Source organism: Oryctolagus cuniculus, chromosome 6 (genome assembly GCF_051225735.1).
Source record: "Oryctolagus cuniculus isolate XC-2025 breed Fujian yellow rabbit chromosome 6, ASM5122573v1, whole genome shotgun sequence".
In the NCBI taxonomy this organism is placed as follows: Eukaryota; Metazoa; Chordata; class Mammalia; order Lagomorpha; family Leporidae; genus Oryctolagus; species Oryctolagus cuniculus.
In genome coordinates this window covers 3,921,969-4,206,398 of record NC_142872.1, presented here as the reverse complement: position 1 = coordinate 4,206,398, position 284,430 = coordinate 3,921,969, and the positions used below count along the sequence as shown (strand labels likewise).

General features: G+C 56.2%; 2 protein-coding genes and 2 long non-coding RNA genes across 17 annotated transcripts; 2 read left to right on the top strand and 2 right to left on the bottom strand.

The window, feature by feature from the left end:
* The first annotated feature begins 13,261 nt into the window (after positions 1 to 13,261).
* Positions 13,262 to 30,466, top strand: LOC149125984 (uncharacterized). 2 transcript variants are annotated; one of them, XR_016235024.1, is made up of 3 exons: positions 13,262 to 14,360; positions 14,695 to 21,524; positions 26,740 to 30,466. It is a non-coding gene; the product is annotated as an uncharacterized LOC149125984 (long non-coding RNA). The 2 variants fall into 2 exon arrangements; XR_016235025.1 differs by having other exon boundaries at positions 13,356 to 14,360; positions 21,313 to 21,524.
* A 33,483-nt stretch (positions 30,467 to 63,949) lies between these two features.
* STARD4 (StAR related lipid transfer domain containing 4) lies at positions 63,950 to 83,615 on the top strand. Of its 10 annotated transcripts, none has more exons than XM_089334768.1 (8): positions 64,042 to 64,152; positions 71,737 to 71,927; positions 72,033 to 72,136; positions 72,242 to 72,355; positions 73,342 to 73,391; positions 75,731 to 75,857; positions 79,307 to 79,421; positions 80,182 to 83,615. In XM_089334768.1, the coding sequence occupies exons 4-8, from the start codon at positions 72,251 to 72,253 to the stop codon at positions 80,409 to 80,411; spliced, it is 627 nt and encodes a 208-aa protein (XP_089190894.1). In that variant the 5' UTR covers positions 64,042 to 64,152; positions 71,737 to 71,927; positions 72,033 to 72,136; positions 72,242 to 72,250; the 3' UTR covers positions 80,412 to 83,615. The 10 variants fall into 10 exon arrangements, with proteins under 10 accessions (XP_002721621.4, XP_051690506.3, XP_008246629.3 ...); XM_089334770.1 differs by having other exon boundaries at positions 64,062 to 64,152; positions 71,571 to 71,927; positions 72,033 to 72,126; XM_051834546.3 differs by lacking the exon at positions 71,737 to 71,927 and having other exon boundaries at positions 64,013 to 64,152; positions 72,033 to 72,126.
* On the bottom strand, positions 76,922 to 79,300 carry LOC149125983 (uncharacterized). The gene is made up of 2 exons (XR_016235023.1): positions 77,992 to 79,300; positions 76,922 to 77,167 (listed from the first exon to the last, which is right to left on the bottom strand). It is a non-coding gene; the product is annotated as an uncharacterized LOC149125983 (long non-coding RNA).
* A 2,127-nt stretch (positions 83,616 to 85,742) lies between the features above and the next one.
* CAMK4 (calcium/calmodulin dependent protein kinase IV) lies at positions 85,743 to 264,900 on the bottom strand. Of its 4 annotated transcripts, XM_051834544.3 has the most exons (12): positions 264,686 to 264,888; positions 264,157 to 264,430; positions 179,186 to 179,264; positions 161,376 to 161,438; positions 158,724 to 158,806; positions 146,748 to 146,820; positions 117,928 to 118,018; positions 115,779 to 115,853; positions 99,720 to 99,795; positions 94,519 to 94,645; positions 92,025 to 92,177; positions 85,743 to 90,012 (listed from the first exon to the last, which is right to left on the bottom strand). In XM_051834544.3, exons 2-12 carry the CDS (start codon positions 264,318 to 264,320, stop codon positions 89,608 to 89,610), a joined length of 1,389 nt encoding a protein of 462 aa, XP_051690504.3. In that variant the 5' UTR covers positions 264,321 to 264,430; positions 264,686 to 264,888; the 3' UTR covers positions 85,743 to 89,607. The 4 variants fall into 4 exon arrangements, 3 of the variants coding, with proteins under 3 accessions (XP_051690504.3, XP_069932070.2, XP_051690505.3); XM_070075969.2 differs by lacking the exon at positions 179,186 to 179,264 and having other exon boundaries at positions 264,686 to 264,889; XM_051834545.3 differs by lacking the exons at positions 264,157 to 264,430; positions 264,686 to 264,888 and adding an exon at positions 263,579 to 263,949.
* Between the last annotated feature and the right edge of the window lie 19,530 nt (positions 264,901 to 284,430).

Genomic DNA, 284,430 nt, shown 5'->3' with positions numbered 1-284,430 from the left:
ATGCAAGGTGGAGAGACTGGGAGACAGGGGAAAACTGACCCAGTGCTGCCATGCGTCCCTGTGGCTTTCGTGGCCCTTATTCCAAAGTGGGAGCCAAATTTGAGGGTCCTTGCCACTGGGACGATGGCTGTGCTCCGAGGGAGGCCGGCGGGGAGCTGCAGCCAGCCGCTTCTTCATGCAGCCAAGCCACGCAAGCCATCCCAGCCCTACGGTGGTGGCGCGCCCGCCCCTAGGGCCACTCCTCCTTCCCTCCTGCTGCGCATCCCTGCTACTTCCCACTCACTTTCCCGCTCTCGAACGTGACCAAGTGATGACACAAGATTTGGAGGCTGCACTCTGCCCTGAGAGGATCCAACAGCTCACTCGGCTGTGCTGTTCTCTCTGTGGGGCCGCAGAAGTGTGGATCTTGCCCACAGTCAGGCCACCTGCAGCGTCTGGGAGTAAGACCCACGTTATGCGGTCACCACCCAGGGTTCCAGGGGAATAAACAGGCCACAGTGAGAGGCACTGCGAGACCCGACCGCCCCACGTGATGGCCTTGCTGCTCCTGGGGCACTCACAGTATGCATGCTGTTAATGTAGGTCTGCTTTGAGCAGCGCGCTGCCCCCGAATGGAACCCTACAGAGATGCTGCACAAAGTATAGCACCGGGAAAACAAAAGAGGCCACAGGTGTGCCATAAACCAGGGCGGCTGCCGGGCGGCTGAAGTCACAGGTGCACCGTGTGTTGTGGCCACACTGCGTCCATTGTGTCATTTCAGAGTCACTGCGCTTACTTCTGTCAAGAGGAGAAGGCTGGAGGCCAGGCCCAGAAAAGGCCGCCATCACTCCTACTCCTGTTTAGACACTAGGAGGGCAGCTGTGTTCCCTAGAAGAGGAGGCGCTGGATCCGGGGACCAGCTAGAGTCTGCGACAGGAGGCCAAGGGCCCTGTGCGCTCGCGATCCAGACAGATGGGCGGCGGAGAGAGCGGAACAAGCTCCTGAGGATCCAGAAGCGAGGTTTTCAGGAGCAGGAGATTCGGGGACTTCTAAGACCCCGCGGGTGGGGTCTCTCGTTCCTCTCACTCACGCACGTGGCTCTGCGTCCCCACATTTTCTCTTACCACAGTAAAGGCATCAAGTCCAACTTCGCAGCAAAAGCAGCCACTTCACGTTGCCATCACAGGGCTCCTGTTTGATCAATCGGCTTCCCCAGTCCAGAGGAATCTGTTTCGGTTTCCGGCTGAGAGTGGCAGGTGTGTTCTGCGGAGGACGCCGTGCACGGGTGTGCATCGGGAGGCTCAAGTGTTTACACACATGCACGGGGGTTTGGGAGTCAACGCGCCCAAGTGCCAGGGCCAGGCCTGCTGAATCTCCCACGAGCTCCATCAGATGAAGCATCAATGCGGTTTTATGTTTCTGAGAACTTTCTTCATGTTCGTCTCACATAAGAATTTAGTTTCCCACAAAGCTTAAAGGTTTGTTTGATTTTTCTTAATTTGCCCTAAATGTTAAAGTCCATTGGAGCTAGCCACGTCAAAGAAGCTGGGGGAAATGGAGAGGACTTTTGGTGACCTGCTTTTCCATCTAGAAGCTTCGCCTGGTGTGTGGGAACCTCACGCGGGCCTGCAGGCCTCCCCTCCGGTGGGGCTGTGCTCACGTGTGACACGGGCACGGCTCTCCTCCTCATCCTCCTCCCTGGGCCTCACCACTGCGTTCCCTCTGCCAGGCAGCACCGTCGCTCGTCAGCTCCTGCTCACCCTTCAGATGCCAATCGAAGCCTCATTCCACAGCCTTGGGGAAGCACCCGGAACCACATGCCGAGCGGGTGCTGGGACATCCTGGGGGAGCCCAGGACTCCCTGCACCTTGGGACAACCTGGGGGATCCCAGGACTCCCTGTACCTTGGGACAACCTGGGGGATCCCAGGACTCCCTGTACCTTGGGACAACCTGGGGGAGCCCAGGACTCCCTGCACCTTGGGACATCCTGGGGGAGTCCAGGGACTTCCTGTGGAGTTCAGCATCCCTGCGCCACCTACAGATGTCTCTCCACTTACAATGGCGTTACAGCCCATGAACTCATTTTAACTCGAGAGCATCGGAGTCAGAATGCATTTCCTACAGCTGCTGCGGTGTCAGGGCCTCCTCACCAGCCGTGGCTCGCTGCCCCTGCCGGCATCGCTAGGCCAGGAAGAGCTCAAAACCCCACCCTTGGAGAGCTGAAAACTTGCCTGGAAGTTGAGGGTCCTCTGTAATTACAAACGTGGCCGCTCAGCTGGGAACATGAGCGCCGTGCGTGCCACGTTCCCCAGGGTGTCCCCAGTTCCCATGTCGCGCCGGATTCAGATGGGCGTCCATGGTTGCTGCCTTGGGCGTGAACACGGAGCTTCTCCGTGGACAGTGGGCAGGGCCTTGCCGGGCCCCTCCGTGGACTTTGGTGGCTTCTTCCTGAACGGAAGCTGGAAGGGTGCTCCTTCGCAGACCACCACAGCGCAGACACCGGTTCCCTCCCCTCTCTCTGCTGGGGCTTCCTGGCGGGCCACCTGCCTGTCCGCGGTGCTGCGGGATCTTTCCAGGGATGCGAGGCGGTGTGGAGTGGCTATCGCTGGCCAGTCCCAGGAAGAGGCTGGCAAGTGGGGTTCATGAAGCCTCTTCGCCGTGCCCAGACTTGGCACTGGAGCAGCACCAAATGCAGCACGTCAGAAGTGTGTGGAAGAACGTCAGAAGTGTGTGGAAGAGGGCCTTTTCCGTGTCTGTCCTCGCCAGAGGGCGGGTGTGCTGAGGTCGTCTCGAGGCCACAGCTGCAAGGAGCTGTCTTGGGTCAGTCAGCAAGACAGCCCCATCCCTCGGAGTCAGACTAAATAAAACCGTAAAGTCAACAGGGTTGCATTTCTCTCAAGGGTCCCTGGGCAGACGCGGGTCACCCCAGGCCGCTGGAGCCCAGTCAGCTGCACGTGGTGTGGACTGGGCCAGGATTCTCCGACAGCTGGAGCAGAGAAGGAGAGACCCCGAGAGAGCTGTCCTCGCTGCTGTCTGCAAGTGAGCGAGCCTTTGGATTCCACCTAAAACCACGTGCACTGGCTCCTAGGGAAAGGCAGATGCACCCGGTCCTGGGCCTAGTGGTTCCCGGAGCAACAGTGCAGAAGTCACACCCCTGCCTGCGGCGCCCTCAGTGGGGCCAGTGTGGACGGAGTGAGGAGCCAGAACAGCCGCCCCAGCCCCGGCCGTGCTCCTGACACTCCGTTCTGGGTCTGCACTCGCTCTCCCGCTGCACGGGCCCGCCTCCTGGGCCCTGCCTCGGCCACGCTCGCCCCGGGCCTGGGAAGCCCTCACCCGCTCTCTTTCTCCTGGGAGCCTGCTACAGACGGCTCCGTCTAAGCAGGGTGTACATGTCGGAAACCTGAAATGCTCTAAAAACTGCCCTGGGCTCCAGTGTCGTAAGTGTGTCATCCACAACATTGCTCACAATATTGTGTATTCTGGCCAGATCCAGCAAATCCATGGAGAAGGCAGCGGCGGCTGCGTGGTGAGAGTGGGCTCTCCTGCTGGGACGATGTCTTTGGAAGTGGACAGTGGTGGTGGGCGTGGCCTTGTGAACCTGCTCACCACGTGGATGGGATGTTTTAAAGCAGCTGATTTTATCATACAATTTTCACCTCGATTTTAAAAAAAAGTACATCCTAACAACCTAATCGCTTTTTAAAATAACGATGATACACGTAAATTAAAACATATGGAAATAGTGTGTATTACCTTCAGGGGCCAGCGCTGGGGCTCAGTGAGCCAGGCTGCTGCCTGTGACACCAGCTTCCCACATGAGCACAGGCTGGAGTCCCGGCTGCTCCGCTTCTGAGCCAGCTCCCTGCTAATGAGCCTGGGAAAGCAGAGGAAGATGGGTGACCGAAGTGGAGTTCCTGGCTCCTGGCTTTGGCCTGGCCCAGCTCTAGTATTGAGGCCATTTGGAGAGTGACCCAGTGGATGGGGAACCTCTGACCACCCTCTTACTCACATTCCGTGTCTGTAACTCTGCCTTGTAAATAAATAAATAAATATTTTTTAAAAAAGCTAAAAAGAAAAAGAAGATTACCTTCGGGCTGTGTGTTTAAGGTGTATATGAAACATAAGTGAATTTTATATGTAGACTCAGGTCCCATTCCCAAGACATCTCATTGTGTGTGTGTGTGTGTGTGTGTGTAAATATTCCCAAATTAAAAAAAAAAATCTGAAATCAGAGCTCTCCAGCAGCAGGCATTTCAGACAAGGCTCACCCAGCCCACTCAGCGCTCTCTTCAGTGAACTGGGCCTGAGCAGCGGTTTTAGAGTTGTCAGTTTGGTTGTGGTGGGGGCCGGGCCTCCCCAGCGCTAGAGCTGCCTTCTCCCTGCCCGTGTGTCGTCTGCAGGTGACACCGTGACATCGTGGCGTGCACTTCCGAGTGCCCGAGGATACCAGGTCTGCGAGCGCAGGAGGGTCAGCCCCCAGCTTGGTGCTGTCACGTCTGGCCGTGGCAGTGATCAGTTTTCACGAGTCCTGCACCACTGATGTGTGAATTTGTTACCATAACCTGCTAACCCACGTATGCAGACACAGACCGCATGCATCACTCGCAGGAATGATAAACCTGGAGAACTCAAATGCAGGTTCCACGTCACCGAGGCCTGTGGCCCCCCGGAGTCCATGGCACCATGCTGCACAGGGCCTGCTGGCTGACGTCCATCAGCTGTGCTTTGCTTCTTGGCCACAAGGCACCAAACCTCTAGCTGGGTGCGTCACTACCCAGCCAAGGGCACCTTTCTCCCTGTCCCTGTAGCCGGCATCGGCTACATGGCTGACTGGCGTCCCATGAGACGTAAGTCACAGCTGAGTGGGGTTCTGAGGGAGAAGCCCTTACAGGAGAGACTCCTGCACCTGCTGCCTGCACCTCAAATACAACTAGGAGGCTTCTCGGGGCTTTTCAGGCCGAGCGCCACAGCCAGTGACGATGACACACAGGCGGGGAGGGATCCTGGCCTCCTTACAACTCTGCGGAACCACCTTATCAGCTCTGGACAGCCTACCTGTCTACACCTTTTGTGGGAGAAAGAAACAGGAGACTACCTTGTGTAAGCTGCAGTCATTTGAGGCTTTCTGTTACATTCTGCTGATCCGAATCCTAATTTATGCAACCACCTGTCGCCCAGAGAATACCACTGGTCTGGAGTCCATGGTGGGGGTGAATACTTCCAACCGTTGCTTTAAGGGTAAAGTGAGAACGTGACTGAGAGCGGAAGTGGTGGTCACAGCCATGACAGCAGAGCGCGGAGCCACCAGCCTCGCTGTCCTCCTCGCCCGTGCTGTCAGCAGGGGACTGTGGAGGCAGTGCCCTGGAGAGACCTGCCCTGGTGCTGGGGCTGGGACTCTGTCCCCTCCTTCCCAAGTCTGCTTCCTCCTGCTCTCCTCTGAGGCCCCCAAGTGCAACTCCTCGCAAGCTGTGTTCGGTCGAGAGTAGAATACTTCTGCCAACGAAGTTTGCTTCCCCGGCTTGAAACACAGGGATGAATCACGGGCTGTGCGCACAATCACCGGGGTCCAGACAGGATGTTAGTTCAAATAAGGAATTAGTTCTGGAAGCAAAGTGCCCAAAGTGGTGTTTATTATAATCATGTCGTCAGATCGCTTCATTGTTTTCCCAGTTGGACACAAAGAGTCTTAAACTTGGTTCCCAGCCATGGCTGCTGAGCCACCAGAGGTGAGGGAGGAAGAGGCAGAGCAGACAGGATGACTCGCCTCTCCAGAAAGCAACAGGTAAAGAAACACCTTGCTCTGCAACTATGTCCTGCCCTGAACATGCCAAACCCACTCCTCCTCCTCTGTTTCTGTGGAGTGGACTTAGAAACGTTCCACAGATCCACAGATCCACTTAGCTAAAAAGTACAGAGAGAAGACTCTGCGTAGGGAACGTTTGACTCCCTTTAGGTAACAGCGACCGGCGTAGAAACAGGTTCATCCTCTTGAGTTCAGGTGTCCCAGCGATGTTTCTCTCTCTTCAAAGCGTGTGGTTGGCAAGAACCAGGCAAGCAAGGGAGGAGCTTGGAATCGCGGGTAGCGCAGGGGAGTGGCAGCTGTGCCCACGGCACCGCTGCTCTTAGCTCATCTGTGCCTGACCCTGTCCCCAGCACCCCGGGGAGAACCCTCAGATCCACTCACCCCTGCGCCCTCGGCTGCGCCTTGCTCCAGTCGTTTTCCAGTTGCACTCATTCACCGCTTCTGTCGCACTGAAGAGAAAAAGAGGACGAAGATACTGACCGATTCGACGGAAAGCCGAGGTCCAGCCGACTCCGCTCTGACAGAGGACTCGGCCGAGCTTCAGGAGTGCCGGGACCTGGCTGCCCAAGTTCTGCTCTTCTCAGCGCAGCCAAAATCAGGGGTTCTCAGTGCCTGGCCAGTGCCCAGTCACGCTGCTGGCCCAACACCTGCTCGGCATCTCAGCCTGTGCATGGGCTCACTCCACACCCACATGAAACACTGGGCCTGTGGCACGCGTGCCCTTCCTGGATCTCAGTGGGCAACAACCCCCTGGGCTCAACTATAATCCTTCCATAGAGAGGCAAAGTGAGGCGGGTCACCCAGCTCCTAGCCAGCGCCGCACGGATGGTCTGTCCTCGGCCCAGGGTCCTCAGCCTGTCGGATAAGGTAAATACAAAGGGGAACAATCAACTGAAACCCAGCCCCACTTACCCCTTCAGCCCGCAGAGGTGTTCGAATCTGATGGCCAGCTGCTCCCAGGCGATGGCCCCAGAGGAATGTTAACAACGTCCACAGCTACACATTACGCTCAGAAACGGTGCTAGTGACACACGTGCGAGTCGCCTTGGTGTAGCATCTCCCGCCCCCGCCCTCCACGGTCAGACGTGGAAGGACCACTGTGCTGGTCTCTGGCAGCCCTCTCTGCAGGCACCACTGTGCACAGCCACGGGACCCGCTGCTCCTCGCCCGCTGCTCCCCACGCCGCGTGCTCATCACTCGCAGCACAGCCTGCTCTCCTTCTCAAGCAAAAGCAAAACCGAAATGTTGCCTCTGGTGTTTTCAATTCCCTGCTTTTTCTTATTTTTATAAATTACTAAAATTTGACTTCTTTCCTAGGTAGCAGACATAAAGTTGATTTGTTTCCATGTGGGCCTAGTAAGCAGGTAAGCCTTACAACCCAGGGTTTAGGTGAAGCAGCTGGACTCGGGGTCAGGCATTCGGGGTGGTGTCGGAGGAGGTCCTGTCCTCCAGATGTGGCATTTCGCTTGCATTGGCTCCTCTTGGATCCCTCAGAGCCTCCTTCCGACCTCAGGCAAGGCTGTCACTGGGAAGTATGGCCGTGGGCTTGGCACCTTGACCCCCACCCCAAATCAGCCAATGGGGGAGGAAGGCATTCCAGCCCCTCACTGTCCAGCGCCTGTCCAGCATCACTTGCCATGCACCGGTCTAGCACCTGGCCTCTCCAGACATCTCATCTGTGTTTCCTCACTGCCTGCAAATTCACCATCCAGCACACACTGTCTCTCAAAGAGCGTTTCCAAAACGTAGCACAATAGGTGGCTACTGACTTTCCTGAGCCTGCATACAGTGGTCTGCCCCATGCCAACCTTGACGACTTTGAGAACCGTCTTTTGTGGAACTGGCTCTGTGTGAGGGCAGAAAAGTTTGATTGGCTGCCGAACCCCCACTCACTCTCCCAGCTTCTTCTGGTGCTGGGATGACCCAAGATAACTTCTTTGAGTCTAGCTGATTTTGAAGAGGAGGTATCAGTGCATTTCAGGCTTTACCGTGAGAGAATCCATTTCGTCACTTTTCATAAATGGACAAAATACCTAATCATCTGAGGTCATTCTTGGAACCTGTGCTGGGAGTGTTGACGACCGCAGATGAAAGGAAGTTTTAAGACACATGTGGGCCGGCGCCGCGGCTCACTAGGCTAATTCTCCGCCTTGCGGCGCCGGCACACCGGGTTCTAGTCCCGGTCGGGGTGCCGGATTCTGTCCCGGTTGCCCCTCTTCCAGGCCAGCTCTCTGCTGTGGCCAGGGAGTGCAGTGGAGGATGGCCCAAGTGCTTGGGCCCTGCACCCCATGGGAGACCAGGAGAAGCACCTGGCTCCTGCCATCGGATCAGGGCGGTGCGCTGGCCGCAGCGCGCCAACCGCGGCAGCCATTGGAGGGTGAACCAATGGCAAAGGAAGACCTTTCTCTCTGACTCTCTCTCTCACTGTCCACTCTGCCTGTCAAAAATAAATAAATAAAATTAAAAAAAAAAGACACATGTGAAAAGGAGACAGCTGTCAAAAGCATCTTCATGTCACAGATGGGTGGTGAGGAATCTGGGGCCACAAAAGCTCCACACACAGAGGCACATCCTGCCTCTCTCCCCCAAAAGCCAGGACCTCTGTGAATCTTAAAGAAGCCAGGCCTGTCGTTGCTGTCCCAGGCAATGGCCTCCCTTTGCACGCTGCGCTGAGCACCTGAGCCGTAGGCTACTGACAAGTTGTCAGGAAAGCTGAGGACGCGTGTTTGGGGACCACCGGGCATGGCAGAGACCCAGAGATGAAATCTGCAGTACTCTTTCCAAAATGCACTGGCCTTTAGCCACCATATCTCAAGTTCTAAGCCTTGGAACAAATAAGCATAACACATTCAAACAACAGAGCCATGCGAGGTGTCCTTCCCTCTTGGGACCCCTCAGGGGTCTTGTCACTCAGTGGCAATGTCACACAGATGGGCCACAGTGGCTCCGTCCATGCTCCCATGTGTGTTTTTGCAGCAAGAAAGTTTATCCAAATTCCTCCTATTCAGAGTTAGATACTTTGCAGAGCAGCAATGAACTTGTGCATTGTTTGTTGACCTTACTTAGCATTTCGTACCCGCGCCGCTGGCAGCTTTGCGAGCTGTTGTGTAAGGAGAGGACCTAGAAGTGACTGCCAACATTCTGAGAATATTTCGTGATCAGGGATTTGGCAAATTCACTGTGAATGCACTGTGCCCAATCCATTCTTTTTTATAAGCCAGATCTCAGGTCTGAAACAGACCTTGCATAATTATTTCTTCTGAAAACGTATCCCCACGTGGCAACTCGGCAGTGCACATCCATCTGAGGACCCATTTCCAGCCCTCCAAGTGGCTCCCCCATCCCCACAAAGGCTGTCTCTTGCTGGCACCCCGAGAAGGGCAGATCTGAGCTGTGCAGGAAAAACCTTGCACACAAAGGGAAAAACTGTACCGTCACCTGACGGTGTGGGCTCAGGAAGGCAACACAGGTTGAACACTAGGCTGAAGAAAGTGTCAAGTATCAACCCCTTTGGGAGGATCCCAGACCTGGCCAACAGCTCTTGGCCAGAGAACACAGCCGGGAACCTAGGACTTGGCTGCCTGAGCGTCTGACTGATACTTGATTCTTTAAAGAGACAAAGAATTAGAATTCAGTCGGCAGAGCTGTCTCCAAGCAGACACAGAAGGGTGGGATGGTCCAGGACGTTTTGTTTATCCAAACAGCCAGGCCAAGGTCTGGCCCTCACAATGGGAGACGAGGTTTCAGAGCAGGCACGGGAGGACAGCAATGGACTATCTTTTCTCTACAGAGCCGGGTGACCTGTCAGCTTGGTCAGGTTGCTTAACCTCTGAGCCACCTGTGAGATGGGGCCGGCAATGGGGACATACACATGGGGTATTGTGAGGACGCAATGAAGAGTGTCGGTCAACACAGGGTGACCTGACAGAACACAGCTCAGGAGAAAGGGGCTAAAGCAGACGGAGGCTTAAATGAGCCCTCACAGTGACCCTCTGATTCAGGATAACAAACTCCAGGCCTAGATATAGATCTGTAGCCAATTGGAGGCCTGATTTAGCAGGCAGCGGGATGAGCCTCAGAAGGAGTTCTCGGCCGGCGCCGCGGCTCACTAGGCTAATCCTCCGCCTTGCGGCGCCGGCACACCGGGTTCTAGTCCCGGTCGGGGCGCCGGATTCTGTCCCGGTTGCCCCTCTTCCAGGCCAGCTCTCTGCTGTGGCCAGGGAGTGCAGTGGAGGATGGCCCAAGTGCTTGGGCCCTGCACCCCATGGGAGACCAGGAGAAGCACCTGGCTCCTGCCTTCGGATCAGCGCGGTGCGCCAGCCGCATCGCGCCAGCCATGGCGGCCATTGGAGGGTGAACCAACAGCAAAGGAAGACCTTTCTCTCTGTCTCTCTCTCTCACTGTCCACTCTGCCTGTCAAAAAATTAAAAAAAAAAAAGAAGGAGTTCTCAGACTTCTTCACCCAACGTAGTCACAGTGGTATTTCCCTGGAGCGTCTATACATCCTTCCAAGATTTTTACCAGGTGTGTAGTATTCCACAGTTCAGGAAACACTGACATTTATTGAGAGACATTGGCTGCTTGTGTGACTTTGAGGGTAGAAAACAAGAGGTAGAATGCTGGATGACCAGCTCGTCGCCAGTGAAGTTGGTTATCTTTCAAACTTTATTCATCACTTCTGTGTTTTTTTGTTCTGTGAATTGCTTGCTGGTAAGTGTGGCTCACTTGGGAGGGGGCCAAGTCCTTGCCATTTTCTTCTGTTTGTAAATACTTTCTTTGTGTCACAGATGTTATTCTCTACTATATAGGCTCCAAAATATATTCTCTCATGCTGTCTCCCATTAACATTACTTACGATATCCTTGTTGACATGAATTTAATTTGTATTCATAAGTTTGTAATGAGTTAAATTTGAATGAGTTTAGATTTGTACATGTTTAAGTTTTTCAATTTTTTTTTCATATAGCATCTGGGTTTTGTGTCTTGCTTAGAAAAGAAATTTCCTCCTTTCATTAAAAATGTTTAGAAATTATTTATTTAGCTGAGAGAGAGAGAGAGAGAGAGAGAGAAACAGACCCAGCTCCCGTCTACTGGTTCACTCTCCAAATCCCTGCAACAGCCAGGGCTGAGCCAGCCCAGGGCAAGAGCAGGAGCCAGCAACTTAGTCCAGGTCTCCACATCAGTAGCAGTGACCTAACTACTGGAGCCATCACAGCTTCCTCCCATGGTCTGCATGGACAGGAAACGAGTCAGGTTTCAGGTTTCAGAGTCAGAGCCAGGACTCAGATCCAGACACTGCCACGTGGGGTGGGCACCTGAACCGATGTCTTAACCTTAGGCCAAATGCTGGCCCCTCTCTGGTGATTTGAAGTTCAATCTATAACGGTAGTTACGTCTTGTGAAGTCATCTCTGCTTTATTATTCCCTGGGACACAGCCAGCCAGCACAGCCTCGGTGCCAGGTAACTCCGGCTCCACCCTTGAGTGATGTCACCATTCTTCCTGTGAGCGTCGGGATTTTCTTGTTGCTGTGTTAGGTTCTGCTGAAGGGATGCCTGCCCCAGGCCATCTAACCAGAAGGTTCCGCTGCCTTCGGCGGCCCCTGGCGCCTACCGGCTCCATCCTTCACGTTCTCTTTCAGGACAGCTGCGGGAACAAATAATCCGCACCTCACACCATGGAGCTTTTCCCTCGCGGGTTTCAGATCGTCACCTTTGAAGGCGTCTCCTGGGAGAATTCCTTTCCTGCCTAAAATTCTCTACTGTCGAGATAAACACATCCGGCGCTGTTCCTCAGGATCCCACTTCTCCAGCCTGGCAAACGCTTCGTTAGCAGGTTCTTTTTGTTTCGGGGTGCAGTGCCCTCACGGGGCCACCGTTAGTGCACCCGCGCTCAGGCAGGACACAGGCTCGCTCCTCTGTGTCCTTTCTCGTCTGACTCTGCGGCTGTTAGTGGCACTCGTCTTCGCAGCTTCACGAGCGCACCATGCCGGTGCCTGAGGCAACTGAGGTGACAGAGGTGACGAGGTGACTGCCGGAGGTGCCGGAGGTGACAGAGGTGACTGAGGTGACTGAGGTGACTGCCGGAGGTGCCGGAGGTGACAGAGGTGACTGATGGAGGTGACTGAGGTGATGGAGGTGACTGACGGAGGTGATGGAGGTGACAGAGGTGACTGATGGAGGTGACTGAGGCAACGGAGGTGACTGATGGAGGTGCCTGAGGTGACGGAGGTGACTGATGGAGGTGACTGACAGAAGTGACGGAGGTGACTGACAGAGGTGACTGAGGTGACAGAGGTGATTGATGGAGGTGCCTGAGGTGATGGAGGTGACTGACAGAGGTGCCGGAGGTGCCTGAGGTGACAGAGGTGACAGAGGTGACTGAGATGACAGAGGTGACTGACGGAGGTGATGGAGGTGACAGAGGTGACTGACGGAGGTGACTGATGGAGGTGCCTGAGGTGACTGAGGTGACTGACGGAGGTGCCGGAGGTGACTGATGGAGGTGACTGACAGAAGTGACAGAGGTGACTGACAGAGGTGATGGAGGTGACAGTGACTGATGGAGGTGCCTGAGGTGACAGAGGTGACTGACAGAAGTGATGGAGGTGACTGATAGAGGTGACTTAGGTGACTGAGGTGACTGACGGAGGTGCCAGAGGTGACTGATGGAGGTACCTGAGGTGACGGAGGTGACTGACAGAAGTGACGGAGGTGACTGACAGAGGTGACAGAGGTGACTGATAGAGGTGCCTGACAGAGGTGACTGCCGGAGGTGCCAGAGGTGACAGAGGTGACAGAGGTGACTGAAGTGACTGACGGAGGTGATGGAGGTGACAGAGGTGACTGATGGAGGTGACAGAGGTGACTGATGGAGGTGCCTGAGGTGAAGGAGGTGATGGAGGTGACTGACAGAGGTAACAGAGGTGACAGAGGTGACTGACAGAGGTGACTGAGGTGACTGACGGAGGTGACTGAGGTGACAGAGGTGACAGAGGTGACGGAGGTGACTGACGGAGGTGATGGAGGTGACAGAGGTGACAGAGGTGATTGATGGAGGTGCCTGAGGTGACGGAGGTGACTGACAGAGGTGACTGACTGAGGTGACGCAGGTGACTGAGGTGACTGACGGAGGTGCCTGAGGTGACAGAGGTGACTGACAGAAGTGATGGAGGTGACTGACGGAGGTGACTGAGGTGACGGAGGTGACTGACAGTGGTGCTGGAGGTGACTGATGGAGGTGACGGAGGTGACGCAGGTGACGGAGGTGGCTGACAGAAGTGATGGAGGTGACTGACGGAGGTGACTGACGGAGGTGATGGAGGTGCTGGAGGTGACTGATAGAGGTGCCTGAGGTGACTGAGGTGACTGACAGAGGTGACGGAGGTGACTGAGGTGACGGAGGTGACTGACGGAGGTGATGGAGGTGAGAGGTGACTGATGGAGGTGACGGAGGTGACTGAGGTGACTGACAGAGGTGACGGAGGTGATGCAGGTGACTGACGGAGGTGATGGAGGTGCCTGAGGTGACTGACGGAGGTGCCTGAGGTGACGGAGGTGACTGATGGAGGTGATGGAGGTGACTGACGGAGGTGCCTGAGGTGACGGAGGTGATGGAGGTGACGCAGGTGACGGAGGTGACTGACGGAGGTGATGGAGGTGCCGGAGGTGACTGAGGAGTGCCGGCGGACCGGAGGGCCTTGGCTGCAGTCCGGGGTCCCCTCTCCTCCTCAGGCGCGGGTGAGGGGTCGCAGGCTTCTCTGTGCGCGGGGTCTCCCGCATCCCGCTCGGGCGGCCTGTAGGCGGCGCCTGCCGACCCCAGTGTCGACCCTTAGGGACCTGCGAGGCCCCGAGCACGCGGCGGGGAATTCTCGCGAGAGAAGCGTGCTGGGGGCGGGGCGTCGCTGTGGGGGGCTGTGCGGCTGCGCAGTGCGGCCAGTCCTCCCCAGCCTGGCAGGTGGTGAACCAGCTCTCCTCTCCGGAGGCCGTGCGGGGGCGGCCCGGTCCGGCCCTGTTCCGAGACGGCCTGCAGCTGGTTCGGTCTCCACGCTGCGTCGGCCTCGCCGGCCCGCGCTCCGCTAGCCCGTGCACGGTCAGCTTGGGACGGCGTTTGGACGGCGCGTGACGTGTCCGTCATTCACTCACGTCCGCACTGCGCGTGTACGGCCTGTATAGCGTGGGCGTGCGTGCCCCCTCCTCCAGGAAGCCACCTCCGGCTTCCCCAGGCTGTGCTGATTCGTCTGAGCGCTGAACTCGCCGCCCGGTTCCTGTCGCGTGTATCGCGTGGGTCCGGTTGGCCCAGTTGTTCCAGGTGGGCGCTGTGCTCACAGCAGCCAGCGTTCATAGAGCCTTTGCCGTGCTGGTGCATGGCGCCCCAGAATTCCGTGGGACAGACTTCCCTCTCCACGTGAGCTTGCTGGTGCGGTGGCTGAGGCAGAGCCCGGGTGAGGAATCGGCAGTGAGATCCGCATCTTGAGTCTGGCCTGGAGCCTCGGGCCTGCCCGCTGCCCCGCACTGCCTGCCGCGCCGGAGTCCCGCTTTCCTCGTCAGTTTCTAAGTGTCTTCTCTCAGAACCTGGTAAGCGTGCTGGGTCACAATGAGTGGGCTCTGGCTTCGTGGGTGGGTCATGTCCCCTTGATGTGGCTGCTTATCGCTGCACCAGGTGGACAGTCACACGGCCCACGTGGGCCCTCCGGGGAAGTCCCCGAGACACCCACTGGCTTCTCCTTGTTCGTGGCTGCACCTGCTGGGAAGCCATCTGTGTTGGGTCTGCAGGCGTCCAGCATGGTCAGAGGTGCCCTTGGCTCCCCTTTGAGAGCTCCATGTGCCACCCAGTCGGTGGTCTTGGCGGAGGCCGTGACGAGGAGGTCCTAGCGGTCACCAGGTGTCCCCATTTCTGCCCATTTGCAAGCGGTGGAGAACGTGACTGACGTGGTGCCAGAAAACACCGCACTCACCGTGCAGCGCACAGACAGCAGCACACAGTGGGCCTTCAATAAATCCTCGTCCTGGCGAAGCTGGGAACAAGCCCACTTCACTCCAGCACCTTGGAAGATGGCTGGCTGAGCGCAGCGTGTGGCAGGAGGCCGCTGGAGCGAGGGCTGGGATCCCGCAGCTGACTGCGGAACGAGCGTCAGGCGCGCGCAGAGGGATTTCTCCGACACCTTGTGCGTCACCGACTCCCGAGACAAAGCACCCGAGTCTCCCTGCACCTCACCTGGGAGATGATAAGCCGTTTGCTGCCGTGTATTGCCAGGCCACATCTGTCGGCAAGTCGAGGAGCATGCTTGCACATGTATGTGCACACGTGTACATGTGTGTGCATATGCACATGCATGCATATGTGTGTGCGTGCAAGTGTGTCTTTATGTGTTGGGAGATGGCTGATGGAGGAAGGCAGTGTTCTAGTATAAATTGCATAAAGAGTACATAATATTTCTTTTTTTAAAAAAATTATTTATTTATTTGAAAAGGCAAGTTACGGAGAGCCAGAGGCAGAGGCAGAGATAGAGAGAAAGCGAGGTCTTCCACCCACTGGTTCACTCCCCACGTGGCTGCAACGACTGGCACTGCGCTGGTTCAAACCAGGAGCCAGGAGCTTCTTCCAGGTCTGCTGCACAGGTGCAGGGGCCCAAGGACATGGGGCCATCTTCTGCTTTCCCAGGCCACAGCTGAGAGCGGGATCAGAAGTGGAGCAGCTGGGACTCAAACCGGCGCCCAGATTGGATGCCGGAACAGCAGGCAGCAGCTGTCCCCGGTACACCACAGTGCCAGCCCCAATGTTTCTTGAGAGAGAGAGAGAGAGAGAGAGAGAGAGAGAGAGAGAGAGAGAGAGAGAGGGAAATCTCCCATCGTCTGGTTCACTCCCCAGACTCCCTCAGCAGCTGGGGGTGTGCCATGCTGAAGTGGGAGCTGGGAACGCAACCCACGTGTCCCGCGTAGGTGGCAGGAATGCAGCTGCTGGGCCAGTTGTCCACTGCCTCCACGCTGCGCGTTAACAGGAGCTGGAGTCAGGAGCCACAGCCAGAACTTCGACCCAGGCACTTGGTGTGGGATGGGGCGCCCCGAGCACCGTCTTAACCGCTAGGCCAAATGATTGCTCTAAACTTTTCTCTAAGTCTCCACATTTGCTTCTAACTTGTAAATACTTTACTGTTAAGCCACATGAATGCTTCCCCTTTAATTTTGGTCTCTCTTGGAGGATAAACCTTGCATTTCCTTGACACAAGTCAGCTCTCTGTGATCTTCCTGTCTCTGTCGGTTCCTCGCGGCCTCCCTTGCTGTTTGGAGGGCAGAGGCCGAGGGCCAGCATGCAGAGCTGCTGCCTGGGGAAGGAAGAACGCTCTGCGCGGAGATGTCCCAGGAAGGGCTCCTCCCGGCGGCAAGACGAGGGCTCCGAGGGGCCTCTGAGCAGAAGCTCCTTGTAGACTCGACTTTGGAATTACCTCCCGCACCTGCACAAACCCTGCCCCTGCAGGAAGCCCGAGAAGAAACCTATGGCCTCGCAAAGACCCTGCCTGCCCGTAACCCCGGAGGGCGAGGCGTTCACACGGCTTCCACGCTGGAAAACTATTGCTGCTCTTGAGCTCTGAGAGACAGGAGAAAAGGAAGCTGATGGGAACAGAAAATGACACCCTGCACTTTGAATTAATCAGGAAAGCTCCAGCCTGCCTTGCCTGTGAGAGCAGCTTCCTCTGAAGGAAACAAAGGAGATCCGTTTATTCAGGCGCCGCAAAGTCACATACGTGTGCTCACAGCTGGCCGCACTTTGAAAGTCTGGCTTCGCAGCTCGGCCGAGCAGGATGATCCACCTTAACAGAAGTTTCGAATACCACTTCTTGCTCTTCCGTGGCTTCCTCCACATTCCTCAGGTTCTTTCACGGTGAGATCTACAGCAGCGCCTACTAACATCTCATCAGTATCCCCCTAAGGAAGAGGTGCCACATGCAGTGTATTGTCCGTCAGGTCCATGGCCTTCTCCACCCTTTCCCATTACACAGCCTAACACCCAGCATGGGAGGGTCAGGGTCACGCCCCCTGACTGATCATCAGCAACCAAGTCACCCCTCTGTTCTGGAGTCGAATGCACTAGAAAATACAGTCTCCTTCAGATGAGCTGGTCCCAGAGCTCCAGCTGGTTTATGCCTGAGTTCGTGACCTTTCCTGTCCATACCGTGAGGGAGGGTGTGACTGTGCTGTCTGCAGCTATGTCCTCAGATCCCGGAGTGGTGCCTTGCCCACGACAACTGTGTGTTGAGCAAGGAATTGATGAGCAAACTGAGAGAAAGCTCTGCTTCCTGAGAGCTGAGATCCAAACAGGACATTCACGTTGAGCCTGCTCGCCTTCCAGCTTCTCTCAGGCCAAGGGGAAGAGGCCGGTGGGAGCTGGGAACTGGAGACAAGGTTCGGGACAGAGGAGCGGGCCCACTCTCAGCCTGGGAGACTGAGCTGGCCCTGGAGCCAGGATGAGATGGGAGACAGTCTCACCTGCAGGTGCAGGTGGGAGAGAGAGCCAGATGTGCAGCGGACCCAAGCGCTGGTTTGTGGTGTGGTCCCTGTACATGTGGAAGCTGAGGAGGAAGATTAACTGGCACGTGTGGGTGGGAACAGGCGACTCCCCGGGTCACCAGGAAGGCCCATGTCATCACTGGGAAGAAGTCCTTGCTCACTGCGGGCAGTGGTCACATTTGTAGGGAGCTGGGTCCTATTTGTTTCTGTGTTTTAAGTGAAGGGGCCTATAAAAGAAAGCGAAACAAATGGAAGGAAAGAGAGGACACTAAACACTTGCTGTTGCTTTCTTTGGAGGTAACTGAGAAAAATATTTTGAGCATTACTTTCAAATCTAGGAAATAATTTATTTTTTCTGAAGAACTCCTGGTCAAGAATTAGCTAGCTGGGAGGCAGCCAGGGTGGAGCCTCACGCGGGGCTGAGCACTCTCACAAGGGGACGGTCACCTGCAAAGCACCTGACAGCTCTCCCAGCCATCACACAGGAAGTTACCCTTGGATCTGCACCTTCCACCCCTAGGCACGCGCCCAAGAGCAGCAAGACCATATGTCCACACAGCATGGCCTGACTCGTACTAGCCAAAAGGTAGCCAAGGCCCAGTGAAGAGAAAAACGAAAGCAGCAGTGCTGTGGGACAGAAAGTGGTTCACCGATCGGAAGTTCAGTCTTGATAGATGATGGATCGGCCTGGAAAGCTCGTGAAGTGAACGACTCCAGGCACACTGCATTACGATTCTGTTACAGAACACACAGAACAGCCAAGTTGACAGAAACAGAAGTTGGATTGTCTGGGGCAAGAGGACTGGAGAGGCCCTGCCAATGCGATGAGGGTCCCCTGGGGGTGATGCGTATGTCTGGAATCTGTCGCGGGAGCCATCGCTGCGGTCGCGTTGGTCTGTCTCTGGTTTCCCCGGGTGCCTCTGCTTTGCCTGTCCCCTCTGCTGGGGACACTCTTCCTCCTGCTCTGTGTTGCTCGCTGCTTCCGCTCTCATCCAAGCCTCTCCTCATTAGAAGGTCAACCCATAGCACATCCTGCTATTATCCATTCATACAACAGACAGCGGGATTTGTGGAAAGGATGAATAACGGAATCACCAATTTCCCACTCTTTTTGAAGCACTAAGATATTTAACCCCCAAAACAGCCCTACAGGATGCCCTGGCGGGGAAGTATGAGGCTGTGTGTCTTCACTCTGGGGAGGATGATGGATGACGCCCGGCCCGGGGACAGTCGCCGAGCGATGCCTGTGTTTCCTGTCCCCTGCCGAGCGAGCTGTCAGGCGCTGAGTTCCCTGTTGCTGCTGCGTGGTTGGAGGGCAGTGGCTCTTCCTGTGTTTGTCTTTCCTTCCTGTATTTCTTCCAGCTGAAGGGTTTGGGCTGCTGTGCTGCAGGGGCAGGGGAGGCGGGAATGCCTTTGAGAGGAAAATTCCAGCAGAGCCTGAGGACCGGAGCGGTGGGGTAGGGGTCAGTTCCTTGCCATGGCCCAGTAGAGAGCCGGCTCCCAGGGGCCGTGTCCTGGGGGACAGGGGCACCCTGCGGGGAGTCAGAGCCAGGGCCCGTGCAGGGGGCCCTGGGGAGGACACTGGCAGCTCCCGCTGTGTTCTTCAGCCCTGGGGCTTGACAGCCATGGCTTTCCTCGTCTGCCTGGCCCTGATCAATTGCAGTGGCCATGGGAGTGCTACAGTCTCACTGCCAGGTCTGGGTCTGGTGCCTGTCCCTGCAGCCCAGGAGCAGGGTCCGCATTCGCCCTAGGGCTGTTCCCAAAGGAAGAGGTCTCCTCCCTTGCCAGGTACTGAGGTGACACCCCCGCGGGAGGGATGGCTGTGGAGGGATCCACACTCGGGACCTGCACAGCTTCAGGCTGATGGTGACAGGGGCTGCTGTTCCCCAGAAGATGGGTTTTTGGGGATCCCTGGCTGCTTTTTCCTCCCGAGGCAGCAGGGGGCTCACCAGGTCCTACTGTACAGGCATCGTCACAGGCAGCAATGGCGGCGACAGCAGCCTGACCCTCTGAACCAAACCAGTGCAGCGCATGCAGTGGCGCTGCAGTCCCACGAGGAAGGGAGTGGGATGTGGGTGGGCCTGGCTGGGGTGGAGGGAGGGTCCCAGCCTCACCTCCTGCTCCGAGCCTGGGAAGGTTTGCTGGCAGCTGCCGGCCTCCTGAGCTGGGCCCCCCACCCGCTGGGTGCCCCTTTCCTCGGTGCAGCCCCCTCTGCTGATGGCGCTGCTCCTCTGTGGCCTGGCGTCCTCCCCCTTGTGGGGGGGTGTCCCCTGGGTGGGTGGGGCCTTTTCTCTGCACCTGCAGCTTCAGAGGCCATCCACGTGCTCCGACACGTCTCGCCAGTCCCTTCTGCACCTGCCACGAGGGCGCTGGCTCCCGAGGGCACACCCTGTTTCAGTGGGCCTGTTCTGGTTCCATTTCCCTCAGGGTGGAGCCCAGATCCTCCGCATGGCCAGGGGCACCGCATGGTTTTCCAATAACAAGGACCAATCTGCACTGCCAACTTTACCTGGTAACTGGGATGGTTGTGTGTTGGTAACTAGCATGGTGTGTGTGTAACTAGGGTCATTACACCCCAGTCCCACCCCACTGTTTGCTCTCCGAGCCAGGGCTGCAAGGACCGCGCCCAGGAAGTGTCCCTAACACCTCTTGAGGCTGCGGCGTGGGAGGGCCCGGAATCAGCGTGCCTCGGGTGCCTAGCGGGCACTGCCTCACCTACTAGCAAAAGCAGCGATTCCCCCAATGTGTCTCCCCCGTGAGAACTCGAGCTAGCAACTGTGCCTCTGTGCACGCCAAGCCCGGAGCCGTGTTCCTGCGTGCTGTCTCCCTTTCTCCGCCACAGCCCCCGAGAGAGGAGGGGCTCGGTGTGTGGTCACCACACGCCCGCAGGGTCTCCATCCTCAAAGCAGAAAATGGTTACTAAAGCCGAAGTATTCATTGCAGACACGACGTGCGCTCCAGGCACAAGTGGACGCCCGCCTCCTCCCCAGGCGCCGGTGTTGTCAGTCCGTGCCTCAGGATTTCTCCCCTGAGGGTGTCCCTGCGCGTGCAGGTCCACTTGGTCGACTGGAAACAGCTTGGCCCTTGGCGGCCACTTTGTGAAAGTCTGACTTGAAGGCACAGGTGCTGCTCCGCAAGCCGGGCCCGGCCATGCCTTTATCCCCTCTGCCATGCCAAATGCTGAGCGATGAGCAAGACCCCGCCTCTCCGTTCTTCCTTGGTGGGCTGGGACTTCGCCTGAGACAGCTGTGCCCGTCTGGGGACTCCGGGAGGCGTGAGTGACGTGCACGGGGCAGCCGCCACCACTGGCCGCTTGCAGCTCAAGCCGTCTCTGCACGGGGATTGATCACCCACAGCGCCCGTTCCCCACCTTTCTTTAGAAAGTGCAGTCCCTCAGGTGTTGGCTGGGCCGCAGCTGCATGGACAGTGTCCAGCCCCCGCTGTTGTGTGACGAGAGGCTGCCACCCCAGACGCCTGCTGGTGAGGGTGGCCCTGGCTGGCGTCTGGGGTCTTGAGCTTCAGGAGGGCTCTCGCCAGGCTCCCGTGACAGTGGCTCCCAAGTGCCCAAACTGCACAGAAATGTAGCTTGTGCTAAGGGTGCCTCTTCCTGCTGGGAACCCAGGAGTCGGGGATGTGCTCAGGCGGAGGGGCCTGCATGACCAGCCCCGGTTAAAACCCTGGCTGGGGCAGGTGTTTGGTGCAACAGTAAAGACACTGCTCACGATGCCTGGGCTTGACTCCTGGCTCCACTCCTGATTCCAGCTTCTTGCTCACATGTGCCCTGCGGAGCACCAGGTGGGGACTGCAGTAGGTGGGTCTCTCTGGACCCCGACTGAGCTCCTGGCTCCTGGTGATGAGGGATAAATAGCAGGAAGGCTGATAAAGTTTAGGGGAACTTGCCCTTGCGAAATGGTACTGTCTCTTTAACTGTGGATTGGAGCCGCCCACCTTCCCAGGATGCACCTGTCGCACCTGGGGCCAGGGCACATGCTCAGTCACCAGCATGTCGTTCCTTCGACAGAGAGGTGCGCATGCTCAGACCCCGGTGCCCGGCCTTCGACAGAGAGGTGCGCATGCTCAGACCCCGGTGCCCGGCCTTCGACAGAGAGGTGCGCATGCTCAGACCCCAGTGCCTATCCGACGAGAGATGGCGGCGGCTGGAACGTTCCCAGCTCAGAGGCACCGCTCCGCTCTCTTCCCGCCCGGAGCCGGGACGGACCTTCGGGATGACAGGTGCGATTTCGGCCTTCGCTGCCCTCGCGGTTGCGTGCTGGGTGTTTCTGGGTGCGGGGCGGCCCGGCCCGCGGGAATGGAGGCTAACCCCCCCGTGGGTGTAGGGCACATATCGACCCAGGATGGAGAGTGGACATGCTCCCCCGGGCTCCTGGTGCCGGCCACTGGGGCTCTGGGGACTAAGCCAGTGGCTGGAAGATCTCTGTCTCTCTGAGTGGAAGCCTGGCTGTGGAACGCAGCGGCGCCCTGGGGCCTGCAGCTGTTTCCCCTGGGCTTGGCCCCCGGTGCCCCGGCGGTGTGGTTGCTCTGGGCCCTTCGCTGCAGTCGGGCCTGGCCATGAGCGTGGCTGCACGCCAGGTCCTGTGAGCAGGAGTCAGTAACATGGAAGATGAAACCGGGGCGAGTCTGGGTCTCCTGACAACCAGGACTGGGTTCCTGCCCGATCGTCTGCTGGTCCACTTCACATCCTGGAGGCAGAACTGCTGGGCCATCGCCCCACCCTGCACACTGGGACGTGGTGTGCACTCCCTGCCTGCCTCAGCCCCACCCACCCTGCACACTGGGACATGGTGTGCACTCCCTGCCTGCCTCAGCCCCGCCCACCCTGCACACTGGGAGGTAGTGTGGACTCCCTGCCTGCCTCAGCCCCGCCCACCCTGCACACTGGGACGTGGTGTGCACTCCCTGCCTGCCTCAGCCCCGCCCACCCTGCACACTGGTACGTGGTGTGCACTCCCTGCCTGCCTCAGCCCCGCCCACCCTGCACACTGGGACGTGGTGTGGACTCCCTGCCTGCCTCAGCCCCGCCCCCACCCTGCACACTGGGACATGGGGTGGACTCCCCTGCCTGCCTCAGCCCCGCCCACCCTGCACACTGGGACGTGGTGTGGACTCCCTGCCTGCCTCAGCCCCGCCCACCCTGCACACTGGGAAGGACATGGTGTGCACTCCCTGTCTTCCTCAGCCCCGCCCCCACCCTGCACACTGGGACGTGGTGTGCACTCCCTGCCTGCCTCAGCCCCGCCCACCCTGCACACTGGGACGTGGTGTGCACACCCTGCACACTGGGACGTGGTGTGCACACCCTGCACACTGGGACGTGGTGTGCACACCCTGCACACTGGGACGTGGTGTGGACTCCCTGCCTGCCTCAGTCCCACCCACCCTGCACACTGGGAGGTAGTGTGGACTCCCTGCCTGCCTCAGCCCTGCCCCCACCCTGCACACTGGGACGTGGTGTGCACTCCCGGCCTGCTTCAGCCCCACCCACCCTGCACACTGGGACATGGTGTGGACTCCCTGCCTGCCTCAGCCCCGCCCACCCTGCACACTGGGACGTGGTGTGCACTCCCGGCCCGCTTCAGCCCCACCCACCCTGCACACTGGGACATGGTGTGGACTCCCTGCCTGCCTCACCCCGCCCCCACCCTGCACACTGGGAAGGACATGGTGTGCACTCCCTGTCTTCCTCAGCCCCGCCCCCACCCTGCACACTGGAACATGGTGTACACTCCCTGCCTGCCTCAGCCCCGCCCACCCTGCACACTGGAACATGGTGTACACTCCCTGCCTGCCTCAGCCCCGCCCACCCTGCACACTGGGACGTGGTGTGCACTCCCTGCCTGCCTCAGCCCGCCCCCACCCTGCACACTGGGACGGACATGGTGTGCACTCCCTGCCTGCCTCAGCCCTGCCCCCCCCCCGCTTTGCTGGGTTGGAGAGGGGCAGAACTCTGGGCTGTTTGCTGTAGAGGCCGCGTGGGCACTCTGTCCCAGTAGGGCAGCTGGGGGAACGGGCAGGTGAGCAGCACTTCCCCGCAGGAGCAGGAAGCAGGTGGAAGGAGCCGAGAGCTCTCCAGGGTGCTCCCCCGCCCCGATCAGGGCCCTGGCGGCCTGGGGCTAGGGAGTTCTGGGTGGTGGGCAGCTGGCGTCCCCCCCTAAATGTGTGAGTCCTCAGGGTGACAGACCTGCCCCCTCTGGCAGAAGCCTGAGACGAGACTCCACGCCCGTGTTTAGGCTTCCTCCCAGTGTCCCCCTGCTGCTGTGCCCGGGGGGGGGGGGGGACTTGGGGCTCAGGTAACTGAGCGGCTGCTGCCGTGGCCATGGCCGGTGCCGTCCTCGACTCTGCCCGTGAGGCGCTGGCGTGCAGAACTGTGAGCTCACAGGGGACACCGACCCTCAGCTCTTCACAAGGGAACAAGGCTCCCCCAGTGACCCAGTGGGGTAGAGCCCCTGCCTCCCCATGCTCCTCTCCCGTGTGGAATTTTACACACCCTGGGAAGAAATGCCATCGCCTGTCCCTGACTGCTCCTTGGCTCATTCCTCACCACCCTTCAGTTCCCGAGAGAGGGGAGGGTCTGTAGGAGGTCTCCCATGAGGCAGTGTGACCACCCCCCTCCTGCAGTCCACACGGGACGCTCCCACGGCTCTGCGTGTCCACAGCACCAGTGCTCTCTGCAGGCTCAGCCCCGGCTCTCCACGTCCTGTCGTGGCGCCCCGCAGTGGCAGGGCCCAGGACGGCCTCTGTCCTCACGCGCCTTCCTGTCCTTCCAGGGGGTTCTGGCCGTCAGGTGAGTGAAGGCAGCAGCGCTCTTTCTGTCGGAGGCTGTGACGTTCCCCAAAGCCGTCCAAGCTCTGGGCTGTGTCTGAAGTGGAGGCTCGCACTGGGGTGCACTGTCCCAGGCCTCCCGAACAGGACACGTGGCGAGGGGAGGTTGCACCTCGTCTTAGGAAGGGACCTCGCAAGCTCTGTGTTCACTGTCACAGGACAGCATTTCCGCCTCTGTGAAAATAAGCATCCCAGGGCGTCCCAGTAGTTCAGGTGTGGTCATTTCCAGTGGCACCCGGTGGGCTGGCCCACGGCAGATGCTGTCTTTCGGCTGGAATCCCTGGCCAGTGCCGCTGCACACTGCAGCGCTCTCCTTACAAATGTCCATCCCGGGGCAGCTGCCCTCGGTGCTGGCCTGAGAGCTTCCTGTGCTTCTGAGCCCCTTGCCTGTCCCCGCAGCTATGCCTGGTGTCAGTTCTCTCGTGGCCTCTCCCCAGGTTATACCTCCTGGGCTGTCAATTACTGCCTGCTTATTGGCCGTGAGTTTGAAATTGGACAAGGCCGAAAACCTTCATTCCCCATCCTCTGCTCTGATTCTGTGCAAACCCCCAAAGCCACCGTAGCCGTCTTTCCAGGTCCCGGGTCACAGACCACATCGGCCACGCACAGTTCAGGCCTGCGTGGCTTGTATCACTCTTGGTTCTTTGGTGAAGTGTTTTTATCCTCAGCTCGGGGAAGGGGGTCTTGAGACCAGGGCCTGCCTGGGCCTTTGCTGAAGCTAGATCGGCACAGCAGAAGTGCAGGCGCTGACTGATGGAGTTTCCAGGCTTTCAAACGTAAAGAAACACAAAACCATGAGTGCCGTGACGCGAGGGCACAGCTGCTGAGTGTGGGGGCAGTGGCCCCTGAGGGACCAGGACCCGAGCTCAGCGTGTGTGCTGCTGCAGAGGTCACCTTGGAGGGTGGCCCCGGGCTTCAGCAGGTGACTGGCCGTGGCCCAGGCACAGCCAGGACATTCCTCAGGAGTTGTGCGTGCCTGCCAGCTCAAGGCCCCAGGCTGAGTCACACGGCCTGAGCAAAGCCAGATGCTTGGGAACGAAGGGACGAGAGACGCTGGGACGCTGCCTGGTCTAGACTGAATGCTTCACTGGTCCCAAGATAAACAGAGCAGGCCAAGGGTGAAATGTGTGAGTGCAGTCGGCTTTCCCCCGGGAGAGTTCCAGCTCCTATCTTTAGGAAACAGCTGAGGCGCTTCGGTGCTACCCCAGGCCAGCTTGGCAAGCACCAGCCTGGTTTCCTTGCTCCCCAGGCTGCGTGCTTGACTTTGCAGGGCTGCAGGCGCATGGCGTTTCCCCCACCAGTGGGCTGGCTTGGGACCTGTGGGGCTGATGGAGGTGCCCCGCGCCGCTGGGCCCGTGTCTTTGTGCTCTGTCCTGGCTGTCTGCTCTCCAGGGAGTTACTGGGAGGATCAGTGTTGATGTTCACTGGTTACCAGGGAGAGATTTGCAGAGATTGGGGCTGGGGCTGGGAGAGGCCTGAGCTCAGAGCTCAGGTGCTGCACGCAGATGGTGTCGGAGCACCTCATCAGTCACACCCAGGTCAGCAGTCGGCACTGCCCGTCTGTCGCTTGCAGACCAAGGAAACAGGGCTCTGAGGCTGGTGCATGCATAGTTGTCTCCCAGTACTGTCTCTTCTACAGGTGACCTGGGCCATCTAGCGAGGTCCTGTCTGGCTGAGTCCTGTGCGGGAGGCGATGCCAGGGCATTGTCTCCAACTTCCTAGGGAAACCGTAGCTCAGCTGTGTTTCTAGGCGTCTGTTCCAGACCTCACTCTGAAGCTTTGGCTCCTGTCCCGTCCACTGCTCCAGCCCGGTCAGCTTCTTGATTTATCACCCTTGGGAGCCTACTTGAACTGGATTTTTCATTAACATTCTTCCCCGCGATTGTCCTCTGCTCCTGTTGGCAGCTTCCCAGGGCCCTGCCCTGCACCTGCAGGCTCTTTTCCAGGGCAGCCAAGGTTGGAGATGAATGCACCCCACAGCCCCACCCTCATCTGATTTGCCCAGGGTGCTGCCGTCAGCAGCTCTTGGGCAGCAGTTGTGTAACCATGTCAGAAAGGCAGCGTGAACCCCTGAGAGCCAAGCTCTCCATCGGTGGTTAGCTGGCTGGCGTGCTCACTGTGATGACTGGTCAGGTGGAGGCTGAAGCCACCACACTCTTGAGGGCCGGAGGTGACAAGTGTCAGCAAAGGCACCTGCAGCCGAGTCCCACGGGCAAAGACACTTTTCAGTCCTTGCGAGGTGGGTGTGTGTTGGGGGGGGCAGGAATCATGCTTGATTCCGGAGCTCACAAATGCAATGTGACGTTAAGCTTGTGACCTGTGATCACGGTGATGGCGTACAGAAGTAATTAAATGAATGAGGGGACGTAAGGAGGCTTGTGTGCACAGAACCTGTGGCGGAAACTCGGGAGCACGTGCATTCACAGGAAGTGATGTAGCAAACGCGGGGACACCGCCAGCCCCCCAGGCTGCCAGTGCCGAGCCTGCATTCCCCAGATAAATGCAGTCCCTCATGCCGCAGCCCCACCACGGGAAGCGAAGGGCTGCAGCCAGCGGCGGGTCTTTGTCTGCTTCCTGTTACTATTTGTCTGTTTCGTTGCCCCAGCAGGGCCGCGAGGTTTCCGTCTGCTCACTGGAGGAGAAAGCATCGCAGCATTTCCTGCCTCTGAGCTGCGGCCTGTGCTCTCCTCTCATCTGCGGCTGTGCAGAGCCAGCGGCCCCTGATGGACAGATCAAGTCCTCCCTTTTTCTGAAGCCCACGCCATTCGCTGTCTTTGCTTTCCCCTCCGAGTGTGCGTCGTCCTCACTCTGCTGCGCTGCTTGGCTGTAGGGAGCAGTGTTCTTGGGAGGCTCGCAAAGAAAGGCTGACCAGGGGCTACAGGCCGCAGGCAGCCTCCTCAGTGCTGCTGTCTGTCCTCTCCGTAGCGGTTTAGGTTTAATATTTATCAACATTGTACTTCTAGGATTAAAAATGATTTCTTTTTAAGAGGATTCTGGGAAGACGGTAGTATTGGAAAGTGCCGGGAGCTTGGCTTGTGGTGTTGGGAGAATCTTTGTGGAGTAGCCTTTTGGAGCTCAGGAGTCCGCTGCAGGCCTGGACCTTCAGGGGACGGCCTACCTGGTCAGCTCAGCTGCTTTTGCTGGATGTTGGCCCTTAGCATAGCAGCACTTGCTGTCTCCCATTCTTCAGCCACACGGCAAGCAGCTGTTCAAGTGCCTTGGAGTTCTAATCCAGACTTCTGTGTCTGAGCAAGCATGCCGACACAGAGGTGGGCAGCCATTGTTGTTGGGCTGCCTCTATCGCTACAAGCCCCTCCTCCTTTGGTCAAAGGGATTCCCAGGAGATTAACGGACTGGTGTCTTCCCCTGCTTCATGTCCCTTTGAAACCGAATACTTAAAAATAGCACATTCAAAAACCACTGCACACATAGGAAAAACTAGAGGGTAATTGCACATGCACAGGGAAAGTCTCAGAAGAAAAATCTGAGAAGACCTTAAGCTTACACCTCGGGCTGCTCTTCAGCACAGAGACTGTCTAGACCAAGGAAAAGCAAGATGGACAGCAAATCCCAGCAAACCCCGGGAAACGGAGAAGTTCTTGTTTTCAGAGTTACCACAATATTAGAATGAAGTACCCAGATTTCAGCAACAAAAATCACAGGGTAACAAAGAAACAGAAAAGTGAGAAGAAAATTGTCCTCGATAAAAGATCTGCTGGGGAAAGATATACAAACAACTGGCTGCAAAATTCTCAAAGGATTAAAGGAAGAAGTGGAAGAAACCAAAAGAAGGATGAACCAGATGGGAATGTTGAACAGGCACAAAGCCTTGCCAGAAACCACAGTGAGATTGTGCAGCTGCACCGTGCAGTAACAGAAACAAACCTGTACTAGAGGGATTCCCCAGCAGATTTGAACAGGCTAAAGAAAGAATCAGTGAACTTGAAAATAGGTCAGTGGAAATGATAGTCTGAGGAACACAAAGATAGTGGGAAGAGAGAGTGAGCAGAGCCTCCGGAATACCATCCGATGAACCAACATGTGCATTGTAGAGTTCAAGAAGGAGAGAGAGAGAGAATATCTGAAGAAATAGCGGCTTGATGAAAGACACACAAACAAACATCCCAGGAAGTTCAGTGAACTCCAAGTAAGGTGAACTCCAAGTGACTCATGCCAAGATAGAGTGTAATGAAATTCATGAATGAGAAAACCAGATTTTTGAAAGCAGCAGAGAGAAATCGCTCACTACACAAAAGGGATTCTGAATAAGATTATCAGCAAATTTCTCAGCACAAGTTTTAGAGACCAGAAACCACTTTATCAGTACACTCCAGGTCTCTCTCTCTCTCTCCCTCTCTCTCACACACACACACACACCTCTCTCTCTCATACACACACACACACACACACACACACACACAATGTCAGTCCAGAAACTTGTATCCGGCAAGAGGAAAGAGAAATGAAGACATTCCCAGGTAAACTGAAGCGCCAGAGCTGCCTGTGAGCAGTGATCACAGGGGTCCTGCAGGGTGAATTGAAACTGCTGGTTTGCAGTGAGATGGGAAGTGTCAGTGCCGGACACTGAATTACGGGTACCACAGCAGACAGGGGAACTGACAGCACGACGAACCGGCTGCATCTAACGGACACGGACCGAACACTGCCCTGCAACAGCAGCAGACACATGCTCCTCCAGCACACCTGGGGCACTTTCCAAGACAGACACGCTGTGCCACAGGTTAAGTCTCAGTAAGCTAAAGAGGCGGAGAGCGTGAGACAGATGACACGCCGTGCCACAGGTTAAGTCTCGGTAAGCTAAAGAGGCGGAGAGCGTGAGACAGATGACACGCCGTGCCACAGGTTAAGTCTCAGTAAGCTAAAGAGGCGGAGAGCGTGAGACAGATGACACGCCGTGCCACAGGTTAAGTCTCAGTAAGCTAAAGAGGTGGAGAGTGTGAGACAGATGACACGCTGTGCCACAGGTTAAGTCTCAGTAAGCTAAAGAGGCGGAGAGCGTGAGACAGATGACACGCTGTGCCACAGGTTAAGTCTCAGTAAGCTAAAGAGGTGGAGAGTGTGAGACAGATGACACGCCATGCCACAGGTTAAGTCTCAGTAAGCTAAAGAGGTGGAGAGTGTGAGATGACACGCCGTGCCACAGGTTAAGTCTCAGTAAGCTAAAGAGGCGGAGAGCGTGAGACAGATGACACGCCGTGCCACAGGTTAAGTCTCAGTAAGCTAAAGAGGTGGAGAGTGTGAGACAGATGACACGCCGTGCCACAGGTTAAGTCTCAGTAAGCTAAAGAGGCGGAGAGCGTGAGACAGATGACACGCCGTGCCACAGGTTAAGTCTCAGTAAGCTAAAGAGGCGGAGAGCGTGAGACAGATGACACGCTGTGCCACAGGTTAAGTCTCAGTAAGCTAAAGAGGTGGAGAGTGTGAGACAGATGACACGCCATGCCACAGGTTAAGTCTCAGTAAGCTAAAGAGGTGGAGAGTGTGAGATGACACGCCGTGCCACAGGTTAAGTCTCAGTAAGCTAAAGAGGCGGAGAGCGTGAGACAGATGACACGCCGTGCCACAGGTTAAGTCTCAGTAAGCTAAAGAGGTGGAGAGTGTGAGACAGATGACACGCCGTGCCACAGGTTAAGTCTCAGTAAGCTAAAGAGGCGGAGAGCATGCAAAGTACCTCCTCCAGCTACAGCAGGATGAAGTGGGACAATCACTGTCAGCAACAAACTGGGAGGTTCACAAATGTGTGAGAATTAAATGGCCACCATGGATCAAAGAAGAAAAGGAAATCAGAAAACATTTAGAGATAAAGAAAAAATGAAAATATGAGGGGCCAGTGCTGTGGTGCAGTAGGTTAATCTTCCTTCTGCAGCACTGGCATCCTATATGGGCATCGGTTCTAGTGTCAGCAGCTCCTCTTTTGACCCAGCTCTGCTGTGGCCTGGGAAAGCAGTAGAAGATGGCCTAAGTCTTTGGGCCCCTGCAAGAGACCTGGAAGAAGCTCCAGGCTCCTGGCTTTGGCTCGGCTCAGCTCTGGCCATTGCAGCCATTTAGGGAGTGAACCAGTGGATGAAAACCTTTCTCTCCCTCTTACTGTCAGTAACTCTACCTCTGAAATAAATAAATAATAAGATATTTTTTAAAAAAATGAAAACTCGAGATACTAGACTGACAGGATACAATGAAAATTGTGTTAATTTGGAAATTTACAGCTATAAATGCTTGCAGTAAGAAACCAAAAAAAGTCAAATTACTACATGAATATTTCAACTACATAACACACTAAAAAAGTGCAAGCTAAATTCAAAACTAGCAGAAAGGACGAAATGAAAAATATTAGAGATAAATAAAATAGATAATAGAAAAACAATAGAAAATATCTACAAAACCAAATGTTGATTCTTTGAGAATATCAACAGAAGTTACAAACCTTTAGCTAGATGGAGTCAGAAAAGAGATGGCTCAATTTACTAAATTTCATTTCAGAAATGAACAGAGACATTACTGTTGTTTAAAGTGGAATAAAAATGATTAAAGGAGAGTACTATGAACAATTTTATACAAAATGGATAACCTACATGAAATGAACTGAATTCTAGTTCAACAATATCTACCAAGACTAAATTGTAAGGATCTGAATGCAATTATTGCTAGTAAGGAGACTGAATCACTATCAGAACTCTCCAAGAAAAGCCCTAGACCTGATGGCTTCCTGGGTAAATTCTACTAACCACTTAGAAAAGAACTCATGCCCATTTTCTCAAACTTTTCAAAAGATAATTAAGAAGAGGGGTCCAGCGCTGTGGCTCAATAGGCTGATCCTCTGCCTGCAGCACCGGCACACCGGCTTCTAGTCCCGGTCGGGGCATTGGATTCTGTCCCAGTTGCCCCTCTTCCAGGCCAGCTCTCTGCTGTGGCCAGGGAGTTCAGTGGAGGATGGCCCAAGTGCTTGGGCCCTGCATCCCATGGGAGACCAGGAGAAGCACCTGGCTCCTGCCTTCGGATCAGCGTGGTGCGCCAGCCACAGCGCACCTGCCGCAGTGGCCATTGGAGGGTGAACCAATGGCAAAGGAAGACCTTTCTCTCTGTCTCTCTCTCTCACTGTCCACTCTGCCTGTCCAAAAAAAAAAAAAAAAAATGAAGAAGAAGAAGAGGGAATACTTCCTACCTTGTTCTTGGAAGCCAGTATTTCTCTCATGCCAAAGCCAGACAAAACTGCAGACCAGTATCCTTTATTTTTAAAAAAGGGATAAAATCTTTTAATGCAAAAGTCCTTAGCATATTACTACAGAAACCAAATTTACCAGTGTATTTAAAGTATTGTACATAATGACCAAGTGGAATTTTTCCTGGATGGCAAGGATGGTTCAACATATGAAAATCAGTCAATGGAATGTACCATATTGACATAATGAAGGAAAGAAAACCACATGATCATCTCGTTTGATGTTGAAGAAAACACTCAACAAGCCAGGAAACTATCTCCATGAAATAATAAGATCCTTATATGAAAAGCCCTCAGCAATATCATGCTCAGTGGTGACAAAGTTTTTATTTATGATCAGGAACAAGGTATGGATGAAGAGCAGGCCCAGCATTGTCCTGAAGCCCTTTCACTGTTTCTATTTGGGATGATCCATGCAAAGCATTTATACGAGAAAAAAATGAAAGGCATTCAAATAGCAAAGAAGTAAAATTATTTTATGTCATAGCTGATATCATCATTCAGAAGATCCTAAAGATTCATGTACCAAAAAAACCTATTAGAGCTAATAAGTGAATTAAGTACAATAGTAACATACAAAGTCAACAAATGAGCTGTGTTTCAATATCTTTTTTTTTTTTTTTTTGACAGGCAGAGTGGACAGTGAGAGAGACAGAGAGAAAGGTCTTCCTTTGCCGTTGGTTCACCCTCCAATGGCCGCCGCGGCCGGCATGCTGTGGCCGGCGCACCGCACTGATCCAAAGCCAGGAGCCAGGTGCTCCTCCTGGTCTCCCGTGGGGTGCAGGGCCCAAGCACTTGGGCCATCCTCCACTGCACTCCTGGGCCACAGCAGAGAGCTGGCCTGGAAGAGGGGCAACCGGGACAGCATCCAGCACCCCGACTGGGACTAGAACCCGGTGTGCTGGCGCGGCAAGGTGGAGGATTAGCCTAGTGAGCTGCGGTGCCGGCCTTCAATATCTTAACAATGAGGAATCTGAAAAAAAATTATGAAAATAATCCCATTTATACAAATGTCAAGAAGAAGGAACAACTTAGAAATTAATCAAGGAACTGAAAGGTTGAAACAATGGAAACTACAAAATGAAAGAACACATAAATTACTGGAAACACATACATGTTCATGGATTAAATGAGTTAATTTTGGTTAAGACGTCAGTACTACCCAAAGTAGTCTACAGATTCAATTTGATTCATATCCAAATCCTCATGATATTTTTTGCATAACTTAAAAAAAAAACCCTTCCTAAATGTGTGTGGAATCTCAAGGGACCCCAAATAACCACAGCAATCTCAAAAGTGAAAAACAGAACTAGAAAGCCTACACCTGCTGGTTTTAAAAACTGCTCCAAAGGTGCAGTAAGCAAACCCGCGTGGTGCTGGCGTGCAGACAGACGTGCGGAGCAGTCACGTGGAAGAGGAAGCTCAGACGTCAACCCCGCGTACGAGGTCATGAGTTGGAGAAGGCCGCCAAGACGGCTCGGAGGGAAAGGACAGGCTTTGCAAGCAGCGTCACTCGCATGCTGAGGAAAGTTGGGTCTTTACCTAATGAAATATAAAAATTAACTCCAAGTAGAAAGGCTGTCACCAGAGGCTAGGGGAGGGCTGGGGAAGGGGAAACAATTTCAGCTAGGCTGGAGGAGTCGGTTTCAGGAATCTGTTGCACTGCATGGTGACCACAATTAATAGTAATGCGTTATCCATTTCAAAATTGCCAGAGCAGTAGATTTTATCTCCCTTACCACGCACAAAAGTGTGGTGGGTTGATGAGGTGATAGATATGCTACTTAGCTTGGAGAACACTCAGGTGCTGTTAGGAAATGTGCACGGCGCTTGGGATGTGGAGCAGGACCCCAGGATTTGGGGTTGGCATGGCAACTGCCGCCAGCGAGTTCAGGCATAGCCGGAAGGAGGGCAGGAACTGGAATGAGCCGCCTAACTGCCAGCGTTAATGAAAAACACGGAGCACGGCTGAGGATCAGAGTGAACGCTTGGCGCCCTCAGCGACAGAAACGTAAAAACACGTGAGCCTGAAAGTGAAGCAAATGCCTTCCACTCTGCTGTGGTAACCGAAGGAGAACCAGCTGGGGGCGGGATTTAGTCCATGGTCTGATGGCTGTGCAGGGGGGACCTGTGACACTCGAAATCTGTGTTTGCTAGGTAGTTGACAGAAGTGTCGCCCGGACGTGAGCCTCCTCGCCAAGGCTGACGAGTCTGACGGTGAGCAGCTTTTAGCAGTCAGAGGCCGCACAGATGGCCGCTGCTGCTGTGAGCGTGAATGTCAAAGGGGAAAATGGGCATGTAGAGTGAGACAGGCACTGGGGCTGGGGGAGCAGCGGGCAGAGCCGCGGTGCCTCCGACACCCTCTCAGCTGAAGCCCAAGGCCAGCCTCTGCCACCAGGGCCTGGGACCGCGGAGAACCAGAGTTGTTCTGTTTTCCCACTGCAGAGCCCAGCACAGGGCGTGGCAGGACAGAATCGCACGCCTTGGTTCACTGCTGGCTGGTGTGGCCGCTGGCTGTGGCATGGAGTAGCATGATGCCATGGGAGCTGGTGGGGGGGGAGCGGCAGTGACCCATGGACAGCCAGCACAGGGGCTGCCACATGCCAGAGAGGGAAGCAAAGCCACGAGACAGAAAGTGGGCACACACACCTCTAAGGCCTCAGAGACAGGCACAGAGAGGCAGACGGAGCTGGGCGAGGGAGCCAGGGGTGGCAGAGGGGCCAACGCTCAGTGCAGTCTGCAGAAGGGAGGGCCAGGCCCCAGAGGAGTCCCCTCCCCTCCCCCCAGATTTCTGTTTCCCTACACTGCCCTTTCCCCCGCCTGAATCCCTGGCCTTGGGAGAGTTTTGTCCTCTGGAAAACACACCTTTGAAATGACTTTGGCATAACTTCCTTTTTGTAGTCACTTCCTTCCTCCTCTTTAATACAATGGTCCCTTGAGAAGAGCCAGGGGGAGACACGGGCACAGCACAGCACACAGGGACCTGGAATGGTTGCTGTTGTCCCGGTTCTGCAGGACGGACAGGTGTTCTGCTGAGAGCCTGGGTCTGGACAGGGCTCCCTCCAAGGGAAACCTGGGGAACCATCATTTAGGGAGGACAACCTGGAGCTTGTCTAAGTGGAAGGGGCTGTAAGAAACATAAAACCAAGATACAGCATAAAAAGCTGAGGCCTCGTGGGGCTGTGGGGAGGGCTGGGCAGTGGGGCACCATCTACCAGGTGTCACCATGTGCACCCCTGGGGATCCGAGCATCTTTGTTACAAGGGGCCTTGGGCAGGATTGGGGTCCGCTGGTTCTTTGTGTTTAAACAATCACCCAAGACGCAGCCTGGGCTTCAGGCCCTGCATTGTTGCCTGCTCCTTAGACTGAATTCTGCGTCCTGTTCCGCTAATAGCACTTCCCGAGGAAATGGCCTGAAATTCCAAGATAGTCCCCTAACAAACCGAGGGCCATACGGTGCGGGAACACCCAGAGAACAGCAAGATTTCACTCAGAACGACACAGTCTCTCAGCGTCTGTGGTGGGTCTGCTGTGCGGGGCACGGAAGAGAGAGGCCCAAAGGTTCACCTTCAGTATCCCAGGACTGGAGAAAGCTCACCGCTTACGTGGCCAGCACAGGCTAGGGCTGCAGCGGCTGGAGTCTCCCCAGAAGAAAACAGATCATGAGGTCTGAGAGGAGCCCAGGAGCGCAGGGGGCTCCACCAGCAGCTGCCTTCCTGCCCTGGTTTGCTCCGGGCGGGCCGGGGAGTCTGAGCCAGATGTTTGTCCTGCTTGAGCGCCCTCTTGTGGGAGCCTGCTGGGGAAGGGGGCCGCATTCCCAGCTGCCTTCCAAGGCACCCTGATGGAGATTCAGGTCTCCTCCAAGGCCTCTGTCGTCCAGAACCAGTCTCTCCTTGCTCCCTGTGGTAGAACTGGTGTACTCCATCCTGCCGGGCGCTTCTGTACCTGTTTTGTAGGCATGGGAAGCCAAGTCCAGAGCCCAGCCCACCTGCACTGTCCTGGACACCCCCAAGTCCTCCCTCCCTCATCCTGTGCCATTGTCTGTGCTCCCCCCACGTCTGCTGATTCCTTGAGCACCCTGCTCAGTTCCCTCCAGGCCCCTTGCAGGTTCTTCCCCTCACCTGCATTGTGCTTCCTCTTGATCTCCAAATCCTGACCCTGGTTCAGGTCTCAGACCACAGGACGGGGGAGGGCTGCTCTCTGAGCACCTCTCACTGGTGCTCAGGCCCTGCATGTCACCCTTGCACTTCCCAAGGACAGAAATCCCGTCCATTGCCGTCTGCAGTGTTCCTGGTTGTCTGCCAGTATGAGCTGCTAAACAGGTACTGGCTGACAGCCAGACAGGGTCCCTCACCTGTCACGGCTCCTCCACGCCAGGTGGCCAGGGACTCCCAGCCTACACACAGAGCAGTGGATCACCCACCCTCATGTGTCAGCACAAAAAGAATTGACACAGAAGTGAAGAGGAGCAGGCTGACCTGAAGGGGAGAGCACCCCCAGCCCCGGGTTAGAAGAGGAGAGGAGAGAGCGGTCAAAGCCACACCTGCTGGGTGGGCACAGCTCTCAACCTACCTGCTACTTAGGGCTGTTGCTGGAGATGTCACCTGGGGCAGTTTCTGGGAGGGGTGGAGCTGTCTGCTCTGGCATCAGAGCGCGGGCAGTGCTGCTTGTCATCACGTCGCAAGGTTGCTATGGACAGTGAGAAGGCAGCGGGCACTTCCTTGTCCATTGCAGTGAAGGTTCCTGGCAGGTGTTGCTGTTTAATGTCTCAGCCTTCCTGTGATCCCAGCAGAAGCTTCTGACCTGGCCGGGCTTCCAGCCACACCCTCCCCCGAGTCACCCGGCCTCCCTTGAACACACCTTCGGCTTCTCGTGAGCAGAAGAAGCCATCCAAGACCATGGGGGTGGCTCTTGCAAAGGGCAGTTGCTGAACCCAAAGACCTCCAGCCCTGAGGTATGGCTGGGAGCTCTAAAGCCTGCAACTCCCATGATAGTCCCTCCTGAGCTCCCGTGGCAGCCCTTAAGTGTGATTACCGACCATACAGTGTGCAAGGCACAGATGTTTTCCAAACCAGCACAGACAGAGCCAGCGAGCCCCGCCCTTGGCAGCATAGCCTCGCGCCCAGGTCAGAGGCAGCCAATGTGGAGGCAGTGAGGCTGCGTCCAGGGAGCCTCGCCAGCGTGCTGGGACCACCTATTGGCCCTGCAGGTGACTGAGTGTCCGGTGGTCTCCCCTCAGGCACTGCTAGTGGATTCCGTGTTCCATATGAATATGCGCAGTGCACCTCAGAAATCTAGATTGACTCAGCACATTAACCTGGCCAGCCTTGGTGGGTGGGCAGCGTTTCTGAGGGTCAGGTTGCCATGCAGAAAAGGAATCTGGATAAATGGACCTGGCTGTTCCCTGGAGGACCTGGGGCTTCCCGAGTGCCCCCGGAGCCAGCAGTACTCTGAAGTGGAATGCAGCAGTGATGCAGAGGGGGAAAGCACAGCGCGATTTTGCCACCTTGGGGAGGGGACCGAGAAAGGGGAAGCATGGGGTGAAGTGGGGAGAAGTTGAGGGAGGTGTCCTCTGACTCGGCCAGCCCCAGCAGCAGCTGCCAGGAGCTGTGAGCTACTGGCTCATGGGACACTGGAGTGTGATGGAAAGGGTAGCCCGGGGTCCCTGGGTGTCAGAGGACACAGGGCCTCACTCGGGGCCTCACAATGCATGGATGAAGGCCGCCTTTCTCTATAAAAATGCAGAACACCAGGCACAAACTAGCTATACAGGAAAGAAAGGATCAGCATCTGTGAGTGTGCAGGAAACAGTGCTGTGGTCTCAGGTGAGTGTGCAGGAGACGGTGCTGTGTTGTCAGGTGTGAGTGTGCACGGGACAGTGCTGTGGTCTCAGGTGTGAGTGTGCAGGGGACAGTGCTCTCAGGTGTGAGTGTGCAGGGGACAGTGCTGTGTTGTCAGGTGTGAGTGTGCAGGAGACGGTGCTGTGGTCTCAGGTGTGAGTGTGCAGGGGACAGTGCTGTGGTGTCAGGTGTGAGTGTGCAGGAGACAGTGCTCTCAGGTGTGAGTGTGCAGGGGACAGTGCTGTGTTGTCAGGTGTGAGTGTGCAGGGGACAGTGCTGTGGTCTCAGGTGTGAGTGTGCAGGGGACAGTGCTGTGGTCTCAGGTGAGTGTGCAGGGGACAGTGCTGTGTTGTCAGGTGAGAGTGTGCAGGGGACAGTGCTGTGTTGTCAAGTGTGAGTGTACAGGGGACAGTGCTGTGTTGTCAGGTGTGAGTGTGTAGGAGACAGTGCTGTGGTCTCAGGTGTGAGTGTGCAGGAGACAGTGCTGTGTTGTCAGGTGTGAGTGTACAGGAGACAGTGCTGTGGTCTCAGGTGTGAGTGTGCAGGGGACAGTGCTGTGTTGTCAGGTGTGAGTGTGCAGGGGACAGTGCTGTGTTGTCAGGTGTGAGTGTACAGGGGACAGTGCTGTGTTTTCAGGTGTGAGTGTGCAGGAGACAGTGCCATGTTGTCAGGTGTGAGTGTGCAGGGGACAGTGCTGTGTTGTCAGGTGTGAGTGTACAGGAGACAGTGCTGTGGTCTCAGGTGTGAGTGTGCAGGGGACAGTGCTGTGTTGTCAGGTGTGAGTGTGCAGGGGACAGTGCTGTGTTGTCAGGTGTGAGTGTGCAGGGGACGGTGCTGTGTAGTCAGGTGTGAGTGTGTAGGAGACAGTGCTGTGGTCTCAGGTGTGAGTATGCGGGAGACAGTGCTGTGGTGTCAGGTGTGAGTGTGCAGGCGACAGTGCTGTGTTGTCAGGTGTGAGTGTGTAGGAGACAGTGCTGTGGTCTCAGGTGTGAGTGTGTGTGTTTATATCCTGTCTGTGCATTCTCAGAGTCAGGCTTGCCAACCCTTGACCCTGCTCTCTGAGTTCTGGAATGTGTATGCTGCAGGCTCATGTGTTCTCCCCTACTGCGGCCACTCTCCCCACAGTGTAGGAAGCCCTTCTTGTCCTCATTCTCATGTTCCTCTGTCCCTGGGGCCAGCTTGCCAGGGTGCAGCAGGAATCCCGGAGAAGCCAGTACTCAGTGTTTCCCTCGAGACGTGACATCAAGAGTGGAGTGGATTTTTTTCTAGATAAAATGTGGGTGTGGGTTGTGCCAGCAGTTGAGAGGCCCGCATCCTGTATTTGAGAGCACGGGCTCACATCCTGGCTCTGCACCAGCTTCCTGCGAGTGCACGTTCTGGGAGGCAGTGGTGATGGCTTGAGGTCTTGCTCGTGTGCCTGCCACCCCTGTACAAGACCTGGACTGACTTCAGTCTCCTGTCCTTAACCCGCCCCCTTGCCGTCATTGCTGGCATTTAGGGGCAGAGACCTCAGGTGGAAGATCTCTGTGTCGGCCTCTCAGGTAAATAAATATGTAACTTTAAATAAACAAGTTAAATTGTTGTTTATGTCAAAGATCTATTTGAAGACAAGGCAATACAAGACAGAGGCAGCGTTGAAATGTCTCCTGAATCGCTGTGGTATTCCTTAGTCAACACAGGTATTGATCTTTGTCTCTTCTCTTTCCTAAACAGAGTTGGTTTGTGTTCCCTGTAACTGTGGGCATATATAAAGCTCATATAATTGTGTCTGACTGCTACTCATGCCATAATAATTTCTCTGTAATATTATTATAGACTCCTGGTAACATTTTAATTGACAGAGGAAAATAGGGCAATCATTTATGGGGACATTGCTCTGGGGTGGCAACTGGAGGTTGTTCCTGATTTTCACCATCTACCAGTAGTGCCACTAGGGTGCCCTTATGGAAGCAACATTTTATTCCTTTGAGACTATTTCTTAGAGAAAATGTTATGGCCTAGGTTTGGGTGAAGGGTTCTTAGGAATGACACCAAACAGGATCTGGGAAGGAAAGTAATGAACAAATTGACAGCTTCGATCTGCCTGAAACCCTGCCAAGAGAATGCAGAGTAGGTATGATCATGGAGAAAACGCTTCCAAGTTGCTGATCTAAGTGTATGTGTCCAAATAAAGAACGGTTGAGGGGTCAGAGTAGTGGTGCAGCAGGTTAAGCCTCTGCCCATGATGCTGGCATCCCACATAGACACTGGTTGGCGTCTCAGTTGCTCCACTTCTGATCCGGCTCCCTGTTGATACACCTGGAAAGAAGCAGAAGATGGCCCAAGTGCTTGGGCATCTGCCACCCATGAGGGAGACTGGGATGAAACTCCGGGCTCCTGGCTACAGCCTGGCCCAGCCCTGGTTGTTGTGGCCATTTGGGGAATGAACAGTGGATAGATTTCTCTCTCTCTTTCACTCTGCCTTTCAAATAAATAAATCTTTAAAAAAAAAAGATAAATAACAATTGAAACTCAGTAGTAAGAAAACAATCCAGTTTTAAAAGTGGGCAAAGGACTTGAATGGACACTTTACCAAAGAGAATGTAATGTAAGGATGGCAAATAAACACATGGAAAGACATTCAAGGGGCTGGCACTGTGGCTTGGTGGGTAAAGCCACCACCTGTAGCACCAGCTTCCATGTGGGTGCTGGTTCGAGTTCTAGCTGCTCTACTTCCAATCCAGCTCCCTGCTAACACAAATGAGACAGCGGTAGAAGATGGCCTGAATCCTTGGGCCCCTGAACCCACATGGGGGACCCAGAAGAAGCTCCTGGTTCCTGGCTTCAGATCAGCTCAGCTCTGGCCATTGTGGCCATTTGTGGGGGTTGGGGGGTGGGGTGGGGTTGGGGGGTGAACCAGCAGATGGAAGCTCTCTCTTTCTCTGTCTGTCTCTCTGTCTCTCTCTCTCTGTAACTCTGCCATTCAAATAAATAAATCTTTAAAAAAATAAAAGACATTCAACATCATTAGCCACTAGATAAAATAAAACCACAATAAGCTATCCCACACCTATGAGTATGGCTAAAATAAGCAAATGCTAACGATGCCAAATGCTAATAAGGTATTAAAAGTCCCATGCATTGCTAGTATAGCCATCCTGGAGATAGCTCTTAGAGTTTTAAAATTGTTTTATGTATTTGAAGGGCAGAGAGACAAAGATATTTGATCTGCTGGTTCATTCTCCAAATACCCACAACAGCTAAGGCTGGGCCAGGCCAAAGCCAGGAGCCCTGAACTCAATCCAGTCCTCCTCGGTGGGTGGCAGGGATCCAAGCCTGAGTGGTTGCCTGCTCCCTGCCCAAGTGTGCGTTATCCGGAAGCTGGGATCAGGAGTGGAGCTGGACTCAAGCCCAGGCCCTCTGACCTGGGGTGTAGCCATCACAAGTGCATCTCAGTGCTGCACCGAGCACCTGTCCGTACTCTGACGCAACGTGAAGTACACCCCCTGCTGACCCAGCGACCCCCCTGCTGCATCCTCAGCTTGGAATGATGAACGCGTATTCACACAGAAGCCTGGGCCTGTGCTCAGGGTGGCTGCATCTGTAGTAGCCACGAACTGGGGATTTGCAGGGGCCTCTGCTGGGCAAGTGGGAAAGCAAAGCGTAGTGCGCACGTCTAACGGGCACCACTGACCGCAGAAGGAGCAAGCCAGCGGTGGGCTGGACAGTGGATGCCTGTGAAAGCCGCTCTCAAAGCGCTGTGTGATATGGTTCCGTTTGCTTGATCTTCTTGAAAAGACAGAACTACGTGGTAGAGACCAGGGCAGTGCTGCAGGGCTACAGCTAGGGAGTGTGACTGAGGGGGCCCTGGGGAAGCTCTGTGTGCCATGGCCGTGGTGGCTACAAGAATCTCCACGTGTGTTGAATCTCATGGAGTTCTACTTCAAAAGGAAAAAGTCAATTTGATTGCAGGCCCATTTTTGAAAATTAAGTTTTTAAAAATGGTTTCAAAAATGTCCATTTTTAACTGACACATGGAAATTGTGCATGTGTGCGAGCTACCATGTGAGTCTCAAGGCGTGGACACACACACACGTGGGTGTTGAAATCAGGGCCCCGCGTCTGCCTGGTCCGCGAGCACTACCATCTCCTTAGGGCAGCGACACTGAGAACTCTCCCTTCCGGCTTCCCACTGTGCAGCGCGGCACTGTCCAGGGTTCTGTTGCACAGTAGGGAGCTAAAGCAGAGGTTTTTAAGGGGGAAACAACACCACGGCTGAATAAGGAGGCAAGCAGGGCCATGGCAGGAAAGCTCCGTGGAGCCTCGTTTGCTGTCTGCTCAAGCTAGGTAGAAACCAGGGTGAAATGGGGCTCGTCCCAGGTGCCCACGAGCCTGGGGCAGAGGAGAAGGAAGAGCCGCATGCCCGGCCTCACTGCCCTCCCCGGGAGACCAGGTCCCCTCGGGCAGAGGTGTGCTCCTGTGCAGAGACCGCTGTGTGCAGAGAGACCGCTGTGTGCAGAGACCGCTGTGTGCAGAGAGACCGCTGTGTGCAGAGAGACCGCTGTGTGCAGAGACCGCTGTGTGCAGAGAGACCGCTGTGGGGAACCCACCTCCTCAGCACTGTGGAATCAGCCTCACTGCAGACATATCCTGTGAGTCGGCCTCTGGCCACGTCCTGTCCGGCCCAGTGAGCCAACAGGACGGCCCTGCAGGGCGTCTGATCCCAGCGCTGTTGGAAGTCACTGCTCCTTGGCTGTTGGCTGGGCAGCACAGCGCGAGCTCCAGGAGCCTCCTGGGAGCGGCAGCCACACCCAAAGTGAGGACCAAGGCAGGGAGCCCAGCTTTGCTTCGTGCACAGACTGAACTCTTAGGAGAAGAGGAGCTTCTCCCTGGAGATCTCGTCCTCCTCCTGCCCCCTGATGTGCTGCTTCATGGTTGTTAAAGATGGGGGAGAAGTGTCTCATGTATTTCCTGTCTGTGTAGGATGATAAGCAATCATAAAAGATGACAGTTTTGATTCAGCTGTCATGTGTGTTCACAAGTATTTGTTTCATTTTCCCATTCTTTTCTCAACTTTTCTTATCCACTCAGTTCTTAAAAACCTCAGGGTGACAAAGAACTAGAGACGTGTTAATAAGTAAGACAGCTGCAATTCTACATAAATAACCCAAGAAATAAATATATTACCAATGCTTTGTAAGTTGCAATAATGGATCATATGTACTACAAACACTGAATCTTCATGAGAAAAAGTACATATCCAGTGTGACTTTGTGTCAGGAAGTCAGTGCTAAGACAGTACCAGAATTCCTTGATGAGCTTTGTCATACCTTTGGAGTGCACTGCATTTTCTCCAGGTTGGGTTGATCTGGTTCAGATGCGAGGATTACAGTGACAGATGGTTAAGGCTCTGCCGGTGGATGCTCCTCCCCTCAGGGCCCGGAAAAGCGTCCAATTGTTCACGACTGGTGGTGGAGCAGCTCCTTGGTCAGATGGCCCTCTGGTGTCCTTGCCTAAAGACAAATGGAACTTTGCCCCCCAAAGTTTCTGGACGCCATGGTTTGGGCTCCAGAGAAAGGGTACCAGGTTTCAGAGACAGCTCGGAGGGGTGCAGCTGTGTAAACACTGGTGTCGTCACACACACGCCAGGTGTGCTGTCGCCCAGCTGCATGAATGACACTCTAGACCTGGAAAAATGTTGCCTGTGTCTACATTTAACTGTTAAGTTTATATTTCGGCCCAATGAGAAGAGTGATCACAAATTAATTTGTTCAAAAACGGAAGAGAAAAAATATCGTTTGAACAATGGGTGGGTTATCTTGTCGAGTACTTACTCTCTAGGTCTGTGGGCAGCAGAGGCAGGACTACTGCTAAGGGGCCCAGTACAGGACATGCGTCCACGCCTTCTGAGGTCACTGACCACACTAAGCCTCAGCGAGTCCTGGCAGATGTGTTGCCGATACTAAAGATTGTTCAAGGCATTAATCTCCTATTTACACCTTCTTTCTCTCTTTAATTAAAAGCAGTGGTAAAAATTTTGTAGAAAATCCATGTAATTATGCTATATGAATACATGCCCTATACTTTGAAGCTAGGATGTATATTTGTTTATGCAACACGAACATCAATATACTCACCTATAGGTAACTGTTACAGTGATTCCCAGACCTTAGTTATAAAAATCGCTCTATTTGGATGTCACTTAATTTATTTTGTCTGTCATGCAGCAGTGACATCTGGTCATTTAGGTCAACAAAATGCCCTGATTGACCTTCTCTGTTCCACCGAGTGCTGAAAGGGACTGGCCGTCTGGTGAGGCTGTCTGCAGCCGGGGAAGGCGCTCAGTCCCTGAGGCCGATGGGGACAGAGAGCCAGGTTCTAAGTGTCTTCACACTAAGCTTTCCCTCAGTGAACCCACAATAATACCGTGACTGGTCTCCACAGGAGCTGACAGTGTGAAGAGCAACCCTATGGGCTGATGGAGTGCTTTTCTCATACTCCTGCTGGGAGCCCCATTGTACAGCAAGAACACGCAGGCTCGGGGCAGCTGAAGGACTCCCCCAGCACCCAGACAGCAAGTGACTGGGAACGGAGACCCAGCCTCCTGACTGCTGAGCGCACACTCCGGCCCCACCTCGTTAGCAGCCATCCGTGTCCTCAGCAATGTCTTTTTTTTACAGGCAGAGTAGACAGTGAGAGAGAGAGAGACAGAGAGAAAGGTCTTCCTTTGCCATTGGTTCACCCTCCAATGGCCGCCGCGGTGCTTCTCCTGGTCTCCCGTGAGGTGCAGGGCCCAAGCACTTGGGCCATCCTCCACTGCACTCCGGGGCCATAGCAGAGAGCTGGCCTGGAAGAGTGGCAACCGGGACAGAATCCGGCACCCCGACCGGGACTAGAACCCGGGGTGCCAGCGCCACTAGGTGGAGGATTAGCCTAGTGAGCCGCAGCACCGGCCGTTCTCAGCAATGTCTTTAACCAGGGGATTCGGCCGGTAGTGGAAGCTTCCGTCACTGTTGCATGCCCTTCGTGGTGCAGTAGGAGAATGTGCTGGAGTAGAAACAGGCCCTGTGGAAACACTGCCTGCTTTGAAGAGGTTCCAGAAGTGCCTTTAGCAATTATGACAATGATGGGTAAATTTTTGATCAACACAATTAGGAGCATTGAGATGCTTACAAGATGTGCTGCCCTACAAGGGAAGTGCAGGTCATGCTCCGGGGGACCCAGGAGGGACCTGCCACCCTCTGCCAGCCAGCTGCCTTCCTCCAGGACGCCCTGGGGGAGGCTCAGGAGGGACCCGCCATGACCTCCGCCAACCAGGTGCTTTCCTCCAGGTGATGTTGCTAATCACTTCCTTAACCTGTACGCTCTTGGGCCTTGTTTTCAACATAGCAAAAGGAAGGGTTCCAGCTAAAGAAACATATGCCAATGACAGTCGAAAAATGCGGTGCCACACATCTGGTGTTTCTCACCTAGGATCTTCTGCTATTCATTTTTAAATGACCCACTCCGTGGTCTGCTCTTAGATTTTCAGCTTCTCAAGCCATAGCACTGTCTCTAGATGCTGTGTTATCCAACCCACTGCAAGAGGCAGAGGAGTGGTCCCACGAAAGCCTGCTCCGTCCCAGCTGGAGGGTCCCGACAGAATGGGAGCCCCAGTTTGAACAAGCGCGGTGTCCCCTCCCTGCCAGAGCCCTTGTCACTGGGTGGGCCTGGCCGCTGCCTCCCTCCCTCCATGGGTACATCCCGGGAGCTGCCTCCACACCTCTCTGCTGCCTGCCCGCCATGCCCCTCCCCTGCGCATCTTCCTGGCTGGGGACCCCCACACCCGAGTTTGCAGGACTGAGCCAGCCACAGCTCCCTGTGGACATTGCCCACACAGCTCACAGGGAACTCGGTCTCTGTCTCCAGGCCTCGTGTGTGCGTCTGTCACCTAAGACTTCCCCTGTCCCTCACAGCTCAGCTTTGTGTCCTGGGGGCTTCCTCCCACCCCTCCCCTCCCTGTGGTCCCTGTCCCCATCTGCATGTTCACACCTTGTAAGGAAGCTCTTGACCCCTCTCAGAAATGGCCAGGCCACAGCCTGAGTCCTCACCAGAAAGTACAAACACCAGCAAGTCCCTCCTCGGCTCACCCTGCCCTCAGGGGAGAAGCTGCAGTGCCTGCTGGTCTCCCCTCTTGTCCAGCTTCTCCCCTCTCCCCGATTCCCCAGAATATTCGTGGACTCTCGCTTCCCCCTACGTGCTGTCTGCCTTTACAGAGCGTCTCAGGATCGCTGTGTGCCATGCTTTCAGGCCAGAAAGGAGGGCAGCAGGTGGGGAGGCCACACTGCACCCTAGCAGATTGGGGTGCAACCTGGTGTTGGCTGTTCCCAAGGGGGAGGGAGGGTAGCTGCATCCTGGAGACCTGTGGTTAGTATGAAAATTGGCAAGGAGTTTGGAGTTTGGAACACCCTACTGGTGTTCATGAAGAAGCGGAAAGGCAAGGTCTCCATCTAGAGAGGAAGTGAAGGAAGTGCCCTCACCCACGGGCAGCTCCAGTCTCCAGGCAGCCAGCACTCTCCTGGTCTCAGTCCCACAGCTCTGCCCGAGGGGACAGCGCGCCTCCTGACCCTCCCCCCAGGTGACAGCAATATTCCTAATGGCTGCTGCAGAATCAGCTGCCTTTCTGAGTGTCTGGATCCTCCTGAGAGGCAGGTGGAGGCGGGCCTGTGTTCTGGCTCCCCAAGGGCGCTGAGACACGGAGGTGAGAGCGCCTGCAGAGGGAGCACGTGCTCGGGCGTCGTCTAGAGTCGGACTGGGAGGAAGTGACATTTACTGGGCAGCGCACACCTCTGATCAGAGCGAGAGCTGTGTTTTCATGGAAGGTTTTTATGTGACCATGCTTCTTTCATGGCTGATGCTAAGTGAATTGATGTCTCCTTTATTTAATGACATCCACAGGCTCGCCGTGGACTTCCTCCTTGAGGAAAATGGGAGCGTTTTGTCAGGCCAGGCCTGTGTGTTTGCTGCAGATACACGGATGGAGAAATGGCCTAACGCGGTCGTCTGAGCTGGCTGTACGAAATCGAGTTTATCCAGAGCTAATTCAGCCGGCTGGCTCAGTGGCCTTGTAGAGACATGACCTTTTTTGTGAGGGAATTAGAGATACAACTTATTAACGAGATCATATATGTACTTCTGAACTTGAAGCACATAATGTGCGTGTGTGTGTGTGTATACATATATATATATAAAATCCTTAACTTGAAGCACATTATGTGCGTGTGTGTGTATATATATATATATAAAAATCCTTAACTTGAAGCACATTATTGCGTGAGTGTGTGCGTGTGTGTGTGTATATATATATATATAAAATCCTTAACTTGAAGCACATTATGTGCATGTGTGTGTGTGTGTGTGTGTGTGTATATATATATATATATATATATAAAATCCTTAACTTGAAGCACACCCAATGATCCAATGCACCACAAACCAGACCCAGTGGAGTGAACTTGGCACTGCTTGCCTGGCAGCAGAGCCACTGTCACACCAGATTAATTCACTGCTCAAGGACAGATGAGTTTTAGCATCTACAGGCTCACTCGCCTTCCCTTTCACTATGTCCAGTCAGGGGACATTCTGGGGGAAAGGCTGATTGACGGGTACTTGGTTATGGTTATTACAGGAATTCCGAGGCGGTTCTTTGTCTCAAGGGAATGAATGGGCGAGCAAAGCAAATGAAAGTAGATTTCACTGAGAAACAGAGAGGAGTCCCCAGGTCTGGCACTGGGGGCTCACGGAGACTCCTGCTGCCGGGAGGGTCCCCAGGTCTGGCACTGGGGGCTCACAGAGACTCCTGCTGCATGGAGGGGTCACCAGGTCTGGCACTGGGGGCTCACCGAGACTCCTGCTGCATGGAGGGAGAGGTCCCCAGGTCTGGCATTGGGGGCTCATGAAGACTCCTGCTGCCAGGAGGGTCCCCAGGTCTGGCACTGGGAGCTTACACAGGGAGTTGGATCAGTTGAGCAGTCCTTCTACACAGTTTCTGTACATCAGGTTGGCTTTGTTTCTGTGTCTCTCGCATACTGATCATGATTCCTGATCAGTTAACAGACATTACCTTGCCGACCACTAGGGAGATATGACAGTTGGTGACATGCTGCTTTCTGGGGTACGCTGGTCTGGTGCTGGAGCCTGGTTTCTTACAGTAGCCTATGGGTGTGGGGCCCAGTGTATATGCTAGCTATTAATCTTCTCGTGTTCCTGGGGCAGTGTCTCTGATCAGCAGATGGCAGGTTTCACACAAACGCCTGCTTCCTGATTCCTACAGGGGCTTTTCCTGTCTGCCTGTTCACCCTGCTCACCCCCATATAGCCAGATAGCAGCAGGAAATTCTGGGGTTCCATTGCATAGTAGAGTGATGACAGATAATGCTGATGTACTGTATATCTCGTATACCACTAGAAGATAGGATTTTGAACATTTTTCACTGTACAGAAATGTTAAATGTTGGGAGAGATTTACCCTCACTGGACATTATACAGTGTATACACACACAGAAACATCTCACGGTGCTCTCCCCCAAATAAATAGAATTTACATGTTTGTTAAAATTTAGGAAAAAATACAAATGATAAGGCTCTCAGGAACAAGATTCCAGATCCCTCCTCTGTCCCCGTGGTCCTGCTGCTGCCCATGCTCTGACACACTGGTGCTGTGCACTGGGCTCCCCCAGAGACCGCGGGCCACAGTGGGTGGTGTCGGAGGGCCCCCTCTTGTCTGGCGGCACTGGGGAGGAAGGATGAGACTCCTGGGTCCAGAGTGCGCAGTAGGTGGCAGCCTCTGCCTCTGGGTGTGCCCTCAGGCCAGGAGTCCCTGGAGAGCCCCCTCCCCAGATATGTGCCCTGGGGCGCAGGACCCAAGCCCATTCCCTTTCCCTCCCGCACCCCTATTTGATCAGCAGCAGCAGCAGCAGCAGCAGCAGCAGTGACCCAAGTGAAGGTGAGAGGCTGAATGTCTGACAATCATCTTCCTTGTAGCTGCGTTTTAAAACCCGCAGCTGGTGTTTTATAGCCATCTAGTGGGCACAGCTGGACCCTGCAGTAGGCAGTCCAGTCTGCAATCCCAGCCTTGTGTGCTGCACACTGCTTAGAGGTGTGAGACTTCCTAGGCTCTGAGGAAGCCAGACAGAGGAGCCGCTTCAGAGTGCTTCCTGAAGTCAGAGCCTCCGCTTCCCCGCTGGACGCGGTGTGATGACGACACCGCGGCCCTGTAACGGCACAGCTGACCTGTACGGAGGGCTCACCACGGTTCACACGGTACTCCCAGTGCTTCCTGGTACATATGTGTAATCCCTACACCTCTGTGAGCTACGTTCAAGACCACACCCAGCCTGGTTGGCGCCCGCGTCTCAGAGAAAGCAGCTGGCAGGCCAGGCAGCACCGCGCCAGCAGCTCGAGGCCTTCCTCCAAGTCCCGCTGTGCTGGGGGACTTACTGGGGTCAGAAACCGGGTGCTTGTCACTGCTTCTTCACCTCCTGAAATGATCCTGTTGGTCTTCCCTCTTAACCTGGTAGCATGGTCAGTTTCATTGACTGGTTTTCAAATGTTAAACTAACTTTGCATTCCTGAGATGTATTGTCTTTTTAATGTATTAAAATTTGATTTTGAATATTAAAAAGTGAATATGACATTGATTCGTTAAAATTGGTCACAATCATGTTCACGAGAGAGATGTTTCTATTATTTTCTTGTGTCTTTATATTCCTATGCTTTATTTAAATTTACAAATTTGTCATAAGTATATTTATTTATATTCATAGTTATGTTTTTGGTTTCATTATCACCGGAATGCTGACCTCAAAGAATGAGGAAGTGTGGGAAGAGTTCTGTTTTTTGAAAGATTTGTGTTGAAATTAACTTATTTATTCCACATATATTTAGTAGAATTCATTAGTGAAGGCATCTGAAAATGGAATTTTTTGTGGGAAGATTTAAAACTCCAAATCCAGTCTATTGATTCAATGTACTACTCTTCAGGTTATCAGTTTCTTCTTGGAAAAGGTCGGTAGTTTGTGTCTTTTAAACAACGTGAAGTTTGTCCTTGTTTCCTAAAGGAGAAGCTGGAGCTTTCGCTCGAGATCTTTCTGCTTTTTTACTGCAGGTGTGTAGAGCAAAGCAGTCCCCTCTGAGGACCGCGTCAGCCTGGCCCCGTGCATCTCACTGACTGTTTTCATTGTCATTGTTAAACAACATTCCTCGTTTCCTCTTTGGCTTCTTTTCTGACCCAAGTGTGTAACTTAATTTCCACATATGTAGAGTTCTCCAGAAAACGAGTCTGTTTTCCGATTTCTGCCTTAATTCCCGTGCCCACTTTGCATGTCTTTGTCCCGCTGTCTTGACTGGGGACAGGAAATCACTCTCGTATTTTTGGACGTGCCGGTTGTTTCTCATTTATGTGCTACTAAAAAACAATCCGTGGGTGAAGACGAACTTGAAGTCTTTGCACCCATTCTCAATTGTGTGCCCAGAAACAAGTTTGGAGGCAATGCATTGACTTCTTTTTATGGTATTTGTGTGCACTGTTCTGTGTTGGTTTCAGGTTTGCATTTTCTTCAGCTCACAACTCTTTCCTACAGTGCGTTCTTAGGGCCTGTGCGGCATTTCGTGTTACTGATTCGCCACATTAGCCTCAGCAGTCCCTTGGGTTGAGCATCTTGTCTTTTTCTAACTTGGGGCACATTTCCATAATGCCTTAATCAGCGTGTTGGTTATGAGTTCCTGGAGGAGGACTGGCCTCCTGAAGACAGCAGTTTGGGAAAGTTAATCAGGAGCAGTGTGGAGCAGGACTGGGAGCGGGGACATCTGAGCTGCATGCTTCCAGGGGCTTGTGGGGGAGCCGTCGGAGTGGAGCTGTGAGGAAGCCATGCCACCAGCAGCTGACTCTGTGGGAACGAACGCCGGCTCTGCCTTCATGTAGTAGCTTTCTCGGGTAAGACTGTGTCTTCACATTTATCTGTAAATACCCATTTTCTCAGCACCAGGCAGTGATGTTGTCTCATTACTCAATAAGAGCTTCTTCCTCCGCCATGGAGGGAAATGTTTCCTAAAGCAATTATGTGAGAGGAAGAACAAGATAATATGATCTGCATCACTCTGAAAGGAAGTCTTTCTCAAATGTCTTGCCCTTTTGAATTCTGCGCTCAGGGCACATCTGAGGACCCTCTTACTACACTGTGTTGTTTGATCACCACGTCTTCCCCTCCAGAGGCCCCTGAGAGGACACAGCCCCCGTGTCTGCAGGGCCGGGCAGGTGCAGGGGCAGAGCTGTCCCTGTGATAACGAGGGCGCCCACACCCCACGCTTCTCGTCATGCTTCGTCTTTCTCAGGCTCGCATCCTACCATTGCCACAGCTCAGAACTAGGAGCCGTTCGTGATTCTGTGCCCTGACATAAGCTGTCTCTTCCTTTTGTGACTCACTTTGCTCTTTGTTCAGAATTCTGAAGTAAAACCTGACATCTCATGAGCACTTGGGGAGTCCCACCCCAGAGACTCAGTACCAGCTTCCCTCACAGTGCCCAGGAAAAGGGGCGGCGCCTGTCAGTTTCTGTCTTGCCCCCTTGGAGTCAGAAGCAGCCTCCAGATGGAGCTAATCCTGGTAGAAAGCCAGCCCCTGTTCTGCACTACAGCTGCATCTCGGCCTCTTGCAGCCCTGGGCTGGGAGGTCTCGGATCAAAGCTCTGGCAGGTTCAGTGCCCACTGTGTCCAAGGCAGTGAGTGCTGGGTCCAAGGGCTGTGACCCAGTGGTGGCTGGGTTCCCCCAGGGTGGGAGGCACAGAGGAGTGAGGAAGACAAGGGCCCTCCTTGGACCCCCTATTATATGAGAGAGACCCTCATGCCCTAATTACCTCTTGAAGACCCCTTTCCGACTGTCCCATTGGGAACACCTGGATTTTGGAGGGGACTCGTGCAGACCAGAGCTACATCAGGAAGCGCTGGTTCTACGTTTGTTGTTTTCTCACTCCCTAAGTCTCCCTGGCAGTGTTCAGGGTCTTTAGCAGGTCCTGTTGTGTCATGTGCATATAACAAGGACTGCCCATCCCCAGCCCACCCCCAGCCCAGAGGCCTCCATGCTGCCTCTGCCCAGCTCTCAGCAGATGCTAACTCAACCAGAGCCAGGGCTGCCTGGGAGGCCTGGGAACACCGCGGTTGCTCAGGGTGTCTGTGTCCAGAGACACGGGATCGGAAGATGGCAGAGATGAGAAGGACAAGGGCGCCAAAGCAGGGCGTCAGGTCTCTGGATGGCCATCCCTGTCCCTGGGACCCAGGAGGGCCTTTACCAGAGAACAAGGTCCATACCCTGGCCAAGAGACCTGGCCTGCAGGTCCTGTGCAGAGACTGGATCCAGGATCTCAGGGTGACACAGGTCCTCACTCTCAAGTCCATGGACAGGCCAGCTAGCAGACAGGTAAGTTATCGTTCCAGGCCCAACCCTCACGTGAGCACTATTTAATGACAGAGTGACAACAGCTAGGATCAGACGTTCCTGTGGACAGACGCTGTTCTGGGCGGGAAGGGGAGGGCCTTGCCCTGACAGCAGATGCTGTGTGTTCCCGGGGTCAGCTCATCTGACTGCCTCCGGCTCCTCCCCCAGCTCCAGGCCCACTGACCTGGACGTCCTTCCTTGTCCATTAGCTTGCGTGGCCACATCTGAGTTGGACCTCGGAGAATCTGTCCTACTTGGGACTGCAAAATGTTCTCCAACCGTGTTTTGCTGGGAGGGGCAGGGGCGGGCCAGGGGGATGTTTTCCTTGGTAAAACATGAATTTCCTTGGTAAAGCGTGAACATTCCTCATGAATGCAACAGGCGTCGGTGGGAATTATACCCAAACGACTCAGATAGAAATCTTGTCTGCATTTACGCCTGAGGGTTAGGTCTCCGTTACCAGCCTCCAGCTCTGCAGGGCCGCTGCTCAACTTGATGGTGGCATGATGGGTTGAATTATGTTTCCTGGAAAAGATGCATTCGAGTCCTACCTCCCTGGGCCTCAGAATGTGACCTGATTGAGAGAGAGGATCTTTACATAGGTCATCAAGTTTAAATGAGGTCATTGGGCCCCGCGCTGTGGCATAGTGGGTAAAGCTGCCACCTGCAGCACCAGCATCCCATATAGGTGCTGGTTCGAGTCCCAGCTGCCCCACTTCCAATCCAGTGCTCTGCTATGGCCTGGGAAAGCAGTGGAAGATGGCCAAGTGCTTAGGCCCCTGCACCTGCGTGGGAGACCCAGAAGAAGCTCCTGGCTTTGGAGGTGCTCAGCTCTCGCCATTGCAGATAGAAGACGTGTCACGTGTGATAATATTGGCAATGACTCTCTGACTCTCTCTCTCTGCCTCTCCTCTCTATCTAACTGTGCCTTTCAAATAAATAAATAAATCTTTAAAAAAAATTGAGGGTATTAAGGTGAGCCCTGATCCAAGATGACTGAGGTCCTCATAAAAAAGGCAAATTGGAGCCAATACCTGGCACACAGGGAGGAGGCCACAAGCCGAGGAGTGGCGCTGGTGGTCAGCAAACTCCAGGGACTTGGGGCAGCTTCAGAAGGAAGCAGGCCTGCAGGCAGACACCTTGAACTTAACTGAGAGACAATGCCTTTCTGTTGTGTAAGCCACCTGGTCTGTGGGATTTTGCCACAGCAGCCAAGCAAGCCAATCCAGGTTTGTGTCCAGGACACCTTCGGGCAGGGACTCGAGTGGGAGGGCAACACCTTGGGCCGAAGCCAGCTGCTGGCCTGACTCTCACCGGCTCAGCACGTTTTGCAGAGGAGCTTGTAAACAGCTGGGGTCATTGCTTCTCTGGGGAGGACCCTTGCACACGAGAGTCACCAGATGGCTAAACCCACCAAGGTTCTGACTTCTCTCGCAGCTGAGTGTCTCCGCCCTTCCTTCGTAGCGGTGTGTTCCTCCCACTGCCCTCACAGCACCTACATCTGGATATATTTCACTTCTGCAAAACATGACCGAAAGTCTACGGAAGTAACACACGCACCTGCGTCGTTGAAGTTCCGTGGTCCAGCGCACAGCTCCCGCCCTGGCCAGCCTGTAATCTCCCTCCCACGGTAATTCAGCAACCATCTTTCAGATTCGTGGTCCTGAGTAATCCGAGAGTCCAGTGATCCACGCTGCTATCCCGCCCTCACCGTCGGGGCTGGACCCCTACCCCATGCTGCCGTCAAACTGCATGGTCCTGAAGCCATCTCGACTGGCGGCTGGCAGAGGAGCTGCGGTTCCGAACGCCGCAGTAGCAGTGCAGATGCAGACCGCCGCCTTGTGACGCTCTTGGGGAGGCCTCTGATGCGCAGAGTCCACGGCAGCCCAGCTCTGCAGCTCAGCAGGGCCTGGGGAATGTCTGTCGTTCTGGACTAGGACGGGCCAGGCTAGGACCTGCAAGAGGAAAGGAGAAGGGAGCTGTCGAAGAACAGGTAGACTATGAATGTAAGATGCAGATTCCTGCCGCTTCACACGGGCCCCTGATAACTGAGGGACGTGTGGAATCTACGCAGAGGTACTTCAGAAACTCAGGACAATTGGTAGTGTTTCCCTGGTGCCAAAATCTTTGAAACCTATGCATAACTTTTTTTGTACTGTGCATGTTCCACGAAATTTCTGAAGCTCTTTTGTACATGTGCCCTCTTGGAAAGGAGAGAAATCCAAATCAGAAACGTGAGATCTGGGGTGGGAAAGGAAAACCACGCCAGGATCGCCTGGCGCCTTTTGTGTCCGGCTGCAGCACAGGGGCCCTGAGCTGTGTGCAGAATTCAGCCTCACTGACCCTGCGGCTGGAGACCTGGCCCAGTGGGACCACCCACGCCTGCTCTTGCTCAAGTGGCCTCGCCTCCCGTTTCCTCAGACCTGTGCTCCCAGGAGATAAGCCTGGTCTCACCTCTTTGACATTGTAAGTCCTAAGTCTAGATTGGTGAATATGTTTTTGAGCAGACGTCAGCAAGTTTAAGGGCCAGGCAGCAGTGTGCTCCGTCTGGCGAGCCGCACAACCCTGCCGTGGTGCGGTGACAGCTGCCGTGGACGGCACGTCAATGAGTAGGGTGCCTGTGCCTGTGCGCCAACAGAACTGCGCCGAGAGCAAAGGCAGGGTGCTTAGGTGGGCACGTGGAATGTAGCTTCCCGGCCCCTGTTTTAGAATTCACAGCAAGCAAGCTGCCACACGGTCCCTGCTGATCTCTCCACACATGGGCTCCCGTGGGCACGCTCTGTCCCCCTTGCCTCTCTCCCACACCACTCTCTGGCTAACTTGCCCTGTCTGAAACCACACCTCCCTCTCTTGGTTCCACTGTGAGGTCGTGTATCAGTGTTCTGACAGCTCATGAATCTAAATACAACACAAAATTTCTGTAAGGCCAACAAGCATTTTCTTTCTTTCTTTCTTTCTTTCTTTCTTTCTTTCTTTCTTTCTTTCTTTCTTTCTTTCTTTCTTTCTTTCTTTCTTTTTTTGACAGGCAGAGTTAGACAGAGAGAGAGAGAGAGAGAGAAAGGTCTTCCTTTTCCATTGGTTCACCCACCGAGTGGCCGCCACAGCTGGTGTGCTGCACCGATCTGAAGCCAGGAGCCAGGTGCCTCCTCCTGGTCTCCCATGCGGGTGCAGGGACCAAGCACTTGGGCCATCCTCCACTGCACTCCCGGGCCACAGCAGAGAGCTGGACTGGAAGAGGAGCAACCGGGACAGAACTGGCACCCCAACTGGGACTAGAACCTGGGGTACTGGCACCACAGGCGGAGGATTAGCCAAGTGAGCCGTGGTGCCAGCCCTAACAAGCATTTTCATAATGCAGACAGCAAGGAGCTACCGACTTGCTCAGCTGCTCCCGAAGCAGTGGCTGCTGGGCGTGGATTCCCTGGCAGGCTTCTGGTGCAGACCGGAGGACGGTGAGCCAGGACACAGGGACCCCGCTGGCCTCTGCTGTTGCTGGCTGGGCATCCTTGGGATGTGCGCACTGGATCTCCTGTGCTGCAGAGGCTCAGGTGGAACTGGCTGCACCCACAGAGCTGACTCTGCTGGAGACTTTGGCGCCAGCCAGTTACATCACTGTGGTTATAATACTGTGAACTGGCCTCACTTTCACTGGAATATTCTGATATATGAACAAGAAGGTTTTGAGTTTTTTATTTGCTGGTTTGTTTTTATTTGTTTTAATTATGGACTCCTAACATGAATATTTCTTCTACATCAGTAGTTGACCTAAATTTTCTCAAAAGTTTACTTACTTAAAAAATAGCCAACTGAGCATTAAACAGCATCATTAAGATAAGCATTAAACAATAGAGCAGACAGCACAAGAGAAAATCCCCGAGCAGCGTCGGTGATGGGAGTTAATGCCATGGGCGGTCTCGCATTTGACCTCTGGGGAGCTGGCTGTCCACGCGCCTCACCTGGCCTCCGCCGCTGGTTCTCCATCGCTGCCCAGACTGGCCCAAGGCTGGCTCTGGGGCTTCCCCCCAGGGATGCCTTAGAAGACCCTCAGCACTACAGAGCCGGAACCAGTGGTCTTAGAGGGCCTTGAAATCTGCATCACAGTGCCTTGCAGGGGCAGCAGCACTGGGGACTTGGAGGTCTCTGCCCCAGACCCTCACGTTTTCATCCAGGGGTTCCTCCCCCAGAGCCGCTCTCATTTTCTTTGTGCTCACCCAGGGCCTTCCCTGTGGGTCTGCCTGGAACATTCGTGACTGAGGCGGGGTAACTGGGCAGCTACCTGCAAAATGAGGCTGTCTCTTTAACTTCCTACTTGATGTGGGCACCTAGTAAGACCCCCTTTACATATCCAAATGGGGTACCACCCCCTGCCTTGTAAAGCAAGATGGAGGGAGCCGTCTTGTCTCCGTGGACCCTGTGCAGAAGAACTGCTTCCATGTTCTCTGTTCCCACCGTGGGCCCTGCTTGCAGCCCTGCTCCCGTTTTCACTGTTTCCAGCGTGGAACGCACGTGGACACAGCACTCCCATGGGCGCCCTTCTGCCACGGAGCTCGGAGGGGCCTTCCTAATCACAGGCACTGTTTTCAGTGGACTCTTCTCTCTCGTTTAGGGGCAGTTCTGGGCTACTGACACTGGGTGTTGCTCAATGTGAGGCCGCTCACGTTTGCCATGAATGTACGTTTGTTCCCCGCTGTTTCCTGTCTGCACAGCACACCAGTCTCTGCTTAGTGTTTCTACTTCTGTGGAGGCGAGAACTGGATCAAAAACCAGTATGTTCATTGCCGTATCATAACTTCTGCAAAGCAGGCATACTCACCTGTTCCAGGAGAGGACACTGAGGTCAGCCGTGCTAAGGCCAAAGTCTGCAGCTGTGAGGAGTTAGTGCTGGCACAGCAGGGGTCTCCACAACGTTCCTGGGAAGTGTGTATCATGGACAGTGCTGTGTGAGGATTTCAGCTTTTTTGTACCAAAGTAAACTTATGTGAACACCATTTTCCCTGAATGTTTTGAAGCACTCTTATGGTGTGGCAGGGACTCCAGGGATATTGTGGATTCGAGGTTTCTGGGGCCTTGTTCTGCTACGTGCACCTCTGCCATTTTCACTTACAAGAGTGTGGGATTAATAGCAAGGCTGACCTTTGTTCATTTGTATATGTGTGTACAAAGCACTTTGAGGGTGGGGCCATGTGGTGGAATGAGAAGGTGAGAAGGTTATGCCAAGGTGGCCACTGACAACAGGAACTGCCTCACAACAGGCTGTGATTGGATGGCTTCAAAAACCACCTGGCAACAGAGCCTGACTGGCAACAGGTTGTGATTGGATGGCTTTGGAAACTGCCTGGTAACAGGCTGTGATTGGTTAGGGCATAGGGCCTTGACTGGACTGGCTGGTCTTGGCTATATAAGCTGCTGCACCAACTGAAATAAACGAGTCTGCAGGCTGCTCGCCTCTGGCCTGCTTTCACCCGACTCCCAGGGTCTGTGTGGTGACTCCGCGCCTCTTGCCCCCACCACGCTCCTCCTCTCAGAATGAATCCACCTCAACAGGGCCAGGCCTTGGACTTCTGGGAAAGTCAAGGATTACAAGGAGCAGAAACCAGACACTCATTCCATGGGTATGCAAAAGGCTTATTAAAAAGATCTAGGAGAATGTCATGGAAACTGGATGTAGAAAACACAGCTTTGCCTTATGGAAACTGAATTCATCACAGCCCTGGGAATGTGAGACACCTGAAACAACCCGAGGCAACCGGTGGTTCTCATCTTGTGTCCTGACGGACAGGCAGATAGGTGGCTGTGCCCGTGCAGTGGCTCTAGGCTGCACGGGAGCTGCCTGGGACCTCAGGAACCCGCTTGCCTGCTCTTTCCCGTAGATGAACACCCCAGGCCCCCCTGCGGTGCTGGCTGCTGTGAGGATGTGTACTCCCTGCAGCCCTGCATGGAGGTGGGCCCAGGCACTGTGGGAAAAGGCAAAGGAAGAAAATGAGTGGGGAGAGGACCCTGGATTTACTGAAAACTGCTTCATCCCAAGTGGGAGAGTCAGCTGAGACAGAGCTGTGAGCGAGTGGAGGAATGGTTGGGCCCATGAATTAAAGATTTGGGACTAAACGTGGCTGTGGTGCTGGCTGGACACACGGCTGCTGGGGCAGCACGCCGTTTCCATCTCATTCTCTTCCTGCCTTCCCTGTGTCAGGCTTCACTCTCCCGAGTCAGGCTCCCACGAGCTTCAGGGCACTTCACACTGTGGGTTAGCAATCCCATCAAAAGACAGCTTCACTTGGCAGACCTCTCCCAGAAACAGCCAGGGAGAGAAACTCATTGCACTGGGCTGGCTTGTGCGGCTCAGTGGGGCTGCTCTTGCCAGGCACTTGATCGCAGACCCTCGTGCTGGGCCCAGCCCTGGAGCTGGGTGAGCACTTGGCCACCCAACTGCTGGAAACTGTAGGTGGAAAAGGAGTAGCTCCCAAAGGCAAATTGGAACACAATCCGCTGAATAAAGGAATAAAAAACCCAGTAATCCTCTGGAGAGCCTGGCCCCCGGCTATGTAAGGAAGCAGAGAAGAACTGGGTGTGGATCGAGGAGGAGCAAGCCCGGCCCTGCAGAAGGCCCAGTGGCGATGGGTGCGTTCACTCTGCCTCCCCAGGTCCTGGGGTGTCTTTGGAACAGTGTCTAAGGTCCAACTGTGTGAGCACGTGAGCGAGCGAGCGAATGAACCTAGGACTCAAAGCTGGCCTCAGGCCTTCCACCGATTTCGCTATTAACTGTGTCACAGCAGAGCCAGAAGCCGGACTCAGACATTTAGCAGCTCACGTGACCTTGCACTTCCTGCAGGACTCGGGGCGAAGATACGGAGTCTCTGACTTCAAGGCGCGTACAAACCTCGTAAATCCAATCGGGAACTTGGACAGGAGCTGACCACACTCCTCTCAGCCCGTTTCAGTCTGTAAGAACCTTCACCCCGCACTCCTTGGGGAGTCTGTGTGAGCAGCCCAGCTCTGCACTCTGCGCTCTGAAGTGCACACCTCCCTTCTTCCACCCATGTCGGTGACTGGCATCGGCCAGTTGTCAGGCCTGGAGGTTCTGGAGGAACACCCCCAACTAGTTTCTCTGTTCAACACTAGGTTCCTTCCACCTTTGGAAGACTCCAGGATTGGTGTCTTCACACAAATGGCAAAGCAAGAAAGCTAGCTGTGTCACCATCCATCTCATCCTCATCCTCGCAGGTTCTAGAGTGACTTCTGAGGAGCGGATGGACTCCGGGTGTGCTGACAGAGAAAGCCTCTCATGGCCAGGACTGAAGTTTCATAGCAGAGATCCCATTTCTGAGTCTCAGCCTCACAAACTTGCTTGTTGCCAATAAAGCCGAACCTGTCCGATTAGGTCTCCCAACAGCCAGAAGAAACACCAGGTGGACCCACACACTTCTGTGAGACCCCAGGTAGGGAGAGGGTCCCAGAGGGTGAGAGAAATCGGGGAAGACATGTGTTGGCCCTCTTTAGGTGGATTAGGAGAGCAAGGTAGTTTGGTAGAGTTGTATTTTTCCACTGGGACAAGAAATTAATTTGAAAGGGTTCTGGGGTTCTGGGGGGTTGTTATATTAAATTGCATGGGTGATAGCAAATTTGATTAACTTAATTCATTAAATAGTTATCATATGGTTCACGTTAGAAGCTAGGCTTATATATTATTGTGTGGTGCACATATCAGAAGCCTTTTTAGTGAGTCTGGTTAGATGATAGGAGTATAATTTGGGATGCAAATTCCACCAGGAGTGACTTTGCCTTGCGTGCAATGTGGCCTTGGGAAAAGCTAATTGAAATAATACCCAGATCCACTTTTAAATAAAAGCAATTTAAATAAAATAAAAAAACCCTCAGTAATCTACTTTTCTTTAAGCAAGTACCAGATTGCCTCATGACTGCCATGGTCTTCGGAGGACAATCAAGCTGACCTTGTCACCCAGACCTGACCTGGCTTCCCTCCTTCGTTTCTCTTCTCGCGATACCAGGGGAACCCTGGACACTCCCTCAGGTTAGCAGTGACCTAATGTGGCTCGTTGTCCCACTCCCAGGTAGAACCATGACCAAGCCTCTTGGAAATCGTCCTCCTTGCTGCCTAACCCAGTGCTTCCCACAAATGTGCCCTGTGGCTTGGACTTGCTGTGTGTTGACTCAATCCTGGTCAAAAATAAATAAATAAATAAATAAATAAATAAATAAATAAATAAATCTGAGGTCTAAAACTGGCGGTAAGAACATTAGAATGACCAGTTTCTTTAGGAATTGAACAATTAGGCTGTGAAATGCTCTTGTCCTGTGCTGAGTGGTAGTGTTTTCCTAATAGTCTCAAAGTTTTTATTTGTACAAATTGATTAGACTCCTAACTCAAATTCCTTTTCTGGTCAAATTTGGTGATTTACATTTTATTGGGGTTGTATTCATTTTACCAAGATTTAAATTTTGAATTAATGAAGGCTCACCATTTTGACTTAATTTTCAATGGAAGTTCCTTCCATTTATTCATACTCATTTAACTCTTCTCTTGTTTTTTCCTTCTTTATTGGACATACTGTTGAAATTCTACTGTGTTCAAATTCACTCCCACCCCACCAAAACCCAGGTCATGTATTTTTTTGCTTTCCAATTTTTCCCAGTATTTTTGTTTCTATATTGTTAATTCTGCCTTCTGAATTTTTCCCGAACTTGCTTGTTGATCGACTCTGCTCATTAATTGAAATGTAACTTTGCACAGTGAAGGGCGTGTAAGTACGCAGCTTCTGACGTGGCACTCGTTCTTGGTGACCTTTAGGTTGCGGTGTCCCCCTGGCTTGAGGTTCAGCGTAAGTCAAGCTCCTGTGTTCTATAATGGCGCTTCTCTAGACTCAGTGCGCCTGCAGATGACCCAGTTGTTAATGCTGATTCAGCAGGTCAGGGACTAGGACTCCTGTCTATAGCAAACTCCCACAGGATACGGGAGCTGCTGGTCTGTGGCTCATACTTCTGAGTTGCAAATTTCTGTAAGATAAAATTTGTAAGTCAGCTTCCTATTCCTTTTAAATGATTGTTTCAATTTATTCCTATATGTTTTAAATGATTGTTTCTGATGGAACAAGGACTTAAGCCTCAGCCATTTTAGGTTTCTTGTTATTCCTGCCTTTTTCAAGAGATTGTTTTGTCCCCATCCCGCCCCCTGCATTCTTCAGTGGGTTTGGAAGCCAGAGGGCCAACGGGAAGAACCAGTATGGAGAAGATCATCACTGCCTATTGCCTCCCCACCCTCCCCACCCCTCCCCTTAGGCCACCTAAGGTATTAACCCAGCCCCTGACCTCTAGGCTTCTGCCATGTGTTTGCTCTGTGAGCATGATGGTAGTTGGTCAACCTCTGCAGATTTATTTTCTCTGAATAAATTCGGTCTGCCTGTGAGTTCATATTCTGTCTCCTCTCTGCCTCTTTTCCTAACATTTTGGTGCCCTGTGTGAGGAAGCACCAATGTGCACTCTTTTCCTAACAGTTTTAACTTCATTTGAGTGACAGAGTAGAGACAGACGGATGTAATCTCCCATTGGCTGGTTCATATCCAAATGTGCTGGTGCCCACAGCCAGGAGCTGAGAACTCAACACTGATCTCCATGTGGGTGGCAGGAGCATCCCAGCTGCCTCCTAGGGCACTTGAAGCAGAGAGCTGGATTCAGGAGGCGGAGCCAGGCTTGACCCAAACACATTAATACGGAATGTGGGTGTCTTTGCGGGTGACTTAACCAGTGGGCCAAATGCCAGTCTCTTCGTATCTTTCTATAAGATATTCCTGTATCTAGTTTTTTTATTGGCTTAGCTGTCATTTGTAAATACAAGATTCTCAGGTAAGACGAAATATATCCTTAGTACATGGTATACATAGCAGACATTTAATAAATATTTGTTGCATTGGATCAGGCCATGAGTTTTCCTGAGTTCAAGTTTTCTAAATTTAGGATTTGTCATATTCCCTAGCTTTGATATACAGTATTTATTAATAATTTGAAATATTATTAATATTTTTCAGTATGCAGTGTTTAATTTTCTCTGTGACTTAAGAGTCTGGAGGACAGACTTTTAAAAAAATTTCAAGTCATTGGGGATATTTGCACATGTCTGTTTTTATTTTGTTTATTTCTAGGTTTATTATTCCTGGGCAGGAAATGGTAAATTTATTATTTCTGTGGTTTAGAATTTTTTAGGGATCTTAATTAAAATTCTGTCTCTCACTGTGGGTGGAAAGCCTACTTCCCCATTTGCAGACTATCTGGAGGGGAGAGCTCTGTTGCCCGCCAATGCTGCAGCTCCCTGTTCGTGCACGCCTGCTTTTCGCCACGTCTGGGTTACTGGCGACCCAGTGTTAGCTTCAGATGACGTGTCCTGTCTGTCCTGGAGCTGCAGTTTTGCACTAGTGACATTCTACTTTGAAAGTGGCAGGGTTGTTTTCAGCCGCCCCACGTTCATTCTGACCAGGAAATTCAGGGCAACAGTGGAGGAACAAAGGAGAAGCAACGGAAATCTCCCAGAAATCAGACAAGAACTCCCAGGAGCTAAGTGCAGTGCCTCCGTCCCCAACGCCAGACAAAGCCACAGTGACCGTGTCCGCGCACAGGCGGGGCGTCCGAGTGACCTGGCAGAGCTGGGTCCCCACAGCGGGGTGCTCCGCTGAGGACTTGCTCCCCAATGCAAGCAAACTGCATAAGCCTCGAAGGGTGGGGGCGGGGGTAGGCCTTTCATTTCCGGTCCCCACTGTGCACAGTTCTGAGGAGGAACTGCGAGGCACAGCATGAGTTTTGTGGACATTGTGAGCCCCCTGAATCCCACTGTGGCACACTGGGCCGAGCTGACCTTGGGACACTCAACCCCATGTGGGAGTGCTGTTTCCAGTCCTGGCTCTGCCACTTTGGCTTCTGATCCAGCTCCCTGCTAAGGTGCCCGGGAGGCAGCCGTCACTGCTAAAGTGCCTGGGCCCCTGCCACCCTTGGGAGACCCAGATGGAGATGGAGTTCTGGGCTCCTGGCTCTGGCCTGGCCCAGTCCAGGTGTGGGCATTTGGGGCGTGAATTCATGGATGGAAAAATCTGTGTCTTCCCTTTGCCTTTCAAGTACACGGGAATCAATAAGCGCTGAAAAAGTCATTTCTCACGAGTAAGAATCTGGTGGACTTTGGCCAGATTCTAGTCCAGTCATTCAGCAATTAACCTGCCTGGAGACTGCAAGGGCAACACGTGTGTCAACACCCCTACCTTAGCGCCACGGGATCAGAGACAAAGTGGGCAAAGTTTAGTGAGGCCGGCCAGCGGGGCCGGGGTCTGCGGGCCCTCAGACCCAGGTGGAATGTCCTTCACAGGCAGGCTGCCAGCCGTGGCTGGAAATCCCGTCTCCAGACCCACTGGCGTCTCCCCCGCTGATAGCTTCCTGTGCTGCCTGTGGGACCTTGCAGACTGAAATCACACCCAGGGGGTGCACCCTCACCCAGAGCGGGCAGGGGAAGGGGCTGGCCCCTGGGGAGAGCTGCACCGGCTCCCGGAGACCCTGGCTGTCTTGTGGGACCTTGTGGCTTTAAATCACACCTCCAGGTGGGTGCACCCTCACCCAGAGCGGGCAGCCGATAGGGCTGAGCCTGTAAGGGGGGACCCCCACCCCCACCCCCAGGAGCCCCAGGCCACTCAACATACCCAACTGAAACCCCTGTCCAGTGGCACCCCCACAGGACGAGCCGGGGAACAGACAGTAACTAATGCCTTAAAGCCCCGGGGACGCTTCCGGAAGCCAGGGTCTGGGCTCCCTTTGCGGCCAATGCAGTACTTCGCGGAGTGTCATTTCGTCCTGTGGCAAATCTCTCCAAACCCACGAATGGCGCGGCCGCGCAGGGCTCCCCACCCTCCGTGGGTTCTCAAGCCGCGCGTTTGCTTGAGTTCCCGGGAAACGGAAAGAGCAGGTCGGGTTCGAAGCCCCGCTCGCCGGGTCTCCAGACGGCCACGCCCGCACGCGGCCACCTCCCCGCCCGGCGCCCCGCGCGCCCCGCGCGAGCCGGCTCCGGAGGAGAACTACGGCCTGCGGGCAAAGGTCAGGCCACGCCCAGCCCCGGAGGGAGCACGCGCCGGCCGCCCCGCCCACAGCGACTTGGCCCGGCCTGCCGGCCCACACGCACGCCGGATCGGTCCATTTCCCGACGGCCAATCAGCGCGCCGCACGCTGCCCGGCCAGCCAATCCCAGCAGATACACGTTGCTCCGCCAACATCGCCCCGGGTCCTCCCGCGCGCCCGCCGGCGGGGCGGGGCTGGCGCGTCGCCCGCCCTGCCTCGTGGCCCTCGCTGCTCTCCCATTGGATGCGTCCGGCCGGGACTCGGCGCCTATTGGCTGCTGCCTGGCGCGCCCCGGCGGGCGGGGAAGCTGAGCCGGCGGCCTCCGGCTGCGGCTCTCGGCGGTTGGGTGTTCCCGCGGTCGCCGGCGTTGCCTCCGCTCCTGCCGCTCGTCAGGTGAGCGGCGGCGGGACCCCGACGAGGGGGCGCAGTGCCGGGTGCTGGGTGGAGAGAAGGGAAGGAAGCCGAGGCGGGCGGGCGGGAGCAGCCCGGAGCCGCGCGTGTCCGGTCGCCGCCGTGGCTGGGCTGCGGTGCGGCCCTCGGCCCCGCGATGCCGGCGACCCGCGCGGGCTGTGGCGGGGTCGGCCAGAGGACGCCCTCGCCGGCCGGGGGGACCCTGCCTCCTGCGAGAATCGGTGGAGAGCGGGCAGGGGCCCGCCGCGCCCCCGGGGCTCCCCGTTAGCGACGGTGCGGGACTCCGTGCGGGTCTCCCGCACCCGGGCTCGCCCGCGCGAGGGTCCCTGAAGGCCCCGCAGGTGGGAGCCTGCAGGTGGAGCTGGGCGGTGGGCGGGCCCGAGAGGGGTCTCTCAGGTGCATGGAAAATGCGGGTTGTGGGGAGACTGCGTGGGCTTCCGAGTTCTGTTTGTGTTTGGTCAGCAGAATAAAGACATCTCTCTTAATTCCCCTTTCCCACACGCCTTTTGGAGTGACCTCGTAAGCCGTGGGGATTGCGTGTGTAATTCTCGCGGGGCCTGGTGCCGCACCTGGGTGGCCCCTGCGGCGCCCTGGCTCCCAGCGGCCCGTGAGGTGAGGGGCGTCGTGGACGCGGGTGGGCCGGGGGCTGCGGGCTGCTCGCCCTGCTCAGGTGCGCGCGCTGCCGGGAGGGGTTGGGGAGGGGTGCGACGTTCCCTGTGTGGGGCAGAGCCCGCGGCCGTCTCGCCGTGGCGTGTGCGTGAGAGCCGGGCGTGCTGTCCGTGCACCTGTCGGTGCTTTCATTTAGCGTTTAGTAGTGGGCTGCGGCTGCCCCTGGCGGTGGTGGGGGAGGGGCGCTGAGGGTCCGGCGTTCCTCGCCTGCAGGGGATGAATTTAGGAGAGGACCGAGGCCAGGGGGGCGAGCACCGCCGGGGTGCCCCGCACAGCCTCGGGCCGAGCCCCAGCAGCGTCCAGGGCCTGAGGGCCGGTCGGGAGGGTCGCTGTGGGCGCGGGCGCAGGTGGGCTCACTTGCTCGCGGTACCCCTGTGCTTCCTTTGCGGCCAGGCTCCACGGGGTGTGTGTGCACTGCGGTGATGAAGCCAAGGCCGACGAGCTGTCTGGGGGCTGCTGGAGCCCCTCGGCGGGGTTCGTGCTGACCGCCCGGCGTCGGGGGTCCTTGGCTTTGGCTGCTTGTTGGAGAAAGCTGTGCGCCGGTTCGTGTGTGAGCCACCTGCGGAGGGCCGTTGTTTACATATCCTGTCTCTTGGGCACTGCCAGTGGTCACTTCACAGATAAGGACTTAGGAAACAGTTACGGAAAAAAATAGAGCTGCCGCCATTGCTCACTGCTTGGCCACAGGGCCACCGCCGTCTTGCTTAGAGTCTGATAAGGGTGCTGGCTGCCCTGACAGTGCAGTGAAGTGTGAAGTTAGAGGCAGGGCGTTCCCGTGGCACAGCAGGGGAGGCGGCCCTCGGAGACCTGACCTGTACTGAGGGCCGGGGTTTACCTGTCTGCTTCCTGGCTCCCACCCATGCTCCCCCTGAGAGCCAGCAGGCTCCGGTACCTGGGCAGTGGCATCCTTGGGAACTTGTCACGTTTCGTTTTGGGAACAGCACTTTCAGGTGTTCCGAAGCTGGAGGAGGTCGGTATCAATTGCCACACCTTCTCAGTCCTGGATTGTCTGCCTGTGGTGGTCACTAGATGCAGGAGTATAACATGGATTGGGCCACTTGTCCTGCCCCAAAGGAGTTCATAGTTGGGTGGAGAGGGTAACACGTAAATAGACGTGCTGTGAGAGACCTGGGTGGGAGCTGCCCGGGTCTGCAGGGGAGTCCAGGGCAGGAAGCAGACAGGGAGCTCAGCCAGGCCAGCAGAGGCCCGGGGAGCGCGGAGCTGACTGGGTGCTGGGGGCACTGGTGGGCTGTCGCTGGCGCCAACGCTGAAGTGCCGGAGCCTCTTCCTTCTCACAGCTGTTAGAGCTTGCTTCTCTGTACTGGGTCTGCACACTCCTGTTTGCTTAGGATGATAGTTGCTTTCCATCTCCTGTGATTTCTGTTGCAAAAATGCTCTTATCTGCCAGCTTCCGGCACCTGTAGGCAACCTCTGGGTTTCAAGAACATTGCTACTCAGAGATGCCAGTGGTAGCTGTGCGTGTCAGGGGCCTTCTCGGGAGCCGCTTGTTCACCCTTGGACGAGGTCAGTGTTCTCGCCGTCAGGCTGTCAGCCTCTTGAGTGGAAACGGACTTTTCCTGACTGGCAGACTTTCTGAATGCGCTCATCCACCTTCCGCTCTTGGGGAGGAGGTCTACTTAATGCACATTTTGTGTCACGTAAATAAATCTACATTCCATATTACTGAGTTTTCTATATGTACTTTCCTGTGTTTCTGTATAATTTCAGTATTTATCAGTTTTGATGGTGTATGTGCTCCATGTTATGCTGTTTATTTAAATACTGGCTACAGTCTTGATTTATTGTCACCTCTCGTTGTGATATTGGCGGTTCCCCACCCTGGCTGGACAAGAGTGACCAGTGTGACATTATTAAATGACCGAAATTACTGTGGCTCGCTCTGGAACAGAATGAATCGAGTTGTTTGGCAGCAGGCCCTGTAACTTGTTTATAGATAAAACCAGCAGAACTCGCAACAGATGTTTGAGGTGATTCTGGTATGTGTGTCTTTAGTTGACAGTTAGCAGCTTTATTTCGATAAAGATGTGAGACCTGAGATGTCATTTGAGTCTTTTTTCGATCTTTAAAAATTTTGTATTAATATAAAGACAGATTTCATATAGTTTGTAGATAATTCTAAGAATATAATGATACTTCCCTCTGCCTTTCTTTTTTGATTTTTATAACTTCTTTTAAATTTACTTTATAGGCAAAGACTTTATGCTCCACTAATAAAAGTTCAAGTAAAAAATAGAAACACCACTGTTCAGTAGGAATGAACAATGATCAAATTCCAAGATGTGAATTTCATTCATGTACATTAAAATTTTTATACTCTATATTAGCTACCACAAATAAGAGAAAATCTGATGCTTTTTCTTTTTGGGTCTGGCTTCTTTCACTAAGCATAATGAACTCCAGTTATATCCAGTTTGTTGCAACAGTCAAGATTTCATACTTTTTTTGTGGCCAGATGTTTTTCTGTTTGTGTGTATCTGTGTGTCTGTGTACCCATCCACATATCTTTATCCAGTCATCAGTTGACAGGCATCTGGGTTGATTGCATATCTTAGCTATTGTGAATTTAACTGCTATAAACTTAGGAGTACAAGTAACTTTCATATGTTGATTTCATTTCCTTTGGGTAAATTCCCAGTAGTGGGATAGCTGGGTCATATGGAAGATCTATTTTCAGATTTCTTAGGAATCTGCCATACTGTCTTTCATAATGGTTGTATCAGCTTGTATTTCCACCAATAGTGTATTAGGGTGCCTTTTTCTCCATTTTCTCACCAGCATTTGATGCTTTTTGAGTTTTGGATGATAGCACTCTGACTGGGGTGAGGTGATATCTCATTGTGGTTTTGATTTGCATTTCCCTAATGGCCAGTGATCCTGAGCGTATTTTTTCATGTGTCTCTTGCTCATTTGTGTTTCATCCTTTGTTCATGTCCTTTATCCGTTTAACTGGATTGAGTTTCCTGAGTTCCTTATATATTCCGTATATTAGTCCTTTATTAGCTCCATGGTTTGCAGGTATTTTCTCACATCCTGTTGGTTGCCTCTTCACTTTGTAGTGTCTCCTTTGCTGTGCAAAAGCTTCTTAGCTTGATGTAAGCACCATTGTCTATTTTTGCTTTGATTGCCTGTGCTTCTGGGATCTTACCCAAGAAGTCTTTGCCTGTGACAATGTCTTGCTGTTGTTCCCCCTCTGTTTTTTTCTAGTAATCTGATGGTTTCAGGTCTTAGGTTTAGATCCTTGATCCATGGTGAGTTGATCTTTATATAGGGTGTAAGGTAGGGATCTTGTTTCATACCTGTGTGTGTGGAGATTTTCCCAACACCATTTGTTGAGACTGAGCTTTCTTCAGGGAATGATTTTTGCTTATTTGTCAAAGATTTATTCATTTATTTGAAAGTCTAGGTTACACAGAGATAGGAGAGGTGCAGAGAGAGAGGTCTTCCATCCGCTGGTTCACTCCCCAGTTGGTTGCAACGGCCGGAGCTATGCTGATCTGGAGCCAGGAGCTTCTTGCAGGGGCCCAAGCATTGGGCCATCTTATATGCTTTCCCAGGCCATAGCAGAGAGCTGGATCAGAAGTGGAGCAGCTGGGACTCAAACTGGTGCCCATGTGGGATGCTGGCACTGTAGGTGGCGGCTTTACCCACTATGCCACAGCACCAGTCTGGGTGATATTCTAATCCATGAACATGACAGAGTTTTCTATTTTTTGTTTTATATTTTAATTCCATAATACTTTGTAATTTTCATCGTAGAGATCTTTCACATCCTTGGTTAAATTTATCCCAAGGCATTTAAATTTTTCTGTTGCTATGTTGAATGGGACTTATGTAACAAATTCTTTCTCAGCTAGAGCATTGTTAGTGTATGTACTGTTGTTAAGTGATGCTATTGATTTTTGTGTGTTGATTTTCTATCTTGCAACTTTGCTGAATTCTGCTATGAATTCCAGTAGTTTCTTAGTGGACTTTTCCAGTTTACCTATATAAAGGACCATGTCATCTGCAAACAGGGATAATTTTACTTCCCTCTCTTTAATTTGTATCCTGTTGATTTCTTCTTCTTGCCTAATGGCACTGGCTAATACTTTCAGAACTACATTGACTAGTAATGGTGAAAGTGCGCATCCTTGTGTTGTTCTGAATCTTAGTGTAAATGCTTCTGACTTTTGCCCATTCAGTGTGGTGCTGGCTCTGGGTTGGTCATACATTCCTTGACTATGTTGAGGTATATTCCTTCTATATCCAAGATTTTAAGGTTTTTATCATTAAAGGATGTTGTATTTTATCAATATCAAATGCTTCCTCTGCGACTGTTGAAATAACCATATGGTTTTTGTTCTTCATCTTGTTGGTGTCATGTATCGCATTTGCTGTTTTGCATTTGTGGAGCCATCCATCCTTGCATCCCTGGGATAAATCTCAGATCATCCAGATGGATGATCCTTTCGATTTTAGATTTAATTGGCTGGTATTTTATTGAAGATTTTTACATGCATGTTCATCGGGGATACTGTTCTATAGTATCTTTTTTCTGGTTATGAAATTAAGGTAATGCTGGCCTTGAAGAGAGTTTGGAAGGATTCCTTCCCTTTCAGTTATTTTGAATAGCTTGAGAGTTATTGGGATTAGTTAGTTATTTTTTAGAAGTTTGATAGAATTCAGCAGCAAAGCCGTCCACTCCTGGCTTTTCTTTGCTGAGATGCTCCTTATTACTGATTCAGTCTCGGCCTTGGTTATTAGTCTGTTCAGATTTTATGTCTTTGTGCAATTTTGGTGAATCGTATGTTTCCAGAAATCTGCCCATTTTTTCTAGATTTTCCAATTTGTTGGCCTATAGCTGTCTGTAATAATTCCTGATTTTTTAAATATCTGTGGTATCAGTTGTAATGTCTCCTTTTTATATCTGATTTTATTAATTTGCATCTTCTCCCTTTTTGTGGTTAGTTGGATCAGTGATTGTATCAATTTTGCTTATTTCTTTTTCTTTTTATTTGACAGACAATAAGAGAGACAGAGAGAAAGGTCTTCCTTCCGTTGGTTCACTCCCCAAATGGCCGCTACTGCTGGCGCTGCACCGATCCGAAACCAGGAGCTTACTCCTGGTTTCCCTCGCAGGTTCAGGGGCCCAAGCACTTGGGCCATCCTCCACTGCCCTCCCAGGCCACAGCAGAGAGCTGGACTGGAAGAGGAGCAACTGGGATTAGAACCTGGTGCCCATATGGGATGCCGGCAGCGCAGATGGAGGATTAGCCAAGTGAGCCCCAGCCCCGGCCCCTGGTTTGATTTTTCTTTAGTATTTCTATCTGCTGAATTTCTCCATCTGTGGCATGTATGGATTTTATTTCATGCAACTGCTTGTGTTTCTGAGTGAGGTTACAGCCATTCTTTTGAATCCCTTCTCAGGCATTTCATCAGTCTCCCTGTCTTTGCAGTCCAATACTGCTGTATTACTGTGTTCTCTTGGAGAGTCCTGTTTATGTGTCTTGGATGTCTTTGTTGACTTTGTATCTGTTGTTTCCTGAAGGCTCTCTTCTTGGAAAGTGCCTCTGGCTTGGGGAATGCCTGTAGCTTATGTCAGGGATCCGGAGTTGTGTGCTGGGTGAGGGCCAGGGCGCTCTGGCCACTGTGGGTGACTCAGAGTCCAGAGTGGCACCCAAGTTGAGTGTAGTGGAGCTCCTCTGACTGTGATCAGTGAGTGTGAGGGGTGTTGACGCGGCTGGCGTGGTCACAATCTCTGGCCGTGGTGAACCAGGTGACTCACTGCCTAGAGTCCACGCACTCCATCCACTCAGACATGATCCACAGAGCACCCGTGTGCTCTGTAGTATGACTTCTGGAATTGGAATCCAGCCACACTTTATACCGTCTTCCGTTGTGTGGCCTGGGCAGACCTCTCACAGGCAGCGGAGGGTCTGCTCTCCCCGCCGTGAGCCTCCCTGTCCCTGGAGTGAGCAACCTCCCACTCAGAGTCAGGACAGAGGTCAGCTGCAGCTCTGCCTCAGCACACTGAGCCTGGCGCTTTGTGAGGGGAGGGGAGGAGGCAACGTGGCCTCCCTTCAGTGGGCTACGTGGACACCTTGTCCCGCCAGCTCCCCGGGGTGGACGTAGTCAGTGAGGACTGGAGCTCTCCCTCAGTTAGACCCCCCAGTGGTGTGGGCCACAGTTGCCTCCTCTTGCCCTGGGAAGATTGTGCCGTGGGAATTGCTGGTGGGTTGCTGCCATCTTCTGGCGTGTCCCCCCTCCTCCCCCCCCGGCTGCTCCCTGGAGTCTGTGTTCTGTCCATTCTCCTCTGCAAACCTCTCTCCAGCTGTCCCTTAGAACTTGGTCCTTTGTTTTCCTGGAATCTTCTCATGGCTAAAATCAGTGTGCCTTTTCACCATAATAACTGTGATGGGAATTTTTTCCCCAAAATTTCTTTTAGTCTTTTAATGAATGGTAGAATAGAGAGAGTATTGGGAAAAGCAGGAATTATGCTAAGAAAGTGGTACCCTAGTGCCAAGAGAATACAAAGTGATACCACAATCATGTCTGTTTTGAAGCAAGACACTCAACCACATTATTCAGGGCCTGCTGTGCGCCAGGCTAAGCACCTAATGGTGAAAAAGTGGACAGGGACCTGTGCTCTGTTAGTTGCGATAAAGTGGTCAAAGGGAAGAGTACACCAGCAAAGAAATTACTTAATTTAACTTTTTATTTATTTGAGATAGAGATCTTCCGTCTGCTGGTTCACTTCCCAGATGCAGTAACCAGAGCTGGGCAGGCTGGGCCAGGCTGCATCCAGGAGTCAGGAACCATCTGGATCTCCCGCACGTGTGGCAGGAAGCCAGGGAGGCTTTAACTGAAATTGACGTTACAGATTATTGGTTGTGGTAGGATTTGTGATCAGCAGTCCAGAGAAGCAGCTGATGCAGAGACCCAGAGTCAGCAGCAAGACTGGCCATTGTGACCCCTGAAGAACCCAGTGGATCAGAACACTGGAGGTGTTGGGGTTTGCTGGTGTGAGTAGGGATCTCTTTACTACTGGAACTGGGACTGTGGACCTCACTGGGGAGACAGAGTGGGCAGTAAGTATTTGAGAATTAGCCCCCCATGTGTAAGAAATCCAGCCTCCTGTGTCCTCCCATCCATTTATTGACTGTTAATATTTATGTAATGTATGTATTTATGAGTCCTTTTAGTAGCTGTCAGAGTGTGTGGTTCTCGTCCCTGGCTATGGTTCCCACCTGGAAGCCACTGGGAAAGTTCTGCTAGGTCTGTGCTCCGGTAGGTTGAGGTGAGGACCCCCCCCCCCAGGTGATTCCTTTGTGCAGAGATGGGGGACCTTGGTCTGCTGCCTCTTAACTGCTGTGTTGCTGATGCTGATCTTGGTCTCTAACAGAGAGAGCAAATGGAAAGCCTGCCTGATGCTGCCACCTTTTCGACTAAACTTAAAAACACGCTCATCCAGTACCACAGCATTGACAGCGATCAGTGGCGTGTTGTGAAGAAAACGGTAAGAATGAATCCCATTACTCACTACATATGTGTGGGATGCATGTGTCTTCTGTCTAGTGAATTGTTCAAAATGATATGGGAAAATGTGGAGACGAGACCACACTTTTTTTTTTTAAAGATTGATTGATTGAAAGTTAGATCTTCCATCTGGTGGTTCACTCCCCAAATTGGCACAAGTCAGGAGCTTCATCTGGGAAGAGAGCACACTTTGGATGGCTGTAGAAGATAGACAGCTGTCAGATGGGTGGGTTATCTAACATCCCACAAGCAAGAAAAGATATCCGTGGGAATTCTGCACTGCTGTCATTAGCTCTGAAGGTAGGAGATAGGAGAATGGACTCATGGAAGCCAGAGTCAAACAGCTTCTTAGTAAATGAGGTGTGTCGTTGCTAGTTTAGGGAAGTGTAGTCCTTGATGGTTTGGAAGTTTCCGATGTCAAGGCTGGGTGGTGGTAGGATTGCTCTACCAGTCTGACACCTGATCGCCACACTGAGCACTGATGGAGACAGCGTGGGCGCCTACGACTTCTCTGCTCTACCTCTCCTGGGTATTCTGTGCTCAAGCCATTGATTATCAAAATTAACTGGGAGATGGTTGGTGGAAAAAATGAAGAGCTAACTCTAGGTGTCAAGGTTATAATGTGAATTGTTAATTTTTTTGAAGCATAAACAATTTCAGAGTGAAATGTTTAGTGTTTCTAGTATTGTAGTCTGAGTGTCTCAGCGATACATGGATAAGACTGGACTGAGGCGGGTCTCGGTGGCCACTGAGATTCTGCCATTACTGAGTCATCTTTGAGTCCAAATGTGAAGAACTTTAAATTAGAGAGAACTCACATGTGGGTCACTTCATAGATGGCTTTTATGTATCTTTTAGAATTTTACGTTTAATTGAAAGACAAGCTCTAGACTCATGAACTTGTCAGTTTTGTATCTATGGTTCCATCTATGTAATTATCACCGTATAATGCTTTCATTTTTCTAGAAAGATGTAACAGTTTGGAGAAAGCCCTCAGAAGAATTTAATGGATATCTGTAAGTAAATTCCTACAGTTTTGTGTAACTCAAGACACTGCTAAACATCAATAGAAGTACACATAATACAAAATCACTAAATACCATTGCTGGTAAATTTTGCCTTTAAAATTTTAAGGATTTTGAAAAGCAAATTGGCATTATGACTTAAAAGCCTTAAGAGTATCCATGTCTTTTATGGCCTGAGTTGGTGTGAGGTGATCACAGTAACACTGGATGTCTGATGTAATCTTGGTCTCTTAGCATAGTGTGCATGGCCCTCCTGGTACTCTGTAGGAATTTATCTTGAAGAAATCATCAGAAAGTTCCTAGTGACTTAAGTACTTGCAGTTTTATCACAGCATTATTTAAAATATTAAAATTATATATAGCTTGACTCAATTGAATGATTGAATTATGAAACAGGCTAAATAGGTAGCACAGTTGTGGATCCATTTTAAGTGCGGCAGTGGTGGTAGAGATGGGTGCTTATGGTGGTGGTTGTTCTCGGCGCTTTAGACCATCCTGATAAACCATGGTGACTAGTTAGCTACCGTGGAGGGAAAGGGGTTAAGAGAAAACCAGAACCACAGTGTGTATCTGTTTGCAGTTGCCTATTGATGGACTCGGGCTGTCAATTCTTGTCTCTTGAGTACAGTGTTAAAGCAGACCTCTTGGTACTGCCTCCTGTTGCATCTGTGGGATTTTCTTTGGGTTTTCAGGTTGTCCAACATCCAACTTTACTAGACTTTGCCAAGTTCTCTAAAGCAGCAGTTTAAGAATTCTTGTCCCCTTTCAATTAATATTTGTTACTACGTTTTTAATATCTGCCAATCTGCAGAGTCTTAGTGAATGGCATCTTGTACTTACTTGATTATGAGTGAAGAGAGCATCTTGTGTATATTTACTGACATCTCTGGTTATTATGTCCTTCCCTAGTGGTTCTTTGCACTGTCTTTTTCTCATTGGTTTATAGGAATTGTTCCTGTGTCCTCCATGAACAATTCTGTGTGTTCCATATATCTTCCAACAGTCTGTGGCTAGTTTAAAAAATTACTTGTTTTTGTGTATGGTATGTACATCTTTAATCTTAACCAGTATTCTGTATTTGTGGTTTTATGTTTTAAAAAAATTTGAGAGGTAGAATTACCAACAGAGGGAGAGACAGAAAGGTCTGCCATCCGCTGGTTCACTCCCCAAATGGCTACAGTGGCTGGAACTGGGCTGATCTGAACCAAGGAGCCAGGATTTTCCTCTGAGTCTCCCATGTGGTTCAGGGGACCAAGCATGGGGCTATCTTCTACTTTCCCAGGCCATAGCAGAGAGCTGGATAGAAGAGGAGCAAGTGAGACATGAACTGATGCCCATATGGGATACTGGTGCTATAGGCAGAGACTTAGCCTACTAAGCCACAGTGCCGCCCGGTTTGTGCTTTTACAGATTCAAGAAATCCTCCTAGAGTCTGTGATCATAGAAGTCTCACATTCTTCTTAGTTTTAATGTTTCACATTTTATACAGAGCTGTTGAATCTCTTTGGATTTAATTGTTTTGAATGGTATAGAAGAGGGGTCCAGGTTTTATTTTCTTTGTAAGTATAACTACCCAACTTAGCACCATTTATGGAAGAGTACCTTCTTCCCCAGTGATGTATAATGTGCCTTGAAAATGAGTTGGGTTCTGAAAGATTCATGAATCGATTTTTCCCTTCTTAATAGGAGGGTTTTGTTGTTGTTGTTGTTTGTTTAATTAAATGTCAGGGTAAGGGGGCGGCGCTGTGGCATAGGAGGTTAAGCCTCTGCCAGCATCCCATATGGGTACTGGTTTGAGTCCTGCCTTCCCCATTTGTGATCCAGATCCCTGCTAATGAACCTGAGAAAGCAGTGGAGGATGGCCCAAGTGCTTAGACACTTGCACTCACGTGGGAGATCAAGATGAAGCTCCTGGCTTTGGCCTGGCCCACCCCTGGCTGTTGTGGCCATTTGGGGAGTGAACCATCTGGTGGAAAACCTCTCTCTCGCTATCTCTCCCCCTCTGCCTTTCAAATAAAATCCTAAAAAAAAAAAAAGGTAAAAAATACACATATACTAATATAGTGAGGTTTCTGAAGAAATAATAATATACAGGTGGAGCATTGCATGTTCTGTGGACTTTGTGGCTACTCTGCCATGAAGACTTTCAGTTTTATTACTAGCTTTTCGGATGAAGCGTTATTTTAACTAAATAATTGGGAAAACTTAGGGAGTTGTTGGAATTCAGTCCCTTTTAATTTTTACTCTTGATTTGAAAGTTAGCTCTGAACTAAGAGCATGCTGAAGTTTTTATTCTACTGACATCTGACTTCATTTTTTTCCTTCTCTAGCTACAAAGCCCAAGGTGTTATAGATGACGTTGTCAATACCGTAGTCGACCATATCCGTCCAGGGCCCTGTCGCTTGAATTGGGATAGTTTAATGACTTCACTGGATATTTTGAAGCACTTTGAAGAGGTAACTATTGGGAAACTTTTTTTTTTTAAAGATTTTATTTATTTGAGAGGTAGAGTTACAGAGGGAGAGACAGAGAGAAAGGTCTTCCATCCACTGATTCACTCTCCAGATGGCTGTTACCGCCGAAGCTGAGCCAATCAGAAGCCAGGAGACTCCTTTGGGTCTCTCATGTGGGTACAGGGATCCAAGCACTTGGGCCTTCTTCCACTGCTTTCCCAGGCCGTGAGCAGAGAGCTGGTTAGGAAGAGGAACAGCTGGGACACAAACCCCAGCTCCTATATGGGATGCCAGTGCTGTAAGTGGAGGCTTAGTCAACTATGCCACAGCACTGGCCCAAGAAACATTGCTTCTGCTGTGGGAACGAGAGTGTGTGGGTGTGAGCATTTTTTTTTTTCTGAAACAGCTTTTTATTAAGTATCAAGGCATAATTGCACCATAATTTAAATATTTGTCAATTAGGTCATAAAAAGGATCCAAAATGCTTGCGGTACAACTATTAAATATTCATACAGCTAATGTCAATCATCAGATCTTACATTAATACATAAGATTATTCCATGATTAAAGGATATAATAATAAACTCTATTATTTGATCTCTTTTCCTAAAACATTTTAATATTACTTCTGATGTTGATTATTCCCTTACCAAATAATCTGCAAACTAAATTTTTAAAAAATTGTGTAAGGATGATGAAAACTCTGTAAACAAAGTTGATTTACAGAAAATTCTGGGAGAACAAGCAAGATAAAATACTGAGCAAGATCATCAATTAGTACACTTGTGAAATTCTCCCAATTTATTCATGATTCTGATACTAAAATGCTCAAGGAATTTTGTAGTTGATCTGCTGGGCACCGCAGATAACCTTGAGACCAAACTCTCTGTAACTGTTTTCTTCCAGTGGTGGCTATGTAAGGTTTTAAACAATCCATTTTCATATATATTCCCCAAAATGTCTACTCTGTACTAGAGATAACACAAATCTGGAGTGAAAACATTTGGAACTGCTTCACTATTTTGTTTACCAAGTACTTTTACAACCTAGTTTATTTTTCCTGAAGATTTTTCTGGGTTTTTTTTTTTTTTTTTTTTTTTTTTTTTTTTTTTTTTTTAGATTTATTTTACTTATTTGAAAAAGAGAAGTATAGACACAAAGGTCTTCCATCCTCTGGTGCACTCCCCAGATGGCCACAACGGCTGGAACTGCACTGATCCAAAGCCAGGAGCTTCTTCCGGGTCTCCCACGTGGGTGCAGGAGCCCAAGGACTTGGGCCATCTTCCACTGCTTTCCCAGGCCACAGCAGAGAACTGGATCGGAGGAGGAACAACTGGGGTTAGAACCAGCATCCATATGGGATGTAGGCACTTTGGGCCAGGGCTTTAACTTGCTGTGCTACAGTGCTGGCCCCAAATTTTCTGTTTTTAAATACACACGACTAGAACTCCTGTCTTTACAGATACCAAGTGGATTATCTTGTACAAAAGGAAGTTTTTTAACAATTCTGACAATTCACTTTCTAGGAAAATAATTTTTTTAGTCTCCATCTGTTTTCAGTTGATAAAAGAGAAACCAGCAATCCTCTCTTATTACTAAATATCACAAATGACAAACCCTAGCTGAGAAAGTATCTTATTTTGGTTAAGTGGTGAGTAACTATTAAAATTACATTCAGATGTCAAGCTGTTTTCTTGGGGGGAAGGGAGGGAATGGAAGAGGCACAGCATGGTGGACAGGTACATAGAGCTGTGCACTCAGGACATGATTCTGGTCACTTTTCCACAACATGGTGGGCTTTTCTTACATATCTTACTAAGCCTATAATGAGACAGTACTAAGCCCATAAATCAAAGTAAATTTGATAAAACATTTTATCTTCAAGTGCTGTAAATCTATGCAATTCTAATTATGTCTGCATTTGCATGGTTTGATAGATTAGCATAATACGCAAACTTGTGGAAATCTCTAGTTAAATAGTTAATTTTGCCTACATCTGATATGATCTTCAGAAATATTGTGAAGCCACAAATAAAGGTACTGCAACTTTGGGCATCTTCAGAAGTTTTAAGGGAAAGAAGGGGTTTTGGTCTCCTCCTCTTTCGCTTGTGTCCGTTTGAAACCACTGGAAGCTGACCTGAGGCTTTCTGTGTGTTGTCCAGGAGATGGCTTCTGATGTAAGCTTCAGATCTTCTTCCTTAACTGCACCCACTGCAGAGAGCGCTCCAGGTGTGTGTGCCGGAGTGCCGACACTCGATCAGCAAACCGCGGTGTCTCCTCCAGTGGCGCCTCAGTTTCAGCACCAGGGGCAGCCATGTCAGCAGTCATCATCTTGGATGACACACTTTTAGGCCTTGGATGCCAACCCTTGATGAAGGTTGTCCAAGTCTTGTAGCATCTTCCCACTTAAAGCTGTTCTCTGCTGTCAGAGTCTCTTTCACATGGTTTTAATTCTCAGGTTCTCGCTCTCTCACTTCCGTTTGAGGCTCTGGGGAAGGTCAGATGCTGGAGGCCAGGAGACTTGGGCCAGCTGACAGCAGTAGCTCCCGGTGTGAGCATGGGCTCGCAGGTGCAGAGGTGCCCTGGGGAGGCCTGTTGTGTCGTGCAGCAAGTGTGCGCGCCCGCTGTTACTTAATGAGTCTGAGAGCAGAGCTTGTTTTCCACAGCAGCTCTGCCTTTGTGGCTTAAGAGAATCTCCAGCACTAAGATTTCTACATTCTGTGTGTAGGGTTTCCATCCTTACTAAGCGACAAAGGCCACAGGTGATGACAGCAAGCATTAAAGAATGAGGTGGGTAGCAGGGCAGCGCGTGAAGCTGCCTCCTCTGGTGCTGGTTTGTCCTGGCTGCTCTACTTCTGCTCCAGCTCCATGCTGATGGCCTGGGAAAAACAGCAGAAGATGGTCTAAATTCGTGGGTCCTTGCTGCTCACGTGGGAGGCCTGGATGAAGTGACTGGCTTCCGCTGGGCCTAGCTGTCTGGGGAGTGAATCCGCAGATGGAAGGTCGATCTCTCCCTCCTCTCTGTCGCTCTTTCAAATAAAGAAATACTTCAAAAAGGTAACAAAAATGGCTTGTTCTTTTTGTTTTTATTCATTTTTGCCATGTTCGGTTTTTTAATTAAAACACTTGATGTGTGGTCAACGTATTCGGATTTTTAAATGTTCTGGAAGAATCTCGGCCTCCTGAGACGCTGTGGGTATTCTGTAGACCGAGCAGTTGACGGCATTAGATGTGGACACTGGGGGCCTTGGGCTTTGGGCATTGATTACTTACTCTGCTCATAGGCACATAACAGCAGTGAGATTCAGAATAGGGCTGTGGGCCTGTCAGTCTCTGAACTGCAAGCACTCTTAAGTTCGAAGCATTTTAACTGGCGTTAGTTTGTTACCAGAGATTGCTATGGTGTGTGAATCTGTTCCCACGGTGGAACCCCCGTCTCCTCTCTCTTTCAGAACTGCTGTGTGATGCGTTACACGACTGCTGGCCAGCTTTGGAACATCATTTCTCCTAGAGAGTTTGTGGATTTCTCCTACACTGTGGGCTATAAAGAAGGACTTTTATCTTGTGGTAATAATCTCGAGACCTGTTATATAAATACCCAAGATTTCTAGTCTGCCTGTTTCCTTACATATGAGATGTATTTTCAGGCCCCACGGTGACTCTGTAGTCACAAAGGTTATTGTTGAAGCTGCTAGGTTGTAAAATAATGTCAGGAGGGGTTTTGAAATCTCTAGCTTTTGTTCCCAATTAAATAGCATTCCCGAGTCACAGATGGCAAAAGTGGATCACATGACTACCTCTGAGAAAGGGCTCCAGTGCTCAGAGAAGAGCGTCTTGGTCCTAGATCTGGAGGGTGTAGGCCCGGTGTGTGTGACAGCATGCCTCCTGCTTGGAGCTGTGTGTGCTGTTAGAGATGAAAAATGCCATCAGAAGGCTGCTGGTTTCTAAGCAGTCATAGGTCAGTGTCCCTAACCAGCGAGTCCAACATCAGGTATGGTTGTGCCTGGGGGAATCGTGGTTCCATAGATTTCCTAACTGGCACTGAGTTGAGGCTGGGCTGCCGTAGTGAAGATCTGTGGTTTCCAAGGAGGTACCAGGGGACAGGAAGTCATTTATTCTGATGAAGTTGGAGCTTTCCCCTTCTCCCATGTACCAGCCCCCTGCCAGAATCGTCCTAGGTAGTTAATATTTTTCACTGTCATGGTCACTCTTGGGCGTAATTTTCATCTATGAATAATAAAAGATTAGATAATTTGGTAATATGTTTTGATGAGAGTTTCAGACCAGTGTCAATCATTACTCATGTTATTTTAAAATTGCCTTGTAGGGATAAGTCTTGACTGGAGTGAAAAGAGACCAGAATTTGTTCGTGGATATAACCATCCTTGTGGCTGGTTTTGTGTTCCACTTAAGGAGAGTCCACACCAGAGCCTGCTGACAGGCTACATTCAGACAGACCTGCGTGGGATGGTTCCGCAGTCTGCGGTGGACACGGCCATGGCAAGCACGCTTACCAACTTCTACGGAGACTTGCGGAAAGCCTTGCGGAACCCATAGCAGGTTCACGTGTGTACTGCCATGATCCACCCCCCCCCCCACCCCGTGTTGCTCTTTGTCTCAGCTGCAGGGCCTGTAAAAATCTGTATGGCCTGTAGACACATTTGAGATGTTTTCGGTAGTGAAGACTTTATTCCTAAAGTAAACAGCCATCTAGGAGAGGGCACTGTGACTTCCTCAGCTAATTGTGTATTGATTGGCTTGCAGTGTGTCTAGGGATGGAGAGTGACAGGAGTACACACGCTGGAGATGTGGGTCTGTGACCACTTTTAAGGGACTGACATTAGAGACAGCACAAGCTTCATCGTGTTAGCTGAAAGTCATCTGTGTTAGAGGCTTATGAACATTTCGCAAACTTTTGTTTTTAAGTTAAATATCAGGGTTTTACTCTTGGTAGCGCCAAGTCTGCCCGTATCTTGGATAAAAGAAAAAGGCACTTCTCTGTATTTTATAAAGGTTATCTTGGTGATTGACTTGCACTACTGTGGATGGACTTTTACTGCTTTGTTTTGAAAAGACCAAAAATGAGAAAGATACCAAATGAGAAGGTATCAGATAACTGCAGGTACAATTAAATGCAATTTAGTTTTGATAACTGTATAGCAACTTTTAAGGATATATTTTAAAATTTTTTTTTTAATATGCTTCTGTCTTAAACCATTTATGCATCAATACTATAATCCAAAAAGCTGTCGGGTGTGCCCTGGAGACAGCACATTGGCTGCTGGGCTCTGAGGCGGCCGCAGGTACCAACAGTCATCCCTAGAAAGTCTGGGTCAGCAGAGGCTGCGTGCGTGCTCTTGTCTGATGTCACTCCTCTCAGATGGCATCGTGAGTAGTCCCAGTTGTCATGGCACTCCAGTCTGGAACTGTACCAAGTGCGTTCTTAGATGGGTCCGAGTGCCTAGTGGCCTTTTATAATTATGGCTTGAAGGGGCTGTAAGGGGTTTCTTGGTTCCCTGGCTTCCTTAAATGAACATTCCAGGTGATTCCTTGGCTTTTGAACTGCTGCCCACCTTGTAGTTTATTTCTAAAATGAGAAACTCAGTGCATGTTAAGAATGTCAGCATTCAGTGTCACTGCTTCCACTGCCTCATTGGTTTTTGGAGGCTAACAGGAGATAAAGTGAGCTTGGACAAGTTCCTGGCAAACTCACATTCTCCTTGTACCGATGTGCTGGACTGGCCCCAGTGCATGATGGTCTGGGGTGTGTTCTGCTCTATTCTGTTCTTCTGGTGAAAATGAGAATCTTTAGACCCATTTTGACAAAGTGAAACTTTTTTTGACTACTGAATATGCTGGTGTTCTAACGATCGTCTTAAGGACTATTCTGGTTTTCGGCTTGAAAAATAATGTGTCGTAACATCTGACAGAAGCAATGCAGAAAGGAATCTGTATTTGTAGGTTCATTGATCACCAGTATCCCTTTCTAAATTGAGTAACTTCTTTTCTTCTGCACTGGGGAAAAAGTTTATCAGTGTACTTTTCAGTTTCCTTTGGAAATTGCTCAACGTAAGCTTTGGCTGTTTTCCTGCCTGCGTACAGGAGGTCTCTTAGGGTTGTCTGTCTAGGAGGAGGAGGCACGGGCGGGGCTGCCGAGAAACTCCACAGCTAATCTGGGGTCTGTTGTCCTTCTCTCCCACGCCAGTGAGTGTTAGTGCCACAATGAAAATTCACCACAGCTTAATATCAAGTCAGGAGTGTATTTCAGTCACCTAACATATCTAGCTTCCAGGTGGCACTTTAGATTTACTGGGCTGTAGCTCTACTCTTCTCAAAAATAGCTTTGAGATATAATTTACAAATATTCAGTTTACCCCTTGGAAGTCTGTAATTAGTGACTTTTTTTCTTTTTAGAATCTTTCTATCACCCAGAAATCCTCTTTGCCTGCTACAGACTAAGGGGTGCCAGGGCAGATGGGAACATGGCTGCGTTAGGGTTTGGTTTTAAGCTCAGGTGCTGTGTGAAAATGCACTGAATGCTAATCTCATATACCATAATGATAAATTCACCCATGTGGGTTGGGATTGATATTAACATAATCGAGTCTGCTATGTAGGCATGGTGATGAGACAGATGTATAATTTTATATTTTCTACAGCTATGCAGAGAATAGCAAAAATTTTAATTAACTCAATATATCCAAAATAGTTATCATTTCAGCATATAGTCAGTGTACCAAACTGTTCAGATGCTCCTAGTCTTCCGTTTCACTGACAGGGATTCGCCCCACTGTGCGTGCCAGTGGTACTTGCCCGAAAAGCAGTTCCAAAGTACAAGACTCTTGACTTGTCCTGCTTTGAGAAGAAGCAGACAATTTCATGGAGTTACTTTCTCAAGGAGAGAGCCTTCAGTGCTTGCTAAGAGATCAATTAGTATTTACCAGAAGAAAATTTTCCTTTGAAGATAATTTTTGATAGGGTGGTGTTGGCCTGGTGGTGAGGTGGTTGGTTATTTTCCAGAGCTTATGGCTTAGGCTGCATCAGAAATGTGTTGGAAATATTTGCCCTAGTGCTATGTTTAGTACATAGTACCTACTTTAACATACAAGAAAAAGACTTGTGACTCTTGAATAAAATGTGTTGATAACTCATTAACCCTTGAAGCTTAAAATAGCAAAAATGAGAACTGAACATTCTACAGTTATAAAATGCTAGAGATCATAAATGTTAGACATCTCTTCAGTGCTCTTGAAGTTCTGTGTGGCGTCACGTGATGTCCCACTTACTAGAACTGTGTCCTTCCCGTGTCTTTTTCTAATGGGAGGACATTTTACCGCCTCAGGCTGCAAACTCTAACTACATACTTTATGCCCAACCCCCCCCCCCCCCCCGAATGCACATGGGAGCTGTGGCTGCTCCTAGATCACTGTGATGTATTGGATTCCGTAGGTGCCTCCAAACCTCTGTGTTCAGTGTGTCTCTTGTTTAGCTTGGGAGAGACACTGGGAGGGTGGCCTGAGCATAGAAGGACATTATAATTTCGTTATTACTATGTTGCCTCTAAGACTTTATCTTTATAGTTAAGTGTGAAAATCATCTCTGGCAATTCAATGAAAGCTGTATAATACATAGATTTTATTTTTAAGAAGTTTATCATTCTTTTATGATCTAGTAAATTATATTAGGGCATGAATTAGTATGAAAATGTTTTTAAATGGCCATGAAATGTATCTGAATAAAAATTTCTAGACACTTTTATAATTGATTGTTGATGGTGGATGAGTTGTGTTCTCCTGGTGTGCTGCCCAGGTGCCTGCTGCAACAGCTAGGGTTGGGTTGCGCAAAGCCAGGGACTCGTTCCAGGTCTGCATGTGGGTGTCAGAGATCCAGCCACTTGCGCCATCACCAGGGTGAGCCTCCCAGGGTATGCATTAGCAAGAAGCTGGGACTGGCGTGGGGCCAGGCATCACAACATGGATACCAGCATCTTTAAATAGTAAAGTCTTATAAACCTGGAAACCCGAGTTACCACAGGCCAGCGTCTCACCCTCTAGCAGCTCCGGAGGCGAGTCTTCTGTCGTCACAGGTGTATCCTGCTTAGCCAGTGCACAGGGCTCGTATCCCAGAATAAGAGTGCAGTGAGGAGGCCAGATTCCACTCTGACTCAGCCTTTGCCCACGATGTGGCCCCTGACGCCTGCACGGAGCCCGCATCTTCCACTGCCATGCACTCCCCTGCAGCTGCCTGGGCCTAGCACCAACCACAGGTGAAGCTATGCCGGGAAAAGGGTTCCTGGCGTAGGTTACGTCCAAGTCAGCAGATCACTTCCTTGATGCGTGCTTTGTGAAGCCCATCCTCTGGGGTCTTCGTTTCTAAGGTAAGAATACAACCACTGCTTTCCAGCTGAGCCTCACCTCCCACACCTGTGAAGGCTGGCCAAGAACTCAGGCCTTCATTCCCGAGTCCTGGGCTACTCTGCAGTGGCTCTGTCGCTACTGATGACTGCAAGTTTAAGGTATGTTGTTCAGAGTCATGACATAACTTTAGATACTCCTATCAGAAAGCTGGCAACAGGTTTTATTCTGGCTCCAGATACTCAAAGTCAAGACTGAAGCACAAAGGCTATGAATAGCTGTTTCAGTAGCAGAGTCGGCCATTTCCCTCAAGGCAGAGATTTTGGGACGAATAATTTGTGACAGAAGTAGGCTGACAGAACAGCCCTTCTTGGATGTCTAAACAGGAAAGGAAAATGCTCACAGCAGGGGACTGGAAGGAAGAACTGCCGTCCTCTTGTTCCTGAGTAAGGGTGCCACATCACTTCCAGTCCTGGGGAATACTGTGAAGTCAGGAACAAAGGGCGCTGGTCTCAGGGAGACATAGGACCAGGGGAATCAGAGCCAGTGCAGCCCTCAAGCCACCCACCAGTGAGTACGGTGAGCGCGGCCGTGACCAGGGCCCTTGCTCCGTGACCCAGGTTGTGTGACCCTCAGAACTGTTCTTTGGGGATTGATTTGGAGAACTCGGGCCCATTTTCTATGCACAATTCCACGGTCAGAGATAAAAAGACTGGAAATCAGACCATTAAGTGCAGAACAGCCCCAGGTTGCTGATTGACAACTGTGCACCCTTTGGTCCTTGGGCATAAAGAATCACTTAGCCTCTGGTTCAGGCGTCCCACTCCCTGACCTCACAGGACACTACAGCACAACAGGTGCAGGACACAGGACAGTTAAGTGTTGTGTGGCATGTGGAACTATTTACTTCAGCACACACCCCTGTTAGAGTACCACCCAAATACTACAGGTGAGGGGTGCCCCGCCCAGACAACCCGCCAAGCCATGGGTGTGCCATCTGTCCTCAGCCGCCCAATGCGAGGTGCACTGCAGGCATGAAAGACTGGATGATGTGGACTACAGACTAGATCTGTATCCTCGGGGATGCCCTGACGACAACTCACGGGAACAGTGATGCTGCAGTCAGCATTCCTATGTGGACTTCGAGATTTAAATCCGGGCCGACAGACACCCGCCCTCTCCCCACTCGCTAGACTGGGAAGTTTCTGGCAGGGTTTGGGAGGAACTCACAGTCTTAGAAGGTGAGCCCGATGGCCACAGGACAGAACAAACTCCGATCCAGGGCGAGCGGCTACAGACCAAGACTGGGAAAGTGCAGACGATCCGGGGCTTCTCGTCTTTCAGCCACCCAAGGCAGTCTCCAAAAGCAGGCAGCACGGGGCCCCTGGTGCTCAGCTGCAGGTGGTCGGGTCCATGCCTGCAGAGAGTCGTGCGGTCCACACCCTCAAGGCTTCTGCTGTGCCCTTGGTGGGCCTCTGGCCTGGACAGTTGACTTGAGTGTTGAGGGAAATGAAAATCATGCAGTCAACACGTCTTGAATACATCACAGAGCATTTATGAAAACTGGCTTTTCAAACAATCACAGTAGTCATTATTGCTGTCCGAGAGAATTACAGAAATGGTTGGGCTTTATAAGCTGGGCTTGCATTATCTCAGGTAGTAGCCACAGGAAGTAATAATGACAGAAACTTGCCCTGACTGGGTCAAAATACAGGAGGAAAGGCTAAACTCAGTTACCCTGTGGGTAGCACAGCTCCCCAGTGCGTTCTCGCTCTGTCCATGAACTACAAACTCACCCTGAGTGTCCGGGGAACAGAAGAATTTGAGAAAGAAGTTGTAGAAAATTAGTGGGTACATTTCTGCTTACCACGTGGTTATAATACCAGTGTCGGAATTACATGTACATAATCATTTTAAAACATGCACTCACACGAACAGTCTGACCATAAGCAGCATTCAACCAGTGAATTCCCAGGTGTTAGCACCAGCCCTGATTAGGAAGACGTCGATGGTGAACGGCAAGGAAACGCGTGGGACCTGCCCGCGGTATTTACAAGGATGTTCTAAATGCTAGGGAACTGCACACCTGGAGCCGGCCCAGAGCAGCGCCCCGCAGGCTGTGCCCTGTGCAGTCAGCTGGGTTACGAGGCCCGAGAGCTCCTTCCACCTTCATCCTGTGGGCAACACACCGCCAGTGCCTGAGGCGACAGGAGGTGAGCAACACAGGCTTAAAATACGGGTCAGGTGCCAGTCTGACTACGGAGCCTCGAGGATTACTGTAAACTCAGCACGTAAGGAAATTCCAGTGAGCCCATGTGTAACGGCAGTGTTGGTCACACCCTCCTAGGGAAGCATCCAACAGGCCAGCGGGGGCCATGTCCCTGTTTAGGGGTCACGGGCATGATGGCACCGTTGTCCTGCAGCTTTGTCTTGTGCCTGTGGTGTTACCTCAGATTCTGAGGACTTAGTGCTGGCCACACGGCGACAGCCAGCTGAGCTGGGCCTGTGAGAGCACACACAGGGCTGGCCCTGGGTGGTTTGGTAGACAGCACCACCTGGCTGTGTCAGGGCTCAGGTGCTCCAGGCTGGCCGAGGGCCTGTGGCCAGTAGACAGTTTATCGAGGCCCGGCACGGTGCCATCCTGTCGGGAAGCCCTTTTCTGTGGTACGTCTGAGGCAGGAGTGGCCAATGGCTTTTGACTAATTTTTGGACCATTTTCTCCTCCTACCAACTCGTCAGCGTAAAAAAAGTGCAGGCAGCTCAGATCTAAGCACAGAAATGCAAGCGTCATTTGGCTTCAAGTGAGAGTGCTCCAGTCTGCGTGCAGCTGGCCCAGCTAGAGGCTGACGCACTTGATGCACTGAAGATCTCACGTGCACTCTTGATTTGGAGAACTTGGTATAAAAATAAAGAATTCAAAATATTTAACATTTGACTATAAATTCATGTAATTTGGGTATACTTGATTAAAACGTAACTTTAAAAATGAAGCTAATAGGAAATTTAAAGTACACACGTGGCTTGTGTTCTGAGAAACAGCACCTGTTGCAGACCATGCCGTCCACGGCCACGTTGTTCTGACTGCAATCTGTGTGTCCCTCAGACACTTGGGAAAGGCCAGTTCTGGTCAGACGCTTCAGTGGGGGAGACTCCAGGATTCTGCACTGTGGAAGTGACGCCGATGCTCTGTATCCGAGCTCATCTCAAAATAAAATCCAGCAGTGCCGGCCTCGACAGCTCTGGTGTGCAAACCTGAAACCTAGTTCTGCCCTGCGACTCGCCCGTCACTCAGGAGGGACGCTGTGGAGTGTTTTCTCCACGTTCTGCACGCTCCCACTGTTCAGCTCATCTTGGAGATACATTTTCTAGCAGTAGGTCAGCCTTTGTGTAAAAAACACTGTGACATCATTAACCCAACCTGGGCTTTCTAGGAACTGACGTAATCAATGTTTGGTTCCCACCGAGGTGACTGAATTAGGTACTCTCAGAGCCGAGTTTTTCGAACCTCCGTGGGTTTTCAGGAGGCCGTTTACAGACCTCACACTGATACTCACCAAGGAGCGGCCGTATGCTCCCACCCCAGGCGAGTCTGCCGCACCCTGGCCTGCGTTTGCAGTGCCGTCCTAGAGCCCACAGAGCTGGCCACTGCGGCCCCCCTCCCAGGGCTGCAGAGGTCACAGCTGCCGGCCAGCACTGGGGAGGCCTGGGGGTGCGGGTCCCGGCGCCCCTAACGGCCACTTCCTCACCGGGCCCTGCCCCTTTCCTCATTGCTCCCTGAGATGGAACACTTACCGCAGGTAGCAGTTACGTACACCAGGAGGCAGACTTCCTAAATGGGAATCAAGAAGGGAGTCTGAAAGGTTAAGCACAGGGTATGCTAACGCCGAGGAGGGAGGCCAGGACACACAGGGAAGAGGAAGGGCACCCTCTGCTGGACGGTGCGAGCACAGAAGAACAGACACCCTGGGGCCTCCCGCCAGGACGGCCAGCCGCCTCAGGAGCCAGAGCTGTAGCTCCATTTTCCTACTGGAAGTGTTGAGGAAGAGCCAAAAAAATTTAAGACCTTATTTGATGGGGATTTTATCATGATAGCTGCTTTTATTATCTTCATTTTGGTCTTTGAAAATAATTTTTTTTCAAATTAAGGATACTCATCAAAAAAGTACCCTATAATGACTCTGATAAGATGTGCATGCATTTCAACAAACTAAGAAAATTTTGAGATTAGCTTATAAATTTGAGTTATTTAGATTAATTATGGTTTCTATAAGGAAAAAGTTTATATGAAAGAGAAAAATCATATTCTGGGAAAAAAACCCCACAATATTAGGTCTAAATGTTCTAACTCCAAGAATCTTATTTGAAATCAGTGAGATTTTAAAGCATTTTGGTTCTTGTTTTTTAAAGTAAATTTAAAAACTGCAGTGTTGCGAGTTTCTTGATGTGGCAATTTTCAGAGCTGCACTGTAAAATGCGGGCATGTCCATCCCGAGTGTGAGGAGATGCACTGCTCCTCGTAGCATCGCCAGCGTCGAAGCAGTGTCACCGTCCACTGTGCAGGACACGGGCTTGTGAACAGTTCCTTCCTTTGATCAAGTCAGTACTGATCTTGGAGCGGACTCTTCTCCCACTGTATTCGGAGGTTTTGGCAACGATCCGTGGGAGAGACGTTTCTAAACACCTGACCTGGGATGTGGCGATTCTAGGCTCTCTGTAAACTCTCCGGTCAGGCTGCACTCAGGCACGGACACCTGCGGCCTGGGACATGAAGGGCAGCGCTCCCTGGAGAGGCTAAGCCCAGCCTCACTCCGCTTCCTTCCCCTCGGGCCTCGCCCAGCAGAAACGCTGGACGCTGGACGCACGTGAGGCTTGGTGTGCGTCTGACACCTGGTCCAGGACTGAGAAGCGGCGGCTCTGGGACTACCAACGGCGTCTGCAGAGAAGACTGAAGGCGGCCTCCCCACACGCGCCTCGGGCTGCTTGGTTTCGTGCCCGTGAAAGTGTGCTGCATCCTCACCCCTGGACATGGAGTTTGCTTTTCTGACCTGTGTAGCCCTGCCTCCTGCCACCGTCTCCTTGGGAACAGTCTGCACATGCTAGCGATGGGAAGGAAAGTGAAAGTCACGGGGGCGGAGTCCAGGCCAAGCCCTGCCCCTACCCAGACGCGTGCCACGCGTCACTCATCGGTCCTGGGGGTCCCGTCCATGCCTCAGAAGACACTGTCACTGTCAGAAAGCAGTCATGCATGACGTTAGGATGATCAACTGGTATACATGTATTTGCACCTCAGAAACAATCACTACAGTGCGTAGCATGCGTCCACACCTGCCTTGCTGGAGGACAAAGTGCGTCCAAGGCCGGGGAGGGGCGGGCGGTGGCTTCCCGGAGGCAGGAGCCACCTAGAACTCTGGCAGCGCCACCCCCTGCTGCGGGGCTCCCAGTCCCGCCACGGGGCTCTCCGGCTCGTCCTTGGGGGCCGCGGGCTCGTCCACAGCCTTCAGCTTCTCCCCAGGAGCCTGCTCCGTCGCGGGGGCGGCCGCCTGCGTGCCCTGCTCCAGGGCCGCCTCAGCGTCTCCTGCCTCCTCGGGGGCCTGCACCTTCATCTGCTCCGCCTGGGCTCCCTCCGCCGCCAGCTGGGCCTCGGCTCCCTGGGTTTCCTCGACGTCTGCAGGGGCGGCGACGGCCTCACTGCCTTCCTGGGCAGGTGGGGGCTCCTGGCCGGCCTTGTGGCTCTCCTGGCTGCTGGCATGGCTGCCGCTGGCACTGCCCAGCCGGGACGAGGCCACGACGGCCTTCACTGCCGCCTGGCGGAGGGAGAAGTGTGCAGTGTTAGCTGGGTCAGGGCCGCACCCGGCCCTGCTTCGGGGAGGGGAGCGCGTTCCCAGGGCAGGCTGGAGAGGGACGAGGAAAACCTCTCCGCTGGGCAGCTGGAGCCCGGGTCGGTGGGCGTCCCCACGGAAGATCAGACCGATGTCAGCCTGTTTCCCAAAGTGTCTGTCTCACGGAACCCCAGTTACACTGGTGTCAGTGGGAACTCTGGTGATGAAACAGGTGCATGGCCGAATGAACTTGAGACACCCCGGGTTAAGTGACTGTCACTTCAAGCAGTGTGGCAGCGGCTGAGCAGGATGCGGTCTCCGAGCCCGTGCTTAGGGGGCTGGCTCGGCACCACTGGGACAGCAGAGCACCAGTCTCCATCCCGTGTTCCGTAAGACCGATGTATTCTGTGATTATGTCACCAAAGCCGCTCAAGTTTGGCCAAGTAGTTACCTACTCGTTACTAAGCAGAGCTTCAAGATTTACTCCCATATTCAGAAGGAAACAACTTTCTAACAAAGGCCAGTGTCATGAACAACACGCCACTCTGCCCGTTCAGTCACCCTTAGATGAGAGGCAGCATCCCAGTCTGCGAGCAAACCCAGACCCAGGGCGCACGGCCCCTGTCGGGAGCCCTCCCCCTGCAGGGGGTGACAGCTGCCCGCATCTGTGTGACCCCCCCGCCTATGTCGGGAACCCTCCCCCTGTAGTGACAGCCCCTGGTGCCTGTGAACCCAGGCGCACAGCCCGCATCGGGAGCCCTCCCCTGCAGTGACAGCCCCCTGCAGCTGGGAACCCAGGGCACACGGCCCCTGTCGGGAACCCTCCCCCTGCAGTGACAGCCCCCGGTGCCTGTGAACCCAGGCGCACAGCCTGCATCGGGAGCCCTCCCCCCTGCAGGGGGTGACAGCTGCCTGCAACTGTGTGACCCCCCCGCCTATGTCAGGAACCCTCCCCCTGCAGTGACAGCCCCCTGTGCCTGTGAACCCAGGGCACACAGCCTGCATCGGGAACCTTCCCCCTGCAGGGGGTGACAGCTGCCCGCAACTGTGTGACCCTCCCCCCCGCCTAAGTCGGGAGCCCTCCCCCTGCAGTGACAGCCCCCTGTGCCTGTGAACCCAGGCGCACAGCCTGCATCGAGAGCCCTCCCCCCTGCAGGGGGTGACAGCTGCCTGCAAATGTGTGACCCCCCCCCCGCCTATGTCAGGAACCCTCCCCCTGCAGTGACAGCCCCCTGTGCCTGTGAACCCAGGCGCACAGCCCGCATCGAGAGCCCTCCCCCCTGCAGGGGGTGACAGCTGCCTGCAAATGTGTGACCCCCCCCCGCCTATGTCAGGAACCCTCCCCCTGCAGTGACAGCCCCCTGTGCCTGTGAACCCAGGCGCACAGCCCGCATCGAGAGCCCTCCCCCCTGCAGGGGGTGACAGCTGCCTGCAACTGTGTGACCCCCCTGCCTATGTCAGGAACCCTCCCCCTGCAGTGACAGCCCCCTGTGCCTGTGAACCCAGGGCACACAGCCTGCATCGGGAACCTTCCCCCTGCAGGGGGTGACAGCTGCCCGCAACTGTGTGACCCCCCCCCCCCCGCCTAAGTCGGGAGCCCTCCCCCTGCAGTGACAGCCCCCTGTGCCTGTGAACCCAGGCACACAGCCCGCATCGGGAGCCCTCCCCCTGCAGGGGGTGACAGCCACCTGTGACTGTGAACCCAGGGCACACGGCCCGCATCGGGATCCCTCCCCCTGCATCAGGCAGTGGTCACCAGCGACTTTAGGGCGCAGTGTGGGGAGGTCCCAGCAGGGTGTCCCTGGAGTGAACAGCAGCTGGAGGGCACTTCCGGAAGTTCACAGGAAAGTGGGACCAATAGGCTGTGCCTGTTCCACAGGCTTTGAGAGGTGCCCACGTAGCAAAGACGGTAGAACCGTGAGGCACGCGTCAAGAGAAAGCTCTCGCTCTCGCTCGTCTTTGTTTTTTTAAAGCAGAACCAGCCCCGGCCATCCTACCTTCAGCTTGCGCCGGGCATTGAACTCTTGGAGCTTCTTCTGCGCAGTGTCCATGTGCACGAAGTTGGCCGCCTTCCCTGTGACCCACGGGTGCTGCAGAGCCTGGAAGGTGGTCAGCCGCTTCTTCGGGTCCAAGACAATCAGCTTCCTGACCTTAAAGGACAGACAACCACTCACTCGGAGCGCCGCCCGCGCTGCACAGGGCTCCAGGGGCAGGTGTTGCGGGGCAGAGGGTTCAGCTGCCACCGGCCACTCTGGACCCCATATGGGTGTCGGTTGGAGTCCCAGCCTCTGCTCCAGATCCAGCTCCCTGCTAATGGCCTGGGAGAGCAGTGGTGGCCTAAGTCCGTGGGCCCTTGCACCTATGTCGAGGGCCTGGAAGAAGCTCCGGGCTCCTGGGTTTCACTTGGCACAGCCCTGGCTGTTACAGCCATCTGGGGAGTGAATCAGTGGATGGAGGATGGATATCTCTTGCCCCACCCCCACAACTCAGACTTTCAAATAATAAAAAATTAATCAATCTTTAAAGACAAAAGGGCTTAAGCTCCCAGGGGTTCCCGTGGGCAGGGCCAGCTTCAGGGCGAGTGCTGGGCCACCTGAGACTCGGAGTGGCAGCTGCTCTCCCGCGGAGCTGCAGGACACAGGTGCAGGCTGCCCGGGGGCTGTGCGCTCTCTGAAGGCAGAAGCAGGCCTGAGCCCACCTCACAATCTCCCGGAACTCGGAACTCAGGGGACAGCTTTGTGCTGACGGAATCTCCCTGCCTCACCGCTCTCTGAGGGCAGAGAGGGCCCAGCCCGCCTGGCGGACCCACCCCTCCCCCTGGCTTGCGCTTCCAGCTCCTGCGAACCCCTTGGGGGTACCTGAGCAGTGGGCCCCAAGCTGCGGCAGGAGCCCTTTGAGAGCCAGAGTGAAGGAGCCAGGGCCTCGCTGGGCCGGCCTGCGCCCAGGCCCGGAGGGTGCTCCTGTGTGTGAGATGAGCGGATAGTAAACTGCTAGAAACACAAAGACCATGCTGGCCTGGCGCAGAGGGGGGTGAGCCCGCTTCCGCCTCCACCTGTGGCCCCACACACCTCTGCAGGAGCCAGGGCCCCTCCCGGGATGCTCTCGTGACACGCCAGTGAGGCCCCCGAAGCCTGCGGGGACCCTCCTGACAGCCTGGGCGTCAGGGGCTGCCGGGGTGGGTGAGGATCAGACCCGCTCCCTGCCATCCTGCGTGAGGCAGCCAGACATCCCGCGTCAGCCGAGCCACTCTGGTGGCTTCAGGTCTGGGGCCCGCCCCCTCCGTAGCTGGAGGTGGAGCCAGTGCGGCAACACTGGTCCGGGAGCAGCGGGTTGTGCGTGTGCCTTTCACTGGCTCCTGCGAGGTTCCCAGCGCCCGTGGGTCTGGGAGGACGCACCGGGTTTGCACAGGGCACAGACCTGAGGCTGCCCGGCCTTCAACCCCACGAGGCAGCAGCAGGCCGCACAGGTTAAGAGGGGCGCATGGCAGGGAACCAAAACCTGACCGTGTGTGCCAGCATCATGCACACCAGACCGAACCCTCACCACAGCCTCACAGCCAGTACGCCCCTCCCCCACTTCCTGCTCCTCCTCCTCATGACCATCATGAAAACAAAGGGGTTACTGCAGGTCAGCACATTCGAAGACTCGGTTGCACTTGAACTGATTGGCAGCTCGCGGAAGGCCTCGCTGCGGCCCCCTGGCCCCCCGCACCCCGACCCCCCCGCGCCAGCACTGCAGCCTCTGCCCCTCCGCCAGTGACAGCCGCGTGGTCCTGCTAGTAACACGCGTGTGGGGCTCGTGTTCCCTCCGCTCCAGAGTTCAGTACAGCGAGAGGCCAACCTGGCTGGGAACGGAGGAAGGCCACCGCTCATCCTGTCCCCGTTGTCTGCCATGGACGGAAACGAGGGGACCGGGGGGAACATGGGGGGTCTTGCCAGGGTGGCTGGTGGGCGCCCTCACCAGCGCTGTGGCCCCAACCCTCCCAGCCACCTGCACACAGGCACCCACTCGGGTGTCAGCCCTGCTGATCTCCAGGTGGTCCCCGCACAGCACGGGCGACAGAGGAGCACTTTCCCTAGTGGGCGTTGGCTCGGGAGAGGCGCCAGCACTCAGCGATGGGCACAGCGCGCCTCTGGCCCGGTGGACCCACGAGGCAGACACCTGGGGCACGGTCCCGACGTGGTAACATTTGGATGGGATCTGGGGAAGCGATTTTATTTTAGGTGAAGTCCACCAGCCGTTAGACCGCTGCCAACCACGTTAAAACAGGATCCTTCTGTGTTTGGTTTCACCCGCACAGCTTCCTCCACAAGCAGGACTCCAGGCCGACCACGCGGCAAAAACCCACGGATTGCAGTGCCGTAACGTGAGGGGTCAGGCCACGGCGAACCGTCACGGCCGGTACGGAAGGTGCATCCACACACCCTGTGCACCCGCAGTGAGAGGGAAGCCGGCGTTCGCGGGAACTGGTCCAGTTCCGGCCACACTCACCAGGTCCTTGGCGTTCAGGGAGACCTCGTCCCACCACGGGGAGATGAAGTAGTACTCGCAGTTCAGCACCCTCCTGAACATGAACTGGTCGCCTCTTTCGTCATAGAACGGTTCAAACCCACAAAGCCTAGAGAGACAAAGCGTGGGCAACATGACGTCACGAACAGCCTAGCTGCATCTCCTCAGGTTTCTGCAGGAATCCCGGGTCTACACGGGCCCTGTGGGGGCTCCCTGCTGCACTCCCACAGCAGGTAGTGTAGCAAGTGAGAGGGTACGACACGGCTCAGCACTCCCCAGCAACTAGGGAGTACCAGGAGTGGCGGCACCGGGTTGGCAGTGCCAGGGACCACGACACGGGGGGGGGTTGTGGTGCCAGGAATGACAATACAGGGACCGCAGCAGGGACCAGCGTCACCAGGGCACCAGGAACTAAGAAGACAGGGACGGCTTAGAGCCCCAGTGAGCATCAGATGCAGGAGTTAGGGTTCTGGGGCGCGGGGAGGGGGTTCTCTGCAATGCCTGACGCACCGTTTGGCTTCCGTCCACTGCAGCGTGAAGTCCGCGTAAGCAGCCAGGACTAGAACCACCGCCGGGGCTCCTGCTGTGCAGCCCCTTGTAGGCGGGGCCCCGCCCCGGTCACCTTCCCTTCCCGAGACAGAGGAACCGGGGGAAGCAGGAGCGCAGCACCTCGGGCCCGAGAGGCGTCGCCGGCTGCGTGGGGACTCCACGCCTGCACCGTGTGCGCGTGGGTGGAGGTTCTGGACTCACAGGGAACCACCGGCACTGTGGGCAAGGCCAAGCCAGGACATGTGCTGCACGTGCTGCAGGAGGCATTGGGTGTGCGCGTGCATGCATGTGCACATGTGTGCATATGTGTGTGTGCATGAATAAGCTAAGAGACATCACACCAGGGTGTGTGCTGCAGCAGGAGGCATTGGGTGTGTGCGTGTGTGTGTGCATGTGTGTGTGTGAATAAGCTAAAAGACCATCACGCCAAGGTGTGTGCTGCACGTGCTGCAGCAGAAGGCATGGGGTGGGGGTGAACAAGCTAAATGACATCTTCCCCTGATGGCGAGAGGGACTCCAACGGAACTTCCCACTGGGCCAGTCTCTGTCTCAGCAGAATATTCTGGGGCACCCCGGAAATGGCAAGGCCTGGCAGTGCAGAGACTGAGCCAAGCCACCCACCCTCCGTGCCCCTGAGCCCCTGCAGGCCCAGGCGGGAAGCAGGCGCCTGTGGCCGCCCCAGCCCCTGCAGCGCCAGAGAAGGGCAGCCTGCAGCTGGCTCCTCCCACACAAGTCTGCCAGCGTCCCAGGTCAGGGGGCCCTGCGCTCCCCCTGCTGAAAACCCAGAGACACAATGACGGCTCAGAAGCTGCCGTGCACAAACGCCTTTTCCGTCATCTCCATCAGCCCGTGACTTTGTGCTCTGATAATGATAGGACGTTCATGGTGCATCAGCCTGAAACACCCAACAGAGAAGAAATGCGACACCAAGCAGCACACACACATACACACACACACACACACACAATCTACATGCACATGTAAACACAGAGATAGGCAAGAACACACATGCACAACACATGCACATACACACACACTCAGGCGTACAAGCCTTCCAGGCGGTGACACTGAAATCCCAGCCATGGCAGCCGAGGGGGATGCTGGGCTGTTCAGGCCTGTGGCTCGGGTGTTTCACCCAGCAGAGCTCCAGGCCCGTTTGCAGAAAACAATGCTGGAAGCTGCGGACTGAGCTGGAAGCGGTGGTGCCCCTGCTCCTGGTCTGGTCACTGCGGTAGGCAGAGGCCCGGCCTGCACCCGCAGAGTTCACGTGCACACACACAGGGGCCGCGAAACAGGCGGGTGGGGGAGAGGGAGGACAGACTGGGGTCGAGGTGCCATCAGCCTTCCCAGGAGCCATCGGCTGCGGCTCTGCAGTGCGTCGCTGCTGTGCCCTGCTCTGGCTCCGAGCCAGGTGCCTGGAGGTTCAGGTTAAGGAAGAAGTCCCCAGGAACTCGTCCTGAACCAGGGCAGGTGCGTGCGACGCTCCCTGGACACCTCGTTGATGACCTTAGTGTATGAAGAGGAGTAAGTGCAAGACACGGTTCGTGTGGTTCAGAAACAGACCAGAGGAATCGAGCCCAGATCGCCAGGCTGGACCAGAGGAACAGAGTCCAGATCGCCAGGCTGGACTGGAGGAACGGAGCCCAGATCACCAGGCTGGACTGTAGGACTGAGCCCAGATCGCCAGGCCAGACCAGAGGAACGGAGCCCAGATCACCAGGCTGGACAGGAGGAACAGAGCCCAGATCGCCAGGCTGGACTGTAGGACTGAGCCCAGATCGCCAGGCTGGACAGGAGGAACGGGGCCCAGGTTGCCAGGCTGGACTGGAGGAACGGAGTCCACATCACCAGGCTGGACTGGAGGAACAGAGCCCAGATCACCAGGCTGGAGCGGAGACCAGATCGCCAGGCTGGACCAGAGGAACGGGGCCCAGATTGCCAGGCTGGACCGGAGGAATGGGGTCCAGATCACCAGGCTGGACGGGAGGAACGGAGCGCAGATTGCCAGGCTGGACTGTAAGATTGAGCCCAGATCGCCAGGCTGGACCGGAGGAGCGGAGCCCAGGTCACCAGGCTGGACCGGAGGAATCGAGCCCAGATCGCCAGGCTGGACTGGAGGAACGGAGACCAGATCGCCAGGCTGGACTGGAGGAACGGAGACCAGATCGCCAGGCTGGACCGGAGGAACGAGCCCAGATCACCAGGCTGGACCGGAGGAGCGGAGCCCAGATCGCCAGGCTGGACTGGAGGAACGAACCCAGACCACCAGGCTGGCCTTCAGGGTCGGGAAAGCACTTCACAGCGATCACACGGTTCCCCTGCGGTGTCCACGCCACACTCCAGTGTGCATGTGACATAGTTCTCCTCTCCTGTCTCTCCAAGTTCTTTATGTTTTCATGCCACAGACTCCTCCCCCCAGGACATTCCAACAGGAAACTGTCACGTTTTAGGGCCAACCCAAATCCCTGCTTGTGCCACTCAGTTTTTCACAGATTGTCCCTAAGTGTGTCGTCACCTGCTGTCCCTGGCGTGAACCCCACCTCAGACACAAGCAGAAGGGATGCTGGGAATGGCCCACAATTCATTTCACTGCACGAAGCACCTAGTGTGGCCAACAAAGTTACCTACTAGTGCTCTCCCATATGCAAAAAGCACGGTTCTCGGCCTCTCCTAATTCTCCAAGCTTTAGAGCATTCTACAGTCACAGGCAATTGAGCACTGAGAATAGCCCGACATCTAACCACGCACGGGCTAGTCTGCGGATTGCTGACTAACCTTCTGTCTCGGGTATCACTGACAGATACATGCCACACGCTGCCTGGCTTGTCTGGGGCCTACCCTGGTCACCTGCCCCACACCAGCCCACACCACTGGACACTGCACCTGCCAAGAGCAAAAACCCAAAATGACCCTGAAATAGATTGGGGCCTCCTGTTACAGTGTGTCGTATGTCGGAGCCCCCCCCTGAACCGCGTCTCCTGTGTCAGCATGTGTTGTATGTTGGGGTCCTCCCTGAACTGCATCCCCTGTGTCAGTGTGTGTCGTATGTTGGAGCCCATGCTGAACCACTGTGTCCCTGTGTCAGCGTGTGTCACGTCGCGGCCCTCCCTGAACCGCGTCCCCTGTGTCAGCGTGTGTCGTATGTTGGAGCCCCCCCGAACCGCGTCTCCTGTGTCAGCATGTGTTGGATGCCAAAACCCCAAGTGAATCTTGACCCCTCCCTGTTAGAGCACATGTGTCAAGCCCTCACGTGTTACAGCAGACCCTCACATGTTACAGTATGTCATCAGACCTTCACGTGTTACAGCGTGTCGTAAGTCAGACCCTCACGTGTTACAGTGTGTCGTAAGTCAGACCCTCACGTGTTACAGCATGTCCTAAGTCAGACCCTCACGTGTTACAGCGTGTCCTAAGTCAGACCCTCACGTGTTACAGCGTGTCCTAAGTCAGACCCTCACGTGTTACAGCATGTCATCAGACCCTCACGTGTTACAGCGTGTCCTAAGTCAGACCCTCACTGAACCACGAGCCTTTCCATGCTGAAGTGTGTCTGATGTCAAAAGCCTAGCCGAGCTGTGTCCCCGTGCGAGTGTCTTATGTCAGAGCCCTCGCTGAACCACGTCCCTCCCATGTTGGAGCGTGCTCTGTGAAGCCCCAATCCCTGTGAGTGTGTGCTGGCGGGCCTTTGGGAGGGACAGGTTTAGATGAGGCCGGGGGCAGGGCCCTCCTCCTGGGATCAGCAACCTCTATCAAGGGACCCCAGGGCTCTCCCTGTCTCTCTCTGCCATGTGGGGACATCGTCCGAAGGCAGTGCAGGCCAGAAAGAGGCCCTTGCAAGAACCTAGCCACGCCAGCACCCTGGTGTGGGACGTGCGGCCTCCAGAGCCGGGAGGAGGCCGGCGTCCGGGGCGTGAGCTGCCAGCCCACGTGTGTTGTGACAGCAGCCTGGGCAGGTTCAGCCCCTGTGGAACCCTCCAGGCTCTCAGCACGTCCCGAGTGCAGGTTCCACTGGCAGCCAAGCCTGCTTCTCCGGAGTAAACGCGGCTCGCCTGCTTTGTGGTCATCCCACAACCACCGGGCTCCCTTCTCCGCGGTGGGCGGACCCCTCGGCAGCACCTGCCTGTCCAGCCTCTCTCGGGCAAACTTCTGGAAACTCCTGGTTATCAGACCCCAGCTCAGAAGCGAAGCTGGGAATACCAGAGTGAGATGTGAAACCCACTTCCCTCGCCCAGGTGAACTCACACAGGGCAGTACCCCCAGCTACCTCGTGGAGAGAGGAAACACAATCACAGATGAAAATGCATTTAAACTCGCCCTGATCTAAGAAGCAGGACTGATTCGGGACTGCTTCAGACATCAGAGAGCTGTCTGTTTCATTACTTTAGATGAGAAGCAAATAGGCCAAGAGGGGGACTTGGGGTTCACACGCATTGCCCTGGCCAAATGGCAGAGGGTTCCCCACATCCACCACACACTGCACAGTGGACGCAGACGTGGGAAGGCCTGGACAGAAGGCCCCCCCGAAAACGCTGGATCAAAAGCAATGCTTGTTCTCAGCAAATTCTAGCACCGACTGCGTGCAGCACGAAACAGATCACCAAGCACCTACAGCAGCCCTGGCGCCCCCCACTCACAGGATGTAGGTGATGATGCCCACCGACCACATGTCCACCTCGGGTCCATAGGCGCAGCCGCGGAGGATTTCGGGAGCTGCAGGAAAAGCAGACGTCGTGTGAAATCGAGCTGGGCTTCGGTATTTGGCAGAGGCAGCGAGTTCCCCGACCCGGCCGCAGGACAGCTGTGCAGCCAGCCCTTCCCTCCCAGACCACCGGGGGGGGGGGGCCGGGGGGGTCAGGTTCCTGACGTGGCTGCTCTGCTCTGGCGCACCAGGCCCTGCCACGCCAGCCAGCAAGGGCTGCCTCCCCACCGCGGGCTCTGACCCGGAAAGGGAGAGGGGGACACGGAGGCCAGCAGGGACGCAGGAGCAGAGGCGGCTGCGGGAGACGCAGTCTGCAGGGAGCGGGGGCGTCTGGCAGGGCGTGAGCCTGGTCCCTAGGGCGGGGACCGGGGACCCGGCAGCGGAGGTCCCTGGGGGGCAGCGGTCCCCACTCACTCGGGCCACAGACTGAGACAGGAGACTTGGGTGGGCACAGGGAGGCTGCCCTGGTCAGCCCCGCCCACCCCCAAGCCAGGCAGGGCCCCATCAGCCGTGGCCCTGGGCTGTCTTGCCTGCATCACTCCAGCACCAGGGAAACGGGTGGCGCTGGGTGTGGGACAGGAAGGGTGGGAGGGGTGGGAGGAGCGGGAGTCCCAGGGCCCAGGGGGGAGCAGGGAGGCCCCCAGCCCAGCGATGCCTCCTTCCGTCTTGAGCAAAGCTGCCGAGGGTAGGCTGGGGTCTCTGAGGAAGGGGCTGCTCGCTGAAGGCCCGGGGCTTCCTGAGGGGGTCTTGGGGACAAGGAGACGGCACTCCCCTCCAGGCTGTCTCCAGGCTGTCCGCGTGAGCAGGTGACATGGGGGAGGGGCGCTGTGGCTCCTCCTACCAGCCTCCACACACACAGACACACACAGACACCCTCTTCCAGTCGGCATCTCCTCTTCCCCACTGGGCACAGCAGGGGAAGGCCCGTGGGCAGAGGCCCTGAGTTCTGCCAGGACGCCCCTGCCACATGGAGCCCTGCCACTGCATGGAGCCCTGCCACCACCGCACGGAGCCCTGCCACCGCATGGAACCGTGCCACCACACGGAGCCCTGCCACCACCGCACGGAGCCCTGCCACCGCATGGAACCGTGCCACCACACGGAGCCCTGCCACCACCGCACGGAGCCCTGCCACCACCGCACGGAGCCCTGCCACCGCATGGAACCCTGCCACCACACGGAGCCCTGCCACCACCGCACGGAGCCCTGCCACCGCCGCACGGAGCCCTGCCACCGCCGCACGGAGCCCTGCCACCACACGGAACCGTGCCTGCAGCCAAAGAGTCTTATCTACAAGTGCATTACTCCCGGAAACCTTCCCTCTAAGATTCAATTAACAAAATTGAGAAAAAGGCACACCCATGCCAGCATCGTCCCTCTGTGAGTCGGCTTGCATCTCCCAGGGCCACCTGCACCTCACGGACGGGTGCCTGGGGCCCCACGGCAGATGGTACAGGGCACTTGAGTTAGGCTGCCACCGTGTGTGTGTGTGTGTGTGTAAGAGAGAGAGAGAGAGAGACAGACAGACAGACAGACACGGGGTGGGGTGCCGGTCTCCCGGTCTCTGGGAGTGCATGGACGTGTGAATGTCTAGCACGCGTACACAGGGTGTGCTCGTGCTTAGTGGACGTGTGTGTTGGGCATGCGTACTTAGCAGGTGTCAGCCCCCACACAGATCTTTGCCATCAGTGACTGCCATCAGCCCTGTGCTGCTATCCAACCACAAAAATACGCCAGGCAGCATCAGGACATCCTCTGGTACCTAGGTGGGCTGCACTGGCCATTTCCAAGGTCATTCTGTGTTCTAAGCTGCTGCCCACTCTGGTGCTAGCACGGGATTGGTTGCTGAGGTTCAAGCGAGCCAGGGTGGGGGTAGGGGTGGGGGGACAGGCCTGAGCGTTCCTGCAGCGGAACCTGCTGCACGCTGTGTCCCCAGCGGACTCATCCCGTTGCCCCGTTCTGTGCAGCCAGAGACACAGCCCAGCATGGCTGGGCGGGTTCCCTGGTCGTCTCCCCAGGCTCTCAGCCCAAGAGCTCCAGGTACTGGAGAGCACCGTGCCGATGGCCCCACCGGCCTGAGCAGGTGGCTCCCCCACAGCCACACCTGAGGCGACTGCTGTCCTGGAAGGCTCAGGGCTGAAGCCGCAGCCGTGTCCACAGCCGCAGGTGGTGTGAAAGCCACCCACGGTGGGCGACCTGGCACAGGAGCAACAGGGAGCCTTCTTTTCCCCTTGTATCGTGGTTCTTAAAACAAAAATTTTTTAAAAAAAGGAACTTTTAATATTTAAAAATTGTTATATAAAACTGGGTGAAGCAAAGTTTGAATACTTAAGACACAACTAGGTACCATTCTCGGGAACCTTTGATGACCGTGAACCACCGGGTGACGGAGCCCTGCTCTGTGCAGGTCCCTGGAGCTGGCCCAGGAGTTCCCTGCACCTTCCCGAGAGCCCCGAGCTCCTCGGGGGCGGCTCAGGCTGGGCACGCCAGCGCTTCTAGTCTGAGGCTCTGCTGGGCTGCCTACTTGCACTGTCCAGAACAGACATGGCCCAGTCCACGTTCCAGCGCTGTACACACGCGGCCGCCCTGACAGCTCTCACCGCCTCACCACACACAGCACGCGGGCAGGAGGTCCTTCCCCAGCAGCAAGCGGCTCTAACAACGCGTTCTGAACAGCTCAGGATCGTCCCGTGAGTGTCAATAGCTACTTGCTGGTTTGCCTGCCTTCAAGCTGTCTGCCGAGACCATCTTATCCCTCACACGGCTGCACGCCAACAGCAAACACTACAGAGCTCGCAGACAACGCCACGCTCGTCTCCCACACAGCCATCTTGGTAGCCGGTCTCAGAATCCCCAGGAAGCCACTCTCCAGCAACTGCTTTCAGCGAACAGGAAAATCACACACACACACACACACACACACACACACACACACACACACATCAAACCGCAGCTGCTCCGAACTCATCAACACACCACCCATGTCACAGTGCTTCTTCAAAACCCGAGACACAGAAACCCACTTGTTCACTCCCCTAATGTTGTCAACAGTCAGGGCTGGGCTGAGCCCAAACCAGGAGCCAGGAAGGCCCCCGGGGCCCCCGAGTGACGGCCGGAACCAGATGCCATCGTCGGCAGGGTTCCCAGGAGCTGGAGGCAGGAGGCAGGAGGCAGGAGGTGGGGTGGAGATGCCGCGTGGGATGTGGGTATCTTAACCGCTGGGTTAAACCTGGCCCCACAGCAGCCCCGGAGACTCACGGGGTCATCCCTGGAGTGGACCCCAGCAAGAGCACCAGGCAGGGCCCAGGCCGCACTCCTGGGCCTACTCGGGCCAGCTCCGCCCTCCTTTCCAGAGGCTCTAGCAGGAAAGCAAAGGGACGGAGGTGGCCACTGCGGACGCCCTCGCCGGGCCCCACAGCCGTGCTGCTCCCGGGGTGAGCCACGTGCCCTGCACCCTTCTGAGGACAAACTCAAAGGCCTACAGAGACCGAAACCAACAGAGTCATTCATTCCCACACGAAGTCGATCACCAACCACGTACCGAGCACCTGCTGTATGGCTCAGTGCTGGGGCGCCCAGGGGGCAGAGGGCAGCTGAAGGGGACAAGTCCCCAGCACCCCAGAGCTTACGGTTTGTGGGGGAGGTCAGTGCTTACCAACCCCCCCCCGCCGGGAAGATGCACAAAGCAGGGGCTGGGGTGCTCCGGGGTGGTGTCTCAAACAGGTGACCGGCCTGCTCAGGGCAGTCTTGGAAATGCAAGCAGAGGCATGACAGGCTGGGCCATGCGAGAGTGGCTGAGCAAGGCTGCAAAGGTCCTGGGACAGAAGGGAGGAGCAGGGGGCACGTGAGGCCCAGGTACCACAGCCAGGCCCAGGTACCACAGCCAGGCCCAGGTGCACACAGCCAGGCCCAGGTACACACACAGCCAGGCCCCGGGTGCATACAGCCAGGCCCAGGTACACACATCCAGGCCCTGGGTGCACACAGCCAGGCCCAGGTACACACACAGCCAGGCCCAGGTGCACATGGCCAAGCCCAGGTGCACACAGCCAGGCCCAGGTGCACACATCCAGGCCCTGGGTGCACACAGCCAGACCCTGGGTACCCACAGCAAGGCCCCAGGTGCACACAGCCAGGCCCAGGTACACACAGCCAGGCCCAGGTGCACACAGCCAGGCCTTGGGTACCCACAGCAAGGCCCCAGGTGCACATAGCCAGGCCCAGGTACACACAGCCAGGCCCTGGGTACCCACAGCAAGGCCCCAGGTGTATACAGCCAGGTCCAAGAAACACCCAGCAAGGCCCCGGGTGCACACGGCAAGGCCCTGGGTACACACAGCCAGGCCCAGGTGCATATGGTCTGGCTCTGGGTACACATGGCAAGGCCCAAGTACACAGAGCCAGGCCCTGGGTGCACACAGCTAGGCCCTGGATACACATGGTGAGGCCTAGGTACATACACCCAAGCCCAGCTACACAAAGCCAGGCCCGGGTGCATATGGCATGGCCCTGGATACACACAGCCAAGCCCAGCTACACACAGCACCCAGGCCGCGTCCACGGCACACTCCGCTGTTCGTCAGGATGCTGCTTCTACCCTGAGCCAGGAATCCGTGCAGCGACCTCCACTCACAATTCCCGGCCCTGCCCTCGGCGCTCACTGTGCCGTCTGAACTTCGTGTATGACCACCGTGGGCCTCCTCCTCGTGGCGGCATTCTCATGGTGGCGGTCCCCGGGGACGCCTGGGAGTCTCACGACCTTCCCACCCCTGCGCAGGAATTCCACGCTGAAAGCAACAGCCACCCCTGCCCCCGAACTTCACGCGTGCAGACCCTGCCGCCCATGCCCCGTTTCCACTCTGGTCTCTAACAGGCATCTCAGAATCAGCCAGCCCCACACCTGCTGCTCCAAGCTCTCCCGGCTCAGCCGGCGTCCACTCAAGTCTCCCTGATGGCGCTGTCTCCTCCTGTACCTGCCCCAGTGCTCCAACCAACTCACCTCCTCACTGGACTGCGGTGCCCAGGCACGGCCCTGCCTCTGTGGCACCGTGCACCTCTCTCACCGGGGACGCCACTGCCTGCACACCGTTCTCTCCCCGTCCAAACATCTGCCCACATACTGCGCCATCAGGCTGAAGTCGCAGCCCTGGCTCCTTCCCCAACTTTAAGTCTGTCCAGACAGGACTGCCTGTCTCTGTGGGTACAGCATGCTTACCGCGCTGCCTGTCCTGTCCCAGTAAAACGCACCAACCTTGAGCTGCTGTTTGTCTCGGTTTCCTGCATGGATCCTGGCACCTGCAACACAGCCTGGCGCACAGCTCAGGAACCGCTCACTAAGCGAGGAAGGGCCGAGCGCCTACTGCATGCACCTTGCTTAGGGCAGTTCCGGACCCATACAAAGGCCCCAAGAGACTCACTGGAATCCGATTTCAACTCTCTGGGAGGGCTTAAGGTCAGCCGGACTCCAACCTGCAGAGTCCCCGGCTACTCCCCACCAGACAAGAACAAGATGAGCCGCTGGTGGCCGATGCTCACCACCTTGTCCCCAGCCCCACTTCTGTCCCGAGCACCGCCCACCAGGCCCGGGTGCCGTGAGACACCTGTCACAGCGAGGTGGCAGCCTGGGGCACATCTTTGGGACTGCACCTTCCCTACTTGCTCCTCCCCACTGTCCACAGGCAGCACGGGGACCCGGGGCCCACCTGCACCAGGCACGTGGGGACAGGCAGTCCCTCGGCCTCCAACCATGAGTTTGATTCAACTCGCTCTTAACAAGCTCACTGCAGGGAGGCGGCCGCCACCGTGGGTCAGGATGGACTGAGATCAGCCCTCGCGGGTCAGCGGGCAGGGTGAGCCACACCTGCATTATTTCACACTCTTCTAGACATGGACAGACACCACGTCCATTGAAGCAAGGGAAAGCCTCTCCGTTAATTACTCTTCAGGGTCTGTGTGTTCACTCGCGGAACGCCCGTCTCCTCAGCTGTGCCAAACCAGCGGGTGACGTCGGGAGGTGAGGAGGCAGCGGTCTGACGGAGCCCCGGGAGTGACCGCGGCCCGGCACCGCTCGTGGCCTGGACGAGTGTTCCGTCGGCGGCACTCAGAAGCGACTCACACGGTGACACTCCCAGGGCGCGCGCGCGGCAGGCCCACCGACACGCTCCAGCGAGCTCTCCCAGAGTTCCTCTCTGCAGCTTTTTGCTTCCGGATCCTTGGAGATGGTCCTGTGATGGGCGTGTGCGTGTGTGTGAGTGTGTGCATCTGTGTGCATGGAGGAGTGTGCCTTTGTGCGTGTGAGTGCACATTCCTGGGTGTGTCTGTGCGTGTATGAGTGTGTACGTCTGTACGTGCATGAGTGGGAATGTGTGAGTTGTGTGCGTCTATGAGTATTTGTGTGGGTGAGTGTATGTCTCTGTGAGTCCACTTGTGACTGTGTGAGTGGATGTGTATACACATGTGGCTATGTTTATCTGTGTCTGAGTATTTGTGTGGGTGAGTGTATGTCTCTGTGTGAGTCCACTTGTGACTGTGTGAGTGGATGTGTATACACATGTGGCTATGTTTATGTGTGTCTGAGTATTTGTGTGGGTGAGTGTATGTCTCTGTGTGAGTCCACTTGTGACTGTGTGAGTGGATGTGTATACACATGTGGCTATGTTTATGTGTGTCTGAGTATTTGTGTGGGTGAGTGTATGTCTCTGTGTGAGTCCACTTGTGACTGTGTGAGTGGATGTGTATACACATGTGGCTATGTTTATGTGTGTCTGAGTATTTGTGTGGGTGAGTGTATGTCTCTGTGTGAGTCCACTTGTGACTGTGTGAGTGGATGTGTATACACATGTGGCTATGTTTATGTGTATCTATGAGTATTTGTGTGGGTGAGTGTATGTCTCTGTGTGAGTCCACTTGTGACTGTGTGAGTGGATGTGTATACACATGTGGCTATGTTTATGTGTGTCTATGAGTATTTGTGTGGGTGAGTGTATGTCTCTGTGAGTCCACTTGTGACTGTGTGAGTGGATGTGTATACACATGTGGCTATGTTTATGTGTGTCTATGAGTAGTTGTGTGGGTGAGTGTATGTCTCTGTGTGAGTCTACTTGTGACTGTGTGAGTGGATGTGTATACACATGTGGCTATGTTTATGTGTGTCTACGAGTAGTTGTGTGGGTGAGTATATGTCTCTGTGTGAGTCCACTTGTGACTGTGTGAGTGGATGTGTATATATATGTGGCTATGGTTATGTGTGTATGCACGTGTGAGTATATCTGTGTACATGTGAGTGTGCGGTGTGAATGTGTGAGTTTATGTGTGTATGTTATGAGTATGTGTGAGTACATCTGTGTGTGTGTGCCTGTGTCTGTGTGGGTGTATGTGTGTGTGTTTGTGAGAGTCTGTGTGTGTATATGGGTACACGTGTGAGTGTGTGTCCCTGTGTGTATGCGTCTGGGTATATGTGTGTGTCTGTGTCTGTGTGAGTATATCTGTGTCCCTGTGTGTATGCGTCTGGGTATATGTGTGTGTCTATGTCTCTGTGGAGTATATCTGTGTCCCTGTGTGTGTGTGTGTGTGTGTGTGTATGCGTCTGTGTGGGTATATGTGTGTGTCTGTGTCTCTGTGTGTGTGAGTCTATGTGTGTGTGTGAGTACATCTGTGTCTCTGTGCCTGTGTATCTGTGTGTGTGAGTACATCTGTGTCTCTGTGCCTGTGTGTCTCTCTGTATATCTGTGTGTGTGTGTGTGAGTACATCTGTGTCTCTGTGCCTGTGTGTCTGTATATCTGTGTGTGTGTGTGAGTACATCTGTGTGTCTGTGCCTGTGTGTGTCTGTATATCTGTGTGTGTGTGTGAGTACATCTGTGTGTCTGTGCCTGTGTGTCTGTGTCTGTATATCTGTGTGTGTGTGTGTACACCTGTGTGCCTCTGTGCATGCTGTGTGCAGGAGTGTGCTGTATGGTCTGCCTGTGATGGGGAGAGAATGCATTATTCCGCCCAACTTTAACCAGTACTGTTCATTTATCCTCCTTCACCTGTTAAAATAGTCAACAGTTTTCAACATTTTCGTCACTGACTACAGGAATACTGGAAACTCAGTTCCACAGCCATGCAGACGACGCGCGGGTGCTGGGCAGAGGCAGCCAGCAGCGTCCCGTGAGCTCCGTGTCCCCCATCACCAAGCACGGTTGAAGGCACCCACGGGCACTCACGCCACCGGAGGACCAGAGTGAAGCCAACTCGGCAAACCCAGGCGCTTTGCTGGATCCCTCAGACCAGCTCACGGCCACTGACACACCCTGCCTTCTGGCCGTCCTTTCCAATTCTGGAGGGAGTTTTTCTGGGTAACTTCACGTTTACTTAGAGAAACTGCTCACAAAAGTATCATCTGAAAAGCCAACAGTCATAAAATGATTGCATCTCCTCTAACTCTTTACGCTTCACCGTTTGCAAGCCCAGGAACGACCACTCCTTGAGTCTAGGGCTGGGCATTTACCTGGTGGCCGAGCCGGCGAGGCTGTGAGGTCCCACATCAGGCTGCGGGGTTAGAGCCCTGCTCTGCTCCTACTCCAGCTCCTGCTAGTGCCCCTGGGGGGCAGCAGTGAGGGCTCACGTGTGGGCCCCTGGCGCACACGTGGAGGCTGTGACGGAGTCTCCAGACCTCTGCTCAGCCCGGCCTTGTCACAGCCTTTTGTGGGCATTTGGGGGCGTGAACCAGCAGAGAGGAGTGGGCGTGTGCACGTGATTAAAAAAAGACCAACAATCTAGGAAACTGCCACAAAAGCCATAGTGTTCAGAAACCACCCATGTGGGTGAAATCTTAGAACAAAAAATAGTTGATTTCAAAGCAAAATAATTGTGGCAGAGATGATGCAATTTCAAACATCGTAAACCCAGCTCCCCAGATATCAGGACACACCACACGAGAACGGGGGCTATGGACCTTGACTGAGGCACGGGCACATTTTTAGCAGTAGTAATAAGAGGCCGCCAACACTCATTACTGTCATTGTTTTCCTAATGCCTGGGACCTGTGGCACGGTCTAGGTGCCAGGTACTACGCCGTGAGTCTCACGTGCCCCTCTAGCCTCAGCACGGGGTGATGTCAGGGTAGGTCCTACTGTGCAGTGGGGGCACGAGGGCTGAGTTGTGGTCCTTGACGTTCACCAGGACCTGAAGCAGGACCCACGGGGCTCGACACATCAACAGCACAACCCCCAGCATGAGCGTGAGCGACGGGCAAGCAGGGCTGGGCCAGACGCTGGGTGCCCTGGTGCAGATGGGCAGTCCGCAAGTGCTTTCCTCGCTGCACGTCAGGGGAGCAGCCACCCTCCTGAGAGGCCACGGCTGTTTGCCTTCTGGGGCCTCTCTCACATGTGCACGTGCCAGTGGTGAGCACCCCAGGGTGAGCACTGGCCCACACCCAGCGCTATTCCACTACCTGTAACACGGCAGAAGCCATCGGCTCCTGAGAGCTGTCAGTTTTTGAGGCCAAGTGTGTACATACAGAAAACAAGGGTCCTTCAAAAGTTCGAGGAGACCGTACTAAAATATCACTTTATCTTGGTGCAGAACATTGAATCCATCGTTCTGCAATCCGCATTTTCCAGGAGTTCCCTGAGACTCCCTATCTGCACAGTCCTCTCCGATGGGAACCCAGGGAGCACCTGCAACTCTACGCAAAGACCTCCGCGTTCTGACAGCTCACTCCCCAGCTGCTAAGAGTCACTCCTCACTTCGTCTTGAAACTGAAACACGATGTTTCCTTGCCATTACGACAGCCTGCACAGAGGAATAGGACGCTTCTAGGCACGCATATTCCATCTGAGCTGTGTCAAGGACTGCCTGCGAAAAACAACAAGAATGTGGCAAAAGTCAAAAGAAGATAAATTCTGGGCCGGCGCCGTGGCACAGGTTAGTCCTCGGCCTGCAGTGTGGCATCCCATATGGGTTCCGGTCCAGTCCTGGCTGCTCCTCTTCTGATCCAGCTCTCTGCTGTGGCCTGGGAAAGCAGTGGAAGACGGCCCAAGTGCTTAGGCCCCTGAACCCATGTGGGAGACCCGGAGGAGGCTCCTGGCTTCAGGTTGGTGCAGCTCCGGCTGTTGTGGCCATCTGGAGAGTGAACCAGCAGATGGAAGACCTTTCTGTCTCTCCCTTTCACTGTCTGTAACTCTACCTCTCAAATAAGTAAATAAAATCTTAGGAAAAAAAGAAGATGAATTCTCGGGCTGGCGTTGTGGCGCAGCCAGTTCGGACAAGGCCTGTGACTGCAGCAGCCCCCACCGGAGGACCCATTTGCGGCCCAGGTACCCTAGTCCCACCCACAGGGAATGCTGATGCACCTGGGAAAGCTGCGGATGACAGCCCAGGTACGCGGGCCCCTGCCATCACACGGGAGCCCTGGGTGGAGTTCCTGGCCCCTGGCTCTGGCCTCGCCCAGCCCCAGCTGTTGCTAACATTCAGAGAACAAATCAGCAGATGGCAAATCTTTCAAATAATTTTTTAAAAGAAGTTCTTCACAATTATTAAGCTCTTAAATAGAATGATAAAAAACAAAAATGTGAACCATCCATGTAGATGGCTAATTCAGCTCAGTTTATGTACAGATAACCAACTTTCGACAGGACCACTCTCTCCACATTGGTTATTTTCCACTCAGATAACCTGCATAAGGGGTCCTCAAAAAGTTCATGGGGTGTGTATGATGAAAAAGCAGCACCTGGATTTCAAAGTTCTCCTGACCAAAGGAAATGTCTTTGGACTCCTTTCCCCGTGGGCTGTGCAAGTGCCCTGGTGCCGTCGCCGCAGGACGGGCACGGCAGCTCCTGCTCCGCAGGCCAGGGCCAGGCAGGCACCTCTGTCTGTCCCTGCCCTCTCTTTTCCCCTCCTCCCCTCCCTCTGGGGTCCCTTTCCTTTCCCAGCAGGATGCCGAGCGCCCACTCAGTGTCTGTGGACCACTTAGAACCCGGGGCACTGAGCCCCTACCTGGGCCCCGGCTTTTCTTTCTGCAGCCTGCAGCTTTAGATTGGGCACACCATTTAACAATTTTCAGTCTATTATGATGTTTTTGACATCTTAAAAAAAAAAAACCCCTTCTGGGTGCGAAGACTAGGGCTGGATAATGGTTAAGGATACAGAGGGCCCCGCCTAGGGCCCACCTTTGACCCGCACACTCAGCCAGAGCCAGGCTCCTCCACGGGGTCCCTTACACCCGGGAGGCAACTGCTGTCCGGCAGTCACACAGGGGCACCCAGGAACCACCCCACCAAAGTGACGGCCCTGGCTGACCCCAGCCTGCTCACCTGCCCCGCCAGGGCCCCGCCCCAGCTCCAGTCTTCCTCTTCCTGACCAGCTGTGGCCCTGTGTGCTGAGCCCCGCCCCTGCCCGTAGCACCCGTGGGTGTCATGGGTGACTGTTTCTGCGGTCCCCCTCGTGCCCACCTGACTCACCACCCAGCAAAGGAACACCTGCACGCCGCGCTCTCGCCAGCTTTGGACGTGGGCCCCACTGTCGGCCCTTCCTGTACTGGGCGGTTTCCTCTCCACCTGCTGATCCTCGGCACCCACAGGCATGGGGCAGAGAGGGCTGGAACGCAGGGCCACGCTCCGGGGGGACGCTGGCCTTCCACGCGAGCACCCGATTTCCCACAAGGCTGACGAACACAACTCTTTGCTATGCTGCCAACTGTTAAATCCAGAGCCCTGGTGTGGCTCCTGGAGGCGGCATCTGTTTTCCCGGGCCCAGGTCTCGCCCGGTTCCGGAGTCACCATGCACACACGCACCCTCCCACGCCGCCCTCTGCCTGCTCACGCAGAGGCCATGTTCCTGGTGCATCTCGTGGTCAGACGCGTGTTTGCACACAGCCTGGACCTTGCTGCCGTAGCTGAGTGCACTCAGCCTGCTTCCGACTTTGAAGCCTGCCCCAGCTTAGGTAACCACACGGGCACACAGCCCCTGGCCTGCCCCAGCTTAGGTAACCACATGAGCACACAGCCCCTGGCCTGCCCCAGCTTAGGTAACCACACGGGCACACAGCACCTGTCCTGCCCCTGCCTTCTGTGCCGTGACCACCCACCTCCCATACCTCCCATACCTCCTGCCGAGCTAGGTGACCCTGGAGTGCAGAGGTCACTGCCACCACGTTCAGCCACCAGCTCCCTCCTTCCCCGCCACAAAGGGAGACAAACAGAAGCCTCCTGTTAGGGCCTGACGCTGAATCCTAGTACAGCTTTTATAAACGACTGGCTTTAAGGGTAGGTCGTGTAGAGCATCGGCCGGGAAGCTGTGTGTAGACCGCGGACATCAGAGCGGGGAGCGAGCACTCACGATCGCACTCCAACTCGGCTGCCTTCCCTTCCCCTCAAAGCCACGTGCTACGAGGTGTCGCGATCTCATCACAGTGCTTACCAGACTCAGATGATCCTGAAACACGGCCTGACTGAAGAGCTTGCCTACAAAGCCCAGTCCGACTCCTGCAACCCGATGTAGATGCACACCCCGCCTTTCTAGCCTCATCTGTAACGTGTTCCAGCCGTGCCAGGTGACACAGTGACCGACGGCCGCAACCTGCCAGTCCTCCGTGGCCTGGCTCTCCCCGTGTCCCGGCCTCCTCTTCACTGGCCGAGCTCCTCCTCGTCCTGCCGTGGCCACGCAGATGCCTGGCTCCAGCGGAGCTGCCAGCTTGCCCCCGCTCCAGATGCCCGGGCTCAGAGGAACAGAGAACTCACTGCACCAAACCTGGTGCTCTCGAGTGCAGGCCGCCCTTCCTCCCCGGAGGGCAAGGCCATGGGTGCTGCCAGACAGAACTGCTTCCGCCACGGGCGGCATGACCGTGCCAGGGTGCTGCTGTCTCTCAGCCAGAGGTCCCCAGCGGCTCGTCCTGACCCAGCCATCGGGGAGCTGTCCGAGCCAGCACACTCCTGGGAGTTCCCAGTGTCTGTGTTAGACAAGAGGACCGAGCCACAGCTTTGCCTTGTGGGCAACCTGTGACTTGTTTCAAATCCTGTCCTCAATTCTCCTCCACTCCTGTCAACTGCTCAGTGATCAGTGATGAGCACTGCCCGCCCTGCTGGGCACGCGGTACTGAATCCAGGGCTCCCTCCGCCCCACCCCATCGTCTGGGAGACCTGGAAGCAGAGAGGGCATGGGGAGGAGCAGCAGCAGTCAGGACACGTGCACTGAAGGGGAGACACACGTGGCACGCGTGGCGCTGTCAGGTGGGAAAGCCGTGGACAGGCTGTCGGCAAAAGCTCCAAGAAAACTCAACAACGCAACACAGGCGGGCGCCTGCAGCAAGCCTGGAACTCTGCAACGTTTCCACATGTTCACTGTCCACGCGTGGGTCTTTCTGTGTCTGGTATAGGTCTGAGCTTTCCTACCCACACCCAACTCTGAGTGCCTGTGGCCCCCCAACGCCCCCACCCCGGTTCATGGTTTGAAACTCCCAGTGCCCAGAGGATGGTGGCAGGAGGCCCAGGGGCCCTCTCACTCCACCCAGTGAGGACATGGCCATGAGCTGCCGCCTGCACGCCTGGAGGCGTCCTCGCCACACACGCTGGCGCCTTCCTCTGGACGCCCTAAGCTTCAGAGCTGGAAGCGACGCAGCTCTGCTGTTTCTACGCTGTCTTGTTACAGCAGCCAGGCTGGATGAGGCCAGCTGGGGACAGAGCCCTCGCGTGCTCCTGCCTGGCCGTGACCACAGGCAGACAAAACCACGTGAGTATGAGCAACACGTGGCTGCCGCCAGTCCAGTCCGTGCAGCTGCGGGCGGGCAGCCCTCTCTTTCCAGGCTCCTTCCTGCGTGTAGACTGCAGAGGGAGGACGGTTTCACGCAGCCCGCAGAGCCTGGGTCCCCCATCCTGGGGGCTGCGGAGCCCACAGAGCCACCCCAGGGAGAGACACGAACGCCCATCTCCTGGAGCCACAGCTCTCCCGGGTTCCCCCAAGCCGACTTTCATCTGACCTTGACCCCCAGGAGCCGAAGGCAAGGCTTCACCTGAGAGCCAGGGATGCCGCCCCTGTGTGGGCAGCGGCTTTCTGGAAAAGCGAGTGCGTGGAGACGACCTGTGACGTTCCCCAGGGAAACGAGCTCGCGGGAGGAAAGGGCGACGTGCGTGGAGCAAACGGGAGACGCACGGGGGAGACGGGGGCTCACGGCCGCAGGGGCACAGGCCACAGGCGTTTCGTTTCTAATTCTTCAGGGACCGAGGACTGCCCCGAGGTTTAACAAAGAAGAGGGGACACCTGGAAAAGCCAGCGTGCTCGGTGATCACTGGCCTGGTCTGCACGGGGTTTAAGGAGGAAACTGCATCTGACAGACCCTGCACACCGGGCACTGCTCCCTCCACGCTGGCGGTCACAGCGGCGTCCCGGGGAGTGGCGGAACCCTCCGGTTCCGTGCAGCCAGGGTGAGCGGCCATGACACCTGGGGTCACGTCAGGGCGTTCATGGCACCTGCCTTCAGGGAAGCTGTTACCGCTCTTCTCACCTCTGACCTCTGCGGACACCCCGTGAGCTACCTGTGCGGTTAATCGGGGCTGACGCCAAGGCACACGTGACGGTCATGTAGGACGAGTGTCTCCCGCAATGCGCTTCCTTGCAAACCTCACACTTTTCCACACGCTGTGGCCACCTCCGGGTTGCCAGGTGCAACTGTTTCTGTTAGGTGTGTCCACACCCTCCCAGACTGCAGGCCCTGGAGCAGGGCTATGGCAGCACAGGTGCCTCCCAGGTGCCCAGGCCTGACCTGACCACACAGCAGGGCTGAGGGGAAGAGTGACAGCCCGGCCTCTCCAGACCACACAGCAGGGCTGAGGGGATGAGAGACAGCCTGGCCTCTCCTCACCACACAGCAGGGCTGAGGGGATGAGTGACAGCCCGGCCTCTCCTACCACACAGCAGGGCTGAGGGGATGAGTGACAGCCCGGCCTCTCCTACCACACAGCAGGGCTGAGGGGATGAGAGACAGCCCGGCCTCTCCTACCACACAGCAGGGCTGAGGGGATGAGAGACAGCCCAGCCTCTCCTACCACACAGCAGGGCTGAGGGGAAGAGTGACAGCCCGGCCTCTCCTCACCACACAGCAGGGCTGAGGGGATGAGAGACAGCCCGGCCTCTCCTCACCACACAGCAGGGCTGAGGGGATGAGAGACAGCCCGGCCTCTCCTCACCACACAGCAGGGCTGAGGGGATGAGTGGCAGCCCGGCCTCTGCTCACCACACAGCAGGGCTGAGGGGATGAGTGGCAGCCCGGCCTCTCCTCACCACACAGCAGGGCTGAGGGGATGAGTGGCAGCCCGGCCTCTGCTCACCACACAGGGCTGGTGTGAGAAGCTGAGTGGGGATGACGACGTGAGGGAAGATCCTTTGCTCGGAGAGTGACTCCAGTCCTGTGAGTGCTAACTTGTCCTTTCTTTTCCTCACAACCAGATCACAGTTTGCATGATCCGCGCCACATGCATTAATGAGCACCTGTTCCTGACTCTGGTGTGTCTGTGACGTCATGGACCGCAGCCTGTGTGGATTCACCCAGCCACCAAGGAAAGAGCTAAGAGGCAGGGGTGCATCCCACCCAGCAGAATGCTGCGTGCAGTCCATCCACGGGGATGGGGCCCTGGTGAGGAGAGCCCGCGACGGCCTGCCCTAGCGTGCGAGGCCAGCGCCCTGAGAGCCGGGGCCACCCACCCTCACTGCCGGCCTCGTGTCCTGCCCGCCATGCCCTCAGCAACGCCCACCTCCCGTGCCCTGCCAGGGAAACCTCGGCAGGACCGTGACAACCTGCTGGCCGCTGGGACAGCTCCGCAGGCCCCTGCCCACCTCCGGGTCGGGGTCCTCCCTTCCTGCCTGTGCCCAGAGCAGCCACAACTACACCCCTCACAGCCCAGCCCTGGCCCCTGCCCCACCGCCCCAGAGCCCTTGTGGGGGGAGGGCCCAGGGTTTGCAGGAGATGGCAGAGGGTCCCCCAAAGCAGCCCCCACGTCCCAGCTGGGGTAGGGCGCCTACCGCAGTACCCAGGGGTGCCGCACACGGTCTTCATGAGCACCTGGTGGTCCACGATTTTGGAGAGTCCGAAATCAGCTGACAACACAAGAGAGAAATGCGGTGATGGGAGTGTCTTCTCGGCTCGCACCACGTGACAGAGCAGAAATGCAGCCAGCGCGTGTGCGTGCCTGCCCGCCGGTGTGAGGCCGTGAGGGTGGGCGGGTCACCTGGAAGGAGCCTGGAGACGGCTCCAAAACACTGCGCTAACCTCCACCCCTCCCCCGCCGCCGGCTCTCAGGCCTCAGGTTCCTCCAAGGCTCCCTGGGCTGAATGGCCGAGCTGTCACAACGTTACCTCGAGAATGCAGACTGTGGAGAGAAGGCCTGGAATGGCCAGCAGTTCAAGGCCCCGCACGCACTGGATACAGTCGGCTAAGGAGAGTCTACCTCAGGAATGGCCGGCAGTCAAGGCCCCACACGCACTGGATACAGTCGGCTAAGGAGAGTCTACCTCAGGAATGGCCGGCAGTGCAAGGCCCCGCACGCATGGATACAGTCGGCTAAGGAGAGTCTACCTCAGGAATGGCCGGCAGTCAAGGCCCCGCACGCACTGGATACAGTCGGCTAAGGAGAGTCTACCTCAGGAATGGCCGGCAGTGCAAGGCCCCGCACGCATGGATACAGTCGGCTAAGGAGAGTCTACCCCAGGAATGGCCGGCAGTCAAGGCCCCGCACGCATGGATACAGTCGGCTAAGGAGAGTCTACCCCAGGAATGGCCGGCAGTGCAAGGCCCCGCACGCAGTGGATACAGTCGGCTAAGGAGAGTCTACCCCAGGAATGGCCGGCAGTGCAAGGCCCCGCACGCATGGATACAGTCGGCTAAGGAGAGTCTACCTCAGGAATGGCCGGCAGTGCAAGGCCCCGCACGCACTGGTTACAGTTGGCTAAGGAGAGTCTACCTCAGGAATGGCCGGCAGTGCAAGGCCCCGCACGCACTGGATACAGTCGGCTAAGGAGAGTCTACCTCAGGAATGGCCGGCAGTGCGAGGCCCCGCACGCACTGGATACAGTCGGCTAAGGAGAGTCTACCTCAGGAATGGCCGGCAGTGCGAGGCCCCGCACACATGGATACAGTCGGCTAAGGAGAGTCTACCTCAGGAATGGCCAGCAGTGCAAGGCCCCGCACGCATGGATACAGTCGGCTAAGGAGAGTCTACCTCAGGAATGGCCGGCAGTGCAAGGCCCCGCACGCATGGATACAGTCGGCTAAGGAGAGTCTACCTCAGGAATGGCCGGCAGTGCAAGGCCCGGCACGCACTGGATACAGTCGGCTAAGGAGAGTCTACCTCAGGAATGGCCGGCAGTGCAAGGCCCCGCACGCATGGATACAGTCGGCTAAGGAGAGTCTACCTCAGGAATGGCCGGCAGTGCAAGGCCCGGCACGCACTGGTTACAGTCGGCTAAGGAGAGTCTACCTCAGGAATGGCCGGCAGTCAAGGCCCCACACGCACTGGTTACAGTCGGCTAAGGAGAGTCTACCCCAGGAATGGCCGGCAGTGCAAGGCCCCGCACGCACTGGATACAGTCGGCTAAGGAGAGTCTACCCCAGGAATGGCCGGCAGTCAAGGCCCCGCACGCATGGATACAGTCGGCTAAGGAGAGTCTACCTCAGGAATGGCCGGCAGTGCAAGGCCCCGCACGCATGGATACAGTCGGCTAAGGAGAGTCTACCCCAGGAATGGCCGGCAGTCAAGGCCCGCACACACTGGTTACAGTCGGCTAAGGAGAGTCTACCCCGGGGGTGCATCACACGTCTGCTTTGGAGAGCTACACTCAGGACTCTTGTGTTGAAGCTCTTGGGCATTTAAAACTGCGCTTCAAACAATGTGAGAACAGAAGTTGACAACCAAAAAAGAAAAAAATAAGCCAGGGATTGTCTGTCTACCCCACTGAGCTGGGCACCCCGCCCCCATATGTGGCAGCTGACCACCAGCTTCCCCACACCGACTTCCCGTGAGACCAGCGGGAATCAGCACCCCTCCACCCCCCAAAACAAGGCCTCGTTCTTTCCAGCTTGCGAGGCAAGTGAAGGCAGGCGACGCTGGACGTCCCGTGGAACCCGTGTCTCTGCTCGGGGGGAAGGGGTCCCGGGGCCCGGGCATGCTCTCACCAATTTTGAGCGGTGCGTCTGGGGCTGGCGTGGCGTAGAGCAGGTTCTCTGGTTTGAGGTCGCGATGGACAATCCCATTTTCATGCAGATACTACATGGGGAAAACAACACAGGACATCTGTGCAGTGCTGGCTATGGCTCCAACGTGTACGTTCCACCTCTTAAGAACTACAGTCATCTTAACGTAGGCCAGTCAACAACACGCACGCATTGCACTTGAAAACAGATGCCACCGCGGACAAAGCTCCCAGCCACACACACGCACGGATCACCTGCAGTTCGCTGCATGTGAGATGCAATGTACACTGCACGAAACAGTTCCTCCTTGGAGTGTTAGCTACAGTTCAATTCATCCACGGTAAGTGCGGCTGGAATCACGGAATAAAAACGCCGTGTGCCGGCATTCGTCTGGTCCGCTGTCTGAAAAGCCTAACTGCAGGCTCGAGCTTGGAAACTCAGAGCTGCAGCAAATGCTCGGCGATCCCTGCTGAGTGCAGTCAGAGGGAGGAGGCTCCAGGGTCCCTTCCGTCAGTAAATGTGGCGTGGAGATGGTGCTGGTGATGGAGATGGTGATGGAGATGGTGATGGAGGTGATGGCGGTGGTGGTAATGGAGGTGGTAATGGAGGTGATGGCGGTGGTGGTAATGGAGGTGGTGATGGAGGTGATGGCGGTGGTACTGGTGATGGAGGTGGTGGTGATGGTGATGACAGCGGAGCTGGTGCTGGTGACGGAGGTGGTGATGGCAGTGAAGACAGTGGTGGTGGAGGTGGTAATGGAGGTGGTGACGATGGTGATGACAGTGGTGGTGGAGGTGGTAACAGAGGTGGTGATGACAGTGGTGGTGGAGGTGGCAGTGATGGAGGTGGTGACAGTGGTGATGGTGATGACGGTGGTGCTGGTGATGGAGGTGGTAATGGAGGTGGTGACGGAGGTGGTGGTGATGGTGATGAAGGTGGTGATGACAGTGGTGACGGAGGTGGTGGTGGTGGTGCTGGTGATGGAGGTGGTGGTGATGGTGATGACAGTGGTGGTGGAGGTGGTAACGGAGGTGGTGATGGCAGTGGTGGTGGAGGTGGCAGTGATGGAGGTGGTGACAGTGGTGATGGTGATGACGGTGGTGGTGGAGGTGGTAACGGAGGTGGTGATGGCAGTGGTGGTGACAGTGGTGATGGTGACAGAGGTGGTGACGGTGATGACAGTGGTGGTGGAGGTGGTAACGGAGGTGGTGATGGCAGTGGTGATGGTGGTGGTGGTGATGGAGGTGGTGACAGTGGTGATGGTGACGGAGGCGGTGGTGATGGTGATGACAGTGGTGATGGTAATGGTGGTGGTGGTGTTGGTGGTGATGCTGGTGGAGGTGCTGAGTGCCCTGGTGAGGCTCCAGGAAGGTGACCACCACGGCCAACTGTTGACCCCAACACTGCAAGTTACACTTGGGATGAATGCTAAGACCCCCTCTGGCCACTCTACTCGTTTCCTCTGTTGTAGGTCATTTGTTGAGCTGAGCAAAACCACACCATAACAGTCACACCTCCACTGCAACAGTCCCTCCTAAACTCTAACAGTCCCTCCTACACTGCAACAGTCCCTCCTACACCCTAACAGACCTCCTACACCCTGACAGACCCTCCTACACTCTAACAGTCCCACTTAAACTCTAACAGTTCCACCTATACTATAACAGTCCCTCCTACACTCTAACAGTCCCTCCTGGCCTCTCTGCCCACTTCCAGTCCCCCCCCTCAAAAGCCATCATTTATCAGTTTGAAATTTTTTTTTTACTTTTAATTTTAAACTTTTTCTATGCATTTACAAACACCTAAATATGTATGTAAGGAGCAGTCCTGATTTTCCATTTTCTTGCTTCAAAGCAGGCTTCACATGACTTTTGTACCTTTTGCACTTGCTAGCATGTCTGAAGCACTTCCGACCAACACTGCTGCTTATCCTATCTCATTCGTGCACTGCGTTACCACACTTCGTTTTGTTTCTCTCTGATGGACACTCAACTCTGTGTTTAAAACAGTGAAAGCAGCGCAGTAACTCACATTCCAGCACTTGTGTGACTGTCCCTCAGTGCCGTGGGGAATGGGCTCCAGGAGTCCCAAGGATTCCCTGGCCCACAGTGACCTATCACACCCACCACCGCAAAAGTGCCATGTAAACACGTGTTCTACCGCACTGCTTAGAGACCAACGCTCCATCGGGAGCCCATGCATGCAGGGCACTCTTGATCTCGCTGGCGTTTCTCTGGGACACCTGGTGCAGGTGGGGTGCTGTTCCAAGGCACACAGCGACTTTGTTTTTAGATTTTATTTATTTGAGAGGTAGAGAAAGTTACACAGAGAGAAGAGAGGCAGAGAGGCAGAGAGAGAGAGAGAGGTCTTCCATCCGCTGGTTCACTCCCCTGACAGCTGCAATGGCCAGAGCTGTGTCCATCGGAAGCCAGGAGCTTCTTCCGGGTCTCCCACGCAGGTGCAGGGGCCCAAGCATTTGGGCTATCCTTCACTGCCCCCCTCCCTGCACCCCCAGGCCACAGCAAAGAGCTGGATTGGAAGTGGAGCAGCCAGGAATCCACCCAGCACCCATATGGGATGCTGGCACCGCAGGCAGCGGCTTTACCGGCTATGCCACAGCGCCGGCCCTGGCACACAATGTTTATTTATTTATTTAATTGACAGGCAGAGTGGACAGTGAGAGAGAGACAGACAGACAGACAGGGAAAAAGGTCTTCCTTTTGCCGTTAGTTCACCCTCCAATGGCCGCCGTGGCCAGTACACTGCAGCTGGCGCATCGCGCTGATCCGAAGCCAGGAGCCAGGTGGTTTTCCTGGTTTCCCATGTGGGTGCAGGGCCCAAGAACTTGGGCCATCCTCCACCGGGACAGAATCCGGCGCCCCAACCAGGACTAGAACCCGGTGTGCCGGCACTGCAGGTGGTGGATTAGCCCACTGAGCTGCAGCGCCTGCCTGGCACACAGCGTTTTTAAGACATACTGCATGTTGTTGTTGTTGTTGCTTGGTTTGCTCTACACAAGACCACTGGTTGAACTCTGCAATCAATGCACAACCATTCTTAAGTGTTTAGAAATTAACAGAAAATTGATCTCTGTAAAACATAGGAGTGGGAATAAGAGAGGGAGGAGATATATAGGACGGCACATACTCACTCAGACCTACCTCCAATAGTGGAACTAGAAATGTGCCAGGGGATTTCAACTCAACCTTACCAAGGAGGCAGGTACCAATGCCAGTGCACTTGGTAAAGTGATAAGTATAAATACACAACCGATCAAAAAGATAGGGTAAGTGTCGAAGAGATTACACAAATAAGACCAGTGTAAGCAAATAATGAAAGATAGAATCAAAAGGGAGAGAATGATCCTGCGGGGGAAGCAGGACACACAGCAGACTCATAGAATGGCAAACACCCAAAACAGCACTCCTGCCTCAGAATCAACCCTTGGGACATTCAGATCTGACTAAAAGGTCCATGAGAGTCTCGCAGGCATGGAAAGCCATGACACGGTGGCAAAAAACAATCTAAATGAAGGATCCTGGTGAACAACACCCCAGCAGAAGGAACAGGCCATCAAGGAGAGAGGCGCCTTTCTCTGAAGGGAGGAAGGAACCTCCACTGTGATATGGCCTTGACTAAACAAATTCAGAGTCGGTGAACTCAAGGGGCTTCCACAGCCTAGACAGCTCATAGCAAGAGTCTCGGGTGATTGCTGACATCATAAATAAGAGTGCCAATTGTTAAATCAACAACGGGAGTCACTGGGTTCATGCTCCCCACGCAGGATCTCTGTCCTTAATGTGTTTTACTATGAAACTTAAAAACAACACTACTAGTCGAACAATACCCTATATCTTGTGCGGTTGTGTGAGTGCAGCCTGTTGAAATCCCTGCTTAGGATATACTAAGTTGATCTTCAGTATATGAAGGTAATTGAAAATGAAACGTGATGAAGGGCGGGATGGGAGAGGGAGTGGGTGAGGGGAGGGTGACGGGAGGGAGGGAGGTTGGGGGGGGGAAGCCACAACAATACACAAGTTGCATTTTATATTCTACTTAAAACTATTGGTTGAACTCTGTAATTAATACACAATTACTCTTAGGTGTTTAATTAATGCTATAACTAGTACTCAAATAGTATTTTACACTTTGTGTTTCTGTGTGGGAGCAAAATGTGGAAATCTTTACTTAATATACGCTAAATTGATCTTATGTATATAAAGATACTTGAAAATTAATCTTGATGTGAAGGGAAGGGGAGAGGAAGTGGGAGAGGGGAGCGTTGTGGGTGGGAGGGAAGTTATGGGGGGGGGAGGAAGCTATTGTAACCTATAAGCTGTACTTTGGAAATTTATGCTCATTAAATAAAAATAAATAAATAAATAAATAAAGACATACTGCAAACCACTCTCCCACCAGGGCCATCACCTCTCTCTCACACAGATCACGTGCCACGTACGATAGGGATTTTGCTCAAGGCGTGTTTTTAACCTTCTCTGAGCTGGAATATAGAGACTGTGTCCTAAGTTTGCTTTGTCTGTCTCGGTTTACCAGTGCATCTAGAAGCTTCTCTCGGTTTCCTAGTGCACCTACTGGTGCAGTGGGCTTCCCTCTGGGCTTGTGGGTCTTCGGTCTCCCTGCCCAACCTGCTTCTCTCATCCTCTGTCCAGTGTTCTGCCTGCTTCAGAGAGGCAGTCATGCTGTGTGACCTCCTGGGCAGGGCAGGAAGGGTCCCGCTCTGCAGCCAGGGGAGGGGACCTGGGGAACAGGGACAGGGGACGAGAGGGTGGAGGGGCAGCTGGGCCACACTGAGGTCCAGCCACCTCCAAACAACGGCTGGACGGACTCCGTGAAGTGGTCCTTCGGGGAGTGTCTCCAGCTGGTAATGCCACCTTCCTGTCATGGGGGGCAGAGTCTGAGGCGATGACACAGACAGCTGAGCAGGCACAGACCCCTCAGGGTCACTGGCAGGAGGGGCCTGCCCATGACCTCCCACAGCCCTGTGCAGCCTGCCAAGCCCAGAGACTCGTGGCCAGACCCCAACCCAGCATTGCTGAGAGCTGGCCTCACCTTCCACGGCCTGTTCCACCAAGCTCACAGCCTGACCTCGCAGGACCCCACCTGTCCTCACCTCTGCCCCTCCCCTCCCGGGACCACGCCTGCCAGCCCCGCAGGACCACAAGCAAGGGCAGTGGCTGGGAAGAGCAAACAGCGGCAGTGACAGAAGCAACAAGACGACTTGTCCCGGCCAGACCTGTGCGGTGCAGGTCAGGAGGGCAGAAGCTGCAAGCTGGATTTGAGTCTAGAATTCTGGACTGTTCCCTACCCAGGAGTGACCGGGAAAGCTAGGGGACGGCCCGGAGGTTCAGCCACAGAGGGGAGGGAGGGAAGGGTGGGCATATGGGGTGCATGTGTCCAAACAGCACTGGGAAACACCAAGGGTCACACGGGGTCCCTGGGCCATCACCACAGGGAGGCGCCATCTCACGCCTGCCAAGCACGCCCTCAGCACCTCCTGTCACTGACTCCTCTGCTTGTTCTGCACAAAGAGGCTGGGAGGTTTGGGCCAAGTCACAGGCAGGCTGGATTCACACCCAGGGCTGGACGCAAGGCCTTGCCTTGCCTGTGACTCCCACTGGACGTGCCGAGGGGAGGGACGAGAACACACAGGGGAGGAGAGAGGAACGCTGCAGGGAGGGGACAGGAGAGGACACAGAGGCTGGCACCGCCGTGGACCAGAGGGCAGCAGGGAGGCAAGAACGCAGTCTGGGCCCGTGGGAGACACCGAGCTCTCCCGGAGCACTGGACACTCCAGTGCCTCGGGAAGACCCGGCAGCCACACTGGCCACAGGGTAACAGCCACACGACACATAGAACCGCCTGGGAATTCTGGTGCGGCCAGGCACGGGGGCGGGGAGATCCTCCTAAAACACCACGCCTCTTTCTTGAGTGGAAACGGTGCTGCATTCTCAGCACAAATTGAACAAAACCAGTGATGGCAGCGGAAGAGGAACAGCCCTGGCCCTCCAGGAAGGCGGCGAGGCAGAGAACGTACTGGAATCGGAGCTGTGTAAGACACGCAGAGTGATACCCTGCGGGGCACAATCCTGGCTTCTGCAGAGGCATGCAGGGCCATCTGCGCAGGGCACCTGGCGTGGAAAGATCAGAAGTCACAATGCGAGAAGGATCCCGGCCGTGTGCAGCAAAGGGATTCACACACAGGTGGGGGGCAGGGCACTGGCTCACATCTGCTCAAATCTACCAGTCGCCTTCCACCCACGCGATTCCCAAACGTGACATTTCTTCTTTAAGACTTTTTTATTTGAAAGGCAGAATGACAGAGAAAGAGGGATAAACAAGAGAGAGAGAGAGAGAGAGAGAGAGAGAGAGATATCCTTCATCCAGGGGTCACTCCCCAAATGGCCACAATAGCCGGGGTTGAGCTAGGCCAGAGCCAGGGCCAGGAATTCCACCCAGGTCTCCCACAAGGGTGCAGGGGTCCAAGCACCTGGGCCATCACCTGCTGCCTTCCTGGGCCATGAGCAGGGAGCTGGGTGGGAACAGGAGCAGCCGAACTCAAACTCGCACTCAGATACAGGGTGCTGGTGTTGCAGGGGGTGGGTTCCCCTGCTGGGTCACAATGCTCGCCCCAAACTTGACATTTCCTCTTACCAGGAAGCCAGGGAGAGAGCGGGAGCAGGGGACACAGGCGTTAGGAACAACACTTGGAGAGCGTGGGTCCCAGATGTGTCTGCCTCAGAAACCCTTTTGGACCCCAAAAAGCTTTTGAGTCATGTGAGCTATATTTTGGCATTATTTACTTAGTTAAAACTAAGAAATTTTTAAAATATGTATTAATTTTAAAAACAGTAAACTCATGGCATTTTAACACATACTTTTTAAGTGAAACCAGGTATTTTCTGAAACAAAAACATTAGCGAGCAGACCCGAGCCTTTTATAGTTTGACTACTTCACTGATTTCTGGCTTATCGGAAGCCAGTGAGGTCCTTCCTGCTACTTCTGCAATCAGCCACTGGGGGACCCCACGCAGCAGCCTCCGGAACGGCCCCCAACTCTCCCGAGCTGGAAGTGCTGCCCCCTGGGAGAAAGTGGCCTCCATCTCACAGGCCGCAGCCAGGCCCCTCGGCTGCCCGCTCAAGGCCTCACTCAGAGCTGTTGAGGGGCTGAGCCCCGGACACTTCCCTTCATGTCCAGACCAGCTCAACGGCAACGTGCACCTGTGCCCCCAGCGCCCGGGGGGCACTGCACAGGGAGGAGAAACGGCAGGGACCGTGCCTCAAGTCCTCCTGGTAGGGGGGCACACAGAGTCCCTTTATCACATCGTGTTAACGATGGAGTGGAACCAACAAAGAATGCCCAACTGCGGAGAGCCATGCCCTTCTGCGGTTGCTGGTTTTTAGCCACAGATCACTCACATCGTGGGGATTCAACACGACCAGGCGAGACCTCCAGAAACATTAAACATGATCAAAGGACATTCTGGAATAAACCAAGTATCCAAAGTAAGCATAATTCAACAGAGCAAACAGCTTGACGGAGGTTTAGTCAAGCTTCTCTACGAGTCTAACCGTGCAACGGAGACGGGTAAATCCACAAGTGCACACCTAGCCACCAAAGGCAGGCCTGACACAGTGAGCGCTAACAGAGAACCTGGAGGAGCCGACAGCAGGTGTGCACAGATCAGTCAGAAGCACAGGACTGACGGGCAGGACGGAGGGGCGGGGCAGGGCAGCACAGGCCATTCACTGATGCCGCATTGTTAGAGTGCAGGCTTTAAAAGTGTAGATAAACACCATGCCATCTGAAGAACAGCTGGCACGGTTGATGTAAGGAACAAGCACAGTTATTACAGATCAGCTTCCTGAGAGGTGCACACTGCACACCAGCGATGTGCCTCAACCCCTCGTCTGCCTCCTCGTTCCCAGCTCGCAGGTCTGTGATGGCGCACGGTGAGTGGTGAGTGCTAGGGCAGGGGCGGGTGAGGGCACACGGGGAGTGCTGGGGCAGGGGCAGGTGATGCCATGCAGTGAGCGCTGGGACACGGGGCAGGTGAGGGCACATGGTGAGCGCTGGGGTGTGGGCCAGGTGAGGGCACACAGTGAGTGCTGGGACACGGAGCAGGTGATGGCATGTGGTGAGCGCTGGGACACGGGGCAGGTGTAGTGAGTGCTGGGACACGGGCAGGTGTGGTGAGTGCTGGGACACGGGCAGGTGTAGTGAGCACTGGGACACGGGGCAGGTGTGGTGAGCGCTGGGACACGGGCAGGTGTAGTGAGTGCTGGGACACGGGGCAGGTGCAGTGAGTGCTGGGACACGGGGCAGGTGTAGTGAGCGCTGGGACACGGGCAGGTGTGGTGAGTGCTGGGACACGGGCAGGTGCAGTGAGTGCTGGGACACGGGGCAGGTGTAGTGAGTGCTGGGACACGGGGCAGGTGTGGTGAGTGCTGGGACACGGGGCAGGTGTAGTGAGTGCTGGGACACGGGGCAGGTGTGGTGAGTGCTGGGACACGGGGCAGGTGTAGTGAGTGCTGGGACACGGGGCAGGTGTGGTGAGTGCTGGGACACGGGGCAGGTGTGGTGAGTGCTGGGACACGGGGCAGGTGTGGTGAGTGCTGGGACACGGGGCAGGTGTGGTGAGTGCTGGGACACGGGGCAGGTGTAGTGAGTGCTGGGACACGGGGCAGGTGCGGTGAGTGCTGGGACACGGGGCAGGTGTGGTGAGTGCTGGGACACGGGGCAGGTGTAGTGAGCGCTGGGACACGGGGCAGGTGTAGTGTGCACTGGGACACGGGGCAGGTGAGGGCACACAGTGAGTGCTGGGACACAGGGCAGGTGTGGTGAGCACTGGGACACGGGGCAGGTGAGGGCACGCAGCGACTGCTAGGGCACGGGGCAGGTGCCGGGAGCACAGCACGAGCAGGTCCGGGGGCTCTGCGAGGCCTCTGCCACTGACTTTTCGGGTCTTTGTGAAACGCATTTGGAAATCGTTTGGGTTGTGGGAAGCGGGCTGTTTGCTCAGGTATCAAAGGCGCCTTTGATCAGAAAATACTTCTTTCCAGTTCACCCACTTTCCAGCCCCGCGTCGCTGCCTCCCAGCTCAGCGGGAGGCTGCAGGTTTCTGGCCTAGTTTGGGGGCGGTGAGCTCTCCCCTCCTCTGCCTGTGTTTCAGCTCCCTGTTGCACTTTATGGCGATGTGCACGTGCATTGTTTTCCGTCTAATTTGCTGCGAGTCCTCTACCCAAGGGGCACAGGATGACCTACACAGAGCGCATCAGGCACACATCTGCTTCACCCTGCAGACGGTCTCAGGGAGAGAACGCACAGGTGCACGGATGTGCTGTGCCCGTGGCTACCGTCTGCGGCAGCGACACGCAGACATCTGAACGGCGCTCCGTGGTGGACCTGAGTGTTTTCACCGTAGTCCAGGTCGAGCACACGGAACAGCTAAGTCGCTCGTCCCTGCCATCGATCCCCCACCTTCTGCTCCTCACCGGCCCACTTCTGCCGACACAGCCACCCTGGCCCCTCTGCCCTCTGTTCCACCCCACGCACCTGCCCCTCAGCTACCCGGGCACCTGGCCCGGCCACCAGCGTCCCAGCTCCTCACTGCCACCCTGGCCCTCTCTGCCCTCTGTTCCACCCCACGCACCTGCCCCTCAGCTACCCGGACACCTGGCCCGGCCACCAGCGTCCCAGCTCCTCACAGCCACCCTGGCCCTCTCTGCCCTCTGTTCCACCCCACACACCTGCCCCTCAGCTACCCGGGCACCTGGCCCGGCCACCAGCGTCCCAGCTCCTCACTGCCACCCTGGCCCTCTCTGCCCTCTGTTCCACCCCACGCACCTGCCCCTCAGCTACCCGGGCACCTGGCCCGGCCACCAGCGTCCCAGCTCCTCACTGCCACCGTGGCCCCTGCAGCGGTCCACTGCGAGACGAGGTTTTCTCTCCCAGTACACCGTGGCTCTGTCCTGGTTACGACTTCTCTACCACGATTTATACACATTTACAGGGCACAGTGTGACCCTGTCTGCACGCATATACACCAAGTGTTATCATGGCAGGGTGACCAGGTTTCCCTCTCCTCAAACGTGTCTCTCGCATTTATTTTTAGGGTACAGAGCCCGGTAGAGCAGCCCCTGCCAGGACTGGCACCTGCCCAGACTCAGCTGGGAGGCAGCCACGCCAGGTTTGACTGCCTCTTGAGCAGGACAGGAAGAAATTCTCCAAGGACACAGAGGGTTGGTGGGAGCGAAGTAAGAGTGATGGGGGAGGGGGTGCTCACTCCTTGAGAAAAGCCAAAGCCCAGCGTGAGCCGTGGGGTCAGCAGGCAGAGTGTCACCTGCCGAGCGGCACACCTGCTTCTGTTCCGCAGGCGCATCAGGCTGGTGGTTGGGGTGGGTCCGTTTCTCTGCACCCGAGATCTGAGCACCCAAGGCGGCTAAAAAGTCACCTCCCGTTCCCTCTCCAGGCCCTTCATGGGGGAAACACAGCCCACGCCTGCCAGCATCAGAGGGCAGTGAGGGCACAGGCGAGGTCAAGCGGCTCAAGTGGCCCCTCCATCAGCGCCACAGTACGACGGAGCCGGGAGGCCTCGGCGCGGCAGGGAGGGCACCGTGGGACCCTGGTCCTGAGGATGACGGCCCGAGCCTGCGGCTGACCCCACGGCACAGGATCCGGCCCTCAAAACCGAAAACCATCACCTGGCTAAGATTTCCATGAGACACTCGTCAGTGCTTTCCACACAGCCATGATTAAGTGAACGGCGATGATTTTACATCGGGCACCAGGCAAAGAAGTAACGGGGGCAAAGTTCGTTCTCAGATTCTAACAGACACATCTCGGTGCGGGAACATGAAGGAAGCCGGGTGCCACTCACGCCCTCAGCACTTGCAGGAGAACACGCAGGGCACCGCATGTCGGACCAGAAAGGAAGCCGAAACGTGGCTCACGCCCTCAGCACATGCATGGGAACATGCAGGGCACCGCGTGTCAGAGCAGCGCCAGGGCGCGTGGGGTGGGGCAGCGCCCCTCGGGGAGGGAGCCGAGACGTTTCAGGACAGAACGTGCTGGGGTTGCTCTCCTTCCTGCCCTAGCCAGGCTGCAGGAGATGGGAACGGGAGTGACGAGGCCTCTGGAAAACGCACACTTGGGGACGGTCTGCTGTCACAGAGGCACGGCAGCAGGTGCCCGGACAGGAGCAGCTCAGCCTGGCCTGGGACAGCCCTGACCACGCCCAGCACCAGCCTTGCTCACACACACACCAGGAGCAGCTCAGCCTGGCCTGGGACAGCCCTGACCACGCCCAGCACCAGCCTTGCTCACACACGCACCAGGAGCAGCTCAGCCTGGCCTGGGACAGCCCTGACCACGCCCAGCACCAGCCTTGCTCACCACATGCACCAGGAGCAGCTCAGCCTGGCCTGGGACAGCCCTGACCACGCCCAGCACCAGCCTTGCTCACACACGCACCAGGAGCAGCTCAGCCTGGCCTGGGACAGCCCTGACCACGCCCAGCACCAGCCTTGCTCACACACGCACCAGGAGCAGCTCAGCCTGGCCTGGGACAGCCCTGACCACGCCCAGCACCAGCCTTGCTCACACACGCACCAGGAGCAGCTCAGCCTGGCCTGGGACAACGCTGACCACGCCCAGCACCAGCCTTGCTCACACACGCACTCAGCTCCCCAGAGCAGGGAGCTCCTGGAGACTCCCGCCACACTGACTCCTCTCCCGCACCCTCCTGCACCCTCGCCACGCTTCCACGGAGGTGGTCTCCGTCCCTCCTTCCCCAGCAGAGGGCAGGGTGGGAACAGCCACAGCAGCGGAATCAGGAAGTGCCGGTGTCACTCCCGTGGCTACAGCAGCCACGTGCTCGCCGCACCACCTCTGCTGCTGCACCGGAGCCGCCCTGCACAGAAAGCAATCTGCTTAGAGAACGGATGTGAGACATTGTGATGGAGGTAACTAGTACTCGGGTAACAGCAGCAACACTGATAGTTCATTTACTCATGAAAATACTTTAGGTAGATGCTTCAGAAAATCATACAATCAACTCTGCCTGTGTAGTTTGGTAGACTGTTCTCTGAATTCCCAGAACTAAGAAACCATCGTGTTCTGTGACATTTCAGTTAAATCAGACACAATGTTGCGACTCTGAAGACGTCCTGAATGGGCAGTGACTGTCTAGTGACAGACGTCCCGGCCACACGCATACATACTCTGGAAGCCACCCTGAGTCTACACATCCATGAAGCAAAGTTCCAGATGGCACTAAGTCTAAGTAGGCAAAGTGCTTCAAGGCAGGGGCCTTGAGGGCCTTGAGGGAGAGTCTAAGGATCCTAAAACCAGTCCAGACCTTCAGAGCCACTCAGAGTTGGAATTCCAAACTCAGCAAGTAGGCAGGCAGCATAACAGCGACGCAAGCGAAACTACTCAACGCTTCTATGTCATAACTCTTGTGTGGTTGTACTATGGCAGAGAAAACTGTTCTGGGTGATTTATGAAATACACCAATCCTCCAAACAGCTGTAGTATCTCTGCTTCACACACACAGAAAGCAAAGTCAACCACTGTGCTCCGGCTCCCAGGGTTGCGAGCAGAGCTGGGTCTGAAGCCCCAGTTTGTCCCAGAGTCCCTGGCCTCACCTGCTACACCAGAGAAGAGTGGAGAGGTTGTTGGGGAATGGACAGATCGTGTCTTACCCTCAACGCTTTTCACAGCATTGGAGCAAACCCCACAGTTCTCATTTGCTTTCAGAAGTTTCAGCTTAGGAATTGGGGCTGGTGCTGTGGCACCGTGGGTTAATGCCCTGGCCTGAAGCGCTGGCATCCCATATGGGCACCAGTTCCAGTCCCGGTTGCTCCTCTTCCGGTCCGGCTCTCTGCTGTGGCCTGTGATAGCAGTGGAAGATGGCCCAAGTCCTTGGGCCCCTGCATCTGCGTGGGAAACCCGGAAGAGGCTCCTGGCTCCTGATCGGCCCAGCTCCGGCGATTGTGGCCATGTGGGGAGGGAACCAGCAGATGAAAGACCTCTCTCTCTCTTTCTCTCTCTCTCTCTGATTCTGCCTCTCTGTAACTCTGCCTTTCAAACAAGTAAATCTTTAAGAAAAAAAAAAAGAGTGAAAAAATCCTTGAAAAAGGCCCAAGTCTGGGCAGGAAGCCCAGGCACCGGGATTCTTCCACAGGGAGTGGTGGAGCCCAGAGCCGCTCCTTTTGAGAAAAAGCAGCAGCATGTCAGAGAAGGTTCTGGAGCGAGCACTCGGCAGTCACCACCAACTCTGCCTTCCCTACTGCGTGAGCGGCACTCTTGGCCCAGTCCGGCCCGGTCCTCCGGTTCTGGGTGCCTGGCTTCACTCCTCCTCTCAGAACGGCGGCTCCTGTGACCTCATCCCCACAATCCTGCGCTCGCCTCCACACCGTGCTGCCAGTGTGTTCACAACGCGCCGTCAGGGAGTAACCGTGACTGGCCTGCTTGTTGTCAGTCAGAAACCAGGACTCTGCAGCCCACAGGGTCCGTCTCTGCTACAGCAGAGAGAAGTCACGACGCCAAGGCACAGCAGGACGGCAGGGACGGCAGCCCCAGTGACGAACGCAAGCCAAACCAAACAGGGCTAGGACTTTCGTCGACTGATACATCTTCCGAGGCACATAGGTGATTTCCACTAAGAGCAGTGAGAGACACCGAAAAACGTGCCATAGCCCCTTCCTGTCTCTGGGCTGCAGCGTCTCCGCCTGGGAGCTGGCACACGGCAGGACAGACCCCCCGGCTATCAGAGATGCTGGGCTCAGTATCCCAGGGCGGGCGAAGGAATTAAAATCACTTTCACGCTAAAATTTCTGGTTCCTGCACAGAGGAAGGATCGCGGCATCCTCCCTGCACTTCTGTGCCGTCCGCTTCCTCCACATGGGGAATGTGAAAGCTGACGTTAACACGGCATCGGGTCCTGTGAACATCTACCCAACACATCGCAGAACTGTTTAACACTGTGAGACCTCCAAGCCAGTCCTCCTGCACTGTCCGGAAGGAGGCGTGATCCACACCACCAAACCCGCTGTGCTCTTAAAATATAATCTGCCATGGGTTTGGTCGAGTACTCCACACATGAATGCAAAATGTTTTTTTAATTGATTTGACAGGTAGAATTATAGGCAGTAAGAGAGAGAGACAAAGAGAAAGGTCTTCCTTCTGATGGTTCACTCCCCAAATGGCTGCTATGGCTGGCGCACCTCGCCGATCCAAAGCCAGAGCCAGGTGCTTCTCCTGGTCTCCCATGAGGGTGCAGGGCCCAAGCACTTGGGCCATCCTCCACTGCCCTCCCGGGCCACAGCAGAGAGCTGGACTGGAAGAGGGGCAACCAGGACTAGAACCCGGTGCCCATATGGGATGCCCGCGCCACAGGCGGAGGATTAGCCAAGTGAGCCACGGTGCCAGCCCTGAATGCAAAATGTTTTAATGACTTCAGGAGGTTGAGAGTCAAAAAATAGAGTTGTATCATCCCATTATCCACACTACACCATCCTTTAAATGTCCTGGCATTTTCAGTTCAGGTCAAATGCCATTGTGAAAATAGTCTATTGCTGGCCGGCGCCGTGGCTAAATAGGCTAATCCTCCGCCTTGCGGCACCGGCACACCGGGTTCTAGTCCCGGTCGGGGCGCCGGATTCTGTCCCGGTTGCCCCTCTTCCAGGCCAGCTCTCTGCTGTGGCCCGGGAGTGCAGTGGAGGATGGCCCAAGTGCTTGGGCCCTGCACCCCATGGGAGACCAGGAGAAGCACCTGGCTCCTGCCTTCAGCGCCGGCCGCAGCGCGCCAGCCGCAGTGGCCATTGGAGGGTGAACCAATGGCAAAAGGAAGACCTTTCTCTTTCTCTCTCACTATCCACTCTGCCTGTCACACACACACACACAAAATAGTCTATTGCTACAGAACTCAGATGATGAGGCTCCGAGTCATTATTCCTGAGATGGTGCTAAGGTAGAATTCTATATTGAAGCCAAACTCCATACATCTCAATTTCATGTTCATTTCACAGAAATATAATACAGAAATACAGATAGAGAAGTGGTTTGTGGTTCTTACAGAAACAGGATTTTAAGTCCGTAGGAAGCTAATCAGTTGTTTCACAGGCTGCCCAGTGCCAAAATGGTTATTCTTATCCTGGGTTGGTTCTATCTGTCGCACCCACGCAAATCTGCTTCAACCTGTCTTCCTCAGCTTTCTTGGTACTCACACAGTTGGGTGAATGAACAAATCCCCAGTTCTGCCAAGCCAATTCTGTTCTTAGCTAGCCTCGACTTGAGGACAAAAGGATCTATGCTACACAGTGTGAGGGCAGCCGGGAGTCACCTGGTCACCAGCAGGAAGCGGAGCCACTGTGACCGACAGCTTCCCGGGGGCTGCGCTGGATTTTACGACCCCAAACTTGGTGCAGGTCAGCCAGTCCCTGGGAGGAAGCACAGGAGCTGAAGCCGCATTCGGAGACCAGGAAATGAACCAAACTTCCTCCCAGTCTCTTCCTGCTGACTCAGAGCAGGGCCGTTCAGCCTCTGACCACTCCATCACTGCAGATGCTGACCGAGCCACAGCCACACCTGCACAGGGATCACCAGTGCCAGCTCCTCCTGTCCTCCAAAGAATGGAGGTGCATCTGTACAGGTCCTTAGTGCATTTGAGAAACACGTAATTTTTATATTACTGCACACAAAGGGACTCTGGTTAGGTCACATACACAGTTTTCCGGCACTGAATCCAAAAGGAAAGTGTGAATAGGCACACCTGCTGCAAATCACCCCCCTCTCTTAAACACGGCCTTCTCCCTCTGCTATGCGGCGTCTTCAGCGGGTTTCTCTCTCTTGCCTTGTTTCAATCTCATCCCTCAAGTTCTGCCATGCTAAGGCCTCAGCCTCTGTTTCCATGGCCTGGGCCCAACAGCAATGATGGCAGGATTTAGCAGTGAGAGGCAGGCAGCAGGGGGATTAGCAATAGAAACCACAAAGTCAGCTTTTATTCTGGGTCTAATCCTGGCACTGCTAGGAGCCAGCTGTGTGGTCTCGGGAAAGTTACTAAAGTTCTCCGAAGCTTAATCTCCTCATCTGTGCGTGGAATCTGCAGAACGAGAGTCAGATCCTTGCAGCTGGCAGGAGTACGTGCTAGGAGGCAGAGAGCTGGAAGTGAAAGCCCGCGCCCCCGCGGGGTCCAGGAACTCATGAGGGAAGGCTGAGAGCAGTTACTACCGAGGTCCTTACGGCGAGGTCTCAGCCACATGTGTCTCGGTGACATATTCCTCCCCAGATTCTAGCTTCCTTCAAGGCTTAGGAAAATACAGCATAGTAGCCCCTGTACTCGACGGCCCACGACATGGGCAAACAGAAGCTGTCAACCCGCCAGTGACAGCAGCTGACAACAAGGCAGCGTTTAGAATTCTGCAGGAGCCGGAGCCATGCTGTCTTGGGCGTGGCAGTTTCCACAGGCACCAGTTAGGAAGATGATGGATGTGGTTCTGCATCAGTGCCACGCTCAAGGAACCGGTTCAAAAGGTGAATCACACGGACGTCAGAACCTACAGCATGTCCATCAGACGAGGGCACTTGAAAAAGTTCACGGAACTGCAAGATGACGTTTGAGAGCGAAAACTTTTGAAATCCACGCATGCCATGGGGGACCTTCTGGATGTCGGCAGAAAATGCTCGGTGTGAACAAGCTACACGGATTTCAGCTGTTCGAGTCCCAGCTCTGGCTCCTGACTCCAGCTTCCTGCCAGTGCAGGCCTCGGGAGGGCGTGGCGATGCCCGAGTGACTGGGTTCCTGCCACTCGGGTGGGAGATCTGCATGGGCTCCACCTCTGCCCCGGCCCAGCCCAGCGGGAAGTCAGTCAGCAGATGAGAGCTCCATCTCTCTTTGCCTCTCAAATAAAATGCTAACAACGTATTTCAACACTGAATTCAAGAAGTAGAACCCAGGACTGGAAAGCACGGTGTTTGTGCAAAGCCACGTTCTTCAGCGTGGGCCTCCCCGGAGTCCACCACGTGGTCTCATAATCAGGCACACCTGCTCCAACTCGCAGTGGAACGCGCCACGGCTCTGCGATCCACGAGATGCTCTCCCACAGAGCTGGACCGTAGCTATCATTGTTGAAAGCGTGTGATTTAACACTTTCTTGAATTCTTCAACATATCTGGAGTCCTAGTGTGTCTTAGAAAACATGGACATCCAATCAGTTCAGAAAAATTTCCAGACTCGATATGCTGGGATCCTAAATTAAATGTCTATGCTCAGATTTCAGTCGGTGCCTCTGCACTGGTCTGCCCTGTTGGGGATACAGAGGGGCCTGGGGGTGGAGGGCAGGGGACACGATGACAGACACAGGGGAGGAAGCCACAGCTGCTGGCCCGGTGGGAATCACAGGAACAGGCCCGTGAGTGACTCAGCCCGAGATGGGTGGTTCAGGGGAGAAAGTGAACGGCCCAAACTCTCAACTCCTATCGCTCAGGAAGAAAACAGGAACTGATACATCCATTTAGCTTCAGGACTTGTCACAGCGAGGGAGCGGGCACCGCAGACCAGGGGAAGCGCCTTCCAGAACTTCTCTGAGAAATGGGACAGGAAGTCACTCAATCATCTCCAACTCCTCACTGCACAATTTTCAATTCCAATTTTAATTTTTTTGCAATATTTTGCTACTATATTACGCATCTTATCATTTATGTCAATACTTATGAAGAGCTGTATTTTTATTTCATATTTGTTTTTACTTTAGAAGAACTATTGAAGAGGGAGATGGGGGGTGGGAGAAGGAGGGAGAGCCACTGATCCCTCCCACTGGTTCACTTCCCAGATGACTGATTAGCTGGGGCTGGGGCCAATCCAGGAGGCAGGAACTGAGCCCAGGTCTCCCACGGGGAGCAAGGACCCCAACTACTTGGGTCATCACTGCCGCCTCTCAGGGTCTGCACTGGCAGGAAGCTGGAGTCAGGAGTCAGAGCCGGGAACTGGACCCGGCACTGTGATAAGGGACATGGATGTCTTACGCTAGGCCACAGGCCTGCCCCTGACTATTTTTTAATAATTTGTCCAACACTGAGCTTGTTTCAATGCCAAAACACATGATCTTATGAAGAAAGCAGATGACTTTAAACGATTCCTTCCATGCCCCTACACTGTATCCTGAAGATGTTTCTCTCTGCTTTTGTACTTCCGAGTACTTTAATGGGACTGCTATCTTTGCTCTCCTTTATACAAAGTTAATTAAAGCCGAGTGAAGCCAGTGTTTGCCGAGAGCCCGGACAGCGGCTTCCTCTGGACTGTCACTGCCGCCTGCCTCTGCTGCTCAGGCCGACGGCCCCGGGAAGCACTGGGGCCTCGTCTCCGCCGCCACGGGTTCCCACGGTGGTCTAGCTGCTCCTCCGCATGGCAATGAGGAATTTATGCCCCAAGACTGTGAAGCCGTCTGTTGTCTTCTGGTACCTGCCACATTCCATGCGCTGCAAGAGCCCTGAGAGCGGGCGTGTCCGCACACCCTGCTGCCTGCAGCCTCGCCTACATCTGCCGGCTCCTTCTAGGATCTTTTGTGGACTCTTTTGCCTTTCTGAGGCTTGGAGTCCAAGCTCAGACACAGTGGAGAGGAAGGAATGAAACAGCTGTGACTCTGAGAGACGCAGCGAGACGGTGAGGCCCCTGTGCCCCTCTGGCGTCCTCGGCCAGCACGCGCGGCAGGCCCAGGCGAGGCGCTCTCGGCCCCCGGCCGACTCCTGTCTTCCCTCCAGCCGACGTTTTATCCGTTGGGAGGCTTCTTGACGAGCATGCCCTGGACCCAGAGGTGCTGACACTTTGAAACTTTTGTTACTGTTATCTCTGAACATTTAATAAAACATGAGGGGCCGGCGTTGTGGCGTAGCAGGTCAAGCCACCACCTGCAATGCGGGGATCCCTAATGCACACTGGTCTGTGTCCCAGTTGTTCCGCTTCCCACCCAGCTCCCTGCGAATGCTGGCCCAGCCCTGGCTGTTATGGCCATCTGGGGAGAGGACCGGCAGATGAAACATCTGTCTCTCTCACCTGAGAAGAGAAGATGAAATACTACCGCACAGGCAGCTTCTTCCGTCACCGGCAAACACCCACCTCTCGGCCTGCAGGCAGTCATCGTACCCAGCAGGTGTGACGCTGTTCCTAACCAACCGCAATGAATCAGAGCTCCACGGCCAAGGCGGGAAGCTAACAGACGGTCACTGCGATGTCCCTTCCGACCCAGAAGTAACTACAGTTTGCATTATTGCAGAGGTCTCCTCGTTCTTTCAGCACCTCCCTGAATCAGTCATTCCCAAAGAATCCAGTTTTTATGGGCTCAAGATCTAAGTAGGGGGTTCACATCACTCCACGTAACACAGAACAGACTTCACTTCCTCCACGTCGGGTTCTCCTCCCTCAGCCTCCAGGCCAACAGCTGTCACCAGAGAGCAAGGAGACACACTCACGGCATCGGCCTCAGCCCGCAGCCAGCACTCAGCGCAGGAACAACACAGAAATACTGAGGTCGGACCTGCGCCACACCCAGCCACGCCTGCAGAGAAACAGGGGCAAAGGAAAGCATGGCTGCTCGCCTTCGGCCGCAGCACCCTGGCGTCTCCCGCTCCGTCCTTTCTCACAGGGCGGTCACTGTCACAGGCTCTGTCCAGGGAGGCTCCTCCTTGTGGCCGCAGCAGGCGGCTGCCCTGTGGGGAAGGCAGTGGCAGGACTCGGGCTGGGATTCAGGGCTTCAGAGCACGTAGGGTCGGAGGAGCAGAGCCCATGCAGCGGCGGGGCGCAGCGCGAAGGACTCGGAACCAGGACAGACGGTCAGGGTGGGGTGCCAGGACCCGCCTCTCGCAACCCCTGCAAATCGGCTTGCAATGAGATTTCAACGATGTGTGACCCAAAATCTTGTTCTGGAACTTGGTTCGCACGGATCTTTGCGACAGACACGGAAATGCCTCTCCTGACCCCAGCAGGACACCAAGAGGACTTCCCAGCACACTCAGGTTCCGCGTTCATCCACTGCTGTTCACCACACAACGCCTTGCACCCCACGTGATGCTACCCAGTGCTGCGCTGCAGTTGACGATTCTGAGACTCTCACTCCATAAGCAACCAACAGCCCAGGCAGCTGTGGCTGCACTGCCGCAGCCCACAATCCACGCCCACGCGACACTCACTCACATTGTGCGCATCGGCAACCTCATGCTGACACAGCTTTAACGGGCTCATGGCCAAAGTGAAGACACTCATCTCGGTCCAGGGCTTTTCCTCCCAACAATGGACGATGAGATGCCGTTATTATTCTGCTCTTCTTGCTGAGACCCTGCTGCAGGGGAGCCCGCCTCCTGTCACTCTCAGCAGCTGTCCTGAGGACCGACAACACATGTTGCGTGCACCATGGACAGGCTAATGATGTGTGTAATGTGCACTGAGGACAGGCTAGCAACACGTGTCTTGTGCATGGTGGACAGTTAGCACAGAATAGGGGCTTTGCTTGGTCGTTAAAAATGTCTATTGTTTTGCTACCAAAGTTTTACCTATTTCTGGTTCTCAGCTCAAGTAGAAGAAAAAGAGCTTAAGAAGAAAAAAGCAGCAGACGGCAATGGAGGAGAAAGGTCACTGAGAACCGTGCACCCATAGCACCTCAGAGAGGAGGTGGGCGGAGCTGAGAACCACCGCTGCAGCAGGTGTCAATCAATGGCATCTCACGAGTGCTCCAGAACCCGCCAGTCCTGCTCCAGGCCACTTCACCCCCACGTTCTCACACGAGGTGTACCCTTGGACACTGACGATGACAGCAGGGGAGCCCTGGACTGCCGCCACCTTCTCAGACTCACAGGGCCAGGTTCTGGTTTGGGGGTGGGGTGGGGTGGGGGTGCTTTCTCTCTCCCGACTCAGCATTTACAACCTCAACAGCCCTCACTGCTGCTGGACTTCATGGCACATCAGGGCCGTGGTTTTGCAGCCAAGGACACTGGGGGTCCCTCGGAGGCCACGCACCCCAGGGCAGGCACTGCCTCTCTCAAGCCAGCTCTCTGTGCACCTGGCATCCCAGTGAGCACCGAGGGCAGCAGCTCGGGCCACGCCCCTTTGCTCCAGTGTGTGGGAGAGGGGAGGACTCCTGGAATTCCTTCTCATTCATGCAAAGAAATCAGGATTTAACAAAAACGTTAAACAGCCCACAACTCTTCAAACAAACAATAAACTTCCTGTTAAACCTTAATTAAGACTATCTCTGGCAAGAGTTCCCTGACTCAGTTTCCCTCTAGATTTTGAACAGCTTTCTCTCTGATGCCTTTGGGTCACTCGGATACACTTAGGTGGGAGTCTCCAAAAAATTCATGGAGAAGGAATCTCATAAAAATCTATGCATGGATTCTAAAATAGAATTTTTAAAATTAATTTACTTACGGCCGGCGCCGCGGCTCACTAGGCTAATCCTCTGCCTAGCGCCGCCGGCACACCGGGTTCTAGTCCCGGTCGGGGCGCCGGATTCTGTCCCGGTTGCCCCTCTTCCAGGCCAGCTCTCTGCTGTGGCCCGGGAGTGCAGTGGAGGATGGCCCAAGTGCTTGGGCCCTGCACCCCATGGGAGACCAGGAGAAGCACCTGGCTCCTGCCATCGGATCAGCGCGGTGCGCCGGCCGCAGCGGCCATTGGGGGGTGAACCAACGGCAAAGGAAGACCTTTCTCTCTGTCTCTCTCTCTCACTGTCCACTCTGCCTGTCAAAAAAAAAAAAAAATTAATTTACTTACTTACTTGAGAGAGGGGGAGGGAAGAATTTCAGGGGTGAGGAGAGGACACCAAATGCCCCAAATGCAGGCTGGGCCTGGCCCAGTTCAAGGCTGGGAGCCATCACCTGCTACCTCCCAGGGTCTACACTCGCAGGAGGCTGGGTCAGGGGTTGGAACCTGGTGCCCTGACGTGGACACAGGCATCCTAACTGGTGTCCTCACTCCTGGGCCAGATGCCAGCCCTGAGCTTTTGTTTGTCATCCCATTTTTTCACAAACTCTTTGAAGTCCTCATGACGTATCACAGCACCAGGTTTCTCACCTGTCTTTGCAGCTCTCCAGACTGGACTTCATGCCACATCAGGGCTGCGGTTTTACAGCCAAAGACCCTGGGGCCTCAACTGTGCGACCAGGAGGGCCTCTCAAAAGCCATGCACCCCGGGACAGGCAGGGGGAGACGTCTGAATTGGAACCTAGAACACATTCTGGCTCAAGGCACGCAGAGAGGAATGTCCGACCTGAGTTGCTGACATCACCCAACATCTACGAAACCTGCAGCAGCAGAGGCTCCTTCCTTCATTCAGAATGGAAGCAACGATGTTCTGTGTGTGGCAGCTAGAGAGTCCTGGCCGTGTGCTCCAGGATCCCCTGTGGCCCTGGCCATGCAGGCAGAAGCTGGCGCACATGTGATCACTGCTCTCACTGCTGCTGTTTGTTGAGAGACCAAGCAGGAACTAGGTTTGGACCTCCATTTCCCCAACAATTAGCTGTAACTTCAAAAGACAGAGTATTTTTTTCAAATGTCTACGCGCTGCTATAGCCGCTGGCCTACACTGGTCCATGTGTCTACATAGAACAGGCACACTAACTGTGGTCTCTCCATCTTCACAGGAATACTTATGTGTTCACATTTTATGTGCAAAGTTCATGCTAAGAAGTCACAGTGCTATGATCCCCATGTTAATCCAAATCCATCTCCCATGTCATGAGAGGGCCAATCAGCCACGCACAGAAAGACCCATTTCCCGTGTTCTCTCCCACATGCGGAAGCTAAAAATAAAAATAAAAAGAAAAAGTTGATCCTAACAGAGACTGCTGGAAGTTAGGAAGAGTGCACACCGGGCGCCAAAGCATCAACAGAAGCAACAGGCTCCGGAGCCCAAGGCACGGCGGGGCGGACGGCGGCTCACCATCACCCCCGGCTCAGGACCCACCGCTGCTCAAGTCACCTCCGTCTGTGACCCACGGCTCCAGGCCATTTATGGCTCACATCACCTAGAGCCCAGCCATCGATTTTATGTTCGGAGGGCTTCTCGGGGCCACCGGCAGGGGAGCATCCCAGAGGTGGTTTCTCTGCCTCCCTCAACCCCAGTCGTGTCTCTCTCTGGTTAGGAGACAGCCAGAGGGCTCCCAGCACCGCGCAGAGCCCGTTACAGCCCTGACGCAGACGAGCCTTTGCTGCCCCAGCCTCGTAGGAGGCGGCTCTCCCAGGATGACCGGTGCCCGGGGTCCGCTGGGCAGGACCAGGTCAGAGGAGGCCTGCAAAGCAAGTTCTGGCATCCTCCATGCTTCAGGCGGGGAGACTGGCCCATCAAGACGAGGAGGGGGTGCAGTGGCAGGACCCCCGCGAGGCTCTGCTCGGCGTCCGGCCTCGGTCCCGACAGACCTGACTGCTGTTACCCTAAGGGCTGGGCTTCGGGGCGCTCCGGAAATGCGGGTGACGGAGAAGCCACGCGTGGATCCCGATGCTGCTGGCGCCCAGAACGTTCTAATTCCGCCTGTCTGTGAGCACTCCCCAGGGCCCTGGCAGAGATCTGGAAGTGGCACTGCCCGGAGCGCCATCTGCCTCGCCTTCCCCTGAGCCCTCGGCACCTGGGTCTCGTTCTCCTCACGCCGCCCAGCGGGTCGGACGCTTCCGGCGCAGCTCTTCCCCCCTTTGCCACTGTCCGGCATCTGGACCCGACAGCCATGTGTGCTGGGACGGCAGGTGGACGTGTCAGGTCAGGTCCACACTGCACAGGCCCAACTCGCTCCAGGCCACCAGGCCGTGGCCTTGGAACTCCCTCCTGAGAGAGCCGGGCTGGATGAGGGACACGAAGCAGTAGGGGCCGACGACTGTTTCCAAGCGGAGGAGTGGCCGGGTGTCGGCCGTGACCAAGGACGGGCGCAGCGAGAGCTGTCGGAGCAGACGGCTGGCCCTGGCCGTCTCCACAAGTACGGGGGAGCAGACCCCTCCAGAGGGTCCACACGGACCTGGGCCATCTCACCAGGAAGCAGCGGGACTCACTTCAAGGAGAGAGAACATTCAAGAAGGCTTAGGGAGCTGCCGTCAAAGGCGAACTACAGGAACTGCAATGCAAAGGGGAAACAGCTTTCACGTTCCCATCCGCAGCTTTCACAAATGCTATTTAAAGCCCAAAAAGCAGAAGGAGCAGGCTCCACTCAGAGACGTACCACCAAATACGTGAAGTCCAGGGGCAAGAAGTGGGGTGGGCGGGGGGTGGCAAGCCGTGCTGTGTGAGGGACATGAGACACCTGCGATGTGTTTCCCGGAGCTTTTCCATCTTGCAGCCCTCTGCTTCTGCGAGGAGCCGCACAGCATCCCGGCCGCGGGCCAGAGCAGCCGTGAGCGGCACTCTGACGCTCGGAGCTCCTGACTGCCCACTGCAAAGCCGTCTTTGGCAAGGTGGTGGGTGATGAATTACTGCACAAACGCCAGCCACTGCTCAGTGTTCCCAGCTGCCTTGCTGGCTACCTGCGAAACATCAAGGAGGAGGTTTTTTCTTCAAGCTAACCTTTACTTGGAGAAATCAGAGAAAATCCGCCGGTTTCTAAAGCTTCTTTCAAAGAGTGTTTGAATTCATGCATAAGCCTAGTTCCCAAACTGCAGCTTTGGGAGTAGGAAAAAATAACTTTAAAAAATGTAGGCTTAGCAGCTGAACCATTATTTCTGCACATCTGGAACAGTCCTAGGAACTCTGGCCCCTGTTCTGGGGGGTACCCCTGGCTGGAGCACCCCTACTGGGGCCACTTGAGTCTCAATTGGTGCAATTCTAAGAGGGGGACGTTCTGATGTTGAGAAGCCCACCTCTCGCACAGAGGAACGCACGCTTCCCAGACGGCTTCCCGTGCATCACACAATGGAAGCGTGGCCGCCGTGTGAACGGATGGAGACACCAGCGATGACTTGCTGAGACACTGAGTTTTAATGACAGGAAAAGAATGCAATGATGGGAAGAATTCCATGCACCGAAGCCTTGCTCCATATAAAACAGATGGAGAAAGAGAGGAGACGTTTAGAACAGGCACCACCCTGTAGAAAGCACAGTGCTGAATGGTGGCTGTGTCATAGCGCGCTGATCCTCAAACACGTGATCAACAAGCACCCGCTGGGCACAAGCCTCCAGGAGGAGAAATAGCAAGGGCCCCCCCCGTCAGGGAACTGAGCAGGCCCTTCTGGGCGTCAGAAGCACAGCCAGTGTGGCCCACGCACAACGCGGGAGAGGAGAGGTTTACACAGCAAGGCCAGGGTGTGGGAAGGGGCCGTGGTCGCAGAACTCCAAGGACTGGTTAAGGAATTTTGATTGTATCCTACGTCCAATGGGGTGCCACCGGTGGGGTGACACAAACACCACGACACAGTTATGACAGCGAGAGGGACTTCGGACAGTGGACGTGGGCTGGAGGCTACAAGCTTTCTCAGTGAGTGGGAGACAGGAGTGGCAGCTTGGGGAAGGGATGGAAAATGGTCAAACTCAGGTCCTGACTGGGAGGTAGACTGACAGGATGTACTGATGGGATTTGGGGGATGTGAGGTCAGCAAACACAGGGTGAGCTCTAGGATTTCAGCAAACGATGGTTGACTGACATGGCCATTCAGATGGACACGTGGTGGGGAGCAGGTGCTGTCGGAATCCCACGCTGGCATCATCAGGGAACAAGAGAATCTTGGCCTTATTACTGCAGGACATGCACGTGAGCCACAGAGGCGGGATGCGAGGGCGAGCGAGAGGGTCTCTGAAGTCAGCTCCCATGGGAGGCGCGCTGGGGCTTCTACGCAATGAAACCACGTTCCCAGTGAAGTCAGGCCTGTGTGGCCAGCAGACCACCGTGAAGAACAGATCCAGGATCCAGCCGTGAAGAACAGATCCAGGATCCAGCCGTGAAGAACAGATCCAGGATCCAGCGGAAATCCAGAGAGGACGAATGTGAGAACACAGAAGCACCGTAACGGGTGCCAACAGACGGAAGTGGAAGGTGCGCCTTCCGGTGCGAGCCCCTCCCCCGTGGACAGCCCCACTCGGGCAGGGCACTGCTCTCCCTCAGCTTCAGCAAATGGGACCAGGGAGTCGTGCTAAGCCGCACACAGCCTCTGCCCGAGTTTGGGATCAAGGTCGAGTGATCTTTGTATCCGTTTTAGTCAGAGCTAAGTTCCTGGTTATCGCTGACAAGGGGTGGACACGCGTCGCTCTGGGAGGCTGAGTGGCAGCAGCCCAGGAGGAGGGGAGCTGGCTGTGCAGCCGGGCAGCCTTCCTGGGGGTTCCGCCTGCCACCCACGCCGCATGTAGGCTCGAAGCTCTCAGGTCAGTTCTCCCTGAGGAGTCCCCGCACTGCAGTGACATCGCAGCCCCCAGACCCCGGAACACACGACCCGACTGCTTTGCACCTCAGTTCTTAGCTGGGAGTCGGGTTCTCTGTAGGGCGTTCACATCCATGTGAACGTGATGCTCCCAGGTCTGACGCAGCCCACCCTTGTCACTCCCCTCCTGACCACAACCGTGGCTTCCACATGGAATCCCATCTGCTGTCTCCTCACCCTCACAGCTGACCGCCCCCACCACGTTACACAAGGAATCGATGATCGAAGGTGCTCAGGACGTGCCCACGTCCTTATACGCAGAACCCCAAGCTGCTGCTGGAGGCCGGTGGTACTCAAGCCTGCCACGCCCACTGCCCGCCTGACCTGGGAAAGGCACAGCGGGTCCTGGCCAGCAAGTTTATTTGAATGAAGAATTGAAGTTCTGGGGCCAGCTTTGTGGCATAGTAGGTAAAGCTGCCACCTACAACACCGGCATCCCATATGGGTGTGAGCTGCTCCACTTCTAATCCAGTTCCCTGCTAATGGCTTGAGAAAAGCAGTGGAAGATGGCCGAAGTGCTTGGATCTCTGCTGCCCATGGGAGACCTAGAATAAGTGCCTGACACAGCCTTGACTCTTGTGACCATCTGGGGAGTGAACCAGCAGATGGAAGACCTGTCTCTCCTTCTAACTCTTTCAAATAAATAAATCTTTACAAAAAAAAAAAAAAACACATTCCTTAAAAAAAACAGAAATGACATTTTATAGTGCCTTTATTTTAGGATCTGTTAATTTGAGAGAGAGAATCTTCCTCTCTCTGGTTCACTTCCCAGATGGTCACAAGGGTCAAGGCTAGATTAGGGCGAATCCAGGAGCCAGAAACTCCACCCAGGAATCCCTCCTGGGTGGCAGGGGCCTAAGTACCTGGGACGTCTGCTGCCTCTCAGGCACAGAAGCAGGATGCTGGGTTGAAAACAGAGCAGCTGGGACCTGGGCCGGCACTCTGAGACTGGATGTGGGTGTCCCCAGCAGCAGCCTAACCTACTGTGCCATGACAATCCCCTCCCTGAAAATGGGGTTTAAGGCCTGAAACTGCCATTACTGAACTTACAAATGAAAAAACAAAAATCATGAGAGACAATTCTAGACTTACATGTTTACAAATAAGAATTGGAAGCAACTAGAATTATTTTGTAAAGAAAGAGAAAGTCACGGAATGGTGGGGAATGGGATTAGGTTCAGCACGTGCAGGAGGCTCGACTGAGGTTGGAAAGAGGCTGTTAGGACAGAGAGAGAGGGGATCTAAGGGTGGACAAGCACCCGCGACCATCAGGATGGCGAAAACTCCAGAGCGGCGGCTACCCGGGGTCCAGTGAGGGGAGGAACTTAATGTCCAGGGTCCACACCCTCAGCAGCTGTGCTGTGCACTGGGTACAACGTGACGGCTTGCGCTCCTGCTGCGACTCACTCCCGTCCAAACTCCCACCCTAACCCACCCCACAGCAAAGACCAAAGCCCCTCACAGGAAGGGATCCTCCAGGAGGTCCGAGCTGTAGATACCGGCACTTGGTGCTAACCAACCAATGAGGGCTTTGGTTAAACCAATCACAGGAGCCCTCTGCAAAGCCTGGCCGGGGGTGTGTGCCCCTTCTCATCACTGGTCTTCAAGCAGCGCGAGCTCCCTCCCCCAGCTCTGCTCTGCTAAGCCCCCAGAAGAGTGCTTGTGCCACTGTGGCTGACTGACAGAATGTGTCTTCCGAGCATATTTTACAGATTCGCCTCTAACGCGCCCTGGGAACAGCCCCCTTGGGCTCTGCCCTGGTTGTTCAGAGAGTAATTTTTTTCTGGTTCTACATTCAGTAAACAAATCAGCAATGATCCCCAGAAGGTGCTGGGCACCACTAAGTATACGAGAAGGTTCTAACCAGTGTAGATGCTCAATGTAGGCAAATTTCTCCTGAAATCCACACAGACAGAGTGTGTCCATGTGGACATGTGTGTGCATTTACAAAAATCTGTGTTCCTGTTTGAAAAATTTCTTCCTTAAAAACAATAAATTACCCAAGTTTTCCTTCTAATTCATTCATTTCATGAAATTTACCTGGAGTGTCTTGAAAGAAAAATCAAATACCCATGTCCAAGGTCTATATTTATCACATTCAAACTCCCTCCACTTCCCCCTGAACTAGAAAACACAAACACAATAAGGACACCGATTTGAGGCACAGGAACAGAGCAGGAGCAGCCAGGGCCCTGACGTCTGACGTGACATCGGGACGCAGCACAGGAAGTTTTAACCAGCTCCTGCGTGCTAGGAGGGCTGCGCCGCCAGGGGCTCCGCTCTGTGCCGCACCTGCTGCTGCTCTGCGCCCCTCTGCTGAGACAGACCGGCTCGCGCCGGCACGCACTCCCTGGGCGGCGATTCCGCGGAGCCAGGGTGCCCAGGCCACCCCTTCGTACTCACAGCCACGGCCTCCAGGATCTGCTTCACGGCGTCGGCGGCGTCGCGCTCGCTGTAGTACCCCTTCTCCACGATCCTACAACACGAAAAGCCTCTCAGTCACGTGCATTTAGCAGGAGGAGGCTAGCAGGCGCCTGCACGGTAAAGATGGCACAGCCAAACCAGGCGGCGGGCCTGCGAGCCAGCGCCCCAAGACCTGCTCACTCAGCAGAGGGGAGGCATTTACCGGGCCTGGGCTTGAATGCCCGTACGCATGGAGGAAAAACCATTCTTTCTCTTTCAAACTCTGAACATTGAATCCCATAAACACTCGCCACGTGGCTGGTACAACCGCCAGGAGGCGGGGCAATCCTCCGCATCTTTTCACTTTGGGGTGCTCATTGCGCACCAGGGTCAAAATAAAATGAACAGACTACAACATTACAGGCTAATTAGTAATTATTACTCTTGAAAGTCATCTTCATATATTTTCTTAGACAACTCAAATGTTTTTGAAATCAGCAACTGGGTTAGGTAGCTCACATAGGAAAAGTCAACTGGAATCATCTGTGGGCCAACACTTCCTGTTTTAAAGTCAAGGACAGGGGAGGGGAGACAGGAGGTGCTGTGACAGGACAACGCCCTGGCGTCCATCCCGTCATTCTCTCATTTGCTGTCACTGTGGGTCTCTGGTCCACCCACTGACCTACCCAACACCACCAGTGTCTCCCCCATGTTTGCACCTGCTTCCTCCAGTCTTGAAGGAGAGAAGTTGTTAAAAAGATGGAAAAGAGGGCCGGCGCCGTGGCTCAATAGGCTAATCCTCCACCTTGCGGCGCCGGCACACCGGGTTCTAGTCCCGGTTGGGGCGCCGGATTCTGTCCCGGTCGCCCCTCTTCCAGGCCAGCTCTCTGCTATGGCCAGGGAGTGCAGTGGAGGATGGCCCAGGTGCTTGGGCCCTGCACCCCATGGGAGACCAGGAAAAGCACCTGGCTCCTGGCTCCTGCCACTGGATCAGCGCGGTGCGCCGGCTGCAGCGGCGGCCATTGGAGGGTGAACCAACGGCAAAAGGAAGACCTTTCTCTCTGTCTCTCTCTCTCACTGTCCACTCTGCCTGTCAAAAAAAAAAAAAAAAAAAAAAAAAAAGATGGAAAAGAGTTGCATAGAGGGGTTGGCACTGTGGCATACTGGATAGAGCCGCAGCCTATATTGCCCGCATCCCATATGAGCGCTAGTTCAAGACCCGGCTGCTCCTCGTCCAATCCAGCTCTCTGCTCTGGGAAAGCAGCGGAAGATGGCCCAAGTCCTCGGGCCCCTGCACCCATGTGGGAGACCTGGGAGAAGCTCCTGGCTCCAGTCTGGCCCAGCGTCAGCCGTTGCAGTGACTTGGAGAGTGAACAGGCAGAGAGGATCTCTGTCTCTCCTTCTCTCTAGCTCTGTAACTGCCTTTTCAAATAAATAAGTAAATCTTCTTTTATTAAAAAAAAAAAGAATGCTTGCTGGAAATTTCACCGATTTCCCCCAATAAATGTTAATCAATAACAGGATTTCATTAGCAGAAGGGACGCATTTCAGCAGATGTAGGCACGCATGTGTGTATGCAGCAGTGTGGAGGGACTATCCCCGGCAGGGCACTCCGTCGGGAGCAGGACGCGGCCACTGCGTTCCTGGGTTTCTCCCGCTTTCCTGAGTCCAACACAGCTAGATGCTATGACGGCGGCACAGAGGACGGCCTGAGCTCCCCACAAGGCACAGAATCCCACCCTGGAGCCCAGGGACGGGGTGAGGGGCGGATTGTGGAGACAGCCGCGTCCCAGCTCGGATCTGAAAGGTGCATGTGCCTTTTGCAAATGCCAGGGCTGGCCGTGAGGAACCCTGATGGGCAGAACACGAGGTGGGCAGCGATAGCCATTGGAGTGCCTACTGTGAACCAGCGCCTGCCGGACAGACGGGGAGACCACAGAGAGCTTACGCACAGAAACACGACCGCAGTGGAATGCCTGTCGCGGGAGGTGTGCACCACGCGGTGCACGGAGGCTGCGGTGACAGGCGGCTCCTCCAGGCCCATGTGGGGCGCCCATCCCACCTCGACTGAACCCTGGGTGTCCTGTCACAGCCCCGTCACCCTCAGCCTCTTCTCTTCCGGGGCTTCTGTGAAAGGACTGCTGTTTCAGGAGACTGGTCGACCAGCTGGTCGCAGGTTAGGTTTCAAGTTAAGTGCTTTGAAAGCCGAGTCGCCACCCTGGCCACCCTGGCCACCCGTGGCTGGGCAGGAAGGGCAAGGTCTCCGGTGGCAGACGCAGGTTTGTAACTGAGCAAGAGGACTGTCCGAAGACGTCGGAGACCAAGCAGAGCAAATCGATGTCTCCGGATCTCAGCTCTGACGGCAGGGGAGGCGCTTGGCCGACGGCCCCTGCGGGTGCTGAGGCAGAACGCCATCTCCTCCCAGAGCTGCGCACGGGCTCTCCCTGCAGGCTGCACTAGAGCAGGAAACGTCTGTGGCCTCGGAGCCCAGCCAAGTGACTGGGCAGGGGAAGCTCAGGCCGCGGGCCTGGGACGGCGCCTTCCCGGAGCTCTTCCTCATGGAGAACGGGCGTGGGGGGCGCAGGGGAAGCTGCACCCCACAGCATGCCCTGCAGAGGGAGGCGGGCCCGCCAGTGCTCGCCGGAGACCACCGCCGCCTTCAGAGGCAGCTCACGGCCGCGGTCTGAGATTCACCTGCCATGACAGGGATCTCTTCAGAAACCCAACCTGAACGAAGCCACAGCGATTCGCACGCAACACAGCGTGTGTTTCAGGCAGTGACCTGCAACAGCTCCTGCACAGAACGGAGCTGGCGTTTAAACAGCTGCCAGTGAAACTGCACATGGCAGCGGCTTCCCTGACAGAAGCAGCGAAGCTTTCGATCACCGTAGGAGTTTTAAAGCTATAAAAAGAAGGGGATAATTTCGGTTGGCATTTTTTTTATATTTAAACACAGCTATTGCTGTATTTCTCTTCACATCTGCCAAACTAATTTTGTTCTCATGTGCTGTGAGATAGGAAAGCTGCTCCCAGCATCACAAAATCATTGCCAAGGGCACAGGGGCCTGAGGGTGGCCCCAGAATGCCACTGCAGGCTGGGCTAGGAGGTTCAGTGTTGAAACCAGAGTCCCAGGGCGGGCGCTGTGGCGCAGTGGGTGCCGGTTCTAGTCCCAGCTGCTCCTCTTCTGATCCAGCTCTCTGCTATGGCCTGGGAAAGGAGTAGAAGATGGCTCAAGTCCTTGGTCCCCTGCACCCACGTGGGAGACCTGGAAGAAGCTCCTGGCTTTGGATTGGAGCAGCTCCAGCCACTGCAGCCATCTGGGGAGTGAACCAGCAGATGGAAGACCTCTCTCTCTGTCTCTACCTCTCTCTATAACTCTGTCTTTCAAACAAATAAAATCAATCTTAAAAAAAAAAAAAAGAAATCAGAGTCCCCTCGGATTTTTATCACAACACAGACTCAAAGGCTGTCCAGGACCCAGCTCCTGCGGGCCTGGCAGGCACCTGCGGGTGGGAGGGGGCGGCGCCGTGTCCGGGCTCTGGGCTGCTGCCCCCAGCCTCCCAGCTCCGCGACGGCTCCACTTCCACTGCTACTGCGTTTGCCCAGGTACTCGTTCTGCTTTCCTTCCCATCATTTTAAAATTGTAGGACAAGGAATACGGGCGACGCTTTTCTCTCTCTCCAAGCATCGACGCAGGCATGCTGCCTCTGTCAGGCTAACCGCGGCCAACCGAACCCGACGCCTCCCCCTGCAGGCAGTGAGCGCAGCGAGGCCGCCTGTGGGCTCTGATCTGATCGCACCCTAAGGCCTCAGACACCGTGGCTGGTGGCCCGGAAGCCCCGTGGCTCTGCCCACAGCTGCGGGTTCCGTGAGAAAGATGCTGCTCTGAGGAGAGTGTGTCCTGTAGCAGCAGACGGTGGTGACAGATCCCAAACCACAGGCGCTCCAAGGACCAGGTCTTCAGGGCTGCAAGTGCCCGAGATGCCGTCACCGACAACGACCCCGATGTGTACCTGCCACCTGCCATGTGGCGCAAACCCCCGGCCACCCCATGGGCTCCAGCCGCTGACTCCTCCCGGACGGTGCATCTGTGCGCACAGCGGTCACTGATCAACTCCCATGGTGCCATGAGCGCCTGTGCTGTTCGGTGTCAGTGATGGAGAGAGCGAGGGGACCAGGGCGCCACAGGGACCGATGGAGCTGGCGTCCCCAGAGAGGCAGACTTGAGAGAGGGCTGAGGGACACCCAGCTCTCCCATGCCGTCACTGAGGACTGGCGCAGGACATCACGCAGCTTGCCGGCACACTGGTTACACACCCATCGAGCTGATACCTGCTTACTCACCCAGCAGGGCCTGCGCCCTCTCAGTCTGGCCCAGCATCTAAAATGCAGACAACGAAGCCCCTGGTGCCCACGGCGTGCAGGGCTGTGGATCTCCCCCGGCCCTGGAAGACCCTTCCCCTGCCCCACCTCTCGACCTCCTGTTTCTCACACAAGACTCAAAACGCCCCCTCCCCCCTCAGGCCACATCCGACTGAGAAATCCCCTCCCAGCACTTACCATCCCCACCCTCACACGTGGGGCCCAGTGGGGCCGCCTCTGGCACCCGCGAGGCAGCTCACGATGGGGTCCTCGTGTCGTCCTGAGCCTCCAGCCCTGGTTTCTCCCGTGGTGCTGTGGAAGGCGAGGCTAACAGTGGCATTCAAACACCCTGGGCTCCACGCGCATTGTACCTTTCACCTTCTACACTAGGTGCAGATCGACCGGTGGTAAGAGACCCTCAGGATTGGTGAAGCCAGAATGGAGGGGCCAGGTCACGAGAGGTTTTGTTCGTCATGTTTAAGGCCCTGACCTGGGCCAGTGTTGCACGGTGGGTGACAGCTGCCACCTCCAACAGCCGCACTCCATGACCGCCAGCCCCAGCCGTCCCCTTTCAGCAGAGCTCCCCGCTAATGCACCTGCGAAAGCAGCTGAGAACGGATCTTTCTCTGTCTCTCCCTCTAGCTCTGCCTTTCAGATAAATGAATAAATCTTAGGAAAAAAAAAACAAGAAAGCATTGATCTGAACCACAAGCTGTGAGTGGTGTTCTGGGCGTTCCACCCAAGGATGGCAGGGAGGGGTGTGTGTGTGGCTGGGACGCATGTGGCAGGGTGGGACAGGTGTGGCAGGGTGGGACAGGTGTGGCAGGGTGGGGCACGCGTGTGGCAGGGTGGGGCACGGGTGGTAGGGTGGGACAGGTGTGGCAGGGTGGGGCACGAGTGTGGCAGGGTGGGGCATGTGTGGCAGGGTGGGGCGTGTGTGGCAGGTTGGGGTGTGTGTGGCAGGTTGGGGCACGTGTGGCAGGGTGGGGCACGTGTGGCAGGGTGGGGCACGTGTGGCAGGGTGGGCGCGTGTGGCAGGGAGGGGCGCACGTGTGGCAGGGAGGGGCGCACGTGTGGCAGGGTGGGGCACGTGTGGCAGGGTGGGGCGCATGTGGCAGGGATGGACACATGTGGCAGGGAGGGGAACGAGGGCTCAGGGCACAGCAGTGGCAAAGCGGATGGGGAGCTGTGGAAGAAGAGGGAGGCACCAGCGCTCACGAGCTCAGTGGGGGAGTCGTTCCCAGGGCATGCGTGTGGCAGGGTGGGACGCGTGTGGCAGGGTGGGATGCGTGTGAGCATGGAGAAGACGACTCACCGGCCCAGGGGTGCCATGGGGATGCGCTGGGGAGACGCCCGCCAGGCGAGAGGGCGGTGCCAGCATGGCCCCTGCCACAGCTCAGCGTCAAACCCACACCTGGAGAGCACGGGAGGAGTTCCGGGAAATGTGCCCATAGAGACGGAGCAGGAGAGACGAACTCGGGGAAGAGAGCCAGGAGGAGAAAGTTGACAACCAGACAGACGTCGTGGAGGGCAGACTCGAGTCTCTAACACGCAGACTGCGTCAGCAGAGCCCTAGAGCTGCAGCCGGACCCTGGCCGCCTTCGCACCCCTCCCAGCAAGTGTCCGGACTGGCTCACCTTCAGCAACACCGACCCCGCCACGTGGGAGCTGCCCACGGCCCCATCCCCAGTCCCAGACTGGCACGGCTCTGACGTCAAAGATTTGCCCCGTCCTGAAGTTCCACGAGAGACAAGTCTGCCTCTCTCCCCTAAGCGGAGCGCCGGGGCCCACAGTGCCGTGCGCTGAGGGAGCACCCCTCTTCCCCCGAACGGCCCCACTGTGCCTCGCGCTTGCACGCCAGGGACTTTCTCTCCTGTGACACACTCACTCTGTGTCCAGGACCCCCCCTCCCAGGCCTGCTGGACGTCCCCCTGACCTCGCAGGGCCAGGAGAGCCGACACAGGTGCGCCCACCATGCCCCTGGCACAAAGCCACTGGTCTCTGACCCGAGCCGCGTGTCTCACCAGCAACCACAGAGGAGGAAGGGCTCCGTCTCAGCTGCCAGGCGGCAGACTCAGACCCGTCCCCACAGCCCGCCCTCGGAGCCGCTTTCCTCCAGAACCGTCCGGCCTGTTGGGTTCTCTGATGCGTCTGTCTCCTCTCTTTCTGCTTTTGAAAAAACAAACAGCTTCGACCTAAACACACCCCTTCCTCTGTCTCTACAGCTCACCCCCTCCAAGCCTGCTCCGGGATGGTGTTGCAGAGACAGGGGCCTCCACACAGATCTCGGCTGCTTGCACCCACGTGCTCCGGGGGCACCCTGGAAATGACCACCAGGCCCCCACTCTCCCGAGTCCCCTTCTGCCACCTCACCTCTACAGCCAAGCAGCTAGGAAAAGCAGACTCACCCTAGACACATCCAGGAACGCTGTCTTCATCTGTAGCCACATAAAGAGACGCATTTAGCATACTCACGGCTGAAGAAACAACCAGACGTATTCAAGCTCAAGTTGGGCCAACACTCAAGGAAGAACAAGTGTGAGGCTACTCACAGAATCTGACTTTTAGATGTTAGAGCACAAGCCACAGGCCCTGGGGGGCGACACACCCAAGTCCGCCCTGCGTCCCTACGGCCCCCAAAGGTCCTAGCTGGGCTGAGACGTAACAGGAGCTGTCTGTGAGACGCGTACATCGGGCCTGCCTCGTACAGGAGCTGCTGTGAGCATTGAACGAGATCATTTTAGTAATATCTGCACGCTGCCCAGACCCTGACAGGAGCTGGACAGCGACCCTCAGCTGAGCGACTAATCGCTCTCCGGACACGGAGACCTTACAGAACGGCCCATCAGACTGCGTCACATGACTCCTCCTGACCTGCACACACAAGGACCCTTCTGAGTCTGGGCACCCAGCTCCAGCCGCCCTGGGGAGACATGCGAGAGCGGCCTCAGCTCCACTTCTGGAAGTTTTTCCCAAAAACAGTGCTCGGAGGATTCAGCTCCTTTTCTCCAAGAGTCGGCGGCCCAGGGAGGCTGAGGTGGCGGTTACCACCAGGGCTGGGCAGGCGGCTAGGAGCTACGCGCCACCAGGGCTGGGCAGGCGGCTAGGAGCTACGCGCCTCCAGGGCTGGGCAGGCGGCTAGGAGCTATGCGCCACCAGGGCTGGGCAGGCGGCTAGGAGCTATGCGCCACCAGGGCTGGGCAGGCGGCTAGGAGCTACGCACCTCCAGAGCTGGGCAGGCGGCTAGGAGCTATGCGCCACCAGGGCTGGGCAGGCGGCTAGGAGCTATGCGCAGGGCCCACACCCGTCACTGCTGCCGTGCATGGAGTTCCCATGGTAGTTTCAGTTTTGGAAAATGCAGAGAATATGCGGCCGGTGCTGAGGCGTAGAAGGTCACGCCTCCACCTGCAGCGCCGTATCCCATATTCAGGGCGCCCGTTTGTGTCTCAACTGCTCCACTGCTGATCCAGCTCCATGCTAATGGCCTGGGAAAGCAGTGCAGGATGGCTCAAGTCCTTGGGCCCCTGCACCCATGTGACAGACCTGGAAGATGCTCCTGGCTTCAGATCGGCCCAGCTCTGGCCGCTGTGGCCATCTGGGGAGTGAACCAGCAGATGGAAAACATCTCTCTTTGTCTCTGTGTCTGTTTATCTGTCTGTCTGTCTGTCTCCACCCTCCATTCTCTGCCTTTCAAATAAATAAATCTTTTAAAAAATAAAAAAAAAAGCATGGTCTGGCAGATCAGAATTTTAATCTGAATTTATCCCCTGCCCTTGGGAAAACACGGAAGCCAACACCTCACCAAAGGGCACGGAAGGGATTCTGAGTGACCTAACCCCACAAATAGCTCAGCTCAGGATCTCTCCATGAGCGAAAGGGATGTGGACGGACTCCCCTGGAAATGAGAGACTGAGGATCCAGCACTTAACAGAGGAAGCCAATCAAGGTCACGGCCTCGGCTAATCCCCGCCCACACCCATGCAAGGGGTGCTTCTCCCGTACTCTAGCTCACGGGGTGGGCTTTTCAAGAGAACGCAGCCGTGTCTGTGAGAGCGTGTTAGCGCTGCCCGAGTTTCTGCTCTCAGTGCGGGGCCAGGCGGGCCTCACGGCAGCGGTGGAAGCAGGCCAGAGGCGGTACTTCTGAAAAATCTATTTGGAGACATCAGAGAGCTACCGAGGAGGCGAAGGCATCAGGAGCCCCGATCCTGGAGAGCACAAAAAGCCACCAAAGCACAGCTGCTCCCAGGGCTGGCCCTGGCCACAGGCGTGGGCTGAGCGAGACTGGCCCTGCCAGGGCCCAGCGCCCAGACCTGCCCAGGAGCCCCGGCAAACCCCAGGCTTAGAGTGGGGCCCTTCACGGCACAGCCCCGGGAGCGAGAACGCACGGCAGCTGGTCCTCCCTGGGAGGGCAGTGCGGCTCCGTGACGGCCGCCCCGCAGACCCTGCAGTGCCAGCCCTCCACGCCTCAAAGACTAAACCTTCACAGCAACGCGGGAACGGCAGCCTGCAGACCCAGGCTGGCGGATCAGAGAGCGAGAAAGGCCGAGACCCGAACCTCACTGCGTGTGCACACGCCCTGGGCAACAGACAGAACCAGAGGGGAGAACTTCTGCCTGAATCAGAGGCGGGGGTGCTGCTGAACCAGTCCCTTTAAAACAGGCCCTGTGTGGGGCAGGGAGAAGTGAGCGCTGCACAGACCCCTCACACCTGGCCCACTTGGGGTGTCTGCCAAAGTGACACTCCACAGCGGGGAAGGATGGGAGAGCAAGTTCTGGAATGTTCTTCCCGTGATGTCGGACGTGTGGGGCTTCACTTTGTTGTTTTTGTTTTCTTGGACGTGCACATCATCATGGATTTCATCCCCAGATTTCTAATCACCTGCCCTACATATTAATACTTAAATTCTACAGGAAACAGTCGATTCCACTTGGATTTTGACTATTTAATTTTGGTAAGCACCCTGCATCCTTACTAATAAAAATACACCATTCTGACTGCTATGACCTAACATGGTTATCTCTCCATCAGTTCCTCCATTAGCTCATTTGTTAGGCGCAATTAGAGGCATCATTAGCCAGGGAGTGAATTCTTATCGTCACAGTTACAGACGTCTGGTCTTGGCTTGAGTGCAGCAAAGAGACCACACTAGCTCTCAAGAAGGAAAACAACTCCAACAGCGGATGATAATGCAGGATGCACTGCCAGCCTGCGGAATTAAGTTATTAACGGAAAGGCCAAGCTCATCTCGGCTCATCGACGACGCAGCCAGCCACATCCAGGAAGAGGTCGTCCCCTGAGCCACGAGGAGGGGCCGGCGGCCCGTGCTCCCTGGCTGTCGTCCTTCAGAGGCCATGGTGAGGTCACTGCTCCACCCACCTGTCTCTGCCCCGGAAACTCACGCTAGCTCTTAGCTCTCCACTTTTTATCCAGAACTGAATGAACTTCCACCCCAGATTCTTTCACGGAAGAAAGCCCAGGGTGGAGGGAGGGAGAAAGCCTCTATTCCAAATTAATCCAAGCAGGAGAAGGTAGGGAAACTGTACCCGGCCTGAGGGTGACAGCTTGGGCACACACTCCTGCCCTGAACAATTCACAACCAGGGACCCCAGTCTCTCTCAGGCCCACACTCCACAGGGACACATGGGGAGGCCTGGGGGCTCCACCCAGCAGGATCCGGCTGTGAGGCGCCCTGCGGGGAGCCGGAGGAGGACACCCACAGGGGTCAGCGCAGAGGCCGACAGGGAGGACAGGGGCTGAGAAGTCAGGCGACCCCTGAACGAGTGGGTGCAGGGGCCTCGTCTAAGCTCAGAACGAGAGCGAGGCCGGCACGGCAGATCCAGGCCCAGTGAGCTTTCCCAGCACCAAAGCACAGCTTCCCAAACAGCCCGAGACCCAGTAAGTTCAGGCAGTCATCACAGCTGAGTTCCTGAGGCCAGCGTTCAGAACAGTGAGCCTGGCTGCCGGATGGGCGGGCGGGCGGACAGATGACACCCGCCCAGAACCACGCCGGCGTCTGCTCAGGCTGCTGCTGCTCACTGCCTCCAGGTGACTCGCTGCTCTTAAAACATGAGAATCAGAAAAGAGCACAGTATTTCCAAATCAGCTCCTCGGGAGATGTGTGTGTGTGTGTGTGTGTGTGTGTGTGTGAGAGAGACAGAGAGAGAGAGAGAGAGAGAGAGAGAGAGAGAGACACCCCCACGTGCTCACCGAGTGCCCCCGGACGCCCAGAGCGGCCAGGCCTGAGCCGAGAGCCAGGGATGCAGTGCAGAACCGCACACGGGCTGTCGGGTCCCAGCTACCGGAGCACCACTGCCGCCTGCCAGGCTCCGTCTTAGCAAGAAGCTGGAGTCGGCGCTGAACCCTCCTGGGGCGGGACACAGGCACCTTAGCCAGCATCTTGATGACGAGGCCAAACAACCACTCCCAGAGGGCACCGGTTTTAAATCCTGACAGCTCACTGTGTTCCAGGAGTGCCCACGTGGCTCCCGTCAAGCTGAGCCGTCTTCTCCCACCCACCTGAGGACCCAGACCCTCCGGGCAGTGCTACACAGCCACAGCCTCTGAGAGCGGCTCGCAGCCTGCAGCAAGCTCTCGAAGGGGTGGGCGGGGAGGGGCGGGGAGCAGGGCGCCCACCCGGTAAGCACCAACTCCCTGCAGGCGGCAGCAGCACCCGTGGCCTCACAGGCACACGGCATCTCTCGGGCCTTTTGTCGGAGCACTACGCCCGCTTGTGAGGGCTCCAACATGTGGCCTCATCCCCTCCCCAAGGCCCAGCCCTGGAGCCTCACCCCGGGGTCGGGTGCGAACGTGTGAGTCTGGGGGAGACACTCAGACCACGGCAGAAGGGAGTGGTGCCCCCCTTGCCGCACATCCCACGCCCATCTCCTGCAGGTACCTTCCCCCCACAGGGGCTCCTCCATCCATTCAGCAAATACCCGGGCTGTGTCGGGGCTCCCCCCATGTCTCTCCTACCCTACACCCACCCTGCACAGCTGGCCGTGCCCAGCGTGCACCCGCCAGGCCTCTTTGTCATCTTCCACTTCCACCCTTTCTAGCTGACTTGATGGACCCAGCAAAGGGCTCCCATGAGTCTGTGGGATTCTGAGCAGGTCGGGGAGGCAACAGACCACAGAGACATCCGTTTGGCGTGCCCTGTCCCCACCGCCTGCCTGCGCCTCGCTCTGGGGCAGAGTCCCGGGCACCTCCACCCCTCACACCTCTGCTCTGCACGGTGGGTGAAGGCGTGACAACTGGGCTGTATGGGAACCCAGAAGGCTGAGGGAAGCGGCTGTGACGCCATCCTCGGAGGTCCCGAGTCTCCTGAGCGTGAGGACGCCACACGGACCACCAGGACAGCACACACTCACCCGGCCACGGTTCCCACCAAACGCGGCCTCCAAAGTCCCCCTTTGGAGGACTGGAAATTGTGGCCGCCGTGGGGAAGGTGAGCAGGTGTCCCAGGGCCCTCCCCACCCCCCACTCAGCGGCAGCCTCCGGCGCCCAAGGAAGCACCCCCGCCCCCTCCCTGCCGCTCAGCGCGGCCGCGCCAGGACCTGTGGGTGTCAGCAGGCGCAGCCTCCCGGGAAGACGGGGCTGCACGCTGGGCCACTGACCTGTCAAACAGCTCCCCTCCCGTGACGAGCTCCAGGACCAGGCTGATCTCCGTCGGGGTTTCAAATATCTCCTTGAGTTTTATCTGGGGAGAGAAGAAAGGCCACGTACTCCTTATCTTCTCGGTTCTTGGAGACCGGGGAGACCGCGGCTGAGACAGCAGTCTGCCGCGGTGCCACACCAGCTCGTGGCGGACGAAGGCCCTTGCTCTGCACCTGCCGCTCCCATCAGCCACCTCACACTGCCAAGATGCCACAGGGTTCTGACACCGTGCCTTTTAACAGCCGAAAAGCAGCTGCCTTTGGAACATTCGCTACATTCCGCCAACACACCCCGACTTCCAAATTGCTGCAGAATCTGGACAAAACCAACTAAGAAGCCGAAGACACTTGAAGGCATCGTGGTTGCCAGGGATGAAAATGCCTGCTTCATGGCCGGCGCCGCGGCTCACTAGGCTAATCCTCCGCCTTGCGGCGCTGGCACACCGGGTTCTAGTCCCGGTCAGGGCGCCGGATTCTGTCCCGGTTGCACCTCTTCCAGGCCAGCCCTCTGCTGTGGCCAGGGAGTGCAGTGGAGGATGGCCCAGGTGCTTGGGCCCTGCACCCCATGGGAGACCAGGAAAAGCACCTGGCTCCTGGCTCCTGCCATCGGATCAGCGCGGTGCGCCGGCCGCAGCGCGCCGGCCGCGGCAGCCATTGGAGGGTGAACCAACGGCAAAAGGAAGACCTTTCTCTCTGTCTCTCTCTCTCACTGTCCACTCTGCCTGTCAAAAAAAAAAAAAAAAAAAAGAAAAAAAAAAAAAGAAAATGCCTGCTTCTGCTGGAGGCCAGGTGTGAGGGGCAGGGGGGAGGTGGGGCGGGGCAGGGGGGAGGTGAGGGGAAGGGTGGGAGGTGGGGCAGGGGCAGGGGGGAGGTGGGGCGGGGGGAGGTGAGGGGCAGGGTGGGAGGTGGGGCGGGATGGGGGGAGGTGGGGCGGGGCAGGTGGGAGGTGAGGGGCAGGGTGGGAGGTGGGGCGGGGTGGGAGGTGGGGCAGGGGCAGGGTGGGAGGTGAGGGGCAGGGGGGGAGGTGAGGGGCAGGGTGCGAGGTGGGGCGGGATGGGGGGAGATGGGGTGGGGCAGGTGGGAGGTGAGGGGCAGGGTGTGAGGTGGGAGGTGGGGTAGAGACAGGGGTCAGAGGTGGGGCAGGGGCAGGGTGGGAGGTGAGGGGCAGGGTGGGAGGTGGGACAGGGCAGGTGGGAGGTGAGGAGCAGGGGCAGGGTTGGAGGTGGGGCAGGGGGGGAAGTGAGGGGCGGGGAAGGTGAGGGGCGGGGTCAGAGGTGGGGCAGGGGCAGGGTTGGAGGTGAGGGGTAGGGTGGGAGGTGAGGGGCAGGGTGGGAGTGGGGCAGGGGCAGGGGGGAGGTGAGGGGCGGGGGGGAGGGGCAGGGTGGGAGGTGAGGGGCGGGGCAGGTGGGAGGTGAGGCGGGGGCAGGGCTGAGGCTCTCTGGACTCAGTGTACTGCGCAGTGGACCCGCTGCTGCAGGTGAGGCGTCCCCGGAAAAGCGGGAGCAGCGGTGATGTGACTCGGGTAACCCAGCCGATCTCGGATGCTCCCTCTGCACATCTGAGAAGCCAGGGGCCAGGACGGCTCTGCGGTGGTGCGAAGCCCGCTCTGACTCCTCTCTGGAACCCAGGAGACCTGTACGAGTGGTGGCCAAGCCGCATTCTGCCCAGCACTTTGGGCAAACAGGACCCTGAGTTTGTTCAGGGAAGCAGCTGTGGATCAGGACAGGTCTGAGGCAGAGGGTGGCCCTGGGCCTGGTTTGCTGGCCTCCGGGCAGTGGACAGTGGGCAGGGGCAGCTCTGGTCAGTGACGCCCATGGTGGAGCAGCCCTGTGCAGCTGGGTGCCTGACAGCCTGGTGGCCTCCTCTGGGGCCCTGCCCACCCCCTCCATCCTTTTCCTGTGTCCAAGGCAGAACTGTGCTGAGACCCCCGCAGGACCAAGGGGCACAAGCATAGGGGAAGGCAGAGCCGAGGGCAGTGCCCGGGCGCTGGGTGGCGCCCCTGAGAGCCGAGCCCATGGACAGGAACACCTGCCCCTGCCCTGCCGGCCCGGTGCGTCCCTCAGCTTGGCCCTCAGCACTGTCGTCTCCCTGTGACACCACGGGCTTCTGTGACATCTTCTTCAAGGGGACGCCTCGCTTCTTAACGACCAGCAACAGCCCCGGAGATGCCTGTGCCCTTCTCCCTGGCTCACGAGGGCTCCTCCCGGGCCCTTCCCTTGGGGGTGGGGTCCACACCTGCCCCAAGCAGAGCCTTGCCACCCCTCAGCAAGCGTCTCAGGGTGCTCCTGCACCCAAGAACCTCACAGGAGACCCCAGAGCCAGAAAGTCACGTGGTCTCTTCACGGCTGCCCCAGCACCCGGGTGTCCCTAAGACCGGTGCAGGGAGGAGGCAGGCCAGGTCGCCAGGTCTCATCCTCTTACGCACGCCTGTGCATTTGTGAGCTTTCTGGGAGCAGATTCATTCAGCCCGAGAACTGAGATGGATGAGGACAGACACGAGGTGGCCACCAGAGGCAGAGGAAATCCCTTCTGGTCATCTGCAGGGACAGGGAGGGACCAAGGCCCGGCTCTGCAGTCCAGGACACTAATGGGAAGAGGTCAAAAGCCACTTACGATGTTGGGGTGGGAGAGGCGCAGAAGGACTCCTATCTCAGTCCGCACGATCTTCTTGTCCACCTGCAAGGCAAGGTCAGAGAGAAGCTGAGGCAGACTGGCCTGGGGTCCGCGCGGCAGCAGCAGCCCAGTCCCGGGCCCCAGACTCCACCTCTGTCTGTCTGTCTCTCTCTCTGTGGCAGGAAACAAAGCCGCAGGAGCTCCGTGCTCCGTCTCCACCCGCAAGCTCCCTCTGCCTCTGACCTCAGGGACCGCTCTCGTAGGTTGGTCTCGGCCTCCTCTGGTACACATGTATGAGACGAGTGACTGACGGGCCAAGCGGGGGTCAGGCCCCTCCACTGACCACGGCTGGCAGACACTAAGAACGCCTTCGCTGACGTTTTCTTGTTGTTGGTTGTTTGTTTGAAGGAAATCAGGAGCCAACAGACAACTTGGGAGAGAGAGCTTTCATCCACTGGTTCACTCCCCAGACACAACGGCTGGGGCTGGGGCTGGGGCTGGCCAGGCTGAAGCCAGGAGCCCAGAGCTCCTTGGGGTCCCCCACATGGATGACGAGGACCCAAGTACTCTGGGCCATCACCTGCTGCCTCCCAGGGTGCACGAGCAGGGAGGGGGATGATGGTGGAGGCAGGACTCAACCGCAGGCACTCTGACAGGGGACGCAGTGTCCCAAGCAGCGGCCTGGCTCCTGTGTCCCAGGGCCGCCCTTGCTGACCACCTGAAGTGATGTTCCCTCCGTCTCCCACGGGCACTAGGCCCCGGGGAACTACTTCCTGATTCTTTCAGATCCTGGACTGGCCAATAAATGATTAATAGTTAATTATCAGTAACTCCTGCCATCAGATTTAACACAGAGAACAGTGAGTGTTTACTGGTAACCCAAATGCACCCTTTTGCTAGGAATTCTCTTAGATCCACACGGGAAACTGAGGGAGGCAGTGGCCCGGCTGGTGGGTGAGCCACAGCCCGCCCAGCCCGCCGTGACCCCTGCTCCCGGGCAGGGGCCGTGCCCACTGTTGATGCTCCTAGTGACAAACGCCGAGGAAGCAAACAGCGGCCCCGTCCGGGAGGGAAGGTTGGCATGGACGTCTGGATAAAGCCGCTTCTGAGATCTCCGTGCCCTGCAGGGCAGGAGACAGCCCCTGGCTTTCCTCACATTCTCAACACTTCCGAGGCAAGAAAGTATGCATTTAAGAAAAGCTGGACCGTTTAAAAACAAGAGAATGTGTCTCAGGGAGCTGCAGGTTCAAGGGCGCCCGTGTACTCCCTGATTGTGGGACGAGTGCTCAGGAGTGAGATCTACCGAGGGTCCTCGTGCTCAGCCCCACAGGGACAACGGGGGACAACGGGGGGCAACGGGGGACGCGCGACACCAAGCAAAATGGGCCTTCCTGCAGCGAGATCACAGTGCAGCTGTGGGGTGGGGTGCTCGGCCCCACACCCCTGTACCGACACAGGGAATACCTGCCATCATTTTACACGCGGTGAAACACTGCAAACATTCAAATGGGGCCTCACTCTAAAAGACTCTGCTGTTACTAGCAATTAAAGAATCACATGACTGTTCATCCCGGACATGGAATGCTCTGCTCGATTGTGCGAGGGCACAGGAGGCTGTGAGCGTGCCGGCCGCTGTGGCTGGTGGGGACGCAGCATGGCCCAGGGCGGGGAGGGGCTCTTTTGCTGTTGAACTGGACACAAGTAGGGGGTATCTGAACAGAGAGGCACCTGCTGGACACTGAGCAGACCCCACAGGCTCTCCAGAGCTCTGCCTGGCCTTGTACAAGATTGGTAGAAGCCCCTGAGGTCTCCAGACTGGCCCACCCCACACATCTCTGCCTCCCTCCTCAGGTCCCCGAGGAGTCGGCACAAACAAGCACACTTGTCGCTAGTGCAGGAAGGGCACAGGTGTCCCTGCACTGAAAGTCCTGGTATTGAACTTTACTTTTCTCATGACAGCTTTGCGGTGTGTGTGACACAGGATCCCCTTCCTGTTTTCTTATATTTCTGATTAATGTAAAATTATGATACTAGGGCGTCTTATTTTTATATGATGTACCTGTGTTAAACAAAGGATATTCTGACACAAACGGACACTCTGCTGTGCTCCACGGCGTGCGCTCACACGGCACGCTGGGGCGTCAGTTCTCTGGGAGGTAAAACATGAACTCTGAGAGGCTCCGGTAGGTCCGAATGCCCAACGTCTGCAGCAGCAACCCCCCACTGTGTCAGTCACCGCGTCTGGAATTCAATTTCCTTCAGAACAATCTGAAGAGGACACTTTTCCCGGCACTCACTGCACCAGTCTCAACTGACAGCATGGCCGCTGAGTACCCCGGGCTCCTGAGACCTCCTGGGACTCCGTCAGCGCACCCGCGAGGTCCTCCCTCCCCTGGGCTCCTGAGACCTCCTGGGACCCCGTCAGCACACCCGCGAGGTCCTCCCCCTCCCACTCAAGTATCGCAGTGAGGCCAGATGTTTTCCATGTACTTTAAACAACACAAATTGGGTGCTGGAGCGGGTGAGAGCCAAGTCATCTTCTAAGACGTGAGAGTAAGAGCCGCGCACGATGGTGCCACTCTCCTCACTGAATGCTTTCTCTTTTGCAAAGCAGAGAGGTTTTTTCTTTTCTTTTTTTTACAGGCAGAGTGGACAGTGAGAGAGACAGAGAGAAAGGTCTTCCTTTGCCATTGGTTCACCCTCCAATGGCCGCGCAGCCAGTGCACTGCGGCCGGTGCACCGCGCTGATCCAATGGCAGGAGCCAGGTACTTATCCTGGTCTCCCATGGGGTACAGGGCCCAAGGACTTGGGCCATCCTCCACTGCCCTCCCTGGCCACAGCAGAGAGCTGGCCTGGAAGAGGGGCAACCGGGACAGAATCTGGCGCCCCGTCCGGGACTAGAACCTGGTGTGCCGGCGCCGCAAGGTGGAGGATTAGCCCATTGAGCCTCGGCGCCGGCCCTAGCAGAGAGGTTTTCATTAACACATCACCTCCAAATGTAACGGGTTTATCACTGTCATTTAAAAATCAAGATTTAAAAACTTTCAATGTCTTAAACATGGACAGTACATGCGTGTCATCACTGGGGTCCTCAACAATGTCCCAGGCATGCAGGGCTCCCAAGGCCACAGCATTGGAGAACCACTACTTCCGAGAACTTCACATTACCAACCGAGAACAGAATGCGGAGGAGGAAGTAAAAGAAATGCGCGCAGGCGGCCACCTCAGTGGAAGAACAAGGAGCCTGGCCACAGGCTGAGAAGCAGCTCGGGGGACGCGGGGAGCAAACACCACGACCCGGGAGACACAGTGAGTGACGAAGCCTGGACCCAAGTCTCAGCCCTGGAACCCGGGCCCAGCAGAGGGGAGAGGGGACATGGAGAGAAGAGAACCTGACAGGGCCGTGGCTGGGACACCAAGCACCGGTGCCCACGGTGTCACAGCTCGGAGGTCACACAGGGTCCTGACGGCTGGTTCATCTCTGCCGGCCTGAGATGCCTCTGGTTCCAGAAGTGAGTGCTATCCCCCACTCCTGCACTCCCTCCCAAACCACCAGGAGCTGCATGGACAGGCTCCGCCCTCCCGTGCCGCCCACTCAGCGAGGCTCCGCCCTCCCGTGCCGCCCACTCAGCGAGCTCTCCTCTCCTAGAAAACCCCACCACGCAAGCCACAGGGGTCACTGGGTGGCGGAATGACCGCCATCATCACCACGTCTCACTGGCCCCAACGACCTTGGAAGCCTGGCCCACACCTGGGCCCACAGAGTACCCTGAAGGGTGGCATCATTGCGACCCTAATGGTGGCTTTTGCCACAGCAACGTTCCACACTGGTGCTTGTCTGGAAGGTGCGAGTGAGGGAAAGCGGCACACAGGAAGGTGGGAGACGCAGAGCAGCCAGGTCGGCTCCTGCACTGTGAGGTGGAGACAGCAGACCGGCCGTCCTGTCTGCCTTGCTCAAGGCACTGCACAGGGCGTGCCAGGTTTGAGGCGGCCCCCGGGGGAGGATGGAGGAGGACAGAGGGGATTCACCTGCCCAGAAGCCTCCTCCTCCTGCTGGGCCTTCCCTAGCTGTGGGGAGGCACCTGTGATGCACACTGTCTCTGGGCAGCCCAGACCCCATCCAAACCCAAAGTGGCTGGAAGTGCAAGGATGTCAGGTGCTGCTGGCTGGCTCCCTGCGAGACACGGCCCAGGGCAGCGTGGCCACTCCTGGCTTGGGCGCAGGTGGGCAGAGGGACCCTGGGGAGGCCCCCCGGTGTCTAGCCCAGCCCAGGGCACTTGAGACCACAGGGTTCACAGGCGCTGTCCCACAGCACAGCTGGGAGCACCCTGCCTCCCCTGCACTCTGTGGCCCTGGTGCTGGCCGCCAGCAGGGAATGGGAAATCGGCAAACAGCTCAGCTCCTGGCCGCTCTTCACAGCCTCGCTGCAGCTCCTCTCCCACCACCCCAAGGACCCCATGGCTTCTGACATACTTATTTTTAAATTATTTATTTATTTTAAAAGTTAAAGAGTTAAAGAGAGAGAGAGAGAGAATATCTTCTTTAGGCTGGTTCACTCCCCAGATGGCTACAACATCCAGCACTGAGCCAGGCCAGAGCCAGGAGCTTCATCCAAATCTCCTACGTGGGTGCAGGGGCCCAAGCACTTGGGCCATGCTCTTCTGCCTTCTTAGGACACAGCAAGGAGCTGGATCAGAACTAGAGCATCCAAGACTTGAACCAGTGTGCATATGGGATGCCAGCATCACAGGTAGCAGTTTTACCCACTATGCCACAATGCCAGCCCCCAATACACTTTCTGCTTTTTTTTTTTTTTTTTGGACAGGCAGAGTTAGACAGTGAAAGAGAGAGACAGAGAGAAAGGTCTTCCTTCCATTGGTCCACCCCCCAAATGGCCACCACGGCTGGCGCTGCGCCAATCCGAAGCCAGGAACCAGGTGCTTCTTCCTGGTCTCCCATGTGGGTGCAGGACCCAAGCACTTGGGCCATCCTCCACTGCTTTCGCAGGCCACAGCAGAGAGCTGGACTGGAAGAGGAGCAACCGGGACAGAATCTGGCGCCCCAACTGGGACTAGAACCCGAACTGCCAGCGCTGCAGACAGAGGATTAGCCTAGTGTGCCATGGCGTCGGCCCCAATACACTTTCAATATAAAACAGACTTAAACATTTTCACACAGGAAAAATTAATAAAACATAACAAAAGCCAGCCTGGTTTCAGAACTCCACAGAGCTCCGGATTCCTCCCTGTAGAGAGAAAGCCCAGTTTTGCTGTCTGCACTGAAGTGGGTGGAAAAAAAGCGGTGGACAGGAGCTCTGATTCAAGTCACCCCAGGACAGACTCCCGTCTGGCACCGGGTGGGCTGAACACAGGCCCCTGTGCACACACACAGCCAGTACGCCCTGTGTCAGGCCTGGGGTGATCCATAAGGACAAGGAGGGAGGAAGGACCGGGAAACACGTGGGGATGAAAGCGCAGGAAGTGGAGAAGAGAACAGCGGCTCCTGCTCAGTGGGCATGATGGGCGGCTGCAGGAAGATGCCGTGCATGGCCTGGGGGAGGTGAGGGAGAGGCTGGGCTCCAGTCCCCCAGCCACAGCCCTGAGGGGAATACATGAACTTCAACTCTTGAGAGGCCTGGGTGACCCCTGCCTCCAGGGGTGCGGCCCTCCTGGCTCCCTCTCAGTGGGCACCGCAGTCTTCCACCCAGTGTGAGGCCTCACATCACTGTCCACGCGGGGGCCGGGACCCTGAACCCTGTGTTTCTCTACTCTTTTCCCAGCCTCTTTGGCTTGCACGGCCTCTGGAGACCACGACATGGAGCACAGCTTCCGGACTCCCCAGTGCTCCATGGAAGCAGGCGGGATATAAACTGACCACAGGTAAAAGACGGAACGGCGTCCAGCTCCACAATGGCTGCCATGTGTGCGGCGTCCGCTTTCCAACACACGAGTCCACGCCAGCACTCACGCCGGTGGAAAGGCCTGGCCCCTGGGGTTCTGTTACATGCAGCGATGGCCGTTTTAGTCCACCGGTATCTGAAGCTGGGAGCAGCTTCTGTCCACACCAAGCTCCACCCTAGGATACACACAAATGCTGCGGTTTTCCTACCGGGGGCTGTGACCTCCCCAGACTGCAGCATTTCCCCCAGCTCTGATCACTGCCTAACAGAGTCTGGACACGTCATGGCCATCTCTCACACGACCTGTTCCTGCTCCAGGAGGAGCCACACCACAGAGGCTGATGCAAGAGAGAGGGCTTCCTGCTCCCTGTTGTTGCGTCTATGCTCTCTCCTCTCTTCTCCCTGCAAAACCCTGGCTTCTCCTGCACCCCCCTCCTGGGAGCAGCCGTCCCCTTGTCTCCACACTGTAGACCTGTGCATTTATGTCCATCTCAGCCATGACTGCCGTCACCTTTCTCAGCGACTCCATCTTCAGGACGCGGTTTGCTCGATATCCTGGCCTCAGCTTGGAAACCCACAGCCTCACAGCAGTCACTCGAAACCACCTCGGTGTACTCCTCATGTCAACACTCACTGCATGTGCAGATTCCGCCGCCTGTCTGTCCAGCTCCTACTCTGCTGAGGTCCAAGGTCCACAGGAACACCCACCCCTCTGCCGTCCTCACAGCCAAAGCCCTCCCTTTGGTGAAACTCCACTCCTCTCTGCGCCTGAACGGAGCAAATGCAGAGCTACGTGCGTTGGCCCTGCTTTCACATGCACTCCAAACGCCACAGGGCCCTCCGAGCGCTGCCTGTCGTCCACCAGTCCACCCAGCCTGAGGCATCTCATTCAGTCAGCTTTATCCACCTATTCCCCAGGCGTTTTTGACCGCCCACTCTGTACTGATGCTATTCTGGGCGTAAGGATCTAGTGGTGAAAAGCGGATTTCCTGGCCTAAGAAGAGGAATAAGTAAGTAGGCAAAGGTCCCGAGGTGCTAAGTTCAGTATGGAAGGAAGGAAAGAAAAAGATCAAAGCTGAGCTGAGGGGAGGGTAAGAGAGGGCACCAGATGGAGAAACACACATGCAAAGGGCCTGCAGCCACTCAGCTGGGGCAGGGAGCCAGGGCAGCCAGAGCCAAGGGCAGAGGACGACAGAGTGGATGACAGGAGCAGATGCTGACCACAAGGGGTCAGCCACCACGGGACGAAGGACATGACCCCAGCCGAGCTCCTAAAGGAAACAATGGCTCTGGCAGGGTGAGGCTGATGAGAAACAGGGACCACACCGAGGCCCTGCAGTAGTCCAGGTGAGGGGGAGCTGGGCCCAGGCAGCAGTGAGGGAGCAGGCGAAAGGGCATGGGTGCCTTCAGGCAGGGACCGTCTGTCAGTGTCTGAAGGGGGGCTGGATGTGGGATGTGCATGGGAAAGTGTGAAGGATGAGACACAGAAAGGCTCCAATGGCTGCTTCCAGACAGGGAAGCCACAGAGGAGCAGCTTCAGAGAGGCCTGTCCCTGTCCACGGTGCTGAACCCATCACTAGCTGCCACTCCCAGAGATGATCAGCCCTGTCCGTGGTGCTGAACACACCACCCACCCACTCCCAGAGGCGACCAGCCCTGTCCGTGGTGCTGAACACACCACCCACTCCCAGAGGCGACCAGCCCTGTCCGTGGTACTGAACACACCACTCACCTGCTCCCTGCTTTCTCCACCCTTTCTCCACCACACCCTGAGCACCTGGAAGAAGCCAAAATGGGACCCTCCCTGGGCCTCCCAGCCTTGCCTTTCACAGCTCTTGGTCCACAATGCTCTGGGTTGCAGTGTGGGTGTGAGCTGAGTACAGAGGATGAAGGTCAGCTGCACAGAGGTGATGGCCTAGAAGTGGGGCAGTGGCGTGCTCTGGACACAGTGAGGTGGTGGAGGAGGGGGAATGAGTCCCTTGTTTTACATTTGACTCGGACCAGCATGAGGCCAGTACAGGAAAGCAGTATTAATAAAGCATTCCAATCAGATGAGGATGGCTTTGAAATGGTGAGCCTCAAGTTCTGTTTGAAAGTTTGACAGTTACTGCTCCCCATAAACGCTGGGAGAACCAGAGGAGAGAGGCACCATCTCCCCAGAGAGCAGCAAGCCAGTGGCTACCATAGAGTTAGAACAGAGCACCAGCATCTCCCAGAGGCGTGACCAGCAAGACAGACACCCACACGCAGATCAGGACCCTGAGCCCTGTGAGTGAGGGGCCCTCAGGGCAGGCAGCACCTCTGAGGAATGACCCTGCTCCTTCCTTCAAGACAGACCCCCGCAGGTCAGGACCCTGAGCCCTGTGAGTGAGGGGCCCTCAGGGCAGGCAGCACCTCCGAGGAGTGACCCTGCTCCTTCCTTCTCAGACAGACACCCGCAGGTCAGGACCCTGAGCCCTGTGAGTGAGGGGCCCTCAGGGCAGGCAGCACCTCCGAGGAGTGACCCTGATCCTTCCTTCTCAGACAGGCACCCGCAGGTCAGGACCCTGAGCCCTGTGAGTGAGGGGCCCTCAGGGCAGGCAGCACCTCCGAGGAGTGACCCTGCTCCTTCCTTCAAGACAGACACCTGCAGGTCAGGACCCTGAGCCCTGTGGGTGAGGGGCCCTCAGGGCAGGCAGCACCTCCGAGGAGTGACCCTGCTCTTTCCTTCTCAGACAGACACCTGCAGGTCAGGACCCTGAGCCCTGTGAGTGAGGGACCCTCAGGGCAGGCAGCACCTCCGAGGAGTGACCCTGCTCTTTCCTTCTCAGACAGACACCTGCAGGTCAGGACCCTGAGCCCTGTGAGTGAGGGACCCTCAGGGCAGGCAGCACCTCCGAGGAGTGACCCTGCTCCTTCCTTCAAGACAGACACCCGCAGGTCAGGACCGTGAGCCCTGTGAGTGAGGGGCCCTCAGGGCAGGCAGCATCTCCGAGCAGTGACCCTGCTCCTTCCTTCAAGACAGACACCCGCAGGTCAGGACCCTGAGCCCTGTGAGTGAGGGGCCCTCAGGGCAGGCAGCATCTCCGAGCAGTGACCCTGCTCCTTCCTTCTCAGACACTGAACACAAACCTTGCTGCCCACAGGCACCAGCCACTCTTCTCACTGGGCACAGTTACTTAGGCAATTGACTGAAATGGGAGCTGAAGGGAGTTTGTACACAGCATGTGGCTGGTGCCAGACTCACTGGGGGCAGGTGTGACTCAGCAGTGGGAGGGAGAAGGGGAGGGGCCTGGTGTCCAGGGTGGAAAGCCCTCCTTGGCTGCAGCAGCTCCTGCCCTCTCTGGTTTGCTGTCGTGGGGAGAGGGGTAGTGACTTAACACTCCCAGCCCCAGAGGATGTCCTCGCCAGCCCTGCCCACCATGTCCTCACCAGCCCTGCCCACCATCTGCTCCCTGTCACCGGGCCCTCTCCACTTGCTCACGCATGAGGGAAGAGTCAAAACCAATCAAGCACTGCCTGCCAGGGTTCCGTTTCTCAGGCTGTGAGGCCACGGCACTTCCTAGCTCAGCTCCCCTTAGATTGCTGCCTTTGTCACTACATCTGCACACACCAGCCAGGCAACGTCTTCACATCAGATCCTGTACTCCCCAGCTCAGAGGCCGTGGCTGTTGTCCCCCTGTGCTTTGCAGAACCCTTACTCCCCAGGTTCTCCAGGAAGGCACCAACACGGCTCAGATAACCTTCCAAGAAAGAAACCAATATTCTATAATAAAGAGTGAAGTAATGTGAAGCCTCATGTCATCAGAAATGAAAGAAAATAACAGATAACACACATTTTATTAAAATATAGCCAAAAAATTTAAAATGAGAGATAAAAACTAAGAATGAGAATACATCTGGGCTGGCGCCATGGCTCACTTGGTTAATCCCCCGCCTGCCGTACCATATGGGTGCCAGGTTCTAGTCCCTGTTGCTCCTCTTGCAGTCCAGCTCTCTGCTGTGGCCTGGGAGGGCAGTGGAGGATGGCCCAAATGCTTGTGCCCTGCACCTGCATGGGAGACCAAGAGGAAGCACCTGGCTCCTGGCTTCGGATCGGCGCAGCTCTGGCTGTGGCGGCCATTTGGGGGGTGAACAACGGAAGGAAGACCTTTCTCTAACTCTGTCAAATTAAAAAAAAGAGAGAGAATACATCCTCCATGGTAGCCCAGCTAAGATCTCATTCCCTTTCAGCTTTTAAACTATGTGTCTCTCTTCTATAAATATTTATTTCAAAAGTAGTTGAGAGAGGGAGATGCGCGTGCGCACACACACACACACACACACAGAGAGAGAGAGAGAGAGAATTTTTCATCTGCTGGTTCACTCCCCAAATAGCCACAATGGCCAATGCTGGGACAGGCTGAAGCCAGGAGCTCCATCTGGGTCTCACAGTGAGTGGCAGGGGCCAAGGACTTGGGCCATCTGCTGCTGCTTTCCCAGGCCATTATCAGGAGGAAGCTGGATTGGAAGTGGAACTTGTGCCCATATGGGATGATGGCCACATATGGCACGTGGCAGATTAACCCTCTGTACAATGCCAGCCCCAAACTATGTATATTTGTTTCCATATTTTCAAACATGAAAATATAATTACATTTTCACTGATAATATGCAGTTTTATGGACGCCTAATGCACTCAGGCTGCTCCTCAAGTCCACTGCCAATGCAGGCTCTCCACCCAGCGCCAGACCCCTGGGGCCTTCCACACCGTAACTGGAAGAAAACACTGCAGCTGTCCATGTGAACCTGGCTCGGCTTTTAGCGGACTCTTTAATCTGGACGAGGAAGCTTGGATTTCTCCATGAGCTACTGCAGTGTTAGTGCTTGAAGAATTAAAGGAAGCTCTGAGACTTCTGGTCCCACAGCAGAAGCCGGGTAGATGCCAGTGCCTGTTCTAGGATGACTTTTAAAACCAAGGGAAGCATTTCCAATGTTCCATTCCAAACTAATTCTTGCCAGAGAAGGCACTGTAACGGAAGCACACTAAATGCAGAAATTTAACAACACTGGTGTTTATGAGCACGGGGAACAGTATCCACTCAACAGCAATCATCATCTTAGCTCCACTGGTTTTCATTTGCCGTGGAGGGCAGCATCCGACTCCTGGACTATGGCTCAGGACAACCTTCCTGCCTGATGGTATCCAGGGAGACGGATGGATGTCAATTCTCATCTAAACAAGCGCCCGCCCTCCCATTCTCTGCAGACCGGGTCTGAACTGCCCTGCTCTGCGTACACCTCGGGCAGGCCCAAGCCCACTCTTCATCTCCTAAGGAACGCTGTCCACCAGGTCACCCTGACTTGATTACAGAGGGTGAGCGGGTCACATCCTGCCCATACGTGGCTCTAACTGAAATGCGGCACACTCCGGCTTCTAAGCGGCTTTTGCCAATTTAGATGGGTCAAGACCATGATTTTCAGAATGCTTTTAAAGGTATAAGAAGCCATGGAAACAGCACGCTTCAGTTTTCACTTGTCTTTCAGCCAATAATGACTTGATTGTACCTGCACACAGACTGGTGTGCAGGTAGACAGGGTGCACTCTCAGGGCTGGACCCTGGACATGGGGTGGACGCTGTGACGGGGGGTGGATGCTAGGGTGGGGGGCAGACCCTGGCACGGGGGCAGATGCTGTGACAGGGGGGCGGACGCTGGGATGGGGGCAGACGCTGTGCACTCCCAGGGCCTGGACCCTGGGATGTGGGGCGTACGCTGTGATGGGGGCAGACACTGTGATGGGGGGCAGACACTGTGACGGTGGGGGGCGGACGCTGTGCACCCTTGGACCTAGACCCTGTGATGTGGGGAAGACGCCTCAGGACCTGAGGTTTCCCTTACAATTCAGTTATAAACTGCTGGCTGAAAACTAGTGGGTTACGTTCAAAAAGCAGCCTGGCAGTGGGCTCTTCGCAGGCCTGGAGCTCTGGCCTGACCCCTCTGGGGAGGCGGCATCCAGGGGGCAGGGGGCCCCAAGCTCCGCTTTTCATAAAGAGCCCCTCCCAGGAACCTGAGACCAGAGTCCCGGCCTGGTGGTTCTCTGCTCCTTTTCCTCAGGGTTCCCACCAGCATGCCCTGAAGCCCCTCTGGGGACAGGGTCACACTCCAGGCCTGTCAGGTGGGAGCAGCATGCTGGACCCCTTCGAGGGGCTGTGACGCACACCCCGGCTGGGTTCTGACTTGGTGCTGGGGGGCTCCTTTGTACCCTCAGTGTCTGTCCTGTCCCTATGGGTCTGCCCCACACAGGTGAACCCCAGGATCTGCCCCCAGCCCCCAGCAGCTGCAGGTGCCTCCCTGGCTGGACCTCTGGCGCACAGTGTCTGGCCGTAGTCTTGCTGTGCCCAGCTCACCCTCACAGCCAAGCTCCCACAGGTCTCCTGAGCCATTCCTGTCTTGAGAGCCAATGGCACGGTCAGAGTGAGGGACGGGCTCCAATATGTGGCCACGCTTAGATTGATACCCTCCCCACACAGAGAAGTGCTTCGCAAGCTAAGGAAGCCCTAAAGCCGGGAGAAACCGTACTGGCAAAGTTCAGGGCGTTTCTCCTGGGGGCACTCAGTGGCGCCAGCCTCGGGAGGACTTCTTGCCGTAGACAGCAGAAGATCCTTGCATGTTTTTCTCCTGCAGACGCAAGTGTGGAAGGTAACTCTGGCTCGACACTCTCCCGCACTTCCTTCCACAAAAACATGTCACATGTAACACGCGGGGGTGCTGCTTCTGGACCTAGAAGCCACTCCCCAGCTGTCCTGGAGGCAGGACGGGCACAGTCGCAGACCAGCCCCACCCCCACAGCTCAGAGACCCCGTGGTGACAGCACGGAGGCTGGGGGGTGGGGGGGGGGAGAGAAGCAGGCAGTGACATCACTGGCTGCTGGCATCTTCTCCATGCGGCCACAGGTAGCTGTCAGACTGTCCTGGGGCAGCCCTCGTGGCCGAGCGAGCACGGGGACCCACACTGGCCCACTGAGACGGCGGAGAGAGGCTCGCACCCCGCCAGCAGTGGGCGGCCAGGTCTCACCCCCCCCCCCCCCCCCCGCACACTGAGTGTCACTCAGCCAGGACCTGAGCGTTGTGGAGACCTGTGCTGCCGGCACTGCCTGCACAGGGAAGTCCCTTGTGCGGCTTCACACGGGACACGGCCGTCCCAGGTCCGGCTCACCTGTGAGGCCGTCTCTCCCGAGCGTTCTGCCCTCAGCGCCCGTCTCCCCCGTGCTCTGTCTCGGTAACGGCTTTCCAAGGATCAACATCTGGTTTCAGCCCCGAATCTGGGCCAAGGTCACCCCTGACGTCTTTTCTGCCTCTGTCCCTACCACGGCTCCGATGACATCAAGGGCGAAGGCCCAGCTCCGGGGTGCGAGGGCGCAGGCGGCTGCTCGGGGCGGGCCCCCGCTCCGTGCCGCTCCCTCGGGGAGCAATGGGCACACAAAGCCAGGGGCTCCTGCACAGCTGGAGAGCAGAGCAGGGCAGCACTCCTGCGGCTCCTCTGCTGCGGAACCCACGAAGGGACGTGTGGCAGCTGGCGAGGGCCTGGCTTTAGCAGAGCTGAAAACTGCCCGGGTCCCCTGCAAAGCGCACCCCCTGCACCCCGTCACTCATCCCCCCATCCCGCAAATGACTGCCAGGAGCTGCACACCCCCTTCTCTCCTCTCTCACGTCACCTAGACGGACGCCACCTTAACCACCATTCAGCTTTGTGCCGTAACGGAAGTCCTCACCTAGTAGGCCACGGCCGCCCCCACCGAGGGCCCGGCTTTCCGCCCTGAAGACGCTGAGTGACCGAGTGAGCGCCAAGTGCCACTGGTGCTCCTTCCACCCTCCCAGCCCTGCTCCTGCTCTGTCCACGCCTCCCCCGCCCCACCTCCTGACTGGGTGCTCCCAGGAGCTCCCTGTGGCTCGGCCCTGGCTGGTTCCCAGGCCCCAGCGTGAACCAGGGTAAGGCGCTAACTCCCAGCCTCTGGCTGCCGAGACCCCAGCCCCAGCCAGGGTCCTGCTTGACTCCACCTGCCGGCGGAGCATTGCTGTACATCCTGTGGGAGAACTCGGGCTCCAGGGTGATCACCTGGGGGTGGGCAGCAGCACCCAGCCCCTCAGTGCTCACTCTCATCCGTCCTCCCTCCCTCCCCCACGCAGCAGCTCAGCTCTGAACTGGGGGGTCTGTGACAGCAAGGCAGAAAAACACCTATGAGAGCCGTGGAAGGCAGGGACGGGTGAGCAGGCCAGCCCTGACAAACTCGAGGTTTCTGTCACAGCAGAAGGGCCCAGCCCTACAGCGAGCTCTACGACGTGCAGGCCCCAGCACACCCTGCATGGGGAGGTGTAGCGTGAGGCCGAGGCACTCACCCCCACCTGCCCCGTTTCTCCCGTGGGTGGGCACCTGCAACAAACTCAACAGAAACGCCCGTGCCCTTTGTCCAGCTGGCTGGGCTCAGTGGTCTCCACGACAACCACGAGGCTCCAGCAGACGGAGCTAAGTCACTGACCCTGGACACGGCTTGTTCCGGGCCAAGCCATTCCCTTCATGCTCTCATGGAACTCAGCCAGGTCCGGCGTCCACCTGATCGGTGACCGGTCACCCGTCTCCAGCATGACCAAGGCGACCTCACCCACACATCCACAGCACACAGATGAGCACCTCCAAGGGGCTGACGGCCGAGGTCACCAGAAGCCAACCCTGAAGCCGGGGGAGCTGCCCGTCTCGCTCACCCAGGTCACAGGACCTGGACACTGCATGGATTGCAGCCGGTTTTCCCAAAGGCTGGAGGAAGACGGGGTGCTGGAGGCACAGTGACAGCACGCGGGTCTCCCCAGACAGGCCGGGGGTCCCCTCATCAGGACAGAGGCCTTCAACCAACTTCCCCCCCACCTTCCCCGACCCTGCTGACGTCTTCCTGTGAAACAGTGGCCAGAAAGGGGCTCAGTCTGGACTTGAATTAGGTACCCCCGAAACCCGCAGACGGACAGCCAGCTCAGGAAACGCGCTAGGGCTTCACGGCTGCTCCGGCGGACCCTGCAGCTCCCTCTCACTGAGCCGGGGCTTCCGGGGCTTCCGGGGCTTCACAGCTGCTCCGGCAGAACCTGCAGCTCCCTCTCACTGAGCCGGGGCTTCCGGGGCTTGCACGGCTGCGTGGCACCTACCGCGGGCCACACGGTGGGCTGACCTGAGATTTCCGCCATCATGCTGCGATGGAATTCTCCCGCCAGTGCCCCTACAGGTGCAAACAGCCCCTCCGAGGCCCAGGAGCTCAGCGAGGGAGCTCCCGCAGCTCCTGCAAAGACTGGGAGGTCTGCGGCGCAGGCACGCGGGCGAGACGCCAGCTGGTTCAGAGAAGCACTTGTCCAGGGCGGACTTCCTGACCGTCCCGGCCCAACCGACACTGCCTTAGGTTCCCTCCTGTGCTCTGGGCGAGGAGGACGGCAGCAGTGGCTGCGCCTGGTCAACAGCTCACACCAACACCGCCCAGAGCACACCCAGCCGAACGGCGGGCCAGGAGCTCATGGGGAAGACGCCGCTCGACCCCCAGACGGGCTTGGGAAGCTGGGCTGACGCCCTTCTTCCACCTACAGGGTCACCATGGGAGACGGCGCCCACAGCACGCTCCACTGGTGCTCGCTACATTTCAGCCTGGCGTTTCCAAAACCCACTTTGAGCACTTTGACCCGTCCCCGTGGTCAGTGCCCATGTGGTCTGTGCTGTAGGTTCCCATCCCCGTGGTCAGTGCCCGTGTGGTCTGTGCTGTAGGTACCCGTCCCCGTGGTCAGTACCCGTGTGGTCTGTGCTGTAAGTTCCCATCCCCGTGGTCAGTGCCCATGTGGTCTGTGCTGTAGGCACCCGTCCCCGTGGTCAGTGCTTGTGTGTGCCTACAGCACAGACCACATGAGTACTGACCACAGTGACAGGAGCCTACAGCACAGACCACATGAGTACTGACCACGGGGACAGGAGCCTACAGCACAGAGCACACAGGCACTGACCATGGGGACGGCAGCCTACAGCATCGGCTGTGAGCCATGAGCTCACGGGGCAATAAGCAAGTCACGATGTGTGGTCTACAGCTGGCTGAGACGAGGCCCGAAGGCCACAGCTACACAGAAACTTGTGTGCAACCAGGGGCCTCTACCGACGTCGCAGAGACGTCTGTGAGCTTTCCCCTTGAATTCATGCTAAAAGACAGCAGCAAATGAGGACGTGGGGAAGGGGAGCTCCTGTGCACTGCTGGCAGGAATGCAAGTGACAGCAGCCACTGTGGGAAAGAGTGTGAAGCTCGCATGGCAGGGGCCGGCGTTGTAGCGTAGCAGGTAAGGCCCTGCCTACAACATGGCATCCCAGGTGCCAACAGTTCATGTCCTAATGTCCAGGCTGCTTTATTTCTGATCTAGGCTCCCTGCCAATGGCCTGGGAAAGGCAGCAGAAGACGGCCCAAGTGTCTGGGCCCCTGCACCCATATGGGAGACCTGGATGAAGCTCCTGGCTCAGCCTGGTCATTATGGCCATCTGGGGAGTGAACCAGTGGATGGAAGATTCTGTCTCTCCCTATGACTTTCAAATAAGTAAATCAGTGTGTAAATTAAGAAAAAAACTAGAAATGGAGCTGCCATTTGATCCAGCAACCCTGCTACTGGGCATGCATCCTGTTTATTTCTCGGAATTTTATGTAACTTTTTACTTTTAAAATATTCTCAATTGTGCTCACAATTTTTTTTTCACCAACGAGAACACAGAACCAAGTCTAAAATGCCTCACACGTGGCAGCTGCTATAAAGTGTGCTGTTTTCATAAAAAGTAGATGTTTAGTATGAAATTGCTATTCCATAAAATTTTTCATAAGCTCTAGTTCAGATAAATTTTAAGACCAGAAGAAATTTGACTGAAGGGAGAATCCCAAACAGTATTCACCACAGGATTCCTGCACATCCTGCAGCAGGAGCCACCGCCTCCACCAGACGGGAAATTCAGGCTACGGAGCTTAGCAGCAGCCGGCGCCCCGAGATGCTCCCGGCTTCCGGGACGCTCCTGTTACTTCGCGATGGTTTCACGCTCCAGCAGATGGTCTCCAGACGACGCTCTGTTTCCACGCAACTGAAGGCCTGCCGCTCTGCGCTCTTCCTCAGCACACAGGGCTCCGCCAGACAGTGCAGCAGTGGCCGCTGCCTTGAGGGAAACCCCTCGGCCCGGACAGGGCCTCCCTCGACTTCGGAACGTGCGCCACGTCACAGCGGGTTCTCAGACACCCGTGCAGTTCACACACAATTTGACAAAGGCACAGTGTGCTGTCAGTGTCTTCTCTTTGGCTTTTGGAGTGGAAACCCCCAGAGAACGCCAAGTGCAAGCAGGGGGTCAGGTGTCGGGATGCTCACTCCTCAGAGACCAGCCCAGCCACCTGCGTCTGCCCCACCCGCCCCTCGGCAGAGGCGGCAGAAGGGACTCCTTGTCCCCACACAGGCAGCCCCGCCCCTCGCACGCGGCTGGGGCGACCTGGCATCTGGAAGCCTCGGCCGTGTGGCAGCACCGGACTCCTTTCCCAACCACAGACATCAGACTCTGAACAGCAGAACGTAACACACGGGCAGCAACGTCAGAGTTCACGCGAAGTTCGCGGGGGTGCAAAGCTCTCGAAATTCATGCAGAGCTTTTTCATGATTTGCCTTTCCCTGGACTGTGCATGCGTGTGCGCGTGCGTGTGTGCACACAGCAAGATTCCCCCGCCAGCTCTAACACGTTTACCCCCAGCCGAGCCGAGATCCAGCTGCTGCCAGAGTCACGCAGTGCCCGGCAGACAGCGCCCGTGGGGGCTGCGCTTTCGCGACCGCCAGCCGTGCGAGGCGCCTCTCCGGCCCCTGCCTGTCCAGGCCACAGGTCCCCTAGAGACGCCACGATATAAGGAAATTGACTTACTGTTTTCTTTAACACTTTGAGAGCATAAGGCTTCTGGGTCCCCTTCTGTTTGCATCTGTACACAATGGAGGTAGCACCCCTTGAGGGGGAAAAAGACAAAAAGAGAAGGTTATGCTTTGGACACGAATTCAAGGGGAAAGCTCGCAGACGTCTCTGTTATCTCCTAACTGATGCTGTCTCGGCTACGAGACAGGCCCCACTGTCAAGGGTGCTGCTTCCCCACAGCCCCAGGCAGCCGGCTCAGAAAGTCCCTGGACTGCCCACTACCCCCCTCCTGCCCCACCCCAGCGAGGCGACAGCTGCACTCAGAGTCCCACACACCTGCTGCATTCCCAGGGCTGGGGGGGGGGGGTGAAGCCTGCTTCTCCGGGGAACACAGACTCGGGGGACACGCCCCTCCAGGAAGCCCCAGCAGAGGTGCAGCCGGGTGCCCTGGCAGCTCAGGACCGCCCACACCTCTGCTTCACGGCACGGGAAGGGGAACCCCGTGTTCTCCTGGGGGAGAGCAGTAGCTGCCTCCACATCCCGGCAGGGCGACCAAGACGACAGCACGGAGAAGCGGACGGCACGGCCCAGAGGGACACGGACCCAGCGAGTGGGGGAGGACAGAGACAGAGCCCGAAAGGCAGTGTCGGCCTGCCCGACGCCTAGGGCGAGGCCGAGGGACCCTGGTGACAGACGCAGGTGCGCAGCCCTGGACTCCAGGTGGGCACCCAGGACTGCAGGCACGGAACGCACTCCCGGTGACGCAGGCACAGCACAGGGTGCTGCTTGTTGGGGAAAACTGTATTCAGCTCGTGAAAGCTTTGGTGAGCTGTGACGCTCCCATCAACGAAAGGATCCGAAGATGGAACACACGAGGCAACACAGCGCTCAGGGTCCCTCAGTAGTGCGCTGTGGAGAGGAAAGTACACGACACCAACCCCGACGGCCGGGAGACAACACGGTCATCCCACCTCCCACACGACAGTGCCCAGGCCTCAGGACCATCCCCCACCCACACGACAGTGCCCAGGCCACAGGACCATCCCACCTCCCACACGACAGTGCCCAGGCCTCAGGACCATCCCCCACCCACACGACAGTGCCCAGGCCTCGGGACCATCCCCCACCCACACCACAGTGCCCAGGCCTCAGGACCATCCCCCACCCACAGACAGTGCCCAGGCCTCAGGACCACCCCCCACCCACACGACAATGCCCAGGCCTCAGGACCATCCCCCACCCACACGACAGTGCCCAGGCCTCAGGACCATCCCCCACCCACACGACAGCGCCCAGGCCTCGGGACCATCCCACCTCCCACACGACAGCGCCCAGGCCTCAGGACCATGCCCCACCCACACGACAGTGCCCAGGCCTCAGGACCATCCCCCACCCACACGACAGTGCCCAGGCCTCAGGACCATCCCCCACCCACACGACAGTGCCCAGGCCTCAGGACCATCCCACCTCCCACACGACAGTGCCCAGGCCACAGGACCATCCCACCTCCCACACGACAGTGCCCAGGCCTCAGGACCATGCCCCTCCCACACGACAGTGCCCAGGTCTCAGGGCCACCCACCTCCCACACGACAGTGCCCAGGCCTCGGGACCATCCCACCTCCCACACGACAGTGCCCAGGCCTTGGGACCATCCCCCACCCACACGACAGCGCCCAGGCCTCGGGACCATCCCCCACCCACACGACAGCGCCCAGGTCTCGGGACCATCCCACCTCCCACACAACAGCGCCCAGGCCACAGGACCATCCCACCTCCCACACGACAGTGCCCAGGCCTCAGGACCATGCCCCTCCCACACGACAGTGCCCAGGTCTCAGGGCCACCCACCTCCCACACGACAGTGCCCAGGCCTCGGGACCATGCCCCTCCCACACGAAAGCGCCCAGGCCTCGGGACCATCCCCCACCCACACGACAGCGCCCAGGTCTCGGGACCATCCCCCACCCACACGACAGCGCCCAGGCCTCGGGACCATCCCCCACCCACACGACAGCGCCCAGGCCTCGGGACCATCCCCCACCCACACGACAGCGCCCAGGTCTCGGGACCATCCCACCTCCCACACGACAGCGCCCAGGCCTCGGGACCATCCCACCTCCCACACGACAGCGCCCAGGCCTCGGGACCATCCCCCACCCACACGACAGCGCCCAGGCCTCGGGACCATCCCCCACCCACACGACAGCGCCCAGGCCTCGGGACCACCCCCCACCCACACGACAGCGCCCAGGCCTCGGGACCACCCCCCACCCACACGACAGCGCCCAGGCCTCGGGACCACCCCCCACCCACACGACAGCGCCCAGGCCTCGGGACCACCCCCCACCCACACGACAGCGCCCAGGCCTCGGGACCACCCCCCACCCACACGACAGCGCCCAGGCCTCGGGACCACCCCCCACCCACACGACAGCGCCCAGGCCTCGGGACCACCCCCCACCCACACGACAGCGCCCAGGCCTCGGGACCACCCCCCACCCACACGACAGCGCCCAGGCCTCGGGACCACCCCCCACCCACACGACAGCGCCCAGGCCTCGGGACCACCCCCCACCCACACGACAGCGCCCAGGCCTCGGGACCACCCCCCACCCACACGACAGCGCCCAGGCCTCGGGACCACCCCCCACCCACACGACAGCGCCCAGGCCTCGGGACCACCCCCCACCCACACGACAGCGCCCAGGCCTCGGGACCACCCCCCACCCACACGACAGCGCCCAGGCCTCGGGACCATCCCCCACCCACACGACAGTGCCCAGGCCTCGGGACCACCCCCCACCCACACGACAGTGCCCAGGCCTCAGGTCCTGTTAGAGATGTACAGCCTGAACAATGACAAAAACAGTTCTTTAAAGGAAAGACCAATGATAATCATGAAGTTAAGGAAATAATCAAAGTAAAACACAAAGGATAAAAACCGAAATATTTTAAAATTAAAATTGCTAACAGTGTGGCTGGTTCTCAGTCATATAAATGATTTTATTATATTTAAATTTTGTCAATTAAGCAATAAATTATATTAAAAAATCAAGACCAAACTCTATGCTATGTGTAAGAAACCCATTTAGATATAAATACATCAATAGCTTCCAATAATAAAATGATGGAAAACAGGTATAATACTCTAATCAATACAAAGTAGGAATCGCTATGTTAGTATCAGACAAAGGATAAAGAATAAGGATAAAGAGGGACGTAATTAGTTATCGAGGGGCCAATTCCCCAAATAGAATAATGAATGGAAATGTGTACACAGCAAACAACAGGGCTTCAACACACCTGAGGCAACACCGGTTAGCACGGAAAGGGGAGCTCATCAATGCACTCGGAGACTTCAGCACGCTCTAAGAACCGGCACAAGACGTCAAAACACAACAAAAGCACTAATCGAGGATACAGAAGACCCGAGTGGCATCACCAACTACGTAGCTGACATGTGGCGAGAACGCTACGCCGATGAGCCGAACACAAAGACCTGCAGACTCCCTAGGGAGCTCTGCCGGCACCACGCGGCACTGCGGGCACGACTGGGCGCCCACACGCAGAACCGAAGTCGTCCGCACCTCACCCCTGCAAAAGGTCACTCAGACAGAAACGTGGAGCCTGCAGCTTGAAAACCTCCGAAAAACACAGAAGAAAAAATGTGAGGCCATCAGCTAGGTGATACTTCTTAGGCACAAAACAAAAATATAATAAATGGAAGAAAAAATGAACTGGACTTCAGGGATGTCTACCATTCTTTATAAAAATTTTTTAAGATTTATTATTTATTTGATAGAGTTATAGTGAGAGGTAGAGACAGAAAGAGAGAAGTCTTCCATCCGCTGGTTCACTTCCCAAATGGCCACAACAGCCACAGCTGAGCCAATCTCGAGCCCGCAGCTTCTGCCAGGTCTGCCACATGGGTGCAGGGGCCCAAGGACGGGGTCCCTGGCCACCTTCTGCTGCTTTCCCAGGCCATAGCAGGGAGCTGGATTAGAAGGGAGCAGCCGGGACTTGAACCAGCGCACATATGCGATGCCAGTGCTTTAGGCCAGGGCTTTAACCTGCTGTACCACAGTGCCAGTCCCTTTCTCTTTTTAGACTTTGGACTTTTTCCTTTAGACTCAGAGAGAGGGAAAGATACAGAGATCATCCACCTGCTGGTTCAATACCGAGATGGCTGCAAAGCCCAGGACTGGGCCAGGCCTAAGCCAGGAGCTTCTTCTGGGTTCTCACATGGGTGCAGGGGCCCAAGCACTCTGCTGCCTCCCCAGGCACACTAGCAGGGATCTGGATCAGAAGTGGAGCAGCCAGGACACCAACCAGCCCTCGAATGGGACTCTGGCATTGCAGGTGGTAATGATGCCTAAACACCGCCCTCCCTCACCAAAAAAATGACTGCCTTTTGCAAACCACAGACAGAAAATATTTGTGACTCACTTACGTGAAACTGATTTATATGTAGATTACGTGAAGAACTCAAACCTCAGTGATAAGCAAACACAAAGCACATTAAAATGGGCAGAAGATTTGAACACATGCGACTGTTGGTACAGAAGCACTAGGGGTCCCAAGGGGCCACCGTGGAAAAGCATCCACCACCGCGTGGGAGACAGCCTGGAGGAAGTGGCCAGGTCTCAGTGCTTACACCCGCCCCGCCCCGGGGGAGCATCAAGGAGCCTCCCCACTCAGAGCAGCAGGGCTGGGGTGGGGGCGGGCTGAGTCAGTCCTGCAGTCTCCCGCAGAGAGAAGCCCAGGCGGACCCCCCTGCTGAGTTCCCAAAAACACTCACAGGGAGCCAAGGCCAGTCCTTCTCAGACTGCCCCAGCAAGTTCAAGCGACGGGAACAGGTCTGCTCTGGCTCTGTGAGGGCAGCGTCTCTGGAAACCAACACCAGAAGCACACCGAGAGAGAGCAGGTGCCAGCGTTCTCCACCAAGGGGCAGCCGGCAGATTCCTCTGCAAGTAGAAAGGCCACTCGCCAGGACCAAGGGGACTTTCCTGGGGTGCAAGGACGGTCAGACTCTGCGCCACACTCAAACAGGGGCAGACCGTCTGACCAACTCGACAGACGCAGAAAATGCACACACAACACGCAGTGGGCAGGCACGGAAGGCTCGTTCCTCACCACAACGGAGGCCGCGTGTGCCAAGCCCGCCGGGAAAAGGGAGGCGCGGACTGAGCCGAGGGACAGGCACGGCCATGCTCAGGACGGAGCACAGCGAGGCTCCCGCACCGCGGGCAAGAACCCCCTGACCTCACCCCGGGTCCTGCTGGAGGGAGGCGAAGCTACACTCGCGCACCCACAGCCTTGGAAATCATTGACAGTGAGAGGGGCTCCAACACCCCTCCACCGTGACGTGATTCACCCCCAGCCCCGCACCCAGAGGCCTGGGCGGGGCACAAGTGGGCCAATCTCCAGCCCAGCTGTGTCCCGCACACAGGAAGCACAGGACATTCTCGCAGACACAGGTGTGCAGGAGCGGAGTCTCCCAGGGCTTTCCGGGGGCTGCGCAGCTGGGGAGGACCTACGACAGCTGCATGGGACCGTGGTGACGTTCACACAACCACCTACTTCTGTGAGGGCAGTGACATGTGAGGCAGAGCAGGGAGATATGCTGTAACGTCCATCACACCTTAATACAAATACAGGGCAAAGTCCTCCCAGAAAGACCATAACGTGCACAATTACACACACACAACCAAAACTGATTGGTTAGCTTTCGACCCATTTTCTGTTTTGTTGTAACTGGGGAATGAAATTTGTAAAAAAGGAAGAGAGGGGCCTCCGCCTGTGGCACCGGCATCCCACATGGGCACCAGTTCCCCGGCTGCTCCACCGCCCATCCAGCTCCCTGCTGACGGCCTAGGACAGCAGTGGAAGATGGCCCGAGTGTTTGGGGCCCTGCATCCATGTGGGAGACCTGGAAGAAGCCCAAGCACCTGGGCCATCCTCCACTGCCTTCCAGGGCCACAGCAGAGAGCTGGCCTGGAAGAGGGGCAACCGGGACAGAATCCGGTGCCCCGACTGGGACTAGAACCCAGTGTGCTGGCGCTGCAAGGCGGAGGATTAGCTTAGTGAGCTGAGGTGCCGGCAACAGTTAACTTTTAACCCAGAAAAAATAGTTGTACAGCAGTGCCGCCCATTTCAAACCACACAGAAGGGGATCACCACAAAACTGCCCGAGAGGCAAAGGAAGTGGCGAGGTTACGGTGGAGGCTCCGACACTTGGGGGTCTGCTCCGCTATGACGAGGGTGCGGGGGCCCCCCTCTACCCGCTCACAGCACCACCGCCCCCTCTACCCGCTCACAGCCCCGCCCCCCAGCACCACCGCCCCCTCTACCCGCTCACAGCCCCGCCCCCCAGCACCACCGCCCCCTCTACCGGCTCACAGCCCCGTCCCCCAGCACCACCACCCCCTCTACCCGCTCACAGCCCCGACTGGACTGTCTGATGTGGCTGCATCTCTGCACCCTCTCCCAGCCGCATGGCCTCAGCCTGCACTTCCCAGGTCTCTGAAGCTACAGCAGTGGGGCTTCCTGCCGTTCTGTCAAGGAAGGGGTCTTTGAAACTGAACCAGAAAGTCGCGTTATCATTAATGTTGAAGGTGCTGGCTTAAATACCGTCACACCCAAACACCGCTTCTAAGAATTTCAGTGCATGCACTGTTTGTTCTCTTGTGCTTTGTTTCCACATTTTTATTCTCAGTGTGCCTACGGGCTTGCAGGAAACTCCTGCTGCTCAGTACGACGAGAGGAGAACTGTCAGTCAGACCGGCACCTCTGCCTGCCGCCGCCTTCCTTCCATGTTCAGCCAGCCTGTTCTTTGCGCTGATGTCTAGATTAGATCAATTATTAAGGAAGACTGCTTCCAACCCCAGAACTGATTCTCCTAGGGATGAAAGCAGAGGGATCCCAAGAACAGAGAGGAGAGAAAAGCCGGAGTGGTCAGCACCGAACCCGCACGCACACCGGCCCCGGGCGGGGAGCGGGGAGCTCCCCCCACCCCGCCCGTCTCATTCTCCAGCTCTGCCATTCCGCGGCCTCCCAACACCATCAGCACTTCCCCAAAGACACAAAACAAAATGACCAACCCCGAGTCTTCAGAGGAGAGGAGGAAAACTGCCCACAGCGCTCAGGAATGTCATTTCCCATCCAGCCCTCGAGGGCCGGGTGCAGAGAGGCTTCCCGCGTCTGTTCAGGGCTGCAGAGCCCGGGCAGTGCCTGCACCGCAGCTTTTCAGACTTGGGGTCAGATCTGCCCACAGCTGCCCTCCTCCCTCCCGGCTTCACTCGCCGAGTCCTAGCACGCGTGGCCTCCTGACCTCCCCCTTGGAGCTGCCTCCCCACGGGATGCCGTGTGTCCCGGAGACGCCAGCTCGCTCCACAGCCCTGTCCTCCAGGTAGTCTTCGCCTACCCTCCTGTCTTCAACACTCACACTGGCAACCCCTGCACCCCGCACCTCCGATCGCCAGCCTGAACCATGAACCACTGCACTCTCCCCCTGGGTGGCCCCAGTCTCTCCAAGTCCTCTTCTGTCTGCCCAGCACCTTCCTGAGGTGCACCACGCCTGGCCGTGACTTTGGTCCTGATGCCCGGATCTGAGGACCAGCTCACACACGGCCCTTGCCTCTCAGCCTCCATGGGATCCCTGCCTCGGATGAAGGAGCAGCCGAAGCATCTCTGGAATCCAAATGCTGGGAACTCCGCTGCTGCGGAACTGGTCAAGCTGGCCTGAGTGTTTCTTCTCAATCACCAAGCGATGCAACAGTGAAAACTGCGGCACGAGGGGCTCAGGTCTGCTCAGCCCCCTTCTTTGCTGGAGTGAAGCAACGCCGTGACAGCAGGGGCTCCACTGTGGAGCAGCGGAGACTCTGTCTTGAGACAGCACCCCCACCCTCCCCCCACTGTGAGACTCGGGTCTGAAACCAGGATCGAATACATGCGGACAACAGCAGTCCACTACATCACACTTGGCAACAGACACCCCCTGGCGTGATCGCTCAAGCTTGGAAGTGGATAGGCTGCACCTCAGTTAATGGAAAAATGTGATTTGTCTATGTCCTATGTAGGATTTAAGTCAATACCTGATTCATGTCAACTGTTAAGATTGTAACTGGTATTAAGATTATAACTGATATTTTACATAGGTTTTTGGGTCACTTCACCCAGTAACTGTGTATTCCCCCGATCCTAGCAACCATGTATTCCCCTCCCGATGTCGTGGTTTTCGCCTTTAAAAACCCTGTTGCTTTGGGGTCAAGAGTTCTTTAGGACGTGAGCCCGTTCTCCACTGCCAACAATAAGGGAGCGTCAGATTTTATCACAGGTAGAGCACGAGAATATTTAGAGCCTCATCGTCAGCCGTCAGTGTCAACCAATCGAACTTCCTGTGAACATTCTTCTTTTCTCTGTGACTGCGCATGAAGATCTCATCATTTAGAGCCCAATGACATCGCCACCCTCTGTTCCAGGCCCGCTGACTTCTTTTCCACGTCACCCGCCACGTTTCACGTCTGCCCACCCTCTCCACCTTCCACAGCTTCGTTTAGACTTACTCCCATCAGCAAGTGACACTTACACTTGTTTTTCCATACCACGTATCACCACGTGGAGGTGTGGTTATCACACCACACATCTCAGCCTTCAACCTGTCAATGCTCATATCTAAGCGAGCCCTCGTAACAGGTGCCACTGGCCAAACACAGCACGTGTTATTTGTCCAGGGTGACTCAGGGACATTTGGGTTTTTAACTGATTCAAACCCAAATTTAATGGACATTCTTAAAATAGCTTCTCTACCATTTAATTATAACTTTGTAACAGGCTGCACTTCCCCCTTCTGTCTATGAGAGGCCTGTCTAGGAAGTCGCAATGTTGATTTCCCAAACACCAAGTTCAAATACACCCCTCCCCGTGCGAGGCCAGCCCCACAACACGGAGCAGCTCACGGACACTCGCTCACAGCTTCAAGCTTGCATTTCCACAGAGGACCCAGGATAAAATGTAATTGATTGTGAAGGACAATAAAAGCCATTTCACCATCATTAGCTCCACCATCAGGAATGACATTACAGACTGGAAGAAAGGGACGGCTAAGCCGTGTGAGTGGCTGCGGTATTTGGGCGCCTCCGCAAGAGCCGCTGAAATGATTGTTCATTCTGAAAGTAGAGTTAGACTTAATCCAGCCAGAGTACCCCACGCCATGCCCTCCAGGGGATCACAGCACGGCTCTGGCTTTTCACAGCCTTACAACATGAAGTGGAAAGCACACGAGAACACACACACGCACACTTATTCTAAGGGCCCCACAGGGAGCGCGGGCAGGACAAGGGAGCTCTGTGATATCTGTCTCTCTGTGCCTGGGTTACTTCACACACGTCCCATCCACGTCGTTGTAAATGACAAGGTTTTGTGCTCTTTATGGCCAACACGCCACCGTGCCCACACAGGCACGTCTTCTGTACCCACGCCTCAGTGGACAGTCACAGGCGTCTCCCTCTCCTGGTATGGTGAACGGTGCAGACTCCCGCACAGCCGTGGACGTGTACCAGTCACAGGACTGACGGATGATGCCCACGTCCTAGTCCAGTTTTCCAAGCACCGCCACACCGTCTTCCACCAGCAGTGCGCCAGACTCCCTTCCTCCACGTCCTCTCCAGCACCGGCTGGCTGCTGCCTCTTTGATAAAGCTCATGCCACGAGGCTACGGTGGCATCTCACTGTCGCCGATTCGCATTTTCCTGATGACTACTTATGCTGAACACTCTTCAGGAATCTGCTGACCACGCGTACACGTTCCTTCGAGAAACGTGTTTAGATCTACGGCCCACTTTCTAAATTTGCGTTTCCATACGTAGCCTGGTTATTCACCCCCACACACTGCCTCCCGCTCTGCAGCCTGTCTGTTCTGTTGACTGCTTCCTGCACCGTGCAGAAGCCCTCGCTGGATTGCTGAAATCCCATCTGTCTACTTCTGTTTCCTGTGCTATTAGGTCCTGACCCAGAAAATTCTTGCTCAGCCCAGTGCCCGCAGTCTTCCCCGTGTTTTCTCATTTCAAAGCTTCAGGTCTCGTATTCAGATCTTTAGTCCATTTTGAGTTGATTTTTGTACTCAGGGAGGCAGGGTTCGAGTCGCATTCTTCTACATGTGGACATCCGACTTCCCCAGCACGGGTTACTGAAAAGATCGCCCTCTCCCAGTGCATGTTCTCAGCACCCTTCTCCAAGATCAGTGGGCTGCAAATTCATGGGTTTTCTTCTAGGGTCCCTGTTCTCTCCACGGATGACCGAGTCTTTTGACCCCAGCAAGCCTGGCTTTATTTTATTGTTCGATCTATTTGAGTTTCCATCTTGCTTCCATGCTACAGCTCTTGCTCTAGTGTGTGACTTTGAGGGGTCAAATACCTGAGTTGTTCCTGGATTCCCCCCTCCCGCCGCTGCAGCCTGAAACAGCCTGCACCTGTCTCTGCCCTCCCACGTCCCTGGAGCTCTCAGCCCCTGCACACTGCTCCTGCACGGTCTCAAAGCCTCCACGCCTGGTTCCCAGCTAGATGGCCAAGACGGCGGCGGTCCTCACCGGGCTCGCTTTGCTCAGGGACCGAGCCCTGCACTGCCCGTGGTCCAGTGTCTGGTGCACACCTGTCTCACACATGTCTGGGGTGCTTGCAGGAGCAGGCCGAGCGGGTACCTGCTCCTCCACCACTGCTGGGAGCAGCATCTTCCCTTTCAGACTGAAGGCACCTGGGTCACCTCGGGGTTTGAATCAGCTATTGCTGCAGAAGAGAAGAGGAACGTTTCTTTTTTATGCATTTATGAGGGGTCAATTGCAAATACTGACAAAGCCTGTGACGGAAGGAGATTAGCAAACAGTAAATCCGCGAGGGCAGAATTACCAAATCCTGATGGCATTCCGGGCAGCTCCTAAATGTCAACAGCATCTGCCGCTGTTTCTGGAGAAGAAAGGAATCGGGCCGAGATAAAAGTGTGTCAAAACACCACGAGCGAGAACCGCTCCTGTTGAAAGATGATCAAACAGACACATTTCAGGACAAAATAACGAACCCGTTTTAGATCACAGGCCCGAGACGGCCCCCTCAGCTGCTGCTAAAGGATCCGTGTGCCAGGAGCCACGCCAGACGGCTGGTGCAGCACGGAGGAGACGTGCCCGCCCCGGCACGCGGTGACACCAGCGATTCATTCTGAGCAACTCCAAGGACTGGAAGTCAGCTGCCCGTGGCACGGCTGCCGGCGTGGTCAGGACACACGTGTGCGCTCGGCCTGAATACGTGTCTTTTAAAGTGTTGAGCTTCTCGCCAGCATTTAAAGATTGAGTGATCTCCCCCAACGTTCCCTTGGCCAGCGTTCCTGGGGTTCGGCACCACTGTCTTTATGTGGTCACTGCCTCTTCCCCGCCGTCTGCCCCCTCGGGGGCGGGAACCAGAGACCAGCGGTGCCTCGGGCTCCCAGCCACCTGCAGGAGCTCCCTGCACGCCTGGGATTCACAGTCCAGCCCGAGGTCAGGAATCCACAGCTGCCGCTCCAGTGCACAGACGCCGTAGATCACGGCTCACGGCACGGCCAGAGAAGGAGAAGCTGCTTCCAGGTCAGCCACGCCCCTGTGGGCCGCAGGATGCCTCCAGAGGGCAGACACGCCGAAAGCCTGACTCGTGCATTTCACTACCAGTTAAGATGGCGACGTCGTAGACTGACAGCCGCTGCCCTACTTCACCTTCTTCCCATCCCTGCCCTGGGCCTCTCGGGAGCTCTGCTGGCGGAAGGGCCTCCCCAGAACGGAAACAGACCCAACAGCTTCCCTGGGCTCACCGCCCCGCGTGTGGGGCACCGACATCCGCAGCGTGTTAGATGTGGGAGGACACTTCCTGTCTTGCTCTCTCTTCTGGAGTCACTTCCTCACTCCTCCCTTTTTTCTAATTTATTTATTTGGAAGGAAGAGGGAGGAGGAGAAGGAGAGTGGGAGAGTGGGAGAGGGAGGTGGGGGGGAGAGAGAGAGAGAGAGAGAGGGAGATCCTCAAATGGCTGCAATGGCTGGAGCTGCACCGATGTGAAGCCAGGTGCATCCTCCTGGTCTCCCACGCAGGTGTAGGGGTCCCCAAGGACTTGGGCCAGCCTCCACTGCTTTCCCAGGCCATAGCAGAGAGCTGGATCGGAAGTGGAGCAGCCGGGACTCAAACCGGCGTCCATGTGAAACACCAGCAGTGCAGGCAGCAGCTTTACCTGCTGTGCCACAGTGCCGGCCCTGCTCCTCCCTCTTCTTCCAGCCACATAAGTGCACAAGTCCTCAACGGGCCGCCCTCTTGTGTGCGTCATCTCCCCCGAGGCTCTGCTGAGCAGGTTCGGTCACTCTAATTCAGCAGTCGTGAGCTCCCAGGAAGTGGCCTCCGCAGCACGCGTGTCCCACTCTGTCCGCTCCACCCTGGACTCTTGGGAGCCCAGCCTGCTCCATGTTGGCCCCTGACCTCCCCTCTGCGTCTGCCAGACCGCACCGTGCAGAGCGGCGTCAGGAGGCCTTGGCAGTCACGTCACACCGTGCCTGCGACACGCTGAGACAATCCTTTTGATCAGATGTCAACACCAAACACAGCGGCATTCACATCTGAAGGAAGAGTGCTAAGCCCAGAGCCACGGGACCAGTCCCGGTGGATGGCCATGGCAGCCGGAGCTGGCACAGACAGCCCCGTCGCCACCAGTTTCCGCGGCGTGTCGGGGACCTGCCTCCCCTGGTTTCTGTCCTTTCACTCCTTCACAGCGCCGGCCTGGACTCTGCAAGCAGCGGCACTCAGACAGACCCGGACTCCTGGCATTCAGGGACCACCTGCCGGATCCGTGTCCCCCAGCGCCTGGCCCAGAGCTGGGACAGGGCAGCGGGTGCCGAGAGGTGTCTATAGACAGAACACTCATGGGGGGTGAGAGCCCAGGACGCAGGGCCCAGAGCTGGGACAGGGCAGCGGGTGCCGAGAGGTGTCTACAGACAGAACACTCATGGGGGGTGAGAGCCCAGGACACAGGGCCCAGAGCTGGGACAGGGCAGCGGGTGCCGAGATGTTTCTACAGACAGAACACTCATGGGGGGTGAGAGCCCAGGACGCAGGGCCCAGAGCTGGGACAGGTCAGCGGGTACCGAGAGGTGTCTACAGACAGAACACTCATGGTGGGGCGAGAGCCCAGGACGCAGGGCCCAGTGCTGGGACAGGGCAGTGGGTGCCGAGAGGTGTCTACAGACTGAGAACACTCATGGGGGGTGAGAGCCCAGGACACAGTCGGCAAGGAAGCGCCACATGAGAAATGAGCATTGTGCTGCACCATGGGGCGTGGCCAAGGCCAAACCCAAGCTCATGGTCCTGGATCTCTCTGGGTGAAGTGGGGTGGGGGGTACCATCCATAGAGGTCAGGACGCCCCAGCCCCCTGCCGTGGTGAGTTAACTCCCTGCTCCACAGCCTCCCCCTCAGGGCTCAGTGCACACCACCCGCTGCTCCGTCAGACAGGCCCGTGCCTCCCCCACCCCCGAGTCCGATGGAGGGTGGACTCGGACCGGCCTGGCACACCTGTGACAGTGGCCGGGGGACTAAAAGGGAGCGAGGGAAGGGCCCCCTGTTCTTCAGGACTTCCCCCGTGACGACGCCTTCCACCTGCTCTGAAAGGGAGGAGGGGCGAGGCGGGCGAGGAAGACTACCCTCACAGAGGAGGAAGAACACGAGGGCCTCCCCGGCAGCACACGTGCCGACAGGGCTACGGCCGTGCGTCTCCTCCGCTCGGGTGCACAGGGCTCCGCGTTACACTGGCCCCGTCCCAGTGCCGCCCTGTGCCCTCCAGGCCACAGCCGAGCCCCTCTGCTCCAGTGCAGGCTGGGAACAGCTCCACTGGTGTTGTCCCAGTGCAGCCTCAGAGCCAGGCAGCTGAAGGGACCCGGTCTTTCCAGGCTGCCCCTGCCCCTTCTGTCCACCCTCAGAGGTGAGGAGGCTCCCGTGGGGTCGGAACACCTGCCCCGGGTGGTCAGGTTACCCTGGGCAGCGCCATCCGAGTGTTGTCTCCCTGACCACAGGCGAGAGGCATGTCTGGGGTCTCATCCTGTGACAGACCCTGAAGAGCTGACCGGCTGCTGGCCTTGGCCAGCTCCAACCCCAACGTGGACACCTGGACCGCTCTCTGGGGCTACTGCTGACTGCCCCTCTGTGTGACAGACAAGAACTGCGCTTCCTGCCAAGGCCATTACTGCAGTAAGTAAAATCCTTCCATCTGCCATCTGCCACCCTTCACGGCGGCCTTCTCGCCGCAAATGACAAGCCACAGTACGACGTGACCGAGCAGCCGTGCGAGCCGAACCCAGGGCTTCGGCACACTCCGCACCAACCTGCCTTGCTTCCTTGGCATCCTGCCATCTCAGACACGTGACTGGGACGGCCCTGTCGCAGAGCGGGAAGCTCCTCCCCAGGCTGGGACCCTGGACTGACGTGCAGAGGAAACACGCTGTTTGCAATCAGCAGTACAGAGCCCCCGGCTCAGAAACGACCCAGCGTTTCCACAGGGCTGCAGCCGAGCAGGCACCAGAGGCAGGCCCCTGCGGGCACAGGGGCCTGGGGGATGGCTCGGGCCTGGGGGAGCCACGACCCTGCACGGCTCACCCGCACGGGGCGGACGGTGTCGGATGGGGGCCTTTCGCCTGCGGGCTCCACAATGCTTTCACAAGAAGTCTGGGCCACGGTTCCTGGCTCCTGGCTCCTGCCCATGATTTTCCGTGGATGTCACAAACACGGCCCAGCACCTCCTATCGGCCAAGCTTCGCACAGGTGAACACCACACGTTCCCCGGTGAAAATGCAAGCCTAGGCTTCGGCACAATCTTGGGCCAACTGTGGCCACAGAATTGCAGGATCACCTCCTGCCCAGGGACACACCCACAGGCACCACGCCCCCATCTCGCACGGCTTCTGCCCTGCAGGGAGAGTTTCCATAATGCCCCATCGGTCATGTCCCTGTGTCTTTCTTTGGGATCGAAAGTGAAAGCGAGGAGCTGACCCAGCTGGAAGTGTCACAGTGAAGCCCCAAGATCCTCCCCTCAGCTACGTGTGCAGGAGGGAGAAGTCCCACTTTCTGTTCTCACCACGGCTTACGGGCAGCACTGAGTAAGTGAGGAACACGGGAGAACACTGCCGCTCCTGGTCCTGAAGAGGTGATTTTCCTGCAGTCAGATTCCTGCTCCCAGTGACTCATCAGCACTGTCAGGCATCGAGTCCCTACAGGTACCACCTTCCGTAATGATGCAACCAGAGCACAGCACAGGGAAACCATCCCTAAGACACAGGTGCTAGTGACGGTGAACCATCCCTGAGACACAGGTGCCAGTGACAGTGAAACCAGCTCTACCTCTAAGACACAGGTGCCAGTGACGGTGAGACCAGCTCTACCTCTGAGACACAGGTGCCAGTGACAGTGAAACCATCCCTGAGACACAGGTGCCAGTGACGGTGAACCACCTCTGAGACACAGGTGCCAGTGACGGTGAGACCACCTCTGAGACACAGTGCCAGTGATGGTGAGACCACCTCTGAGACACAGGTGCCAGTGACGGTGAGACCATCCCTGAGACACAGTGCCAGTGACGGTGAGACCATCCCTGAGACACAGGTGCCAGTGACGGTGAGACCATCCCTGAGACACAGGTGCCAGTGACGGTGAGACCATCCCTGAGACACAGGTGCCAGTGACGGTGAGACCATCCCTGAGACACAGGTGCCAGTGACGGTGAGACCATCCCTGAGACACAGGTGCCAGTGACGGTGAGACCATCCCTGAGACACATTGCCAGTGACGGTGAACCATCCCTGAGACACAGGTGCCAGTGACGGTGAGACCATCCCTGAGACACAGGTGCCAGTGACGGTGAGACCATCTCTGAGACACAGTGCCAGTGGCCGTGGATCTGACACCCGCTCGGGGAAGGCTCTGGTCCCCGTCCCCCACCCCGCAACCATCAGAGGCTCAAAGGGGAAGCAGCAGCCGCTCGCTGTCCTCATCTTCAAAGAAAGAGAGAAGGGAAAAGAGGTCACAGCTCCAGGGTCCCCAACTTCACACGGAGCCTCCAGGGCGTGCCTGCAGGGAGGGGCTCCCCCATGGGAGCGGGGCGGGGGCGACCTCAGAGCCCCCGGCCTGGAACCACACAGGCTGGCCGCGGACAAGGAGCTGCATGGAGCCTTGTCCTCCAGGGCCTGGTGACGTCTCCCGGCCTATGAGCGCGCAGTGGGAATGGCCCGAGGAGCCTGGGGGAACGCCATGGGCGTGAGGCCGGAGCCCAGGCTTCTGTGGGTCAGAAATGACCGGTGAGCCCTGGGAGGACAACAACCTGCTCCTCCACGCTGGAAATGCCAGTTGTGCCGAAGCACAGTCTTGAAAGGACAAAGCAACGTGTTCCGCTGTCTGCACTCAGGGGAACAGCGCTGAGCTGTGGAGAAAGAGACCAGACACCGTGGCCCCTCAGGACCACACTGCCGAGCGGCCTCCTGGGCACGGCAGGCGCGGGTCACCTGCACAGGACGAAGGCAGCAACACAGCCACGCCGACGCCGCAGCCCCCCTCACAGAGCACACGCACTCGCGGAGGGTGTTGGGCGGTTCACAGAGACAGTGCACAGAGCAGGGGTACTGAGTCCCACACGCCAGGCGCTCACTGGCCACGGTGTACACGGCAGCCTGGTGACTGCCGCGCCAGGACAGAACGCCGAGGTGCCCAGGACGAGAAAGGCGGTGTGGACACCTGCACTTCCTTAAGGGTAGAGGCAAGCGAGCTGATGACGGAGTTTCTAAGAGCAAACGTCTCCGGCTCTCATCCTGGCAGTGAGCATGCTCACCGGGGGCAGTGAGGACGCTCACCAGGAGCAGTGTGGACGCTCACCGGGAGCAGTGTGGACGCTCACCAGGAGCACTGGGAACCCAGCCTGCGAGGCCGGGGCTGGAGACGCCTGGGTTTGTTTTCATTTATACACACACGCTGCACACATCCATGGAGTCCTGAGGGACGCCCCACTGTGTGTTCAGTTGTGCAAGTCTCGCTTCTATAACTGGCAGAGGCCACCGCCATCTTGCAAGGAGAGGGCAGGGCTGCTGTTACACGGCCAGCAGTGCCCAGGACGTGCCCGCGCCCACCCAGACCTTAGCAGTGCTGAGGAACCCCGGCTCGGCTTAGGCCCAGTGTCCTCCCGTCCAGCATCGTAAACCCACAGGTGCAAGGTCCTCAAACCCTTCAGACTTCAGTTAAAGCTCCGTTTTAACTTTGGTGGAAAAAAAAGTTAATTTTAAACCGTATCTGCACAATGAGAGGAAAAAAAGGGGCCACATTACAAAGTGCAGGGGTCTTCAAAGTCTGTGGAAAATGCGTCAGGGAAACCTACGCACGATTTCATGGATGGTTTGCACCAGAGTAACCTTGTCTCCGCGTGCATCTCTTACACACTTCCTGACGCGCCCCGCGTGCAGCCGCTGTTCCAAGGCCGCCCACTGGAGGCGCCCACGTGCGCCCAGCCCCTCTGACAATCACCTCTCCCACAGGGAGCTGCGCGCCAGCTCCCTCCTGCACTGTTTTCAACTCAGCTCCCACAGTTTCCGGGCTGCCCTAGAGGAGTCAGGAGTGGTCTGAAGAATTCCATCTCCTCTGCGGTTCCGGGATCATCCACTGGTGTCCTGCAATTAAAATTCCCAGAATATCTCGTGGACGGAGGCCTGTGGACACTCAAATGAGGGCTGGGATGGACAGCACAAACAGTCCAGGTCTCGTGGGACACACAGCAGCTAACACAAAACAGGCCGGCACAGAGGGCAGCCCTAGAGCAGCTGTCACTCTCTTCATGCATTATTTCACTTCAATCCAGGAGAGCTTTGTAAGCCAGGGAGTCTCATTTTCATTTGAGAGGCAGAGAGAGAAAAACTGAGAGGGGCCAGTGCTGTGGCGAAGTGGGTAAAGCCACCGCCTACAGTGCCAGCATCCCATATGGGCACCTGTTCAACTCCTGGCTGATCCATTTCCCATCCAGCTCTCTGCTATGGCCTGGGAAAGCAGCAGCAGATGGCCCAAGTCCTGGCCCCCTGCACCCACGTGGGAGACCCAGAAGAAGCTCCTGGCTCCAGAAACTCTGTTGCAGTCAATCTGGAAGTGAACAAGTGGATGGAAAACCTCTCTCTCTCTCTCTCCCTCTCCCTCTCCCCCTCTCTCTGTGCAACTCTGACTTTCAAATAAATAAATAAATCTTTAAAAAAAAAAAAAGAAAAAGTGAGAAAGACACGTGAGAAGTGCTCCCACCCACCGGTTAACACCCCAACGCCCACCACGGTTGAAGCCGGGGCGTGCAGCCAGAAACGCAGTCCAAGGCTCCCCCTGAGAGAGCCATCGCTCTGGCTTCCACAGTCGACACTGGCAGGAAGCTGGAGGCAGGAACCAGAGGCTCCGATCCTGGCACTGCGATATGGGAGGCGGGCATCCTAACTTGGGGCCACATACCCGCCACAGTGCAGACGCGAGCCCAGGCAGAGGCGCGCTTGCTCAGCACGAGGTGACGCCGAGCAGAGACACCGTTCCCGGTGCCTGCACCAGCACAGCACCCGGCCCTCTGGGGATCGCCCAGGCCCAGGTCCTCCACGCAGGCCTTCAGGTCCGGGCACCAGCTGCACAGCGGGATCCGCGCAATGCTGCAGGTGCCTGGGCATGCAGTGAGATGGAGACGTTTCCTGGAGCAAACAGGACTCTGTGTGAAAACTCACGAGAAAACCAAGAAAGCTGCTTTCTTAAAGAGGAAAGGACTTCCAGAGCTAGGACGGACCCCACTCTTGATTTTGGTTCTCTTTTTTTTTTTTTTTTTTTTTAAAGCACAACTTTTAGCCTGGCTTTCCTCAAACCCTGAAAGAATGCACAGCTTAAAAAAACACAAAACGAAGGCAGAAGAGCAGGCAGCCGCGAGGCACCCCTCCACCCGGCTCCTGATCCCTGGCACCTGCCCAGCGGAGACGGCACCACAGCTGTCGTTCATAACATCCGTGCGAGGCCCCCAGGGAAAGCAGCCATCAGCTTCCCTCTGACAGGCCCAGGGCTGGTGCTCTGTGGCCCAGGTGTCCCCTCGCCTGGGGGGTCCCACGCTGCCCTGGGGCCACCAGGCAACTCGGGGTGCTCCCTTGCTCCTACGCAGTTTCTCCCACAAAGACCAACATCTCCTTAAACAGAAAACGCAGAACAAAGGCAGGCCACACGGCAGCCATCACCGGCTGTTGTCTCCAGCGCCAGCCCCTGTGCCCGGGGTGACCCCCACGTGCCAGCAGGCACCCCACCCCCCGTCCGCCATCATCAGGAATCTGAGGAAGAGGAACCAGAACATGTTTCCCTTTTAGCCTAGAACAGAATCACAACCTCATTCCAGCAATACTGATGCCACGCTCTGCGCAGTACAATAGAGGGAGGAGAGGAGGAGGAGGGCGTGGGAGGAAGGAAAAGGGAGGAGGGGAAAGAGGGAGAGAGGACAAGGGGGAGGGGGAGGGGGGAAGGAGGGGGGACTTTAAGCTGTTGTATCCACCAGGCAGTGCCCTAATCATGGAGAGGCTGACCCTGGACACCCTGGTGAGGGGAGGGAGGGGGAAGGGGGAGGGGGAGAGGAGTGGGGAAGGGAGACTGGAGGCTGTGGTGTCCTCCTGGCAGCACCCTGACCATGGGGAGGCTGACAATGGGCACCCTGGTAAGGGGAGAGAGGGGGAGGAGAGGGGGAGAGGGAGGGGGAAGAGGAGTGGGGAAGGGAGACTGGAGGCTGTGTGTCCTGCAGGCAGCGCTCTGACCATGGGCACCCTGGTAAGGGGAGAGAGGGGGAGGAGAGGGGGAGAGGGAGGGGAAAGAGGAGTGAGGAAGGGAGACTGGAGGCTGTGGTGTCCTCCTGGCAGTACCCTGACCACGGGGAGGCTGACCATGGGCACCCTGGTAAGGGGAGAGAGGGGGAGAGGGAGGGGGAAGAGGAGTGGGGAAGGGAGACTGGAGGCTGTGGTGTCCTCCTGGCAGCACCCTGACCATGGACACCCTGGTAAGAGGAGAGAGGACGAGGGGGAGGGAAGGGCAACTGGAGGCTGTGTGTCTGACGGCGGGACCCTGCACACAGCGTGTAAGGTCAGCCTGCTGCACTGCTGGCCACGGGGGAAGGGCTGGCCTGAGGGCTGGTGTGAGTCTGGGGATGACGGATGCGGTAGCAGGGTGCCTGGTGCAGGGCAGCCTTCCAGGCACCGATCCATGCCTGCATGCTGCACAGGCACACCTACCGGGACACGTCACTGTTCACCCTGCACACACAGGGACCTGGACACCACGGCCGGACGCTGCACCCCTGCTGCGGGGGCCATGTCAGATCTGTCCTCCGTCTGCAGGCTGCCGGCTGCCCACAGCACAGGGGCAGCCGAAGCGTGAAGAGCAAGCTGGCCGTCCCTGAGGGGCTCCCGTGCACCACGCTCCAGCTTGGGCATTGGTCCACAGCCCTGCGAGCCATCGTCCACTCTGCTGTCACAGTCAGCCTGCGCCTCAAAGCTGCTTCTGTCACCCCCTGTTACAGATCTCACAATAACCCTGTACTCCAGTGGACAAAATCCAAACTCCTCAGCACGACCCGCAAGGCAGCTGACCAGTGGGCTCGGCCTGCTCTGCTCCCAGCGCCTGCAACGATGCCAGCCTGGGGGGTCGTTTCTGGTGGCACCTGCTGGTGACATACATGACACACGTGTGAGTGGGACAGGCACGCTCACACAGAAGACACTAAGCAGGACTGCTCACGCTTCCCCCAGGACAGCACCACACACATTAGAACGGTGCTGACCGGGGCCTGGCGTGGGAAGCGGCAACCAAGCAACCGAGCAGACAGCGCCTTCCACCAGGGACACGCAGGAGCACGGGAAACGCGATTCTGGAGCAGGACAGTGAGCACGCGGAGAAGGGTGTCAGTGGGCTCCCGGCTCGTGGAGCACGGGGCACTGGGGCTGACTGGGGCTGAACCCTGCGCCACTCACTGCCGTCCTCAGAGAGACCCGCTGAGAGCTCTCTCCAAGCCCACCGCTGACCATGCATCTGTTTCCTGCAGGCCCAGCAACCAGCCGGGCACACAACCCTCAAGTGACGTCCGCCCTCAACGCCAACCACCACCAAGACCACGGCTGACCCCAACTCTCAACTCTCATACTGAACTCATTCAAGTCATGTTCTAAAACTGAAAAATACAGGACAACAGAATGTAAGGAGCCTCAGGAACTCATTCTCACAACCCGAGCTGGAGCACTGGGCGTGGGGTGGGCACGGGCATGGAGAAGCCGCAGCATTGCAGCCCCCGGGAGGAAGGGCGGTTGGGCTGAGTGTAGGCGGAGCCAGCGCAGGGCTCAGCCAGGGGCCAGGCATGGCAGAGGTCTCAGGAGCTTCAGCATCAGCCGTGTTGGTGAGACCTCCTGGGAAGGCCACGTGTAACAAGAGTGGGCCTACCGTCTGCCCCAGAGGCCGGGGAACCCAGGGAGGGAGGCAGGCGGCCAGGACCTGGCAGAGTCCCGGACCACCCACCGTCTCCGCCCCTGCCACACCAGCCCGGGTTCAAACCCTCAGCCCAGGCAGGGCCGAGAGGACCAGCAGGGGGACCTCGCTTCATGGGGACGTGGACAGCACAGCGTCCTTAAGGGGCAAAGCCCGAAACTGACCATCAGCCACACCACACGTGAACCCTGTGCCAAGTGCCGGGAAAACCACACTGAGCCATTAAACGTGCTGCTTCCAAACGAAGGCATACCATTTAAGTAAACATGAGGTTTCCTTCTAAGACGATTCGAGGGCACCTCAAAAACTTGGTGCAAAACCAGAATGCACACGTTTATTTTGGTGCAAAGACCTGAGATCCACGCCCACTGTTTCGCAGCATGCATTCAAAGACCTCTCTCAGAAGGCTTTTGTTTAATGAGTTCAATATTTGGAACTCAAGGCCAGGTCCTGAGCTGTTACTTCATTGCGTGTGATTCCAGGAGAATTTCATGCGACTTTCTTAAAACACAAGCCAATCAACTAAACACTTCTAAGCCACACCCTCGCTTCTGCACTCGCTGTCGGTCCCGGTCCCAGTGTCAGCCCCTCACTCTGGACTCATCTTCAGAGAGGACTGCTCACGCCTCTGTTTTAAATTGTATCTGCAGGTGCCGGCGCCGTGGCTCACTTGGTTAATCCTCTGCCTGCATCCAATGTGGGCGCCGGATTCTAGTCCCAGTAGCTCCTCTTCCAGTCCAGCTCTCTGCTGTGGCCCGGGAGGGCAGTGGAGAATGGCCCAAGTCCTTGGGCCCCGCACCCGCATGGGAGACCAGGAGAAGCATCTGGCTCCTGGCTTCAGATTGGCATAGCGCTGGCCGTGGCGGCCATTTAGGGAGTGAACCAACCAAAGGAAGACCTTTCTCTCTGTCTCTCTCTCTGTAACTCTATCAAATAAATTAAAATAAATGAATAAATTAAATTAAATTTTATCTGCAAACTGTGTAGCCTATAGACAAATATCTGTAACTAAGAAATAACAGTAAAGGGAACTGATTTTCTTAAAAAGATTTATCTATGAAGTGGTGGTGGGGGGTGGACTTCTATCTGCTGATTCACTCCCTAGATGGCCACGGCAGCCAGTTTTAGGCCAGCCAGAAGCCAGGAACCAGGAACTCTGTCCAGGGCTCCCACATGGATGCAGGGCCAACACTTGGGCCATCTTCCACTGCCTTCCAGGTGCTTTAGCAGGGAGCTGGATCAGAAGTGGAGGAGCTGGGACTCGAACTGGTGCTCCAATATGGAATGCTGGCATTGCAAGAGGAGCTTAACCTACTGTGCCACAATGCCAGCCCTGAAATCATACATTGTGCTAAAAAGGTTCTAAATTTTCTCTGAAAGCCAGAGAGAGAGAAACAAGAACCAGACAGAGCCTAGAGTTCACTCTCCACAATGCCTCCCAACAACCAGAGCTGGACCTGGGCCAGACCCAGGAGTCAGGAAGCAACCCAGGCTTCCCACGTGGGCAGCAAGGACACAACCACTGGAGCCCCCACTCGTGGCCTCCCAGGTGTGCACCAGCAGGAAGTGAGATGAGCAGCAAGGCAGGGCACAGAGTCAGGCCGCCACCATGGATCAGAGTATCCCAACCGCCCCTGAAAGGTGAGGTCAGACACCACCCGGAAATTAATGTTTTTAGCAAGACACTGATCAACTCCTTCCACAGCACACTGTCCTTTCATAATCCTTATTACAACCCCTAGATTATATGTTGTACACGTTTGGATTTTTAAACCCCAGTCTGTTCAGAATTAAGCACACCCAATGCTTTGTTAGCTGATCCAAGTACGTTTTCATAGTAACCAGTTGACACATTAGTCAGGTGATTTTGGGACCCTGGGAACAGCACGGTCCCTCACAGTGCTCCACTCTCAACCAAGCAGCAGTGCGGACACGGGGAGAACGGGGTCGATAAAGACACAGCCCTCGTGGGTTTCCTTCCAGTCCGGAGCTGATGGAGGAACCTCTAGCCTTGAGTCAGCGTCCTCACCTGCCCCCACGCAGCTGAATCCTCGTCTCCAAAGCTCTGCAGAGTAAGTGAGCAGAGAGACGTCTCCTCACACGGAAAACTGCATCTCCCTGCCAGGAGAAGTGTCGAGGGGACAAGCGGTGCCAGGACGAGCAGGCAGACAGCACCTCGTACCTCCGCCCAGCCCCGGTCTGCACCTCCAGAGCCCAGGTCAGCGTGGGCAAACCACAGGGCCAGCTACACAAGGGTGCAGACCAAAAAATTCTCCTCTCCCACAGCGGGAAAATCCCACTCACTGGGTTCTGTTACGGTCTCCACACCTGTGGGAGAGCCACGCTCATCAAGAACAGCTCAGCTCCCACCTTGCTCCCGCCCACACTGCCCGCAAGGCAAGATAAAGACTCAATGTACCAAAGGCCCCTCCAGGGCACCCCAACTCCAGAAACAGCTGCCAGGAAGACAGACTCAGCCCCTTTAGTCACCCCCAATCCATGGCTTTGTGAACTCCACCTGCAAACAAGCCAGCAACCATCACCAGAACCATACTAGACCTGTACACTCCGTCACCTGAGGCTAACAGTCATGCACCTGTCACCTGAACTACAGAAGAATGAAGGTGCACACACACACACACACCTGTCACCTTTACCTACCCCAGGCTGCAGGTCCACACTCACACACCTCTCACCTGTACCTACCCCAGGCTACAGATACACACACACACACCCGTCACCTGTACCTACCCCAGACTGCAGGTACACACCCACACACCTCTCACCTATACCTACCCCAGGCTACAGATACACACACACCCCCTGTCACCTGTACCTACCCCAGACTGCAGGTACACACACACACACCTGTCACCTTTACCTACCCCAGGCTGCAGGTGCACACTCACACACCTCTCACCTACCCCAGACTGCAGGTGCACACTCACACACCTCTCACCTGTACCTACCCCAGACTGCAGGCACACACCCACACACCTCTCACCTGTACCTACCCCAGGCTACAGGTGCACACTCACACACCTCTCACCTGTACCTACCCCAGACTGCAGGCACACACCCACACACACATCACCTGTACCTACCCCAGGCTGCAGGTCCACACTCACCTGTACCTACCCCAGGCTGCAGGTGCACACCCACACACCTGTCACCTGTACCTACCCCAGGCTGCAGGTGCACACCCACACACCTCTCACCTGTACCTACCCCAGGCTGCAGGTGCACACTCACACACCTCTCACCTGTACCTACCCCAGACTGCAGGCACACACCCACACACCTCTCACCTGTACCTACCCCAGGCTGCAGGTGCACACCCACACACCTCTCACCTGTACCTACCCCAGGATTCAGGTGCACACTCACACACCTCTCACCTGTACCCACCCCAGGCTGCAGGTGCACACTCACACACCCTGTTACCCATACCTATCCCAGGTTGCAGGCACACATTCACACCCCCGTCACCTGTACCTACCCCAGGCTGCAGGTGCACACCCACACACCTGTCACCTGTACCTACCCCAGGCTGCAGGTGCACACTCACACACCTCTCACCTGTACCTACCCCAGACTGCAGGCACACACCCACACACCTCTCACCTGTACCTACCCCAGGCTGCAGGTGCACACTCACACACCTCTCACCTGTACTTACCCCAGGCTGCAGGTGCACACTCACACACCTCTCACCTGTACCTACCCCAGGCTGCAGGTACACACCCACACACCTCTCACCTGTACCTACCCCAGGCTGCAGGTGCACACTCACACACCTCTCACCTGTACCTACCCCAGACTGCAGGTCCACACTCACACACCGGTCACCTGTACCTACCCCAGGCTGCAGGTACACACACACCTGTACCTGTACCTACCCCAGGCTGCAGGTGCACACTCATACACCGTTACCCATACCTATCCCAGGTTGCAGGCACACATTCACACCTCCGTCACCTGTACCTACCCCAGGCTGCAGGTGCACACATTCACACCCCCGTCACCTGTACCTACCCCAGGCTGCAGGTGCACATACGAATGTGCACACAGGTAGGAAATGCACATGGCTACACCTGTAGCAATTGTTCAGTGTCCTGAATGTAAGCCCCTCAGTGTAGGTGGAAAGTGTTCTCTTGCCATTTCCCAGGTAAATAATCTTTGGCAGCACGCTAGGCCATATTGGTCCTAGAGATAGGCAGAAACAAACCACATTTGGAGTCAGGATGCCCACCGTCACACGCCTCTCCCACAGCCCTGACAAACTACGAGCCAGCAAGCAGCACCGTCATCATAAACCCTCTCCCAGCATGCACTGCTGGACTGCTGAGTTTCCTAACAATCAGCAGAGCCCTGTATCCGAGTTACATGAACACACAGGGATATGTGGAATCCACCAGTTTCTCAAGCGTTCATTTCCTTCATAATCACCTGTTAATCTTCATGCCTATGCATTCAACTGATTAAAATTCACACATGCAGTTCAAATTCTTCAAGAAAATCCTGAGGATGCAATAAAAAAGTAATGTTAAGGGGACAGTGTTGTGATGTGTGGAATGCAGTGTCGGCATCCCATGTGGGTGTCAATTCAAGTCCTGGCTGCTCCACTTCCAATCCAGCTCTCTGGCCTGGGAAAGCAGCAGAAGATGGCCCAAGTGCTTGGACCCCTGCACCAACTTGGGAGACCCGGAAGAAGCTCCTGGCTTCAGCCTGGCCCAATGCTGGCCACTGTGACCACCTGGAGGGTAAATCAGTGCATGGAAGCTCTCTGTCTCCCTGTCTCTCTGTAACTGACTTTCAAAATAAACACATAAATCTTTAAAAAAAATTAAAAGTAATGTGGGCTGGCACCATGGCTCACTTGGTTAATCCTCTGCCTGCAGCACCAGCATCCCATATGGGTGCCGGGTTCTAGTACCGGTTGCTCTTCTTCCAGTCCAGCTCTCTGCTGTGGCCCAGAAAGGCAGTGGAGGATGGCCCAGGTCCTTGGGCCCTGCACCCGCATGGGAGACCAGGAGGAAGCACCTGGCTCCTGGCTTCGGATCAGCGCAGCGCCGGGCGTAGCAGCCATTTGCGGAGTGAACCAACGGAAGGAAGACCTCTCTCTCTCTCTCTCTCTCTCACTGTCTATAACTCTGTCAAATAAATAAAAAAAAATTAAAAGAAACGTTAAAATAATCTCATTTGCTTCTGCTCCAAACACTTGTTTTCTGTGAGGTCTCTCAAACTAATTAAAATGGGTCACCAGAGTTTAAATGGGGCACTCCTCAGGGCGCCACGTGGCTCAGCTCAGGATCTGGCTCACGCTGCCTGGGCCGCCCACCCCTTCCTCTCCCAGGGGCCCATCCCCAGATCCCTGAAACCCCTCCTCCTGCACTTGCCACCGGTGCCCCAAGCCCAGGTGTTTTCCCTCCCCAGCACTTGCTTCCCTGGTCCTCGCAGGTTCTGTGAACCTCAGCCCAGCACCCGGCACAGCGCAGCTTCCCCGGGCGCAGGCAGCGGCCTGTCCAGCTCGCGACAGCTGACCGGCACGGCTGGCTCTGGAGACAGGTTCCAGGTGGCCTCACGCTGCACTCCCACGGCGGCCTTTCCGATTCCTAGATGTTACTTCTCCTGTGGCAAAGCTTGTAGGCAAACGTCTGATGACCTCTGTATTGTCTGGGAACGTGGCCCACACACAACCCACCCTCACGGCCTGCAGGTCCACCTGCTGTCCCCACGGGCTCCTCCTGAGCTCTTCTCACACGGCGCCTCCCATCTGCAGCATCCACCATCCAGTGCTCGTGGGCCGCTGGTGGACGGCCACACGGCCACACAGAACGAACACGAGTGAGCCCCAGAGCCGCGGTTTGCACAGGCTGGACCCTCAGTGGCTGGGGAGGCAGGGACCGGCTCCATTACGTTGCCAATGCTTGTCTCTTCTTATCAGTCACAGGCCCAGCCACTCCCAAGGATCAGTAAGGCCAGGACCACGGCCGAGGGCATGCTTGCTGGCTGCCACGTAGAAAGGGCTGATTCCAGTGAGGGTGCTCCCTGGAGCACCGGGGAGAGAGGGGAGTGGCCCAGGTTGTGGAGGAACACGAGACCATGAATGCAACGTGGCAACGCAGCCCGCAGGAGAGTCCCTCGTCGAGGCTCCTGAGCCACCGTCCTTCCTTGGCTCACAGCCCTCTCGCTGCCCACCCGTGGCCGCCCTGCCCCAACCATCCCTGCCTCACCCTCTGGGATCCCTCCTGACAACAGCCTGGACAACGGTGTGGACGTCTAACCCACTTGGGCTGGCTCAGGTGCCTCAGTGGAACCCTGAGTGCACGCAGTGCCATCCTGGGGTCCCTGCCGCGCTCCAGCTGCAATGCTAGGCAGATGCTGTGAGCAAAACCAACAGCGTGGAAGGGGAGAGAAGCCGTCCACAGGAGAGAGAGGATAAAGAGGCCACATGCCGGTCCCTGTGGACAGAGGAGGAGCCTATCTGGGTCCTCCGCTGTGCCCGCAGCTCTGCAAAAGCAGTGGAAGTCATCTAACTCCAGAGTCAGGCACTCACCCATTTCCCCACCCTGACACGTTCTCTGTGTGTCGAGGCCCAGTGTCGCTCCCCCTCTTCGTGGAGGAGCGACACAGAACCCTGCGCTGTTCTTTCGTCTGCTCGGCCCTCCCCGGGTTTGCTGCTGGTTCTTCCCAGGTTGGCTACTATCCCTTCCACCTCCGTGGAAGGGCAGTTCCCCCTGGCCACATTCCCCACTTCCGCAGGGGAGCGGCACACCGCCGGCTGGCTTTCTCGGGGGCTGCACGGGTGTTCCTTCAGCTAGATGTTCCCCTTAGATGTTCCTGGTGCATGCCGTCTCTCTCCTCCTTTATAGTCCTCCTCCGCCAATCCCAACTCGGCTGCCCACACGCCGAGTACGCTGCTCTCCAATCAGGAGCGAGTCCTACAGTTTATTGGTTGAACTGGAGGCAGCTGTGCAGAAGCTGTTTACTTCTCTCCCAGCGCCATATTGTGGGAGAGCAGATGCATAGAATAAGTCTTAATTCCAGTAACTCAGTCCAGTCCGGGCTGCTCCCCACAGCCCAGCAGAGATCAAGGCTGTTCCTGCATCCGGGGCTGTGGTGAACCCCACACCTTGTGATCCTGGAGGCACTGACATCTGTCAGTCATTCCAGAAAGAACCCAAGATGCCAATCACTGTAACCACCCAGCTTCAGAGACTTACAATACGCAGAGCTGAGCGTCTGACGGGCGATGAGAGGCAACACAGAATCTCCTCACGGAGCTCAGATGCAGTGAGTGACAGGTTCACACCCAGGAGCGGGTGCAGCAGCTCAACGTGTGACTGACAGGTGTCTGCGCTGGCACAGCGGGGCAATGAGATGGCCTCACAAGGCCACCGGGGCCAGGCCAGGGAGGGCAGGGTGCAGCACTCAGCTTCAAATCAGGATTAACAGATCTCTGACGTCATCTTTAAGCAAATCAAAGTCAATGTGGAAAAATCGACGCCGAGTCGTGACCGAGAACAGGACCCGCACGGCTTAACTTCTTCTTTGCCTCGAGCAGTGGTGCTGCCGGGCCGGGCACCGAGAGCCAGCCAGGGAGCAACGGGAGAGGAAGGAAAACCAGAGTGCAGTGGGCTGCTCCCGCACCTCAGCCCGGCTCTGGACACAGCGCCGGCCCAGCAGGCAGAAGTCACGAGTGGGTTCTCCAGCCGCCTGCACCCCGCAGCTCGGATGGTGAGCCGGGGTCCGTGAAGGCGCTGGAGACCTCCGAGGACAGCATGGCGTGTGCCGACTGTCAGCATTTAATTCACTCCGCACCCGCCAGGTAGGGGCTGTGGCCGTCCTAAATAACCAGGAACGGAACCGGCTTCCCCTTCCAGAACCTCAGCACCAGTGTCACTGAACAAAGCCATTTTCCTTCCGTGCGAGCAAGGCCTCAGGGTGGCTGTGATCCGGTCAGAAACACCCAGCCCCGGGCCCCAGGCTCCCGAGGCCCGGCGCCCCAGCCTGCAGCCAGGACCCTGGGGCTGGCTCTGGTTTTGCCGCAGCTCCTCCTCACGCAGTCACGGGCACCTCTCTATTCCTCAGCCTCCCTCGGGCCATGGGCTCTCACTCACCCGTACCGCCGGACAGAGCTGTGCGTGCACAGGTGTGTGCACAGGGTGCCTCGGGCCGAAGTACTTACTTGTAAAGAACAACCACAGAACACAAAGGGGAAAGCACCGGCCAGCAGAGAGGAGTGGGAACCATCCGCCCTGTGTGCCCGTTCCCACCACAGAACCCCGCTGGCGGTTCTCCCGCGGGACGGGGTGCAGGAATGACAGGGCCGGGGCTGTCTTCCAGTGCTGCCCAAAGGCAAGGCCGACTTCCTCGAAAGCGAGCTACCAGGCGCTTCCGCCACCACCACGGCCGAGCTGCACGTGCTGCGGTACCCACCACACCGCAGGGGCAGCCGTGGGACACTGGGGCTGGCAGGGGAGCCACTTCCTAGCGGGGAAGTGTGGGCGTCCAGCCGGGGCTCCCTGGGAGCTCTCCCCTAATGCACCTGACTCGGGAGCTGGGACCCACGCAGGCCTGCGTCTCCCTGCACACGACCGTCCACTGTGGTTTCATCGACACTGGGCTGCAGGCTGAGGCATAGACTGCTCTCGTTCTTAGCAGTCACCTTGGGTCCAGAGCTCGTGAATGTGACTCGAACCACAATGCACCCACCGCACAGCAAGGGGAGCCTGGCTGTGAGCGCGGCCACGTGGGTGGAGGGCTGCTGCCGAGCCCCTCCCTGCCCACGGTTCTCATCTGAAGGAGGTCTTCGAGGGGAGACACGGGCATTGTTTTGGGAGAATCACCATGAAGGGTTCAATTCAAAACCCAAATGACCACAAGCAAGCCCTCCTGGGCCAGAGCGGCCGCCACGTGACTTTACCCGAGAATGGACACCTCTGGCTTTCGGAGTCACCTGTCCCTACGGCGAAACACGCCCCTGATGCCCTGGGTGAAGAATCAGCTCCCTGTGACAGCCGGCATCGTGGTGATTGCATTGCCACATTTAGCGGAAGGCACGGCACTGCCCTGCACGGCCGAGCACCGGCAGCAATTTCAAAGCCATCCAAGGTCAAATCAGCCTGGCTTCTTATCGCGTCCCTAAGAAGAACGTACCCTGCTTTTTAAAAAAAGGTGGAAAATCTCCAGTTTGGAGACACATTTTTTAAAAATTTTATTTCCTGGAGAGACAGAGACAGAGAGAGAAAACCAGAGAAAGAGGAGAGACGGAGGGAGGTAGGGACATAGCACGTGCGCCGCCATCCACTGCTTCCTTCCCTAAATGCCACACGGCCGGGGCTTCGGGGCCTCACCCAGGTCTCCCGTGTGGGCGGCGGGGACCCAACCACATGCGCACTGCAGAAGCGGGGTCAGGAGCCCACGCCGGGCATCAGACCCAGGCCCTCTGATGTGGGACACGGGCACCCTAACTGCCAAGCGTCCACGTCTGTCATTCAAAAAATGCTCACTGCATTGTGTCTTACCACAAATGGAACACGTTCACACTCAGAGAACACACAGAAGCAGAGAGAAAGTCGTGCGACCACTGAAAGCAATCGCTGTTAACACTGGTTCTTCAAACCACCGCTGCTTTTTGAGCACGTAACGAACACCTACATTCTATCCTCAAGCCCAGTGCATTTTCTATCAGATAACTCGGCATCGAGACAGTGACCCTTTAAAAGTTCCGAGGCTATTTCAGCCACAATTTTCAATCTCAAGCATACACAAATCACAGCACACCGAGATGCTTTCCTTAAAATTCCTCGCAGACACACACAGCGCCACGTGGCGTTTTCGGAAGTGACTCTGGGCTATGTAAGCCCCATTCCGGGCCAGGGTACAGGTCTGCTTGCGAGGGCCCTCACTCTGCTCAACCCGCACGGGCACCTCCCAGGCAAACTCTCCGGTACCTAGCACACCTGGCCTCACGCCCGCCCAGCAGGCACCCACTTCCCAGCACAGGTCTCCCTGCCGACACCACCTGTCCACCCCCACCACATCCCACACGCCCGATGTCGGGCAGGACCAGTGCCAGAGCCACGGACAACAGCTCTGCCCCCGCTCAGCCCAGCCGGCCACTGACGGTCCATCCTGGAAGAGGCGGCAGCTCCGGGGGCAGTCGTGGGACAGTCTCTGCTGGCTCTCTCACCCTCCTCCACATCTCCCGCCCCTCCCCGCCGTCCTGGGATGCATGTCCCTCTTTAGGCGAGGCCCCACAGGAACTGTGCCTCACGCTCTGAGTTCTGCAGGGGACCACTTAACACAAGCAGGAGCAAACACGTCTGTCTGATTATGGGGCTGGGCGGCCCGCGAGAACACATCTGATCACGGGGCTCACTGACCCACAAACAGAAGATGTCTGTCTGATCCCGGGGCTCGCTGACCCGCGAGAACACGTCTGTCTGATCCCGGGGCTCGCTGACCCGCGAGAACACGTCTGTCTGATCCCGGGGCTCGCTGACCCGCGAGGACACGTCTGTCTGATCCCGGGGCTCGCTGACCCGCGAGGACACGTCTGTCTCATCCCGGGGCTCGCTGACCCGCGAGAACACGTCTGTCTCATCCCGGGGGAGAACACATCTGTCTCATCCCGGGGCTCACTGACCCGCGAGAACACATCTGTCTCATCCCGGGGCTCACTGACCCGTGAGAACACGTCTGTCTCATCCCGGGGCTCGCTGACCCGTGAGAACACATCTGTCTCATCCCGGGGCTCACTGACCCGCGAGAACACATCTGTCTCATCCCGGGGCTCACTGACCCGTGAGAACACGTCTGTCTGATCCTGGGGCTCGCTGACCCGTGAGAACACGTCTGTCTGATCCTGGGGCTCGCTGACCCGCGAGAACACGTCTGTCTCATCCCGGGGCTCGCTGACCTGCGAGAACACGTCTGTCTCATCCCGGGGGAGAACACATCTGTCTCATCCCGGGGCTCACTGACCCGCGAGAACACATCTGTCTCATCCCGGGGCTCACTGACCCGTGAGAACACGTCTGTCTGATCCCGGGGCTCACTGACCCGTGAGAACACGTCTGTCTGATCCTGGGGTTCACTGACCCGCGAGAACACATCTGTCTGATCCTGGGGCTCGCTGACCCGTGAGAACACGTCTGTCTCATCCCGGGGCTCGCTGACCCGCGAGAACACGTCTGTCTGATCCTGGGGCTCGCTGACCTGTGAGAACACGTCTATCTCATCCCGGGGCTCGCTGACCCGTGAGAACACGTCTGTCTCATCACGGGGCTCACTGACCCGCGAGAACACGTCTGTCTGATCCCGGGGCTCGCTGACCCGTGAGAACATGTCTGTCTCATCAAGGGGCTCACTGACCCATGAGAACACGTCTGTCTGATCCCGGGGCTCACTGACCTGTGAGAACACGTCTGTCTGATCCTGGGGCTCGCTGACCTGTGAGAACACGTCTATCTCATCCCGGGGCTCGCTGACCCGTGAGAACACGTCTGTCTCATCCCGGGGCTCACTGACCTGTGAGAACACGTCTGTCTGATCCTGGGGCTCACTGACCCGTGAGAACACGTCTGTCTGATCCTGGGGCTCGCTGACCCGTGAGAACACGTCTGTCTCATCCCGGGGCTCACTGACCCGTGAGAACACGTCTGTCTCATCCCAGGGCTCGCTGACCCGTGAGAACACGTCTGTCTGATCCTGGGGCTCACTGACCCGTGAGAACACGTCTGTCTCATCCCGGGGCTCGCTGACCCGTGAGAACACGTCTGTCTCATCCCGGGGCTCGCTGACCCGCGAGAACACGTCTGTCTCATCCCGGGGCTCACTGACCCGTGAGAACACGTCTGTCTCATCCCGGGGCTCGCTGACCTGTGAGAACACGTCTGTCTCATCCCGGGGCTCACTGACCCGTGAGAACACGTCTGTCTCATCCCGGGGCTCACTGACCTGTGAGAACACGTCTGTCTCATCCCGGGGCTCGCTGACCTGTGAGAACACGTCTGTCTCATCCCGGGGCTCACTGACCCATGAGAACACGTCTGTCTCATCCCGGGGCTCACTGACCCGTGAGAACACATCTGTCTCATCCTGGGGCTCGCTGACCCGTGAGAACACGTCTGTCTGATCCCGGGGCTCGCTGACCCGTGAGAACACGTCTGTCTCATCCCGGGGCTCGCTGACCCGTGAGAACACGTCTGTCTCATCCCGGGGCTCACTGACCCGTGAGAACACGTCTGTCTCATCACGGGGCTCGCTGACCCGTGAGAACACGTCTGTCTGATCCCGGGGCTCGCTGACCCGTGAGAACACGTCTGTCTCATCCCGGGGCTCGCTGACCCGTGAGAACACGTCTGTCTCATCCCGGGGCTCACTGACCCGTGAGAACACGTCCGTCTGATCCCGGGGCTCACTGACCTGTGAGAACACGTCTGTCTCATCCCGGGGCTCACTGACCTGTGAGAACACGTCTGTCTCATCCCGGGGCTCGCTGACCTGTGAGAACACGTCTGTCTCATCCCGGGGCTCACTGACCCGTGAGAACACGTCTGTCTCATCCCGGGGCTCACTGACCCGTGAGAACACGTCTGTCTCATCCCGGGGCTCGCTGACCCGTGAGAACACGTCTGTCTCATCCCGGGGCTCGCTGACCTGTGAGCAGAAGCACGGGGACAGCACCAGTTACAGGACCGGCTGAGCTACCCATGCGAGGAAGTCGCAGGGGATTGGCGCCGTCTGTTCTCACTGTGTAGGGGTCTCACACATGAGGTCGGAGGTCTCAAGACGGCCTCCCTCACCAACACTCACCAAGACCTCTCGGCAGGACTGACACTGCCTGTCCTTGTAGCTTTGGGTCCTCGTGTCGTGAATGGGGACGCCACGGGGGAGCAGAGTGAGAGTGCTGGAGCATCCGAGTAGGCGGCGTGTCCCCGGCACGTGCAGGCACCTGTGGTGCTGGAGGCCGACAAAAGCAACCCATCCCAGGGCTCAGCCCTCTCTGGGATCAGAACTCGGGGCCACACAGTATACACAGCCCAGGGATCGCCTGTAACCACCAACAGCATCCCTGGTTCACCCACCTGCAAGCCACACGTCTCTCAGCGGCTGTGATGGCCACTGCCTGGGCCTGGGAGAGGCGACCAGGCCACCCTGCACTGCACAGTCAAGGTCCCCTCACAAGCCAGACACCCCAGCCTGGGGCTCCATCTCCTTTCCCACCCTCAGCTTCCCCATGGCTGCCACAACCCACTCAGACCCACACACAGGGCAGCCCAGGAGCACCCTGGGCAGGGACAGGGACTGTCCCAACTCACCCACACACAGGGCAGCCCAGGAGCACCCTGGGCAGGGACAGGGACTGTCCCAACTCACCCACACACAGGGCACCCCAGGAGCACCCTGGGCAGGGACAGGGACCGTCCCCACTCACCCACACACAGGGCACCCCAGGAGCACCCTGGGCAGGGACAGGGACCGTCCCCACTCTGACCCACACACAGGGCAGCCCAGGAGCACCCTGGGCAGGGATGGGGACCGTCCCCACTCTGACCCACACACAGGGCAGCCCAGGAGCACCCTAGGCAGGGACAGGGGCCATCCCCACTCAGACCCACACACAGGGCACCCCAGGAGCACCCTGGGCAGGGACAGGGACTGTCCCAACTCACCCACACACAGGGCAGCCCAGGAGCACCCTGGGCAGGGACAGGGACCATCCCCACTCACCCACACACAGGGCACCCCAGGAGCACCCTGGGCAGGGACAGGGACCGTCCCCACTCTGACCCACACACAGGGCAGCCCAGGAGCACCCTGGGCAGGGATGGGGACCGTCCCCACTCTGACCCACACACAGGGCAGCCCAGGAGCACCCTGGGCAAGGATGGGGACCGTCCCCATTCTGACCCACACACAGGGCACCCCAGGAGCACCCTGGGCAGGGACAGGGACTGTCCCAACTCACCCACACACAGGGCAGCCCAGGAGCACCCTGGGCAAGGATGGGGACCGTCCCCATTCTGACCCACACACAGGGCAGCCCAGGAGCACCCTAGGCAGGGACAGGGGCCGTCCCCACTCTGACCCACACACAGGGCACCCCAGGAGCACCCTGGGCAGGGACAGGGACCGTCCCCACTCACCCACACACAGGGCACCCCAGGAGCACCCTGGGCAGGGACAGGGACCGTCTCCACTCACCCACACACAGGGCACCCCAGGAGCACCCTGGGCAGGGACAGGGACTGTCCCCACTCACCCACACACAGGGCACCCCAGGAGCACAGGGCGGGACAGGGACCGTCTCCCCTCTCCCACACACAGGGCAGCCCAGGAGCACCCTGGGCAGGGACAGGGGCCGTCTCCCCTCTCCCACAGCAGAGGGTCTCGGAGTTCTTGCTCCGTGAGACAATCCTGAAGCTGTTGCTCTCGGCAGCACCTCTGCACCAGGGCACCCGGCCCCGCCTTCCTCCCCATCCACGCTCCCTGAGCCTTGGGTGCCAGTGTCTCCACCCCTCCCAGATCCACTGTCGGGGAAAAGAGGCCAGGAGAGCTCGGCACCGAGAGGCAGAACGCTTCGACGGATGACACACAGCCACAGCCGGCACTGGCCCAGCAGCGCTAGGGTCTGCAGGGGTCCCGCGGGAGGAGACAGGAAGCAGCTCGGCTGTTAGTGACCAAGAAAAGCCAAGCAACCCAGTCAGGCAAGTCTCAGGGCCGCGGGGCCTGGCAGTGCTGTGATGCAGCGAAGACTCTCCCCAGCACTGGTGCAGCGGGACGCATGACGCTAACAAAGCTGGAATCCGCACCCCCAAGGGTCCACCCAGCCTGGATCACATGGTGCGGGGGAATGCCTGTGCCTGGCACCACTGACAGGGCCAGGGTCTGTGGCACCTTCCATCAGTGACCACCAAGGCCTGGAGACCACCCCACCACCCAGCAGGTGAATGGAGAAACAGCTGGCGCTACAGCTTTACAACGGAACACTACGCAGCCATGAAAAATGACCAGCTACAGCCATGCTCATAGCACTCGCGAACTCTGAGTGAGAGAAACAGTGAGATATCACACATGGCACCGTATAACAAACAGCTCACAACAGGCAGACGCAAGCCACGTGACTCGGGACTGTGCTCAGTGGAGGGAGCACAGGGCTGAGCAGGGGAGCCAGCTGTCCTAAGAGGCAGGGCTGTGGCGAGGAAAGGCTGCGGGCCTGGGAGCGACACCGGGCCCCTGCCCCTGCCCAGGGCGCCGGCTTCAGCCTCTCTGCCTCGTCGTGTTCTGCTCTGTCCCCGCAGGTCTGCTGCAACAGCAGGTGCACATGCAGATCCGAGTCTGCTTCTCACGAAGATGCAGCCTTGCACGGCGTCTGCCAGCCCAGTAAGTGAACGCTGTGGCGCCTGAGCCATGGGCCACTGCTGCGCCAGCATCGTGAAAAGTCCCAACACACAAAACAGCACCCGGCAGAGTTCTGATGTGTGGACCAGAGTCAGGGACTGTGACTGTCACGGCAACAAGGAGGACACTCGTGGAGAAAGGAGCTTTCCTTAATACCGAATAATCCTCTCCATCTCCACTGAGCCATGAAGGCTCCAAACGGCGTACGTGAAATCCAGATCACTCACGCCGGAGCGCACGCCGGAACGCGATCCGTTCCCCACTGGGGTACGAACCGAGACTGCTTTGTTTCACTGAACTCTGCACGCTCGGTCGTTTTGTTCTCTCGGGAGTGTGATGCCAGCGCGAAGACCTGCCCTTTGTGCCCTGGTCCCTCAGAGGCAGGGGCAGGGGCAGCCCCGCAGCCCCATTGCCTCCTCACAACCAGGGCCGCCGCTCCGGCTGCGGAAACTCCAGGTGGGTTCACCGCATCAGAAACGAGGGGGCAGGAGTGAGTTCTAACGCCCCCACCCGCCCACCAGGGCTCTGCCACCACAGGGGCACCTGCTGATGAGCCGACAGGAGCACGGGCAGCCCGCTCCAGACACCACTGCCTCCCCGAGCGTGGCGCAGTCCCGGCAGTAAGGGAACGGGCAGAAGAACCTCCCTGGCCAAAGCCCGGATTCTGAGTGAATCAGGAAATCACCTCCATGAGCCGGGCTCACAGCACAGCGGGTGACCAAGGCACCTCCCCCTGGCGGCGGCAGCACTCGCAGGCGTGCGGACAGAGAGTCAAGAGGCTCACAGGTGCCAGGCTTGCTTAGGATAGTCAACACGGAAGTCAGAACCTGACACGGCGCCCCGCTCTCGCTGAACCCACGCTGCCAAGCCGTGCCACGTACGCTCACCAGACACTGAGAAGCCACGGCGAAGCAGAGAGGACAGCAGAACACAGTGTGTCTCAGGGCCGCGTGCATTTCACTTCTGAGTGTGCACGCATTGCTCACTTATGTTCCTCTTTCCACAGATCCTGCATATTCTACCAAGCACAGCTGTTTGCCTTCTGGTTCCTACAACCAGCTTAAGGCCATTTTCGGTTGTTTCGGTTCCTGAGAGCCGGGCTTTCTCTTTATGCGCCAGCTGAACAGAGTGCGCCATGGTTCCTATTCCGTGGCAGATGTTCCGTACGTGCCACGCGTGCAGTCAGAAAAGCAGCAGCCACCCAGTATCGGCAGGCTGTGTCTCGTGACGTGGGAACAACTGGTACTGCTCCGGAGCTCCCGTGTGCACCTCCGTGAGACAGGGCTTGTGACGATCTGGGGTGGGAGCAATCTTTTCCATTGTGTTTGTTTTGTTTTAAATCAGGAACAAGAGAAAAGCCCAAGCTGGGGGCAGCAGAACCTGAGTGCATTCTTCGTCGTCCTGAAAGGTGCCAGCAGCTCACCCTCCCAGTCACCAAAAATGCCATCAGAGCCGCGGCAGCACAGCTCCCAGCATCGGCCCCGGAACGCTCCGCCCGTCGGCAGCCCCACACCCCTACTTCTCCTACATACAAAAGCCAACTCAAGATGGATCAGAGACCTAAACCTAAGACCTGAAATTACGAAATGCTACAAAAACACAGCAGTGCAGCAACAGTATTTCTGGGATGAGACCCCAAAACACAGGCAACACAGCGACAAGTGGATGACAGCTAACCCAGAGCTTCTGTACAGCAAAGGAGACGTCGAGAGTGAAGAGACGCCTGACGGGGGAGCAAACACCCGGATGCTAGTCACCCAGCAGCAGGGTGACACCAGAATGCCTGAGAAACTGAGAGCATCAACAAAGAATCACTAATCCAGTACAGGAATGAGCAAAGGCCCCGAGACACGAACACACAAGTGGCCAACAAATGCAAGTACAACTCTTCAGCATCAGTAGCCATCAGGGAAATGCAAATCAAAACCACGATGAGCAACCCCCACCGTCTGCTGTTATCCAGAAACAGAGCAACAAAGCGGGAGGGGATGTGGACAAGGGGAGCACTTTACACGGCTGGTGAGAATGTAAGTGCAGCCACTGTGCGAAACAGTTGTATGGAAATGGATTAAAAACTCGGAAAAGGGGTCGGAGCTGTGGTGTAGTAGGCTAAGCCTCCCGCCTGCAGTGCCGGCATCCCATATGGGCCCCAGTTCGAGTCCCAGCTGCTCCACTTCCCACCCAGTTCTCTGCTATGGCCTGGGAAAGCAGGAGAAGATGGCCCAAGTCCGTGGGTCCTGCACCCGTGTGGGAAGCTCCTGGCTGCTGGCTTCAGGTCCACTCAGCTCTGGCTCTTGTGGCCAACTGGGGAGTGAACCAGTGGATGGAAGACTTTTCTGTCTGTCTCTCTCTCTGCCTCTGCCTCTCAAATAAACCAATCTAATCTTAAAACAACAACAACTAAAAACAGAAGTGCCATTGGACCCAGCAATCCCAGTCCCAGGTATACGCAGAAGACAGAATCATCGTAGAGACACCTGCTCCACGCTAGTGCAGCAGCCAAGGTAGGGACTCAGCCTTGGAGTCGAGCAGCAGAGGCACGGATCAGGGGCTGTGGTGCACTCCCATCACAGAACCAGAGGACGGATCAGGGGCTGTGGCGCACTCCCATCACAGAACCAGAGGACGGATCGGGGGCTGTGGCGCATTCCCATCACAGAACCAGAGGACGGATCAGGGGGCTGTGGCGCATTCCCACAATGGAACCAGAGGACGGATCGGGGGGCTGCGGTGCATTCCCATCACAGAACCAGAGGACGGATCAGGGGGCTGTGGCTCACTCCCATCACAGAACCAGAGGACGGATCAGGGGCTGTGGCGCACTCCCATCACAGAACCAGAGGACGGATCGGGGGCTGTGGCGCATTCCCATCACAGAACCAGAGGACGGATCAGGGGGCTGTGGCGCATTCCCACAATGGAACCAGAGGACGGATCGGGGGGCTGCGGTGCATTCCCATCACAGAACCAGAGGACGGATCAGGGGGCTGTGGCTCACTCCCATCACAGAACCAGAGGACGGATCAGGGGGCTGTGGTGCACTCCCATCACAGAACCAGAGGACGGATCGGGGGGCTGTGGTGCATTCCCATCACAGAACCAGAGGACGGATCAGGGGGCTGTGGCTCACTCCCATCACAGAACCAGAGGACGGATCAGAGGCTATGGTGCACTCCCATCACAGAACCCGAGGACGGATCAGGGGGCTGTGGTGCACTCCCATCACAGAACCAGAGGACGGATCAGAGGCTGTGGTGCACTCCCATCACAGAACCAGAGGACGGATCAGGGGGCTGTGGTACACTCCCATCACAGAACCAGAGGACGGATCAGGGGCTGTGGTGCATTCTCATCACAGAACCAGAGGACGGATCAGGGGGCTGTGGTACACTCCCATCACAGAACCAGAGGACGGATCAGGGGGCTGTGGTGCACTCCCATCACAGAACCAGAGGACAGATCAGGGGGCTGTGGCGCACTCCCATCACAGAACCAGAGGACGGATCAGGGGGCTGTGGTACACTCCCATCACAGAACCAGAGGACGGATCAAGGGGCTGTGGTGCACTCCCATCACAGAACCAGAGGACAGATCAGGGGGCTGTGGCGCATTCCCACAATGGAACCAGAGGACGGATCAGGGGGCTGTGGCGCACTCCATTACAGAACCAGAGGACGGATCAAGGGGCTGTGGTGCACTCCCATCACAGAACCAGAGGACGGATCAGGGGGCTGTGGCGCATTCCCACAATGGAACCAGAGGACGGATCAGGGGGCTGTGGCGCACTCCATTACAGAACCAGAGGACGTCACATTTTCCGAGGCAAGTCCTCCCTACAGGTAGAAAACCCTCAACCTGAGCACCGGAGAGTACTGCGGGGGGCTGGGCAGAGGGAGTCCTGTCCTAGTGACGCCCACATAGTGCGGGGCCTTAGCGCACAGTAACCCATCACGTGCTCGCTGAAAGCGCAAGCCAGAGGGGCTCCAGGGCTCTCGTCACTGTGCCCGCACTGGAGCGTCACGCTGAATGATTACTGCTGACTAGAAAACCTTTAGGAGCAGACTATGTAGCCTCGTGGTTAAGAGGCCTGCCCCTGGGGCCAGCGCTGTGGCCCAATAGGTTAATATTCCACCTGTGGCGCCGGAATCCCATATGAGCACCAGTTCAAGTCTCGGCTGCTCCTCTTCCAATCCAGCTCCCTGCTCTGGCCTGGGAAGGCAGTGGAGGATGGCCCGAGTGTTTGGGCCCCTGTACCCATGTGGGAGACCAGGAAGAAGCTCCTGGCTTCTGCCTTTGGATCGGCGCAGCTCTGGCCATTGCAGCCATTTGGAGAGTGAACCAACGGAAGGAAGACCTCTCTGCCTCCCTCTCACCGTCTGTAACTCGACCTCTCAAATAAAATCTTTGAAAAAGCAGCAGCAGCAGCAGCCGCCGCCTGCCCCCATACCTGCTGGGTTCAGCTCCCGGCTCTGCCTCCTGCCTCAACTCCTGCTAACGTAAACCGTGGGAGGTGGAGATGATGGTTCGAGACCTGGGTTGCAACCCTGGCTCCCAGCTTTGTGGGCATCTGGGGTGTGCATGAGCACCTGGGAGAGACCTCACCTACAAAGAAGTAAACAAAATTTTTTATTCTGTTTAAAGGATGGTAAATAAAAAATTGGGTAAAACAAAATTATAATAAGATACAGCATTCTGAATTTATAAACAAATATTTTTGGTCAATTTATGAGTTCTTTTTGCCTACGCTTCGAGCTTCGTATTTCTCCTTGTTAGTAAAAATATTCAAGTATGTTCTGGGGAGAGGATCCTGCTGCTCCCTCTGGGGCCAGCGGGGGCGTGGCCGGCTGCATAGGTGGGCTGCTGGGCCGGCGCCGCCTCCTGCTCCCTGGGGCCTGGCCCAAGTGCGTGGCAGGCTCCTGCTCAGAGTCCAGCAGGGGAGACGCGTGAGGAAGACAAAGGTTCTGAGCGGGGCCTTGCAGGTGCCATCACACCACAGTCCCAGCCTCAAAGCCCTGGGAACACACTGCGGACCAGGCGCGCGGCAACCTCACCGTGAGGTGTCAGACCACACGTCAAAGCCCCATACAAAACCCCTTTCTGCCGAGGCAGACGCTGAAAACCCTCCGGCTAACAGAGTGCTGTGTGATACCAAGCACAGCATCTAGGAGGCTCGCTGGGACAACGGGTTTAGGAGGGACCAACACTTCCACGCCGTTAGTGACCTTTACAACGGCACACATGCGAGCGGAACCACACCCAGGACCTTCCGTTTCATGAGAGCCTCCTCATTCCTTTCAGAATCGCTTACCACAGCTCCTGTCCAGGACAGAGCACAGTGAGGGTTCTGAACAGACGCCGCGTTCCAGGTGAAACCGGCGAGCTGCGCGCACCAGGCTCACAATCCCCGCGCAGCGTCAGACCCCGCCGCGGTCACCGCTGTGCCCGACGGTGCACCTGGCAGCCTCAGCCCTCGGGAGCCAACGGGCGGTGCCGGCGGACACAGAAAGGCAGCGTGAGCGCCCACGCCCCGGGCGACCTGGGAACAGCAGTCCCCTGCTTCTCTAAAAAACCCGCACTGGGAAAGCCAGCAGCGCCGTCCCAGCACCAAGCGGCGACCCACCCGGGGATTTAACCCAGAACAGAAGGTGACGAGCTTTCAGGAGTATCTCAGTGGACTCATTAATTTTTCATACGTTATCTATGTGCATGGAGTCAGAAGTGATAAATACCCACATCTAAGGGAGTCTACAGGAGTTCTCTGGAGAAGTGTGTCAGTTTAATCCACACAAAAAGTGATGACTCAAACATGGCCGACCTACACGCAAACACATGGGAGGATCCTGGCGTGTTGCAGAGGGGAGAAAGCGGGGCTGTAGGAGTATGCACACGGTAGAGCCCTGTGCACTCTGGAGGGCTTCCAGGCGGCGGTGATCTGTACTTCGTGGCTACACACACGGACATCAAATATGAAGCAGGGAGCGAAGCAAATGTCGCTAATTCTGGAAGTTAACTGGGGCCAGGAGGGAGAGGACAGGAAACAGTCTCTCACACTTCCGATACATTTTTCAAGCACCGCAGGCCTGGAAAACCCGACCACAGAAAACACCACCACCCCTCAGTACCCATGGGGCAGGGGTCCCAGGCCCCTCTGGAAGCCAGAACCCGAGGGTGCCAGTCCCTGCCCACACGGCGAGTGTCCTCGGCACGGAAGGCAGGATCCTCCCACATGAGAAACCATCCCAGGTGACCTGCGAGGCTGACCCAAGCTGAGGGCTGTGCACATGGGGTCACACTGTGGATTTTAGGGACCAGGACAAGGCAAGGTCTGGACATGGTCAGCACAGACGCACTGTTGTCACAGTTCACGCTGTCTGTGGCCAGCAGGCTCCCTCATCATTTCGACAGACGTGAGCTCCCAACGAGCCTCTCACTCAGACCCGACTTTGCCCATCAGCGCTGCATCCTCTCTCCAGAGCCCTCTCCGTGCCCAAAACCGTCTGTGGGGTCACGCACAGGCCCAGCTGTGTTCTGGAATTCAGCATGAAGCGGGGTTACCGGAGCGCTGCCGCGGGCCAGGCGAGATGGGGCGGCAGGCGACAGCCGCGCCTGAGCCCAGGTCTGCAGCCGTGAAGGCCACGCAGACACAGCGCCGACTGCAGCCGCTTGGAGCCAGAGCCAGCGCAGGAGCCGGCGTCGGCTCACTGTCAGCAAGCCTGCACGGCGGGCTTCAGGCTGAGCCCCGAGGGCCCACGGAGCAAAGCCACCAGCCCACTATCTGGGACGGATTCCTAACTTCCAGATCCCCGGATCCGGAAGCCAGGGATGCCTCTGCCCTTTCCCCTGGCCCCTGAAGCAGAAAACAGATGCAGCCACGTGCACGCCTTGACCTGCCCCAGGACTGCAAGGCAGAGACCCGTCCACCTCACCTGCGCGGCTAGACCTGACCTGGGTGGGCGCAAGGCAGGGCCCAGCCACAGCCAGAAACTCAGCAAAATGCAGAGAGAATTCCAGAAACGCCCCCGCCTCCCTAAGCCAGTATCATAGCAACAAGCCGAGCAGGGCTCACAGCCCATTAATATTCTGCAGAGGTCTAGCCAAGCACTCTGAATTGCGCCTGTGTTTAATTAAACTTCTCAAGAGGTCCAGCGAGAGCCTGCGCCCGCTCCGGCCTGCTGCCTTCCTGGTCCTGGTCCTGGTCCCTGCTGAGGTGCCCGGGCCGCACCCTGGTCGCTGGCACCGTCTGTTTAGGCAGCACCGTCCCAGGATGCCAGGCACGCACCTCGGCGACCTTCACGTCTGTCGGCGGATCTGGGTCAGGCTGCCGGGCTTCTAACAGGACGGTTGGCTTTCCGGGAGGGGACTGAACTTGGGGGTGGAGAGGCTGCATTTTCCTCACCGAATCCTCGCTCTCTGCACCCACGTTCATCACGAGCAGCATCCAGGAGTCGGGGGCAGCAGGGGCAGCGTTGGGGCCACCAGAAACCTGACAAGGGTGGGCATGACCAGGCCACCTGAAGGCAGATGTGACTGTCGGACAAGGAACAGCTCGAACCACTGCCTTGTGACGGAACAGTCCTGAGACACCACCATCCGTGCTTCAGACTATCAAAGCCGGGACTCCCGAGGGCTGATTCCCAAGACGTAGACACCATCGCTATTGCCCAATCAGCCACGGCCCTGAGATCTGCACACCCATCCCCTGACCCCACTGCCACCTGCTCGGGAAGTTGTCGGCCCCCCTCGCCTCTCCCTGAAGGACCACTGGGCCCGTGTCCTGGTGGACCGCCCCGCTCCCGTGCCCCAGGGGAAGCCGTCAAGCATGGGCCTCACATGTAAACTCAGCCGCTCCGATCACACGCATCCACACAGACCCAAGGCACCACGAGGAGGCGCACACAGCGCCAGGCCTGAGGGAGCTCCAGACCCACTGGAGAGCACACACACAGCAGGTGCACACGCGGCCTAGAGGCCCACCCTGGCACCCGCAGCAGCACCAGGCCCTCCTTTCCACACAGAAGACAAACTCCTGAGGAGTTCCTGGAGACGAGCAGCGAACAACCGGTGTGTGTGTGTGTGTGTGTGTGTGTGTGTGTGCAGGACCAGCCGGACACGCGAAGCAGAAGAGCTGCGGCCTCTAACCGCTGGCTGCCAGACCACAGGAAGGCGGGAGGCCGCTCTCTGTCCTCCCCCGCCCTCTGGTCTGGCCGGACACGCAGCATCTGGCCGCACCCTCCGGGGCTGGTGGCTTGGGCTGCGGCTGACTGGCAGGGATCCGGGCTCCGCGGCTGTGGTCCCAGGGTTGCCATGGCGACAGAGCATCTCCTCGTCAGTGACCCAGTCGGGGTTTTCCACTGTGAGCTTCAGGCACGGGGCCAGGAATCTGGGTCCCCCGACCCCACCCTGGCCTGGCTCCTTCACCCGGGAATATCCCTGACTGTCCCAACGTGAGGCCAACATGCACAAGCAATGCAAGCCCGTGTCTCAGTTCGCTTCGGACAGGGGATCTGGAGCGAGACGCGGTTCAGGTCCGTGTAAATGACACAGGCCCACACGAGAGGGCCCGGGGCTGAGAAGCCCACAGGGAGGCCGGCCATGACTGCCCAGGGTCGTCGCCGAGGTCCCACGGGGAGACAGACTGAGTTACTGCCTGCAGTCCTCGGGCGCGCCACGACCTCTCTGGATTCCCCAGGCCACACGCCCTCTGCAGAGCTGCACACACGTGTGGCGTTCAGACGCCGCCTGCAATCATGGAAGCTGTCCACGTGTCTGCCTTTCACATCCCTTTGGCTAGAACGCAGATGCCCGGGAAGCCCTGCTGGGAAAGTAACCAGCGCTCAAGTCCCCCGATGGACGGCGCCGGCTCCACCACAGACAGAAGGGACCACGAGAGCAGGCGGCTCCGAGAAACCCGGGGCTTCTCCGCGCGGACCCCGGAACCGCACACACCTGCTGCAGCACGCAGGCACCGGCGTCTGAATGCTCGCTCACTTCCAGAGACCCGACGGGACTCCTGCTCATGACACAGCGTCACACATCCCAGTGTGACCAAAGCACACATGTCAGACTCGACATGTACGGGGCTAGAACGGGATCCTTTAACGTAAGTATCCAGGACAGCACGCCCATTCCTTACACACCTTCTGAAAACGTTTGCGTCCAAAGTTCTCATCCTGTGGCTGGCTTTCTCAAGTTTCCCTGACGGTTTAAGCCTTGCTGTGAACACAAACCACCCCAGCAGTGTTAGGCCCAGCGGTGCTGTAAGTCCACCTCCCAGGCCAGTCTCACAGATCCCAGCTCCACTCCCAGCCCTCACGCACACCCTGGGTGCTGTGGGTGACCTCGGGGACTCAGTCCTGGACTGAGCTCCCAGCTCCCGGCCCAGCCTCAACCACTGCGAGCCCTGGGGAGTCAAGAGCAGGAGGCAACTCTCTGGTCTGTCGGTCCCTCCCCCTGTGTCTCTCTGTCTCCAAGATAGATTCAGAAAAAGCATCTCTTCAAAGCAAGCCCAGTTTACGATGAAGCTGGTGACGGCATAAACCTGTGAGAGGCCTGGCCCCGCTCCACGCACAGAGCTGGGCTGTCCTGGGATGCCCCGGCCCTCACACTGCCACGTGTCCGCTGGGCATTGCAGGGAGCAGCAGGACGACCCCCACAGAGAGGAGCAAATGGAACCCTGCCCCCGGGAACCCCCTCCTCAGGAGAGAGAAGGCCCAGAGAACTCACACAGCCACTAGGACACAGCCAGCCCGTCCTCGAGGTGCTAAAACCACAGTGTCTCGCAGCCGGCGCCACAGCTCACTAGGCTAATCCTCCGCCTGTGGTGCCAGCACCTGGGTTCTAGTCCCGGTTGGGGCACCGGTTCTGTCCCGGTTGCTCCTCTTCCAGTCCAGCTCTCTGCTGTGGCCCTGGGAGTACAGTGGAGGATGGCCCAAGTGCTTGGGCCATGCACCCACCTGGGAGACCAGGAGAAGCACCTGGCTCCTGGCTTCGGATCGGCACAGCGCGCCAATCATGGCGGCCATTTGGGGGGTGAACTAACAGAAGGAAGACCTTTCTCTCTGTCTAACTCTGCCTGTCAGAAAAAAAAAACACACACACACACATAGTGTCTCACCCATAAGTGTCTCTTCCCAGGGCACCCTGAAATTACCCTTTCTCACCTGGGCCTGGGACATGATCAAACACTGCCCAGCAATACGGAGCTAAGTTCTTCCACGTGTGTGTGTCAGCCTGTCCCTGCGACACACCCGGCACTCACCGCTGGGCGGCAGTCCCGCTCACTCATCCCGCAGGCATCGGGAGAGGTGCAGCATCACCCAAGGCACACGAAGGCGCACCCGCCACCCGGAAGCCAGGGCTGAGCTACACACGCGCTCCGGGCCTGACCTTAGAGGGAAACAGCCGTGAGTGAGCTTCGCGGCCAGCATTTAAAAACGCCCCACGTGCAGCTTTGCTCCAAACACCATCTGGGTTCTCAGGTGACCCTTTCAGAACTGCCGAAATTTATGATTCCTTGCCAAAACGGAAGTCACTGTAACCTTTTCATGGGCAGCTTTGAGAGGGAAGTACAGAGAAAGACAAATGAAACGGCGACAAGCCGCTGGCTGGCAAACTTGGCTTTAATCCCAGGAACCGGCGCAGGGGTCTGGGCGACGCACTGAGCTCCCAACACATCCTGACAGCACGCCACACGCCGCTGCCGAATCCAAGGGATCCGTCCAGCAACTCCGTGCGATCCAGCCAAGGACTTCCTCCAGCTCCCCGAGACCCCAGATTACGGGGTAGGAAGTCGTGGCCTCCAGAAACCACAGCCGTGTTCCCCAGGACCAGGGACCTCCACTCCATCAGCGAAACCCAGTTTCCCAAAGCGCATCCCCCGGGTGTAAAAATCCCAGTGAAAACCAAGCCAGAGATCGGCTTTCCAGTAGTGCACGTCAGGCCTCGTGGACACACAGCTGAGAAACGGACGTTCAGCCGGGAGGTTGCCACAGGAAGCGGTGGGGCTCGAACCCAGCAAACGCCGTCCATAGCGAAGGATCCGAGACACGCAGGCTTCATTTCAAGAGCACCTTGCTCCGCGTCCTTGCGGGCAGAAGGGGACAAACTCTTGGGATCAGGGAGGAGCAAGGCAAGTGACAGCAGAAAAATCATCCTTTAAAAATACTTCCAGGGCCAGCACTGTGGTGTGGTGGGCTAAGCCTCGTGCAATGCTGGCACCCCATATGGGGGCTGGTTCGAGTCCCGGCTGCTCCTCTTCTGATCCAGCTCTCTGCTAATGCACCTGGAAAAATAGCAGAAAATGGCCCAAGTGCTTGGCCCCTGCATCCACGTGGGAGACGTGGAAGAAGCTCCAGGCTTTGGATTGGCCCAGCTCTGGCCGTTGTGGCCAGTTGGGGACTGAAGCAGCAGATGAAGGCCTTTCTCTGTGTCTCCCTCTCTCTCGGTGTAACTCTACTTCTCAAATTTTAAAAAATCTTAAAAAAAGTTTCCAATAAATATATTTGCAAATCAGCCCACAAAGACCAAGCCGGTCTCTTACCTGGGGCCCACACTGGCCTTTGATACTGAACAAACAAACAATGCCAGACAAGAGACCTCAGGGGATAAAGGCCAGGCCACACTCACTCCGGATCAACACAAAACTCCCAGCCTCGTAACAATACATCACCCACTGGGAAACACTCCACCCCGAGTGGAGCCACAGGGTAACACAGCGGGGGCTCCAGCTGAAGCCCCCCCCCACATTCCATAGTTGCAGGAAGAGCCGATGTCAAAGGGTCACACAACAGGAAGCGGTGAGTGTGTGAGGCGATGGCTCGTCCTGGCCTGGTTCGTCTTTCACGGTGCACACAGGGATGGATCCCAACACCACACCGTGGCCCTGATTAGATACACTTACCACTTGCCAATTAAAAATCAAAGGAAACTAAGGAGGATACCAAGAGCGACCCTGGCATTTATGGTGAACAGAGCTACACTTAACAGCCGCCACGCCTTCTTCCTCGGGTGGGCTCAGGAATCCGGGCGGAGGTTTGGAGGTGGGGGGACGAATGACATTTAGAAGAAAATACACAACTTCTAGGCAGAAACTGACGGTCATGCGTTTCCTCCCTTTTCTTTCCTAACCTCAGTTTCCCCAGTAGACAAACCTGCAAAGTGGCTTCGCGGGCACACAGCTGGGAAGGGGGGCGCAGCTCTGTGCACCTGAGGGAATGATCGAGAGGTCGGTGGGAGAGGCGATGCTTCCTGCCTGTCGCCGCCTCAGACGCACAAGCTCCAGCCAGGGTCCTCGGCATCCACCCCGGCGGCTTCCTCGGCCACGCAGCCTCGGAGACGTGCCCGGCAAGCTGGAGCGCGTGTCCGCCACAAGGACAGGGCCACACACGGCACCGCCACGGCTGATCCTAGTTACCTGCCCGGCATGCTCGCCACGCCCTGGGGTGCGCCCGCGGCACACTGGGCTGCGCTCAAGGCCGGAAGAAATAAACCTGTCACCACCAGGCAGCAGCAAGTGCACCAAGAAAAGCAAAGCAGGAGCTGCAGGGGTGGGGTGATGAGGCCAAGCTGCTGCAGAGATGCAGAGAGGAAGCCGACCCCGGGGAGGGGCGGAGCTGTCTGGGGCGGGGGTGGGGCTTGCGGAGGGCATCACAGGGGCATGGAGGCAGTCAGCACTGCAGGGGGAGAACGAGGGAGGCGGCCACTCCAGGACGCGCCTGCCAGGACTGGGATCTCATCCCGTGTCTCCTGGGCTCACCCAGCTGCTGACGCGAGCGAGAGCAGCACGTGCGTGCACCCCAGGCCGGAGTCTGCAGAGCAGCGCGCACCTGTCAGCTCTTCACTGCAGAAACACGTGCGTGTGCAGGCTGGAGCCGTGCACTGCGCACGGCAGAAACGCGCTCGCCCAGAGCCCAAGGGTGCGATCCAAGGAGGAGACAGCAACGTGCGCCCCACACTAAGAACCAGAGATCGCAGCTCATCTTCACCAGCCAGGAAACCTGTGTACTGAAGACCAGGTGTGGCCACGGCCCGCCCCCCCGGTGAGTTCCTGCCCACCAACACTGCCTTTCCTGGACAGCTCCATCCGCCTCCAAACTGTGTGCACACACGTGTGCTCATACATACATGTCCGTGTACTTGCATAGCTATGCAACCATAGATCTATGCATTTATATATAAGCATGTAAACATCACATCGTCGGCATCTGTGGCCCCACTGGTGACGGTGTAGACGAGTGAGGGGGAGGTCATCACTCAGGTGGCAGGGAGGCGGCTGCACAGGTCACTTACATCACGAGGGGTCCAACAGGACACAGGCCTGCACACGGGCCCACTGGACCTTCAGGGAGAGGCGAGGGGGCCGACGACTTCCTGAGCAGGTGGCAGTGGGGTTGGGGGATGGGTGCGCAGATCTCAGGACGGAACAGCTTCCCTGTGCCCCGGAGCTCACGCACTACCGACTGGGGCCACACCAGGACACGGCGCAAAGCCCTGAGACACCAGGGCGGCTCCGAGCTGCCGCAGACTCTGAAGCGCTGGCACCGGCCCTCAGTCCCGAGGCCCCCTCCCGGCCACACCGACCAGCTTGCAGCATTTTGCAACCTGGCAGGAAGCCTTGAGGACTTTTACCCACTGCACTTCCGGGTGGTTACCTACAGGACAGTGTCACCACGCAGCATTGCCAAGTGTGGGTTAGAGTCACTGCCGCCGTACATGACACGAATCTGTTAAACCAAGGTTCAGTTTTGTGTGCATTTTCCTAAGAGGTGGTCTCCCAAGAACCCAAATACTGCTGAAATCCAGGTCCTGCCACCCAACAGCTGTGTGCTCCTGGGAAAGATATTTCCTGCTCTGCACCTCGGTCTTATCTGAGCACAGGGCGCGGTATCTGCTACGTGACTGCTGTGGGGACCCAGTCACCTAACCGTGAGAGCGGCCGACTCCTCACCCCGGCACCGTGTTCCCCCCTGCAGCACAGACGGACAGGAGGGAGGAGGGCACGAAAGCAGAGGTGCCCTCCACGCTTCTCAAGGACCCAGTGGGCCTGTGGCTGAAGGGAGCTCCTTGCAGAACTAAAGCAGAGAATTCCACAAATCACAAATACAATGGATGTTTCCACCACACCTCTCGAGTACCTGGCCTTTGTGGCAGCTACCCTCCAACATACACACACACACACACACACACACACACGTGCACCATGGAAATTTCACACACTCACACTCAGACACACTGGGAATTGTGCACACCTACACTCTGAGACACACTGGGAACCATGCACACTCACACTCAGACACACTGGGAACTGTGCACACCCACACTCACACTGGGAATTGTGTACACCCACACTCTGAGACACACTAGGAACCATGCACACCCACACCCAGACACACTGGGAACTGTGCACACCCACACTCTGAGACACTGGGAACTGTACACACTCACACTCAGACACACTAAGAACCGTGCACACTCACACTCAGACCCACTGGGAACTGTGCACACCTACACTCTGAGACACACTGGGAACTGTGCACACTCAGACCCACAGAACTGTGCACACCCACACTCAGACACTCTGGGAACTGTGCACACCCACACTCTGAGACACTCTGGGAACTGTGCACACCCACACTCAGACACACTGGGAACCATGCACACCCACACTCTGAGACACACTGGGAACCATGCACACCCACACTCAGACACACTGGGAACTGTGCACACCCACACTCAGACACACTGGGAACTGTGCACACCCACACTCAGACACACTGGGAATGTGCACACTCACACTGAGACACACTGGGAATGTGCACACTCACACCGAGACACACTGAGAACTGTGCACACCCCACTCTGAGACACACTGGGAACTGTGCACACTCAGACACACTCGGAACTGTGCACACACTCAGACACACTGGGAACTGTGCACACACTCAGACACACTCACTCTGTCTCTGTCCCTCTCCCACTCTTCCTCTCGCTCACCCCAGGCCCACAGGGAGAGAAGCACACACCTCACACTCACTGAGGGTTTGGGGGCTGCAGGGGGCTCCAAGGAAGTGCACTGAGGGGGGACAGGGCAGAGGATCCCGGCAGTCAGTGGGCAGCGAGCGACCCTGGGATGCGTGCGGGGCAATGGCCCTGCTGTCTTGGCCTGGAGCCTTGAGCACGTGTGAAATCCCAGGCAGCCGGGGACCCGCAGCCAGGCAGCAAACTCAGGGACCGGGGAAGAGTGAAATCCCAGGCAGGCGGAGGGGGGACCCGGGGGACCCGCAGCCAGGCAGCAAACTTGGGGACTGGGGAAGAGTGAAATCCCAGGCAGCCGGGGACCCGCAGCCAGGCAGCAAACTCGAGGACTAGGGAAGAGTGAAATCCCAGGCAGGCGGGGGACCCGGGGGACCTGCAACCAGGCAGCAAACTCGGGGACTGGGGAAGAGAGGGGAACACGAGCACAAAGCGCGAGCCCAGGCACAGCCCAGGACGCAGCCGAGCTTCCTGTGAGCTCACTGCGCCCTAACGTAGGAGCTGCACAGGAACCATGGGCCCTGCAGCTGACACGCCTCCGTCCTCACTGCCCTCTGTGACCCTCCGGCCTGCCGCGGCACCCCAGCTCCAGTGCCACCCCGCCCGGCACAGCCGTCTGGACAACACCAAGGAGCAAATCAAGAAACCAGGGCGAGATGGCGGTGTCCGCCCCATTCTGCTCTACAGCTAGCGCTGGGGGTGCCCTCGAACCCACACATACGGCGGAGCCCCTCCTCTGTGGTTTAAGGATTTTATTTATTTGAGCGGCGGAGTTCAAGAGAGAGAGAAACAAGAAACTCGTCCACCTGCTGGGTCATTCCCCAAATGGCTGCAACAGCCAGAGCTGGGCTGATCAGAAGCCCATACGGGATGCTGGTGCCACGGGGGAGGCTTAACCTTCTACACCACAGTGCCAGCCCCCCGCCCCCTTTATGTTAACCATGAAGGGACAGAAGCCAGGAGACAGTGGTCACTGTGCCCAGGGCACGCGTGTTGTCCAAATTCCAAGACCTGCACCCCTGTCCAGCGAGTGCTCACTCCACCTTCCGCACCCAGCAAATGTGAGGCGACCCCTACACGCTACATGGGATTCTCACCAGGAAAAGACCCAGCCACCCACAGTGACAGGGAACAGGACGACAGGAATTCACGGCCTGTCAGGTGCAGCCTTGCCTCCTCCGGTTTCCCAGCGGGAGCCTTGCAGGCCCCGGGCTACAGGAGAGGCACCCGTTACAAAGCCCAGTGCCTCCGCTCTCCAGGTAGAAGCTTGGCGACGTGCACACTCACGTCTCAGCACCCAAGCACAGCAGCCTTCCTGCCGCGGTCGCTGGGAAGCACCACTCTTAACCATTCCCAGGTCTCGACTTCACATCCTTCCCTCTAGCCCTGCGGCCCACAGCCCCAAACAACCTCTCCATGGGTAGTTACTGGTGTTCTGCTGCTTTTCATTTGTTGTTTGTAGCCTTTAAAAAAAGATTTATTTATTTGGAAGGCAGAGTTGCAGAGAGAGTGATCTACCTGCTAGCTCACTCCCCAGGTGGCCACAAAAGCTAGGGCTGGGCCAGGCAGAAGCCTAGAGCCAGGAGCTTCATCTGGGTCTCCCATGTTGGTGGGCCATCTGCAGGAAACTGGACCAGAAATGGAACAGCCGAGACTCAATGCGGTGCCCTGTGGGATGCCAACGTCGCAGGAGGCAGCGGCTTAACCAGCTACGCCACAACTGGTGCCCCAGTTATGTCCTGAACTCCTGGAATTCGAGTCCCATGCATTCAGCTCCTGCAAGCTTTCCTCTGATAAATCCCATTTCCCTTAATCCTGTCTTCTTCCTGCTCAACATGACTTCCTGAGACCTTCCAGGCAGAGCCGTCGCTGGAGAGGAACCCTGGGTTGGGAGGGTCTCTAAAATGCCGCGGCTGGAACCTGTGCTTGGCCCGTCACATGCCCACGTCGGCCCTTCCAGCTATTAGATCCTGTCACACGTGTGCAGCCTGAGGGCCGCTGTCAAGTCTTTCCCCTCCCACCTCTAAGCTTTCAGAGTCAGATTTGATTGAACAGTCCCCAAACCTCAGAAGTCCTTCTTTTAATTTCCTGCAAGTGCTAACAGGTCCTTGTACAAAGGAACCACCTCACCCACAGTGGGGTGGGGGTCATGGGGGCAGGAAATGGCAGGCCTGGCCCGGGCAGAGCCCCTGTGTCTCCACTACCCCCTCAGTGCCAGGCCTCCTCCTTAAGGAGGTGGCCCTGCAAACACACCTGCGTCCTTTGCATAATAATTAAGACACTTGCAGAGTGGCCTTGCAGGGGGGCCTTCACACCTGTTTTAGCAGGACACCCAGTGTCCCTATCCATGGAAGCCAACACACAGAGGAGACGGGCTGGCCCAAGGGGTCCCAGGGCTCCCTGCACACGCACGCTTCCCCACCAGGGGCAGGAGTAAGGGTAGAGTCCCCCTCAGGCCTCTGCCTGGGGCTCCCCAGAGTGGACAGCGCCGGGCCTGAAGGGACCAGCCTGGCTGTGGCTGCAGGTGACTCCCGGCCAGCTGCCCTTAGTGAGCAAAACTAATCGCCACCGCGGGCCACACACACGCCCCTAACACGAGGTCTGCAGCTTCCCAGAGCAGAGGCACACACCATTCGGGGTTTTTGTTTGTTTTTAAGAAAGATAAAATATTCATATTAGAAAACCAGGCCTACAGCTCGGAAGAGAGTTAGGGGCTGAACACACAAATCTGAGACAAGAATACTGGGTTAGAACTGAAGATGGAGGCAGATGGGGAGGGTGGAGCCCTGGGGGAGACCAAGAAGGAGAAGCCGTGAGGAAGGCAGGACAGGCAGGCGAAGAGGGGGTTCTACCGGCAGACACGGTGTGGGTGGAGCCAAAGGAAGTTCTGCCAATGCCAAGTCCTATGTATACTTTAGAAGTCGCATTTCCTCAATTCAAACCAGAACAACTAGACCCACGCACGACGTGGTCTTTAAAAACTGCGGCGAACATGTAAGCAACTCAACGGCAGCAGCAAACTAAACACTGCCACAATAATCAAACTTAAAACAGGCAACAGGCCCGAAGAGGTGCTTCTCTAGCGACAGACGAGGGGCCGAAAGTACAGAACGCACGCGTGACCACCCCTCATCAGAGAAGTGAGAAGCAAACCCCTGAGGTGCTGTCTCACCTCAGAGGGACACACGGTGCTGAGGGTGAGGAGGGGCCACCCACACTCTGCGGGCAGGGATGCAAACTAGCTCAGCCCTGACCAAAGAAAGGAAAACCGAACTCACTCAAGAAACTGGAAACAGAGCCGGCATGGGATCCAGCAATCCCACCGCAGCCAAGGAAGCGAGACCAGAACACCGACGCCACGCAGCACTGCCCGTCAATCGCAGCAGCCAAGACGTGGAATCACCAGAGGTGCTCATGGGAGATGAGCGGTTGGAGAGCACACGTGTGTGTGTCCATGTGTATGTGTCCATATGTGTATGTGCATGTGTGTATGTGTCCATGTGTGCATGTATGTATGCCAGTTTGTGAACATGCAAGTGCACATGTGTCCATGTGTATGTCTGTGTCCATGTGTATGTGTCCATATGTGTGTGTGCACGTGTGCCCATGTGTGCATGTATGTATGCCGGTTTGTGAACATGTATGTGCACGTGTGTCCGTGTATGACACATGTGTCCATGTGTGATCGTGTGTGCATGTGTATGTCTGTGTGTGTGTCCATGTGTGTGTGTGCGCACACACATGCACACACTGCGATATATTTCAGCCGTCAGAGCAATATTCTACCATTTGCACAGACGGAAGTGGAAAGCACTCTGCTGAGCGAAGTGAGCCAGAGAGGAACACCGCACTGTCACTCACAGGCGGGGGCCGGGAGTCTCGCAGCCATGGAGAACAGAATGGCACGGAGAGTCCAGGGGACCGGGTGTGCAGAGCGGCGGTGCAGCTGGATGGCTAGGGCACAGCACTGACTACGGCTAACAACTGACGAACATTTCACAATAACACACAGAGCGGATGCGATTGTTCCCACGCAAAGAAATTACAAATGTCTGAGATGGCCACACACCAGTCACCCTGCCCACACACTGAGATGTCACACTACGCCCCATGAATGTGATGATTGCTATGTGTCAAAGTAGCTCTTACAATTTAAAACTGAGGAGATACCATCATCTCATCACTTGCAGCAACAGGTGTGGGACGAGTGGTTTCCGGGGGAGCAGACCCCTGGCCCTGCCAACACAATGACCACACCCCCCACACTGTCCTCCTCAAGCCCCTCCCCGTGGACGGCACGACTTGGGAAGCACATCGTTAGGTTAGAACCATCCTTCCTTTCCTTGCTGGTCTTCAATCACTTCACACCAAGACGACCCATTCATTCCTCCCCACAGCCCAACACTTCCCTGCACTGCGCTCAAACTTAAAGAAGCTGGGGTCCCAAATACTTAGTGACTCTTCTTTTTCAGACTTATTTATCTGAAAGGCAGACTTAACAGATGGGGCGGGGGGAGAGGGAGAGAGGGAGAGAGGGAGGGAGGGAGGGAGGGAGGGAGGGAGGGAGGGGTCTTCCATCCACTGGTTCATTCCCCAGAGGGCAGCAAAGACCAGGGCTGGACCAGGCTGAAGCCAGGAGTTTCATACAGGTCTCCTATGCAGGTGCAGGGACCCAGGGACTTGAGCCATCTTCCACTGCTTTCCCAGGCCATTAGCATAGAGCTGGATCGGAAGTGGAGCAGCCAGAACAGGAACCAGCACCCACATGGGACGCTGGCACTGCAGGGGTGACTTAACCCACTGTGTCACAACATAACGCTGGCTGTGACCCTTACCATTTAAATATTAAAGTCTGTGGCAAAAGCCGAGGCAGGGGAGTGAGATGCAGAGGTCCTGTGTGTCTACAGCAGCCGCTCTGTGCCCCTGGGTGAGGCCCTTATTTGATGACTTCACGGTGGGGGAAGAGGATTGGGTACAGCCAGCACACCCCAAACGCACCATCTGGCAGAGTTAATCCCTCCCTCCCTCCCTCCCTTCCTCCCTGCACCCGATGCTGACGCGCGCACATCTGTCCCAGGCCACGCGCCCAGCTCTCTCCCGGGCTCTGCCTCAGTTCTCGTTCACACACACGGTGCTGCTGTCTGGAGCACCAGTTCCGTATCCATCCCGGAGCGCTCAGTGAGTGTTAAGCAGAAGGCCAAGACCACACTCGTGCACAGGCACACGCAACAGAAACCACGAAGAGGTCACGGACGCGGTGAGGAGCTTGGCTGTCACGATCCCTCCACAGTGCATGGTAACATCAACACATCAAACCTCTTTCTTAGATTTCATTTTCCACCATATCAAAGTTCTTAAGAAACAAAACCCCCACTGAGAGCACACATGTCTGTCAATCAAACGCACTGGACTCTGGGCTGCTGGGGCGTTGCTGGCACAGCTCCGCCGCCCACAGGGCGGGAAGGTGACACACACAGGTGTACCCACGGCAGCATACAACTCGCCACAGATAGCAAGGCTGCTGCGGAGCACGGGAGTCAAGAAAAACAGGCCAGGTGTTGCAGTTGATTTCTCAACAATGCTGCAGTGGATTCGTTTCTGAGAGAAGCGTGGTGGGGGCAAGAGGTGCGGAGTCACCACACAGACCCCAGGAGTCAGGTGAAAGTGGGCTTGAGGCAAGCAGCCCGCAGACTCGTTTATTTCAGTTGGTACAGCAGCTTATATAGCCAAGACCAGCCAATCTGGTCAAGGGGCGGTCTATGCCCCAACCAATCACAGCCTGTTGCCAGGCAGTTTTCAAAGCCATCCAATCACAGCCTGTTGCCAGGCAAGCTCCATTGCCAGGTGGGATTCAAAGCCATTCCTGAGTAACTGACGCTCACTTGCCAGAGGCCACCTTGGCATGGCCTTCTCATTCCACCACATTTCCTCCTTTTCGTTTATTCTGGAGCAATGGGAGGCATGACTCTTGGCCATACCATTTTTGACCCAATTTCCATGTGGTCTCCGTATGCAGCTGTGCCTGTCTTAGGTTGTCCCCCAGGGGATCTTACCCGTCATTGACTAACCAGCGCTCAAATCGAGAGACCACAGGATTGCTTGCTCAGATAGGGGTAGGAATGAGAAATAATTGTTATCAGGAATGGCATGACCACACACAGGCTGTGGGCCATTTGAGTGGCTGACCAGAGCTAGTGAGGTACAAAACAGTAACAGATATGGCGATGGGCAGGTTCTCAGGGTAGGATGATAGGGCAGGTGCTTCTGCTAACAAGGCAGATTCTCAGTCTTGTTCAGCTGGTTCTGGTTTGCTGTCAGTTGCAGGCTTGATGTTTCCAGCTGGTACCCAAATGGGCTGTCCCACATTCTCTGGAAAGACACAAGCATATCCTCGGCCCTTGGTTAGCAGAAGCCTTTTTACAGGCGTTGGAATCCAGGGCCTGAATTTTGCGTCCACTGCTACATTTATGGCAAACATGCGGGTGGCAGGGTTCCAGAGCTTCCTGCAGAGCCTGCAGCCCAGGACGACTGAGCCTCCTGCAGCCGCTGAGGAGGACCCAGCTGGGGCGCCGTGGCTGGCCTCCCCACTCATGCGCATTGAAGGCTTCCTTGCAGCCCTCATCACAGCTAACCAGGATGGCAGGGTCATCGTGAGCCGCCAAGGCAGCCTCAGGATGCTGCAGTGGATTCATTTCTGAGAGAAGGAGCATGGTGGGGCAAGAGGCACGGAGTCACCACACAGACCCCAAGAGTCGGGTGAAAGCAGCCAGAGGGGGGCAGCCCACAGATTCGTTTATTTCAGTTGGTACAGCAGCTTATATAGCCAAGACCAGCCAATCTGGTCAAGGGGCGGTCTATGCCCCAACCAATCACAGCCTGTTGCCAGGCAGTTTTCAAAGCCATCCAATCACAGCCTGTTGCCAGGCAGGCTCCGTTGCCAGGTGGGTTTCAAAGCCATTCCTGAGTAACTGACGCTCGCTTGCCAGCGGCCAGGGACAATGATGCCAGAAGACCTGCCAGCCCCGGGTGCCACTCACCATCACCGTACGTGGTGCGGATACCAGTAAGGACGGGCTCGCTCTTATTACGCTGAGGGCTTGAAAGACAAACATTTTGGAATGGCTACGGACACACAGGAAGTTCAACCAGCGTGAGTCCCGCATGCCCTCCCCTGCTTCCCCAGTGGTTGTACGTCACCTGATTATGTACAATGTGAAAGCGAGGAGGTGGACCCTGGCACAGTGTGCGTGTGGCTCCACCTCACCCACAGTCACCACACACCCATCTCCCGTGCCCCCCTCACAGCCACACCCAGCACAGTCCACCCACACCTCCACCTCGACCCCTGGAGACCCCCAATCCGTCCTCCACCTCCATAATCCGTCACGTTGTAAGGGTGATGTGGATGGACGCCTCCTGAAGGTTGGCTTTTTATACCTTTTGCCCTTGCCTGTAGCCCTGAGGGTGACCACGTGACTTTGTGCATCAACACCCTGTCACGATTTCCTGCCAAGGACTGGCCACAGCATGGACATGACACTGGCTGTGGAAGCACCCACGCGCCAGGGTCTGTGGCCGCACGTGGGTTGTGCGTGCGTCCTGTCTGAGGAAACGCACCATGGGGAAGAGTCTGCGTCTCCTTCCTGCCATGCTGCAGATCCCACACCGGGGAGGCCGCTGCAAGAGAAGCCAGGAAACGGGTGTCACCACAGCTCCCCGTGGGGTCAGAAACCATGGCGTGATAATGCCACGAAGGTGAAGCCGTGGGACCACAACAACATGCAGCAGAGACCACTGGGGGCGTAGAGGGCCTCTGGGGCGCAAACAACCCACTTGGCGGCCTTCCCGGCCAGACGCACCGGGCCATGGGGCAGAGCAACTGCCACTCCGGGATCGGCCACGAGGACCTCAGACATTGTCAGGGAACGGCTCTAAGTCCACCTTCCACCAACCCCGACCCCGACCCGGCCGAAGTCGTCAGCAAAGAGAGAGCTCCCTGAACTCCAGAAAATGAGGACGGCAGCCTGCTCCATGCAGAAATCCACTCGCGGGGCGCGGCGCCGGGGGAGCCCACGCAGAGCAGGCGCGGGGCACCGCAGACGCCCTGTGAGCAGCACTGCGGCTCCCGCGGGCACGGGAGGAACCTCCCCCCTCAGCCAGCACCCTGAGTGGATCCAAGGAGGGGCCCAGGGCTCTGAGGCCAGCTGAAGCATGCCAACCTGACAGGAGATCTCTGAACCACGCCAACGGAACACGCCTCAACCCAACCAGGTCAGCCCTAATAACTCCAGTCACTCAAAAGGACACGGACCCTCAGAGAAGTAAGACAAAGCCCAGCTGAAGGAACACTGGACTTTGCGGTCTTCTCTGTGCAGTCACGGAGCTCAGGGCGATGCGGCTGCCACAGGGCGCTCCCTGCCCCGCCCCCAGCAGGGACGCAGCCCCCACGCAATCGCCAGGGAAAGTCAGGGGTTCCGGGACAACGCCGTTGCCGCCACACCCTTGGCTGGTTTCACATTCACAACCTGTGGGGAGCAATCCGGACTAGACTAAGTTACTCGAATTAAGACTTATTCTATGCATCTGCTCTCCCACAATGTGGCGTTGGGAGAGAAGTAAACAGCTTCCGCACAGCTGCCTCCAGTTCAACTGATAGACTGTAGGACTTGCTCCTGATTGGAGGAGAGCAGCGTACTCGGCGTGTGGGCAGCCGAGTTGGGATTGGCGGAGAAGGACTATAAAGGAGGAGAGAGACGGCACGCACCAGGAACATCTATGGGGAACATCTAAGGGAACCCGTGCAGCCCCCCAGAGAGCCGGCCGGCGGTGTGCCGCTCCCCTGCGGAAGTGGGGAATGCGGCCAGGGGGAACTGCCCTTCCACGGAGGTGGAAGGGACGGTAGCCAACCCGGGAAGAACCAGCAGCAAACCCGGGAAGGGCCGAGCAGACGAAAGAACAGTGCAGGGTCCTGTGTTGCTCCTCCACGAAGAGGGGGAGCGACAACAACCAGCCCCCAGGAGACACGGGCCTGGTGATATGGCCCTCGACAGCACAGGTGCACAGGGAGGGACTCCAGACAGCCCAGGGCTGCAGGTGGAGGCCCCAGGGGAGGGACGAGCTGCAGGGTGTGCCCCAGCGCATTTCTGTGAATTCCGAGAAACACTCCTTGTACGTCTTCCGCTTCCTCCTTCATGGGTTCCGTTTTTCACGGCCTAGGTTAGCACTGCCTCAGACGTTGGAAACCTGGAGCTGACCTACACGGCGGTTCGCCACATGGACCAGTGGGAAGGAGCTGGGCGGGGGTAACGGGCTGCCCCCGCGTCTCACCAAGGGCATCAGCTCCACTCACCTCCAGCAACCAGTTCTGTACAGTGACTGGGATGGGCTCACGGCCCATGCTGCCAGGCCCTGTGACAGCCCCTGGGCCAGCTTCCTGAGCTCTGCCCACAGGGTCTCCCTCCAGGCCTCCTTAATTGCACACACAGAGATGTCTGGGTCTCAGCCCCACCCTAGTGTGCACACGGATCCCCTGGGTCTCAGCCCCACCCTAGTGTGCACACAGATCCCCTGGGTCTCAGCCCCGCCCTAGTGTGCACACAGATCCCTCTGTGCCTCAGCCCCACCCCAATGAGCACACAGATCCCTGTCTCAGCCCCACCCTAATGTGCACAGATCCCTGTGTCTCAGCCCCACCCCAATAAGCACACAGATTTCCTGTCTCAGCCCCACCCTAATGTGCACACAGATCCCTGTGTCTCAGCCCCACACTAACTATGCACACACATCCCACTCCCACCTCCCACCCGAGTCTCAGCCTCACCCTAGCCCCGTTTCCCACTAGCCTCTCTGTGTGTCAAACCCAGAGACATCCAGGAAGTAGCGGCACAACCAGAGACGCCCCAGCAGGCAGGACGGAAGCCGCTGCCCCACGTTTCCAGACAGACCTTGATGGTATCTAGCAGAAGGCGCAGAGGCCGTGCCTCCACGTGCAGCACAGGCAGAGGAGGCAGAGACAGATCACCAGCTCTGGGCTCACAAGCCACTGGGGCTCCCCTGGGAAGTCACCGCGCAGTCCGATGGAGCTGGAGACGGCCGGAGGCGAGGGCACCTCAGTGCGTGCGTTCATGAACAGCCCATGAGACGACAGGACTGGAAATCGCACACGCACCAAACACTCGGCAGCCGTCAGCTGAGCCTCCTCAGTCTCCCACAAAATGTGCAAGGCGGGGTCACAGACCCGAAGGCGAGCCGCTCTCAGGGCCGCCCTGTTCACTCCTGCTCTGTTTCAGATTGATTTCTCTATTTCAGTTACACAGAGAGGAGAGACGGAGAGACGGAGAGACGGAGACAGAGAGAGAGCATATCTTTCATCTGCGGGTTCAATCTTCACATGGTCACAACAGCCGGGGCTGGGCCAGGCTGACACAGGAGCCTGGGACTCCATCCAGGTCTCCCACGTGGGTGCAGGGGCCAAGTACCTGGACCATCCTCTGATTTTTTCCCAGGCGCGTTGGGAGGGAGCTGGACTGGAAGCAGAGCAGCCAGGACTCAAACTGGTGCCCACACAGGGCGCTTGGCCCGCTGTGCCCCCACGCCGGCCTGTCTGGGGTTTCTGACATGGCCATCATGGAAGCTGTTGGCTGCTGTGACACAGCACTGTGCTGCCTTCAAGGAAAATCAAAGAGCAGAAGCACCGAGTTTGCCGGGCAGCAGCTCCGTGGATCCGGACACTGACCTCCATGCAGCCGAGGCTCAGGCCGCCCTGAACCGGTCCCTGCCCCAGATGCCGGCCAAGGCAAGCAGTGTGGCCGGCATCTGCAGTGGGCTTCAGAGGTCTGCCCAGGACAGCAGCACCAGTGTGGGCTCCAGGAGCCTCCACATGCAGTGTGCAGACCCCCGGGCACCGTGGGAGATGAGCGGTAGGCGGGGTTCTCCCCACTCTGGACCTCCCGCCAAGTGTGCAGACCCGCGGGTGCCGTGGGAGATGAGCCGTAAGCGGGGTTCTCCCCACTCTGTGACCTCCCGCCAAGTGTGCAGACCCGCAGGTGCCATGGGAGATGAGCCGTAGGCGGGGTTCTCCCCACTCTGACCTCCCGCCAAGTGTGCAGACCCGCGGGTGCTGTGGGAGATGAGCCGTAGGCGAGGTTCTCCCCACACAGTGACCTCCCGCCAAGCGTGCAGACCCGCGGGTGCCGTGGGAGATGAGCCGTAAGCGGGGTTCTCCCCACTCTGTGACCTCCCGCCAAGTGTGCAGACCTGCGGGTGCCGTGGGAGATGAGCGGTAGGCGGGGTTCTCCCCACTCTGTGACCTCCGCCAAGTGTGCAGACCCGCGGGTGCCGTGGGAGATGAGCCGTAGGCGGGGTTCTCCCCACTGTGACCTCCGCCAAGTGTGCAGACCCGCGGGTGCCGTGGGAGATGAGCCGTAAGCGGGGTTCTCCCCACTCTGTGACCTCCCGCCAAGTGTGCAGACCTGCGGGTGCCGTGGGAGATGAGCGGTAGGCGGGGTTCTCCCCACTCTGTGACCTCCGCCAAGTGTGCAGACCCGCGGGTGCCGTGGGAGATGAGCCGTAAGCGGGGTTCTCCCCACTCTGACCTCCCGCCAAGCGTGCAGACCTGCGGGTGCCGTGGGAGATGAGCGGTAGGCAGGGTTCTCCCCACTCTGGACCTCCCGCCAAGTGTGCAGACCCGCGGGTGCCGTGGGAGATGAGCCGTAGGCGGGGTTCTCCCCACACAGTGACCAGGACCGGCCTCCCAGCAAGGTCCAAAACTTTGCCAGTGAGACGCAGCTGTTTGTGCCGCTCTAAACCAGCTGCTCCATCAGCAAAGACCGAACAAACTCAGAGAAGTCTCCAGGAAATTGGGTGGGGGGGTGCAGGAAAGCCAAGACAAGTGCGGGTGTGACCGGCATCCGGTGTTCCCCCGCCTCCTCACAGCCTGTCGCAGAGTCACCGACGGACCTGAGGACTATCTTCCATGCTGTGCGGTGCAAAGCCAGCACCTGTCATCACACCGGGGGCTACATCCTCACCCAGTCCTCATTCTGTCCATCAGAAGGATCGGAGACCAAGAAGGTCTCAAGGAAAAAAAATGCACCAAGCCACAAACTGTTCAGTCAAAATCATTCTTAATATTACATTATGAGGGCCACCGCCTGCCATGCCAGCTGCTCCACTTCCCATCCAGCTCTCTGTTGTGGCCTGGGCAAACAGTAGAAGATGAACCAAGTGCTTGGGCCCCTGCACCCATGTGGGAGACCCAGAAGAAGTGCCTGGCTCCTGGCTTCGGTCAGTGCAACTCCTGCCATTGCAGCCAACTGGGGAGTGAACCAGCGGATGGAAGACCTCCCTCTCTCTTTCTCTTTCAATAAATACATAAATATTTAAAATTGCATTACATGCAACTTCCTGCACAGGCCTCGTTGTTCTGACACACGCTACCAGCCGACTGCTCAGAGCACCACTGCCGGTTTCCACAGTCAAGTGTGGCGTCACATGTAGGTACTTTCTGACATCCGTGAGTGAGGTTCAGAGGACTCGGTCATGTTAACCCCACAGGAAACCCTGGTCTCAAGTACGTGATCTCACATTTCCTCCACGATCCTCCACGCTGAACAGGCTGCCAAGCCGAGTCCTCCCTAGCGAGGCCATGCTGCCCACCCCAGCACACAGCGTGTCCACACCCGGACACGCTGCAGCCAGCCCCTGGGGCTCTGTGCACAAACTCCTTTAACTCACACACTCCCTCGGCTTCACACTCACATCTGGACTCAGCGTGGCTAGGCCAGAGTACCACCTTACTCAACGGCACGCTCTCAGAATGCTAGTTACTTGTCGATTTCTGACAGAGACGCAGAGAGAGACCTCCTGCTCATGGGTACAATCTTCAGAGGCCTGCCATAGCACAACCAGGCCTGTGCCAGGAGCCCAGGACTCAGTCAGGGTCTCCCACACGGGCGGCAGGAAAACTACTGGAGCCATCACCGCTCCTCCCCGTGCACATCAACCAGCAGGAAGCTGGAATTAGGAGCGACGCCGAGACCCAGACGTTCCACTGGGATGCAGAGTGCCACACGGCATCTTAAGCGCTGCACAGGTGCGTGCCCCTGGACGCTGAGACAGTGTTCCCTAAATACAGCTGGCGTCCACGGTTAGGGTCATTACAGGAGGCTGCCCCTACCCACGCAGGCCGGGTAGCAGGAGCGGCTCCAGCCACAGCCCCAGGCCCCAGCACCGCCGGCCTGCACCGCGGCCTCCACGGCCCCCCCGGCCAGCACCTGGAAGCCACGCCGTACACTCCCTGACTCACAAATGCCAAACAGCAACCCACAACTGTCATGATAAACTCATCAGCTAAATTTCTAAATCTGAAAACTATAAAAGTCACTTGTACACTTATGTATATTTATATATAAAATACAAACATTATATTTAACAAAATATAAAAAATAAATTGATGCATGTATGTGCTGATGTAGCTACAATATATCTTTTCACATGTGTGTGTATATATACTGTGTATACACGTGCATGCAGGTGTATGCGTATATATCTAATGTATATGTATGTGACTGTGTATATGTGTGCATAGATAACGTGTACATATAACGTGGAGCTATTCATACATTGTGTGCACATTTGTGTATTTAATGTGTACTTAACACATGTACATGCATATACATGCTATATGTGTATACTGCATACTGTGTGTACATGTGCATATACATATGCTATGTACTGTGCATATATTATCTATATATACATCTAATATGTATATATGTAGTGTACATATTTATACATAATGTATATATAGAACATATGTCTATAACGTGCATTTTAATGTCAGTGTGTGGACTATATGTGTGTACATGTATATAATGCATATATGTGAACACTATATACTGTATGCACATGCATATATAATTTTTAATGTGCACATCACATGTGTGTATGTACATGCACACACATATAACATGTGTGCACATGTGCACGTTTACACATATGCATGTGTACAAATGCATCACATCTGTATGTGTATGCAGTGCATGTGCATGTGTGAATATGTGTATAGCGTGAACATTACAAGTGCATGTGTGTATACGTGCGATTAATGTATATATGTGTAAGTATAATATGCATATATAGTATGTATTATGTATTTCAATAAGTGCACAGTGTATACATGTGTGTATACATATTACACATGAGCTATATCCTGTGTACATATGCTTTGGTATATAAATGGATTAATGTATATAATATATAAATGTGTGAATATATGTGTACATATGTGTGTATGACACACCTATGTGCATATGTGTATACATAAAACATGTTTATGTGTCTACACATACTGCATGAGTACATATGTGTATATATTCTATCCATATATGTGTGTGCATATTGTATGTATGTGTGCATGGGTATGTATAAGTGTATGTGTGTATACATTATATGTATATGCATATATTGTGTGTAGGTATGTGAAGGTGTATAGTGTATGCACATATAGGACATGTATATATGTGCATAAAGTATGTATGTAAATGTATACAACATGCATGCTACATGTGTATATGTATACATGCAAAATGTAATACATGTGAACATGTGTATGTGTATATAAAATGTGTAAACATGTGAATCCGTGTACATATACATGTGTGCACACATATTACATGTTTGTGTGCAATACATATGTGTTTATATGTGTATGCCCAAATATCACATGTGCATATAAGCCAAACACATATAGTACATGTGTACATGTGTTTTACATGTGTGTAGGCACATACATATGCATATATACGTGTATACATTACATGTGCATGCATGTGTCTATGTGCATATTTGCATGTGTATAGCATGCATGTGGGGTGTGCGTATGTAACATGTATATGGCATATATGTGTATGTTACATATACACGCATGTGTATGTATATAATGTGTGTGTGTGCTGTGTGTGACACGTGTGTGGATATATACACATGTAACTGTACCTATACACGACTGGCTTCACCGTTTCTCTGGTGGAGCCCTAACAGGTGCAGCACCCCGAGAGACCACTGTCTTGCGTCACTTCCTCTGGGAACCGCAGTGCTTCCCACCGTCTGCAGCACTGCACATGCTGTCTCTCCCAGCACAACTCTCTCCTGACACAGGAGCACAGGCGTGCACAGGCACACACAAGTTGGCACGGCCAAGTCCTGAAAGTGGCCCCCCTGGCATAAACCATGATCCCTTCTCCATGCCTGGCCCAGGGCCCAGGGCCGGGGCAGCCGCCACACGCGTGTCCCTGGCTGGCAGCATGGGCCCTGCTCTGTGAGGCTGGGGGTCGTGGAGACCCCATCGTCATGGGCGGTGCTGCCGGCCCCCAGGCTAGGGCTCAGACGGCACCATCACTGACAGGAGAGCAGAGGACACAAACACGCAGAAGCACGCTGCAGCCCGCCTGAAAGGCCGTGGGAGACCCGAGTGCCCGCTGGACGGGAGCTCGCGGGCCGGCACAGTCAGTCCGTGGCTGGGGCGGGGGCAGAGCCGGTGTTGCTGCTGCCAAACCACGCTTCCTGGGGAGCACCCTGGCTGGTAGAAGGGAGCCCCGAAGGGGTTCACTCTGGAAGTGGGGACACAGCTGGCCCTCCCTGGGGACAGAGGGGAAGACGCAGTTTGCTACACAAGCAGGTCAAGACCAGCCGCGAGCACCGGCTGACACGGGCACTGCCGGGACGGTGTTCCTGCGGACGAGCCTCCCACGGCGGCGCACCTGGTGCATGTCGGGGGATCTGACGAAAACCGTGGCCACTCTCCTCGGACAAACGCTTCCACCCCAGGATCAAGCTTCCCTTCCAGCTGCCTCCGCAGCTCACAACCCCGGCACCACGGAGGCTGCCATCCAAGCTGCACCCTTGCTCCGCCCACCACAAGAAAAGCTGTTAACACCCAGGCTTCCTGTAAACACACACAGCAGAGGAAAACAGGCTGTGGCTGAACACAGGTGACACGAGCTGCAGTCCCTCGTGGGAGCCGCTTGTCCCCAGGCTGACAAGCGTGCACACCCAACAGGAAGCCCTGCCCGGACCGCACCCAGTGGGTCGTCAGGTCACTGAGGAAGGGAAGGGCACGCAGGCCGCCAACAGATTCCCAGGCAGGTGCCAGGCTGAAACTCAGACCGGACATCTCCCGGGGGAGGCGGGAACCCAGTGGAACAGTCACAATGGAATGACCGGAATGAAACAGGAGAGGGTGGACGCTGAGGCAAGGACAAGCGTGCGGGGCTGACTCAGGTCAGGTCCACCACGCCAGGAGGGGGAGAGAGGGGCGGGCGTGGACCCTGTGGGCGTCACCATTTCTCAGCGTGGGCTGAGCCGAGCCACACGGAAACTAAAGCAACAGGATGGCGCTGTCATTTCCTTGTCACCAACAAAGAAAGCCTCTGCCGCTGCTGTCAGCAGTAAGTAGAAGGATTCTCATCAGTTAAAAAAATCAAACTTCTCCAGCCTGCCTGTCACTGTAGTCAGTGCGATTACACAAAGATGAGAACGCTAGCACCACTGACTGAAATTCAGACATCCAGTGTGTTTCTGACAAATTGCTATGGAACCAAGAACGCCCCAACAAAGAGATCAGCCTCGTCTCAGCACCCCACGAGCCACACCCCCACCCTGAAGCCTGCTAAGTGTCAGTAGCAGGCCCATCAATCCCCTGCCCCACCACCCAGGACAGCAGGCCCATCAATGCACCTGCCCCACCACCCAGGGGAGCAGGCCCATCAATGCACCTGCCCCACCACCCAGGGGAGCAGGCCCATCAATGCCCCTGCCCCACCACCCAGGACAGCAGGCCCATCGATCCTCCTGCCCCACCACTCAGGACAGCAGGCCCATCGATCCTCCTGCCCCACCACTCAGGACAGCAGGCCCATCAATGCACCTGCTCCAACACCCAGGACAGCAGGCCCATCGATCCCCCTGCCCCACCACCCAGGACAGCAGGCCCATCGATCCTCCTGCCCCACCACTCAGGACAGCAGGCCCATCAATGCACCTGCTCCAACACCCAGGACAGCAGGCCCATCGATCCTCCTGCCCCACCACTCAGGACAGCAGGCCCATCGATCCTCCTGCCCCACCACTCAGGACAGCAGGCCCATCAATGCACCTGCTCCAACACCCAGGACAGCAGGCCCATCGATCCCCCTGCCCCACCACCCAGGACAGCAGGCCCATCGATCCCCCTGCCCCACCACCCAGGACAGCAGGCCCATCGATCCTCCTGCCCCACCACTCAGGACAGCAGGCCCATCAATGCACCTGCTCCAACACCCAGGACAGCAGGCCCATCGATCCCCCTGCCCCACCACTCAGGACAGCAGGCCCATCAATCTCCCTGCCCCACCACCCAGGGGAACAGGCCCATCAGTACACCTGCCCCACCACCCAGTGCTCCTGGAGTCAGAGGAGCCACCAAAAGGGGGTTTAGTTTGCATTTTAATGACATGACTTGGATACTTGCGTATTTGGTTTCCTCGAAGAATCTCACACTAATGAGCCTCTCGGACCCCAAATCCCAGCAAGACGGGAATGGGAAGCGGAGGGACAGGACGTGCAGGCTGTAGTCACTGTGACTCCCACCATGCGGGGACCAGGGCTGTTTACAAAGGCGGATGCTGCAGCGGGAAAGAAGTCGGGCACACGGCATTCTCCAGCGCTCAGGGTTTGCTTCACTGCAACACCGGAGCTTCTCAAGTACACACTCAGCACGACGTCCAAGGTGCAAAGGAGGAAACCGTGCAAATCTCAGCATCAGCACCCGAGCCAGCTTCCCGCAGAGGAGACACAAGTCCGGGCAGTTGAGGGAGGAGGAGTAGGGTTAGCCAGGCCTCTGCCACCACCCCTAAGAGGACAGAGTGGGAGCTGCAGCCACAGCCCAGAGGGCCAAGGTCCTGGTCCCGGTGCTAACATGACCAGGCTGTGGCCAGCCTCCCTGGGTTTCTGCTTTGTCACATGCCCACTTGGAACAGAACAGCGCCTGGTGGACACAGGAGGTGCTGTCCAGCTCTGAGGTCCTAAGAAACCCAACAGAGAACCTGAAGCACGAGGACGTGCACAGGTGGAGACACTTGAGAGACAGCCACACAGATGGCGACTCCAGGACACTGTAGACACACAGGTGACACCCATAGGACATGTCCCACACAGGTGACAACCAGAGGACACGCCCCAGCAGGGTCCCTGGCATAGTGGGTAAAGCCACCGTGGTGTGGGGTGAGTGACAGGTCTCACTCTGGCTGTGGTATGGGGTGAGTGACAGATCTCACTGTGGCTGTGAAGTGAGTGACAGGTGCCACTGTGGCTATGGTGTGAGGTGGGTGACAGGTCTCACTGTGGCTGTGGTGTGGTATGGGGTGACAGATCTCACTCTGGCTGTGGTGTGAGGTGGGTGACAGGTCTCACTGTGGGTGTGGTGTGAGTGACAGGTGTCACTGTGGTGTGATGTGAGTGACAGGTGTCACTGTGGCTGTGGTGTGAGGTGAGTGACAAGTCTCACTGTGGCTGTGGTGTGAGATGAGTGACAGGTGTCACTGTGGCTGTGGTGTGAGGTGAGTGACAGGTGTCACGGTGTCCATGGTGTGAGGTGGGTGACAGGTGTCACTGTGGCTGGGGTGTGAAGTGAGTGACAGGTCTCACTCTGGCTGTGGTGTGGGGTGACAGGTCTCACTGTGGCTGTGGTGTAGGGTGAGTGACAGGTCTCGCTGTGGTGTGGGGTGACAGGTCTCACTCTGGCTGAGGTGTGAGGTGGGTGACAGGTGTCACAGTGTCTGTGGTGTGAGGTGAGTGACAGGGCTCACTGTGGCTGTGGTGTGAGGTGAGGGATAGGTGTCACTGTGTCTGTGGTGTGAGGTGAGTGACAGGTGTCACGGTGTCCATGGTGTGTGGTGGGTGACAGGTGTCACTGTGGCTGGGGTATGAAGTGAGTGACAGGTCTCACTCTGGCTGGGGTGTGGGGTGACTGGCAGGTTTCACAATGAGAGTCCCAGCAGCCCCTTGAGGGTCGCTCCACGATTCGGACACTGAAAGACTCCCACAAGACTGGCGGCCGTGCGGTGCTGACCAAGTGCCCTCACTCAAGGGACTTTCTCTCTTTGCACCCTCCCTTAACCCCCATTTCCGAGGCACCCCTGTATACATGTAGGACCCCAGGGAGAGCCCCTCCTGGCAGATCCACACAGACTGAGCGTGACCCATCACGTGGTTCATGGGCAGAGCTGCACTTGTATGGGATTTCTGAAAGCGACACTCATTTTACACACCTGTAAGAGTGAGAATTTCTCAATATCAAGATGTGTCACACAGATCCAGTGCTGTGGCATAGCGGGTAAAGCCGCCACCTGCAGCACTGTCATCCCTTGTGGGTGCCGGTTCAAGTCCCAGCTGCTCCACTTCTGATCCAGCTCTCTGCTATGGCCTGGGAAGGCAGTGGAAGACGGTCCAAGTCCTTAGGTCACACTGCCACATTGAGACCCAAAGAAGCTCCTGGCTTCAGATCAGCCCAGCTCTGGCTGTTATGGCCATTTGGGGAGTGAACCAGTGGAGGGAAGACCTCTCTATCTCTGCCTCTCTGTAATTTTGCTTTTCAAATAAAAAAAAATAAATCTTTTTAAAAAAGTGTAACACCTCAAACCTTCCTTACAGAATAAACCATTTATGCAACCCCCATGCTGGGTGGTGGCGTTCACCCTTCCACTCCCTGGTCGCTGGACTTGGTCACCTGGCTCCAGGGACTAAACAGCGTGAGAAAGGGACAAAGGACCAAGGGCGTCCTGGGGGAGAGCCACCAGCCCAGGTTGTCCTGAGAAGCCTCCGGCCAGCCCAGATCGAGGGGCAGCACACAGGCAGCACTCCCAATACCGTCACAACCTTCCAGGTCACAGCCTGTGACGTCACAGACCAAGGAGGACCTGGCTACTAACTGCAGCTGCAGGGCAGAGGGTCCTCGTGGGAGCTGGCAAAGCCCACAGCAGGCCTGCAGGTAACAGAAAGAGTAACTAACAATTACTGCTGTTCAAATAAAATACGCAGTATGTACACAGCTTTTGACTTACACAGTGCCACCGCGTACTGTTTTCAATCTTTGTGATAATCCAATGTGAGCGAGCTCCTTACCATCCAAAAGCTGCTGGGACAGCATGCCTGGCTCCCCGCGGTGGCCCTGGGGTCCCGTTAGTAGCTGCTGGAGTCCTGGGTTCAGATTATGTGGCCTGCAGCTCCGCTGTTTGTTCTAAACATTTTTTAAAGATTTATTTATGTGAAAGGCTGTTACACAGAGAGACAGAGAGAGAGAGAGAGAAACTTCCATCTGCTGATTCACTCCCCAGATCATCATCACAGCCAGCGCCGGGCCACGCCAAAGCCTGGAACTTCACCCACGTCTCCCATGTGGGTGCAGGGGCCCAAGCACTTGGCCATCTTGCACTGATTTCCCGGGTGCATCAGCAGGGAGCTGGATGGAAAGTGGAGCAGCCGGGGCTAGAACCAGCAGCTTTTTCTACTCCGCAGCAATGCCATCCCCCCCCCCCACAGTTTACTCTAAAGTGACCCAGAGCCGACACTTCCCAGGACCTTGGGAGGAGCAGACACCCTGGGAGGGCGTGGTGTGGGACCACGCGTGACCCATGAGAACGGCACTCGGGCATCTCAACAGGACTGCCTCGTCTCTTTCAGCACCGCACGCTTCACCAGACGAGAGCTAAAGGCACTTGGAGTCAGTCATCACCAAGGAAACGCGTGGTGGAGACACACTGTCCAGGCGTGGCCCGTCGCTCAGGGCCTCGCCCAGACACAAGGAGCGTCTTCCACCGCTGCGTTTCCCCTCGTCGGCAGACACGACCAGCGGGCTGTGGAGCACTCCCTCCTGACCCTTGTGGTCTCCAGGACTCAGGTCTCTGCTCGTGAGCCACGGGCAGGGGCAAGCAGCGCGTGTCCTTGCAGACCTGGCCGGAGAAGGATGTGCTATCTCAGTGAAGAACCACTCTGTGATGGACGGCGGAGCAGAGCAACAGGGAGACCAACGCTTTCCAACTCCTCCACCCTCGGAAACACAGCAGACGCTGCGCAGAAGGAACCACCTACAGGAGCTATTCTCAGCCAGCCTCTCCCCCAGGCTCCACACGAGTTCCTCCCGCGTGAGGGTGCAAAGGGCAGCAGGCACACACCCACAGACAGCGCCCAGCACACCCCTGGGCAGAGGGGCCGTGGGGAGGCTCAGGAGGCCAGCCGGGAGCACAGCAGAGGACCCCCACGGTCCCCCCACCAACAGCCGTGCCAGCCCTGGCACTGGACACAGCATTAGGGGACTGTGGTCTGCATCATCTAGAGCCCACTCCCACCTTGACGGACAGGTGGCCATTCCAAAGTCATCCACCAACAGGGGCGTGGCCCTGACCCCCTCACCTCCTCTTACAAAGACACCAGGGCTCTCCCAGAAAGGTGACTAAGACGATTCCGGGCCGGCTGAGACTCCCCCACAAAGCACACCTGGCAGTTCCTGCTAATATTTAACACCACCACCGGTCTCTCCATTGCAGGGCTGCCAGTCAGCTGTGCCCGGTGTCCACCCAACATGAACCTGGCTCTCGGGAACTGACACCAGCAGCCACACAAGGCAATGAACAGGTTTAATAATGGGTAAGACCAAGCACAAGCTGGGAAACCGGCCCCCCTCCACCTGCCGTGAGCCCACGGGTTTCCTGTGGCCGGAGAAGACCCAGAGTGAGCAGGTGGGAACCTGCTCAGAGCCAGGAGCAGCCCGGAGCTCCAGGCCCTGGAGAAGCGCCCGTAGTACAGCATGATGGACACGTACAACACCCAAGACGGGCCAAGTCTTATTTTCTTAGCAGCTGAGCTTCTAGCTGGCAGCCAAGATAGCCAGCGCCAGCTGCTGAGGAAGTGGCGTGCAGGGTGCCGGCGAGCGCCTGGGAGGCCGGCAGGTGCATCGGCAGCATGAGCCCGGGTGCTGCTGGCGCCAAGGCAGAGAGGAAGAGGGGACACCCCTGCCCACGGAAGGACTGCCTGGTCCCTGGCCAGCACAGCGGCAGCGAGCCAGGGAGCCCGCCTTTTGTTTCTTTTTAAAGAGCAACTCACAGTCAGTTCCACCGCCCTAAATAAAACCGAGGAGGGGCTGCCCCCTCCTCCTCCTCCTCCCCCTCCTCCCCCCCCCCCCCACAGGGGTCTCTGGCTTGCATCCCCCACACCACCTCTGGGAGGCATGAACAGCACTTCAGGGGAGGAGTCCCCGGCCACCCGACAAACCGGAGACCACACAGGAAGCAGCAGGTGCCGTCAGCCATAGCCCTGGAGGCTGGCAGGGGGCCATCAGGGGCCTGCAGGCCCCAGCTCGCCACATGGCAGACGGGGAGAAGCTTCCTGGTGCCTCCTCTGTGGGGACACGAACGCCACCATGAGGCCCAGCTCCATGACCTCACCTGCTCCTTCCGGAAGGCTCAACTCCCAACAGCAGCGTATGGGGGAGGGGGGCTTCAACATACCAGCTGGAGAGGGGGAGACACAAATGAGCTCAGAGCTGGCCCTGCAGGGACAAGGGGACAGAGGCCTCGGGGCGGGCAGGGAACAAGGCGCCCCTGGGGAAGCGGGGGAAGCGTTAGTTCTGCCCCCAGCCCGGCTCTGCCCCCTTCCTCCCACTTCCTTCTCCCCACTCGCCTGTTTGTGGGCGTATTCTTGACAGTGCATAAGGATCACGAACATAGAGTTAACAACCCTGTTTGGAAGTCAAGTCACAAAAGAGCGTTTGATCAACAGATTAAAGCCTCAGTAGGGGCCGCTGCCGTGGCACAGCGGATGAAGCCGCAGCCTGCAGCACCAGCATCCCATATGGGCACCAGTGTGAGTCCCGGCTGCTCCACTGCCGATCCAGCTCCCTGCTAACGCTCCTGGGAAAGCAGAAGACGGCCCTAGCCCTCGGGCCCCTGCACCCATGGGGGAGACGCACAGGCAATTCCTGGCTCCTGGCTTCCGCCTGACCCAGCCCCAGTCGCTGCCTCCACCCGAGGAGTGAACCACAGGAAGGAGGCCCTCCCTCTCATTCTCTCACTCTGTAACTGCGCCTTTCAAATCAATCAATCGTAAAATCTCTGACGGTATTTAAATAATCTCCCAACAAGGGCAGACGCGGGGCAGGCGGACCTCACCCTCACTTCCTCCACGGCGCTTGGCCTCCTCCCCTGCGCTCAAGGCAAGGGACACTAACTGGTCACCGCCGAGGGGTGGGCAAGGCCGGGAGGCACAGCTCTGGCTGAATGCTGACCTGGACGTGCGCAGCTCCAGCCGGCTTGCGTGCGGTCCACCAGGGGAACGCGTGTTCCTACAGGAAGCCGAGGCAGTCAAAACACCAGAGGAGGACCAGAACCGCCAAGGTCCTCAAGGCTTCTGCACAGAGAGCCCGGCTCGCTCCACGGCGGCCTGGCCCTGACGAGGGCTGCGGGAGGCCTGGGAGGAAGCACAGAGGCAGACACTGGGGTCAGGCGTCCACTCGCCCCACGCCGCAGCGATGGCCTTCGTGACAGAGCCCCCGGCTTCCAGCTGACTACTCAGAGCACCGCCCGGTGCCGGGCACACGGCAGGGAGGGGACGGATCCTGGCCCTGTGCTGGGCAGGAGCTCTGTTTGACGCAGGGGACCCTGGCCACCACCCACATTTGACTGACAGATGAGAGACATGGGTCTTGTGCCCAGAGAAGCAGAGCCATCGGGTAGCAGTCCCCCCCCCCCCCCGACCCACTCAGCTCTCTAGAGGGCCTGCAGGACGTCCAGCCTTGGGGGGTCACCCTCCAGCCTTGGGGACAGCCCTGCCGCCACCACCTGCTCTGCTGCCCCCGTCTGGCCTGGGCTTCCCCGCTCCCTTGGCCGGGCCCAGGCGTCCATTTCTTCGGGATCTCAATGCGGTCTGCTAGAGACGGCCAAGGCGTGCCCTCGCCCGGTGTGGCAGGCGCACGCACATACACACAGACCGCATGCCTGCCACGCCCTGCCCATCAAGCCTTCCGCTTCCTGCTCCCGTGGGTGCCTTGTGGGACACGAGGACGAGCTCACAGGTCCCAGGGAGGGAAGCCACAGGGAAGAGCCAGGCCCCAGAGGAGCGGGGCCGAGGTTTCCAGGCGCACAGGACCTCCAGGAACGTCCGGCTGGCCAAGCAGGTCCACCGGGATCTCTGAACTGGGTCACGTGAACCCTCGTGTTTTCTCAGTGGCTGTCCCGTGACGACTCACCCCCGGAACTGCAAAGCTACGTGGACTCACATGAACAGCTAGCGGAATACAAGGATGCCTTAAAAAGTTAATGGAGGGGCCGGCACTGTGGCACCGGGTCAAGTCCCAGCTGCTCCACTTCCGACCCAGCTCTCTGCTCGGCCTGGGAAGGCAGTACAAGATGGGCCCCTGCACGCATGCGGGAGACCCGGAGGAGGCTCCTAGCTCCTGGCTTCAGATCGGCCCAGCTCTGGCCATTGTGGCCAATTGGGAGGTGAGACAGCGGATGGAGGACCTCTCTCTCTTTGCCTCTCCTTCTCTGTGTAGCTCTTTCAAATACGCAAGTCCTTGAGAAAAAAGTTAATGGATCATGCAATTAAAATATAAGCTCAGGTGTGGAAATTTATTTTGGTGCAAAAGGTGCCTACAAGGGGTCTTCAGGAATTTCATAAAAATGTGTATTATTAAAAAATTACACACATTTCAATATTCTACATGAAAATAAACTCTCAAGCCTTAAAATTTTTGTCTTTTTTTTCTTAAAAAAGTTTTATTTATTTGAATGTCAGAGTTAGATCTTCCATCCACTGGTTCACTCCCCAAATGGCTACTAACAGCCAGGGCTGGGCCAGGCTGAGGCTAGAGCGTCATCGGGTCTGCCGCCTGGGGCCCAAGCGCCAGGGCCACCTTCTGTTCTTCCCAGGTGATCAGCAGGGAGCTGGACTGGAAGCAGAGCAGCCAGGGCATGAACCAGTGCCCACACGGGATGGTAGCCTCACAGGTGGCGGCTGTGCCTGCCACGCCACAGCGCTGGTCCCACACTTTTATTTATTTATTTTTTTATATTTTTTTGGACAGGCAGAGTGGACAGTGAGAGAGAGAGACAGAGAGAAAGGTCTTCCTTCCATTGGTTCACCCCCCAAATGGCTGCTACAGCCGGCGCTGCGCCGATCCAAAGCCAGGAGCCAGGTGCTTCCTCCTGGTCTCCCATGGGGTGCAGGGCCCAAGCACCTGGGCCATCCTCCACTGCACTCCCGGGCCACAGCAGAGAGCTGGCCTGGAAGAGGAGCAGCCGGAACAGAATCCGGCATCCCAACTGGGACTAGAACCCGGGGTGCCGGCGCTGCAGGCAGAGGATTAGCCAAGTGAGCCACAGCGCCAGCCCAAACTTGTCTTTTAATTCCATTTTTCCATGAAGCATCTGAGGTGGCCTGGCATTCCCACCCTGGCAAAGACCCAACACGGGCCCAGCTGTGGCATCTACGGAACACTCTGGAAGTCTGTCACTCACAAGAGAAGGACATCACTGACCAAGCTGACGCAGTCACCGGCTGTCCCTGCCACACAGGCCAACAAGGCAGCCACCGGGCTAAGCAGCCCGAGTTCTGAGCAGTGTAGGAAATGCAAGCTCAGGCCTCGGGGTTGGGGGCAGCCTGTGAGGGCTGGGTGCAGGGGAGTGACCCACACACTGCACTGCACCCACAAACACGTGCGCCCCATTAGAGACGAGCTGTCCCCTCTCGCCCGCACTCTGGGCTGCACGGTCCCTAGACTCGACACACGGCAAAGCACACAAAGGCCTAATACGGAACGTGAGCAGACACTCGGGAACGTGGCACGTCCGCCGGGTCTTCCAGAAAACACTCCAGAGGCGGGTCGCAGGTCCGAGCCCCTCCCCCTTTTCATCAAGAAGCGGTTTTTAAGCTTTTATCTATTTGAGAGACGGAGCAAGAGAGACAGAGCGAGATCCTGTCTGCTGGTTCCCTCCCCAAATGCCTCAACAGACAGGGCTGGGCTGAGACAGAAGCCACGGCGGCCTCCAGTCCCCCGCGCCATCTCAGCTGTCCCCCAGGTCTGCACCTGCAGGAAGCTGTGCTTGGGAGCCAGGCCAGGCCTTCTGATGTGGGACGGGGCCAACCTAACCACCAGGCCAAACCACCACGTCCCCTGCACCTCAAGAAATGCCTGTGCACCTGCTGGGTTTTCCAGGCCCAGGACCCCACAAGCAAGCAGCGACGTGGCGCTTATCAGCAGGACCGAGCCCAGCCTGGCAGAAACCACACGTGCCTCTCAGCACCACCTAGAGCAGCTGGGGCCCAGGCCTCCAGCAGTATGGCCAACATGCCACATGGCAAGCTGGTGAAGTTGAAAATGAGATTCCCACAAGTGAGCACTGGGCCTCCCCCCTCCCCACTTCCTCTCCCAACTGCAGGGCCCCGGTCTCCACCACGCCCTCTGCTCCAGGACAAGCCCTGCCCCTCTCCTCCTTTCCTGTCCCCTTCTCTGGGACACTCCTGGCTACAACGGCCGTGCGTTCCCACCCAAGCTCCCACAGCAGCCTCCAGAGGCCCGGCAGGCACGCAGGTGCCCGCTTCCCCCTGCAGAGACATCCTGTGCCGGCACTGCCTTCCGACTTTGATCGGCATTGCCGCGGCAAACACTTGTCGTCAGGCGGAGGGAGACTGAAACCAGAGACGTTGGCTCAGCTCCCCTCACAATGACCACAGATGCTACCAACACGGGATGTGCTCAACGCGTCCAAAAGGAAAAATAAAAGCAAAACACTACAAAAAGGAACAAAACGCACCCTCTCTGCAGCCTCAGTTGGAGGCACGGAAGAACTTGTTTTCAGAGATATCGTTCACTTAAACAGGGCACCAATCGAAAGGATTTAATTAGCCTAAGATACACACTAAGCACACGGAGGGATTATTCATCATCCTCACGCTCTATTAGCAAGGGCCCAGGCAGTACGCTTTGCCTGTGACAGGTGAGCCCTTGTCACCTGAAACACAATGGAAGAATTACCAGCTGGAAACCTGTGTATCCTGCACCACAAAGTATCCGCCAATCGTCAGCCTCGGAGACAAACACCTGCCGTGGCACAGAACTTGCACCTGAACACACTTCAGGGAAAGCATTTTCCTTTTTCACTTTCAAAAACCTTGTGGGCGGCCGACTTCACTCGCGCCATCAACGGAACAGGAAGGAGGGAGCTGGGCGACACGCCACACACATGGGTGGCCTGAGGAGGCGTCAGTGGGCCTGGACAAAGCTGAGCGTGCGTCCACAGTGCATGCCCGCCCAGCACCCGCGCCCACGCATCTGCAGCGGGACCGGCAGACTCCAAGCAGCCCCCGGGTCTGGGTGTCACGGCGAGCAGGAATCCCGCGGAACCACGGACCTGAACCTCGTCCTGGCGAGCCCTGATTCTGCACGGTTTGCAATCTAAGAGCGAGTCCTCCATTTTAAAACAGCTTTTAGAAATTACAAGAACACTTTGTGGGGTGAACATCATTGGCCATTCCAGAGGCACCAGTCGCCGAGGCTCCAGGGAACACGGCTCTGCAGGTCATCGTGCAGGCCCCGCCTGCCTGCACACAGCCACAGCACAGCTGGGCCTGTCTGGGCACGGAGCCCCCGTGTCCCCGCCCTGGCCGAGGCTTCACCCGGGTCTGGGTGACGGCCTCAGCCCCACACCTCCCTCCCCCTTCTTTCCGGTCTCGGGCTTCGGCTGGTTTCTCTCTCTAACCCAACGCAGCACTTTTCTCCACCCAGCCCTGAGCCTCACCCCTGTGTTAATGCCAGGTCCCTGGGGCCACCAGAGCCACGCTCTGCTCTCCTGAGGGTCACCTTCCTTCCATCTGTGGCTTCGCCTTTCCACAGCACAGTCTGACAACACCTCGCCCACCAACCTCGCCCGCCTTGGGATCCTCAAGCACTGTAAACTCTGCAAAAATGAAATGTGCATCCTGCACTTCTCTGCCCCTTCCCGGGCTCTCTGTCGCACGCGCTTTCTGCAGGGCTGTGGAAAAAATCCGGCCAGGTTCCAAGATCCACGCCCGGCCCCTGGGTCACACAGACGGCGCCCTCCCCGCGCTCTCTCCCACGTTAGTTTTATCGATTTCTTTATCTTGCAATAGATTTACTGTCAGTGAACCATTCATGGGGAGGCCAGATCATGCTTCAGTCACCATATGCACGCACACACGCACACACGCACACACGCCCTGGCACCTCCCCCCAACACACACACGTGCGCGCCGCCGGCATACATGGTATGGGCAGGTTATTCAAGGGTCGGACTGAGGGGCACAGAGCATGGAACAAATCACAGGCAATCCAAAAATGAGAGCCCCTGCCCCTTTCAATCACCCTGATTGCATCAGGGAGAAAGCCTCAATCTGCCGCTCTAATCTTGGATAATCTCGCTTTGTGACAGAGAACAACCCTCGGATTACGGGCTTCTGCAGGCGGACATCCCCTCTGCCACAGAATAAACACGGCTACGCTTCCACGGAGCCACTTCCACAGGCTGCTTCTACCTACGGCTTCCACTGCAGTGAAAAATTAGTTATTCTTTGTAAGTAAATTTAGGTCAACAAAAACGAGGTGCTTTAAATGAATACCAAGCAAACAGCAGCACCAGTGGCAGGCACGCACGACAGGCGTCCCAGCGGTACCCCTGGAAACCGAAGGTGCCGGGCTGCAGCAGACCCTCGGCCAAGCAGAACGAACTTGACCTGCCATTTGTGGTCCCGGGAAACGACCCAGGTCACACCCACGGGCAGCATCAAGCTTCTAAGACAGGGTCTCTCGGCGGGGTTGGGCTGGCACATGCGACGGTGTCGAGACAACACGGGCAGGGGTTGCTACCGGCATCTGGCAGGTGGTGGCCAGCGACACCACCAAGCCTCTGGTGCTGCCCAGGACAAGCCCAAGGCAGACTCAGGCCCAACCCTGCCCTGAGGGAAGGGACGGCTGGTGTGTGTGCCCCGGCCCCAGCCCCCACTCCTGTCCTCACCACCTCTGCCCTGTCTGCAGCAGGAGGGCAAGGAGCGCCCCCAGCCCACCTCTCACTGCCGTGCCCGGCCCCACGCCAGCGCCTCCTTCCAGGACCGGGACGGGGAAGCAGCCTGAGGGGTCCATGCCCTCATGCATGAGCCCCACGGCTTCCTCATGGGCCAGCAGGCCTTCGGACCCCCTGCGCGACGCAAAGGCGAGGGAACGGGGGACGAGCAGCGTCACTCCAGGGTGTCCGGACCCCAGACCTCTGCTTCCCGGGCTCTCCACGACTCTGAAGCTTTTAAAGTAACTAACAGCCTTTTCATTATTTAGGCTAACTGCCCCAAAATGGAACTTCAAAAATGCTACTTTTTCAGTCTGCAGTAAACAGAAAAAAAAATAATTAACATAAAAGCAACCGGCAGCTGACACAGCTCGCTGGGCTGCGGCTCAGTTCTCCGATCTTACACCCACCGCCGCACACAGAACCCACACCTGCAGGCCCGAGGGCAGGTGTTTACAAGACAGACCTTTGAGGCTATTCTGGCTCGCGTTCTCTCTCCAGGTTCTCCAGAACAATCTAGAAGCAGGCAGCCCCTGTCTTCCCCCCCTCCCCAACATGGGGTGTTATTTTAAACCCTGGGACAGCACTGACACCTGAAAACGTACGGTAAGCTCCTACGGCAGGGGTCCCTACCCTCAGCAGCTGGTGTCCTGTGGGGACGTGTCATCCTGCGGCTGCTAACTCTGACACACCCGTGGCCAAGCAGCAGGGGCGGTGACACCAAACCCCTCTCACTGTAAGACAGGCCTGATTCCCACACCGGCCACAGGAGGGAAACCAGGGCAGGGCGGGAGGGCGGTCATGGTCACGCGGGTTTTAGGGAGAGGACGAGCAGGTCACAGCACATCCCCCCCACCCCGGGGCCAGCAGCAGGGATCGCGCTCTCAAAGATGAGTGACGCGGCCACTGCAGCACTGCCGATCCCTCCTCTTCCAAGCCGTCTGCGGCCTCGTGAGGGGCACCGTGGGCTGCGCCTTCCCGGCACACGGACGCCAATGCACGTCAGGGGAGACATGTCGCCGCACCTGCCCCAGGACTTCCCAGCCCCCGGAGCTGAACGAAGGCTGGCGGCTGCAGCAGCTGGAGCTGAGAGCACTGGCATGACCCACAATTCCCACGCACTGACCACGCCTGGGCCAGAGCTCCCCACTGGGACAAGGAGCCTCCAAGCGCCCCGCTCACGGCGAGGGGCTCCCAGCACCACCCCTGCCCCAGCGCGCACTGCTCTGTAGGCAGCTTCCGCTTTCATCTGTGTGAAAGGCAGACAGGCAGCTCTCCCAGACTGCCTCACTCCCTCAATGCCCCAAACAGCAGGGCGGGGCCTGGAACTCCGTCTAGGCCTCCCGCGTGGATGGCAGGGACCGGGCACTGGAGCCATCGCCAGTGCATCCCAGGTGTGCATGGACACAGGCGTGCCTGACGCCCTCAGCTGCAGGACTCTGCCTGGCCCAGATGGACGCCCTAAAGCAAACGTGGAGTCAGCCCATCAGTAGGCTGTGAAATCACAGGGGTTCAGCCTGTTGTGTTTAATGAGATAGAATCAAACGGCGCAGAGAGAAAGTATCAGAGTACAGGGCTGTAAGAACAGACAGGGTCTTAGGAAGGTTTTTCTAATGCGTGTGCACACACACGTATCTCCGTGTCCAGGTGGTCACACACAGCAAGAGAGCCCACAGAACTCCGCTCCAGCTGAACGGTGGCCAGCGCTCTGGGACCGCTGTGTGACTGCGGTTGGGGGCAGAGGCAACGGAGGTCACTACCTCAAGCAAGCGCATCCCGTGGAACGGAGACAGAAAGCAGCAAAATCGAACCCACAGTCATTTAACTCTCGTCCTCAGGACCCCGCACTGGGTTTCTCTGGATTTTGCCCGTCTGGGCTGCATCTGGTTCTGTTATCAACGTTCCTTCAACGTGGAACCAGGGCCGAGACACCAAGTGGGACACGACTGAGCCCCGGAGCCTGCCAGGCCCGCTGCCATCACTCCCCGTGCCAAACCGCTGCACAGCCCTGACCGAGGCGAGCTCCCTCCTCCCCAGGAAAAGCCTTGCAAGTGCCAGCTCCTCACATCACCGGGCAGGAGACCAACTGCTGTCTAGGACAGAGAGCCCCGAATGACCATGGCCAATGCTGGTGCATCAGCACCGCCAACACCCTCACAAATCAAACCCTATTCGCAAATGTGATGTTGGGAAAATTCATCTGCTATATACCGTTAATTAAGCCCTCCACTCCCACCCCAAAAGCTGTCTCAGCTGCCCTGGTCCGCAGGTCGAGCATGGGCCAGGCCCACCCACACCTGCCTTCGCCAGCCACCCAGAGCCCTCAGGTGCCCCAGGCCCTGATTTGCAAACACATCTCAGGGTGATGCTCTCTGGCCACAGTGCAGGCCTCTGGGATGCAAGACAGCTGTGCCTGGAGCTCACCAGCACCGAAAGCTGAATCTGTCCACACCCAGGAGCTGACCACAGCGGCAGCCAGGCACAGGCACGGCTCTGTGGTCAGGCCAGGGACAACTCCAAGACTTACTCAATGTCTCAGTCTCAGCATCTCTGCCTGGGGGCACTGGGCCCCGGCCCCAGACCCAGAACCAAGACTGGAAACCGGGAACGGCCTCTGGTGTCAGGAGGTTTGTGACCGAGTCCGGGGACGGCGGGCAGTGCCTCCAGCCTTCGTGGTGTCCCGGTGCCCCCCTCCCTGTGCAGAAAGCAGGAGCTGCGAGTCCGGCACCATTCCTCTCCACACAGCAGGTGCATCCAGGCCGCTCTTCTCTGAACTCCCCAGGGCAGCCCGGGGCTGAGCGCAGCGCAGCACCAACTCTGCTTTCATCTCAAAATATCTTAATTCTGTGACTCTGTCAGGGAAGGACCGGACCGGGCGGCCAGCAGTATCGGCTCTGTAAAATTCACTGCCACCCGGAACCCCACACTTAGGGGAAAAACACCGCGACTGAGTGGCTGTTTTCTGCCCCTTGGCATTCCTCATTGAAAGGAAACGCCTCGGGGAAACAGGGGCCCTGCAGCCGGGGCTTCCTCTGCCTGCCTGCCTGCGCGGGGCCTCTGGCTCCCCATGTGCCCAGCACAGCAGGTGAGGTCGGTCATGGTCCCCGCGCGCAGCCCGCCCTGCACCTGCGCCCGCGGACGCCCGGGGCCGCTTCCCGCCACCTGCGGCCAACAGGTCTGCAGGAGACCCCGTTCACGCACACGCTGAAACACGGGGCTCATGCTGAAACGCGCGCCACCTGTGCGCGGCCACGCCGTGCTCCGCGGGGGTCTGCCTGCCTCACGCACCTGTCCCCTCCTCACGCACCTGTCTCCGGCGAGGGCAGGCCGGGCGCAGCGGAGGGCCAGGGCCGGGTCCCGCGCCGCGGCCGCCCGCGGCAGCGTGGGAAAGCGGATGCATGGCTGCTGGCTACACCGCCACAGCAGAAAGACAATGGAGATGGCGATGGGATGGCAAAGCAGCAGGCACAGCAACACCCATTCGCGAACGGCTGACACCAGACTCCCCGGGACGCAGGGTCTCAAACCAGGGCGGACAGCAGGGAAGGCGGCGCGGGCGGCTCCGCGAGGACCCGGGCAGGGCCGGGCAGGCCGCGCCGCCGTCCGCGGCCACCCCGGGCCGCCGGGCGGACTTCGCCACGCCGCCTCAACTCCCCGGTGACTCATCCCCGCGCTCCGGAGGCGCTGCGGGAAGCGGCCCGGGGCGGGCAGGAGCCCAGGCGCACGCACAGGGCGCCGGGCGCGCGGAACTCCCCCACCCCCCCCCAGGCCGCGGGCGCCAGCCGGGCCGCCCACGTGCGAGGCGGGGAGGAACCGAGGGGCCCCGCTGGCCCGGCCGCGGCTCCCGCTCCCGCTCGGGCTCGGACGGCGCTGCCCGCTCCTTACCGTCCGAGCTCCGACTCCACCTCGAAGAAGTCGCCCAGCGCGTCCCGGTTGGAGCCGTCGATCCAGTAATCCGGAACCAGGCTGCTGGCCGCCGCCGGGCCCACGCTGGCGGGGGCCGAGGAGCAGGACGCCGCGGACGAGGAGGGCGCCGTGACTTTGAGCATCTTCGCGGCGGGACTCGGCCGCCGCCGCCGCCGCCGCCGCCGCCTGCGCACGCCGGAGCGAGAAGGCGCGTCCTCCGCGCGCGCGCCCCCCGGCGCCGGGAGGGCGGCCCCTGCGGAGGGTGCGGGCGGCTCAGCGCCGCGGGCGGGGGCGCGGATCCGCCCGCCCCGCCCCGCCCCCTCCCCTCCGGGTGCGGGAGCCTCGGCTCGTCCCGCGCCGCCAGCGCTGCTGGGACCCGCGAGCGCACGGGTGCGCGCGGCAGGCCTGGGCCCGAGAGCCCGGCGGCCGGGGTGGTCTCCTCCCCCACCCCCGGCCCCAGCCTCGCGCCAGCCCCGCCGGGAGGCCCGGGCCGCGCCGGCCGACTCACCTGCAAGCAGAGTCCTCGGCGGGCGCTGGCACGGGCGCCGCTGCGTTTCCTGCAAGGCCACGGGCGCGCTGTGTCTCGCGGCTCCGCCCAGGCATCCCCAGGCCGGCCGCCGCGCGGGCCGCGGGGGGCGGCTCCGGCCCAGGCTCGCTCTGCAGCCCGGGCCCCGGCCGCTGACCCTCCGCAGGGCGCACGCCGGCCGGCCACTTTGGTGCATGCGTCATTCATGCGAACAGTGGCGTCACAGCCTCTGATCTCACAGGTGTTACCTTTATAGGATTCCTGTTTCTGACTTTGTTCCCTCAAGCCCTGAACTCTCCGCAGTAAATCTGCATTTCTGATAAGGCAGGAGACAGACGTGACCCAATAGCTTCCTCTAATGTATTGATTATTCGCAGCTCTCCTGCTGTATCAGCAAACTACCCACCCCCGAATCCCACCAAGTGCTGGCAGGGATATGATGGGTTGGAAATGAAGGTGGCTTCGTGCTCAAGTTGAAATGCTCTGAGCAACAGCCGGGCTCTGTGGGCTCCTAGGAACTCTGACACCTGTTTTGCAAAGGGCCGGAAATGCCCAGGATGTGTTACTCTCCGGGGAATTTGCTAATCTGTTAGAAAAACGAGGTTCCTAAGCAAAGCGCAGTAATAACGCTCTCTAAACGCTACTTCTCACGGAGCTTGCCCCGACAGGTGGACACAGGGGCACCAGGTGGTGGCCAGGAGCCACAGCCCCGCAGCCAGGCGGATCACCTGGGACAGAGCGGGCTCTATACCTTCTCACTGCTCTAGGGCACAGTGGCCGGAAGGCAGCTGCTTCTCAGGGCAAGGTGACCTGGGCCCGATTTTGCATCCGGTGACGGCCTAGTGATTTGGCAGTGTCCTTTGATCCCCGACTCTTGGAAAGCTGCTGTTAGTCACATCTACCAAGTGGACGCACGACTCCCCGTCCTCCCCCAATCCGCAGTTCACTACTGTGGTCTGAAATTACTACATGGAAAATTCCAGAAAAACCGACTCGTAATGTTTGAATTACGGTGTGCAGGATCCCTGTGTCCAGCACACACACTGACCACTGCCTGCCTCTCAGCGCTTCGCAGCCCCCCTGGGTATCACACAGGCCTTGTGGTACCCAGTGCTCCTGCCCACACAGCTGTCATTTTATGGACAATGGCCCCAGCGCTCAGGACAGAGGTGCCACATCTGGGTGTGCAAAGCCGTCAAGTGCTTCCTGAAGAACCGTCTCACGGGGCCGGCGTTGTGACACAGCCGGGTAAGCCGCCTCCCGCAACAGCTCATCCCTATGCAGTCCCCACTGCTGCACCTCCAATCCAGCTCCCTGCACAAGTGCTTGGGCCCCGTGAGAGACCTGCATGGAGTCCCCGGGCTTCAGGCCGTTGCAGCCATTTGGGGAGTGAACCAGCAATGGATGGAAGCTCCCCCGCCCGCCACCACCCTCTTCCCTCTGTCTGTAACTCTCAAATGAGTAAATATTTAGAAAGAAAGAGCGCACTGGCATAACTTGAGTGCCCAGCAGGTGCAAGGACTGCAGAGACAGCATCGCCCAGGGTGGTTCGGGAGGCTATCACCCGGAGCGTCCTGCTCATCTCACGGACAGCCTCCCGCCTTGTGTGCTGTCCCTCCAAGGACAAAGCTGTCTAACAGCACCGCTCTCCGAACACGAGCCCTTCGCTAAGTGACACGAGTGTGTTAGCGCCATCGATCTGTTTCATCAGTCAGTGCAAACCTCTTGTGCCTGACTTGTGGCCCAAGTGTTCTCTGAGGTGTGCAGGTACAGGAGAGATCAGCGCAGATGGGGTGGTGGTTTCCACAGTTCCAAGCCTCCACGCAGCGTCTTGGGACAAGTGCCGCACGGATAGAGGGGCGCTGCTGCGCTTTAGCCAACCCATGGGCTTGCTCTTATTCTTAGAACAGATAAATTGATACGTATTATCTTAAAACAGATGAACGGCGATCCAATCCATATAATTCATCTCGCTCTTTATCAAGCCTTAACTAAAATAACCACAAAGGGGACACATGGTAACTTTCCGGAAGAGTTTCCAGGGAAGGACTGAGCCCCACATTCCCGATGATGGGAAAATCACTAGGAGGAAGTCTCTGACCTCAGCAGGAGGCCATGTGGAGGAGTCGGAGCCGTCCCGTCAGCTTCAGTGTCAGAAAGCAGAACTCTGGGCTCTCAGTTAGAAATGGACAAAGGCAGGTCGGCGCTGTGGCCTGTGATGCCAGCATTCCGTGTGAGTGTGGGTTTGAGCCCCGGCTGCTGCACTTCCAAGCCAGTTCCCTGCTACTATGCCTGGGAAAGCAGAGGTGCCCCAAGTGCTCACATCCCTGCCACCCACGGGGACCCACATGGAGTTCCTGGATCCTGGTTCAAATGGGGAGCCCCAACCATCGGCCACTTGGGGAGTGAACAACCAGATGGAGGATCTCTAGCTATGTAACTCCGCACTTCAAATAAAAAATAAATCTTAAAGAAATGGAGAAAGAAATTCCAGAGAGAAGTAGAACACCAAATACCACTGTGCTCAGGTACCAGGGTGGTCGGTGCCCGATGCAGTGCAGGAGAACCCAGGGAACAACAACAGGAACACGGGACATCCGGGTCTAGGAGGCTTCAGCTGCTGCCCTGTGCATGTCGCACACGGTGTGGCATCTAAGTCCCAGCAACTTAGTGTGTACTAGGAGGAAAATATGCACAAAAAAGAAACAACCTACAGAAAAACATAACAGAATCTCTACAAGGAATCACTGAAAATATCCAAAGCCTAATTGGATCTGGCTGAAAAGCCCATGAGAGTATTTCAGGCATGGAAAGCCAAGACACTCTGGCAAAAGATCTCTGTGAGTGATATCCCAGTGGAAAGAACAGGTCTTCAAAGAAGGAGGTACCTTTCTCTGAAGGGAGGAGAGAACCTCCACTTTGACTATGACCTTGTCTAAGCAAGATAAGAGTCGGAGAACTCAGAGGGCTTCCATAGCCTTGGAAACTCATGACTGGAGCATAGGGAGATTACTGATGCCGTAGACAGGAGTGTCAATTTGAAAAGTCAACAACAGGAGTCACTGTGCACTTACTCCTCATGTAGGATCTCTGTCCTTAATGTGCTGTACATTGAGATTTAATGCTATAACGAGTACTCAAACAGTATATTTCACTTTGTGTTTCTATGGGGGTGCAAACTGTTGAAATCTTTACTTAATGCATACTAAACTGATCTTTTGTAAAAAAAAAAAAAAGAAAGAAAGAAAAAGAAAGAAAAAAAGAAATTATCAATTCCCAACTTGACTCTCACTGGGATTAAACATGACAATAGATCTGAAAAAAAAAAGTACTAGATACATAAAGTGACAGGAAAATGTGAATGACAGTTGAAATAAAAATCAATCAGCAGGCGCCCACCCCAGCATACTTCACAGGATGATATTCAGACAAAAGGGTTAAAATGGCTCTTCTGAATACGTTCAGATAATTAAATAGATCATCACAGTGAGTATGGAGACGGGGATTCCTACCAGAGAAGTGGAAAAGAGCACAAGATAACCATTGGGCATATTAATAATAAATAAATAAGAACATATACACAGTAAACCTAAATTTAAAAACAGTTGGAAATTTGAGAACTAACAAGCCAAGCTATCTGAATTGTTTAAAGGAATCAGAAGGATTAGAGAGTGCAATTAGGGAGCAAAAGCGGCAAACACAAGATCCACGTGGCATCCGGCCTCGAAGACGGCCCACGGCCAACACCACCCAGTGGTGAGGTCTCTCTGGGTTACCTCCCGCTCTGTGCCACGGCCGGCCTGAATGTGGCAGGAGAGAAGGCGTGTGGCCTCCAAGGCCACACAGGTGTAGAAGAAGGCCTCTGGCTCTCGGATCACATATCTGCACGGCAGGATGCCTGGCCAGCAGCGCCCAGAGAGGCTGGTGCAGAGAGGAGCCCGCTGGCCAGCCACCCAGTGAGTGACCACAGCAGTGGGAGGCTGGCACGGAGAGGAGCCAGCTGGCCAGGCACCGGGTGAGCCACCACAGAAGTAGAGCCCCCAGCCCCAGTGACGCCCACATCACAGACGTAGCAACACAGCAACCCCAGCCAACGTCCGACTGCACCCTCCTGAGACCCAAGTGAGATGACCAATCATTCTGTGTCCACGGAGACCGATAGATAAATGATAAATGATAGATAAATGTTGCTGTTTGACATCACTAATTCTAGTAGTAATGTGTTATGCAACAGGAAAAAATTAATAAAAATATGGTTATAGAAATTAGCCAGTCTAGAGAACAAAAATGTAAAAAGAATTGAAAAAGAAAAATACATCTTCACGAGTTGTGGGACATGAAGACAATTTACATTTCATTGGAGCCCCAGGGAGAGAAAGAAATAGACTGGGGCAGAACATTTATTTACAACATTAATGGGTGAAATTTCCCCCAATTTAGTGTTTAAAAAATCAACTTACAGATCGACCCAAATAGAATAAATGGAAATGAAGCCATATCTAGATCTACCTAAGACAAGCCCACTGCAGCTGGGGAGAGAGGGGGCGGGCGCGGAACGCCCAGGCCCAGCCAGGAGAGGCAGAGCTGGCACAGCGGTGCAGAGGCGCTGTGGCCCGCACCCCGCCCTGGGCTGGGCTCCCGCAGACCCAGGCTTGTTTAGAGCCGCAGCCAGTGCCCTCGCTCCCGCCACGTGGACGCAGAACACTGGTGAGAGGCGCAGAAGCAGGGGCCAGGCCCTCAGGCACCCAGCACACGTGGAAGGCCCAGAGCCGGGAAAGGGGACAGAGACAAAGCCTCACCCCAGCTGGCGACCGGAGAAGCCAGCAGCCCAGAGAGCACTGAGGGTTAGCACGCGTGGGTAGACCGCAAGTCCACCCCCACCCCCGCTTCCTCACCGGGGTAACCCAGAGCCGTGCACCAAGGCCTCAGGCCCGGCTGGCACACCGACCAGTAGCAGGAAGCCGGCTGCCTCCCGTTTCCTCTGCCCCCACACACAAGATGAGCAGCAGTCGACACAAAATTATGAGGCAAACAAAATGAAAGAGATAAACATCACTGCCAAGAAACAAAGCTACAGACTGAACCAGAATCGCAGATGTTAGAATTATCTGACAGCAGCTCAGAAGCCACTATGATTATGGTGTTAGAGATTCTACTGGAAATGGTGAAAACATATGACATCACGAGGGAATTACAGCAAAGAAACGAAAGCTGAAAGAATCGTAGGAGATTTCAAACACAAAAACCCCGGCGTGACATAACGAAGACTGCCATTCCCACACGCACCGGATTCGTGACCCAACCTGGGAAGATGGGGAGAACCCGAGACGGAGAAACCCCGGAACTGGAGTGGAGAGCACAGCTCCTAAGACATTCGGCACAAGCGCAGCAGGTCCGGCCGCAGCCGGGTGGAACCCCAGAGAAGGGCGGCAGGAGAACACTTGCAGAAGTCGCGGTGACGCATCAGTAACAGACACCAACCCACAGGTGCAAGAAGCTTCAAGCACAGCCAGGAGACTGAGCATCAGCTATTGTGTGTGTTACGTATGTCACACGTGTGGCAAACATGTGATGCGTGTGGTGCTGCGGTGTGTTACATGCATGTATTGTGTACGGTATATGTATGTGTGTTCACAGGTATGTTGTGTTGTGTCTGTGAGTACACATGCAAATATGACACGCAGCCATTTTCTATTGAGTCTGTTGGAAACCACAAGACAGAATTTGAAGGCAGTGAAAGAAAAAATCTATTGCATACAGAAAAACAAAATGAAATTGCACTAAACTTGTCATATAAGACAAGGCAGGATATCCTTGTCCCAGCTCTTTCTACAACGATGTGCTGTCTGAACAGCTCAGTGGCAGCACCCTTAACGTAGTAACTGCAAGTACTTCCAGTGGACATGTTGGTGAGCTTGGATGTCTACACACCCACAAAACCGTCAGCAGGCAAGAGTGGGCGCGTCCATGGCCACGGGCCGCCCCTGTTCCTCCAGTTTAATTTTATATGAAATCTACAGGTGGTGTTAAGAACCGGATAGTGCGCCAGCGCGCTGCACCGCCTTGCTTCTCTGCGTTCCCAGTCTCTGCCCCTCCCGGGAGAGCTGACGCCCCGTTCTCTAAATGCCGTCTGGGTTTCCAGCCTCGGCGGAGCCTTTGCCGGCCCAGTGGCTGGCGTCTCTGCCTTGCTCACCTTCCCTGAGGTTCTCTGCCTCTGATATGCAAGGATCAGCCTCCCTCTCAGGAAAGGAGGGGAGAAGAGCAAATCCTGTGCACAAGGAGAGGGAGCGGTGAGGAATGTGAACAGATACGGCCGGAGCCCACAGTGTGGCTTTCAAACGCCCCAAGAAATTGATGAATTGGGAGGAAAGGGACACGAGTAACCACGATCAGAATCGAAGCAGGGAAGTTTACCGTGAGTCTGACAAACTCAGAAAGTCGCAAGAGGACATTACACAAGTCTGAATAAAGCAGAAAATTCCTGGGGCAAAATCACCTACTAAAAGTGATGCCAAGAAAAAAACACCTGGCTCTCTGCATCCAAGGAAGAAGCTGACTTTCCAGTCTAACCCCTCACATACAGATGTCCATACACACACAGGTGTGCACACATGCACACACACACACATGCACACAAAACCTGACCCAGAGGGCCTCCCTGTCAATTCTACATTTTTTAAAAAGAAAGAAGACAAATCCTACATGTACTTTTTCTGAGTATTTTTTCATATATTTCCATATATTTCACCTGCATTTGCTCAAAGAGGAAATAATTATATGATCATCTCAGTAGAGGCTAAACAAGAAGTTTGATTCAATGACCCCACCTCATGGTTAAACGCTGAAGTTTCCCTGCGTGACCTGAGTGATAAAGCATGCTGTCACCACTTCCACTTCTACTCAGTACTGAACAAGGAGTCTTAGCCAATGCAATAAGGCAAGGTCAGCACTGAACAGAATCTGGGGCCAGGGCCAGTGTGGTGGCGCAGTGGGTTGAGCCACCATCTGTAAGCTGGCATCCCATGTGAGTACTGGTTTGAGTCCTGACTGACTTGTGATACATCTGGGACAGCAGACCCCTGCCACCCACATGGGAGAATGGGGTGGAGTTCCAGGCTCCTGGCTTCGGCCTGGCCAGCCCTCGCCAGCCATCACTGTTGCAGCCATTTGGGGAGTGAACCAGTCGATGGGAGAGCTTTCCCTCTTTGCATCCTACTTACAGGGAGCTCTGCCTTCTAAATAAATGAATGAATCTTAAAAAAAAAAAGACTGTCATTATTCATAGATAACATGATTGCTTATACTGGAAAACCAAAAGAATCTCTAAAAATTCTTTTTTTTTTTTTTTGACAGGCAGAGTGGACAGTGAGAGAGAGAGACAGAGAGAAAGGTCTTCCTTTTGCCGTTGGTTCACCCTCCAAGGGCCGCCGTGGCCAGCGCGCTACGGCCGGCATACCGCGCTGATCTGAAGGCAGGAGCCAGGTGCTTCTCCTGGTTTCCCATGGGGTGCAGGGCCCAAGCACTTGGGGCATCCTCCACTGCACTCCCTGGCCACAGCAGAGAGCTGGCCTGGAAGAGGGGCAACTGGGACAGAATCCGACGCCCCGACCGGGACTAGAACACGGTGTGCCGGTGCCACAAGGCGGAGGATTAGCCTAGTGAGCCGCAGCACCGGCTCTTAAAAAAACTCTTAAAATTAATGTTTGTAGTCACTGAAAGTCAATATACAAAATTTAACATAAAAATTATGTTTCTATATGTTGATAACAACTAGGAAAGAAACAAAAAATGAACCATACTACTCAGCAATATACAAAAATAAACAAATACACACAGAGAATGGATCAATCTCAAAAACACTAGCCTGAGTGAAAAAAACCAGACCAAAAAAGTGCATAATTTATGGTCAATACATTTGCCATCCCAGAAGCACAGGGTGGAGGTAAGAAGGCCTGCACAGGGACGTGCCTTGATGCTGTCTAAGAACCCAGATTTCTAGGGTGTGCGTTTGGCCTAGCAGTCAAGACAACTGTGTCCCATATCAGATGCCTCTCCCCAGCTCCGGGCTCCAGCTGTCCACCAGTGCAGCCCTGGCAGCCAGTGGTGATGGCTCAAGTACGGGCACCCCCCTGGGACACGTGGGCTGAGTTCCTCCAGGCTTCACCCTGACCTGCCCCCAGCCGCTGTGGGTAACTGGGGACTGGACCAGAAGATGGGAGTTGGGTAACTGGGGACTGGACCAGTAGTTGGGAGTTTCTCTCTCTCTCTCTCTCTAATAAATAAATAAGATTTTTAAAAGAGCAACACAAGTTTCTCAGAAGAGCCAGGTTGCTTGCAAGGTTCAGTCGTTAGAATTTCAACATACTTCTCTTTAGTCAAACGGGTGCTGGAAGAAAACCAAGCAGTCACTGTCCACAGTGCAAAGGAAAAATGAATTCGGAATCAAGCCCAAGTGCAAGAAAACAAAAGGCACTTCCCAGGAATCAGAAACAGAGAATCCCATATGGGTGCCGATTCCTGTCCCAGCTGCTCCACTTCTGATCCAGCTGCCTGTTAATGAGCCTGGGAAAGCAGAAGACCCAAGAGTTTGGGCCCTGCACCCATGTGGGAGACCCTGAAGAAGCTCCTGGCTCCTGGCTTCAGGCCAGCCCAGCCCCAGCCAGTGCAGCCACTTCGGAGTGAATCAGCAGATGGAAGACCTCTCTCTCTCCCCCTCCCTCTCCAATCCACATTTCAAATAAATACATAAAGCTTAAGAGAGATGGAGAGAGAGAGAGAGAGAGAGAACATCGCGCGAACATTCTGAGAGAGGAGGGAGGAACTGCTAGATCAGTTGAGGACTAGGCCAACTTCTGCAGTGCAGCACCACTGTACCGTATCTATTGATCAGAGCAATCACAAGTGTTGGCTGCATTCAAGGGGAGAGGGAACAGGCAGTGCATGCAAGAAGCGCATGGAGGATGGGGGACTGGCCCCACGGCTGGAGACCTGCGGCCACGGGCAAGGCCATCGCCACTTCACTGCTGGTGAGCTCAGGCGGGACGACAATGCCGGGAGAGGTGGTCACAGGTGATCTCCACTCTGAAGCCAGCATCGGCTCCTAGCCATGCAGGTGACCCAGCCACGGTGACTGCCCACTGAGCCTGCCCCCCCACAGATGGCCACAGCGGCTCAAAGCTCTGAGGAATTGGGAGAAAGTCGCCGCTGTAATGGAAGCAGATGGAAGAAGAGAACCAAAGTCCAAGAACGCTTACCTTCACCCTCAAGTTAAGGCAGAGCGAGAAGCCAGAGGGCCTCCTTGGCAGCTCCAGAAGACTCCTGCTCCTGCCCTGGACACACAGGGCCTCGCTACAGAGACAACCAGTGCCAGAGAGCAAGGAATTCTCACTCTGGGAAGGTCTGCTGTACCAAGGACAAGGCGCTTATCAGAACGAGGCGAACCGGGCTGTGGAAGGGAAGCAGCTCAGCCAATGCCCTGGGAAACCTGGAGTCGCGGAGCTGCTACAGCCGCAGGGCCCAGCAGTCCCTGTGAGAGGCACACGAGGCCTCTGCTGTGCGAGACAGCCTGCGTCCTCTCAGGAAAAGATTCGCAGTCGACATCTGCCAACCGTGGCAGAAAACAGAATCAGAAAGGACACAAGTGACAGCGCTGTGAGTAGAAAGGGAACTTAAAGTACATTAATCAGGCCAAGAACTGTTGCAAAATATGTCCACTATGCTTTTGCCACCAATTTAGAAAACTAGGTGAGGGATAATACACATTTTTCATAGAACATGTTACATCAACTAATTCAAGGCATATAATAATTGGAAGTATTAGTGAAGAAATGAGCAAGCAACAAAGTCTACTCTACAGAATGTTTGAGGTCCAGGTAATCTCATGGAAGCATCCCATCAAACTGTAAGCGGGAGATGTTTTCCACATTATGTACTAACAGTCCCAAAGCAGTAACAAAAATACGGAAAGTATTATTAGTCATTCTATCAGAATACCAAAACTCTGGTGTCAGCAAAGGACCAAAGTGTACAAGAGAAATTAATTAGCCTCCCCATGTGCATGATGCCAAAATCCCAGAGTAAATATGAACATTCGACGCCCAGAGTAAACTTCAAGGCTGCATCATGATCAAGTAGAGGTCTCAGACATTTGCACAAAGCAGAGAAAACCTGCTTCTCTGGGAGCACGTAGGATGAAGAGCCAGAGAACTCAGGCCACTGAGAGATGTAGAAGATAAAGTACGACTGCGCTGACCACTTACACAGAATTCAGATGTTACCATGTCGGGTCCAGCTTTTTGCTTGAAATTGCTTCCTTTTTTCATGTCTGTGACCTAATATTGACTCTTTCCCTCCCCGGAATATGGGTGGGTGGGTGCTGGTCTAACCTCTCCTGGTGCCACTGGGTTCTCAGGGATCCTAAGAGCTACTGTCCCTGTACCTTCTCACCCTGGTTCAACAGTTAAGTTCCTCTGTCCTTTGGTAGGAAAGGGACAGAAAAAAAATCTTAAAATGTGTACTTACAAAGGAGGGCCTAACCCAAGGCTGACCAGAATGCCTGGTTACACACTAGGAACACAGGTACGCAGTCATTAGAGGACTGATGGAGAACACCCATTTCATTACAGTGCCTGTTAATGCTTCAACGATAGGAGTCAGCAGAGATCAGAGAGAAACGCTGTCACTCTAGTCACGTGTGATTATGGGAAATCTACAGAAACTGCCAGTTAGTGGTAAAACAGGACAAGCGCTCTGACCCACGGGAGGAGGAGACAGGACCCCAGTGAGGGTGAAGGCGGCTGCAGCAGTTCTGGCTTGGGGCCGCGGGAGGAGCGGAGGAGGGCTCTGTGGCCCGATCGCTGTGTCTGTCACATCCCCAAGACCTGTGCAGAGTCTTGCCCCTGGAATTGGGAAGCTGCCGTGTCGCAGCTCTCCTCTCTGCAAGACCATGAGGAATGATGGAGACGGACAAGGAAGAGAGAAGCAAAAAAAGCTTTCTGCCAGCCCGGAGTTACTGCCCCCAAAGGGCTGCCTGCCAGGCCAGCAGGCACCGGCCGCCTCCTATCTCTGTGTTTCTAAAGGAAGAAGTTTGTCTGATTCATCCAAGCATATGCTAATGAGGTAGTCTAAGTGAACTAATCGGGAGTCAGCAGAGCCTGGGTATGATTGGTTTGGCCATGAACCAATCATCAGTGGCCTCGCTCATCTTACAAAGGGAAGTTAGTGCCCAAACAGGTCCATGGTGGGCAGGGCCTGGGGACAAGCAGGACCCAATCAGCAGCTACATGACTCAGTACAGTCACCCAACAGCAGTGTCCTGGGCTGCTCAGCTGGGTGCCTGCCCTCCAGGGGCCCCTGTGTCACTACCATAGTCATATACTGTGGCATTTGTCCTATGGCAAAATAGGACAAGCACTCTGACCAAAGACAAGAACAAGACAAGGAGCCCAGCCACGGTGAAGGCTACACCTGGAGTAGCCAAGCCCAGGAGGGAGACAGAAGGTATCCTGTAGAACCTGGGAGGCAGAGCTACTATTTGTTTTTATAAACAATAGCAGTAAGAAAAGAGATCTCATTTAACAATGCATAAAATGCCTAGAAAATACAACCCAAAAGGTTACCATCCGTCCATCTGTCTGTCGGTCTAAGTGTCTTACTTGGTATTGATTGATCTGTTGATGCCTTTTATATGGAAAAGAGATCCCAAAACAGCAAAAGCATTCGGGAGGTCAGCAGTGAGAGAGGACTTGTAATTGATCCGAGTGCATGAGATTAGGCCTGTGCTAACTCCATTTCAAGATTTTAGGAACTGGGAAATAGGATACAAAATTGAATACAGAAACAGACTCCTGCCTTGGTAAGACCTTAATTTATGATTAATTTGGCCTCCTAATCAGTGGAAGAAGACTGTATAGTCACTAAATTGTATGAAAACTTAACTATCAGAATGAAATTAAAGCAAGATAATATCTACACTGCACATCCCTTTCAAATTCCAGATGATTTAACTGACTAAACACAAGTGTGTTAGAGAGAATGCAGAACGCATTTTAAAGCTGTGGGGTAGCGAAGGTTACCTGTGCCAAACCTCAACCCAGAAACCACACAGTGCAGAGCTTCACCTAAGACACTCAAAAACCTCTGCATAACTGGGGAGAAAATGCCAAAAAGATACAAGTGGCAGAGATGAATTACTGCCACACACTCAGCAGACAAGGCATTAATAACCGGGGTGCATGAAGACTGCTATAAATACTCAGGGAAGCAAACAACTCAGCCCTGAAGTGAGGAAAGGCTGCCAGATGGCAGTGCCGCAAGGAGGCAGGGCGGCCAGCGGCACGAGCAGGATATCCGTCTTCCCTGGCACTGGTGTGTGCGTGTGTGTGCATGCTTGTGCGTGTGTGCATGTGTGTGTTCGTGTGTGTGTGTGTGTGCATGTGTGCATGTGTGTGTGCATGCGTGTGTGTATGTGTGTGTGCATGCGTGTGTGTGCATGTGTGTGTGTGGTTTTCACTTCTCAGATGGCGTAAACTGTCAGGCCCAAGAAAAGCGGGAGGGAACTGGTGTTTTCACATGCAGCACAGAGCAGACTCTGGGGAAGTATTTGCTGGGGGGGGAGCAATCAGCGAGTGTATTTTGAACCTTAAATGCCTCTGGCCTCACATTTCCACCTCCAGTGGTGCATTTGCCCGAAACACACTCACAATGGCATTGGCATTCCACTCACAATGGCGCTCCTGGGCCATTTGTGCCCCTGTGGAACTGCACAGCCCAGAGGTGCCTGCCCGTGGGGAAACCGTGGGCCGTGTACGCTGAGTGGCATGTTGGAAAGAGTGGGGAAAACTTGCATAGAGCACGTGAAAAACTTCCCACGCTGCTTCTAGGAGGTAGAATACGGGCCCTGTGGCACACATGACGCAGCAAGCGTGTGTGTAAACAGGCCGGCACTGGCACAGGGCTACCGGGTGGACGGGAGCAGAGGAGGCGCACACAGCGCTGCCGTCCTGGCTTCCTCCTAACGCTTCTGCATTTGAGAAATCTCTCCGAGAGAGACAACACGCTCACGCACTGGCGGCCACGGGGAGCCCAGAGCTCCCTCTATTTGTGGTGGGCAAACGGGTCCCCAGCGTGGCCACCGTATTCACGTGGCCCCTCACTGGTTGACGCACGCCTTGGGACGGGGCCGCCTTATCAGCGGGTACAGAGGAGAAGCAGCAGTGTGTCTCAGGTCGCCCACCCGAGCTCGCTTCAGAAGCCTTGCCCTAGGGAGGCCTTCACCTACCTTCCCCGCCCAGCCGGAACTGAGAATTGTGCTTCCTGAAACTTCCGGTTGCTAGGCAACGTTTCCTCCTCCGTGGAGCGGGCTGCCTCCCTGAGCGACTCCTCCCCGGCTCAGTCCTCCCCTTCCTCCTCTGCCGGTTGTCACACTCGGTGCACCCCTTCCGTTAAAGGATTCTCTCCCTAGGAACTCTTGCTTGGAAGGCCACCTCCTATTCTGCTGAGGCGTGGGGACAACGTGGCGGTGCAATCGGAGCAGGACAGCTGCCGGCGTCATTATCAGCTCTTCAAAGAATACAGAAAGATCTTTCCACGGCTGTCAGAGCAGCTCTTCCTCACCCCCTGCCCTCCCTCACCCTTTCCAGCCCGGAGACCTGGTTTGGATCAGAAGACACGACCCGGAGGCCTCGGAGCTGCGCTGGAAAGGAGCTCACGCTGTCACTCTAGCAACACCTCGGCTGTCAAGGGAGATGGCATAAAGACTGGATGCTCTACTCCAGGTAAAAAAGACACCACCATCTCCCACCAGAAGGAGACACCGAAAGGCCTTGACGGATCGAGGTGACGGAGGGTCGAGAACCCCCCGGAGGACCCCTAAGGCTAAGACTTACTTGCTCTTAACCAGTTTGATGCCTGTACTATGTCTAGGAACACCATCTGATCCTTAGTCCCCTTCCCCCATCCGTGGGAATTAAGGGACAGAATAACAAAGACATCGTCACTGCCTATCAGGGTGTCAGCCTGTTTCTGTCTTCCATCTGTGTCATTTATGGGGGAAGGAATTTGATCCCACTTGGGGAGGGGCAAAATATGCATGCAGGGATCTCAGGTCTAGTAAAATAGTGACCAAAACTCAGCTTTATGGATGTCCGTCATCCGGTGCTCAGGAGTGCCAAGGAGATGGGCAGTATCATTGTGCCCATGGTCTTGTGTATCATTCGCTCCTTGGACAAAAATAGACCCTCTCATCACATTTACTCATCAGCCTCAATCAGACTGCCGGCCCCAGGAGGCCTGGAATAATGTCACCATAAAGGTCTTATCTGGGGGGCACCCACTTAACACCCTTACTGTGTGGGACCCAGGACTAACCTGCGGACTCAGAGCACATGTTCTCGGATATGATCCAGGAATATTGTTCACTGTACAAAGAACCAAAAAGATACGCACAACCGACCCCACTGGTCCTAATAGGCCTTTACAAAGGCCGCCCAGACCACATAATGAGAGACCCTTCAGGCCTCATAAACCTATGGAGGGGCCCACAACATCTCCAGTTACTGGTAAACTTGTGGACTTTCCCCAAGGGAACCCCCTACTGAACACTGGCTATCTGTCATAAGGTCTATGTCTCTACTTGTTAGCCGAACTCAGCCCGATGTGACCAGAGAGTGTTGGTTTTGTCTGGATCCTAAACCCCTTCTCAGGCGGGCACAGCTGCATCTGCAGGAATTGGAAATTGAAGGGACAGAAACCTAAGACTCCTCAAATCCCAGCTTTGCTGACTGCTGGGGCTCCACCCGGCCTAGACGCACTCTGGATGACGTCCAGGGACTATGTACTAAATCATCCACTGCTCCTTTAAGTGACTCCTCGTACAACGTAAACTGTAGTGTGACTGCTCCCCCTAATCCTACCCTGACGGACTATTCCTGCAACACCTATTCTTTGCTGCGCCTGAAGGGACCTGGCTCGCCTGTGCGTCTGGCCTCACCTCCTGCATTGCAGCCCTAGTTTTCAACACATCGGTTGGACCAGAACTTTGTGTGTTGGTCCGTGTGCTGCCATAAGTCTGTCTGTATGGTGGAGATGCTGGATGTGAACATCACAGGCTCCAGGGCGGAGACAGTGAAGGGCTGCTCTGTATTCGAACCTCTTCTGGTAGGGTTAGAACCGGCTGGATCTATGCTGCAGGAACAGCGGCCTTGATTACAGGGACCAAAATTACAAGGCGCTAAGCAAGCAGACAGACTTAGATCTAGGGCACGTAGAGTCCTCTGTCCAGGTTAGAGCAGGCAGATTCACTAGGGTAAGTCGTTTTGCAAAGCAGAAGGGGATTGGACTTACTCTCCATCAAAGAAGGAGGCTTCTGTGTGGCTCTTGGAGAAACTGTTGCTTTCGTGCCCATCAGTCAGGAATCATCAAGATACATCAGCATTAGTGAGAGACAGTATCAGGCAGGGAACAGCTAGACGAGAAACCTGTGGATGGCTCCAGGGCTGGCTCACCAGTTTGCCACGGCTCACTACTCTGTTAGCGGCATTAGCTGGCCCTGCTTCTAGGCCCATGTATTATGAATTGGGTCACCAGATACGTAGAGAAAGAATGAGCACAATAACACTAATGGTCCTAAAGACAAACTATGAACCTTTAAAAATTACTAAAAAAGATGAATCAAGGGTTTGATTAGTGTCTAAAAAGGGGGAAATGTGGAGTTGAAATCAAAATGGAGTAAGCGTGGTTAAAAGCTAACTGCGTGACTTCCTGCTTCTGTAAGCATCAGTCCTGCTTGCTTGCTTGCTAACGGTTATCTTGTGAAAGCAAACTCTGGGGCCAATTCCAGGGACCAAGAAAAGGCCCAATCCATTGTTCTGCCTAAGAGTAAAGAAATGTGCCTCGCCACAATAATCTTACAACTACATCCTGGGCCTGGTGACTGCGTGACAAGAGTTTCAAAATTGTAGCCCTAGTGGACAGAATTCTATAGAACTGTGTGACTTACTGTTGGGGACTGGTAAGGGGTGTCGGTCCCGATCAGTCGCTTTACCTCTCAAAATTTTAGCACCTGACTGTCACTAGCCTCTAACATTCTGTTTCAGTGAACGAGTGGATGCAACACCCCCCCCACACACACACACAACATCCCAGAGCTCACCTGTGCACCGGGTGCTGGGGAGGGGTTCAGCCTCCTCTCCATCGTCTCTCCCTGCTATGACCTCCTCCCTTCCCCCCCACCCTAGGCTACAGGTTGGTCTGGGATGGGGTCCACACATTCCTTTAAGGTATTTGGTTTCCAGGAGCTGCTGTGTGTAGCTCACTCAGTAACTGTCGCTGAGTCGCTGCTCCGTCCCCACGTGTGCTGGACACGGTGAATGCACCGTCAGCGAGAACAGCCGCGCCCTCAGCTCTGTGCAGCACAGCTGGGCAGGGAGGTGGGGTCTGCAGGTGGGGGTGCAGCACCTCTGCCCTACCTGGGTGTCGTGGGAGTGACCTGGGGGGGATGTGTTCCTCCTCTGACCCCAGAGCCTGCACACGCAGTGGACAGGACTCAGGCAAGGATGTGAGAGGACCTTGGGCTCTGAGGAGCTGCTGGTGCGCAGGTGCCGGGTGCATGCTGGGTTCTGACGCCAGGAGGCTCACGTGGGCCGAGGAGTTTGTCCGTTGTGGACCCACTACCCAGACTTAGCTCTGCCCCAAGACTCCCAAGTCACGGGTGCTTGGGCAAGGACCTGAGCTCCTTTTCTAAAATAAAATGATGGTAAGCCCAGTAGTTGTTAAAATTTTCATAAATGACTTGGGACAGGGCCTGGAACGTAATCTTCTCACAGGCTGTTAGCTTGCTACACCATCGGCTGACGCCCCTTTGCTGCGGAGAACGGAGGGGAGTGAGGCTTCCCCGGGGGCCTTGCTGTCTCCCCGACTCCCGGGGTGATCCATGCCATGTCTCCCACCATGCCCAGGGTATGCTGCATTTGCGGCACCAGTGAGGGGGAACTGAGCCCCGAAGGCAACAAAGCCAGTGCCCAGGGGCGCCACTGTCACAGGGGAGCAGCTCCGGGAGCTGCGGCTCCTGGTGGTGGGGAGTGGCCGGCGAGACCCTGCTCCCTGCTGACCATGAATACACACCAGGCCCAGGGCACCGGGCATTTGGTCACCGTGCCAGGATAGACAGCCCAGAAATAAAGGCAGGGCTTTCAGTGTTTAAAACACACAGAGCAATAGGCGACATGACGCCCCAGATGAGCTCTGCTGAGAGCTGGATTAGCATTGTGGGTCATCCAAGTGTAGAAATGTTTCAAAACACAGAGCAAAACCAAGGGAAAGAAGTCTGAGGGAAGAGAAATGGGGTTTAGGAATCCCATCGAGGAGGGCGAGGAGAGTGCAGCGAGGGAAGGGGGCAGTATTCGAGCGCCGGCCAGAAACTCTGGAAGGATTTGATTCCGCAAATGACAAGCGCTCGCCACACCTGAGCAGCCGGGACTTGCCACAGACAGCGGCCCTGTGGATGACGGTGAAATCCGTGACTCTCATGGCTAAAAGCGTATTGACGGGCAGGAAGAATCAGCTGCGGGGGGAAACACAGACAGGTTGGCATGCTGCTTCCCACCCGAGACCCTGGAGCTGGAGGGTGCAGCGATGCCAGCGCGGACCAGAGGAAGGACAGCACGCACAAGGCACCCTCAGCTCGAGACGTGAGTCACGGCAGATCTCGACACAGGGACACGAGCAGCGGAGAAAGGGGCAGGTGGTGGGCGGAGACCTCATCCACGTGTGCACACGTGTGTCCCTGTCACTAGATGCTGCTCTACCCCGGGCAGGACACCTGCGATTTAGGTGGGAAGAAGAACGAGAGCCGGGGGCAGCCATGGACGCCAGCCGGGTGTGGGCAGCTGTGCTCCTGTTCTGGAAGCCCGCCCCAGACGGCTCCTGCTACATTACCCCAGCCCGCAGGATTCCCCCAGCGCTCCTGGCCAAGAGAAAAGCCAGCAGCCAAGCTCGCAAGGCCTGCACTTCAGCTCCTGCAGAGGGGAGAGTCGGGCAGGAAACTGCAGAAGGGGGCGCTCGGCTTGGATTCCCCAAGCCAGACTCCCTGTGAAACGGGGAGGGGACTCCCAGCGCGGTGGGTGAGGTTCAGCGGAGGCGCAGCTTCCAGTGAACAAGAGGAGACAGGATGAAGACTAATTTGATCGTACCAGGAAAAACAAGGGAAGGTAAAGGAGGAAAGAGCACAGATAAGTAAGCGGTAGGGGCCGGCGCTGTGGCATACTGGGGAAAGCCGCCATCTGCAGTGCTGCCCTCCCATTTGGGCACCGGCTCCTGTCCCAGCTACTCCAGTTCCCATCCAGCTCCCTGCTGTCAGCCTGAGAAAGCAGCAGAAGATGGCCCAAGTGTTTGGGCCCCTGCACCCATGTGGAAGACCCGGATGAGGGTCCTGTTTCCTGGCTTCCTCCTGGCCCAGCCCTGGCCATTGCAGCCATCTGAGTAGTGAAGCAGCAAATGGAAAAACTCTCTCCCTCTTCCTCCCTCTCCTTCCCTCTCTCTCTCTCCCTCCCTCCCTCCCTCCCTCCCTCCCTCTCTCCCTCCCTCACTCTCCCTCTCTCCCTCCCTCCCTCTCTCCATCCCTCCCTCCCTCCCTCCCTTTCTCCCTCCCTCACTCTCCCTCTCTCCCTCGCATTCTCTCCCTCTCTCCCTCCCTCTCTCCCTCCCTCCTTTCCTCTCTCTCTCTCTCCCATCCCCCCATGTCTCTGTAACTCTGACTTTCAAATAAATAATATTGAAAAAATTTTTAAATATCAGTAGCACAGTAGCAGGTATTAAGTTCTCATTGAAACATCAATCGGGCCGGCGCCGCGGCTCACTAGGCTAATCCTCCACCTAGCGGCGCCAGCACACCGAGTTCTAGTCCCGGTCGGGGCGCCGGATTCTGTCCCGGTTGCCCCTCTTCCAGGCCAGCTCTCTGCTGTGGCCAGGGAGTGCAGTGGAGGATGGCCCAGGTGCTTGGGCCCTGCACCCCATGGGAGACCAGGATAAGTGCCTGGCTCCTGCCATCGGATCAGCGCAGTGCGCCGGCCGCAGTGCGCCGGCCCGGCGGCCATTGGAGGGTGAACCAACGGCAAAGGAAGACCTTTCTCTCTGTCTCTTTCTCTCACTGTCCACTCTGCCTGTCAAAAAAAAAAAAAAAAAAAAGAGAAATATCAATCGGCCAAATTGCTCCAATTTTGTTCAATAAATAACCCTGCAGCGGTTTGTTGTCTGTAAGAAATACACCTAAAACAGTAAATTAAAAATGACATTTATAAATAGGGACATAGATATTAAGCAAATGCCATAAAGAACAACAAGAAGGAAATGTACAGAAATATGTTGAGCAAGGTGTATTTTATATGTTAGGCAAATAGAATCACTTCTCAGACAAAAAAATACAATCACTACTCAGGCCAAAAAGCCGTTATAGAATATGATAAGAAGCACAATTTAGAAACATAGTCAGCAGGTACTTGTACATGAAACAGCACAATGACCAAAAGCCACTGTGTGATAACTGTCACGCCTATAAAAATCACTTGAAAAGTTCCGGAGGGAGATCCTGGCACATCCCTGTAAGGCTTAGTTCTCGCTGGTTTTCCACTGGAGTCGTTAGGACTGGTGGAAGGACAGGCAAGCAGACAGCAGTCACAGCTCAGGGGAACTGGCGCTGTGGCAGAAACGGGCGCCGGTCCCCAGCCCTGGCT

Bases quoted from the DNA above. Each gene is read 5' to 3' on its own strand.
- CAMK4 (XM_051834545.3), bottom strand. From the start codon at position 263,937: ATGAGTCACCGGGGAGTTGAGGCGGCGTGGCGAAGTCCGCCCGGCGGC. The intron at 179,265-263,578 runs GTGCGTGAGGAG...TTCCCCCTCAAG, and splicing joins CCTGCCCTCGCCGGAGACAG to GGGTGCTACCTCCATTGTGT. The intron at 161,439-179,185 runs GTAAGTCAATTT...CTTGCCTTGCAG, and splicing joins TCAAAGTGTTAAAGAAAACA to GTGGACAAGAAGATCGTGCG.
- STARD4 (XM_002721575.6), top strand. From the start codon at position 64,003: ATGCGTCCGGCCGGGACTCGGCGCCTATTGGCTGCTGCCTGGCGCGCC. The intron at 72,356-73,341 runs GTAAGAATGAAT...TCATTTTTCTAG, and splicing joins GGCGTGTTGTGAAGAAAACG to AAAGATGTAACAGTTTGGAG. The intron at 79,422-80,181 runs GTAATAATCTCG...ATTGCCTTGTAG, and splicing joins AGAAGGACTTTTATCTTGTG to GGATAAGTCTTGACTGGAGT.